This window comes from Pseudophryne corroboree, chromosome 3, assembly GCF_028390025.1.
Source record: "Pseudophryne corroboree isolate aPseCor3 chromosome 3, aPseCor3.hap2, whole genome shotgun sequence".
Classification (NCBI taxonomy): domain Eukaryota; kingdom Metazoa; phylum Chordata; class Amphibia; order Anura; family Myobatrachidae; genus Pseudophryne; species Pseudophryne corroboree.
Genome location: NC_086446.1, coordinates 2,350,797 through 2,591,889, shown reverse-complemented (window position 1 = coordinate 2,591,889; position 241,093 = coordinate 2,350,797). Strand labels below are relative to the sequence as shown.

At 48.9% G+C, this 241,093-nt stretch overlaps 1 protein-coding gene across 1 annotated transcript; it reads left to right on the top strand.

The window, feature by feature from the left end:
• The first annotated feature begins 288 nt into the window (after window positions 1-288).
• Window positions 289-169,329, top strand: LOC135056524 (uncharacterized). Its single transcript, XM_063961826.1, has 13 exons — window positions 289-364; window positions 11,969-12,109; window positions 12,678-12,869; window positions 13,507-13,585; window positions 13,704-13,801; window positions 19,542-20,313; window positions 60,518-61,847; window positions 110,878-111,689; window positions 140,389-140,552; window positions 141,129-141,207; window positions 141,325-141,422; window positions 141,562-142,231; window positions 167,727-169,329. Exons 2-13 carry the CDS (start codon window positions 12,032-12,034, stop codon window positions 169,142-169,144), a joined length of 5,790 nt encoding a protein of 1,929 aa, XP_063817896.1. The 5' UTR covers window positions 289-364; window positions 11,969-12,031; the 3' UTR covers window positions 169,145-169,329.
• Window positions 169,330-241,093: the final 71,764 nt, after the last annotated feature.

Here is a 241,093-nt window from a genome sequence, read left to right as displayed (position 1 = left end):
TGGTAACAGGAAGTCTGGTCACTAAGGGGTTACCATGCAGAGCAGTCACCGCGGGGGAGGGGGGTCCTGCACTCATATACCGCCCCCTATATCACTAATCATCCCCCACACACACAGCTGGGAACCCCAGGCCGGAGCCCTCTGCAGCAGTACACCTCCGGAGCCCGGGACACGCCACTTCTGTGCGTTCCACCCTACTTCCGCGTTCCCGCTCACTTCCGGTCCGCGCGGTCCACCACTCATTCATCCTGTGCGTTCCACTCCACTTCCGCGTAACACCTTCCACCCGTCCTAATCCCCGCCCTCTGTGCTTCATAACAACATCCGGGTCTCTAGGTGGGAAGGAGCAGAGAGGAGACATCCGGTAATGGTGCTATATATTATTATTGTACAGGAGGAGCAGCCTGTGGTGTCTTGTTATTATTATTATAATACAGGAGGAGCAGCCTGTGGTGTCCTATTAATCTTATACAGGGGGCGCAGCCTGTGGTGTCCTATTGTTATTGCTATACAGGAGGAGCAGCCTGTGGTGTCCTATTGTTATTACTATACAGGAGGAGCAGCATGTGTTGTCCTGTTGTTGTTGTTATTATTATTATTATTATTATACTGGGTGACATTAGTACCATGGGGTATAGATCGGGTCCAATGGAGCCTGGCACTTTAAGAAATTGATAGTATGTGTTGGCTCCTCCATCTGTGCCCCTCTTGCAGACTCAGACTAGAAAAATGTGCCCAAGGAGCCGGGGGGTTTCTCGGAGTTAATGGTTCGCATCCCCGCTGACAGGACACTGAGCTCCTAAGGTGATGTTTCTCATGCCCCAGGGTGTGAGCCGACGCCGGCTGCATGCCGCCACCCCTAACAGATGCCGAAGGTGCGGTGAGTACAGACACCGGGGTCCTTGTTAGCGGGTCCCCGGTGAACAAGGCGGCATGAAGGGGCAGCGGTCACCTTGCTACGGGCTGTGGTGCCCGCTGCGGACCCCACACTGGTGATATATACTAAAAAGGGTTTTCTCTAACGTTCTAGTGGATGCTGGGAACTCCGTAAGGACCATGGGGAATAGCGGGCTCCGAAGGAGGCTGGGCACTCTAGAAAGAACTTAGACTACCTGGTGTGCACTGGCTCCTCCCACTATGACCCTCCTCCAAGCCTCAGTTAGATTTCGTGCCCGGCCGAGGTTGGATGCACACTAGGGGCTCTCCTGAGCTCTTAGAAAGTTATAGTCTTAGAATTTGTTTTTTTCAGTGAGACCTGCTGGCAACAGGCTCACTGCAGCGAGGGACTAAGGGGAGAAGAAGCGAACTCGCCTGCTTGCAGCCGGATTGGGCTTCTTAGGCTACTGGACACCATTAGCTCCAGAGGGATCGACCGCAGGCCCAGCCTTGATGTTCGGTCCCGGAGCCGCGCCGCCGTCCCCCTTACAGAGCCAGAAGCAGGAAGATGGTCCGGAAAATCGGCGGCATGAAGACATCCTGTCTTCACCAAGGTAGCGCACAGCACTGCAGCTGTGCGCCATTGCTCCTCATACACACTTCACACTCCGGTCACTGAGGGTGCAGGGCGCTGGGGGGGGGCGCCCTGAGGCAGCAATAAAAACACCTTGGCTGGCTAAAATACCTCAATATATAGCCCCTGGGGCTATATATGAGGTAAATACCCCTGCCAGAATCCCAAAAAAAGCGGGAGAATAGGCCGCGAAAAAGGGGCGGAGCCTATCTCCTCAGCACACTGGCGCCATTTTTCCCTCACAGCTCGGCTGGAAGGAAGCTCCCTGGCTCTTCCCTGCATTTCTACAGTACAGTAAGAGGGAAAAGAGAGGGGGGGCACTAAATTGGCACTGTATACAGTATAAGCAGCTATTAGGGACATAACTCAGTTAGTCCCTGTATATATATAGCGCTCTGGTGTGTGCTGGCATACTCTTACTCTGTCCCCCCAAAGGGCTTTTGTGGGTCCTGTCCTCTATTTGAGCATTCCCTGTGTGTGTGGAGTGTGTCGGTACGGCTGTGTCGACATGTTTGAGGAGGATAATGATGTGGAGGGGGAGCAGATGCCTTTAGCAGAGATGTCACCCCCTGCGGGGCAGACACCTGAGTGGATGGTATTATGGCAAGAAATGAGTGCACGTATAGACTCCTTACATAAAAAATTTGACGACATGCCGACTGTGGGACAGCCGAGTCTTCAGCTCGTGCCTGTCCAAGGGTCTCAAAAGTCATCAGGGGCTCTAAAACGCCCGTTATCTCAGGTGGCACAAGTAGATGTCGACACGGATACTGACGCCAGTGTCGACGACGATGAGTCAAATTTAATGCCCGTTAAGGCCATTCGCTGCATGATTGAGGCAATGAAAGAGGTGTTAAATATTTCTGATTTACATCCAGGTACCACAAAAAAGGGTATTATGTTTGGGGAGAAAAAACTACCTGTAGTTTTTCCCCCGTCAGATGAATTAAATGAAGTGTGTGAAGAAGTGTGGGCTTCCCCTGATAAGAAATTGGTGATTCCTAAGAAATTACTAATGGCGTTCCCTTTCCCGCCAGAGGATAGGTTACGTTGGGAAACACCCCCGAGGGTGGATAAAGCGCTCACACGTTTGTCAAAAAAGGTGGCACTACCGTCCCATGATACGGCCGCCCTTAAGGAACCTGCTGATAGAAGGCAGGAGGCGATCCTGAAGTCTGTATATACACACTCAGGCATTATACTCAGACCAGCAATTGCGTCAGCTTGGATGTGCAGTGCTGCCGCTGCGTGGTCAGATAACCTGTCAGAAAATATTGACACACTAGACAGAGACACGATCCTGTTAACAATTGACCATATAAAAGACTCAGTCTTATACATGAGAGATGCACAGAGGGAAATCTGCCGGCTGGCATCTAAAGTAAGTGCACTATCTATCTCTGCTAGGAGATGCTTATGGACTCGCCAGTGGACTGGAGATGCAGATTCCAAAAGGCACATGGAAGTTTTGCCTTATAAAGGGGAGGAATTATTTGGGGATGGTCTCTCCGACCTAGTTTCCACAGCAACGTCTGGGAAGTCAGCATTTTTACCCCATGTCCCCTCACAGCCTAAGAAGGCGCCATTTTATCAGGTTCAGTCCTTTCGATCCCAGAAAAACAAGCGGGGAAAAGGAGGGTCCTTTCTGTCAAGAGGCAGAGGCAGGGGAAAAAGGCTGCAGCAAACAGCAGGTTCCCAGGAACAAAAGTCCTCCCCCGCTTCCTCTTCCAAGTCCGCCGCATGACGGTGGGGCTTCACAAGCGGAGCCAGGTACGGTGGGGGCCCGCCTCAGGAATTTCAGCGATCAGTGGGTTCGCTCACAGGTGGATCCCTGGATCCTTCAAATAGTATCTCAGGGATACAGGCTGGAATTCGAGGCGATTCCACCCCGCCGTTTCCTAAAATCCGCCTTGCCGATTGCTCCCTCAGACAGGGAGGCAGTGCTAGCGGCAATTCACAAGCTGTATTCCCAGCAGGTGATAATCAAGGTACCCCTACTTCAACAAGGCCGGGGTTACTATTCCACACTATTTGTGGTACCGAAACCGGACGGTTCGGTGAGACCCATTCTAAATTTGAAGTCCTTGAACACATACATAAAAAAATTCAAGTTCAAGATGGAATCGCTCAGGGCGGTTATTGCAAGCCTGGACGAGGGGGATTACATGGTATCCCTGGACATCAAGGATGCTTACCTGCATGTCCCCATTTACAATTCTCACCAGGAGTACCTCAGATTTGTGGTACAGGATTGCCATTACCAATTCCAGACGCTGCCGTTTGGACTCTCCACGGCACCGAGGGTATTTACCAAGGTTATGGCGGAAATGATGATACTCCTTCGAAAAAAGGGAGTTTTAATTATCCCATACTTGGACGATCTCCTAATAAAGGCACGATCCAAGGAACAGTTGTTAGTGGGAGTAGCACTATCTCAGGAAGTGCTGAGCCAGCACGGTTGGATTCTGAATATCCCAAAGTCACAGCTGGTCCCCACGACACGTCTAATGTTCCTGGGAATGATTCTGGACACGGCCCAGAAAAAAGTGTTTCTCCCGGAGGAGAAAGCCAGGGAGTTGTCTTCTCTAGTCAGAGACCTCCTAAAACCAAAACAGGTATCGGTGCATCACTGCACGCGGGTCCTGGGAAAGATGGTAGCTTCTTACGAAGCAATTCCATTCGGCAGGTTCCATGCCAGAATCTTTCAGTGGAACCTGTTGGACAAGTGGTCCGGATCGCATCTTCAGATGCATCGTTTAATAACCCTGTCTCCACGAACCAGGGTGTCTCTTCTGTGGTGGCTGAACAGTGCTCATCTTCTGGAGGGCCGCAGATTCGGCATACAGGACTGGGTCCTGGTGACCACGGATGCCAGCCTACGAGGCTGGGGGGCAGTCACAAAGGGAAGAAATTTCCAGGGACTATGGTCAAGTCAGGAGACTGCCCTTCACATAAATATTCTGGAACTAAGGGCCATTTACAATGCCCTAAGTCAAGCAAAATCCCTGCTCCTACACCAGCCGGTGCTGATCCAGTCAGACAACATCACGGCAGTCGCCCATGTGAATCGACAGGGCGGCACAAGAAGCAGGACGGCGATGGCAGAAGCCACAAAAATTCTCCGATGGGCGGAGAATCATGTACTAGCACTGTCAGCAGTGTTCATCCCGGGAGTGGACAACTGGGAAGCAGACTTTCTCAGCAGGCACGACCTCCACCCGGGAGAGTGGGGACTTCATCCAGAAGTCTTCCAAATGATTGTAAATCAATGGGGTCGTCCACAGGTGGACATGATGGCGTCCCGCATAAACAAAAAACTAGAGAAGTATTGCGCCAGGTCAAGAGACCCTCAGGCGATAGCGGTGGACGCCCTAGTGACACCGTGGGTGTACCGGTCAGTGTATGTGTTCCCTCCTCTACCTCTCATACCAAAGGTACTGAGAATAATAAGAAAGCGAGGAGTAAACACAATTCTCGTGGTTCCGGATTGGCCAAGAAGAGCGTGGTACCCGGAACTTCAAGAGATGATCTCAGAGGACCCTTGGTCCCTGCCGCTCAGACAGGACCTGCTACAGCAGGGCCCCTGTCTGTTCCAAGACTTACCGCGGCTGCGTTTGACGGCATGGCGGTTGAACGCCGGATCCTGAAGGAAAAGGGCATTCCGGAGGAAGTCATTCCTACGCTTATTAAAGCCAGGAAAGATGTTACGGCAAAACATTATCACCGCATATGGCGGAAATATGTTGCATGGTGCGAGGCCAAAAAGACCCCAACAGAGGAATTTCAACTGGGTCGATTTCTGCATTTCCTGCAAGCAGGAGTGAATATGGGCCTAAAACTAGGCTCCATTAAAGTACAGATCTCGGCTCTGTCGATTTTCTTTCAAAAGGAACTAGCTTCAGTACCTGAAGTTCAGACATTTGTGAAGGGAGTGCTGCATATTCAGCCCCCATTTGTGCCTCCTGTGGCACCGTGGGATCTCAACGTGATGTTGAATTTCTTGAAATCACATTGGTTTGAGCCACTAAAAACCGTGGATCTGAAATATCTCACGTGGAAGGTGGTCATGATATTGGCCCTGGCATCAGCCAGGCGAGTGTCAGAATTGGCGGCTTTATCATGTAAAAGCCCTTATCTGATTTTTCATATGGATAGGGCAGAATTGAGGACTCGTCCCCAGTTTCTCCCTAAGGTGGTGTCAGCGTTTCACCTGAACCAACCTATTGTGGTGCCTGCGGCTACTAAGGATTTGGAGGACTCCAAGTTGCTAGACGTTGTCAGGGCCCTGAAAATATATGTTTCCAGGACGGCTGGAGTCAGAAAATCTGACTCGCTGTTTATCCTATATGCACCCAACAAGCTGGGTGCTCCTGCTTCTAAGCAGACTATTGCTCGTTGGATTTGTAGTACAATTCAGCTTGCACATACTGTGGCAGGCCTGCCACAGCCTAAATCTGTCAATGCCCATTCCACAAGGAAGGTGGGCTCATCTTGGGCGGCTGCCCGAGGGGTCTCGGCTTTACAACTTTGCTGAGCAGCTACTTGGTCAGGGGCAAACACGTTTGCAAAATTCTATAAATTTGATACCCTGGCTGAGGAGGACCTGGAGTTCTCTCATTCGGTGCTGCAGAGTCATCCGCACTCTCCCGCCCGTTTGGGAGCTTTGGTATAATCCCCATGGTCCTTACGGAGTTCCCAGCATCCACTAGGACGTTAGAGAAAATAAGAATTTACTCACCGGTAATTCTGTTTCTCGTAGTCCGTAGTGGATGCTGGGCGCCCATCCCAAGTGCGGTTTATCTGCAATACTTGTACATAGTTATTGTTAACTAAATCGGGTTATTGTTGAGCCATCTGTTGAGAGGCTCTATCGTTTCATACTGTTAACTGTGTTTCATATCACGAGTTGTTCGGTGTGATTGGTGTGGCTGGTTTGAGTCTTACCCGGGATTCAAAATCCTTCCTTATTGTGTACGCTCATCCGGGCACAGTACCTAACTGAGGCTTGGAGGAGGGTCATAGTGGGAGGAGCCAGTGCACACCAGGTAGTCTAAGATCTTTCTAGAGTGCCCAGCCTCCTTCGGAGCCCGCTATTCCCCATGGTCCTTACGGAGTTCCCAGCATCCACTACGGACTACGAGAAACAGAATTACCAGTGAGTAAATTCTTATTTATACACTCTTTTTTTTTTTAGACAATGTGGAGTATAAGCCAGTATTAAACGAGAGGGACCGCTTGCCATTGAGGGGGTGGGGCTTCCCGGAGAGAGGGACCAGAAGCTGAAAGGCGCCATTTCCTACTGCTGAGTACAGGCTGCATGCGGAGACTCCTCCTCCACAGGACCCACTGAATCACCAATTGTACTGGTACCAGGGGGTTTATAGAGAAGGGGGGAGCATATAGACAGCGGTTATACTGCGGTGAGGTAAATTACACGTATACCCAGCGGGGCGCTGCTCTGACCTGAGGTATTGTGTGCTGGTCCCAATCTTTTCTGTGTCACTCCATTCAGGGCTGTCTGGGATAAGTGTGCTGTCTCACTAACGTGTTGTCACTGCACTGTGCTTTCTCATTTAGCTCTGCGGATTCTGTTGAAGCATGTCTGAGAATAAGTCTGTGTGTGCTTCATGTAAGGCAAGGTTTACACCTTCCTCACAGGGGTCTCTAATGTGTACCCAATGCTCTCTACCTTCACAGGGTAGTAATTTGCAGGAACTTGAGCGGTTGGAATCATTAAAGTCAATGATTACTAATATAAATTCAGAGTTAGCCACTGCAAAGCAAGAAAGGCAGACCCTGAAACAGTCCATGGACACTTTTATGATTACTGCTGCTGACCACAGACTGGCTCCTCAGCCCCCCCTGGTGGTCTCTCATAAACGCACTCTGCCACAGATATTACAGTCTGACTCTGATGACTTACCAGAGTTGGATGGGGGTGAATCAGAGATGGACGAGGATGATTCCCTGTACCCAGGAGTTGAGGCCCTGATTTATGCTATTAGAGAGATCCTCACTATTCCAGATAAGGAAGCAGAACCAGCAGAGGAATTGTTTTTTTAATGTGAAACCAAAGTCCTCTGCAACATTCCCTGTTTCAAAGGAATTAAATTCCCTTTCAAAAGAGACGTGGGTAAATCCTGGCAAAAAAGTGTATTACTCCTAAACGGGTACTAATTTCCTTTCCCTTCCCTACCGAGGATAGGAAAATTTGGGAAAACCCACCAACAGTGGATACTTCTGTGTCCAGGCTGTCACGTAAAATTCTACCACCTGTACATGGGGCTCTCTCTCTCAAAGACCCAACTGTCAAATCAATTCAATTTATACTGCAGCGGGTGTAGCCCAGCGCCCTACCATAGCTAGCGGCTGGATTTCAAGAGCCATGGTAAAATGGTGTGACAATTTTATAAAGGGGTTGTATGTACTACCTCAAGATGAGATCATTACACTATTGCAACATATACAAGATGCTGCGAACTTCATGAGTGAGGCTGTTAAAGAGTTAAGTCTCATTAATGGCCATACCACGGCTATGGTGGTATCAGCACCAGAGCCCTGTGGCTGCAACAATGGTCAGCAGATGCCAACTCCAAAAAAGGGGTAGAGAACCTTCCTTTTACAGGGGATGCCTTGTATGGAGAGAAACTGAACAAGTGGATTTCTCAGGCAACGGCAGGTAAGTCTACTTATCTTCTGTCTGCGGCACCTCCCGCTAGACGTCCCTACCCTGGGCCCGCTCTGCAGTCCTTTCGTGTGGCCAGATACAGAGGTAGAGCCAGAGGTGCCTCCAATGCTGCTAGAGGAACTTGCGGTAAGTCCCGTAAAACAGTGGCTGCTGGAACTTCGGACCAGGCTTCCAGATCCTCTTCCATGAAGCCCTCCGCGTGACAGTTGGCCCCAGCAGCAGAGCGACTTTCAGGTAGGTGCTCACCTTTAGAGAAGTGGGATGTACCAGCGCACTGGGTGTAAATGATTCGGCGAGCTGCTGCAAAGGATAGGGGTGACCTTCCTACAAACACAAGTATACATATATCTTTGTAGCGCTCAATAAACCTTGGGGTGTACTCACCTTTAACACTTCGCCCACATATGGGCAAAGTACTGCCGGGATCCTTGGGTGAGGGATCTCATATCCCAAAGATACCGGCTGGAATTCCAGGAACTGCCTCCTCTCAGATACTTCAAGTCAGGCTTACCAGCTTCACCTGTAGCAAGAGTTACCTTGCAAGAAGCCATTCAAAAACTGGTTTCATCAGGAGTTATTGTCCCAGTATCTCCTCCGCTACACACAAAGGGGTTTTACTCAAGTCTCTTTGTAGTTCTGAAGCCAGACAGCTCGCTACGGCCAATCTTGAACCTCAAATCCCTGAACCCTTATCTTTGAGTGTTCAAATTCAAGATGGAATCACTAAGAGCAGTGATATCAGGTCTGGAGGATGGGGAGTTTCTAGTATCCCTGGATATCAAGGATGCATACCTACATACCCCAATATGGCCCCCTCATCAAGCTTACCTTCGGTTCACTGTACTGGACCACCATGTCCAGTTTCAGGCCTTACCCTTTGGTCTCTCTACAGCTCCAAGGGTATTCACGAAAGTCTTGGCAGAGATGATGCTACAATTGCGCATGATGGAAGTCAACATAGTTCCATACCTGGACGACCTCCTGATAAAGGCGGTGTCCAGGGAAAAGCTGCTAGACAGCATCGACTTGACTACTCGTCTGCTTACGGACCACGGATGGATCCTAAATTTCCAGAGGTCTCACCTGGAACTGTCTCAGAGAATTCAGTTCCTGGGAATGATCCTGGATACGGTATCTCAGAAAGTATACCTTCCGTTAGGCAAGGCCTTGACTGTTCAGACTATGGTCCGCTCGGTGATAAAACCACGCAAGATATCGTTTCATCTTTGCATTCGCTTGTTGGGCAAGATGGTAGCCTCCTACGAGGCAATACAGTATAGCAAATTCCATGCACGACCGTTCCAACTAGATCTGTTGGACAAGTGGTCAGGATCCCACCTGCACATGCACCAGAGTATAACCCTGTCACCAAAAGCAAGGATCTCCCTGTTATGGTGGCTACAAGTCTCTAATGTTGTGGAGGGTTGGAGTTTTGATACCCAGCCTTGGACTCTGCTAACAACGGATGCCGCCTCCAGGGTTGGGGGACTGTGACCCAAGGGGCCCAGTTCCAGGGGAAGTGGTCGAATCAGGAATCTGCACTTCCAATCAACATCCTGGAACTCAGGGCAATTTACAATGCACTTCCGCAGGCCTCATATCTCCTTTGAGATCAGGCCATCCAGGAAAGTCGGACAATGCCACGGCAGTGGCGTACATCAACTAGCAAGGAGGAACAAGAAGCAGGGCCGCAATGCAAGAGGTGTCAAATATACTCCTCTGGGCGGAAGCCAACGCAAGGGCAATCTCAGCCATATTCATTCCAGGAGTGGACAACTGGGAAGCGGACTTCCTCAGCAGACACGACCTCCATCCAGGGGAATGGGGCATTCACCCTCCGGTGTTTCAACAACTGGTTCACCGGTCGGGTTGTCCACATATAGACCTGATGGCTTCTCGTCTCAACAGGAAGCTCAGTCGTTACTGTTCCAGAACGAGGGACCCGCAAGCGACACCGGTGGACGCCCTGACAACACAGTGGTCGTACCAGTTCGTGTATCTGTTTCCTCCACTTCCTCTCATTCCAAGAGTTCAAAAAAAGACTCAAAAGGGAAAGTTCAGGCAATTCCAATTGCCCCAGATTGGCCTCGACGGGCCTGATATGCGGACCTCCTGACCATGTCTCTGGAGGAACCCTGGCCTCTGCCATTACTCATGGACCTTCTTCAACAAGGACCGTTTGTCTATCCAGACTTACTGCGGCTATGCTTGATGGCTTGGAAGTTGAGAGGGAGATTTTAACTAGAAAGGGTCTCCCATCCAAGGTTATATCCACTATGGTCCAGGCCCGTAAGGTGGTTAGATCCAAACATTACCACTGTATCTGGAAGAAATATGTTTCTTGGTGCAAGGGTAGAAAATATCCTTCTACAGAGTTTCGACTTGGCCGTTTTCTACTTTTCCTGCACGCAGGCGTGGGCCTACGATTAGGTTCCATCAAAGTTCAGATTTCATCTCTCTATCTTCTTCCAGAAACCACTATCAGTACTACCAGAAGTACAGACCTTCATAAAGGGTGTTATGCACATTCAACCACCCTTTGTCCCTCCCATGACTCTGTGATATTTCAATGTGGTCTTGACCTTTCTCCAGTTAGATTGGTTTGAACCCTTGCATAGGGTAGACTTGAAATACCTGACGTGGAAGACAGTCATGTTGCTGGCTTTAGCCTCTGCAAGACGTGTATCAGACTTGGGGGCCTTCTCCTCTAAGAGCCCGTACTTGATATTTCACAAGGATCCGGCGGAGCTCAGGACTCGCCCACAGTTTTTGCTGAAAGTAATGTCGGCTTTTCACATTAATCAACCATTTGTGGTTCCAGTGTTGTCCGACTCTTCAGTTGGATGTGGTGAGTGCTTTGAGGATTTACGTCAAGAGGACTGCTCATCGAAAATCTGACTCACTTTTTGTCCTTTTTGATTCCACCAAAATTGGTCATCCTGCTTCTAAGCAATCCATTGCTCGTTGGCTCGGGTTGACCATTCAACAAGCCTATACTTCGGTAGCACTGCCGCTGCCGAGTTCCATTCAGGCCCACTCCACAAAGTTGGTGGGTACTTCCTGGGCGGCTACCCAGGGTGTCTCGGCCTTACAGTTGTGCCATACAGCTACATGGTCTGATTCTAACACGTTGGTAAAGTTCTACAGGTTCGACGCCTTGGCCAAAGATGACCTTCAGTTTGGTCAGGCGGTTTTACAGGGGTCTCAGCACTCTTCCACCCGTTCTCTGAGCTTTGGGACTTCCATATGGTACTGTCACCCCAGTATCCACTAGGACGTTAGAGAAAATAGGAATTTAATACCTGCCCGTAATTCCATTTCTCGTAGTCCGTAGTTGATACTGAACGCCCGCCTCGATGCTTCGTTCCTGCTTATCTGGTTGTAAGTGTTCTTGATTGGGTCTGCTGTTACTGGCCCTGTTCCATGTTTGGCTAGAGTTGCTATCCTTATTATAGTTAGTGTTGCTTTCCTATGTTCTGGTTTGCTCTGCTATCTTAGTTGTTGTTGTATGTTGGTTCGTTACATCCCCGCTTTGTGTTTATATCCTTCTCTCAAAGTATGTGCGTCTCCTCAGGCGCAGTTTTCCTAAACTGAGTCTGCAGGAGGGGTATGGAGAGGAGCCAGCACACACTATTCATTTCTTAAAATGCCAGGCTCCATTGGACCCGATCTATACCCCATGGTACTAATGTCATCCCATTATCCACTATGGACTACGAGAAAAGGAATTATTATAATATCTATTATTTTTTTTATCCTAATCACTCCAGCTGTGAGATACCAGAGTCTTTATTACATGTCACACGTTCTGTATTCTCACTGATTCACTGAAGATGGACACTGACAAAAGTCTCAAGACTGAGAGGATAATAAATATCACCCTGGAGATCATCTACATGCTAACTGGAGAGGTGAGGGTATTTGGGAGCGTCACTGTGACGTCACTAATATCTATAGTAGTAATACAGGGACATGACTGGGGAGGTGAGGGGATCTGGGAGTGTCACTGTGACATCACTTATATCTCTAGTAATAATACAGGGACATGACTGGGGAGGTGAGGGGATCTGGGAGTGTCACTGTGACATCACTTATATCTCTAGTAATAATACAGGGACATGACTGGGGAGGTGAGGGGGACTGGGAGCATCACAATGACATCAATTATATCTATAGTAATACAGGGACATGACTGGGGAGGTGAGGGAGTCTGGAAGTATCACAGTGACGTCACTCATATCTATAGTAATAATACAGGGACATGATTGAGGATTTGAGGGGGTGTCGGAGTTTCACAGTGACATTACTTATATCTATATCCTATACTTTCATTGATATAGTGAGAGGGTAAAGGTAGGGTAAGCATTGTGTCTCTAGTTTACACAATTCTTAGGTAAAATACACACTTTTAAAAAAACACAGCTCCATTTTGGTTAGGTTCATTTTGACTTTTTAATGAACCTTTTCCCCAATAAACAGGATTATACAGTAGTGAAGAAGACATCTAGTGAGTTTGAGACACCCAGCAGCCATCCCCGTGTGTCAGGAGGACTGAGCAGGACCCAGAGCCCCATCACGTTGCCTCCACCTCACTCACTGATACACGAGAGGCACAATGCTCAGAAGATTCTGGAACTCACCAACAAGATCATTCAGCTGCTGACTGGAGAGGTGACTGCTGGGAATGGGATGTTATACAGTAACACCTGGGGTTGTGTCTGGGTGATGACTGGAGAGGTGACTGCTGGGAATGGGGCATTATACAGTAACACCAGGGGATGTGTCTGGGTGATGACTGGAGAGGTGACTGCTGGGAATGGGACATTATACAGTAACACCAGGGGATGTGTCTGGGTGATTGCTGGGAATGGGACATTATACAGTAACACCAGGGGATGTGTCCGGGTGATGACTGGAGATGTGACTGCTGGGAATGGGACATTATACAGTAACACCAGGGGACGTGTCTGGGTGGTGACTGGAAAGGTGACTACCGGGAATGGGGCATTATACAGTAACACCAGGGGACGTGTCTGGGTGATGACTGGAGAGGTGACTGCTGGGAATGGGACATTATACAGTAACACCGGGGGACGTGTCTGGGTGATGACTGGAGAGGTGACTGCTGGGAATGGGACATTATACAGTAACACCAGGGGACGTGTCCGGGTGATAACTGGAGAGGTGACTGCTGGGAATGGGACATTATACAGTAACACCAGGGGATGTGTCTGGGTGATGACTGTATCACTGTGTGTGTCAGGTTCCTATAAGGTGTCAGGATGTCAATGTCTATGTCTCCATGCAGGAGGGGGAGTATATAGAGGAACACAGGGGTCTGTATAAGGACGTGATGATGGAGAATCACCGGCCCCTCACATCACTGGGTAAGAGGAGACTGTCATGCATTGTACAGGGGAGAGCAGGTATGGGGGCCCCTATATACACACATTATCTGATAATCACATATATACACTGTACTCAGTCACTGTGTGTCTCCTACAGATGGGCCTAGTAACAGAGATACCCCAGAGAGATGTCCCCGTCCTCTGTATTCCCAGGATTGTACAGAGGAGAATCACAGGATCCCACAGGAGGATCAGGTAGGTGGGAATTGCGATCTCAACAGTATATCAAAGAGACTGTCACTATATGATCTGTAGAGCAGCTGTGTGTTTTAAACACGGATATGCAATCACACGTTATTTTCTCTTACGTCCTAGAGGATGCTGGGGACTCCGTAAGGACCATGGGGTATAGACGGGCTACGCAGGAGATAGGGCACCTAATAAAAACTTTGACTATGGGTGTGCATTGGCTCCTCCCTCTATGCCCCTCCTCCAGACCTCAGTTAGATCTTGTGCCCAAAGGAGAATGGGTGCACTGCAGAGAGCTCTCCAGAGTTTTCTGTGGAAAAAGAATTTTGTTAGGTTTTTTTATTTTCAGGGAGTCCTGCTGGCAACAGGCTCCCTACATCGTGGGACCGAGGAGAGAGAAGCAGAGCTGGCTTGTCGAGTTGGGCTCTGCTTCTAAGGCTATTGGACACCATTAGCTCCAGAGGGAGTCGGAACACAGGTCTCACCTGGGGTTCGTCCCGGAGCCGCGCCGCCGTCCTCCTCACAGATGCCGAAGATAGAAGCCGGATAAAGAAGGCAGAAGACATCTTAGGCGGCAGAAGACATCAGATCTTCATGAGGTAAGGCGCGCAGCGGTAAGCTGCACGCCAGTGCTCCCAGTCACACACACACACAGAGCAGCACTGAAGGGTGCAGGGCGCAGGGGGGGGGCGCCCTGGGCAGCAATAAACCTCACATTTGGGCACAAATATAGTTGGATTAGACTGCGGAGGCAGTAAATCCACGATCCCCCGCCATTTTATTGAAAAATCACTGGGACCGAAGCCCGCCGTCGGGTGGGCCGGGCTTGATCCTCAGCACTAACCAGCGCCATTTTCTACACAGAGGCTGCATGAGGAAAACGCTGGCTCCCTGGTCTCTCCCCTGCTGAACTTCACAGGCTGGAAAAAAGAGGAGGGGGGCACATTAGCGACGCAGTGAGTGAGAATTGGAATAATATATATAAAAAGCGCTATCTGAACATACTCCTTCTCTGTCTCTCCTTAGGACCTGGTTGGGGTTTTGTCCCCTTATAGGTTAATCCCTGTGTATGTAGACAAGTCTGAGGCGGAAGGCTTCTCCAAGGAGGAGGTGGAGCAAATGAGCGGTGTGTCCCCGTCGGCTGTGCCGACTCCAGATTGGATGGACATGTGGCATATGTTGAATGCAAGTGTGGCATCTTTACATAAAAGGCTTAATAAGGCTGATTTAGGGGGAACATCAGGAGGTCAATCCTCAGGGCCCGTCGGGGTCCCAAAAGCGTCCCTTAACACAAGACACTACTACCGACACGGATTCTGATTCCAGTGTCGACTATGACCAAGTAAAATTGCACCCTAGGGTGACTAAAACCATTCAGTGTATGATTGTGGCAATAAGGGATGTGTTGCATATTGTGGATGAACCCTCGGTCCCCGACACAAGGGTACACATGTTTAAGGAAAAGAAACAGATTATGAACTTTCCCACATCTCATGAATTAAATGAATTCATTGGAAAAGCTTGGGAGACTCCGGATAAGAGACCGCAGATCCCCAAAAGAATTTATATGGCATACCCTTTCCGTAAACCGGACAGGGAGATTTGGGAATCATCCCACACTGTGGACAAGGCCCTAACGCGCTTGTCCAAGAAGGTGGCGCTACCGTCTCCTGACACAGCGGCCCTTAAGGACCCTGCAGATCGCAGGCAAGAAACTACATTAAAGTGTATTTATTCTCATACAGGTGCTGTGCTAAGACCGACAATTGCGTCGGCATGGGTGTGTAGCGCAATTGCAGCTTGGACAGATGAGCTGACAGATCAATTTGATAATAGGGATAAGGATACTATATTCCTAACTCTAGCTCATATTAAAGACGCAGTCTTATTTATGAGGGATGCTCAAAGGGACATTGGATTGCTAGCTTCTAGGGCCAATGCCATGTCTGTCTCAGCGAGAAGATCCTTATGGACTCCCCAATGGACGGGTGATGCGGATTCCAAGAAACATATGGAAGTACTACCCTATAAGGGTGATGTATTGTTTGGGGATGGGCTGACGGACCTGGTTTCCACAGCTACAGCAGGTAAATCACATTTTTTGCCATATATTCCCCAACAGCAAAAGAAAGTAACACCCTATCAGATGCAGTCCTTTCGGTCGCACAAGTCCAAAAGAGGTCGGGGATCCTCTTTCCTCGCCAGAGGAAAGGGCAGAGGCAAGAGAGCACCTGCTTCGGCAGGTGCCCAGGAACAAAAGTCCTCCCCGGCTGCTTCAAAAACCACAGCATGACGCTGGGACTCCCCTGAGGGAGTCCGCACCGGTGGGGGCACGTCTTTGACTTTTCAGTCAGGCTGGGTCAGTTTGGACCTGAATCCCTGGGTGTTGGAAATAGTTTCCCAGGGTTACATACTGGAATTCGAGGAGGTGCCCCCGCGCCGATTTTTCAAATCGGCGCTACCAGCTTCCACATCGGAAAGGGATGTAGTGTTAGCTGCAATTCAAACGCTGTGTATACAGCAAGTGATAATCAAGGTTCCCCTGCACCAGCAGGGAAGAGGTTACTATTCAACCCTATTTGTGGTCCCGAAACCGGACGGTTCGGTCAGACCTATTTTGAATCTGAAATCCCTAAACCTGTACATAAAAAGATTCAAATTCAAAATGGAATCTCTCAGAGCGATAATAGCCAACATGGAGTAGGGGGAGTTTATGGTGTCTCTGGACATAAAGGATGCGTACCTTCATGTCCCCATATATGCCCCCCATCAGGATTACCTGAGATTCGCTGTACAGGATTGTCATTACCAATTTCAGACGTTGCCGTTTGGACTCTCCACGGCCCCGAGGATTTTCACCAAGATAATGGCGGAAATGATGGTGGTCCTGCGCAAGCATGGAGTCACAATTATCCCATACTTGGACGATCTCCTGATAAAGGCGAGATCAAGGGAGAAATTGCTGAGCAGTGTGGCGCTCTCTCTGAGAGTGCTCCAGCAACACGGTTGGATTCTAAATCTACCGAAGTCACAGTTGATTCCGACAACTCGATTACCTTTCCTAGGTATGATACTGGATACGGAACAAATGAAGGTCTTTCTCCCAGTAGAGAAAGCCCAAGACATCCAGAACATGGACAGAGACCTGCTAAAACCGAAAAGGGTGTCAGTTCACCAATGCACTCGAGTTCTGGGGAAAATGGCGGTGGCCTACGAGGCCATTCCCTTTGGAAGGTTCCATGCAAGGACTTTTCAATGGGACCTTCTGGACAAGTGGTCTGGGTCTCATCTGCACTTACATCGGAAATAACTCTGTCCCCAGGGACCAGAGTGTCCCTCCTATGGTGGTTGCAAAGTGCTCACCTCCTGGAGGGTCGCAGGTTCGGAATTCAGGATTGGATCCTGGTTACCACGGACGCGAGCCTCCGAGGATGGGGAGCGGTCACACAGGAAAAAAAATTTCAGGGTCTTTGGTCAGACCAGGAGTCCAGTCTACACATCAATGTGTTGGAACTCAGGGCCATTTACAATGGCCTTCGACAAGCGGAGAGTTTTCTTCGAAACCTACCGGTTCTGATTCAATCAGACAATGTCACAGCAGTGGCGCATGTGAACCGCAAAGGCGGGACAAGAAGCAGAGTCGCGATGGCGGAAGCCACCAGGATTCTTCGCTGGGCGGAAAATCACATAAGCGCTCTGTCGGCTGTCTTCATTCCGGGAGTGGACAACTGGGAAGCAGACTTCCTCAGCAGACACGATCTCCATCCAGGAGAGTGGGGTCTTTATCAAGAAGTCTTTGCAGACGTAACACGTCTTTGGGGAACTCCTCAAATAGACATGATGGCGTCACGCCTCAACTAAAAACTTCGGAGGTATTGCGCCAGGTGTCGGGACCCTCAGGCAGTAGCATTAGACGCTCTGGTAACACCGTGGGTGTTCTAATCGGTCTACGTGTTTCTTCCTCTCATCACAAAAGTGTTGAGGATCATAAGACGAAGAAGAGTACAGACGATACTCGTTGTCCCAGACTGGCCTCGAAGGGCATGGTACTCGAATCTACAAGAGATGCTCACAGGAGATCCCTGGCCTCTTCCTCTGAGGGAAGATCTGTTGCAGCAGGAGCCTTGTGTATTTCAAGACTTACCACGGTTACGTTTGACGGCATGGCGGTTGAACGCCGAATCCTAGCGGAAAAGGGGATTCCGGAAGAGGTCATCCCTACCTTAATAAAGGCTAGGAAGGAGGTGACTGTAAAACATTATCACCGTATCTGACGATAGTATGTGTCTTGGTGTGAGACCAAGAATGCACCTACGGAAGATTTTTATCTGGGTCGTCTTCTCCACTTCCTACAGACAGGAGTGGATATGGGCCTGAAATTAGGCTCCGTTAAGGTACAGATTTCGGCCCTCTCAATTTTCTTTCAGAAGGAATTGGCTTCTCTTCCAGAAGTCCAGACGTTTGTAAAGGGAGTGCTGCACATCCAGCCCCCTTTTGTGCCTCCAGTGGCACCATGGGACCTGAACGTGGTGTTGCAGTTCCTAAAATTACACTGGTTTGAACCGCTTAACAAGGTTGAGTTGAAATTTCTTACCTGGAAGGTGGTCATGTTGTTGGCCTTGGCATCAGCAATGCGAGTGTCAGAATTGGCGGCTTTGTCACACAAGAGCCCCTACTTTGATTTTTCATGTGGATCGAGCTGAATTGAGGACACGTCCGCAATTTTTGCCTAAAGTGGTTTCTTCGTTCCATATGAATCAACCTATTGTGGTGCCTGTGGCTACAAGTGACCTGGAGGATTCCAGATCCCTGGACGTAGTCAGGGCCGTAAAGATTTATGTAGCCAGGACGGCTAGAATTAGGAAAACAGAGGCTCTGTTTGTCCTGTATGCAGCCAATAAGATTGGCGCACCTGCTTCGAAGCAGACTATTGCTCGCTGGATCTGTAATACGATTCAGCAGGCTCACTCTACGGCTGGATTGCCGGTACCAAATTCGGTTAAGGCCCATTCCACTAGGAAGGTGGGCTCTTCTTGGGCGGCTGCCCGAGGCGTCTCAGCATTACAACTTTGCCGAGAGGCGACTTGGTCGGGGTCAAACACTTTTGCTAAATTCTACAAGTTTGATACCCTGGCTGATGAGGACCTAGCGTTTGCTCAGTCGGTGCTGCAGAGTCATACGCACTCTCCCGCCCGATTGGATGCTTTGGTATAAACACCATGGTCCTTACGGAGTCCCCAGCATCCTCTAGGACGTAAGAGAAAATAAGATTTTAAACCTACCGGTAAATCTATTTCTCCTAGTCCGTAGAGGATGCTGGGCGCCCGTCCCAGTGCGGAAACTCTGCAAGACTTGTACATAGTTGTTGCTTACATAAGGGTTATGTTACAGTTGACATCGGTCTTGGACCGTTACTGTCGTTTTTGTTCATACTGTTAACTGGTTATGTATGTTCCAGGTTACATGGTATGATTGGTGTGGGCTGGTATGAATCTTGCCCTTGGATTGCTAAATCCTGCCTTGTATTGGCCATCTCCTCTGGGCACAGTTCTCTAACTGAGGTCTGGAGGAGGGGCATAGAGGGAGGAGCCAGTGCACACCCATAGTCAAAGTTCTTTTTAGGTGCCCTATCTCCTGCGGAGCCCATCTATACCCCATGGTCCTTACGGAGTCCCCAGCATCCTCTACGGACTAGGAGAAATAGATTTACCGGTAGGTTTAAAATCTTATTTTATGGTTTATTTAGAGTGAAGATCTGGCTGAAGATATAGACGGAGAAGAAGAGACGTATGTGACTGATATGAAGGCAGAAGATACAGAGGGAGAAGAAGAGACGTATGTGACTGATATAAAGGCAGAAGATATAGAGGGAGAAGAAGAGACGTATGTGACTGATATAAAGGCAGAAGATATAGAGGGAGAAGAAGAGACGTATGTGACTGATATAAAGACAGAAGATGTAGAGGGAGAAGAAGAGACGTATGTGACTGATATAAAGGCAGAAGATATAGAGGGAGAAGAAGAGACGTATGTGACTGATATAAAGGGAGAAGATATAGAGGGAGAAGAAGAGACATATGTGACTGATATAACGGCAGAAGATACAGAGAGAGAAGAAGAGACGTATGTGACTGATATAACGGCAGAAGATACAGAGGGAGAAGAAGAGACGTATGTGACTGATATAAAGGCAGAAGATATAGAGGGAGAAGAAGAGATGTATGTGGGTGATATAAAGGCAGAAGATATAGAGGGAGAAGAAGAGACGTATGTGACTGATATAAAGGCAGAAGATATAGAGGGAGAAGAAGAGACGTATGTGACTGATATAAAGGCAGAAGATATAGAGGGAGAAGAAGAGACGTATGTGACTGATATAAAGGCAGAAGATACAGAGGGAGAAGAAGAGACGTATGTGACTGATATAAAGGCAGAAGATATAGAGGGAGAAGAAGAGATGTATGTGAGGGGTGATCAGCAGTGTAAGGAGGAGGAGATCCCTACATATACCAGCACAGGTGAGTAATAAACACTTATTACAGAACAGAGTCCCATATTCTCCTTGCTCAGTGACTATAACAGTCTCTTATCCTACACCCTCTGTCGGTACAAACCAATGAGGGAAATGTTTCTGCCCAGTGGGGGAGTCAGAAGACATTTGAGTCAGACATTGGCTCAGGAGCATTATCCTCTATTAGTCTCTCTGACTACTCCTCACATGATATTAGTGCATGGTACAAGCCAAGAGATCTGACCAGTCTAATTCTGATTCCCTTACATTAGTACAATGGAGCTTATCAAGGCCCCTTCTTCAGAGATTCTTCAGTCCTGTGTTCCTCTGATCTATCTGGTGTTAATATTTCATGGTTGGATTATCAACTTCAAAAAGTACAGCCTTGTCCTGTAACAGAGGATGACCCTCTTGAACCCACATCTCCCTAAATAGAGTCTTTCTGTCTCAGGAAAAGATGGAGGTAATTCGGGCTTTTATTTACTTGGTCCTGTGGAAGAGGCAGCTTTGATCCATCAGTGCATGCGTCTGTTGGGAAAACTTGTGTCCTCTGAGAGCGGTTGAATTCGGAAGGTTCTACTTTAGGGATCTTTAGATATATCTGATATCCAAATGGGAAGGGTCACATCTCCAGCTGTCCTAGGTCATTGTCTCTCACCTCAGGCTCATTTCTCCCTCATTTGGTGGCTGAATTCCAGACATCTCTGCCATGGTCTCTTCTTTACAGTGTGTGACTGTATTCTGGTGACTATGGATGGCAGTCTCTGGGCCTGGAGAACTGGGGTTCTTCTGTTCTAAGGGGTTTAAGGCCTAATATAGACTTTATCGCTGTTGTGCGATAGGCGGATGGTTATCGATCGTCTGCGTATGGGTCGTAGTGTACATGCGCGAGTACAAACTGCAAAAGAGGCCATCGTCTTTTTTGATCGCTAGGCGTATGCAAGGTGATTGACAGGATGCGGACATTTGTGGGTGGTAACTGTCCGTTTTCTGGGTGTGTCAGAAAAAACACAGGCGTTCCCAGTCGTTTTCAGGGCGGGTGTGTGTCGTCAGCTCCGGCCCCGATCAGCCTGATTCTATTGCACTGTAGGAGTAGGATTTGCAGCTGACCGGCGTTTGTAAAGCTTTTCGCATGGCATATGCTGACTTACACGGGGCGGGTATTCACTCTCTCTGGGCGGCGACTATCTGATCTGAACATTGGCAGGCCCTTAGTTTCTTGGGAGAGGACCCTTCCAATAAATGTGCCGGAACTCCAGGCTAATTTCTCAGTACTTTCTTGCTAACTTTAAACTCCAAATCTCAGTGTCGGGATACTGGTATGTTGAGGACTCTGGGTCTGATTTCTGATTTGTAAAAAAGCAAGCAACTGGGCAAATCCATGTTCCACTGCAGGTGGGCCAGATGTAACATGTGCAGAGAGATTTAGGTTTGGCTGGGGTGTGTTCAAACTAACATCTATCTTGCAGTGTAAAAGTAAAGCTGTGGGCTACCTGCAAAAGCATCCAGTATTTACCCTGCACAGAAACAAATATAAATGTCTTTGCTTCCCTTGCATGGCAACTTGGTTTGTTCCAGACATAGTTACTAGTTTTTTTGCTTTACTTACAAATCTATACAGGAACTGTTGGGCTAGTGGCTAGTGTATGAAGGTTGGTGGTCTAATGAAGTTCCTCATTATTCAAAAGTACGCTCTGTCAGGAGTCTGATTGTCAACATTTATTTTATGTTCTAAGTGATTCATCACATATCTGTTCCGCAGGTCAGGTTTTCTTGCTGCACGTGTTGAGCTGATACAGGGACGTCGCCATGATGGATCTTGTTAGTGGACTGCATGTCCTCCAGTCAGAGTGCTGCATGCCTCAGCTGTCTCTGGCAGCCAATCTGACCTGCAGCTCCTATGTAAACCTTTCCTGTCCATTTACTCACTACCAGAGCAATAAGTCACATTGCTGAAAACATGGCTCCTGTCTAGGAGCAAGTCTGCAATTCTAGTGATATATCAGTGTCTCAGTATTGCTGGACTTTCCTGTGTACAAGTATCAGGGCTGCTACGCTTTCCAAGCTACAGATTATCCCTGAGAATCTTGTACATCTACTCAGCTAAGTCTCCGTGTTCCTAGCTCCTGCTATTACCTGTGTCTCAGCGTAGAGCTGCCCCACCTGCACGTCACTGATTACAGATACATTAGTGTGATCCTGTTCTCACATCCTGCAGGTTATCCACCTGCTACATGTGCAAGTTCCTGCTAATTATCCAAAGCTCATTTACCTGGACATTCTCTTTCCTGTTCTGTGTTGCAGCTGCATCCTGCATTCCTCAGCAATGTGCACATGTTATAGTGTGTTCATCTCCTCAGTCTCCTACTACAGTATAAGCTCTATACACAGACACAGTCTTCAGGTATTCTGAGACTCTTCTGAGCTTTACCAGTCCCAGACTCACTAATAAAGTCTCGTGCTGTGATCCGCTCTGCAGCACTACTGCTCCCAGCAACTCCGGTTCAGCCTGTCTTATAAAGTTTCCTGCTCTGACCTGTTTTGCAGCAGCACTGCTTCCAGCATTGCCAGTCCCATCTGTGAGGATACCGGGTGACCTGGGTATCCTGGGGTTCAGGGATCACACAGTGAAGCCGGTTACAATGAAAACTAGGTGATATTTATTCAGGGAGACCCAGAAATCCAGTGACCAGCAAGCAGGATTATAATAATAATGTCCACTCAGAGTTCAACAAAGTCCTTACCAGCTGCTCTATATCTCCTCCAGTCCTGGACAGCAATGACAGCTGTAGCAGGGCACACAGAGTGGCTGAGGACACTGAGAGGGGACGACACCCCAACCTCCAGTGATTCTAGCTGTGTCCCATCACCTCAACACACACAGTCTCTTTCTCCTAGCAACTTCCTCACTCCCACAATTCTCCCTTGCTGGTTCTTTCTCTCTCATCCTTTCTGATTGGTGGATCATGCTATCAGTCTTTCCAAAGGGGAAGGAGGAGGGCTTTTCTAAAAGGTACACTCCCTTGCTGTCTTCTTCTGGGATACTTCCTGTGTGTGACTTCTGCAGACTGAGGGCTTCAATTTAAGAACTCAGGCCATAGGATTAACTCTTTCCTTTTTAACATGAAGGCAAGCCCTAGACATCACTTTCCCTGGTCTCCTCACATACCTTCCCCTTCTTAAATCGAGGAGACAGGCATGATCCCAATGTCGTAGTCCTGACTGTCGTCTCGGCACGAAGGTCTGCGAAGTTTGGCATTTGTTTCCTCACGTCTTGATAACTCTTCAGCGTTGTGATGGTCTCGTCCCTTTTTGTGAGAAATGGAAAAGTTGAAATCCTGTAATGCCAAACTCCATCTCAACAACCTCCCATTTTCCTCCGAGGTTCTGTTTAGCCAATTTAACGGGTTATGGTCAGTAATAACAGTGAATTCTTTACCATAGAGATAAGGTTGTAGTTTCTTTAAGGCCCAGACTATGGCTAGACACTCCTTCTCAATAGTGGCATAGGCTATCTCTTGGTCAGCTAGCTTACGAGATAGATACACAATTGGGTGTTCCCTACCATCTTCTCCCACCTGGCACAACACTGCCCCAAGTCCACACCCCGAAGCATCTGTCTGCACAATAAACTTTTTATTGTTGTCAGGGGCAGCCAACACTGGGGCTCGAGTCAGTGTGTCTTTTAAGATGTTGAAGGCTTGCTCAACAGTCCATTCGATCTTCCGAGCATATCTCTTTTTGGTCAAGTCCGTTAGAGCCTTGGCCATGGTGCTGTAATGGGGTATGAATTTTCTGTAATAGCCAGCAACTCCAAGGAAGGCCCGCACTTGCTTCTGGTTGACAGGTCGGGGCCAGTTGACAATAGCCTCCACCTTTGCCGGTTCTGGTCTAATGGGTTCACTACGATATGCCGGCGGTCGGGCTCCCGGCGACCAGCATACCGGCGCCGGGAGCCCGACCGCCGGCTTACCGACAGTGTGGCGAGCGCAAATGAGCCCCTCGCGGGCTCGCTGCGCTCGCCACGCTACGGGCACGGTGGCGCGCTACGCGCGCCACACTATTTTATTCTCCCTCCAGGGGGGTCGTGGACCCCCACGAGGGAGAATAAGTGTCGGTATGCCGGCTGTCGGGATCCTGGCGCCGGTATACTGTGCGCCGGGATCCCATCAGTCGGCATACTGAAGACCACCAGGTCTAATAGAATCTCCTCCAACCAGATGTCCTAGGTACTGAACTTCAGCCATCCCCTTCTGACATTTATCTGGGCGAATGGTGAGCCCGGCCTGTCTGATCCTTTTGAGCACTTCTGCCACAAGAGGTAAATGGTCTGCCCAGGTATGGCTGAAGATGGCGATATCGTCGAGGTAGGCTTGTGCAAAGTCTTGACACCCCTCCAGTAGGTCATTTACCATTCGCTGGAATGTGGCAGAGGCGTTCTTCATCCCGAAAAGCATGGTTGTACACTCAAAGAGCCCTATGGGCGTGATGAAGGCAGAATGCTCCTGGGCTTCTTTGGTAAGTGGGATTTGCCAGTAACCCTTGCTTAAGTCCAGTGTTGAGACGAACTTGGCCCCTCCAGTCCGGTCCAGTAGCTCGTCGGTACTGGGCATAGGGTAAGCATCAGTTGTAGTTACTTCATTCATTTTGCGGTAGTCCACACAAAACCGTGTAGTCCCATCTTTCTTCGGAACCATCACAACCCCAGCGGCCAATGGACTTTTAGATGGCACAATGACCCCCAAAGCTAGCATCTCCTTGATCTCAGTCTTTATTTTTCTTTGAGGAAGCCCCTGTGGGAGGAGCGAAACGCGTCAGAAGCTGAACTGTTGGACCCCAGCTGGAGTTAGACCCGTAGTACATACCGGCCGCAGCATTCATCTGCTGGTTGTTTATTTTTGAGTGGAGAGGAGCCGCTCACCGGTGCCCGCAAACGGCACGTAGAGGTGGAGACCTGTACAGCATTCAGATCGAGCAGGACAGGTTGTAGCAGGCGCCAGTGCAGGTGCCGTTTTCCCCGCAGCTAGAAGCCAGTGTGGTGGACGTCGGGATGTACTCCTGCTGATACTACTTGCTCACACCTCACGTAAGATTCCGGTTGAAAACGGCTCTCATTTCATTTTACTGACCTATGTTGGATTATTACATTCAAAGGAACTTTGATACAAAGTGACTGTCTATTGGAAACATCTATTATACGGGTTCTACCAGCAGCTACACTTGATCTATTTTTTTTTACTTTGTAAATCAAGTCATTTAGCTATAAAGCTAGTTTTTACACCTCTGTGCACAGAATATGCTTAAGTCCACCTCCTTTTATTGGAAAGTATATATACTTGTCATCTTAGATGTTTAAACTACTAAGACCGGTCTTGTTTTATGATTTGTGATTATTCATATATTATTAAATATTTTTAATTCAATAGGAGTCTGTTATTTTTGTCAGCCATATCATATAAATGTATAATATAGCGCAAAAGTTTATAACAATCTCAGTCTTTACCTGTCTCATAACATCTGGGGTCATTCGGTAAGTGACTTGTCGGATGGGTTTACTGTTCCCAGTGTCCACATGGTGAGTGGTCAGGTGAGTTCGACCAGGTTGACCAGAAAACTGGGCTTGTTCAGCCTCTAAGATCCTCTGCATCTCTTGCTGCTGGGCCGTATTCAATTGTTGTCCCACCTGGACTGATTCCACTCCCTTATCCAGGGCGATCAACATAATAGACCGGTCCGGTGTGCCTTACCACTGTATACGGTCCATCCCAGGTGGCTTGCAGTTTGTTTCTCCGCACTGGGATAAGCACCATGACCTTTTGCCCTGGATTCAGCTTACGATCTTGAGCGTGGGCGTCGTACCATTCCCTTTGTTTCTCTTGTGATTCCCGAAGATGCTCTTGGGTTAACTGTAGCAATCTTCTCATCCGATTCCGCATTTTCTCTACATATTGTAAAATGGGCTGCTGGTGTTCTTGAAAAGTTCCCACCCAACTATCTTTGACCAGGTCTAGGGGCCCCCGCACTTTCCGGACGTACAGAAGCTCAAATGGGGAATATCCGGTAGATGCCTGTGGTACTTCCCGATAAGCAAATAGAAGCTGTTGCAGGGCTCTCTCCCAGTCCCTCCCCTCGGACTGTACATAAGCTTGTAGGAGTCTTTGCAGCGTTCCATTGAATCGTTCGCATAGTCCATTGGTCTGAGGATGATAAGGGGTGGTCCGAAGAGGCCGAACCCCCCACTATTCCCACAGGGTTTGCATTAGTTCACCTTGGAATTGAAGCCCTTGATCTGTGACAACTTCCTGTGGATATCCGACACGAGTGAATATGTCTGTCAGTGCTTGCGCAACATGTTCCGTGTCAATGGATGACAGGGCCACAGCTTCAGGGTAACGTGTAGCAACGTCCACCAGCATTAAGATGTACTTCTTGCCCGGCCCGTATGACTGGGAATAGCTAATGGCCCAACTAGTTCTATGGCAACACGGGCAAAGGGCTTCCCTATAATAGGTAATGGGTGCAGAAAAGATTTCAGTTGGGGCTTCCCCAGTCTCTGACGGGTATCACAGGTGTCCCGATACCGCTTAACGTCTCTAGAAACTGATAAAGCTAAATATTTATCGTATATACAACCCTTTATGAGGTCTAAGAACACTGTACGCTGTTTACTTAAGAAGTACCGTAAGGGTACGCAAGTTGCGTAACGATCGCTCAGCCGTAGGCGAGACGCTCAAGCGTCACGTTCGCTCACGGCCCAGAGATCACAGACAAGCACGCTGTTGGCTATGACTAACGTAATGATTCGCTATGGCGTAGCGGACGCTCGAGACCACGAGGAGATCACCAGCGGCGCAGACGCTCACAACGCAAAACCTTTATATCTATACCCTTAACAATGAAATACACAGTAAACCTTAATGTAGAGACAAAGTGTAAGTGCAACCTTGTGTAACCTGATTAACTACAAAGCTGTTTGAGCGTCACCGACGCTCAGAGAATTCTTAACACTATGAGAAAATACACAGATACTTGTTTAGGGTCCAAAGCCTATTAAATGTATTATAACTAATATACTTGTAAAAAAAGGAATCACAGTACAAATAATACACTACAATATAACAGAGACTTCCTAACCAAATAACTACACTATAAATACAATACAATACAATCTAATCAAGGGAAAATACGAGAGAAAGAGTAGAGAGAGAGAGAGAGAGAGAGATAGAGATGAGAGAAATGGCTCACAGTAAGACAATGATTACGGAGAAAAACTTACGCACAAGGGGAAACGATCGCATGTGCCTGGACATCCAGCACCCGATTTTCAGCAATGAGAACCGTTGAAGAGTGAGAGCTGGATGTGGTCGGCCTGCCTATTTATGCCCCACACACAATGCAATCTAATGGTCCCTACAATCTGATCGTCCATTGGACACAGGAATTCGGCTTCGCATCATAACAAAAGGTCATAGGTTAATTCATACAGGTGGGCTGTGACGATTTCCAACTGCTCAGGTGGGAGGGAAACTGGGTTTCCCGCCGCATGGGTAATAAAGTGCAAATAAAGTAAATGTTCATAAACTTCTTATGTCCATAACTATTCGCACGAGCGATTGATCTGCTTCAAACCAACACCGGAATATTTCTAATTAAATATTCTTCCGATGGATACTAAACACCACTGTATTACTCCTGTCTGACCCTTCGTATCAAACAAAGAGGGATTCCTCTGTTCATAAACATTCTATATTAACCAAACTTTCAGAATCTATCAAAGGGACCATGATCTACAAAATACATTATTACTGAAAATATGTAACGATTGAGTCGCACGCTACAACCACATAAACTCTACCGTAAATACGCATACCATGCGCCTGCGGGTGCCCGCGACTGTGAGTATGCGCACGTACGGGAGAGCGTACGCATGCGCAGCACGGACCTGTGTGAGGTGCAAATATGGTAGTGTGCATAGAGATATTTTTCTGACTTTGACAGTCCACCCTTTGGCAGTCAATAATAACTGCCACTTCCTGAAAACATTTCAAAAGGAGAAAAATATATGTCAGGGGTTAATTCATTTCCATGGTTGGGTGAGGGAGGAGAGAGGAGTAGGTGTGAAGAGGGTATGACCTAGTGTGATAGCAGAAGCATGTGTGTATGAGTCCATGTTTGGGGGGGTCATGTATCATCGTGCCGTACGTGTTGTAAATCAAGCTTCGAGGTATTGCGAAGTATACATTTGAATTCCTTCTTATCCTGTGGTACAGGTCTGTGGATGGGCTGTCAAACTTTACCGAGCTCTTTTCGGATTTTGAACAAAATGGGGAGCACATTTTAGTTGATGATACATGAATGGGGGGATATGTGATTGCTGATATCTGTGCCTGTATTCCCTATACTATGTGTGTTATTACCTGAGGGTTGTAGAGATGAAGATGAAGAACACTTATGGAAAATGCAATGATATTCTATGTCAGGTAAATGTACATCTGTCGTCGAAGTTTTGTTCGGTATCAGTTGAAAGTCGTCTTCTTTGCGCTGTTTTGCTCATTAAGCGTGAGCAATAAGCTTTGTCAATGCCATTAGATTTACAAAAAATGTTGGGCTAGCGTAATTTTAAGAATTCTAGGGAAACTGGGGATCCATGGCAAAGTTCATCAAGTGTCCATATCTCAAGTGGTCAAAACTTCGTCTTTGGTCTATCCGTTGTCTGTATAGCGTCTCATCAACTTCCTCGTCCAAGGGGGGTCTTGTTATCTTGGAGAAAAACCAGAAAAACAGGTGAAAGAAACGGACCGTAGAAATCGCATTTTCATCACATCATTGTTTCTATCATTGGGTCGTAAATCAAATCCAGGTTAATTACAGTTTCCTCACTCCTCAAACTCATCACTCTTGTACTTTGTTTGCACCTCATTAAAGCCTGCCCGCATCTAAATATCAATCCAATAGATATAACAACACCTAAAATACATAGGAGAAACTTTCCAACATCCATTATGACTCCTTGAGCCCAGTCTCCCAAACCGGAGAACCAATTTCGCGGGTTCAACCATGACACCCAACCAGTCAGCTCATTACCTACAGCAGCAAGAGTGAGATTGTGTTTTCGGCGAAATTCCCACTTTAATTGGAGAATATCGTCCATCTTTTGGTCTATGACCTCTACCGGATCCTCGGTGCTATTCGTGATATACGTGCAACACTTCACGCCGTACTGTGTTGCCAATGTAACACAATATCCGCCTGTCACTGCTGTGAGGTAATTAAGAATCATTCTATGCTGTACCAGTTCTGTTTTATAAGCTTGAAGTTCTCTTCCAGTGTATCTAAACGTGTCATCATACATTTCAGTGATATTATCTAACAAATTGGCGAGTGCGGAAATGTATCTATAATTCATCACTCCTCGAGCGGTGCGAGTGAAATCTAACGCCACCAGAACCTGAATCCCGGTGGATTCATGGATCAGATCAGAGGCCGGATGCTCTAACCTTTCTGACAGTTGTCTTTTAACTCGGTGCTCGTAATGAGTGTGAGTATAAGGAGCTTGGGCACCACGGTGTATGTCTTTCATTTTGTCATGTGTTACAGTCATCACTTCAGGCAATACTTTTCCAATATAACACAATCCTTCAGAGTTTGGGGCAAGCCACTTGTACGCCTTTCTCCCGCATATGAAATATGCATCATCGGGGAGAACATATGGGACGGAGAAAGACATTACCATATTACACACCTTCCAGGTGAAATCTCCTAGCCCTAATTCTTCCATCTGCTTAATGCACGTATCAGGTTGTACGATATGTGCACAGTATCCTGGTGATACTTCTCCAACTCTAGTAATCCTATTTCCTAAGGTGTATCTATACCGGAAAGATTTTCCTCTACTGGCTATGTGGCGTACAAGCTCTGTATCTGTAGGCATTCTATCTGCTCTATGTGAAAAGGTCATGGTGTGGTTACTCCATGACACTTCCCAATTTCCCGGCTTTCTGGGATTGGAGATGTTGAAACATAATAGGGACCTATCCACGTGGTATTGGTGGAGCTTCAAACTAGGAGGGCTGGAGATATTAAACCTCCGGTCCACCGGTCTCCCACCATTTAACTCAAATACCTCCCCTATCGTTAAAGGAAATGGTACTAGCCCTGATTTGCTATGACCCTGAGGTACTTGGGAGCATACCCAACAATCTGTGTTGTTTAATACGTTACCCACTAAGGAGTGATAGTCACTCAATGGATGCCGGTCCATATGGATATTAAAACTGGATTGGCATTTCTTTATGCACCCATCCTCAATGACATTGTTACAGAGCCTACAGATACAGTTTTCTTCAGCTAACAATCCGTCACAATTTCTTCTATGATCAATGCTATCGGATCGTTTTCTGATACTCGCCTTTGCTTGTTGGTTAGGTTGATCTTGGAAAACTACGCCTCCATCTTTATCATCAGAACCCATTCCAGAACCTCTATCGACCTCCATGGTACTCTCGCCGGAACAGACTGCTCTGGTTAACATCATGGTCAACAGGAAAATCCGGATCACAGTCTCTTGGGGCAAGTCCATCTTTGAGGAGGAGATGAAGAAGAATGAGAAGGAGGAAAAATACATTTGAGGGAGAGGGGATGGGAAGTGGAGAAAAATAAGAATTTACTTACCGATAATTCTATTTCTCGGAGTCCGTAGTGGATGCTGGGGTTCCTGAAAGGACCATGGGGAATAGCGGCTCCGCAGGAGACAGGGCACAAAAGTAAAGCTTTCCGATCAGGTGGTGTGCACTGGCTCCTCCCCCTATGACCCTCCTCCAAGCCAGTTAGGTACTGTGCCCGGACGAGCGTACACAATAAGGGAGGAATTTTGAATCCCGGGTAAGACTCATACCAGCCACACCAATCACACCGTACAACTTGTGATCTAAACCCAGTTAACAGTATGATAACAGCGGAGCCTCTGAAAAGATGGCTCACAACAATAATAACACGATTTTTGTAACTATGTACAAGTATTGCAGATAATCCGCACTTGGGATGGGCGCCCAGCATCCACTACGGACTCCGAGAAATAGAATTATCGGTAAGTAAATTCTTATTTTCTCTATCGTCCTAGTGGATGCTGGGGTTCCTGAAAGGACCATGGGGATTATACCAAAGCTCCCAAACGGGCGGGAGAGTGCGGATGACTCTGCAGCACCGAATGAGAGAACTCCAGGTCCTCCTTAGCCAGGGTATCAAATTTGTAGAATTTAGCAAACGTGTTTGCCCCTGACCAAGTAGCTGCTCGGCAAAGTTGTAAAGCCGAGACCCCTCGGGCAGCCGCCCAAGATGAGCCCACCTTCCTTGTGGAATGGGCATTTACATATTTTGGCTGTGGCAGGCCTGCCACAGAATGTGCAAGCTGAATTGTATTACACATCCAACTAGCAATAGTCTGCTTAGAAGCAAGAGCACCCAGTTTTTTGGGTGCATACAGGATAACAGCAAGTCAGTTTTCCTGACTCCAGCCGTCCTGGAACATATTTTCAGGGCCCTGACAACATCTAGCAACTTGGAGTCCTCCAAGTCCCTAGTAGGTGCAAGGCACCACAATAAGCTGGTTCAGGTAAAACACTGACACCACCTTAGGGAGAGAACTGGGGACGAGTCCGCAGCTCTGCCCTGTCCGAATGGACAAACAGATATGGGCTTTTTTGAGAAAAAACCACCAATTTGACACTCGCCTGGTCCAGGCCAGGGCCAAGAGCATGGTCACTTTTCCTGTGAGATGCTTCAAATCCACAGATTTGACTGGTTTTAAACCAATGTGATTTGAGGAATCCCAGAACTACGTTGAGATCCCACAGTGCCACTGGAGGCACAAAAGGGGGTTGTATATGCAATACTCCCTTGACAACTTCTGGACTTCAGGAACTGAAGCCAATTTTTTCTGGAAGAAAATCGACAGGGCCGAAATTTGAACCTTAATGGACCCCAATTTGAGGCCCATAGACACTCCTGTTTGCAGGAAATGCAGGAAACGACCGAGTTGAAATTTCTTTGTGGGGCCTTCCTGGCCTCACACCACGCAACATATTTTCGCCACATGTGGTGATAATGTTGTGCGGTCACCTCCTTTCTGGCTTTGACCAGGGTAGGAATGACCTCTTCCGGAATGCCTTTTTCCCTTAGGATCCGGCTTTCCACCGCCATGCCGACAAACGCAGCTGCGGTAAGTCTTGGAACAGACATGGTACTTGCTGAAGCAAGTCCCTTCTTAGCGGCAGAGGCCATAAGACCTCTGTAAGCATCTCTTGAAGTTCCGGGTACCAAGTCCTTCTTGGCCAATCCGGAGCCATGAGTATAGTTCTTACTCCTCTACGTCTTATAATTCTCAGCACCTTAGGTATGAGAAGCAGAGGAGGGAACACATACACCGACTGGTACACCCACGGTGTTACCAGAACGTCCACAGCTATTGCCTGAGGGTCTCTTGACCTGGCGCAATACCTGTCCCGTTTTTTGTTCAGACGGGACGCCATCATGTCCACCTTTGGTATTTCCCAACGGTTTACCTCTGCAGGGTGCAGAGGTACCGAAAAGAAAGCGGAGCAGAGGTCAATAACAGTGAAAAATTTGGCAGTGGGAGGGATTTGCATTAGGATGACAGCTGGATTTGGCACTACGGGGAACTGACTCTCAACTATTTTGTTAATCCCCCTTAGATCCTGCACTAGCCTGTAACCCCTCCCCCCACTCTTCTTAACAGGGAAGATGGGACTATTGGCAGTGCTGGACGTTCTTACTAGAATGCCCTGTTGTAGCAAGCGCTCTATTACTGGGTAAACTCCTAACTCCACCTCTGGCTTCAGAGGATATTGTGGGATTTTTGGAGCTATCCTACCATCTTTTACTTGTACCACTACTGGAGCTACGTTTGCCATTAATCCAGTGTCCTGTCCGTCTTTTGTCCAAAGTGACTCTGGTATCTGAGATGTCATCTCTTCTATTTGGGATGGATTCCTATTTGTCATAATGGTATGTGACATTAATTTTGATGGGGAGTCTAACATGTCTCGCACTTCCTGAGCGTGTTTCTCAGGTATGTCCAAGAATACACCTTCAGGAGTACAATAAATGACGCACCCCATTTTACACAGTAAGTCTCTTCCCAGGAGATTGGTTGGTGCCGATGCAGCCAGCAAAAAGGAATGCTTGGTATGCAAAGGCCCTATTGTAATCTCGGCTGGTTTGCTAACAGGGTAGTGCTGGACTACTCCTGTTACTCCCATGGCTGGAATTGTCCTACCAGTGGTTCTCATGCCCACTGTCGAATTTATCACTGACTTGGCCGCCCCTGTGTCTACAAGAAAGTTTAAAGTTTTACCAGCTACATTGATTGCGACCTCGGGTTCACTTTCAAGGTTGGCAATTAATTTTACTGGCTGCAGATTACAGGTATGGCCACACCCCTATTGGGTATGGTGACCTCCCTGAATCCCGCTGGCAGCAACTACTTGTGAGGGAGATAGTTGGGAACTACCAGAGGCATGCCAGTCTCTGTTTGGGGGATATCTTTTTGTTTCCCCTGTATGTGGCTCATAACTCCGTTTCTGCGGACCTTGCTCCCAATGTCGTGTGTCGTGTCGTTGTCTAGGGGTTTGGTATGAGTTTCGTGGATTCTTTAATCTACAATCTCGTGCCATGTGTCCCTGTTTGTGACAAGAATAACAAGTAACCATACTTGACTTACCCACAGGATTTGGTGATACAAACAAAGGCTGCCTTGTGGTCAGAGCCTGTATACTTACTGACATAAATTTGTCACCTTGTTGTTCCCTGTGTCTGGTGATGTTTCTGTCGTGATCAATAGCAGCCTCTCTCAAAGTAGCCACAGACAGACCTCGCCAACAAGGTTGCGTGGTCTGTACCCTAGTCTTCAATGACTCTTTTAAACCATCCATCAGTACCGATACTGCTACTTCCCGATGGTTTGTGTCTGTTTTAATGTCCTCTATACCTGTGTATTTTGCCATTTCTAATAATGCTCTGTGAAAATACTCTGCAGCTGTCTCTGACTCCTTCTGTTTAATGGAGAATATCTGATTCCATTTAGCTACTGCTGGGAAATACTCTTTTAGCTGCAAGTTTATTCTTTTCACATTATCTTGGTTGTACACATCTGTAAGAGGTACATCATGATCTAGTCCGCAATCAGCTAAAAATTGAGTTGCGTCGACATTTGAGGGTAAACACGCTCTCAGCAATATCTGCCAGTCTTTATTGTTGGGCTCTACAGTGTTACCTAAGTCTCTGATGTATTTTTGACTGGCAACTAAGTCTTTTCTAGGGTCAGGAAATTCAGACACTATGGTCCTTAATTCCATTCGGCAAGTTCCTGCCAATTATCCAAAGCTCATTTACCTGGACATTCTCTTTCCTGTTCTGTGTTGCAGCTGCATCCTGCATTCCTCAGCAATGTGCACATGTTATAGTGTGTTCATCTCCTCAGTCTCCTACTACAGTATAAGCTCTATACACAGACACAGTCTTCAGGTATTCTGAGACTCTTCTGAGCTTTACCAGTCCCAGACTCACTAATAAAGTCTCGTGCTGTGATCCGCTCTGCAGCACTACTGCTCCCAGCAACTCCGGTTCAGCCTGTCTTATAAAGTTTCCTGCTCTGACCTGTTTTGCAGCAGCACTGCTTCCAGCATTGCCAGTCCCATCTGTGAGGATACCGGGTGACCTGGGTATCCTGGGGTTCAGGGATCACACAGTGAAGCCGGTTACAATGAAAACTAGGTGATATTTATTCAGGGAGACCCAGAAATCCAGTGACCAGCAAGCAGGATTATAATAATAATGTCCACTCAGAGTTCAACAAAGTCCTTACCAGCTGCTCTATATCTCCTCCAGTCCTGGACAGCAATGACAGCTGTAGCAGGGCACACAGAGTGGCTGAGGACACTGAGAGGGGACGACACCCCAACCTCCAGTGATTCTAGCTGTGTCCCATCACCTCAACACACACAGTCTCTTTCTCCTAGCAACTTCCTCACTCCCACAATTCTCCCTTGCTGGTTCTTTCTCTCTCATCCTTTCTGATTGGTGGATCATGCTATCAGTCTTTCCAAAGGGGAAGGAGGAGGGCTTTTCTAAAAGGTACACTCCCTTGCTGTCTTCTTCTGGGATACTTCCTGTGTGTGACTTCTGCAGACTGAGGGCTTCAATTTAAGAACTCAGGCCATAGGATTAACTCTTTCCTTTTTAACATGAAGGCAAGCCCTAGACATCACTTTCCCTGGTCTCCTCACATACCTTCCCCTTCTTAAATCGAGGAGACAGGCATGATCCCAATGTCGTAGTCCTGACTGTCGTCTCGGCACGAAGGTCTGCGAAGTTTGGCATTTGTTTCCTCACGTCTTGATAACTCTTCAGCGTTGTGATGGTCTCGTCCCTTTTTGTGAGAAATGGAAAAGTTGAAATCCTGTAATGCCAAACTCCATCTCAACAACCTCCCATTTTCCTCCGAGGTTCTGTTTAGCCAATTTAACGGGTTATGGTCAGTAATAACAGTGAATTCTTTACCATAGAGATAAGGTTGTAGTTTCTTTAAGGCCCAGACTATGGCTAGACACTCCTTCTCAATAGTGGCATAGGCTATCTCTTGGTCAGCTAGCTTACGAGATAGATACACAATTGGGTGTTCCCTACCATCTTCTCCCACCTGGCACAACACTGCCCCAAGTCCACACCCCGAAGCATCTGTCTGCACAATAAACTTTTTATTGTAGTCAGGGGCAGCCAACACTGGGGCTCGAGTCAGTGTGTCTTTTAAGATGTTGAAGGCTTGCTCAACAGTCCATTCGATCTTCCGAGCATATCTCTTTTTGGTCAAGTCCGTTAGAGCCTTGGCCATGGTGCTGTAATGGGGTATGAATTTTCTGTAATAGCCAGCAACTCCAAGGAAGGCCCGCACTTGCTTCTGGTTGACAGGTCGGGGCCAGTTGACAATAGCCTCCACCTTTGCCGGTTCTGGTCTAATGGGTTCACTACGATATGCCGGCGGTCGGGCTCCCGGCGACCAGCATACCGGCGCCGGGAGCCCGACCGCCGGCTTACCGACAGTGTGGCGAGCGCAAATGAGCCCCTCGCGGGCTCGCTGCGCTCGCCACGCTACGGGCACGGTGGCGCGCTACGCGCGCCACACTATTTTATTCTCCCTCCAGGGGGGTCGTGGACCCCCACGAGGGAGAATAAGTGTCGGTATGCCGGCTGTCGGGATCCTGGCGCCGGTATACTGTGCGCCGGGATCCCATCAGTCGGCATACTGAAGACCACCAGGTCTAATAGAATCTCCTCCAACCAGATGTCCTAGGTACTGAACTTCAGCCATCCCCTTCTGACATTTATCTGGGCGAATGGTGAGCCCGGCCTGTCTGATCCTTTTGAGCACTTCTGCCACAAGAGGTAAATGGTCTGCCCAGGTATGGCTGAAGATGGCGATATCGTCGAGGTAGGCTTGTGCAAAGTCTTGACACCCCTCCAGTAGGTCATTTACCATTCGCTGGAATGTGGCAGAGGCGTTCTTCATCCCGAAAAGCATGGTTGTACACTCAAAGAGCCCTATGGGCGTGATGAAGGCAGAATGCTCCTGGGCTTCTTTGGTAAGTGGGATTTGCCAGTAACCCTTGCTTAAGTCCAGTGTTGAGACGAACTTGGCCCCTCCAGTCCGGTCCAGTAGCTCGTCGGTACTGGGCATAGGGTAAGCATCAGTTGTAGTTACTTCATTCATTTTGCGGTAGTCCACACAAAACCGTGTAGTCCCATCTTTCTTCGGAACCATCACAACCCCAGCGGCCAATGGACTTTTAGATGGCACAATGACCCCCAAAGCTAGCATCTCCTTGATCTCAGTCTTTATTTTTCTTTGAGGAAGCCCCTGTGGGAGGAGCGAAACGCGTCAGAAGCTGAACTGTTGGACCCCAGCTGGAGTTAGACCCGTAGTACATACCGGCCGCAGCATTCATCTGCTGGTTGTTTATTTTTGAGTGGAGAGGAGCCGCTCACCGGTGCCCGCAAACGGCACGTAGAGGTGGAGACCTGTACAGCATTCAGATCGAGCAGGACAGGTTGTAGCAGGCGCCAGTGCAGGTGCCGTTTTCCCCGCAGCTAGAAGCCAGTGTGGTGGACGTCGGGATGTACTCCTGCTGATACTACTTGCTCACACCTCACGTAAGATTCCGGTTGAAAACGGCTCTCATTTCATTTTACTGACCTATGTTGGATTATTACATTCAAAGGAACTTTGATACAAAGTGACTGTCTATTGGAAACATCTATTATACGGGTTCTACCAGCAGCTACACTTGATCTATTTTTTTTTACTTTGTAAATCAAGTCATTTAGCTATAAAGCTAGTTTTTACACCTCTGTGCACAGAATATGCTTAAGTCCACCTCCTTTTATTGGAAAGTATATATACTTGTCATCTTAGATGTTTAAACTACTAAGACCGGTCTTGTTTTATGATTTGTGATTATTCATATATTATTAAATATTTTTAATTCAATAGGAGTCTGTTATTTTTGTCAGCCATATCATATAAATGTATAATATAGCGCAAAAGTTTATAACAATCTCAGTCTTTACCTGTCTCATAACATCTGGGGTCATTCGGTAAGTGACTTGTCGGATGGGTTTACTGTTCCCAGTGTCCACATGGTGAGTGGTCAGGTGAGTTCGACCAGGTTGACCAGAAAACTGGGCTTGTTCAGCCTCTAAGATCCTCTGCATCTCTTGCTGCTGGGCCGTATTCAATTGTTGTCCCACCTGGACTGATTCCACTCCCTTATCCAGGGCGATCAACATAATAGACCGGTCCGGTGTGCCTTACCACTGTATACGGTCCATCCCAGGTGGCTTGCAGTTTGTTTCTCCGCACTGGGATAAGCACCATGACCTTTTGCCCTGGATTCAGCTTACGATCTTGAGCGTGGGCGTCGTACCATTCCCTTTGTTTCTCTTGTGATTCCCGAAGATGCTCTTGGGTTAACTGTAGCAATCTTCTCATCCGATTCCGCATTTTCTCTACATATTGTAAAATGGGCTGCTGGTGTTCTTGAAAAGTTCCCACCCAACTATCTTTGACCAGGTCTAGGGGCCCCCGCACTTTCCGGACGTACAGAAGCTCAAATGGGGAATATCCGGTAGATGCCTGTGGTACTTCCCGATAAGCAAATAGAAGCTGTTGCAGGGCTCTCTCCCAGTCCCTCCCCTCGGACTGTACATAAGCTTGTAGGAGTCTTTGCAGCGTTCCATTGAATCGTTCGCATAGTCCATTGGTCTGAGGATGATAAGGGGTGGTCCGAAGAGGCCGAACCCCCCACTATTCCCACAGGGTTTGCATTAGTTCACCTTGGAATTGAAGCCCTTGATCTGTGACAACTTCCTGTGGATATCCGACACGACTGAATATGTCTGTCAGTGCTTGCGCAACATGTTCCGTGTCAATGGATGACAGGGCCACAGCTTCAGGGTAACGTGTAGCAACGTCCACCAGCATTAAGATGTACTTCTTGCCCGGCCCGTATGACTGGGAATAGCTAATGGCCCAACTAGTTCTATGGCAACACGGGCAAAGGGCTTCCCTATAATAGGTAATGGGTGCAGAAAAGATTTCAGTTGGGGCTTCCCCAGTCTCTGACGGGTATCACAGGTGTCCCGATACCGCTTAACGTCTCTAGAAACTGATAAAGCTAAATATTTATCGTATATACAACCCTTTATGAGGTCTAAGAACACTGTACGCTGTTTACTTAAGAAGTACCGTAAGGGTACGCAAGTTGCGTAACGATCGCTCAGCCGTAGGCGAGACGCTCAAGCGTCACGTTCGCTCACGGCCCAGAGATCACAGACAAGCACGCTGTTGGCTATGACTAACGTAATGATTCGCTATGGCGTAGCGGACGCTCGAGACCACGAGGAGATCACCAGCGGCGCAGACGCTCACAACGCAAAACCTTTATATCTATACCCTTAACAATGAAATACACAGTAAACCTTAATGTAGAGACAAAGTGTAAGTGCAACCTTGTGTAACCTGATTAACTACAAAGCTGTTTGAGCGACACCGACGCTCAGAGAATTCTTAACACTATGAGAAAATACACAGATACTTGTTTAGGGTCCAAAGCCTATTAAATGTATTATAACTAATATACTTGTAAAAAAAGGAATCACAGTACAAATAATACACTACAATATAACAGAGACTTCCTAACCAAATAACTACACTATAAATACAATACAATACAATCTAATCAAGGGAAAATACGAGAGAAAGAGTAGAGAGAGAGAGAGATAGAGATGAGAGAAATGGCTCACAGTAAGACAATGATTACGGAGAAAAACTTACGCACAAGGGGAAACGATCGCATGCGCCTGGACATCCAGCACCCGATTTTCAGCAATGAGAACCGTTGAAGAGTGAGAGCTGGATGTGGTCGGCCTGCCTATTTATGCCCCACACACAATGCAATCTAATGGTCCCTACAATCTGATCGTCCATTGGACACAGGAATTCGGCTTCGCATCATAACAAAAGGTCATAGGTTAATTCATACAGGTGGGCTGTGACGATTTCCAACTGCTCAGGTGGGAGGGAAACTGGGTTTCCCGCCGCATGGGTAATAAAGTGCAAATAAAGTAAATGTTCATAAACTTCTTATGTCCATAACTATTCGCACGAGCGATTGATCTGCTTCAAACCAACACCGGAATATTTCTAATTAAATATTCTTCCGATGGATACTAAACACCACTGTATTACTCCTGTCTGACCCTTCGTATCAAACAAAGAGGGATTCCTCTGTTCATAAACATTCTATATTAACCAAACTTTCAGAATCTATCAAAGGGACCATGATCTACAAAATACATTATTACTGAAAATATGTAACGATTGAGTCGCACGCTACAACCACATAAACTCTACCGTAAATACGCATACCATGCGCCTGCGGGTGCCCGCGACTGTGAGTATGCGCACGTACGGGAGAGCGTACGCATGCGCAGCACGGACCTGTGTGAGGTGCAAATATGGTAGTGTGCATAGAGATATTTTTCTGACTTTGACAGTCCACCCTTTGGCAGTCAATAATAACTGCCACTTCCTGAAAACATTTCAAAAGGAGAAAAATATATGTCAGGGGTTAATTCATTTCCATGGTTGGGTGAGGGAGGAGAGAGGAGTAGGTGTGAAGAGGGTATGACCTAGTGTGATAGCAGAAGCATGTGTGTATGAGTCCATGTTTGGGGGGGTCATGTATCATCGTGCCGTACGTGTTGTAAATCAAGCTTCGAGGTATTGCGAAGTATACATTTGAATTCCTTCTTATCCTGTGGTACAGGTCTGTGGATGGGCTGTCAAACTTTACCGAGCTCTTTTCGGATTTTGAACAAAATGGGGAGCACATTTTAGTTGATGATACATGAATGGGGGGATATGTGATTGCTGATATCTGTGCCTGTATTCCCTATACTATGTGTGTTATTACCTGAGGGTTGTAGAGATGAAGATGAAGAACACTTATGGAAAATGCAATGATATTCTATGTCAGGTAAATGTACATCTGTCGTCGAAGTTTTGTTCGGTATCAGTTGAAAGTCGTCTTCTTTGCGCTGTTTTGCTCATTAAGCGTGAGCAATAAGCTTTGTCAATGCCATTAGATTTACAAAAAATGTTGGGCTAGCGTAATTTTAAGAATTCTAGGGAAACTGGGGATCCATGGCAAAGTTCATCAAGTGTCCATATCTCAAGTGGTCAAAACTTCGTCTTTGGTCTATCCGTTGTCTGTATAGCGTCTCATCAACTTCCTCGTCCAAGGGGGGTCTTGTTATCTTGGAGAAAAACCAGAAAAACAGGTGAAAGAAACGGACCGTAGAAATCGCATTTTCATCACATCATTGTTTCTATCATTGGGTCGTAAATCAAATCCAGGTTAATTACAGTTTCCTCACTCCTCAAACTCATCACTCTTGTACTTTGTTTGCACCTCATTAAAGCCTGCCCGCATCTAAATATCAATCCAATAGATATAACAACACCTAAAATACATAGGAGAAACTTTCCAACATCCATTATGACTCCTTGAGCCCAGTCTCCCAAACCGGAGAACCAATTTCGCGGGTTCAACCATGACACCCAACCAGTCAGCTCATTACCTACAGCAGCAAGAGTGAGATTGTGTTTTCGGCGAAATTCCCACTTTAATTGGAGAATATCGTCCATCTTTTGGTCTATGACCTCTACCGGATCCTCGGTGCTATTCGTGATATACGTGCAACACTTCACGCCGTACTGTGTTGCCAATGTAACACAATATCCGCCTGTCACTGCTGTGAGGTAATTAAGAATCATTCTATGCTGTACCAGTTCTGTTTTATAAGCTTGAAGTTCTCTTCCAGTGTATCTAAACGTGTCATCATACATTTCAGTGATATTATCTAACAAATTGGCGAGTGCGGAAATGTATCTATAATTCATCACTCCTCGAGCGGTGCGAGTGAAATCTAACGCCACCAGAACCTGAATCCCGGTGGATTCATGGATCAGATCAGAGGCCGGATGCTCTAACCTTTCTGACAGTTGTCTTTTAACTCGGTGCTCGTAATGAGTGTGAGTATAAGGAGCTTGGGCACCACGGTGTATGTCTTTCATTTTGTCATGTGTTACAGTCATCACTTCAGGCAATACTTTTCCAATATAACACAATCCTTCAGAGTTTGGGGCAAGCCACTTGTACGCCTTTCTCCCGCATATGAAATATGCATCATCGGGGAGAACATATGGGACGGAGAAAGACATTACCATATTACACACCTTCCAGGTGAAATCTCCTAGCCCTAATTCTTCCATCTGCTTAATGCACGTATCAGGTTGTACGATATGTGCACAGTATCCTGGTGATACTTCTCCAACTCTAGTAATCCTATTTCCTAAGGTGTATCTATACCGGAAAGATTTTCCTCTACTGGCTATGTGGCGTACAAGCTCTGTATCTGTAGGCATTCTATCTGCTCTATGTGAAAAGGTCATGGTGTGGTTACTCCATGACACTTCCCAATTTCCCGGCTTTCTGGGATTGGAGATGTTGAAACATAATAGGGACCTATCCACGTGGTATTGGTGGAGCTTCAAACTAGGAGGGCTGGAGATATTAAACCTCCGGTCCACCGGTCTCCCACCATTTAACTCAAATACCTCCCCTATCGTTAAAGGAAATGGTACTAGCCCTGATTTGCTATGACCCTGAGGTACTTGGGAGCATACCCAACAATCTGTGTTGTTTAATACGTTACCCACTAAGGAGTGATAGTCACTCAATGGATGCCGGTCCATATGGATATTAAAACTGGATTGGCATTTCTTTATGCACCCATCCTCAATGACATTGTTACAGAGCCTACAGATACAGTTTTCTTCAGCTAACAATCCGTCACAATTTCTTCTATGATCAATGCTATCGGATCGTTTTCTGATACTCGCCTTTGCTTGTTGGTTAGGTTGATCTTGGAAAACTACGCCTCCATCTTTATCATCAGAACCCATTCCAGAACCTCTATCGACCTCCATGGTACTCTCGCCGGAACAGACTGCTCTGGTTAACATCATGGTCAACAGGAAAATCCGGATCACAGTCTCTTGGGGCAAGTCCATCTTTGAGGAGGAGATGAAGAAGAATGAGAAGGAGGAAAAATACATTTGAGGGAGAGGGGATGGGAAGTGGAGAAAAATAAGAATTTACTTACCGATAATTCTATTTCTCGGAGTCCGTAGTGGATGCTGGGGTTCCTGAAAGGACCATGGGGAATAGCGGCTCCGCAGGAGACAGGGCACAAAAGTAAAGCTTTCCGATCAGGTGGTGTGCACTGGCTCCTCCCCCTATGACCCTCCTCCAAGCCAGTTAGGTACTGTGCCCGGACGAGCGTACACAATAAGGGAGGAATTTTGAATCCCGGGTAAGACTCATACCAGCCACACCAATCACACCGTACAACTTGTGATCTAAACCCAGTTAACAGTATGATAACAGCGGAGCCTCTGAAAAGATGGCTCACAACAATAATAACCCGATTTTTGTAACTATGTACAAGTATTGCAGATAATCCGCACTTGGGATGGGCGCCCAGCATCCACTACGGACTCCGAGAAATAGAATTATCGGTAAGTAAATTCTTATTTTCTCTATCGTCCTAGTGGATGCTGGGGTTCCTGAAAGGACCATGGGGATTATACCAAAGCTCCCAAACGGGCGGGAGAGTGCGGATGACTCTGCAGCACCGAATGAGAGAACTCCAGGTCCTCCTTAGCCAGGGTATCAAATTTGTAGAATTTAGCAAACGTGTTTGCCCCTGACCAAGTAGCTGCTCGGCAAAGTTGTAAAGCCGAGACCCCTCGGGCAGCCGCCCAAGATGAGCCCACCTTCCTTGTGGAATGGGCATTTACATATTTTGGCTGTGGCAGGCCTGCCACAGAATGTGCAAGCTGAATTGTATTACACATCCAACTAGCAATAGTCTGCTTAGAAGCAAGAGCACCCAGTTTTTTGGGTGCATACAGGATAACAGCAAGTCAGTTTTCCTGACTCCAGCCGTCCTGGAACATATTTTCAGGGCCCTGACAACATCTAGCAACTTGGAGTCCTCCAAGTCCCTAGTAGGTGCAAGGCACCACAATAAGCTGGTTCAGGTAAAACACTGACACCACCTTAGGGAGAGAACTGGGGACGAGTCCGCAGCTCTGCCCTGTCCGAATGGACAAACAGATATGGGCTTTTTTGAGAAAAAACCACCAATTTGACACTCGCCTGGTCCAGGCCAGGGCCAAGAGCATGGTCACTTTTCCTGTGAGATGCTTCAAATCCACAGATTTGACTGGTTTTAAACCAATGTGATTTGAGGAATCCCAGAACTACGTTGAGATCCCACAGTGCCACTGGAGGCACAAAAGGGGGTTGTATATGCAATACTCCCTTGACAACTTCTGGACTTCAGGAACTGAAGCCAATTTTTTCTGGAAGAAAATCGACAGGGCCGAAATTTGAACCTTAATGGACCCCAATTTGAGGCCCATAGACACTCCTGTTTGCAGGAAATGCAGGAAACGACCGAGTTGAAATTTCTTTGTGGGGCCTTCCTGGCCTCACACCACGCAACATATTTTCGCCACATGTGGTGATAATGTTGTGCGGTCACCTCCTTTCTGGCTTTGACCAGGGTAGGAATGACCTCTTCCGGAATGCCTTTTTCCCTTAGGATCCGGCTTTCCACCGCCATGCCGACAAACGCAGCTGCGGTAAGTCTTGGAACAGACATGGTACTTGCTGAAGCAAGTCCCTTCTTAGCGGCAGAGGCCATAAGACCTCTGTAAGCATCTCTTGAAGTTCCGGGTACCAAGTCCTTCTTGGCCAATCCGGAGCCATGAGTATAGTTCTTACTCCTCTACGTCTTATAATTCTCAGCACCTTAGGTATGAGAAGCAGAGGAGGGAACACATACACCGACTGGTACACCCACGGTGTTACCAGAACGTCCACAGCTATTGCCTGAGGGTCTCTTGACCTGGCGCAATACCTGTCCCGTTTTTTGTTCAGACGGGACGCCATCATGTCCACCTTTGGTATTTCCCAACGGTTTACAATCATGTGGAAAAAACTTCCCGATGAAGTTTCCACTCTCCCGGGTGGAGGTCGTGCCTGCTGAGGAAGTCTGCTTCCCAGTTTCCATTCCCGGGATGAAACACTGCTGACAGTGCTATCACATGATTTTCCGCCCAGCGAAAAGTCCTTGCAGTTTTTGCCATTGCCCTCCTGCTTCTTGTGTCGCCCTGTCTGTTTACGTGGGCGACTGCCGTGATGTTTTTCCCACTGGATAAATACCGGCTGACCCTGAAGCAGAGGTCTTGCTAAGCTTAGAGCATTATAAATTTACCCTTAGCTCCAGTATATTTATGTGGAGAAAAGTCTCCAGACTTGATCACACTCCCTGGAAATTTTTTTCCCTGTGTGACTGCTCCCCAGCCTCTCGGGCTGGGCTCCGTGGTCACCAGCATCCAATCCTGAATGCCGAATCTGCGGCCCTCTAGAAGATGAGCACTCTATAACCACCACAGGAGAGACACCCTTGTCCTTGGATATAGGGTTATCCGCTGATGCATCTGAAGATGCGATCTGGGCCATTTGTCCAGCAGATCCCACTGAAAAGTTCTTGCGTGAAATCTGCCGAATGGAATTGCTTCGTAGGAAGCCACCATTTTTACCAGGACCCTTGTGCAATGATGCACTGTTTTTAGGAGGTTCCTGACTAACTCGGATAACTCCCTGGCTTTCTCTTCCGGGAGAAACACCTTTTTCTGGACTGTGTCCAGAATCATCCCTAGGCACAGCAGACGTGTCGTCGGATCAGCTGCGATTTTGGAATATTTAGAATCCACCCGTGCTGTTGTAGCAGTATCCGAGATAGTGCTACTCCGACCTCCAACTGTTCCCTGGACTATGCCCTTATCAGGAAATCGTCCAAGTAAGGGATACTTAAGACGCCTTTTCTTCGAAGAAGAATCATCATTTCGGCCATTACCTTGGTAAAGACCCGGGGTGCCGTGGACAATCCAAACGGCAGCGTCTGAAACTGACAGTGACAGTTCTGCACCACGAACCTGAGGTACCCTTAGTGAGAAGGGCAAATTTGGGACATAGAGGTAAGCATCCCTGATGTCCCGGGACACTATATAGTCCTCTTCTTCCTGGTTCGTTATCACTGCTCTGAGTGACTCCATCTTGATTTGAACCTTTGTAAGTGTTCAAAAATTTTTTTAGAATAAGTCTCACCTAGCCTTCTGGCTTCAGTACCACAATATAGTGTGGAAAAATACCCCTTTTCTTGTAGTAGGAGGGGTAATTTAGTTATCACCTGCTGGGAATACAGCTTGTGAATTTTTTTCCATACTGCCTCCTTGTCGGAGGGAGACCTTGGTAAAGCAGACTTCAGGAGCCTGCGAAGGGGAAACGTCTCGACCTTCCAATCTGTACCCCTGGGATACTACTTGTAGGATCCCGGGGTCCTGTACGGTCTCAGCGCCATGCTGAGAACTTGTCAGAAGCGGTGGAACGCTTCTGTTCCTGGGAATGGGCTGCCTGCTGCAGTCTTCTTCCCTTTCCTCTATCCCTGGGCAGATATGATCTTATAGGGACGAGAGGACTGAGGCTGAAAAGACGGTGTCTTTTTCTGCAGAGATGTGACTTAGGGTAAAAAACGGTGGATTTTCCAGCAGTTGCCGTGGCCACCAGGTCCGATGGACCGACCCCAAATAACTCCTCTTCCTTTATACGGCAATACACCTTTGTGCCGTTTGGAATCTGCATCACCTGACCACTGTCGTGTCCATAACATCTTTTGGCAGTTATGGACATCGCATTTACTCATGATGCCAGAGTGCAAATATCCCTCTGTGCATCTCGCATATATAGAAATGCATCCTTTAAATGCTCTATAGTCAATAAAATACTGTCCCTGTCAAGGGTATCAATATTTTTAGTCAGGGAATCCGACCAAGCCACCCCAGCTCTGCACATCCAGGCTGAGGCGATCGCTGGTCGCAGTATAACACCAGTATGTGTGTATATACTTTTTATGATATTTTTCCAGCCTCCTGTCAGCTGGTCCTTGAGGACGGCCCTATCTATAGACGGTACCGCCACTTGTTTTGATAAGCGTGTGAGCGCCTTATCCACCTTAAGGGGTGTTTCCCAACGCGCCCTAACTTCTGGCGGGAAAGGGTATACCGCCCATAATTTTCTATCGGGGGGAACCCACGCATCATCACACACTTTATTTAATTTATCTGATTCAGGAAAAACTATGGTAGTTTTTTCACATCCCACATAATACCCTCTTTTGTGGTACTTGTAGTATCAGAAATATGTAACACCTCCTTCATTGCCTTTAACGTGTGGCCCTAATAAGGAATACGTTTGTTTATTCACCGTCGACACTGGATTCAGTGTCCCTGTCTGTGTCTGTGTCGACCGACTAAAGTAAACGGGCGTTTTAAAACCCCTGACGGTGTTTTTGAGACGTCTGGACCGGTACTAATTGTTTGTCGGCCGTCTCATGTCGTCAACCGACCTTGCAGCGTGTTGACATTATCACGTAATTTCCTAAATAAGCCATCCATTCCGGTGTCGACTCCCTAGAGAGTGACATCACCATTACAGGCAATTGCTCCGCCTCCTCACCAACATCGTCCTCCTACATGTCGACACACACGTACCGACACACAGCACACACACAGGGAATGCTCTGATAGAGGACAGGACCCACTAGCCCTTTGGAGAGACAGAGGGAGAGTTTGCCAGCACACACCAAAAACGCTATAATTATATAGGGACAACCTTATATAAGTGTTTTCCCTTATAGCATCTTAATATATAAGCATATCGCCAAATTAGTGCCCCCCCTCTCTGTTTTAACCCTGTTTCTGTAGTGCAGTGCAGGGGAGAGCCTGGGAGCCTTCCCTCCAGCCTTTCTGTGAGGGAAAATGGCGCTGTGTGCTGAGGAGATAGGCCCCGCCCCTTTTTCGGCGGCCTCGTCTCCCGCTCTTAACGGATTCTGGCAGGGGTTAAATATCTCCATATAGCCTCCGGAGGCTATATGTGAGGTATTTTTAGCCAAAATAGGTATTCATTTGCCTCCCAGGGCGCCCCCCTCCCAGCGCCCTGCACCCTCAGTGACTGCCGTGTGAAGTGTGCTGAGAGGAAAATGGCGCACAGCTGCAGTGCTGTGCGCTACCTTTAGAAGACTGAGGAGTCTTCTGCCGCCGATTCTGGACCTCTTCTTACTTCAGCATCTGCAAGGGGGCCGGCGGCAAGGCTCCGGTGACCATCCAGGCTGTACCTGTGATCGTCCCTCTGGAGCTGATGTCCAGTAGCCAAGAAGCCAATCCATCCTGCACGCAGTTGAGTTCACTTCTTCTCCCCTCTGTCCCTCGTTGCAGTGATCCTGTTGCCAGCAGGACTCACTGTAAAGTAAAAAACCTAAGCTAAACTTTCTCTAAGCAGCTCTTTAGGAGAGCCACCTAGAATTGCACCCTTCTCGGCCGGGCACAAAAATCTAACTGGCTTGGAGGAGGGTCATAGGGGGAGGAGCCAGTGCACACCACCTGATCGGAAAGCTTTACTTTTGTGCCCTGTCTCCTGCGGAGCCGCTATTCCCCATGGTCCTTTCAGGAACCCCAGCATCCACTAGGACGATAGAGAAAACAATAAAAGGGAGTGGGGAGTCGACAACAGCTCTCGGTCTTCAAGGCTCAGGTGCCGCCTCAGTCCTCCTGGAACAGACACTCCAGTGATACAACCTCTACCGTCTGTTCCTTATCACGGGACTTCTCTGGATCAGCAACCTTCTTGCAGTGGGATGAATGGACCCAAGTCTCTCTCTCAGCAACCTTCAATGCTGTAGTGCTAGTCAATAAGACCTGGTATGGTCCTTCCCATCTGTCAATAAGGCAACCTGAGCGTAGAAAATTTCGTATCATTACATAATCCCCAGGTTCAATGTCATGACAATTACTATCAGGTAGATCAGGAATCACCAACTTCAGATTATCATTTTGATTCCTTAACTGTTTACTCATGTTAATCAAGTACTTTACAGTCACTTCATTGTTACATTTCAAATCATCCTGAGGGTTAATCATGACATGCGGCTGTCGACCAAACAAGATTTCAAAAGGGGATAGATTAAGAGGGGACCTGGGAGTGGTTCTGATACTGTACAATACAATGGGTAAAGCTTCTGGCCATGTCAATCCTGTCTCTGCCATCACTTTACTCAATTTATTTTTAATAGTGCTGTTCACTCTTTCGACCTTCGCACTCGCCTGTGGACGGTACGGAGTGTGCAGCTTGCTATCAATTCCCATCAACTTACACATTCCTTGAAAGACATCACCTGTAAAATGGGTACCCCTATCACTTTCGATTATTCTAGGGATACCATATCTACATACAAATTCCTGCACAATTTTCTTAGCTGTAAACATAGCGGTATTTGTAGCTGCAGGAAATGCTTCGACCCAATTCGAGAAAACATCTATACAAACAAGTACATATTTCAAATTCCGACAAGGGGGTAATTGAATGAAGTCAATTTGTATTACCTGGAAAGGGCCGCCGGCAGGTGGGATATGGGATGGTTCTGTAGGTATTGCCTTTCCAATATTCTTTCTCAGACAGGTAAGGCATGACATTGCTCTTTTACTCGCATGAGAGGAGAATCCTGGGGCGCACCAATAGGCTCTTACCAATTTGCACATCCCTTCCTTGCCTAGATGAGTCAGCCCGTGAGCTGCTTCAGCCAGACATGGAAGATATGCTCTGGGGGCCACTGGTTTACCATGTCCATCCGTCCAGAGTCCTGAGGACTCTTGGCTACATCCCTTTGCCTTCCAGACTGCCCTTTCCTGTGTGGAACACAAATTTTGCATTTCACACAACTTCTGTGTGTTAATGGTATTAAATACCATCAATTGTGTGGTGTCTGTCTGTATGGGGGTAGCAGCTGCTAACTTAGCAGCTTCGTCTGCTCGGCTGTTACCAAGTGATACCGGGTCTTGACTATATGTATGTGCTTTACATTTGATAACAGCCACTCTGTCGGGTTCCTGTATCGCTGTTAGAAGCCTTTTTATGTGAGCTGCATGCGCTACCGGTGTACCAGCTGCCGTCATGAAATTTCTGAGGCGCCATAGGGCTCCGAAATCATGGACTACTCCGAATGCGTATCTAGAATCGGTGTAGATATTGGCTGACTTACCCTTAGCCAATTCACATGCTCTGGTTAGGGCGACCAGTTCAGCAACCTGGGCTGAGTGAGGTGGGCCTAGCGGTTCCGCTTCTATGGTGTCTTGGTCATCTACGACTGCGTATCCAGTACACAAGTCTCCCGAGTCTGACTGTCTGTGACAACTACCGTCCGTGTAGAACGTGAGTTCTGCATCTTCCAGTGGGTTGTCACTGATGTCAGGCCTTGCGGTAAAATTTTGGGTCAAATATTCCATACAATCATGTGTATCTTCCTTTGTATTGAATCCTCCTTCCCCAGCACTCTCACCTTCCACCCTTTGTGCCTGACCAGGCACACCTGGGAGATATGTTGCAGGATTTAATGCACTGCATCTCCTTATGGTGATGTTTACGGGGGCCATTAGTGCCAATTCCCATCTTGTAAACCTCGTTGATGAGACGTGTCTGGTTTGGGCAGAATTCAATAAGGCTGATACTGCATGTGGCGTATGGATTGTGAGGTTGTGGCCTAGCACGACGTCTTCGCTTTTTGTCACTAGCAATGCTATCGCAGCAACGCTTCGCAAGCATGTGGGGAGGGATCGCGCTACCGTGTCTAGCTGAGCGCTGTAGTATGCAACTGGCCTGCTGGCATCACCGTGTTTTTGGGTTAGTACACCTGCTGCGCAACCAGCACTTTCTGTTCCGTATAGTTCAAAGGGTTTCCCATAGTCTGGCATACCTAGCGCTGGCGCCTGCGTTAGGCACTGTTTGAGTCTCTCAAATGCTGTTTCGGATTCGTCTGTATGCAAAATCCTATCAGGTTTGTTTGAGGAGACCATTTCCTGCAAAGGTAGCGCCAATATGGAAAACCCTGGGATCCAATTACGGCAATACCCACACATTCCTAAAAACGTTCTGATCTGTTGCTGGGTTTGTGGTAGAGTCATGTCTCTAATTGCTTGGATTCTATGAGCGGTCAGGTGTCTCAGTCCTTGTGTTAGACAGTGTCCCAAATATTTTACCTTAGTTTGGCATAATTGCAACTTGTCTTTGGACACCTTGTGTCCGGTGTCTGAAAGATGAAACAGGAGCTGTTTCGTATCCTTCAGAGATGCTTCCAGTGAATCTGAACACAGTAATAAATCGTCCACATACTGTATCAATACTGATCCACTGTCTGGTTGGAAAGACTGTAAACAATCATGCAAAGCCTGAGAAAATATACTTGGACTATCTATGAAACCTTGGGGCAATCGAGTCCACGTGTATTGGACTCCTCTGTATGTGAATGCAAACAAATATTGGCTGTCAGGGTGCAGAGGTACCGAAAAGAAAGCGGAGCAGAGGTCAATAACAGTGAAAAATTTGGCAGTGGGAGGGATTTGCATTAGGATGACAGCTGGATTTGGCACTACGGGGAACTGACTCTCAACTATTTTGTTAATCCCCCTTAGATCCTGCACTAGCCTGTAACCCCTCCCCCCACTCTTCTTAACAGGGAAGATGGGACTATTGGCAGTGCTGGACGTTCTTACTAGAATGCCCTGTTGTAGCAAGCGCTCTATTACTGGGTAAACTCCTAACTCCACCTCTGGCTTCAGAGGATATTGTGGGATTTTTGGAGCTATCCTACCATCTTTTACTTGTACCACTACTGGAGCTACGTTTGCCATTAATCCAGTGTCCTGTCCGTCTTTTGTCCAAAGTGACTCTGGTATCTGAGATGTCATCTCTTCTATTTGGGATGGATTCCTATTTGTCATAATGGTATGTGACATTAATTTTGATGGGGAGTCTAACATGTCTCGCACTTCCTGAGCGTGTTTCTCAGGTATGTCCAAGAATACACCTTCAGGAGTACAATAAATGACGCACCCCATTTTACACAGTAAGTCTCTTCCCAGGAGATTGGTTGGTGCCGATGCAGCCAGCAAAAAGGAATGCTTGGTATGCAAAGGCCCTATTGTAATCTCGGCTGGTTTGCTAACAGGGTAGTGCTGGACTACTCCTGTTACTCCCATGGCTGGAATTGTCCTACCAGTGGTTCTCATGCCCACTGTCGAATTTATCACTGACTTGGCCGCCCCTGTGTCTACAAGAAAGTTTAAAGTTTTACCAGCTACATTGATTGCGACCTCGGGTTCACTTTCAAGGTTGGCAATTAATTTTACTGGCTGCAGATTACAGGTATGGCCACACCCCTATTGGGTATGGTGACCTCCCTGAATCCCGCTGGCAGCAACTACTTGTGAGGGAGATAGTTGGGAACTACCAGAGGCATGCCAGTCTCTGTTTGGGGGATATCTTTTTGTTTCCCCTGTATGTGGCTCATAACTCCGTTTCTGCGGACCTTGCTCCCAATGTCGTGTGTCGTGTCGTTGTCTAGGGGTTTGGTATGAGTTTCGTGGATTCTTTAATCTACAATCTCGTGCCATGTGTCCCTGTTTGTGACAAGAATAACAAGTAACCATACTTGACTTACCCACAGGATTTGGTGATACAAACAAAGGCTGCCTTGTGGTCAGAGCCTGTATACTTACTGACATAAATTTGTCACCTTGTTGTTCCCTGTGTCTGGTGATGTTTCTGTCGTGATCAATAGCAGCCTCTCTCAAAGTAGCCACAGACAGACCTCGCCAACAAGGTTGCGTGGTCTGTACCCTAGTCTTCAATGACTCTTTTAAACCATCCATCAGTACCGATACTGCTACTTCCCGATGGTTTGTGTCTGTTTTAATGTCCTCTATACCTGTGTATTTTGCCATTTCTAATAATGCTCTGTGAAAATACTCTGCAGCTGTCTCTGACTCCTTCTGTTTAATGGAGAATATCTGATTCCATTTAGCTACTGCTGGGAAATACTCTTTCAGCTGCAAGTTTATTCTTTTCACATTATCTTGGTTGTACACATCTGTAAGAGGTACATCATGATCTAGTCCGCAATCAGCTAAAAATTGAGTTGCGTCGACATTTGAGGGTAAACACGCTCTCAGCAATATCTGCCAGTCTTTATTGTTGGGCTCTACAGTGTTACCTAAGTCTCTGATGTATTTTTGACTGGCAACTAAGTCTTTTCTAGGGTCAGGAAATTCAGACACTATGGTCCTTAATTCCATTCGGGAAAATGGAGTGTACATGGCGATGTTCCTAATGGGAGTGGCTCCTGATGCGTCTGTTTTCCCATTTGGCACTACTATTACTCTAACAGGTGTAATTCTAACAACCTCATTCTGTGTAGATTCTACAGGCTGTGGTGAAATAGTTTCAGCATAATGCATGGTGCCGTACTTACCAGTTGATACGACCTCACCTATCCCTCCGCTAGGGACCTTTACTAATCTCGTGGGTGGAGCTGTGCCTACTGTGGTCTCTGCTATGGTGGCTGCTAGAGAGAGCGCTGAAATCGTTGCCGATTCGTCCTCTTGATCACACTCCTGAGGAAAGTTCAAAACAGGGTACAACTTGCACGGGTTAATACTTGCATGGGTTAATGGGTTAACATTATCATTAACATTTACACAGTTACTAAGTGATTTTGTGTTACACCTTAGTGCAGGCCTGGCCAACCTGTGGCTCTCCAGATGTTGTGAAACTACACATCCCAGCATGCCCTGCCACAGTTTTAGCATTCTTTAATAGCAAAACTGTGGCAAAGCATGATGGGACTTGTAGTTTTACAACAGCTGGAGAGCCACAGGTTGGCCAGGCCTGCCTTAGTGCGTCTTTCTCCGTAATCAACTTCTCTCCTGATATATATGGTGGCGGCGGGGCCGTGGCAATTAGTTTTCTGTTAGAGCCAGATCCCGCCGCCTGAGCCAAACCTCTCTGTATCTCACCTTCCTGTTGCCACAACTGTAAATAATCATAATGCTGAATTCGTCTCTTTGTTGATTTTATGAGACATATCCTCCTCCTTAAATTTTGTAACACTTCTGAGCTGAAGCTCCCTATTCTTGGGAATTTCTCCCCGTCATGCACAGTCATTCTCTCCCATTCATCACATAAAGTTTCTGTGTGACTTCCATATTTCTCACACATGATATACCTGGCCGACCCAATTGGCCGGACCACTGAATCAACCCGAACCGAGGTTGATCGCCCCCTACCTGAACAAGTGGCCCCCATAGTTCGAAAGTGTTGCTTTATTTAGCCAACCCTTTACGAAAAACCAAATGCCAACAATAGGCTGACGGTGGCGGTTTACCGAGTACCCCACTCACTCGCCCACGCCGACCTATACGACCTGATCACACCGATATGGTGCTGGCGTACTCGACCTAGGGCCCCTGCGACCTGAACCTCTATTTACTGGAACCTGTGAGGGTTATCCGAAGAACACTTACTCTTTCCAGTAACTATTGGTTGCTGGATAGTTCCTGAGTGAGCAGCGAACTTCCCTTAAAATAAAAAAATTACACAAATCACGTTAGAGTGTACAGATAGCGTTTGTGACCCCTTTACTCTAATGGTATTAGGTCAGATTACTAACTACTGCACACACTTACGTGCGGTCCAGTCGTTCAGTACACAAACAACTAAGCTTATGTACGGAAAGACCAATGGAATCGAAACTTACGACTGCGAATTCCTTCAGCCAGAGCTTATATGGCCTATATGGGTGTTGCACCAACCCTTTTCGGTGTTGTGCCTGTGAACTGTATAGCGGACTTCCTTATCGGCTGTACCTGGACCTCCTGGTCTGTTATGACCTCCTGGTCTTGTTACAGTATGACCTCCTGGTCTTGTTACAGTATGACCTCCTGGTCCTCTATACTCTAATGCTCAAAATTGTATTTAACCAGAGATGCCTCCCTAGCCACCGTGCACGTCACTTACACGCATGTACCTCACGAGTACTCGACTTTTCTTGTGGTTCAACCTTTAAAAATTGTAAAAACACTCACTCATCACATGTACACTTTTGTTTCTATTTCTATTTCTGCGCAGAAAATTTTCTTTAGCCCAGCTGTGTTACCAATTAGGAGCAGGATCTGTTAATTTAAATTTTTGGATTTCCAAAAATAGACTTGCGTTATTTACCGCCTGTTGTGCTATTTACCGCTTTGCGTTACTTATCACGTTGCGTTAAAAATCAACTTATCGTGACTTGAGCTACGTGGGCGTAACCGGACGCTACGTTGCGTAATGAACGCTGCGTGCGTCGGCCTTTGGATTGTGTACGCTAGTCTTTGTTAGAGACACGTGTACGCAAAACAAAGATCCACTGTAACACAATATACTTTTATCAATGTAAACGATCCCTGATCATCTACCGCGTACCCCACTGGCTTTGCCTTATCTCCCAGGCAAACCTGTGTGTTTGTCTACACTTTTAACTATTACCTCTATTCTTAAACTATGAAATAACAGCAAGTCTCTTTTAGCACTTTTCTATCAACTATAAAACTGGCAGACAGGATGGCGATATACGACAAATGAAATACACAGATGGAAAAGAAATGCAGATATATATATGTATGCGTGCGTATATACGCAAGACAGAAGAAAAATAAACAGTTTTTAAAAAAACACAAGCGTTTTGTTCTTACCTCCGGTTCCCGGATTCCTTCAGCACTCGTTATCTAAGCGAAGCAGACGCTTATCCCGTCAGCACTACGAGACAACCTCCCGCCCTTTGCTGAGGGATAATGTCTGCTGATCTACCTAGTGCAGATATGTGAAGGACAGGACGAGCCGCCAATTGATAAAGCTAAATATTTATCGTATATACAACCCTTTATGAGGTCTAAGAACACTGTACGCTGTTTACTTAAGAAGTACCGTAAGGGTACGCAAGTTGCGTAACGATCGCTCAGCCGTAGGCGAGACGCTCAAGCGTCACGTTCGCTCACGGCCCAGAGATCACAGACAAGCACGCTGTTGGCTATGACTAACGTAATGATTCGCTATGGCGTAGCGGACGCTCGAGACCACGAGGAGATCACCAGCGGCGCAGACGCTCACAACGCAAAACCTTTATATCTATACCCTTAACAATGAAATACACAGTAAACCTTAATGTAGAGACAAAGTGTAAGTGCAACCTTGTGTAACCTGATTAACTACAAAGCTGTTTGAGCGTCACCGACGCTCAGAGAATTCTTAACACTATGAGAAAATACACAGATACTTGTTTAGGGTCCAAAGCCTATTAAATGTATTATAACTAATATACTTGTAAAAAAAGGAATCACAGTACAAATAATACACTACAATATAACAGAGACTTCCTAACCAAATAACTACACTATAAATACAATACAATACAATCTAATCAAGGGAAAATACGAGAGAAAGAGTAGAGAGAGAGAGAGAGAGAGATAGAGATGAGAGAAATGGCTCACAGTAAGACAATGATTACGGAGAAAAACTTACGCACAAGGGGAAACGATCGCATGCGCCTGGACATCCAGCACCCGATTTTCAGCAATGAGAACCGTTGAAGAGTGAGAGCTGGATGTGGTCGGCCTGCCTATTTATGCCCCACACACAATGCAATCTAATGGTCCCTACAATCTGATCGTCCATTGGACACAGGAATTCGGCTTCGCATCATAACAAAAGGTCATAGGTTAATTCATACAGGTGGGCTGTGACGATTTCCAACTGCTCAGGTGGGAGGGAAACTGGGTTTCCCGCCGCATGGGTAATAAAGTGCAAATAAAGTAAATGTTCATAAACTTCTTATGTCCATAACTATTCGCACGAGCGATTGATCTGCTTCAAACCAACACCGGAATATTTCTAATTAAATATTCTTCCGATGGATACTAAACACCACTGTATTACTCCTGTCTGACCCTTCGTATCAAACAAAGAGGGATTCCTCTGTTCATAAACATTCTATATTAACCAAACTTTCAGAATCTATCAAAGGGACCATGATCTACAAAATACATTATTACTGAAAATATGTAACGATTGAGTCGCACGCTACAACCACATAAACTCTACCGTAAATACGCATACCATGCGCCTGCGGGTGCCCGCGACTGTGAGTATGCGCACGTACGGGAGAGCGTACGCATGCGCAGCACGGACCTGTGTGAGGTGCAAATATGGTAGTGTGCATAGAGATATTTTTCTGACTTTGACAAAACACGTGGCCTGAAGAAATTCTGCAACAGTCAGGCCAATGTTTTACGGGTGCCAAAATGGCCAGCTGCAGGGATGTCATGGGCAAGAGCTAGTAATTGTGCTCTGTATTGTGTAGGTACCACCAACTGTTTAGTAGGCATGACTGCTTCCTGTCCAGGCCGAGGAACGACCTCTCGGTACAGCAGTTCCTCTTCCCACTCTATCTTGCTTCCATCAGCTGTTTCCAACCCCAGTTCGGCTGCGCTCCTCAATTTACTCAGGGAGTGGTCAGTCCGTTGGGCCTGTCGGAACTCACTCCGGTCCACCTCCCCCAAGTCTACCTCTAAAGTACTGGACAATGGACTGGAGTCACTCACCGTTGTATGGGTAAGCTGGTTCTGGTCCATATCTGTTGCCTGGGTCACCTCTCTTCGTGTTTGGCTTCTGGTTACAACCTGAACGAAGCGTGTCACTAGTCCTTGTACCAGATCATTTCCAAGGACTACCTTGGCTGGTAGCCCCTTGAGAACTCCGACCTCCACGATTCCTTGATCAGCTCCCCAGTCCAGATGTATCTTGGCAAAAAGGATATCAGCCTGTTGTCCCCCGGCAGTGACAATTTGCACATACTGTCCTGGAATCACCTGGGAGGCGGGAATCAGGTCTGGCTCAATCAGTGTGAGTGAGGCCCCAGAATCTCGTAGTCCCTGTACCTGCTGGTTCTCCACTATCACAGTCTGTAGGTGCCCTCGCATATTCCAGGAAGTCACCTTCTCCTCCCCCAGAACCAAGTCCACAACATACACCCCATCCATCATCCCGTCCACATCTGACTGGACGACCTCCTCACCATAATCCTCCGTGGGGTAGCATACCACAGAGACTGGAGCCGGTCTAGCCCCAGGGAATGGCCCTCTTGTGTGTGGACGGACTAAGCAAGTGCCCTGGTTGATTGCAGCGATAACACTTCCAAGGTTCTGGGTAAGCCACTCTGAATCTGGGTGGCTGATAAGTGATGTTTTTGATAGGGCCTCCTTTTTTACTGTCTTTGACTTGCGGTTCTTTGTCAGAGAGCTTCTCCACTCGTGGGGTTCTTGTACCACCTGCTGCACTGAAGACTCTACATTGCGGACGATTGGCTATATATTCATCAGCCCATTCCGCAGCTTGCTCAGGTGTACTGGGCTTCCTGTCTGCGACCCACTCCTGTACCTCTGGTGCCATCTTAATCATTAGCTGTTCTACCACAATTAAGTTGACAGTCTGCTCCACAGTGGAGGCCTGTCTTCCTTCAAGCCATTTACCACAGGCTTGCCGCAGCTGACTAGCAAACTCTGGGTAGGATCAGTCCCACCTTTATTTAGTGTCCTGAATTTGAGACGATAACTGCAGAATCTTATCTGGAACTTAGCTAGCAATGCCTTCTTTATACAGGCATAGACTCCACATTCCTGGGGGGTTAGGGCCCAGTAGGCTTCCAGAGCCCTGCCAGTGAGACTTGGCCCCAAGTACTTTGGCCAGTGAGCTGGCTCTATTCCATGAACCCCCATAAGATTTTCAAAGATCTGGAGGTGAGTGTCAATGTCTGTTTCATTTTCCCGAAATGTGGGAACATCCTTAAATCCCAAGCGTCACTTCTCTTGTTCAAAACTTCGGGGTGACTCTGGAATTCCACTGCCAGCAGGAATTTGTACTCCTAGTATAGCTTGGATTACTCCAGCTCTCTCCTGTGGGGTCACACCTTCGCCTAGCGCCCCCATCCAGCTCTGCAGTATGGCAGGAGTAGCAGTGGTCGACTCTGGTAACTTGCTGGATGAACTGCTACCACTGCCTGTTGGTCCCTCTTCATCATCACTCAGGTGGTCGGGATCCTCTGGGTGCACCCGATCCCACTCCAACAACCGCAGTAGCAGAGTTTCCCAGGTCTCAGTCCCATCATAAGCAATTCCCTTCATCCTGCAAAATCCTTGCAGGTGAGGTTTCCGAGCTGTACGGTAAAACTTCTCCTGCTCTCTCATTGCATTTTCCCCTTGAATGCGGGCCACAACTGCTGGCTGACTCTACGTGCTGATACTTTGTGTATTAGCTCCCTGGAAACTCTCTCCTTGGAAACACTACAGGAATGGTGTGATATCCCACTGCTGCCACCAAATGTGAGGATACCGGGTGACCTGGGTATCCTGGGGTTCAGGGATCACACAGTGGAGCCGGTTAAAATGAAAACTAGGTGATATTTATTCAGGGAGACCCAGAAATCCAGTGACCACAAGCAGGGTTATACTAATAATGTCCACTCAAGAGTTCAGCAAAGTCCTTACCAGCTGCTCTATATCTCCTCCAGTCCTGGGCAGCAATGACAGCTGTAGCAGGGCACACAGAGTGGCTGAGGACACTGAGAGGGGACGACACCCCAACCTCCAGTGAGCCTAGCTGTGTCCCATCACCTCCACACACACAGTCTCTTTCTCCAAGCAACTTCCTCACTCCCACAATTCTCCCTTGCTGGTTCTTTCTCTCTCCTCTTTTCTGATTGGTGGATCATGTTGTCAGTCTTTCCAGAGGGGAAGGAGGAGGGCTTTTCTAAAAGGTACACTCCCTTGCTGTCTTCTTCTGGGATACTTCCTGTGTGTGACTTCTGCAGACTGAGGGCTTCAATTTAAGAACTCAGAACTTGGGCCATAGGATTAACTCTTTCCTTTTTAAGATGAAGGCAAGCCCTAGACATCACTTTCCCTGGTCTCCTCACACTATCCCAGTCACAGTCACCTCTGGTCCCATCCCAGTCAGGGGCATCTCCAGTCCCAGCCCAGTCAGATGCATCACCAGTCCCAGCCCGATTTGGGGCAATATGTTTAGGTCATGAGAGAATGAGATTCCAATACAAAACCAAAGGGCCTAGTTCAGAGAGTACACAATACCGATGTTTACGGAGTTCATCAATTGTTGGCCAACTCTGCATGCTTTGCAGTCTCAGTGCACCAAGGTACCTTTGCGATGTCACTCGCAGTGAAGATTTATTTGCAAACTGATTGACAGAGACCACATAAGGCAGATACAAGGAGTGGCAGCACACACACTTTTCGGGGTGTGTCTCTGGCGATATCTGTGATCTCATATGCAGAAAACATGGCATCAGCGTCTCAGTTCCTGCGGCCATTCTGTATGACCCTAGGGCTACTCACATGGTCCTAGCATTGGCACACATAGCTGTTAGAGTTTTGCTTGTGCTTTTCCTGTTCCTAGGTATGTTCATCTCTCTGCCGATGTTTATTTGGTTTTGATCTGAATTTATTCCCACAGGTGGATGTGGCAGCCGGAATGTCTCAGAGGATCATCTGATTCTATTGCCAGATGGTGAAATAGAAGAAAAACATGTCACCCAAGAATCTCCAGAAGAAATCCCTCTTACCCCAATTACACAGGCAGCACGTCACCGTGCAGATATGTCACCTGTTCCCTCTGATCCTGGGGAATGTCCCCCTGATAACTCTTATATTGGTGCATCTGTTACAGCTCTTACAGTAGATACAGAGTTACCCTCTACTGTAGATGCCAAATGTTTTACACAGGACACACAGGTTATTACCCATCAGCCAGGTGAGAATCCATTTCCATGTTCTGAGTGTGGGAAATGTTTTACATGGAAATCACATCTTGTTACACATCAGAGAAGTCACACAGGTGAGAAGCCATTTCCATGTTCTGAGTGTGGGAAATGTTTTACACGGAAATCATCTCTTGTTATACATCAGAGAAAACACATAGGAGAGAAACGATTTCCATGTTCTGAGTGTGACAAATGTTTTACATACAAATCACATCTTGTTAGACATCAGAGAAAACACATAGGAGAGAAACCATTTTCAGACTCTGAGTGTGAGAAATGTTTTATAGACAAATTAGCTCCTGTTACACATCAGAGAAGTCATACAGGTGAGAAGCTATTTCCATGCTCTCAGTGTGGGAAATGTTTTACTGTACATTCAATTCTTGTTAGACATCAGAGAAGACACACAGGCGAGAAACCATTTCCATGTCCTGAGTGTGGGAAATGTTTTACAGATAAATCATCTGTTGTTAGACATCAGAGAAGACACACAGGTAAGAAACTATTTCCATGCTCTGAGTGTGAGAAATGCTTTACACAGAAATCAGATCTTGTTTTACATGAGAGAAGTCACACAGGTGTGAAGCCTTATGCGTGTTCTGAGTGTGGAAAATGTTTTACACACAAATCATATCTTGTAATACATCATAGAAGTCACACAGGTGAGAAGCCATTTTCATGTTCTGAGTGTGGGAAATATTTTACGCAGAAATCATCTCTTGTTACACATAAGAGAAGTCATACAGGTGAAAAGCCATATCCATGTTCTAAGTGTGGGAAATGTTTTACACAGAAATCATATCTTGTAATACACCATAGAAGTCACACAGATGAGAAGCCATTTTCATGTCCTGAGTGTGGGAAATATTTTACACATAAATCATCTCTTGTTACACACCAGAGAAGTCACACAGGTGAGAGGCCATTTTCATGTTCTGAATGTGAGAAATGTTTTACATGGAAATCATCTCTTGTTACACATCAGAGAAGTCATACAGGTGAGAAGCCATTTCTAAGTGCTGAGTAAGTGGAGTTACTCAGGTGGTACATTGTGTGTATGAGAATATTTCATCCAAAAAAAAAACATTAGTAAGCATAGTATGTCTCCTGTCACAGGCTACTGTATCTATTGTTCTAATTTATTTTAATAATACAATAAAATATCACAAATAATAAAATCTTTAAAATTAAACATAGTTGGTGGATTGCAGTAAATACTTCTTATTTCATACTATTCCTCATGAATCAATCTGGCTCCGCTGTTGTAGTAATTACTGTATGGCGGTGTGATTACTGTATGGCGGTGTGATTACTGTGTGACGGTGTAGTGATTACTGTATGGTGGTGTGGGGATTACTGTATGGAGGTGTAGTGATTACTGTATGGCCGTGTGGTGATTAATGTATGGCGGTGTAGTGATTACTGTATGGCGGTGTGATTACTGTATGGCGGTGTGATTACTGTATGGCGGTGTGATTACTGTATGGCAGTGCGGTGATTACTGTATGGCGGTGTGGGGATTACTGTATGGCGGTGTGGGGATTACTGTATGGCAGTGTGATTACTGTATGGCGGTGTGGGGATTACTGTATGGCGGTGAGGTGATTACTGTATGGCAGTGTGGGGATTACTGTATGGCGGTGTAGTGATTATTGTATGGCGGTGAGGTGATTATTGTATGGCGGTGAGGTGATTACTGTATGGCGGTATAGTGATTACTGTGTGGCGTTGTGATTACTGTATGGCGGTGTGGTGATTACTGTATGGCGGTGTGGTGATTACTGTATGGCGGTGTGATTACTGTATGGCGGTGTAGTGATTACTGTATGGCGGTGTTGTGATTACTGTATGGCGGTGTGATTACTGTATGGCGGTGTAGTGATTACTGTATGGCGGTGTAGTGATTACTGTATGGTGGTGTGATTACTGTATGGCGGTGTAGTGATTACTGTATGGCGGTGTAGTGATTACTGTATGATGGTGTGATTACTGTATAGTGGTGTAGTGATTACTGTATGGCCGTGTAGTGATTACTGTATGATGGTGTGGTGATTACTGTATGGCCGTGTAATGATTACTGTATGGCCGTGTGGTGATTACTGTATGGCGGTGATTATAGCTGTTACCAGCAAGGTACATGGTGCAGATGTGCAATACTCTACTGTACAGGGATAAAAAGATGTTTAAACACCATAACAACTGTTACTATTGAGGTGTTTGGGCGCACGTGCATATCACGCGTGTCGCGCCCGAACAGACAGGGTCTAGCCGTGTACACTGTCTAAACCCATCTAAACTGCTCTGGGAGTTTGGTTGCCACAGTGCCGAGTTTGCACATATTCTTTATCGCTCCTCGGGAGGCTGTGGAGGAAAAATGTGTCCTCCGTGGCTGCTGGGAGCCCTAATGGCAGAACAACTGAATTGCTATTATCAGGCAGCCGTGATAAAAACAATTGAATTCCCTCCCTAAGTAGTTAGTTTGACCCATATCCTTTATTCATATGGATAGTCAAAATCACATTTTATTTGTACTTTAAAATAAGTCAGATCCAATGTTTTTCATATAGGTAGTATGCTATTACCTATGTCTTCACTTACAAATATTATTATTTATTTCTCCTTCATCCACTAGGGGACACTGGAGTATGTACGTTGGGGTATAGACGGGGTGATGAGTGGAGCCTGGCACTTTACATTTCTGTATTGCAGTAGCTGGCTCCTCCCCCTTCTCTGCCCCAGAAGACATCAGTGTTAGATTAGTGCCTGAGGGAGCCGGGTGCACAGAGAGACGTCTCCAGACCTTTTTATTTTCAGTTTTGTTTCTTTTAGTTTTTTCTGCATAATATTCACAGGCAAGCTGTATGCTGCTGCAGTATGTACTGTGGGAATGGCGTCGGAGGGGACCCTTCACAGTCCATGAGGCTCGTAGCCACAGGATCAGCGTCCCCTGGAGACCGGCCACAGCTGCTTGCAGCTTGTGTTTGGGTCCCGCAGCCTCCCGCACACCGACCGGCTCGTAGGCAGCAGTAAGTATTACCCACCACCTGCGATTAGCAAGGGTTGTGGTCTATCTAGGTGCGGGACCCCCCCAGCCTGCTCTCCCCCACTCAGCGCTGCTGCAAGACAGGACAATAGACTGTCCTTAATTATGTCCAGGAACAGAGCCCCTGTAGCTTGGTGAGCTAATGGCATACAACCCAGGAGGCTGAAAGCAGGCAGCGCGGTGTTTAGGTCTCAGGTTCACTCCAGGTAAAACTTTAGAAATAGAAGGAGCAGGTATAGGGATGGGGAGGGGCTTAGCGGTTGCGCGGCACTCACAACATCCCGCTCAGGTAGCTGTGCCGGGGGGCCCCTATTGTCATCGGGAGCCCCTCTTTAGCAATGGTTACCCTGCAGCCCAGGAGGTGGACAATTCCCTCCTCTGCTGGTGTGCACTCTTTGGAGCTCACCCGCAGCAGCACACCGCGGTTTCCAGCTGCAGTGAAATACTGGGTTCACGCCCGGCGATATATTTAAACATTAGCGCTGGCTTAATACACTGCAGTGCCTTTTAGTATAACGAGGCACAGACGTCTGTAGCTGGTGCATGCTCCCCACGCAGCGGCAGAGGAGAACCTGCAGTATGGGCCATGGGTACTTATCCCTTACAAGTTTATGGTATTTAACTGGTTTGCCCACGCTCTAAGTAAGACGGCAATTTTATTTGTTTTAAAGTGCATTGAACGCTGAAAGGCGGGGCTTAGTGATGGCTGCCATCACTTGGGATCGACGTGAGGAGCCTGCTCTCCAGGACAGCTTAGCTCCCACTGTTCCCAGCCTTAACGCCCAAAAGAGAACCACACTCTTTTCTTTGCACTTCCTTTTCAGCTAGATGGACAGGGAAGATAGACTCCCTCGTAAAGAGGGGAAGCTCTGTAAACCTACAGTAGCCGGAGCGCTAAAGGCATGGAATATCTGCCACAGCCGAGAGGTCTGAGCCACAGGTGGGTGCTGCAAAGACGGAGCAGCAGGAACACTGAGCTGTGCTATTACCGGGGAGGTGGACACCCAAAGAGAAACCCAGCACTGTGGAAGGTCCAGTCGATATCAGGACAAGCAAGTATAAATACTGTTTCTGATGGTAATATTATAGGGGAACTGTAGTACTATAGGAGGTTTGTAGGTCTCTAATTGGATCGTGGTAGAGAGTGTGGGATAGGCTGTCGTTATAAAATAGGGTCATACATCGTTAAAGGCTAACAGCAGGTTATAGGGAGTTAGATAATCCAGTCATTATGAGTGGATACAGGATTGATAATCTAACCCAGAACGTATCTAGTCAGATTTATCTATACCTGGAGCAGTCGCTCCGGGGTGACTACCTCTGCACGAGATGTGAGCAGGTGGTCTCTTTGAAAGCCCAGGTAACTGATCTAAAGCAGACCATTGCAACATTGAGGGAGATTACCAATCTCAAGCAAAGTCTGCAGCTCACTGTGGAGGCATGGGGGGATCAAGGAGGGTCGTACAAGGGTGAGGATGAACAGGTAGCTAGTTGGGTCACAGTTCGAAGGGGTAGGGGTCAGTGGAAGAGGATTCGCCCACCTGGATGAAGATACTGTGGATGGCAGTGTAGATTTGTCGGAGCTGGCAGAGACTGATTCCTCTAGCAACCAGAGGAACGATCCCTCCAGTACAGAGGAGAAAGATGATAACAAGTCACCTAGTCAGATGGTGGTGGTAGGGGATTCAATCATTAGAAAGACAGATAGTGCAATCTGCTACCAAGTCCGCGATCGTCAGTACAGTATGCTGTCTTCCAGGTGCTCAGGAACGACACATCGCAGATCGGGTAGACAGACTGGGGTAAATTTACTAAGGTGGGAGTTCTATTTAAGATGGAATGTTGCCTATACAAACAAATTAGATTTGACTTCTCATTTATCTAGCCAATTCTAGAATATAATTCCTGGAATCTGGCTGCTATAGGCAACATCCCATCTTAAATAGAAATCCCATCTTAATAAATTTACCCCATTGTTGGGAGGGGGCTGGGAAAACCCGGCGGTCTTGGTGCACGTTGGCACCAATGACAAAGTCTGTGGTAGATGGGATGTCCTTAAAAACAATTATAGGGATCTAGGTCGCAAATTTAAGGAAAGGACATCTAAGGTGATATTCTCAGAAATATTTCCTGTGCCACGTGCTAGCCCAGGGAGGCAGAGAGAGATCAGGGAGGTAAGTGTGTGGCTGAGAGATAGGTGTAGGAAGGAGGGATGTGTGTTTCTGGAACATTGGGCAGACTTCTTGGTCAGGCTCCATCTTTTTTGTCACAATGGATTGCACCTGAGCGAGGAAGGAGCAGTGGTGCTGGGGGGGGGGGGGGGGGGGGCAGGATGGTTAGAGGGTTGGAGATTTTAAAGTAGGCACAGGGGAGTTGGGACTAGAAAGAATTAACAGGATGATCTGTGAGAGCAGAAATGAGGGATGTATTAAGTGTATTGGGGGTGGAGAGGGGGGAGGGGAAAATCAAACAGCATTGGTAAACCAAGGAATAATCACTTCAGAAAGGTAAAAGAATCATCAAAAAAAGGAGATTTATGGTAAGACTTACTATGGTTAAATCTCTTTCTACGAGGTACACTGGATTCCACAGGGAATAACATCGGGGTGTAGAGTTGGATCTTGATCTGAGGCACCAACAGGCAAAAGCTTTGACTGTTCCCAAGATGCACTGCACCGCCTCCTCTATATCCGCTTTCAGGCACTGGAGCTCAGTTTTGTTAACCAGTCCAATGCAGTAGCAAGTAAAAGATGGTAAATGTTAGCCACAGACACCACATTCTCACGACAGAAGGTATCAGCGGCTAATGCCATACAAACCCAAAGAAGTTAAGTGCGTCAGGGTGGATGCCCTGTGGAATCCAGTGTACCTCGCAGAAAGAGATTTAACCATGGTAATTCTTACCATAAATCTACTTTTCTGCAGCGGGGTACATTGGGATTCCACAGGGAATAACATTGGGGATGTCCTAAAGCAGTTCCTCATGGGAGGGGATGCACTGTAACGGGCACAAGAACCCGGTGTCCAAAGGAGGCATCCTGGGAGGCGGAGGTATCAAAGGCATAGTACCTGATGAACGTGTTCACTGAGGACCACGTAGCCGCCTAGCACAATTGTTATAGCGACGCTCCACGGCGGGCCGCCCAAGAAGGTCCAACAGACCGAGTAGAAGGGGCCTTGATTGCAGTAAGAGCTGGAAGTCCAGCCTGCACATAAACTTGTGCAATTACCATTCTAATCCATCTGGCCAAGGTCTGCTTATTCGCAGGCCAGCCACGTTTGTGAAAACCAAAAAGAACAAAGAGAATCAGATCTCCTAAAGGAGGTGGTTCTCTTCACACAGATACGGAGAGCATGTACCACATCCAAAGACCGCTCTTTGGAGGTCAAACCAGGAGAGATAAAGGCCGGAAACCACAATCTCTTGGTTAAGGTGGAAAGATGACACCACCTTTGGTAGATAACCAGGGCGAGTTCTAAGAACCGCACGGTCACGGTGAAAATCAGTAAGGTGAACGACAGGACAAAGCACCTAAGTCCGACACCCTCCTAGCAGAGGCAATAGCCAGCAAAAACAAGACCTTAAGCGTAAGTCATTTAAGGTCCACAGACTCAAGAGGCTCAAATGGAGACTCTTGTAGGGCATTCAGAACAACAGACAAATCCCAAGGAGCCACAAGAGAAACATAGGGAGGTTGAATCCGTAAAACACCCTGAGTGAAAGTGTGAACGTCAGGAAGAGACACAACCTTTCTCTGAAACCACACCAAGGCAGATATATGAACCTTGAGGGAGGACAGACGAAGGCCTAAGACCAGGCCCTGTTGCAGTAAAGCTAAAAGTTTGGCAGTACTGAACTTGTATACATCGTAATTCTTAGTCGCACACCAGGTGAAGTAAGAATTCCAGACCCTATAATAAATCCGAGCCAAAGCTGGTTTACGGGCTTTCAACATAGTTTGAATGACCACCTCAGAAAATCCTTTGGCCCTCAGGAGTGAAGCTTCAAGAGGCACGCCGTTAAAGCCAGTCGGGCCAGATCCTGGTAGACACAAGGGCCCTGAACGAGGTCTAGGCGTTGCGGAAGCAGAAGAGGACGCTCTATCAAGAGACCCTGCAGGTCTGAAAACCAATGCCATCTGGGCCACGCTGGAGCGATTAGAAGTATTATTCCTCCTTGCTTGAACTTCCTTATCACCCTGGGCAGAGGTAACACGGACGGCAGCTGAAAGTTCCATGGAATTGCCAGTGTGTCCACGAACGCTGCTTGAGGATCCCTTGTCCTTGCTCCGAAGACCGGAACCTTGTGATTGTGTCGAGACGCCATCAGGTCTACATCTTGTCCACTTGTCCACTAGGAGTTGAAATACTTCTGGATGAAGTCTCCACTCTCCGGCGCGTACGTTCTGATGACTGAGGAAGTCCGCTTTCCAGTTGAGGACCCCCGGAATGAACACTGCCGATATGGTTGGCAGATGGCGTTCCGCCCATTGAAGAATCTTTTACACTTCCATCATTGCCATGTGGCTTAGAGTGCCGCCTTGATGATTTATGTACGCCACCGTGGTGGGGTTGTCCGACAGTACTTGAACCGGCCTGTTCTGTACTAGAGCAGGGCCAGTTTCAGAGCATTGAACACTGCCCACAACTCCAGAATATTTATCGGGGGAGGGATTCCTCCCTGGTCCACTGACCCTGAAGAGAGTGTTGCTCCAACACCGCGCCCCAACCTCGCAGACTGGCATCCGTCATTAGGAGGACACAGTTGGAGATCCAGAAGGGATGACCCTGCTCAATTGTTGGTCCTGTAGCCACCAGCTCAGTGAAAGACGAACCTCCGGAGTCAAGGAGATCATGTGAGATCTGATCCAGTGAGGCAGGCTGTCCCACCTGGCAAGGATTAACTTCTGCAGAGGGCGAGAGTGAAATGAGCGTACTCCACCATGTCGAAAGCTGACACCATGAGGCCTAGTACTTGCATCGCCGAGTGTATCGACACTCGTTGGCGAGAAAGGAAGCATCTTATCCTATCCTGAAGCTTCAGGACCTTCTCTGGAGACAAGAACAAACCTTGGTTGTGTGTGTCCAGTAATGCCCCCAGGTGCACCATGCTCTGAGCAGGAACCAGTGAGGATTTTTTCCAATTGATGAGCCACCCGTGTGCTTGTAGGAATTGGCCAGGATCAGCAAGTCATCCAGATACGGCAAGATCATGATACCTTGCTGACGGAAAATGTCCGTCATGACTACCATGACCTTGGTGAAGATCCGAGGAGCTGTAGTCAGTCCAAAGGGCAAGGCTTGGAATTGATAATGTAGGTTGCCAATAGCAATCCGCAGATACTGCTGATGTGATACGGCAATAGGTATGTGTAGGTAAGCATCCTGTATGTCCAGGGATACCATATAATCCTTGGGCTCCAAAGCCAGAACAATAGAGCGAAGAGTTTCCATACAGAATTTGGATACCTTCACAAATTTGTTCAAAGATTTGAGGTTGAGAATGGGCCGGGAGGATCCATTTGGCTTTGGGACTAGGAATAGAGTTGAATAGTAAGCCCTGCACCTCTGAGACAGAGGGACCGGCACAATCACCGCACCACGAAACGTAGAGTTTTTGTCTTTAACGGATCCGAAGGGATAACCGTCGAGAAAAACCTGTGAGGGGGACGTGTCTTGAAAGAGATGGCGTATCCGCGAGTGACGACTTCCCTCACCCAGGCGTCCAAAGTGGTCTGTAATCATACCTGGGTGAACCGCAGAAGTCGGCCTCCCACCCTGGGGTCCACCAGGGGGAGGCCCGCCCCATCATGCAGCAGGCTTGTCTGGTTTGGAAGCAGGCTGACGGGCAGCCCAAGAACATTTAGGCTTGGGCTTAGAGGTTTTGGAAGTGCGAACCTGTTTCGGGTACAGCCGACCCTTTGCTTTACATGGAGGTTGAAAGGAAGTACTTTTAGCCTTCAGAGCCGAAGGATTAGTACTTGGTAGACATGCAGTCTTAGCCGACGCTAAGTCAGCAACAATCTTGTTCAAATCTTCCCCAAATAGGATGTCTCCCTTATAAGGGATCACCTCAAAGGTCCTTTTAGAGTCCAGGTCTTCCGACCAGGACCGCAACCAGAGAATCCGGCGAGCCAGAATTAACGTAGTAGACGCTTTGGCCGCCAGAACACCGGCATCAGAGGCCGCCTCCTGAATGTATTGAGAGGCTATGGTAATATATGAAAGACACTGTCTGGTATCATCAGAAAAATCCAGAGGTAGCTCTGCCTCAACAGCTTGAACCCAGGCTTCAATACCTTTTGCAGCCCAAGAAGCAGCATAGTGGGTCTATGTAAAGCACCCGCAAGAGTGTAGATAGACTTCAAGCAACCCTCCACGCGCTTATCCGTCGGTTCCTTCAGAGAGGTGACGGTAGTGACAGTCAGAGTAGAAGACACCACAAGACGAGCTACATGTGAGTCCACCGGTGGTGGTGTTTCCCAATTCTTACTTAACTCTGCAGAGAGGGGATAACGAGCCAGCATCTTTTTAGAAAGGGAGAATTTCTTCCCTGGAGACTCCCAGGATTCCTGACGCATGTCAACCAAATGGTCAGAATGGGGCAAAACTAATTTAATAACCTTCTGAAGCTTGAACTTATCAGGTTTTTTAGACGTATCTGGAGGATCAGTTTCATCCTCAATCTGAAGAATCAGTTTGATAGCCTCCAATAGGTCTGGAACATCAACCTACGTTGTAGATTCCTCATCAGAAGCATCTGTATCAGTGTCTGATGGGCCAGTATATATCCCATCTTCATCGGATGAAGTTTCCGAAACATGAGTGGATTGTGAGGAAGAAAATGCCCGCTTAGATGACACCTTGGTCATAGGAGGGCGAGGGTTGGGCTTTTGTTTAACCAAAGACTGATTTAATTGCTGTAACTGAGTTGACAGAGTATCCGCCCATGGCGGATTAACTACAGGGACAATATGTGGCAGGTCCCACAGGGGACGTAGGTCTCGTTACTAGCCTAGTCAGTAAATTAGAAAAAGCAGCCCAAGGTGGGTCTTGGTGTGCCACCGGTGCTGCAGACTGAGTGGTACAGAACCCCCGGTACCTGGACCCTCAGCTGGAATATTTTCCTCCGATAAATCTGCGGCGTCGGCACTGTATGATGCAGTATCAGCCACGGATCTCCCGCCCTGTGTAACAGATATTATATGGAAACGTAGCCTTAGGGCGTAACAGTACATTATAGCCAGACACAGTACCTGACAAAAAAACCCTGTGGAGTATGATTGCAAATGCAGAACACAAACAGAGGTGGTCATTCCGAGTTGTTCGCTCGTTATTTTTTTTCCGCAACTGAGCGATTAGTCGCTAATGCGCATGCGCAATGTCCGCAGTGCGACTGCGCCAAGTAAATTTGCTATGCAGTTAGGTATTTTACTCACGGCATTACAAGGTTTTTTCTTCGTTCTGGTGATCTTAATGTGATTGATTAATGTGTTTCTGGGAGGAAACTGGCCGTTTTATGGGAGTGTGTGAAAAAACGCTACCGTTTCTGGGAAAAACGCGGGAGTGTCTGAAGAAACGGGGGAGTGTCTGGGCGAACGCTGGGTGTGTTTGTGACGTCAAACCAGGAACGAAACTGACTGAACTGATCGCAATGGCAGAGTAAGTGTGGAGCTACTCAGAAACTGCTAAGAAATTTCTATTCGCAATTTTGAGAATCTTTCGTTCGCAATTTTGATAAGCTAAGATTCACTCCCAGTAGGCGGCGGCTTAGCGTGTGCAATGCTGCTAAAAGCAGCTTGCGAGCGAACAACTCGGAATCACCCCCCGAGGGTTTAAGTGAGAAAAATACAAAAACAGTATATCCTGTGAAACACTATATATATAGAGAGAGAGAGAGAGAGAGAGAGAGAGAGAGAGAGAGAGAGATTTATGGTAAGAACTTACCTTTGTTAAATCTCTTTCTGCGAGGTACCCTGGATTCCACAGGGAATAACGTCGGGGTGTAGAGTAGGATCTTGTTCCGAGGCACCAACAGGCTAAAAGCTTTGACTGTTCCCAGGATGCGTAGCGCTGCTTCCTCTATATCCCCACCTCCAGGCACTGGAGCTCAGTTTTGTTAACCAGTCCAATGCAGTAGCAGGTAAAAGAGACAACAACAGTTAGTAGCCACTGTCACGATGCTGCCGGCCAATTCCACAAATATGCCAATTTGAGAATTGCCACTTGCGGCGTGTCACTTTTGACACACGGGATTACTTAAATACTTCAGCTGCCACCAGCAAGAGGAAATTAGCATATAAACGCAAGGTAGCCTTCTACCTGTCACACACACACTGCAATACTTAGAAAAATAGTTTGATGTGAGCCACACATGCCCTGAGTTCATAAGAATCACAGAATCAGAACTAAAATTATTTAATTTCAAGAATACTTCAGAGCTTTAGTTACAAAAAGGTTACAAAGATTATTAAGAATATTTTAAAAACACACACAGAATACAGCAATCTCAATAAATGAAAAGAAATAAAAACACACAGAAACTAGTGATGAGCGGATTCGGTTTTACTCGGTTTTACTCGGTTCTCAAAACGGCATCTTATTGGCTCACGGATGTCACGGGATAGCCAATAAGATGCCATTTTGAGAACCGAGTAAAACCGAGTAAAACCGAGTAAAACCGAACCTCGCTCATCACTAGTCAGAAACCCTATTACTCAAACGAATTTAGGCATTTCTGCTGTGGGGGATTTCACAGGTCATCTCCAACAGTGTTGAGTCCCCAAGAGATCACACTTTCTGTCCCCATGAGGGAGACAGATATAGGGGGTCATTCTGAGTTGTTCGCTCGCAAGCGGATTTTAGCAGATTTGCTCATGCTAAGCCGCCGCCTACTGGGAGTGAATCTTAGCATCTTAAAATTGCGAACGATGTATTCGCAATATTGCGATTACACACCTCGTAGCAGTTTCCGAGTAGCTTCAGACTTACTCGGCATCTGCGATCATTTCAGTGCTTGTCGTTCCTGGTTTGACGTCACAAACACACCCAGCGTTCGCCCAGACACTCCCCCGTTTCTCCGGCCACTCCTGCGTTTTTTCCGGAAACTGTAGCGTTTTTTCCCACACGCCCATAAAACGGCCTGTTTCCGCCCAGTAACACCCATTTCCTGTCAATCACATTACGATCGCCAGAACGATGAAAAAGCCGTGAGTAAAAATCCTAACTGCATAGCAAATTTACTTGGCGCAGTCGCAGTGCGGACATTGCGCATGCGCATTAAGCGGAAAATCGCTGCGATGCGAAGATTTTTACCGAGCGAACAACTCGGAATGACCCCCATAGTCTCCAGCTTTAGCAGGCCCCCTCCCTTGGAATTTTTAACTACTTCCCTGCTGGATACTACACATACACCAGTTTTACATACTTGGTGCTTGGCAACAGGCAAGGGGTGTAGCCCAAAAGGCATACTGTAGGAATCTCTTTCAGAGAGAGTGAGGTCTGGGCCCTGGGGGGGTCACATCTTCCTAAGCCTGGAGTTGTGGATTTGAAGTTTTTTAGAGGTTTATGACATTAGCCAGGAAATAGGACTCCTGCCTTCCCTGGTCTGTTTACAGAGCCCCCCCCCCCCCCCCCCCCCCTCTTGTTGACATAACAAACGAATTGGGCTTATCAGACCTCAATGTCCAGAGCTTGGCAATATCTGCTTTTGATGTAGAAATGCAATCCCCTTTTACAATGGTCATGTCAGGATCCCAGACCACAGATAATTTATATTTTGGACAATGTACAATTTTCCCTCTTATCAGTATTTATAACCTCTGGCCTGGGCATTGCACATGCCATACTTTATGGTCTTCAGATCTGCCCCAGCCTGGATGTATGGAGGTTAAATGCAGGACATTGCCTGTCAGCCATTTTGTTACATCTAGGCTGAAATAATACAAAATGATATATATACAGTCACTTGAAAACATTATTGGTGATTATTTCTGCAGGTAATCACCACACCTTAGATCACATATAATTTGTGATTCTCCTTTCTGTATTTAACATGACATCTCCCCCGGCAAATGGCACACAAGGGGCGGTGACCCACGTCACCGACTCATTGTTGCGCTACTGACCACTTGTTCACCTTGCCGTGATAAACCATCTGCATTAGTGTGTTGGGAACCTTTTCTGTGCTGGATGTTAAAGGTATACTGCTGCAAGGTGAGACTCCATCTCAGGAGTTTCCTATTGTCTTCAGACAATCTATTAAGTTTACTCTGACCGACATCAGACACATTTTTACACGTTTGTTCACATGATTCCCTGGTACCTTTAACTCTTTATGGTTGAATACATTACCAACGGGAGTACTCTCATGATTAATGCTCACGGTGGGACAGGTGACTATGTTCTTCTCCCACATAATCTCACCTTGTGCCCTTTCCTGATATGGTGGCCTGCCCCTCACCCACATGGGCCCTGAGGTAGGGGCGTCTGGCTCTCCAGGTTGCTCTTGACAGGTTTCCCTGCACATCATTTGGAGTATACCTAGGACATTGGGATCGTCACCTAAATATCCCTTTCTAAGAGAAATTCTCCCTGATTTATCTCCCCAGCCTGTCTGACTGATCTGCGTCCTTACAGATGCTAAATCAGGGTCAGCTGGTTGCCCTTCCTGGCTATAGTAGGCAACTATGTGTTTTGTGATGGGAACACACTCTTTCATACACGGTGCTCCCTGTGTTGCTATCTCTGCTGTTAGTGTATCTGTTACAGCTGTGTCACAGCTACGGCCTTTGTCACTCTGCCCCATCTCCACAAGAGTGGGGTCGCCCACCTCCATACACAACCTCTGTGAATAAACACTAGGTGAGTATTTTGGGCTTATGACTGTGATCACTGCCACTGCAGCGATCCAGTCTGAATTACCCAAGAGAGCTCGGTCTAGGAAACACTATTTCTCTTACGTCCTAGAGGATAGTGGGATCCACATTAATACCATGGGGTATAGATGGGTCCACTAGGAGCCTTGGGCACTTTACAAAATTAATAGTGTGGGCTGGCTCCTCCCTCTACGCCCCTTCTACCAGACTCAGTTTAGAAAATGTGCCCGGAGGAGCCGGTCACGCTTAGGGAAGCTCCTGCAGAGTTTTCTGCATTTATTTTCTGTTTGTGGTTTTCAGGCATTGCTGGTTGGCTCCAGACTGCCTGCTACGTGGGACTTCGGGGAAGGGGGGACGTCCAAACCTCCTTTAGGGTTAATGGTCCAGTTCCCCGCTGACAGGACACTGAGCTGAGGGAACCATTCACAAGCCCTACCACGGCGACTGTACAGACCCACAGCACGCCGCCACCCCTAACAGAGCCAGAAGTAAGAAGAGTGGTGAGTAGATGGCAGGTGTCCTGGTTAGCGGGTCGCCGTCAGTAATGGCGGCATGAGGGTAGGAGCACAGCGCTGACAGGCTGCGGCTCCAGGCTTCATGTTCCACTGTGAGGGGCTTGCTGAAGCCACAACTATACCCACACTGACACTAAGTTTACAAGGGTTCTAACCCACTGTAAACCACACATACAGTATAACCTCAGCCAGTATTAAAAAAACGGAAGACCGCGTGCCACTTTGAGTGGATCCAGCGGCTCACCAGCGCCATTTTCCCTCTGCAGCTCTCATTGAACAGCCTGACAGAGACACACAGCTCCTCCGCATGTACTCCAGAATAACTCAGCGGTACCAGGGGCAGGAGCAGTATAGGAATACTAGTACCCTATTAAATAGGATTTTGGTTACCTACCGGTAAATCCTTTTCTCGTAGTCCGTAGAGGATGCTGGAGTCCACATTAGTACCATGGGGTATAGACGGGTCCACCAGGAGCCATTGGCACTTTAAGAGATTGAGAGTGTGGGCTGGCTCCTCCCTCTATGCCCCTCCTACCAGACTCAGTCTAGAAACTGTGCCCGAGGAGACAAACATCTGCGAGAGAAGGATTATACACCGATAGTGGTGAGATTCATACCAGCTCACACATACAAGGCACGTCAAGTCAAATAGCTTGAAAAACTCAGCAACTGCTGAAACATTACTTACCAAGTAACAATGCAGTACTCAACTAAACAAAAGTTGTACTGAACCAGATAACGGTTGCAGGAAAATGAAGCGCTGGGCGGGCGCCCAGCAATCTCTACAGGCTATGAGAAAAGGATTTACCGGTAGGTGACCAAAATCCTATTTTCTCTTACATCCTAGAGGATGCTGGGGTCCACATTAGTACCATGAGGATGTACCAAAGCTCCCAGAATGGGAGGGAGAGCGCGGAGGCTCCTGCAGAACTGATTGACTGAACTTGAGGTCATCAGAGGCCAAAGTATTGAACTTGTAGAACTTAGCAAATGTGTTTGACCCAGATCAATAGCCGCTCGGCAAAGTTGTAACGCTGAGACACCCCGGGCAGTCGCCCAGGAAGACCCCACCTTACGAGTAGAGTGGTGTCACGATCCGGGTATCTGGACGCCATTTCTTACCCATCAGATGCCTCCTAAGGCTGGCTCAGCGCTCCAGGACCGGATTCCATCTGTTATCCTGATGTGTACATTCCTGTATCCTCTCCTGTCACAGTAAACGCCATATTACACCTGGCATGGCGTCTCCCGCGGCCTCCGCCGCCGTCCCTGAACTTCTGCATGCAGAGTGTCTGAGTGGCGATTACGTCAGCCGCGGCCTCCGCTGTGTCCGCGTGGTTGGATGTGCATCTGTCAGCCTGGCGCCTCCTGTCTCCGGTGGCCGGCGCCGCCATTACTGTTTTCATTACCACATGGATTACAAACCAAACTTCCCTCCAAGTGTCTGCATGGGCGCAGCCATCTTGGATTCTGTCAGCTGATCATTTCCACCAATCTGTTCTCAGTATTGATAATCTGCATAATTGCCTAGCCAACCCCTTCCTTGCTGCAGGTATAAATACACTGTGCCTGAGCAAGGAAGGCGTCAGTGCTTTGGTTGTCAAACCTAGTTCCTGTTTGTCTCTCTCCTGTGATTGTCTTCCAGGTTCCAGCTCCTGTCTCAAGACTTCCACCATAGAGACCCGCACCAGCATTCCACCTGCGGTGTAGCCTGACTCTCCAATCCATTGTGGATTCATCTGTTTCCAGCTACAACATTACCTGCTTCCAGCTCAGCTTCCAGCAGAGTACAGCTTCCCTTAAAGGGCCGGTGTCCTTTCTACACTTTACCACTCTCCACCGGTATTATTATTTCTCCGCTCTCAAGTTCTACATTTCAGTTCATATTTCATCGCTCCCAAGTTCATTTATTATTTAACTGGTTCCAGCCAGTATCCACTCCGTGCTAACAACAGTCTGGTTCCAGCCAGTATCCACAGCAGCTGTTTTATCTTCAGCAACCCAGCTTTTCCTGGAACACCAGCTGGCACAATCCTGGGTTATCTCCATTGCTACAGTCGGGCCTGGTAAGGACTTTCCATCTAGAAGATCATAAGAACTATCTCACACTACCAGTGCCCTGTGGCTCCTGCCATCCTGTAGTACCCAGGAACTGTATTTATTCTTTGCTGACTTTTACGTTTTCTTTTACTGCTGCTGTGTTGCGGAGTTGTCATAATAAACATCATTGACTTTTATCCAAGTTGTCGTGGTCACGCCTTCGGGCAGTTATTATTCATGTTACTTACATGTCCAGGGGTCTGATACAACCTCCCAGGTTCCGGTACATCTCAGCCCCTACAACTGAGGCTGCCTCCCGTCAGCTCAGGCCCTCAGTTGTGACAGTAAGCACTGACCTAATGAATCCAGCCGGAGACCAGGATCAAGCGGCCAGGCCGATGCAAGAACTGGCAGCCCGACTAGAACATCAGGAGGCTGCACAGGGCCACATCATCCGCTGTCTCCAGGATCTCTCTACTCGGCTGGATGGGATTCAGACAACTCTCCGTGGATCAGGCGCGTCTGGTGCATCAACCACAGTGACTCCAGCTATAACCCCACCCACCTTACCCATTTCTGCTCCACGTCTTCATCTTTTAACGCCAGCAAAATTTGACGGATCTCCAAGATTCTGCAGGGGATTTCTCAACCAGTGTGAGATTCAGTTTGAGCTACAACCTGGCAATTTTCCCAGTGACCGTACAAAAATTGCCTACATTATTTCTCTTCTCAGTGGCTCAGCCGTTGATTGGGCATCACCGTTATGGGAGAGGTCCGACACCCTGCTATCTTCCTACACTGCCTTCGTGTCAACATTCAGGCGCATCTTCGACGAGCCAGGCCGGGTAACCTCAGCTTCATCCGAGATTCTCCGTTTACGCCAGGGGTCACGTACTGTAGGACAATATCTGATACAGTTCCAGATCCTGGCATCCGAACTGGCATGGAACGACGAGGCCCTGTATGCTGCATTCTGGCATGGCTTATCTGAGCGTATTAAAGATGAGTTAGCTACCAGAGACTTACCTTCTAAGTTAGATGAGCTAATCTCACTCTGCACGAAAGTTGATTTACGTTTCAGAGAGAGAGCAACTGAGCGTGGAAGATCATCTGCTCCAAAATCTTCTGCTCCTCCTCCTCGTCAACTGTCACCATCTAAAGATGAGCCCATGCAACTTGGCCGTTCCCGTTTAACTCCTGCTGAGCGCCGAAGACGTCTCTCCGAGTTTCTCTGTCTCTATTGTGCAGCTCCGTCTCACACCATTAATACCTGTCCCAAACGTCCGGGAAACTCCAAATCCTAGCTCGCCAAGGAGAGGGCCGGCTAGGAGCAATGATCTCCTCTCCATCTCCTCAAGATTGTAATCTCCCAGTCTCGCTTCAAGTTGCTCAACGTTATCGGAACGTCATTGCCCTCCTTGATTCCGGAGCAGCTGGGAACTTTATTACCGAAGCCTATGTTAAACGGTGGTCCCTACCCACCGAGAGACTTCCTTCGTCCATTTCTTTAACTGCCGTGGATGGCAGCAAAATTTTTGATGCAGTTATTTCTTTAAGGACTCTACCAGTTCGTCTGAGAGTGGGAGTTCTTCATTCCGAACTTATTTCTTTTTTAGTGATTCCAAGAGCCACACATCCTGTGGTCCTGGGCCTTCCATGGCTCCGTCTTCACAATCCTACAATTGATTGGACGACTACGCAAATCCTGGCATGGGGTTCCTCCTGTGCTGAGACATGTTTGTTTAAAGTATTGCCTGTCTGTTCTTCCTCCCCCAGGTCGTCTGATGTTCCACCTCCTCCATATCAAGATTTCACGGATGTGTTCAGTAAAGCTTCTGCTGATATCCTTCCTCCTCATAGAGAATGGGACTGTCCGATTGATCTCGTTCCAGGGAAGGTTCCACCTCGAGGCCGAACTTATCCGTTGTCTCTGCCTGAGACGCATTCTATGGAGGAATATATTAAAGAGAACCTAGCAAAGGGGTTCATTCGACCTTCTTCTTCTCCAGCCGGCGCAGGCTTCTTTTTTGTAAAAAAGAAAGATGGTGGTCTGCGGCCGTGCATCGACTACAGAGGTTTGAACGACATTACCATCAAAAACCGTTATCCTTTACCCCTGATTACTGAGCTCTTTGACAGAGTTAGCGGAGCTACCATCTTTACAAAGCTGGACTTGCGAGGTGCATACAATCTCATCCGGATCCGTGAGGGTGACGAGTGGAAGACCGCCTTTAACACCCGTGACGGACATTATGAGTACCTCGTCATGCCCTTCGGATTGAGCAATGCTCCAGCTGTCTTCCAGCATTTTGTCAATGAGATCTTCAGAGACATTCTATACCGTCATGTCGTGGTCTATCTAGACGATATCCTCATTTTTGCCAACGATTTAGAGGAACATCGTTTTTGGGTTAAAGAGGTTCTGTCCCGTCTCCGTGTCAATCATCTCTATTGCAAATTAGAAAAATGCGTCTTTGAAGTCAAGTCCATTCCGTTTCTAGGGTACATTGTGTCCGGTTCCGGACTAGAGATGGATCCTGAGAAACTACAAGCAATCCAAAATTGGCCGGTACCCTTAACCCTCAAAGGGGTCCAGAGGTTCTTAGGGTTCGCCAACTATTACCGAAAGTTTATACGAGACTTTTCCACCATTGTGGCGCCTATTACTGCTTTCACTAAGAAGGGTGCTAACCCGTCCAAGTGGTCTGAAGAAGCCATGCAAGCATTTCATCTTTTAAAACAAAGGTTCATCTCTGCGCCTGTTCTGAAACAGCCTGACATCGACTCTCCTTTCATCTTAGAGGTGGATGCCTCCTCCGTTGGAGTAGGAGCGGTGTTATCTCAGAGGGCTAAAGATGGCCATTTACACCCTTGCAGTTTCTTCTCCCGGAAGTTCTCCCCAGCTGAGCGCAACTATGCCATTGGCGACCAGGAGTTGCTAGCCATCAAGCTCGCTCTAGAAGAGTGGAGGTATCTGTTGGAGGGAGCTTCTCATTCAATCACCATACTTACAGACCACAAGAACCTTTTATATCTGAAGGGCGCACAATGTCTCAACCCTCGTCAGGCCAGATGGGCACTTTTCTTTTCCAGGTTCGACTTTAAACTCCAGTTCTGTCCGGGCTCTCAGAATCGCAAGGCCGATGCCCTTTCCCGCTCATGGGAGCAAGAAAATGAGTCAGAGTCTTCAGACAAGCATCCTATTATAAATCCGTTGGCATTCTCCACGGTAGGGATGGACTCTACGCCCCCATCAGGGAAAATTTTTGTGAAGCCGATGCTAAGGAAGAAGCTCATGCATTGGGCCCATGCTTCCCGTTTTGCCGGACATACAGGTATCCAAAAAACCCTGGAGTTTATCTCTAGGTCCTATTGGTGGCCAACTCTGAAAAAGGACGTCTTGGAGTTTATTGCATCTTGCCCAAAGTGTGCCCAACATAAAGTATCCCGCCAGTCGCCTGCGGGGCAACTGGTTCCACTATCCGTTCCCCGTCGACCATGGACCCACTTGTCGATGGATTTCATTACAGACTTACCCATGTGCAACAAGTTCAATACCATCTGGGTGGTAGTTGACCGGTTCACCAAGATGGCACACTTCATTCCTCTCACCGGTCTTCCGTCAGCTTCCAAGTTGGCTCAAGTATTCATACAAGAGATCTTCCGACTCCACGGTCTTCCTGAAGAAATTATCTCAGATCGAGGAGTTCAATTCACAGCCAAATTCTGGCGAAGTTTATGTCAAGTCCTCCAAGTCAAGCTAAAGTTTTCCACGGCTTACCATCCTCAGACCAATGGTCAAACCGAGAGGGTGAATCAGGACTTGGAGGCCTTCCTCCGCATCTATGTGTCCTCCTCTCAAGATGACTGGGTTCAATTACTTCCCTGGGCCGAGTTCTGTCATAACAACCAGTATCATTCTTCATCTGCTTCAACACCATTCTTCACTAACTTTGGATTCCACCCTAAAGTCCCTGAGTTCCAACCGCTTCCAGCAACTTCTGTCCCCGCAGTGGATATCACCTTGCATCAGTTTGCCAATATCTGGAAGAGCGTACGATCAGCTCTGCTCAAGGCATCGTTCAGGTACAAGAAGTTTGCGGATAAGAAGCGTCGAGCAGTTCCTGCTCTCAAGGTGGGTGATCGGGTATGGTTATCCACGAAGAATTTGAGGTTAAGAGTTCCCAGTATGAAGTTTGCACCTCGCTATATCGGTCCTTTCAAGATTGAACAAGTCATCAATCCTGTTGCTTACAGACTCCAGTTGCCTCCCTTCTTAAAAATACCCAGGACATTCCATGTTTCCCTGTTGAAACCGCTGATCTTGAATCGGTTTCATTCCTCACTTCCTCCAACTCCGAAAGTCCAAACTCAACGAGGCGTTGAGTATGAAGTGGCCAAGATCCTGGACTCACGTCACCGTTACGGTCAACTACAATATCTTATTGACTGGAAAGGTTATGGTCCTGAGGAACGTTCATGGACCAATGCTTCTGATGTCCATGCTCCTGCCTTGGTCCGGAGATTCCATTCCAAGTTTCCTCAAAAGCCAAAGAAGTGTCCTGGGGCCACTCCTAAAGGGGGGGTGCTGTCACGATCCGGGTATCTGGACGCCATTTCTTACCCATCAGATGCCTCCTAAGGCTGGCTCAGCGCTCCAGGACCGGATTCCATCTGTTATCCTGATGTGTACATTCCTGTATCCTCTCCTGTCACAGTAAACGCCATATTACACCTGGCATGGCGTCTCCCGCGGCCTCCGCCGCCGTCCCTGAACTTCTGCATGCAGAGTGTCTGAGTGGCGATTACGTCAGCCGCGGCCTCCGCTGTGTCCGCGTGGTTGGATGTGCATCTGTCAGCCTGGCGCCTCCTGTCTCCGGTGGCCGGCGCCGCCATTACTGTTTTCATTACCACATGGATTACAAACCAAACTTCCCTCCAAGTGTCTGCATGGGCGCAGCCATCTTGGATTCTGTCAGCTGATCATTTCCACCAATCTGTTCTCAGTATTGATAATCTGCATAATTGCCTAGCCAATCCCTTCCTTGCTGCAGGTATAAATACACTGTGCCTGAGCAAGGAAGGCGTCAGTGCTTTGGTTGTCAAACCTAGTTCCTGTTTGTGTCTCTCCTGTGATTGTCTTCCAGGTTCCAGCTCCTGTCTCAAGACTTCCACCATAGAGACCCGCACCAGCATTCCACCTGCGGTGTAGCCTGACTCTCCAATCCATTGTGGATTCATCTGTTTCCAGCTACAACATTACCTGCTTCCAGCTCAGCTTCCAGCAGAGTACAGCTTCCCTTAAAGGGCCGGTGTCCTTTCTACACTTTACCACTCTCCACCGGTATTATTATTTCTCCGCTCTCAAGTTCTACATTTCAGTTCATATTTCATCGCTCCCAAGTTCATTTATTATTTAACTGGTTCCAGCCAGTATCCACTCCGTGCTAACAACAGTCTGGTTCCAGCCAGTATCCACAGCAGCTGTTTTATCTTCAGCAACCCAGCTTTTCCTGGAACACCAGCTGGCACAATCCTGGGTTATCTCCATTGCTACAGTCGGGCCTGGTAAGGACTTTCCATCTAGAAGATCATAAGAACTATCTCACACTACCAGTGCCCTGTGGCTCCTGCCATCCTGTAGTACCCAGGAACTGTATTTATTCTTTGCTGACTTTTACGTTTTCTTTTACTGCTGCTGTGTTGCGGAGTTGTCATAATAAACATCATTGACTTTTATCCAAGTTGTCGTGGTCACGCCTTCGGGCAGTTATTATTCATGTTACTTACATGTCCAGGGGTCTGATACAACCTCCCAGGTTCCGGTACATCTCAGCCCCTACAACTGAGGCTGCCTCCCGTCAGCTCAGGCCCTCAGTTGTGACAAGTGGGCCTTAACAGATTTTGAACACGGCAATCCAGTCATAGAATAAGCATGCTGGATAGTGAACCTAATCCAGCGAGATATAGTCTGCTTTGAAGCAGGACACCCAATTTTCTTGGGATCATAAAGGACAAACAGATTCCGATTTCCTGTGACGAGCAGTACTCTTCACATAGATTTTCAAAGCCCTCACAACATCCAAGGACTTTGACGAAACTGAGGAGTCAGTACCCACTCGCACCACAATAGGTTCGTTTCTATGAAATGCCGACACAACCCTCGGAAGAAACTGCTGACGTGTCCGGAGCTCAGCTCTATCTTCGTGGAATATCAAGTAAGGGCTTTTACAGGACAAAGCCCCCAATTCTGACACATGTCTAGCAGAAGCTAAGGCCAATGTGACAGCCTTCTATGTAAGAAATTTGACCTCAAACTCCGGTAGAGGCTCAAACCAGTCCAACTTAAGGAACTGCAACACCACGTTAAGGTCCCAAGGCACCGTAGGCGGTACAAATGGAGGTTGAATGTACAGAACTCCCTTCAAAAAAAGTCTGAACCTCAGGGAGGGCAGCCAATTGTTTCTGGAAGAAAATGGACAGTGCCAAAATTTGGACCTTCACAGATCCCAACCTCAGGCCCATATCCACAGCTGCTTGCAGGAAGAGAAAACATCCCAGTTGAAACTCCACCGCAGGAAACTTCTTGGACTCACACCAAGAGACATATTTCTTCCAAATACGATGGTAATGTTTAGATGTTACCCCTTTCCTAGCCTGTATCAGGGTAGGAATGACCTTCGGAATGCCCTTCCAAGCTAGTATCAGGCGTTCAACCTCCATGCCATCAAACGTAGCCATGGTAAGTCTTGATAGGCGAATGGCCCCTGCTGCAGCAGGTCCTCCCGAAGAGGAAGAGGCCTCGGCTCTTCCTGCAAGAGATTCAGACGGTCCGCGTACCAAGCCCGCCTTGGCCAGTCTGGAGCAATGAGAAATGCTTGAACTCTTGTTCTCCTTACGAGCTTTAGAACTCTTGGAATGAGTGGGAGTGGTGGAAACATGTACACTGACTGGAACACCCAAGGAGACACCAGGGTGTCCACTGCCACTGCTTTTGGGTCCCTTGACCTGGAACAATAGTGTCAAAGCTTCTTGTTGAGACTAGAGGCCATCATGTCTATTTGGGGTAACCCCCAAAGGTCTGTTATTTCCTTGAACACCACCGGATGGAGAATCCACTCCCCTGGATGGAGATCATGTCTGCTGAGGAAGTCTGCTTCCCAGTTGCCCACCCCCGGAATGCAGAGAGTGCCAACGCGTGTTTTTCTGCCCAGAGGATGATTCTTGTCACCTCTGACATCGCAGCTCTGCTCTTCGTTCCGCCCTGTCGGTTTATGTAAGCCACCGTCGTTACATTGTCCGACTGTACTTGAATGGCCCGATTTCTTAGAAGATGGGCCGCCTGAAGAAGACCGTTGTAGACAGCTCTTAGTTCCAGGATGTTGATCGGCAGGCCGGCTTCCAGACTTGACCAACTTCCTTGGAAGGTTTTCCCTTGAGTGACTGAGCCCCAGCCCCGGAGGCTCGCATCCGTGGTTAGAAGGACCCAGTCCTGAATCCCGAACCTGCGGCCCTCCAGAAGGTGAGGCAATTGGAGCCACCAGAGGAGTGAAAGCCTGGCTTTTGGTGACAGACGAATTTTCTGGTGCATGTGTAGATGAGATCCTGACCACTTGTCCAGGAGATCCAGTTGGAAGGCCCGAGCATGGAACCTGCCATACTGGAGAGCCTAGTAAGAGGCCACCATCTTTCCCAAAAGGCGAATGCATTGATGAACCGACACCCGGGCTGGCTTCAGGACATCCCGGACCATTGTTTGTATCACCAATGCTTTTTCCTGTGGAAGAAACACCCTCTGCACTTCCGTGTCGAGGATCATCCCCAGAAAAGACAACCTCCGGGTTGGTTCCAAATGAGATTTTGGAAGGTTCAGAATTCAACCGTGGACTCTGAGTAGGTGGGTTTTGAGTACAATGGACTGCAACAGCTCCTCCTTGGACGATGGCTTTATCAGTAGATTGTCCAGATACGGAATGATGTTTACCCCCTGTTTTCGGAGTAGAACCATCATCTCCGCCATCACCTTGGTGAACACCCTTGGTGCTAGAGAGAGGCCGAATGGCAGGGCCTGGAACTGGAAATGACAGTCCAGTAATGCAAAATGGAGATAAGCCTAATGCGGTAGCCAAATTGGAATGTGAAGGTACGCATCCTTGATATCCATAGATACTAGAAATTCCCCCTCTTCCAGACCTGATATCACTGCCCTGAGAGACTCCATTTTGAACTTGAACTCCTTCAGAAAAGGGTTCAGTGATTTAAGGTTCAGAATGGGCCTGACCGAACCATATGGTTTCGTTACCACGAAAAGGTTCGAATAGTAACCCGTGGCTTGCAAATGAGGAGGTACTGGCACAATGACCTGTGCCTCCACCAACTTCTGGACCGCTGCTTGTAGGACAGTCCTGTCTGCCAGCAGAACTGGCAAGCCTGATTTGAAAAATCAGTGAGGAGGGAGATTTTGAAATTCCAACCTGTTTCCCTGGAACACAATATCTATCACCCAGGGATCCAGGCCGGACGATACCCAGACGTGACTGAACTGTTTGAGCCTCGCTACCACTGGCCCCACCTCCAGACCGCGCGGTCCACCGCCATGCGGAGGACTTCGGCGTACTGGAAGCTGGCTTAGTTTCCTAGGAACCTGCCGCAGCAGGTTTCTTGGATTTAGCTTGACCTCCCCTAAAGAAGGTATTGGACGGTTTGGCCTTTCTAGGCTTGTTAGACCGAAAGGACTGTGATGCTGATGAAGAGAAGGATTTCTTCGGAGCAAGTGCAGCTGAGGGAAGGAACGGAAACTTACCCGATGTAGCCGTGGATATCCACGCATCCAAAGCTTCCCCAAAGAGAGCCTGATCTGTATAGGGTAGGGACTCCACACTTTTCCTGGATTCCGCCTCGGCCGACCACTGGCGCAGCCACAGTCCCCGACGAGCTGAAACAGACATGGAAGAGATTCCCGCAGCCATGGAACCCAGGTCTTTCATGGATTCTACCATAAAGCCTGCTGAATCATGAATGTTACGCAAAAACAATTCAACATCACCCTTATCCATTGTATCCAAATCCTCAAGTAAGGTGCCTGACCATTTTACTATAGCTTTTGCAATCCATGCACTAGCAATAGTGGGACGTAATATGGCACCCAAAGCGGTGTACATTGATTTAAGTGTATTATCAATTTTTCGATCAGCCAGCTCCTTTAAGGCTGTAGATCCTGGCACAGGTAAAACCACCTTTTTTGAGAGTCTGGACACAAATGCGTCAACAGTTGGCGGGCTTTCCCATTTTTTCCTATCCGCAGGGAAAGGAAACGCCACCTGGACCCTTTTAGGGATCTGGAATCTTTTCTCAGGGTTTTCCCATGCTTTCTCAAATATAGCACTTAATTCCTTTGACGCAGGGAAGGTTAGCGAGGTTTTCTTATTTTCAGTGAAAAAAGCCTCCTCAACCTGCTCAGGTGTGGTATCATTAATATGTAACACATCCCTGATAGCCCCTATGATCAATTGCACCCCCTTTGCAAGAGATGCGGACCCCCGCAACACATCCCCATCACCGTCTGTAGTGTCAGAAACGGTATCGATGTCATCTTGCATGACATGAACAAGCGCACGTTTGTGGGGTTATATAGCGGAGCGTCCTGAGGTAACAGAATCGGGCCATACTGCCATAGAGTTCTGTAATACCTGGGTTGCGGATTCATTACTTGCAACCCTATCTGAAATCTGAGAAATCCAAGATTTGATAGAGGAAAACCACTCAGGTTCCCTTGCTGGAATCTGTGCTAAACCAGTGCTATCCTGATTACATGGAATGGGATCATCCTGGGAGGACATATCCTCAGCAGCATATGACACAGTGTCCTTGGACATAGCTAAAGGAGACCACAAACTAGAAGAGAAGCTCCGCCCCCAAAATGGCGCTGTCTTCCCGCTCTTCATCTGATTATATGGACCAGAGGATTGATGCTGGCTGAGATCCTGGGACCCCGACAGGCTTTGTGACCAGTGTAGGGTGTAAGCGCTGGCCCAGGGTGCCCCTCAACGAGCCGCACTATGTACCGCTGAGCCTTCCCGGAGCGCAGTTAATACTGCGCTCCTACCCTGCTGCCACCATCTTCACACCGGCCCCCGGCTTGCTAGGGGGGTCGGTGTCTTACTCGCCACAATCTTCAGCTCTGTAAGGGGGTGGTGGCATGCTGCTGGGGTGAGCGATCCCCTGTGGCAGAGAGCGATCTATCCCCTCAGGAGCTCAGTGTCCTGTCAGTGGCTCAGACCCCGTAGGGCGTACACTACTCCCCCTTAGTCCCTTGCTGCAGGGAGGCTGTTGCCAGCAGCCTCCCTGTAAAATAATAAACTCTAAAAGAACATTTACCAGGAAAACTCAGGAGAGCTCCCCTAGCTGTGACCGGCTCCTCCGGGCACATTTTCTAAACTGAGTCTCGTAGGAGGGGCATAGAGGGAGGAGCCAGCCCAAACTCTCAAACTCTTAAAGTGCCAATGGCTCCTGGTGGACCCGTCTATACCCCATGGTACTAAAGTGGACCCCAGCATCCTCTAGGACTTAAGAGAAAGGGTATTTAGTCTGCGACCCAGCTAAGAAGGGTGCTGTGTGGCTGGCTACATCATACACTGTGTCCCCCTAGAAGGGCTCTGTTTGGGTTAATTGGGCTTAACTTTTCGTGTGTGTGTGTGTGTGTGTGTGTGTGTGTGTGTGTGTGTGTGTGTGTGTGTGTGTGTGTGTGTGTGTGTGTGTGTGTGTGTGTGTGTGTGTGTGTGTGTGTATACTTTCACATTACAATGGCAGGCAAGGAGTGTGTTTCATGCACTGTAGAGTGTTTTTCTTCTCCAGGGGGATCACTACAATGTACTCAGGGTATTCTCTGACTAGTGGATCCGAACCAGCATGTTTGGTTTCTTTAAAAGGGATGATCTCAGATGTTTCTAATAAATTGTCCCATACTGAGAAAAAATAAGATTTTAAACCTATGGTAAATGTTTTTCTCCTAGTCCGTAGAGGATGCTGGGGACTCCATAAGGACCATGGGGTATAGACGGGCTCCGCAGGAGACATGGGCACTATAAAGAACTTTAGGTATGGGTGTGCACTGGCTCCTCCTTCTATGCCCCTCTTCCAGACCTCAGTTAGAGAAACTGTGCCCAGAGGAGACGGACAGTACGAGGAAAGGATTTTTGTTAATCTAAGGGCAAGATTCATACCAGCCCACACCATATAACCTGGAATATACGCAACCAGTTAACAGTATGAACAAAACAGCATCAGCCAAAGACTGATCTTAACTGTAACATAACCCTTATGTGAGCAACAACTATATACAAGCCTTGCAGAAATATGTCTACACTGGGACGGGCACCCAGCATTCTCTACGGACTAGGAGAAAATGATTTACCGGTAGGTTTAAAATCTTATTTTCTCTTACGTCCTAAAGGATGCTGGGGACTCCGTAAGGACTATGGGGATTATACCAAAGCTACAAACCGGGCGGGAGAGTGCGGATGACTCTGCAGCACCGATTGAGCAAACATGAGGTCCTCATCAGCCAGGGTATCAAACTTGTAGAATTTTGCAAAGGTGTTTGAACCCGACCAAGTAGCTGCTCGGCAAAGCTGTAACGCCGAGATGCCTCGGGCAGCCGCCCAAGAAGAGCTCACCTTCCTAGTGGAATGGGCTTTTACCGAATTTGGTAACGGCAATCCAGCCATAGAATGAGCCTGCTGAATCGTGTTACAGATCCAGCAGGCAATAGTCTGCTTAGAAGCAGGAGCGCCAACCTTGTTGGCCGCATACAGGACAAACAGTGCCTCTGTTTTCCTAATCCGAGCCATCCTGGCTACGTAAATTTTTAAGGCCCTGACTACATCCAGGGACTTGGAATCCTCCAAGTCTCCCGTAGCCACCGGCACCACAATAGGTTGGTTCATATGAAACGATGAAACCACCCTAGACAAAAATTGAGGACGCGTCCTCAACTCTGCTGTATCCACATGGAAAATCAGATAGGGGCTTTTGTGAGACAAAGCCGCCAATTCGGACACCCGCCTTGCAGATGCCAAGGCCAACAACATGACCACCTTCCAAGTGAGAAATTTTATTTCAACAGTTTGAATGTCACGATCCGGGTATCTGGACGCCATTTCTTACCCATCAGATGCCTCCTAAGGCTGGCTCAGCGCTCCAGGACCGGATCCCATCTGTTATCCTGATGTGTACATTCCTGTATCCTCTCCTGTCACTCTGGGACGCTGTCACAGTAAACGCCATATTACACCTGGCATGGCGTCTCCCGCGGCCTCCGCCGCCGTCCCTGCTCTCCTGCATGCAGAGTGTCTGAGTGGCGATTACGTCAGCCGCGGCCTCCGCTGTGTCCGCGTGGTTGGATGTGCATCTGTCAGCCTGGCGCCTCCTGTCTCCGGTGGCCGGCGCCGCCATTACTGTTTTCATTACCACATGGATTACAAACCAAACTTCCCTCCAAGTGTCTGCATGGGCGCAGCCATCTTGGATTCTGTCAGCTGATCATTTCCACCAATCTGTTCTCAGTATTGATAATCTGCATAATTGCCTAGCCAATCCCTTCCTTGCTGCAGGTATAAATACACTGTGCCTGAGCAAGGAAGGCGTCAGTGCTTTGGTTGTCAAACCTAGTTCCTGTTTGTCTCTCTCCTGTGATTGTCTTCCAGGTTCCAGCTCCTGTCTCAAGACTTCCACCATAGAGACCCGCACCAGCATTCCACCTGCGGTGTAGCCTGACTCTCCAATCCATTGTGGATTCATCTGTTTCCAGCTACAACATTACCTGCTTCCAGCTCAGCTTCCAGCAGAGTACAGCTTCCCTTAAAGGGCCGGTGTCCTTTCTACACTTTACCACTCTCCACCGGTATTATTATTTCTCCGCTCTCAAGTTCTACATTTCAGTTCATATTTCATCGCTCCCAAGTTCATTTATTATTTAACTGGTTCCAGCCAGTATCCACTCCGTGCTAACAACAGTCTGGTTCCAGCCAGTATCCACAGCAGCTGTTTTATCTTCAGCAACCCAGCTTTTCCTGGAACACCAGCTGGCACAATCCTGGGTTATCTCCATTGCTACAGTCGGGCCTGGTAAGGACTTTCCATCTAGAAGATCATAAGAACTATCTCACACTACCAGTGCCCTGTGGCTCCTGCCATCCTGTAGTACCCAGGAACTGTATTTATTCTTTGCTGACTTTTACGTTTTCTTTTACTGCTGCTGTGTTGCGGAGTTGTCATAATAAACATCATTGACTTTTATCCAAGTTGTCGTGGTCACGCCTTCGGGCAGTTATTATTCATGTTACTTACATGTCCAGGGGTCTGATACAACCTCCCAGGTTCCGGTACATCTCAGCCCCTACAACTGAGGCTGCCTCCCGTCAGCTCAGGCCCTCAGTTGTGACAGTAAGCACTGACCTAATGAATCCAGCCGGAGACCAGGATCAAGCGGCCAGGCCGATGCAAGAACTGGCAGTCCGACTAGAACATCAGGAGGCTGCACAGGGCCACATCATCCGCTGTCTCCAGGATCTCTCTACTCGGCTGGATGGGATTCAGACAACTCTCCGTGGATCAGGCGCGTCTGGTGCGTCAACCACAGTGACTCCAGCTATAACCCCACCCACCTTACCCATTTCTGCTCCACGTCTTCATCTTCCAACGCCAGCAAAATTTGACGGATCTCCAAGATTCTGCAGGGGATTTCTCAACCAGTGTGAGATTCAGTTTGAGCTACAACCTGGCAATTTTCCCAGTGACCGTACAAAAATTGCCTACATTATTTCTCTTCTCAGTGGCTCAGCCCTTGATTGGGCATCACCGTTATGGGAGAGGTCCGACACCCTGCTATCTTCCTACACTGCCTTCGTGTCAACATTCAGGCGCATCTTCGACGAGCCAGGCCGGGTAACCTCAGCTTCATCCGAGATTCTCCGTTTACGCCAGGGGTCACGTACTGTAGGACAATATCTGATACAGTTCCAGATCCTGGCATCCGAACTGGCATGGAACGACGAGGCCCTGTATGCTGCATTCTGGCATGGCTTATCTGAGCGTATTAAAGATGAGTTAGCTACCAGAGACTTACCTTCTAAGTTAGATGAGCTAATCTCACTCTGCACGAAAGTTGATTTACGTTTCAGAGAGAGAGCAACTGAGCGTGGAAGATCATCTGCTCCAAAATCTTCTGCTCCTCCTCCTCGTCAACTGTCACCATCTAAAGATAAGCCCATGCAACTTGGCCGTTCCCGTTTAACTCCTGCTGAGCGCCGAAGACGTCTCTCCGAGTTTCTCTGTCTCTATTGTGCAGCTCCGTCTCACACCATTAATGCCTGTCCCAAACGTCCGGGAAACTCCAAATCCTAGCTCGCCAAGGAGAGGGCCGGCTAGGAGTAATGATCTCCTCTCCATCTCCTCAAGATTGTAATCTCCCAGTCTCGCTTCAAGTTGCTCAACGTTATCGGAACGTCATTGCCCTCCTTGATTCCGGAGCAGCTGGGAACTTTATTACCGAAGCCTATGTTAAACGGTGGTCCCTACCCACCGAGAGACTTCCTTCGTCCATTTCTTTAACTGCCGTGGATGGCAGCAAAATTTTTGATGCAGTTATTTCTTTAAGGACTCTACCAGTTCGTCTGAGAGTGGGAGTTCTTCATTCCGAACTTATTTCTTTTTTAGTGATTCCAAGAGCCACACATCCTGTGGTCCTGGGCCTTCCATGGCTCCGTCTTCACAATCCTACAATTGATTGGACGACTACGCAAATCCTGGCATGGGGTTCCTCCTGTGCTGAGACATGTTTGTTTAAAGTATTGCCTGTCTGTTCTTCCTCCCCCAGGTCGTCTGATGTTCCACCTCCTCCATATCAAGATTTCACGGATGTGTTCAGTAAAGCTTCTGCTGATATCCTTCCTCCTCATAGAGAATGGGACTGTCCGATTGATCTCGTTCCAGGGAAGGTTCCACCTCGAGGCCGAACTTATCCGTTGTCTCTGCCTGAGACGCATTCTATGGAAGAATATATTAAAGAGAACCTAGCAAAGGGGTTCATTCGACCTTCTTCTTCTCCAGCCGGCGCAGGCTTCTTTTTTGTAAAAAAGAAAGATGGTGGTCTGCGGCCGTGCATCGACTACAGAGGTTTGAACGACATTACCATCAAAAACCGTTATCCTTTACCCCTGATTACTGAGCTCTTTGACAGAGTTAGCGGAGCTACCATCTTTACAAAGCTGGACTTGCGAGGTGCATACAATCTCATCCGGATCCGTGAGGGTGACGAGTGGAAGACCGCCTTTAACACCCGTGACGGACATTATGAGTACCTCGTCATGCCCTTCGGATTGAGCAATGCTCCAGCTGTCTTCCAGCATTTTGTCAATGAGATCTTCAGAGACATTCTATACCGTCATGTCGTGGTCTATCTAGACGATATTCTCATTTTTGCCAACGATTTAGAGGAACATCGTTTTTGGGTTAAAGAGGTTCTGTCCCGTCTCCGTGTCAATCGTCTCTATTGCAAATTAGAAAAATGCGTCTTTGAAGTCAAGTCCATTCCGTTTCTAGGGTACATTGTGTCCGGTTCCGGACTAGAGATGGATCCTGAGAAACTACAAGCAATCCAAAATTGGCCGGTACCCTTAACCCTCAAAGGGGTCCAGAGGTTCTTAGGGTTCGCCAACTATTACCGAAAGTTTATACGAGACTTTTCCACCATTGTGGCGCCTATTACTGCTTTCACTAAGAAGGGTGCTAACCCGTCCAAGTGGTCTGAAGAAGCCATGCAAGCATTTCATCTTTTAAAACAAAGGTTCATCTCTGCGCCTGTCCTGAAACAGCCTGACATCGACTCTCCTTTCATCTTAGAGGTGGATGCCTCCTCCGTTGGAGTAGGAGCGGTGTTATCTCAGAGGGCTAAAGATGGCCATTTACACCCTTGCAGTTTCTTCTCCCGGAAGTTCTCCCCAGCTGAGCGCAACTATGCCATTGGCGACCAGGAGTTGCTAGCCATCAAGCTCGCTCTAGAAGAGTGGAGGTATCTGTTGGAGGGAGCTTCTCATTCAATCACCATACTTACAGACCACAAGAACCTTTTATACCTGAAGGGCGCACAATGTCTCAACCCTCGTCAGGCCAGATGGGCACTTTTCTTTTCCAGGTTCGACTTTAAACTCCAGTTCTGTCCGGGCTCTCAGAATCGCAAGGCCGATGCCCTTTCCCGCTCATGGGAGCAAGAAAATGAGTCAGAGTCTTCAGACAAGCATCCTATTATAAATCCGTTGGCATTCTCCACGGTAGGGATGGACTCTACGCCCCCATCAGGGAAAAGTTTTGTGAAGCCGATGCTAAGGAAGAAGCTCATGCATTGGGCCCATGCTTCCCATTTTGCCGGACATACAGGTATCCAAAAAACCCTGGAGTTTATCTCTAGGTCCTACTGGTGGCCAACTCTGAAAAAGGACGTCTTGGAGTTTATTGCATCTTGCCCAAAGTGTGCCCAACATAAAGTATCCCGCCAGTCGCCTGCGGGGCAACTAGTTCCACTATCCGTTCCCCGTCGACCATGGACCCACTTGTCGATGGATTTCATTACAGACTTACCCATGTGCAACAAGTTCAATACCATCTGGGTGGTAGTTGACCGGTTCACCAAGATGGCACACTTCATTCCTCTCACCGGTCTTCCGTCAGCTTCCAAGTTGGCTCAAGTATTCATACAAGAGATCTTCCGACTCCACGGTCTTCCTGAAGAAATTATCTCAGATCGAGGAGTTCAATTCACAGCCAAATTCTGGCGAAGTTTATGTCAAGTCCTCCAAGTCAAGCTAAAGTTTTCCACGGCTTACCATCCTCAGACGAATGGTCAAACCGAGAGGGTGAATCAGGACTTGGAGGCCTTCCTCCGCATCTATGTGTCCTCCTCTCAAGATGACTGGGTTCAATTACTTCCCTGGGCCGAGTTCTGTCATAACAACCAGTATCATTCTTCATCTGCTTCAACACCATTCTTCACTAACTTTGGATTCCACCCTAAAGTCCCTGAGTTCCAACCGCTTCCAGCAACTTCTGTTCCCGCAGTGGATATCACCTTGCATCAGTTTGCCAATATCTGGAAGAGCGTACGATCAGCTCTGCTCAAGGCATCGTTCAGGTACAAGAAGTTTGCGGATAAGAAGCGTCGAGCAGTTCCTGCTCTCAAGGTGGGTGATCGGGTATGGTTATCCACGAAGAATTTGAGGTTAAGAGTTCCCAGTATGAAGTTTGCACCTCGCTATATCGGTCCTTTCAAGATTGAACAAGTCATCAATCCTGTTGCTTACAGACTCCAGTTGCCTCCCTTCTTAAAAATACCCAGGACATTCCATGTTTCCCTGTTGAAACCGCTGATCTTGAATCGGTTTCATTCATCACTTCCTCCAACTCCGAAAGTCCAAACTCAACGAGGCGTTGAGTATGAAGTGGCCAAGATCCTGGACTCACGTCACCGTTACGGTCAACTACAATATCTTATTGACTGGAAGGGTTATGGTCCTGAGGAACGTTCATGGACCAATGCTTCTGATGTCCATGCTCCTGCCTTGGTCCGGAGATTCCATTCCAAGTTTCCTCAAAAGCCAAAGAAGTGTCCTGGGGCCACTCCTAAAGGGGGGGGGGGGGTGCTGTCACGATCCGGGTATCTGGATGCCATTTCTTACCCATCAGATGCCTCCTAAGGCTGGCTCAGCGCTCCAGGACCGGATCCCATCTGTTATCCTGATGTGTACATTCCTGTATCCTCTCCTGTCACTCTGGGACGCTGTCACAGTAAACGCCATATTACACCTGGCATGGCGTCTCCCGCGGCCTCCGCCGCCGTCCCTGCTCTCCTGCATGCAGAGTGTCTGAGTGGCGATTACGTCAGCCGCGGCCTCCGCTGTGTCCGCGTGGTTGGATGTGCATCTGTCAGCCTGGCGCCTCCTGTCTCCAGTGGCCGGCGCCGCCATTACTGTTTTCATTACCACATGGATTACAAACCAAACTTCCCTCCAAGTGTCTGCATGGGCGCAGCCATCTTGGATTCTGTCAGCTGATCATTTCCACCAATCTGTTCTCAGTATTGATAATCTGCATAATTGCCTAGCCAATCCCTTCCTTGCTGCAGGTATAAATACACTGTGCCTGAGCAAGGAAGGCGTCAGTGCTTTGGTTGTCAAACCTAGTTCCTGTTTGTCTCTCTCCTGTGATTGTCTTCCAGGTTCCAGCTCCTGTCTCAAGACTTCCACCATAGAGACCCGCACCAGCATTCCACCTGCGGTGTAGCCTGACTCTCCAATCCATTGTGGATTCATCTGTTTCCAGCTACAACATTACCTGCTTCCAGCTCAGCTTCCAGCAGAGTACAGCTTCCCTTAAAGGGCCGGTGTCCTTTCTACACTTTACCACTCTCCACCGGTATTATTATTTCTCCGCTCTCAAGTTCTACATTTCAGTTCATATTTCATCGCTCCCAAGTTCATTTATTATTTAACTGGTTCCAGCCAGTATCCACTCCGTGCTAACAACAGTCTGGTTCCAGCCAGTATCCACAGCAGCTGTTTTATCTTCAGCAACCCAGCTTTTCCTGGAACACCAGCTGGCACAATCCTGGGTTATCTCCATTGCTACAGTCGGGCCTGGTAAGGACTTTCCATCTAGAAGATCATAAGAACTATCTCACACTACCAGTGCCCTGTGGCTCCTGCCATCCTGTAGTACCCAGGAACTGTATTTATTCTTTGCTGACTTTTACGTTTTCTTTTACTGCTGCTGTGTTGCGGAGTTGTCATAATAAACATCATTGACTTTTATCCAAGTTGTCGTGGTCACGCCTTCGGGCAGTTACTATTCATGTTACTTACATGTCCAGGGGTCTGATACAACCTCCCAGGTTCCGGTACATCTCAGCCCCTACAACTGAGGCTGCCTCCCGTCAGCTCAGGCCCTCAGTTGTGACATTGAAGAGGTTCAAACCAGTGAGATTTTAGGAACTGTAACACCATGTTAAGGTCCCATGGTGCCACTGGGGGCACAAAAGGAGGCTGGATGTGCAGCACTCCCTTTACAAAAGTCTGGACTTCTGGGAGAGAAGTCAATTCCTTCTGAAAGAATATAGATAGGGCCGAAATCTGTACCTTAATGGAGCCTAACTTCAGGCCCATATCCACTCCTGTCTGTAGAAAGTGGAGAAAACGGCCCAAGCGGAAATCTTCCGTAGGAGCATTGTTTGCTTCACACCAGGATACATACTTCCTCCAGATACGGTGATAATGTTTCGCCGTCACCTCCTTCCTAGCCTTTATCAGAGTAGGGATGACTTCCTCCGGAATACCTTTTCCAGCTAGGAATCGGTGTTAAACCGCCATGCCGTCAAACGTAACCGCGGTAAGTCTTGGAATACACAGGGCTCCTGCTGCAACAGGTCCTCCCTGAGAGGAAGAGGCCATGGATCTTCTGTGAGCATCTCCTGAAGATCTGAATACCAGGCCCTTCGAGGCCAATCAGGAACAATGAGTATTGTCCGAACTCTTTTTTGTCTTATGATTCTCAATATTTTTGAGATGAGAGGAAGAGGAGGGAACACATAGACCGACTGAAACACCCACGGTGTCACCACAGCGTCTACCGCTACTGCCTGAGGATCCCTCGACCTGGCACAAAGAATCTTCTTGTTGAGGCGTGACGCCATCATGTCTATCTGAGGAAGTCCCCAAAGACTTGTTATCTCTGCAAAAACTTCTTGATGAAGTCCCCACTCTCCTAGATGGAGATCGTGCCTGCTGAGGAAATCTGCTTCCCAGTTGTCCACTGCCAGAATGAAGACTGCTGACAGAGCACTTACGTGATTTTCTGCCCAGTGAAGAATCCTGGTGGCTTCCGCCATTGCCACTCTGCTCCTTGTCCCGCCTTGGCTCGGTCAGACCCATTCTAAATCTAAAATCCCTAAACCTGTACTTGCAAAAGGAACTAGCCGTAGCAGGCATTCTTTTCCCTCTACCCTTACCTCTGTCGAGGGAGGAAGAGCCCCGACCTCTTCTGGATTTATGCGACCAAAAGGACTGCATCTGATATTTTGGTGTTTTCTTTTGCTGTGGGGGAACAAAAGGCAAAAAAGTAGATTTACCCGCGGTAGCTGTGGAAACCAGGTCCGCGAGACCTTCCCCAAATAACACCTCACCCTTGTAAGGCAAAACTTCCATATGCCTCTTTGAGTCAGCATTACCCGTCCATTGGTGGGTCCACAGGGCTCACCTAGCAGAAATTGCCGTGGCATTGGCTCTTGAACCTAGTAGCCCAATGTCTCTCTTAGCGTCTCTCATATATAAGACTGCGTCTTTAATGTGACCTAAGGTCAATAAAATGGTATCCCTATCTAGGGTATCAATGTCAGCTGACAAGGTATCTGTCCACGCTGCTACCGCACTACAAACCCATGCCGATGCTATTGCCGGCCTGAGTAAAGCACCCGTATGTGTATAAATAGATTTTAAGGTAGTTTCCTGTCTGCGATCAGCAGGATCCTTGAGGGCCGCCGTGTCTTGAGACGGTAGCACCACCTTCTTGGACAAGCGCATTAAAGCCTTGTCCACCCTGGGCGAGGATTCCCACCGTAACCTGTCCTGTGCAGGGAAAGGATATGCCATAAGAATTCTCTTGGGAATCTGCAGTTTTTGGTCTGAAGTTTCCCAAGCTTTTTCAAATAACGCGTTCAGCTCATGAGATGGAGGAAACGTTACCTCAGGTTTCTTCTCCTTAAACATGCATACCCTCGTGTCAGGGACAGAGGGGTCATCTGTGATATGCAAAACATCTTTTATTGCAATAATCATATAATGAATACTTTTGGCCACCCTTGGGTGTAACCTCGCATCATCGTAGTCGACACTGGAGTCAGAATCCGTGTCAGTATCAGTGTCTGCAACTTGGGACAGGGGACGTTTCTGAGACCCTGAAGGGCCTTGTGACACAGTCAAAGCCATGGATTGACTCCCTGTTTTATCCCTGGACTCTGCTTTGTCCAATCTCTTATGTAATAAAGCCTCATTTGCATTTAAAACATTCCACATATCTAACCAATCAGGTGTCGGCGTTGCCGAGGGAGACACCACAATCATCTGCTCCATCTCCTCCTTAGATGAGCCTTCCGCTTCAGACATGCCGACACACACGTACCGACACTCCCACACACTCAGGGATATATCTATATGGAGACAGTCCCCCAATAAGGCTGTCAGGAATCGACTTACCACAGCTGCATCTGTCCGTCGGTGCGGTCTCCCTCCGGGGTCCCTACGTCTCGCTGCCACTGGTCACCTTGTCGCCGGATGTCATCTTGGGCCTATGGACACTCCTGTTGTCAGCGGGTGTGCATGCACGCCGCGTTCCCGCCGGGCCGCGGCATGGGCGCCGCCATGACAGTTTCCATCAGACTACCGCATCAGCCAATCCGGAGCTTGGCCGCACCTCCTCATTCACTTCCAACCAATACCTGCAGACCGGGGGGTATATCGGGAGCAGCAGGGTGAGTCAGTCCTTGTCCTGGACTTCGTATCACTCCCGTGGCCTGTGTGTCTGGCTCCGTTCTCCAGTTCCTCTGTGTACCTGCTCTGCCTTCCAGTTTGTACCTGTACTACCGTGGAACCACAAGCACCAGCAACCCTGGTACCTCTGCTCAAGCTTCACACCTTTACCAGCTACAGTGTGCTCCAGCCCTTTGCAGTAGAGACTTCCCTCCAGGTGCATCTCGTTACCTACACCTGTTCATCAGCCTGCAAGCTGCCAGTGTTATTTTCAACTGCACTGAGAACTTTAACGTTTGTCTCCTGCAATTGCTACCAGGCTTGCTATTCCTACCATCATCTCTGCTGGCTCCACAACCCAAGAACTATCGGTTCCCATACCGACACATCGATCCCCTGATCGATTGTACCTATTATACAAACTTTGCCATAGACTCTCAGCTTCCACGCTGCACATTCACATCTGCATTGTTACTGTTATTATTTTAGTATTCCTGCTGCCATATTGTTTCCACTTATTGTTTAATAAACAACTTTGCACACATGCGCAGGAATCCAATCCGGCCTCCTCACTTCCTCCATACTACCACCACTGACCCACTAGCGCCCCCTCCGGGAACACAGACTAAACAGAACCTGACAAAGGCCCTTTGGAGAGATAGAGAGAGAGTATGCCAGCACACACCCAGCGCCACCTGACACTGGAATAAAATCCCAGTCAGGGCCGGAGCTTCCACTAGGCAGCTTTAGGCAGCTGCCTAGGGGCACCAGGACATGAGGGGGCAGCCTGCTACAGCTGCATGAAAAAGGTAGTGTGGTCCTACCTCTCACAGCCACCGTAATCCCCCTGGCACTCGTATCTCCGGGTGTAGTATGGTATGCTGGTGGCCGGGCTCCTGGCGGCCAGCATACCAGTGCTGGAATCCCGACCGCCGGCATACCGACAGCTGGGTGAGCACAAATGAGCGCCTTGTGGGCTACGTGCACAACGCTATCTATTCTCCCTCAGGGGGGGGGGTTTGTGGACCCCCAAGAGGGAGAAAAGGTGTTGGTATGCCGGGTGTCAGGATTCTGGCGCCGGGATCCCGACAGCCGGCAAACTGAAGACCACCCGTAAATACAGTAGCCGCGACTGCCAAGCTCCTGTATTGCAGCCTCCAGCTCCACCTCCACCCGGCACAGGCAGTAACTTTGACAGCTCCCGGAGTCCTGGATGGGGGTGACATGCGGCGCTGCTCTTCATTCCAGGCTCTTTCACAGACTACTCAGTCCAACTCTGCATCACAGCCTGCAGGTAAGATGGCTGCATTTGATAAGGAAAGAGGGAAAAGCAGCAGCCTGGGGATGGGGGGGATTGGGGATGGAGATGAGCAGCAGGCACACAGATGGTGGAGGGGATAGAACAGAAAACATTTAAAAGAGTGGGGGGCGGGGGAGTGAGAGCAGCAGGAAACCACACAGACTGGGGAGATGGGGAGAAGAGAGCAGCCATGAAACAGACTGGAGATGGGGGAGAATAGCAGCATGCCTTTCACCTGAAGGGCGGGTAGGCGGAAGGGCAGTGGGCAGAAGTTTTGCCTAGGGTGCCGAGAAACCTTGCACCGGTACTGATCCCAGTCAGTACAGCGCTTTTATATAAATATATAAATACACTCACTGCGCCAATGAAATGTGCCCCCCCCCCTCTTTTTTGCCCTCTGTAACCTTGTTCAGCAGGGGAGAGTCCGGGGAGCCAGCTTCTCTGCAGTGTGCTGTGGAGAAAATGGCGCTGGTTAGTGCTGGAGGACCAAGCCCCGCCCCATCATCGGCGGGCTTCGGTCCCGCTCAAATTATTTATACTGGCGGGGGTTTATTAATATACTGCCTCCGCAGTATCTACTTTATATGCCAGTGTCCCTAAAGGTTTTTATTGCTGCCCAGGGCGCCCCCCCTGCGCCCTGCACCCTTACAGTGCCCGCTGTGTGTGTCTGTGTGGGAGCAATGGTGCGCAGCGTTACCTCAGGGATGATCTGAAGTCTTCTGCCGCCTGTGAAGTCTTCTTTTCTTCCTATACTCACCCGGCTTCTATCTTCCGGCTCTGCGAGGAGGACGGCGGCGGGGCTCCGGGACGAACGGCGAGAGTGAGACCTGCGTTCCGACCCTCTGGAGCTAATGGTGTCCAGTAGCCTAAGAAGCAGAGCCTATCAGTCAAGTAGGTCTGCTTCTCTCTCCTCAGTCCCACGATGCAGGGAGACTGTTGCCATCAGCGCTCCCTGAAAATAAAAAACCTAACAAAAGTATTTTCAGAGAAACTCAGTAGAGCTCCCCTGTAGTGCATCCAGTCTCCTCTGGGCACAGGATCTGACTGAGGTCTGGAGGAGGGGCATAGAGGGAGGAGCCAGTGCACACCCATTCTAAAGTCTTTAGAGTGCCCATGTCTCCTGCGGAGCCCGTCTATACCCCATGGTCCTTACAGAGTCCCCAGCATCCTCTAGGACGTAAGAGAAAGACGCAACAGTTAAGACAGTCTATGGATGACCTGATGAATATAGATTCAAGTCCCATGCCAGCATCTCATACCCCTACCATTTGTCCAGTCCACAAAAGCGTACACTGTCCCACACTGACACTGACACTGATGATGTGTCAGACCTAGAGGAGGGTGAGGTGGACTTGGGTGGGGGGGATGCAGCCCTGTCACAAGGAATACAAGCCCTGAAAGAAGCTATTAGGGAGGTCCTGCACATCAAGGATGACACAGTGACAGGAGAGGATGAGGAATCTTATTTTTATGTGAAAAAGACCTCTGTTACTTTCCCTGCATCTCAGGAATTAAATTCCCTATTTGAAGAAACTTGGGTTAATCCTAACAAGACGTTTCAGATCCCTAAAAGGTTAATTACATCCTTCCCTTTTCCTCAGGATGATAGGAAAAAATGGGAAAACCCACCGATTGTTGATGCATCGGTATCTAGATTGTCACGCAAGATAGTCTTGCCTGTCCCGGGGGCAGCCTCCTTAAAAGACGCTGCTGACCGCAAGATTGAGACCACTCTCAAATCTATGTACACAGCTGCGGGAGTAGCCCAGAGACCTACTATAGCTTGTTCTTGGATCACAAGAGCCATTGCAAAATGGTCAGGTAACCTACTGCAGGGTTCCTTGCCCAAGGGGGAGATTCTTTTACTCTTACACTATATAGATGACTCTGCAAGTTTTATGGTAGAGGCCATACAAGAGATAGGCTTGCTAAATGTATGCCCCACGGCCATGGCAGTGTCAGCACGCAGGGGCTTATGGCTACATCAGTGGACTGAGGATACGGATTCCAGAAACGGTGTGGAAAGCCTATCATTCACAGGTGAGGCCCTGTTTGGATATGAACTGGATACGTGGATATCCAAGACTATGGCGGGTAAGTGTCACGGCTGAGGTTATTTGTGAACCCGGACTAGTACTGGACACTGTTTGGTCTTGAGCGCAGTGAGCAGAATCGGGCTGGCTTAGTGAATGATCCACTCATCCAGATGTGGCAATCAGGAAGTGTACTCTGAGGAAAGGTGACCAGCTATGGGTACTGGAACACTGGTGGTGGAAGCCACCAGTGCAATGGGTAGCTGGGTTGTAGTCTAATGGAGAGTCACGTGAGACCTGGGGAGTTGACGGAATGCTGGGAGGATCAGCAATGCAGGAAAGTCACAGATCACTGGCTGGAACCAGTGTGATGGCTGTCGACGAGGCTGAGGACAAAAGCAGTACTTGAAGATGAAGCTGAGGATGTCAGCGATACTTGAACACGAAGCCGAGAATGTCGGCAATGCTTGTAGCAGAAGCTGATGACGTCAGCAATACTTGTAACTGAAGCTGAGGACGTCAGCAATACTTGTAACCGAAGCTGAGGATGTCGGCAATACTTGAAACCAAAGCTGAGGACGTCGGCAATACTTGTAGCAGAAGCTGAGGACGTCAGCAAAACTTGTAACCGAAGCTGAGGACTTCAGCAAAACTTGTAACCGAAGCTGAGGACGTCAGCAATACTTGTAACCAAAGCGGATGTTTATTACACAGAATTCCGGATGCTGGGCAGCTGAGGTAATGCTATGGGGATTCCGTATGCTGGGCAGTGCAGTGTCGGCACTGCTGGTTTCCCAGTAGCTTTGATGCGGTGGTTCTGCACAATGGATACTGCAATGTTGTAGACAGCAGTGGCCGGTTTTCCGAATACTATGGTGCGCTACCTTGCGCAGCGGAGAACTGGAAGCTGGCAAGAACCAGCAAAGCCTCTAAGCACACTAGGGATATAGGACTGTCCCACTGGTTCACTGGAGGACTTCCAGTGAGTCTGGAGATGCCAGGATGTAGTGGCAGCAATGGCCCTTTAAATCATCCAGGGAGTCAGGAAGTGCGTGAGATGACAATTGCAAATGCCACTAAGGATATAAGATAGTCCCTCTGGATCACTGGAGGACTTCCAGTGAATCTGGAGATGCCAGGATGTAATGGCAGCGATGGCCCTTTAAATCATCCAGGGAGTCGGGCAGTGCGGGGGATGGTAACTTGCACAGAGTCTATTACCAGCAGGAGATTCTGGAGCTCACTCCAGGCTGAGAAACACCAAAGCACTGACAGCTTGCTCGTGCTTGAGACCTGGAACTTATACCCAGTGCTAACAGCTGAGTGGATGAGCGGCTCACATGATGCGGAAGTGAATCCGGATTGGACCCTAGAAGGTCAGCTGACCAGGAAATGTCATGGCGACATCCATAGCTGGTTTTGGAGGGAATTCCGGCGTGGTGTGTGCACAGACAGGCAATAATGGCCACGGGTCCTGAGCACAGGAAGGTATATCTGGTAACCACTGGACTTGTGGATGCTGGCACGGAAGTATAGGACAGCATGAGAATCCTCAATGATTGCTATGCAGGCACATCATGCAGAGACTTGCTGAGTTCTGAATTCACACAGAAGATTAATCAATACAGATGGACTCGTTAGCAGAGAGTGAGCTCAGCATACAGAGAACTCATGATACTGGTGAGCTGTTTATCATATTATTATTACCAGTTATTTATATAGCACACACATATTCTGCAGCGCTTTACAGAGAATATTTGGCCATTCACATCAGTCCATGCCCCAGTGGAGCTTACAATCTATATTTCCTATCACATGTACATGCACACACATTCATACTAGGGTTAATTTTGTTGGGATCCAATTAACCTACCAGCATATTTTCGGATTGTGGGAGGAAACCGGAGTACCCGGAGGATACTCCGCACAGATAGAGCCATGGTGGGAATTGAACCCATGACTTCAGTGCTGTGAGGCAGTAATGCTAACCAGTACACCATCCGTACCTTAGCCAGCATAAACATGCAGATTACAGGACAGATGGCAGAGGTAAGTCACCAAATGATAGTATTTTAGTCAGGGGTGTGACAGTAAGTCTACATACGTTCCTTCTGCAGCTCCTCCACCTAGGAAGGCCTACTCGGCTCCTACTCTGCAGTCCTTTCAGACAGCACAATTTAAAAATAAGACCAAAGGGTCTTCTACAACCTTCAAAGGTTACAGAAGTAATCTCAAGAAACCAGCGACTGCAGGTTCACAGGAACAGCACTCAGGTTCTGCATCCTCTAAGCCGTCAGCATGATGGTGGACCACACTGCCTGGAAGACAGGCAGGTGGGAGCCCATTTAAAAGATTTCAGTCACATTGAGGCGACATCATGCCAGGATCCCTAGGTCATAGAGTTTATCACCCAGGGTTACAGACTAGAGTTTCAGGAACGCCCACCTCACAGATCCTTCAATCCAGCTTACCAGCTTCTCCAGGGGCAGGTATAATTTTACAGGATGCAATCCAAAAACTGGTACTGACTCAGGTCATTGTTCCGGTTCCATCTCAGCTGCAGAGCAAAGGTTATTATTCCAACCTGTTTGTGGTACCGAAGACGGACGGTTTGGTGAGACCCATTTTAAACCTCAAGTCATTGAACCCGTATTTACGCGTGTTTAAATTCAAGATGGAGTCTCTGAGAGCGGTGATCTCAGGTCTGGAGGAAGGGGAATTCTTGGTGTCTCTGGATATCAAGGATGCGTACCTTCATATTCCAATCTGGCCGCCTCATCAGGCTTATCTGAGGTTTGCATTACAGGACTGTCACTACTAGTTCCAGGCATTGCCATTTGGCCTCTCCACAGCTCCGAGGGTGTTCACCAAGGTAATGGCAGAGATTATGTTTTTCCTCCGCAAACAGGGAGTGAACAGAATTCCATACCTGGACAACCTGCTGATCAAAGCACCATCCAGGAAGAGGTTGTTGGTCAACACTGCCCTCTCAACTCGACTACTCCGGCATCACGGGTGGATTCTGAACCTACCAAAATCTCACCTGGAACCAACACGAAGGCATCCGTTCCTGGGAATGATACTGGATACGGAGGCACAGAAGGTATTCCTTCCATTGGACAAGGCTATGGTAATCCAGTCGATGGTGCTAGATGTCTTGAAACCAACCCGGATATTGGTGCATCTCTGCATTCACCTTCTGGGGAAGATGGTAGCCACCTATGAGGCACTACAGTACGGAAGGTTTCATGCAAGGCCCTTCCAGCTGGATCTGTTGGACAAATGGTCCGGATCGCATCTCTACATGCACCAGAGGATACGTCTGTCGCCATGAGCCAGGATTTCTCTTCTATGGTGGCTTCAGACTTCTCACCTGACCAAGGGCCGAAGGTTCGGGATTCAAAATTGGATTCTGCTAACCACGGACGCAAGCCTCAGAGGTTGGGAAGCAGTCACCCAGGGAGAACAGTTCTAAGGAAAATGGTCAAGTCAGGAAGCTATTCTTCCGACCGACGTTCTGGAACTAAGGGCCATATACAACGCCCTTCTACAGGCATCACATCTTCTTCAAGATCAAGCCATTCAGGTTCAGTCGGACAATGTAACAGCAGTAACGTACATAAACCGACAAGGCAGAACGAAGAGCAGAGCAGCAATGTCAGAGGTGACAAGAATTCTCCTCTGGGCAGAAAGACACGCGGTGGCATTGTCAGCATTCTTCATTCTGGGAGTAGACAACTGGGAAGCAGACTTCCTCAGAAGACACGACCTCCTCCCAAGAGAGTGGGGCCTCCACCCGGAGGTGTTCGGGTGCTTGACACGTCTGTTTGGCATTCCACAAATCCACATGATGGCCTCTTGTCTAAACAAGAAACTCCAGCGGTATTGTTCCAGGTCGAGGGACCCACAGGCAGTGGCAATGGACACTCTGGCGTCCCCATGGATCTAGCAGATGGTGTATGTGTTTCCACCATTGCCATTGATCCCAAAGGTTTTCAAAAGAATAAAAAGGAAAAAGGTTCAAGCAATTCTCATTGCTCCGGATTGGCCAAGATGGGCTTGGTACGCGGATCTACTGGACATGCTCCTGGAGGATCCGTGTCCTCTACCTCTTCGAGAGGATCTCCTGCAACAGGGGCCATTCATCTGTCAAGACTTACCATGGCTACGTTTGACGGCATGGAAGTTAAGCATCAAATTCTTGCCCAGAAAGGAATCCCAGATATGGTTATTCCGACTTTGATCCAAGCCAGAAAGGGGGTAACGTTTAAGCATTACCACCATATTTGGAAGAAAAATGTCTCTTGGTGTGAGAACAGGAAATTTCCTACAGTGGAATTTCAACTGGGACGTTTTCTGCTTTTTCTGCAGTCAGATGTGGAAGTGGGCCTATGCCTGGGCTCCATAAAGGTCCAGATCTTGGCCGTGTTCATTTTCTTCCAAAAACAATTGGCTTCCCTCCGTGAGGTTCAGATGTACCCGAGCGTCTCGTACTGGCCGGGATTCTCCCGGTGTGAGTGCCCCACTGTGAGGTTAGTGGCGTACCTCGACCCACGGGATCCCTGGGCTGACTTTTATAATATGAGTCCTGCTGGAGCTCAGTGCGGTGGCCATCTTAGGGGAGGCAAGCAGGACCCACTTAGCTACAGGAAAGCCGCTCTTTGGAGGCTGCATAACCCCTGCTCTCCCTGGAGCCACAGTGCAGCCACCAGCTTATATCATCACACGCTGTCTGTCAGCCACCCTGGGAAAGAGGAGCTTCTGGAGCTGTGTTGTAAACGCCAGTTCCCGGCGCCGCACACTGCCTGCCGGCAGACCTGACAGGGGGACAAGCTCCGGTGCCACACTACAATTGACGGCTCCTTGGGACACTCACCCACAGACGACCAGATACGATTGTGGGGCCACCTACTTTTATCCCTCTCCCAGGCGCTACCTGGTCCTTGCTCTCCCGACTCTGAAGTCACGCTGCTGTCATTTGCTACAGGTGCCGTTCATTAACTGTCAGCTGCTCTGGGAAGATAGCGATAGGGTCACTGGCCCTCATCTCCCCCTCTGCACTGCCTAGAATGCTGGCCTGGTAATGCAATTTGTCCTACCTGGACCGTGATAGTTTTCTTTATACCTTTCCCTTTTCTACTTAACATACATCCAACAAACAACGTATGTCTTTTATTTATTTTTTTACATTTGTGATACCCCGCCTACCCTCTTCAATCTCCCATAATGGCGCAAAGAAACAAGAAAAACACGCAGGCCCCCATTAATTTTTTGGGACAAAAATCTAAGGGCCCCCCAACTCCTGCATTGCTCACGGACTCTCCTTCCTCCCCCTGCTCATCGGAGACGGGTATTGACCCACAGATCCAAGCAGTTATGACCAGTTTACTTGAATGGGGTACAATCCGCCTTTAAGCAAGAACTCTCCACAGCTATTGCCGAGTTCAAGTCTGATCTCATGGCCCTTGGTAATCGTACAGACGCTCTTGAATCGAAGACGGATGACCTTTGCCGCTCTCAACAACGTCTTGATACGGAACTCTCCAGATTCCATGACGAGCTGGAGGACCTCAAAGAACGTCAAGAAGATCAAGAGAATCGCTCCCGTCGTAACAATTTGCGCATCCGCAATGTGGCGGACTCAATCCTTAGCTCTGCTCTACCGTCATTTCTGAAAGACTTTTTTCAACACGTCTTGCCTGACCTTTCAGATGCCGATTGTCTTTGTGATAGAGCGCCCACAGAGCGCTCCGAGCGAAACCTGCTCCGACACAACCGCCCAAGGATGTCATAGTTCGCCTACATTATTTTTGCTCAAAGGAACGTCTTCTGATGTCAATACGAGACTCTCCAGTGATCGATTTCGGAGGCATGCAGTTGCAAGTTTTTCAGGATTTGGCCCCCTCCACCATTCAAAAGAGACAGGACCTCCAGCCTGTTACTCGGATACTACGCCAGCAACAAGTACGATATAGGGGGTTTATCCGAGTTGTTCGCTCGTTGCCAATTTTCGCTATACTGCGATTAGTCGCTTACTGCACATGCGCAAGGCACGCAGGGCGCATGCGCTTAGTTATTTTACTAAAAACTTAGCTATTTTGCTGTAGCGTCTGCGGCGCTTTTCAGTCGCACTGGTGTTCGGTAAATGATTGACAGGAAAGGGGCGTTTCTGGGTGGTAACTCAGCGTTTTCCCAGCGTTGGCTAAAAAATGCAGGCGAGTCAGGGAAAAACGCGGGAGTGTCTGGAGAAACAGGGGAGTGGCTGGACGAACGCAGGGCGTGTTTGTGACGTCAAACCAGGAACGAAACGGACTGAGCTGATCGCAGTCTAGGAGTAAGTCTCGAGCTACTCAGAAACTGCTAAGAATTTTCTGTTCGCAATTCTGCTATGCTAAGATTTACTCCCAGAGGGCGGCGGCCTAGCGTGTGCAATGCTGCTAAAATCAGCCAGCGAGCGAACTTGGAATGACCCCCATAGATGGGGATTTCCCTTCATGTTACAAGTTACTGCGAACAATTCTACTCACTCTGTCAAAACCTTAATTCAAGGTCAAGATTTGTTGGCTAAACTTGGTCTCCTCCCTGTACCGTCACCTGATGGTGGGACTGCCTCTCCCTTTGGGCCACGACGCTCCCAGATCCCACCGCCTGAATGGACGAGAGTAACTCATCATCGCAATTACACCGACGACCCTCCTTGATTTTGGTGGACTTTTTTTTGGCTACAATTGGACAGTCCTCATTACTTTTAGGGATATGAGACTCTTGCTATCATCTTACAGCTTTAATGTGCATGTCAAAGGCTCGAATATTGCTCACCAAGCTTTAATGATTGTTATATGTTACGCCTAGCTTTGTACTACTGCGCTGGGCTTATCTCGTTTGCCTTGTCTCTCCTTGTTCCCCCTCCCTCTCCCCCCGTTTTTTGTTAGTTATGACACAGCACGTTTTTTGTTTATTGTTTTTCACATTCTGGGTTACATTATTGTATCTTCGGCTCCAGCCGACTCAACTATTGCGGCCCAGAGGGGGCGCTTCTCCTGCATTAGCTTGCTATTCCCACTACCCCCGTGCTCCCTTTATTTGTTACTTCGAAGTATGATGTTTCATTTTTGTGTAGCGGCCCCTGATTGGGACCCTATAATTCAGGATTTTCTCCCGTATGGGTTCTCTATCACTTTCTCTTCTCCTATATCTCTGATTCTTGCTGTTCCTCTTCTTCTTTCCTTTTCCTTTTTCCACGGGACGGGTTTCCACTGCTCCTCCTTTGTTCTTTGGTATCTCATGGCGCTTAAACTGTTTTCTATAAATGTTAATGGGCTTAATTCTCCCAAAAAACGTACAGTGATGTTGTCCGCCTGTCGGAGAGAGAAGGCCGATATAGTTTTCCTCCAACAGACCCATTTCACCGGTACACACTCTCAACTTCACGGTAAGCAATTTACCCAGACCTTTTTTGCCTCTGCTGACTGTAAAAAAAGGGGGGTAGCTATACTGATCCACCGTAATGTCCCATTTGTGCACACCACAACCATAGCTGATCCTGACGGCTGATACCTGATAGTGATTGGAACGCTCCGCACTGATATTCTAATGCTCGTGTCTGTATACTCCCCTAATCAAGACCAATCCCGGTTTTTTCGCACACTCTTTGTGCGTCTTAATAGAGTAGCGCAAGGCCATATTATCTTAGGTGAGGACTTTAACACTGTGCTTGATCCCTTCTTAGATAAATCTACTCCTCCTAAAACTAAGAAGGAAGCATTCCCGTCTGATGCTGCCCTCACATTGACATCCTCCCTCACGCAACTTGATTTACGAGACACCTGGCGTCTTAAACACTCCGACGCTAGAGATTATACCCACTTCTCTGCGCCTCATCAGCATTACTCTCGAATAGATATGATACATGTATCTCACTAAGTCTCGACGTTGATATCTAAATCAGGCATCACTCCCTGTTCATGGACGGACCATGCGGGGGTTTATATCCTGGTAGATTTCTATAGAACCCCTAATAAGACCCGTAAATGGCGTCTTGATGATACTCTTCTTTCGCACCCCTCCACTCTCTCAGACACTAAATTGAACCTGAAATTTTTCTTTGAGGAAAACGCCTTCCCAGAAATCTCTCCTAGCCTAGTTTGGGAGGCACACAAAGCCACTATTTGCGGCCACTTTATGTCTAAGGCCTCGGCCGTACGTAAGAAAGCAGCACAGGAAGTTTCCTCATTGGAATCTCGAATTTCTGCGTTTTTAGCCCAGCATAAAATTGCCCCGTGCGACGCCCTACTCTCCCAGATAAATAACCTCAGGGGTCAGTTAAACACTCTTTTATCGCGAAGAGCGGCAGCTATACTACAGAAGCTCCGTCAAAAATGTTACGATAAAGCGGATAAAATAGATAGTCTCTTAGCTAATAAGTTAAGAAGTAGGCGAGCTGTGGGAATGATAAACTACATTCTTCTACATTAGACGCACTCACTTATGATCCTAAATTGATGGTAGAGGAATTTCGGAACTATTATAGCTCCTTATATAATCATATATTCCCCCCCCCACCCTTCCCTCCGATGGTCCTGAGGGAGCACGTTCATACTTGTCGGGTACCCCCTTGCCATGTCTAACAGAGCAGCAGATTTCTCTTCTTAATGTGGATATCTCGCTCTTCAATAGTGTTCTGGAGGGAGCATCATTTGCGCCAGCAACTGTGCAAGCCGACATTATTGTGATTCCAAAGCCGGAGAGGGATCCAACGCAATGCTCCAACTATCGCCCGATTTCATTGCTGAATGTAGATCTTAAGATATACAGTCAAGTCCAAGCCAACTGCTTGGCTCCCCTACTTATACAACTGATACACCCGGACCAAGTGGGCTTCATCTCCGGCCGCCAGGCCTCCGATAATACCAGGAGAGCCATAGATTTGATTTACTCTATCCATAAACAGAAGCTACCCTCGTTGTTGCTAGCACTGGATGCCGAGAAGCCTTTTGACAGAAAATCCTGGCCCTTCGCTTTTTCAGTGTTCCGGAGGATGGGCTTTTCTGGCAAATTCCTAGAAGGTGTTTCGGTGCTTTACAGATCCCCTACTGCCACCTTTTCTGTTAATCGCCTCAACTCTTCCGCGTTCAGTATCACTAACGGCACCAGACAGGGATGCCCGCTCTCCCCGTTGCTGTTTGCCCTGGTTATGGAACCGCTGGCAGCAAGAATCCAAGGTAATATAGATATAGCTGGAGTGTGGGTAGGCCCTTCTGAACATAAAATTGCGTTATACGCTGACGATGTCCTAATATCTTTGGGATCCCCATCTCAGTCGTTACAATCGCTCCTTTCTGAGATAGACCTCTACTCTAAATATTCAGATTATAAACTTAATACGGGTAAGACTGAAGTATTGAATTTTTATATCCCCGGCCCGATTAAGCTCTCTTTGGAAAACTCCTTTCCATTTCAATGGCACAAGCAAAAGATCAAATACCTAGGTATTTTTCTAACGCATAGCCATCATCAACTTTACCAAGCTAATTTCCCTAGGCTTTTAGACCGCATTAAGTCAGACTTGTCTTCTTGGTCTAATCTCTTTATCTCCTGGATAGGTAGGGTAAACTCAGTGAAGATGAACGTGCTCCCTCGGATACTTTACCTATTCCAGACCCTCCCGATATTTATCCCTCCATCTGTTTTTAAATTTTTATAATTTGACACGTCACAATTTATATGGGCGAACAAGCGTCCCCGTGTCCGCTTGAAACTCCTACAGCGCCCCACTTATAGTGGCGGCCTAGGCATCCCAGACTTCAGAAGATATTATTTAGCCACACAGCTTTCACACTGCGTACAATCTCATTGTTTGTTCATACGTGAATATTTAATGATAATAATAAATTCAATTCAATGGTGCAACCCCGAATCTAGAAGGGTCTGGGCAGGGCCGGTGCTAGGGTGTTCGGCGCCCTCCTGCAAAATATAAATTTGCGCCCTCCCATACTTTACATGCAGGGCCGGAGGGTTACCATGGCCTCTTGGGCCCCTGAGCTGCAGGAGATCCGTGTAAGCCTATGGATGTGAACTCTCTGCCCATACACACCCTGTGCAGCGCTAGTTACGGCCCTACACACAGACAGTGCCGTAACTAGACATTTTAGCGCTGTGTGCAAGAGGGCATTGGCGGCCTCCCTGTATGTAGAACAGGGGCACTGCGCGCGCAAAAAAATTAGGGGCGTGGCTTCATGGGGAAGGGGTGTGGCCACAAAATAATACCAATTCATATGACATATTATAGTAGTCTCCATTATTCAAACTACGCCGCACAGCAGCGCCACTACGCCAGGTAGAGCCCCTTTTACACATTACGGCGAACAGATTTCCCTTTTTACACATTACGGCAGACAGCATCCCCCTTTTTACACATTAAGGCAGACAGCATCCCCCTTTTTACACATTAAGGCAGACAGCATCCCCCTTTTTACACATTACGGCAGACAGCATCCCCCTTTTTACACATTAAGGCAGACAGCGTCCCTCTTTTTACACATTACGGCAAACAGCGTCCCCCTTTTTACACATTACGGCAGACAGCGTCCCCTTCTCACACACTACGGCAGACAGCGTCCCCTTTTTACACATTACGGTAGACAGCGTCCCCCTTTTTACACATTACGGCTCTGCATACAGATACACACATACATAAATACAGTATATACATAAATACACACACACACACACACACACACTTTCTCACTCTTTTTACATCCACTTATCACAGTTGTGCTGGCCAGATCTTCAATAGCATGATCCTGTGTAGCTCCGCCCCCTTGGTCCGTGTAGCCCCGCCCCTTTTCGGCAGAACGATCACTGACACTCCTCTCCCTGTCACAGGGGAGAGAGAAGGCTTCATGCTGCCGGTGCTGCTGCGGCTGTCTGTCAGTGTGACAGGGCAGGCGCAGCAGCAGCAGCAGGGGGGGGACAGGACGGCGCTTCAGCTGGGATGCAGAGCAGTGAAGGCGCCTCTCCTGCCCGGCGCCTACCTGCACTGCATCCCTTTGCTGAGCGGGTAGCGCCGGGCCTGGGTATCTATAGAAGCCGCCGAAATGGGTCTCTACTCTCTCTTCTCTGGCTTCCGAAATCCTGCTGCCCCAGAAATATAGCATCCCACCCCATAGTTTCCCGCTCACTAACGATTTGGGATTTTGCCAATAGGAAATATGGCTTGGCCCCAGCCCCCTCCCCCATCATCCCAATATTACACAACCCTGCATTCCCTCCTGGTACAAATAAATCACTGTTTGCCCCTTGGCAGGATAGAGGTATCTTATATCTGAATGATATCACCAGAGATACTAGTTTTCCTCAATTTTCTCAGATTCAAGAAAATATTGATATTCCCTCTAGGTATTTTTATACATTTTTACAACTCAGACACTTTCATTCCTCACTGGTCCGCGTCCTCTCTAGCAGACCCCTGACCACGTTTGAGACTATATGCTTCAGACGTCACTCAACCAAAGGCCTAATTTCCCTCTTATATACTACTCTCACTGAGGACACTCCCTCTCAGCGTGATCCCCATGAGAGAGCATGGGAAACGGACCTAGGTTCGGCTTTGGATGACGAGGAATGGTCTGAAGCCTGGGGTAACGTGGCGTCTAGTTCCATCTGCGTTAGAATCAAAGAGAATGTTTATAAATTATTATATAGGTGGTATTATGTACCATCTCGTTTGAGCAAAATGTACCCGGATACGTCGGATAGGTGCTGGAGAGGATGTGGCGCAGAGGGCTCTTTTCTACACATATGGTGGTCATGTCCTAAAATAGTGCATATGTGGAGGGAAGTGATTAATTTTATTTCTAGCTTATTGCAGATCTCTGTCCCTTCCGACCCTAAATACATTCTCCTCCCCTTAAACCTGCCATCGCTAACAAAATGTAAAAATAAATTGTTGCGTCATATAGTCTCCGCAACAACATGTCAACTGGTTGCAGATTGGAAAAACCCTATCCCGCCTTTCATGCAATCTATAGTTGCCCGTATCTGGTACGTTTACCGCATGGACTATATGACAAGCATCATAAACTGCTCCTCTAAGTCATTCGATAAAATATGGAGTCCATGGCTGGCCACCCAGCATGCCCCTTCACTTTTTAACTTGTGATGCCCCACACCATATTTGATGGGACCCTCCCGGGAACTCTCTCCTATTCTATTTTGTCCATTCTCTTTTTTTTTTTCTTCTTCTCTGTCTTTCTTTCTTCTCGACCTTCTTCTACTCTTACTCTTTAATGTTAGTTGGTTAGCTGTGCTGCTGACTCCCCTTTTTTCTGTCTTGTACTACCCACTCTCTGGGTCAAAAAATGGGTCAGTTTTTTTTCGTTATCTTTATAATTACCAACTATTGTACTGCATTTGCAATGTAATTTGCTGTAACCATTATTTGTTGGTATCTGTTTGCTTTTGTGATCCCATTAATAAAATTCTTTAAAAATAAAATAATAATAAAATAGGACAAGTATAGGAAACCCGTGGTTAGGTGCCATCAAAGGGAGTATGGAGTATAAGATAGTGTAAGTAAGAGCAGGCAAGGCACATGATGGAGAAGACCCTGCTCCTGCGAGCTTACCATCTAAAAGGTGAAGGGCTAACAGACCAGAGTAACACAGAAGGGGTAGATTGTGAGCGTGGACAAGAGGGTTAGGAGGACAGTTGGCTTGGGTTGGTGAAGAAGTGGGTCTTGAGAGCCCGTTTGAAGTTTTGTAGAGAGTGGGATGGGGAGAGGTAGAGAATTCCAGAGATAGTGACCAGCACGTGCAAAACCTTGTAGGTCGGAGTGGGAGGAGGTAATCAGTTGGCAGGAGAGACGGCGTGCATTAGCAGAGCGAAGAGGACGGATGGGAATGTAAAGAGAGATAAGGTCAGAGATGTAAGAAAGAGAAGAGTGGGTGAGGGCTTTGTAGGTGAGTGTGAGAAGCTTGAATTGAATTCTGAATGGGAAGGGTAGCCAGTGAAGGTCCTGCAAGAGAGGGGATGTGGATGTAGTACATTTGGTGAGGAAGATGAGATGGGAAGCAGCACTGAGTATAGATTGAAGTGGAGAGAGGAATTTTTGAGGGAGGCCAGATAGGAGGAGATTGCAGTAGTCTAATCTGGAGATGACCAGTGAATGGATGAGGGTCTTAGTAGCATCCTGGGTGAGAAAGGGTCTGATCCTGGAGATGTTTTTGAGATGGAAATGGCAGGTTTGTGAGAGGTACTGAATGTGTGGTTTGAAGGAGAAGGATGAGTCAAGGATTACTCCAAGACATCGCACTTGGGGGCTAGAGGAGATAGTTGTGCTATCAATGGATAATTAAATTGTGGGAGGTGAGGTTATGCAGGAGGGAGTGAAGATGATCAGCTCAGTCTTAGACATGTTAAGTTTAAGAAAGCGCTGGGATATCCAGGAGGAGATAGCAGAGAGACAGTTGGAGATACAAGTGAGGAGAGAGGGAGAGGTCAGGGGAAGAAAGGTAGATTTAAGTATTGTCAGCGTAGAGAGGATATTTTAAGTCAAAAGAGCTAATGAGCTCACCTAATGAGGATGTGTAGAGAGAGAAAAGGAGAGGCCCAAGAACAGAACCTTGGGGGACACCTACTGGTTGAGGAAGTGGGGGGGAGGTGGAGTCATGAGAGGAGACAGAGAAGGAACGGTCAGAAAGGTAGGATGACAGCCAGGAGAGAGCAGTATCACGCAAACCAAGGGAGAAAAGGATTTGCAGGACGAGAGGGTGGCCTACAGTGTCAAAAGCATTAGAGAGGTCAAGGAGACTAAGCAGAGAGTAGTGGCCCCTGGATTTAGCAGCAAGGCGGTCACTGCAGACTTTCATGAGGGCAGTTTCAGTGGAGTGTTGAGGACGGAAACCAGACTGGAAAGGATCAAGCAGTGAGTGGGAAGAAAGAAAGACAGTGAAGCGGTTGTAGACAATACGCTCAAGGAGTTTGGAGGCAAAAGGGAGAAGAGAGATGGGTCGATAGTTGGAGAGATTGGTTGGATCAAGGGTAGGTTTTTTAAGAATAGGGGAGACAAGTGCATGCTTGAAGGCAGAAGGTACAGTGCCTGATGAGTGAGAGATTGAGTAGATGGGCAAGATGGGAACAGGCAGAAGAGAGGAAGTGGAGAAGGCGGGAGGGAATAGGGTCAAGTGGGGAGGTGGAGGGGGGTGAGGACCGGATGAGGACCATGACTTCCTCTCCAGATACAGGGAAGAAAGATGTCAGAGTTAGTATGAGGGAAGGAGGGGGTGGGGGTGGGTCGAGAAATGGAGGAGGGGTGTTGCTCAGGTTCTTGTGGGATGTTATGTCCTGGCGAATGGAGTCAATTTTGGATGTGAAGTAGGTGGCAAAGTCAAGAGCCGAAAGTGAAGAGGGGAGTTGAGGCGGGGGTGGGCAGAGGAGCGAGTTGACAGTGGCAAAGAGGCACCTGGGGTTTAAGAATTGGGAGATGAGGTTTTTGAAGTAAGATTGTTTAGAGAGGGTAAGGCAGCAAAGTAGGATGAGAGCATAAATTTGTAGTGGAGGAAGTCTGCCTTATTGCGTGATTTCCTCCACTGTCACTCAGCGATACGTGAGCATTTTTGCAGATATCTGGTGCATTTGGTGTGCCACGGTTGAGGTGTCGATCTGCGAGGGTGAATAGTGGATGGTGGGGTGACAGAGTCAAGAGCAGAAGTAAGGGATGCACTGTATAGGGAAGTAGCTTGTTCTGGGCAGGAAGGAGAGAGAATAGGAGAGAGCAGTGAGTCAAACAGGTAGGATAGGGAAGTGGTGTCAATAGCCTCAATGTTATGCTTAGTGATGGTAGTCTTAGGTGGTAAAGACAGAGAAGCAGATAGAGATAGGTTAAAAGTGAGCAGGTGATGGTCAGAAAGTGGGAACAGGGAGTTGGAGAAATCAGAAAGATCACAGTGGTGAGTGAAAACCAGATCCAGTGAGCTTTCACTCACATGGAAGGGGGAGGAGGTCCACTGGGAGAGACCAAGAGAAGAGGTGAGGTTAAGGAGTTTAGAGGCAGGTAATTTTGTGGGGTTATCGATAGGGATGTTGAAATCACCTAGGATAATGGAGGGAATGTCTATTTTGTCAGTCTCAGGCCCCACAATTTCTTATGGCATCACTGGACTCAGTCAATATGTATAAAAATGGATTAGATAAATTCATAACTGAAAAAGATATCCAGGGATACAGCATTTTTTTTTTTAAATGTGCTATATTTCTGAGATAACTCTTTACACCAACTGGTATATCGGTCACGTTATGATTCATGTTAATAATACATTTTTATTTAAATATGTGTATAAACACGATCAGCCATAACAATAAAACCTCCTCCCTAATATTGTGTAGGTTCCACCTCTGGCACTAAAACAGCTCTGACCCATCGAGGCCTGGACTTCACAAGACCTCTGAAGGTGTCCTGGGGTATCTGGCACTAAGATGCTAGCAGCAGATCCTTTAAGTCCTGTATATTGTGTGTTGGGGCCTCCATGGCTTGGACTTATTTTTCTAGCACATCCCACAGATGCTCGATTGTATTAAGATCTGGAGAATTTGAGGCCAAGTCATCACCTTGATGTCTTTGTCATGTTCCTCAAACATTATCCTGGTAAGAGAGGCCACTGCCATCAGGGAATACCATTGCCATGACGGGGTGTACTTGGTCTGCAACAATGTTTAGGTAGGAGGTACGTGCCACAGTAACACCCACATAAATGCCAGTACCCAGGGTTTTCCAGAACATTACCCTGACCATCACACTGCCTCCGCCGGTTTATCTTCTTCCCATAGTGCATCATGGTGCCATCTTCTCTCCAGGAAAATGATGCACATGTAAAAAAAAACGTGGTTCATCAGACCAGACCACCTTCTCCCATGATCCCGTTCTGATGTCCACGTACTCATTGAAGGTGCATTCGCTGGTGGACAGGAGTCAGCATAGACACTCTGGCCGGTCAGTTGCTACGCAGTCCCGTATATATCCAGCTGCGATGCACTGTATGTGTGGTGACATCTTTCTATCATAGCCAGGATTAGCTCTTACTGCAATTCATGCTACAGTAGCTCTTCTGTGGGCTAGGACCAGATGGGCTAGTCTTCTCACCCCACTCACATCAATGAGACCAGGACCCTGTTGCCAGTTCATAGGTTGGACACTTTATGTAGGTTCTTACCACTGCATACCGGGAACACTGTACATGACCTGGCGGTGTGGGAACACACTGGTCCAGTCATCTAACCGTCACAATTTGTCCATTGTCAAAGTCCCTCACATCCTTACACTTGGCCAGTTTCCTGCTTCCAATACATCACTTCAATACCTGACTGTTCACTGGCTGCCTAATATATATCCCACCCATTGTCAGGTGCCATTGTAACACAGTATATACATCTATACTGTATATCCCTCATCTTATATCACAAGAAGTATCCGGCAGACTGAGGTTACCAACATAGAACAAGACACCTGAAGTAGCCTAATGATGACAATGTCACCATTCTCCTCACCTCGTGCACAGCAAATGATTGATGAGGGAAAGCAAAACTCAGCGCAGAGGAAGCTTCATACGTGTTCCAGGTCATGATCTTTGGGAGGAAGAGAGTTTCATTTATTTGGTAAAACATTCCATTACGATGTGCAGTCACATGGGGGGGGGGTGTGTGCGCTGAGCGGAGTCACATGAGAGGCACAATATGGCTGACGTCTCTCCGCTATACTACACAGTGGGGCTGAGGGGTGTTTGGGGCTGCAGGAGAGACCCTGTGAGATTACTAGCCCTGGCACCACTATCACTGGGTCTGTGTGGAGCCAGAGGCGGCTATTAGGGAATCCCCATGGCCACTCCCAGCTCAGTGACATCACTGCGGCGGCGGCACTCTCAGTAGCGCTCAGTGACAGTGTAGTAACCGGTCTCTGATAGGGAGAGCTACTGCTATATTACCATAATATGTGTATGTGGCCACTAATAGCACATACACCCCACAGGCTAATACCGTGTGCACCTACACGTCACAGCGCCATGGCATGATGTAACAGCAGCTGCATGAGTGTCAGGGGTCCTCAGTCACTGACACCCACCTAGTGCTGTACAAGGGCTGCATCATGGGGACATCCCACTATGGGGATACTCACTACCATGGTAACAGGAAGTCTGGTCACTAAGGGGTTACCATGCAGAGCAGTCACCGCGGGGGAGGGGGGTCCTGCACTCATATACCGCCCCCTATATCACTAATCATCCCCCACACACACAGCTGGGAACCCCAGGCCGGAGCCCTCTGCAGCGGTACACCGCCGGAGACCGGGATACGCCACTTCCGCTCTGTGCGTTCCACCCTACTTCCGCGTTTCCGCTCACTTCCGGTCCGTGCGTTCCTTCGCTAGTTCATCCTGTGCGTTCCAAAAAACTTCCAGTCGGTGCGATCTAACGCACTTCCTTGCATTACATCACTTCCGGCACTGCACTCCACTTGGTCCTGCCCTGTTTTTGCCGGACTTGAAGAGAGTAGACTTCAGGTAATAATCCTACGCCTTTATAGTGTTATTGTTCTTATACAGTTGGAGCAGCCTGTGGTGTCCTGGTTTTATTTTTATTATTATACAGGAGGAGCAGCCTGTGGTGTCCTGTTATTAATATTATTATAATACAGGAGGAGCAGCCTGTGGTGTCCAGTTATTATTATTATATGGAGGAGCAGGCTGTGGTGTCCTGTTGTTATTATTATTATTATTATTATTATACAGGAGGAGCAGCCTGTGGTGTCCTGTTGTTGTTGGTATTATTATTATACAGGAGGAGCAGCCTGTTGTGTCCTGTTGTTATTATTATTATTATTATTATACAGGAGAACAGCCTGTGGTGTCTTGTTGTTGTTGTTGTTGTAATAATAATAATAATAATAATAATACTACAGGAAGAGTGTCCTGTGGTGCCCTATTATTATTATTATTATTATTATTATACTGGAGGAGCAGCCTGTGGTGTCCTGTTGTTGTTGTTGTTGTTATTATTATACAGGAGGAGCAGCCTGTGGTGTCCTGTTAGTATTATACAGGAGGAGCAGCCTATGGTGTCCTGTTGTTGTTGTTGTTGTTGTTGTTGTTATTATTACTACTATTATTATTATTATTATTATTATTATTATTATTGTACAAGAGGAGCAGCCTGTGGTATCCTGTTGTTGTTGTTGTTATTAATATTATTCAGGAGGAGCAGACTGTGGTGTCCTGTTATTATCATTATACAGGGAGACCAGCTTGTGATGTCTTGTTATTTTCTCTGACGTCCTAAGTGGATGCTGGGACTCCGTAAGGACCATGGGGAATAGCGGCTCCGCAGGAGACTGGGCACGACTATAAAGAAAGCTTTAGACTACTGGTGTGCACTGGCTCCTCCCACTATGACCCTCCTCCAGACTTCAGTTAGAATCTTGTGCCCGGCTGAGCTGGATGCACACTAGGGGCTCTCCTGAGCTCCTAGAAAGAAAGTATATTTAGGTTTTTTATTTTACAGTGAGATCTGCTGGCAACAGACTCACTGCAGCGAGGGACTAAGGGGAGAAGAAGCAAACCTACCTAACTGGTGTTAGTTTGGGCTTCTTAGGCTACTGGACACCATTAGCTCCAGAGGGATCGACCGCAGGACCCGACCTTGGTGTTCGTTCCCGGAGCCGCGCCGCCGGCCCCCTTACAGAGCCAGAAGCAAGAAGTGTTCCGGAAAATCGGCGGCAGAAGACTCCAGTCTTCAACAAGGTAGCGCACAGCACTGCAGCTGTGCGCCATTGCTCCTCGTGCACACCTCACACTCCGGTCACTGATGGGTGCAGGGCGCTGGGGGGGGGGCCCCCTGAGGGCAATATAAGACACCTTGGCTGGCAAATCTACACCATATATAGTCAGGAAGGCTATATAGGTGTAAAAATACCCCTGCCAGAATTCCAGAAAAAGCGGGAGAAGTCAGCTGGAAAAGGGGCGGGGCCATCTCCCTCAGCACACTGGCGCCATTTTTCCCTCACAGCTCCGCTGGAAGGACGCTCCCTGGCTCTCCCCTGCAGTTGTCAAGCTACACAAGGGTAAAAATGAGAGGGGGGGCACTAAATTTAGGCGCAGTATATATAAAATAAGCAGCTATAAGGGAAAACACTCATTTATAGTGGGATCCCTGTGTTATATAGCGCTCTGGTGTGGGCTGGCATACTCTCTCTCTGTCTCCCCAAAGGGCTTTGTGGGGTCCTGTCCTCTGTCAGAGCATTCCCTGTGTGTATGCGGTGTGTCGGTACGGCTGTGTCGACATGTTTGATGAGGAGGCTTATGTGGAGGCGGAGCAGATGCCTATAAATGTGATGTCACCCCCTGCGGGGTCGACACCTGAGTGGATGGTGCTGTGGAAGGAATTACGCGACAGTGTCGACTCCTTGCATAAAAGGTTTGACGACATACCAAATGTGGGACAGCCGGCTTCTCAGCCTGTGCCTGCCCAGGCGTCTCAAAAGCCATCAGGGGCTCTAAAACGCCCGCTACCTCAGATGGCAGACACAGATGTCGACACGGATACTGACTCCAGTGTCGACGACGATGAGACTAATGTAACTTCCAGTAGGGCCACACGTTACATGATTGAGGCAATGAAAAATGTGTTGCACATTTCTGATGTTACCCCCGGTACCACAAATAAGGGTATTATGTTTGGAGAGAAAAAACTACCAGTAGCTTTTCCTCCATCTGAGGAGTTAAATGAAGTGTGTGAAGAAGCGTTGGCTTCCCGTGATAAGAAACTGGTAATTTCTAAGAGGTTACTAATGGCGTACCCCTTCCCGCCAGAGGATAGGGCACGTTGGGAAACATCCCCTAGGGTGGATAAAGCGCTCACACGCTTGTCAAAGAAGGTGGCACTACCGTCTCCGGATACGGCCGCCCTGAAGGAATCTGCTGATAGAAAGCAGGAGGCTATCCTGAAGTCTATATATACACACACAGGTGTTATACTGAGACCAGCTATTGCTTCAGCATGGATGTGCAGTGCTGCAGCTGCATGGTCAGATTCCCTGTCGGAAAATATTGATATCCTAGACAGGGACACTATATTGCTAAACGTAGAGCATATTAAAGACGCACTTTTATACATGAGGGATATTTGCCGGCTGGCATCTAAAGTTAGTGCAATGTCCATTTCTGCCAGGAGAGGGTTATGGACTCGGCAGTGGACAGGAGATGCAGATTCCAAAAGGCACATGGAAGTTCTGCCTTATAAGGGTGAGGAGTTGTTTGGGGATGGTCTCTCAACAGCTGGGAAGTCTACATTTTTACCCCATGTTCCCTCACAGCCAAAGAAAGCACCGTATTATCAGGTACAGTACTTTCGGCCCAATAGGGGCAAGCGGGTTAAGGGCGCGTCCTTTCTGCCCAGAGGCAGAGGTAGGGGGAAAAAGCTGCAGCATACAGCCAGTTCCCAGGAGCAAAAGTCCTCCCCCCGCTTCCTCTAAGTCCACAGCATGACGCTGGGGCTCCACAGGCGGAGCCAGGTACGGTGGGGGTCCGTCTCAAATATTTCAGCAGGCTCGCTCACGGGTGGATCCCTGGATCTTTCAAGTAGTATCTCAGGGGTACAAGCTGGAATTCGAGACGTCTCCCCCCCGCCGTTTCCTCAAATCTGCCTTACCAACCACTCCCTCAGGCAGGGAGGCAGTGTTACAGGCAATTCACAAGCTGTATTCACAACAGGTGATAGTAAAGGTGCCCCTACTTCAACAAGGACGGGGTTACTATTCCACAATGTTTGTGGTACCGAAACCGGACGGTTCGTGAGACCCATTTTAAATTTGAAATCCTTGAACACATATATAAAAAAATTCAAGTTCAAGATGGAATCGCTCAGGGCGGTTATTGCAAGCCTGGACGAGGGGGATTACATGGTATCACTGGACATCAAGGATGCTTACCTGCATGTCCCCATTTACCATCCTCACCAGGAGTACCTCAGATTTGTGGTACAGGATTGTCATTACCAATTCCAGACGTTGCCGTTCGGTCTATCCACGGCTCCGAGGGTCTTTACCAAGGTAATGGCAGAAATGATGATACTCCTTCGAAAGAAGGGAGTTTTAATTATCCCGTACTTGGACGATCTCCTGATAAAGGCGAGGTCCAGAGAGCAGTTGTTGGTCGGGGTAGCACTATCTCGGGAGGTGCTACAACAGCACGGCTGGATTCTAAATATTCCAAAGTCACAGCTGGTCCCTACGACACGTCTACTGTTCCTGGGGATGGTTCTGGACACAGAACAGAAAAAAGTGTTTCTCCCGGAGGAGAAGGCCAAGGAGCTGTCATCTCTAGTCAGAGGCCTCCTAAAACCAAAACAGGTGTCGGTGCATCACTGCACGCGGATCCTGGGAAAGATGGTAGCTTCCTACGAAGCAATTCCATTCGGCAGGTTCCATGCAAGAACCTTTCAGTGGGACCTGTTGGACAAGTGGTCCGGATCGCATCTTCAGATGCATCGGCTGATAACCCTGTCTCCAAGGACAAGGGTGTCTCTGCTGTGGTGGCTGCAGAGTGCTCATCTTCAAGAGGGCCGCAGATTCGGCATACAGGACAGGGTCCTGGTGACCACGGATGCCAGCCTTCGAGGCTGGGGGGCAGTCACACAGGGAAGAAACTTCCAAGGACTATGGTCAAGTCAGGAGACTTCCCTGCACATAAATATTCTGGAACTAAGGGCCATTTACAATGCCCTAAGTCAGGCAAAACCCCTGCTTCAAAACCAGCCGGTACTGATCCAGTCAGACAACATCACGGCGGTCGCCCATGTAAACCGACAGGGCGACACGAGAAGCAGGACGGCGATGGCAGAAGCCACAAGGATTCTCCGATGGGCGGAAAATCACGTGTTAGCACTGTCAGCAGTGTTCATTCCGGGAGTGGACAACTTGGAAGCAGACTTCCTCAGCAGGCACGACCTCCACCCGGGAGAGTGGGGACTTCATCCAGAAGTCTTCCAAATGATTGTAAACCGTTGGGAAAGGCCACAGGTGGACATGATGGCGTCCCACCTAAACAAAAAGCTAGAAAAGTATTGCGCCAGGTCAAGAGACCCGCAGGCGATAGCTGTGGATGCTCTAGTGACACCGTGGGTGTACCGGTCGGTTTATGTGTTCCCTCCTCTTCCTCTCATACCAAAGGTACTGAGGATAATAAGGAGAAGAGGAGTAAGAACTATACTCATTGTTCCGGATTGGCCAAGAAGAACTTGGTACCCGGAACTTCAAGAAATGATCTCAGAGAACCCATGGCCTCTGCCGCTCAGACAGGACCTGCTGCAGCAGGGGCCCTGTCTGTTCCAAGACTTACCGCGGCTGCGTTTGACGGCATGGCGGTTGAACACCGGATCCTGAAGGAAAAGGGCATTCCGGAGGAAGTCATTCCTACGCTGATTAAAGCTAGGAAAGAAGTAACGGCTAACCATTATCACCGCATATGGCGTAAATATGTTGCGTGGTGCGAGGCCAGGAAGGCCCCAACGGAAGAATTTCAGCTGGGCCGTTTCCTGCACTTTCTACAGTCAGGGGTGACTATGGGCCTAAAATTGGGTTCCATTAAGGTCCAGATTTCGGCTCTATCGATTTTCTTCCAGAGAGAACCGGCTTCACTACCTGAAGTTCAAACTTTTGTTAAGGGAGTGCTGCATATTCAGCCCCCTTTTGTGCCTCCAGTGGCACCTTGGGATCTCAACGTGGTTTGAGCCACTTAGAACCGTGGACTTGAAGTATCTCACGTGGAAAGTGGTCATGTTGGCCTTGGCTTCGGCCAGGCGTGTGTCAGAATTGGCGGCTTTGTCATGTAAAAGCCCTTATCTGATTTTCCATATGGATAGGGCAGAATTGAGGACTCGTCCCCAATTTCTCCCTAAGGTGGTATCAGCCTTTCATCTGAACCAACCTATCGTGGTGCCTGCGGCTACTAAAGACTTGGAGGCTTCCAAGTTGTTGGACGTAGTCAGGGCCCTGAAAATTTATGTTTCCAGGACAGCTGGAGTCAGAAAGACTGACTCGCTATTTATCCTGTATGCACCCAACAAGTTGGGTGCACCTGCTTCAAAGCAGACTATTGCTCGCTGGATCTGTAGTACGATTCAGCTTGCACATTCTGCGGCTGGACTGCCGCATCCTAAATCGGTGAAAGCCCATTCCACGAGGAAGGTGGGCTCTTCTTGGGCGGCTGGCCGAGGGGTCTCGGCTCTACAACTTTGCCGAGCAGCTACTTGGTCGGTGTCAAACACATTTGCTAAATTCTACAAGTTTGACACCCTGGCTGAGGAGGACCTAGAGTTTGCCCATTCGGTGCTGCAGAGTCACCCGCACTCTCCCGCCCGTTTGGGAGCTTTGGTATAATCCCCATGGTCCTTACGGAGTCCCAGCATCCACTTAGGACGTCAGAGAAAATAAGAATTTACTCACCGGTAATTCTATTTCTCGTAGTCCGTAGTGAATGCTGGGCGCCCATCCCAAGTGCGGATTGTCTGCAATACTTGTATATAGTTATTGTTTAACTAAAGGGTTATTGTTGAGCCATCTGTTGAGAGGCTCAGTTGTTATCATACTGTTAACTGGGTATTGTATCACGAGTTATACGGTGTGATTGGTGTGGCTGGTATGAGTCTTACCCGGGATTCAAAATCCTTCCTTATTGTGTCAGCTCTTCCGGGCACAGTATCCTAACTGAGGCTTGGAGGAGGGTCATGGGGGGAGGAGCCAGTGCACACCAGGTAGTCCTAAAGCTTTCTTTATAGTTGTGCCCAGTCTCCTGCGGAGCCGCTATTCCCCATGGTCCTTACGGAGTCCCAGCATCCACTACGGACTACGAGAAATAGAATTACCGGTGAGTAAATTCTTATTATTATTATTATTATTTTTATTATTATTATACAGGAGGAGCAGCCTGTGGTGTCCTGTTGTTATTATTATTATTATACAGGAGCAGCAGCCTGTGGTGTCCTGTTCTTATTATTATACAGGAGGAGCAGCCTGTGGTGTCCTGTTGTTGTTGTTGTTGTTGTTATTATTATAATACAGGAGGAGTGGCCTGTGGTGCCATATTATTATTATTTTCTCTATCGTCCTAAGTGGATGCTGGGGTTCCTGAAAGGACCATGGGGAATAGCGGCTCCGCAGGAGACAGGGCACAAAAAAGTAAAGCTTTACTAGGTCAGGTGGTGTGCACTGGCTCCTCCCCCTATGACCCTCCTCCAGACTCCAGTTAGATTTTGTGCCCGAACGAGAAGGGTGCAATCTAGGTGGCTCTCCTAAAGAGCTGCTTAGAGAAAGTTTAGTTTAGGTTTTTTTCTTTACAGTGAGTCCTGCTGGCAACAGGATCACTGCAACGTGGGACTTAGGGGGAAAGTAGTAAACTCACCTGCATGCAGAGTGGATTTGCTGCTTGGCTACTGGACACCATTAGCTCCAGAGGGATCGAACACAGGCCCAGCCGTGGAGTCCGGTCCCGGAGCCGCGCCGCCGACCCCCTTGCAGATGCTGAAGCGTGAAGAGGTCCGGAAACCGGCGGCTGAAGACTCCTCAGTCTTCATAAGGTAGCGCACAGCACTGCAGCTGTGCGCCATTTTCCTCTCAGCACACTTCACTGGGCAGTCACTGAGGGTGCAGAGCGCTGGGGGGGGGGCGCTCTGAGAGGCAAATATAAACCTTATACAAGGCTAAAAATACCTCACATATAGCCCATAGGGGCTATATGGAGATATTTAACCCCTGCCTGACTGGAAAAATAGCGGGAGAAGAACCCGCCGAAAAAGGGGCGGGGCCTATCTCCTCAGCACACGGCGCCATTTTCTGTCACAGCTCCGCTGGTCAGAACGGCTCCCAGGTCTCTCCCCTGCACTGCACTACAGAAACAGGGTAAAACAGAGAGGGGGGGCACATTAATGGCTATATATATATATATTAAAGCAGCTATAAGGGAGCACTTAATATAAGGATATCCCTTGTATATATAGCGCTTTGTGGTGTGTGCTGGCAGACTCTCCCTCTGTCTCCCCAAAAGGGCTAGTGGGTCCTGTCTTCATTAGAGCATTCCCTGTGAGTTTGCGGTGTGTGTCGGTACGTGGTGTCGACATGTATGAGGACGATATTGGTGTGGAGGCGGAGCAATTGCCAAATATGCAGATGTCACCCCCCAGGGGGTCGACACCAGAATGGATGCCTTTATTTGTGGAATTACGTGATGGTTTATCTTCCCTTAAACAGTCAGTTGAGGACATGAGGCGGCCGGACAATCAATTAATGCCTGTCCAGGCGCCTCAAACACCGTCAGGGGCTGTAAAACGCCCTTTGCCTCAGTCGGTCGACACAGACCCAGACACGGGCACTGATTCCAGTGACGACGGTAGAAATTCAAACGTATTTTCCAGTAGGGCCACACGTTATATGATTTTGGCAATGAAGGAGACGTTACATTTAGCTGATACTACAGATACCGTAAAACAGGGTATTATGTATGGTGTGAAAAAACTACAAACAGTTTTTCCTGAATCAGAAGAATTAAATGACGTGTGTGATGAAGCGTGGGTTGCTCCTGATAAAAAGTTGATAATTTCAAAAAAGTTATTGGCATTATACCCTTTCCCGCCAGAGGTTAGGGCGCGCTGGGAAACACCCCCTAAGGTGGACAAGGCGCTCACACGCTTATCCAAACAAGTGGCGTTACCCTCTCCTGAGACGGCCGCACTTAAGGATCCATCAGATAGAAAGATGGAAGTTATTCAAAAGAATATATACACACATGCAGGTGTTATACTACGACCAGCTATAGCAACTGCCTGGATGTGCAGTGCTGGAGTAGTTTGGTCAGAATCCCTGATTGAAAATATTGATACCCTAGATAGGGACAATGTGTTACTGTCGTTAGAACAAATAAAGGATGCATTTATCTATATGCGTGATGCACAGAGGGATATTTGCACACTGGCATCTCGGGTGAGTGCTATGTCCATTTCAGCCAGAAGAGCCTTATGGACACGACAGTGGACAGGCGATGCGGATTCAAAACGTCACATGGAGGTTTTGCCGTATAAAGGGGAGGAGTTATTTGGAGTTGGTCTATCAGACTTGGTGGCCACGGCTACTGCCGGGAAATCCACTTTTTTACCTCAAGTCACTCCCCAACAGAGAAAGGCACCGACCTTTCAACCGCAGCCTTTTCGCTCCTACAAAAATAAGAGAGCAAAGGGCTTGTCGTACCTGCCACGAGGCAGAGGAAGAGGGAAGAGACACCAACAGGCAGCTCCTTCCCAGGAACAGAAGCCCTCCCCGGCTCCTGCAAAAACCTCAGCATGACGCTGGGGCCTCTCAAGCGGACTCGGGGACAGTGGGGGGCCGTCTCAAAAATTACAGCGCGCAGTGGGCTCACTCGCAGGTAGACCCCTGGATCCTGCAGATAATATCTCAGGGGTACAGGTTGGAATTAGAGACGGATCCTCCTCATCGTTTCCTGAAGTCTGCCTTACCAACCGTCTCTTCCGAAAGGGAGAGGGTGTTGGAAGCCATTCACAAGCTGTACGCTCAGCAGGTGATAGTCAAAGTACCCCTATTACAACAAGGAAAGGGGTATTATTCCACTCTATTTGTGGTACCGAAGCCGGATGGCTCGGTAAGGCCTATTCTAAATCTGAAGTCCTTGAACCTCTACATAAAAAAGTTCAAGTTCAAGATGGAGTCACTCAGAGCAGTGATAGCGAACCTGGAAGAAGGGGACTTTATGGTATCCTTGGACATCAAGGATGCGTATCTACACGTTCCGATTTACCCCGCACACCAGGGGTACCTCAGGTTCATTGTTCAAAACTGTCACTATCAGTTTCAGACGCTGCCGTTCGGATTGTCCACGGCGCCTCGGGTCTTTACCAAGGTAATGGCCGAGATGATGATTCTTCTTCGAAGAAAAGGCGTATTAGTTATCCCATACTTGGACGATCTCCTAATAAGGGCAAGGTCCAGAGAACAGCTGGAGACAGCTTTAGCACTATCTCAAGAGGTGCTAAGACAACACGGGTGGATTCTGAATATTCCAAAATCCCATTTAATCCCGACAACTCGTCTGCTGTTCCTAGGAATGATTCTGGACACGGTTCAGAAAAAGGTTTTCCTTCCAGAGGGAAAAGCCAAGGAGTTATCCGATCTGGTCAGGAACCTCCTAAAACCAGGAAAAGTGTCAGTACATCAATGCACAAGAGTCCTGGGAAAAATGGTGGCTTCTTACGAAGCAATTCCATTCGGCAGATTCCATGCTAGAATATTCCAAAGGGATCTGTTGGACAAATGGTCAGGGTCGCATCTGCAGATGCACCTGCGAATAACCCTGTCACCAAAGACAAGGGTGTCACTTCTGTGGTGGTTGCAGAAGGCTCACCTATTAGAAGGCCGCAGATTCGTCATTCAGGATTGGATCCTGGTGACCACGGACGCCAGCCTGAGAGGCTGGGGAGCAGTCACACAAGGAAGAAACTTCCAGGGAGTATGGACGAGTCTGGAAAAGTCTCTTCACATAAACATTCTGGAACTAAGAGCAATCTACAATGCTCTAAGCCAGGCGGAACTTCTCCTGCAAGGAAAGCCGGTGTTGATTCAGTCGGACAACATCACGGCGGTCGCCCATGTAAACAGGCAGGGCGGCACAAGAAGCAGGAGTGCAATGGCAGAAGCTGCCAAGATTCTTCGCTGGGCGGAGAATCACGTGATAGCACTGTCAGCAGTGTTCATCCCGGGCGTGGACAACTGGGAAGCAGACTTCCTCAGCAGACACGATCTTCATCCGGGAGAGTGGGGTCTACATCCAGAAGTCTTCAACATGTTAATAGACCGTTGGGAAAGACCAATTGTAGACATGATGGCGTCTCGCCTCCACAAGAAACTGGACAAATATTGCGCCAGGTCAAGAGATCCACAGGCAATAGCTGTGGACGCACTGGTAACTCCTTGGGTGTACCAGTCAGTGTATGTGTTTCCTCCTCTGCCGCTCATACCAAAGGTATTGAAGATCATACGGCAAAGAAGAGTAAGAACAATACTAGTGGTTCCGGATTGGCCGAGAAGGACTTGGTATCCGGAACTTCAAGAGATGCTCACGGACGAACCGTGGCCTCTACCTCTGAGAAGGGACCTGCTACAGCAGGGTCCCTGTCTTTTTCAAGACTTACCGCGGCTGCGTTTGACGGCATGGCGGTTGAACGCCAGATCCTAAAAGGGAAAGGCATTCCAGAAGAAGTCATTCCTACCTTGATTAAGGCACGGAAGGAAGTCACCGTGAAACATTATCACCGCATTTGGCGAAAATATGTAGCGTGGTGCGAGGATCGGAGGGTTCCGACGGAGGAATTCCAACTGGGTCGTTTCCTACATTTCCTGCAATCAGGATTATCTATGGGTCTCAAATTGGGATCCATTAAGGTTCAAATTTCGGCCCTGTCAATATTCTTCCAAAAAGAATTGGCCTCTGTCCCTGAGGTCCAGACTTTTGTCAAGGGAGTACTGCATATACAGCCTCCTGTGGGGCCTCCGGTGGCACCGTGGGATCTAAATGTAGTTTTAGATTTCCTCAAATCCCATTGGTTTGAACCATTGAAAAAGGTGGATTTGAAATATCTCACATTGAAAGTGACTATGTTACTAGCCCTGGCCTCTGCCAGGAGAGTATCTGAATTGGCGGCTTTATCTTATAAAAGTCCTTATCTAATCTTCCATTCGGATAGGGCAGAACTGCGGACTCGTCCGCATTTTCTCCCTAAAGTGGTATCAGCATTTCATCTGAACCAACCTATTGTGGTGCCTGCGGCCACTAGCGACTTGGAGGACTCCAAGTTGTTGGACGTTGTCAGAGCCTTAAAAATATACATTGCAAGGACGGCTGGAGTCAGAAAATCTGACTCGCTGTTTATATTGTATGCACCCAACAAGTTGGGCGCACCTGCTTCTAAGCAGTCGATTGCTCGTTGGATTTGTAACACAATTCAACTTGCACATTCTGTGGCAGGCCTGCCACAGCCTAAAACTGTAAAAGCCCACTCCACAAGGAAGGTGGGCTCATCTTGGGCGGCTGCCCGAGGGGTCTCGGCATTACAACTCTGCCGAGCAGCTACGTGGTCGGGGGAGAACACGTTTGTAAAATTTTACAAATTTGATACCCTGGCAAAGGAGGACCTGGAGTTCTCTCATTCGGTGCTGCAGAGTCATCCGCACTCTCCCGCCCGTTTGGGAGCTTTGGTATAATCCCCATGGTCCTTTCAGGAACCCCAGCATCCACTTAGGACGATAGAGAAAATAAGAATTTACTTACCGATAATTCTATTTCTCGGAGTCCGTAGTGGATGCTGGGCGCCCATCCCAAGTGCGGATTATCTGCAATACTTGTACATAGTTATTGTTAACTAATTCGGGTTATTGTTAAGGAGCCATCTTTAAGAGGCCCTTTCTGTTGTCATACTGTTAACTGGGTTTAGATCACAAGTTGTACGGTGTGATTGGTGTGGCTGGTATGAGTCTTACCCGGGATTCAAAATGCCTCCCTTATTGTGTATGCTCGTCCGGGCACAGTACCTAACTGGAGTCTGGAGGAGGGTCATAGGGGGAGGAGCCAGTGCACACCACCTGACCTAGTAAAGCTTTACTTTTTTGTGCCCTGTCTCCTGCGGAGCCGCTATTCCCCATGGTCCTTTCAGGAACCCCAGCATCCACTACGGACTCCGAGAAATAGAATTATCGGTAAGTAAATTCTTATTATTATTATTATTATTATTATTATTATACTGGAGGAGCTGCCTGTGGTGTCCTGTTGTTGTTGTTGTTGTTGTTGTTGTTATTATTATTATACAGGAGAACCAGCCTGTGGTGTCGTGTTAGTATTATACAGGAGGAGCAGCCTATGGTGTCCTGTTGTTGTTATTATTATTATTATTATTATTATTGTACAAGAGGAGCAGCCGGTGGTATCCTGTTGTTGTTGTTGTTGTTGTTATTATTCAGGAGGAGCAGACTGTGGTGTCCTGTTATTATCATTATACAGGGAGACCAGCTTGTGATGTGTTGTTGTTGTTGTTGTTATTATTATTATAATACAGGAGGAGCAGCCTTTGGTGTCCTGTTATTATATTTATTATTATTATTATTATTATTATTATTATTATTATTATACAGGAGAAGCAGCCTGTGGTGTCCTGTTATTATTATTATTGTACAGGAGGAGCAGCCTGTGGTGTCCTGTTATTATTATTATTATTATTATACAGGAGGAGCAGCCTGTGGTGTCCTGTAGTTATTATTATTATTATTATTATTATTGTACAAGAGGAGCAGCCTGTGGTGTCCTGTAGTTATTATTATTATTATTATACAGGAGGAGCTGTCTGTGGTGCCGTTGTTATTATTTTCTCATACGTCCTAGAGGATGCTGGGGTCACTTCAAGAACCATAGGGTATAGACGGGTTCCGCAGGAGACATAAGCACTTTAAGACTTTCAATGGTGTGTGAACTGGCTCCTCCCTCTATGCCCCTCCTCCAGACTCCAGTTTAGACTCTGTGCCCAGGCAGACTGGATGCACACTGAGGAGCTCTACTGAGTTTCTCTGAAAAAGACTTATGTTAGGTTTTTTATTTTCAGGGAGACTGCTGGCAACAGACTCCCTGCTTCGTGGGACTTAGGGGAGAGAAGTCAGACCTTCTTCTAGTGAGTTTAAAGGCTCTGCTTCTTAGGCTACTGGACACCATTAGCTCCTGAGGGTCTGATCGATAGGTACGCCTAGATGCTAATTCCCAGAGCCCACCGTCACCGCCCTTGCAGAGTAGAAGAAGCAAAGAAGACTTCAGTGACGGCTTCTGAGGTACCGCACAGCGATCGCACGCTGCGCGCCATGCTCCCACACACAGAGGCACTCCAGGGTGCAGGTCGCGCGGGGCGCCCTGGGCAGCATATATACCTCAATATAAGACTAGCAACAGGGGACATAGGTGCCGGGGCACTGTCCTAACCCCCGCCATTATAAAGATTTTTAACAAAAATAGCGGGACTGAAGCGCGCCATTACGGGGGCGGGGCTTAGCCCTCACCGCTCACACAGCCAGCTCCATTTTCTCTTGCAGAGACGCTGGTCCTTCCTCACACTGCTGAAAGTATCAGGGTGCAAAACGGGGGGTGGGGGCACAGTAAAATTGGTGCAATATATGTTTACTATAAAAACGCTGCAGGTTTGGTGCGTTCTATAGCAGCATTTTTCAACCGCTGTGCCGCGGCACACTAGTGTGCCGCGAGCGGTTGCCAGGTGTGCCGCTGCCCACCAGAGATACCTGCTGCCATCACCCGCCGGAAATGCCCGCCGCCTGTCAGAGGAACCTGCCCGGCAGCCGCTGCCATCACTTGCTGTCTCGGGCAGCGCTGTCCTCTTCCGCAGGCAGACCTATGGTGACGTGCGTGACTCATAGGTCACGCACGTCACGTAGCCCTGCCGCCCGCTCGCTGCTGCCGGAGTCTCAGTCCCTTCTCAGCGTTATTCGCTGCTCGCGCAACAGACGAGGGAGAGATTTTTTTTGTGTACAGCAGCAGGTTAAATGAAAATAATGTGTGCAATTACTGGGGAGGAGAGAGGGAGAGGTAGGCTGTGTGTGTTATTACTGGGGGTGGGGGCTGTGTGTGTTATTACTGCGGTGGGGGGGGGGTGCAGGCTGTGTGTGGTATTACTGGGGGTGGGGGCTGTGTGTATTATTACTGGGGGGGTGCAGGCTGTGTGTGTTATTACTGGGGGTGGGGGCTGTGTGTGATATTACTGGGGGGGTGCAGGCTGTGTGTGTTATTACTGGGGGTGGGGGCTGTGTGTGTTATTACTGCGGTGGGGGTGGGGGGTGCAGGCTGTGTGTGGTATTACTGGGGGTGGGGGCTGTGTGTATTATTACTGGGGGGGTGCTGGCTGTGTGTGTTATTACTGGGGGTGGGGGCTGTGTGTGATATTACTGGGGGGGTGCAGGCTGTGTGTGGTATTACTGGGGGTGGGGGCTGTGTGTGTTATTACTGGGGGGGTGCAGGCTGTGTGTGTTATTACTGGGGGTGGGGGCTGTGTGTGTTATTACTGGGGGGGTGCAGGCTGTGTGTGTTATTACTGGGGGTGGGGGCTGTGTGTGATATTACTGGGGGGGTGCAGGCTGTGTGTGTTATTACTGGGGGTGGGGGCTGTGTGTGGTATTACTGGGGGTGGGGGCTGTGTGTATTATTACTGGGGGGGTGCAGGCTGTGTGTGTTATTACTGGGGGTGGGGGCTGTGTGTGATATTACTGGGGGGGTGCAGGCTGTGTGTATTATTACTGGGGGCTGTGTGTGGTATTACTGGGGGTGGGGGCTGTGTGTATTATTACTGGGGGGGTGCAGGCTGTGTGTGTTATTACTGGGGGTGGGGGCTGTGTGTGATATTACTGGGGGGGTGCAGGCTGTGTGTATTATTACTGGGGGTGGGGGCTGTGTGTGGTATTACTGGGGGTGGGGGCTGTGTGTATTATTACTGGGGGGGTGCAGGCTGTGTGTGTTATTACTGGGGGTGGGGGCTGTGTGTGATATTACTGGGGGGGTGCAGGCTGTGTGTATTATTACTGGGGGTGGGGGCTGTGTGTGGTATTACTGGGGGTGGGGGCTGTGTGTATTATTACTGGGGGGGTGCAGGCTGTGTGTGTTATTACTGGGGGTGGGGGCTGTGTGTGATATTACTGGGGGGGTGCAGGCTGTGTGTGGTATTACTGGGGGTGGGGGCTGTGTGTTATTACTGGGGGGGTGCAGGCTGTGTGTGGTATTACTTGGGGGGGGGCTGTGTGTGTTATTACTGGGGGGGTGCAGGCTGTGTGTGGTATTACTTGGGGGGGGGGGGGGGTTGGAGGCAGGCTACAGTATGTGTGGAATTACTAGTGGGGGCAGGCTGTGTGTGAAATTGCTGGGGAGGAGGCTATATGTGGAGTAATATGGGGGGACAGTTTGCAGGACTACTGGGGAGGGGGGGGGGTGAGGCCAATGAGTGGAATTACTATGGGGAGCAGTGTGTGGCATTACTGTGGGGGGGTCAAGGTGTTTTATTACTGCAGGGACTGATGTGCTTTTTTACTTCTGGTGGCCAAAGTTCTTAATTAATGTAGGGACCAATTTTTTTTTATTACAGTGAGGGTGAAAGCATTAGTTTTATTACAGTGTGGGCCAATATATGCTGAGATTTGTTATTATATTTGATTTTTTTTTTTTAAACTGATGGTGTGCCTTGGAAATTTTAAAATCTGTTCAGTGTGCCACGGGTTTAAAAAGGTTGAAATCACTGTTCTATAGTGTTCAGAACTGTTGTTTTAAGCGCTGGGTTATGAGCTGGCAAACTCTATCTGTGTCTCTCTGACATGTTTGGTACACGTGTGTCGGCATGTCTGAGGCGGACTGCTTCCCACAAACGGCCGTGGGAGTGACCCTGCCGGCACCGCCGACTCCTGATGGTACTTGATACATGTGTGTCAACATGTAGGTGGATGAATGTTTTTCCCAAGAGAAAACTATATTAGAGACACAGACGTGGGTGCGTGGTCCTGTCGGCACCACCGATATATGACTGGGTAAAAAATTGCATGTTAATGTGATGCATATCAGAAAGGGATATATATATATATATATATATATATATATACTGGGTCCGGCACTCAATAAAAAATCCAATTACCCCGGTGTCCTGATCCGATGCAGTGTTTGCCGCTAGTATAAGATTCTGGATGGAACGGCACTCAGAGGCTTTTTTAAATGCAGCAAGCGTGTATTAAAATTCAATAATACATCAATTCAGTGTATCAACGTTTCGGTGCCGACACGCACCGTTGTCAGGATATGATGCATAGTACAAAACAAAAAGAAAAACACATACAACATGTAGTTCTTAACTCACCCTCCTAAATACCTGTGTAATCACCATTCACCTGAGCTCCGGGCGGGTGTTCGGCGTCCTGGCGTGGTACGTACAGATATAACCGGATTTGTTGATCATCCGATTGCAGGGAGCACTCCATATCGTAAGGGGTGTTATAAGTGTATCCACTGTACCACATGTAGCCATATGGACACAGGAAAGGCTTTTCGACACCCACATAGTGGGAAATATATCCCTATCAAGCATGCGGTGACATGCACTACGGCCCACGTTATATATTTCATCCGATGTCCATGTGGTTCGTACTATGTGGGTAAAACCATACGCCCCTTTAAGGAGAGAGCCGCCCAGCATAGATCGGCAATACGAGCGGCAATCCAAAGCGGCAACAGTGACCAACCCGTGGCTAAGCACTTTGCGGAACGAGGACACACTTTATCCAGCGTTAGATATATGATCATCGATCATTTACCAATGAGCAGACGGGGAGGTGACAGGAACAAACAATTATTAATTCTTGAAGCACGGTGGATCATGAGACTGGACACAGTGGCCCCCAGGGGCCTAAACGAGACGATCTGTTGGAACAGCCTCATATAAAAAATACTTACTCCATAGTTATAGATAGGGCTTATTTGATATTATGTAAAATATGCGCATGACCGGGGGAAGAATTCTAATGTAACTTACTTGCTATAATTAATGAGGTAGTTATAGTGTATACATATTGAGGATTTATCAGTGAATGATGGTTTATATATAGGTTGTACATTGAGTCTCCTAGGTGTTCTTGTGGTTTTTTAATTTGTTATATTTATTGCAGAGCTTGCGGCAGCATAACCAGCAGGACAGTGAGGGCCGGGGGACGCGGCTGCGTCCGTGGTAACCAGACACGCTTGCTGGGGTTGCCCTGACGACGGGAGGACGAAATGTACAGGCGCCCCGCTGATCACAGCGTTGACTTGACAACGGAATGACGTCACCACTAAGCGACCCCGCACGCCAGGACGCCGAACACCCGCCCGGAGCTCAGGTGAATGGTGATTACACAGGTACTTAGGAGGGTGAGTTAAGAACTACATGTTGTATGTGTTTTTCTTTTTGTTTTGTACTATGCATCATATCCTGACGACGGTGCGTGTCGGCACCGAAACGTTGATACACTGAATTGATGTATTATTGAATTTTAATACACGCTTGCTGCATTTAAAAAAGCCTCTGAGTGCCGTTCCATCCAGAATCTTGTGTATATATATATATATATATATATATATATGAGTAAGGTTGCATAAATCGGTGTCGCTTTGGGAAAGAAACTGTTCCTGTGTCTAGCATTTCTCACGAGCCGCAGGCTGTACCGTCTCCCAGATGGCAGGCGCCGGCACAGGTCATGAGCGGGGTGGGAGTGGTCATCGATGATCCTTTCCGCCCGTTTCCTAACCGTTTCCATAATAAGTCCAATCAGCGTGGTGTCGTCCGCGAATTTAAGGAGTTTCACGGAGGAGTCTGTAGAAGTGCAGTCGTTGGTGTAGAGAGAGAAGAGGAAGGGAGAAAACACACCCCTGGGGAGCACCCATGCTAGTCGCCCTGATGCCGGAAAATAATTGCCCTCTCCTGACTCGCTGCTCTCTATCCGTCAGGAAGTTTACCACCTAGGAGTGGCACTTGAAACAAGCTGGCACCATACGAGTACCGAGCGACTTGTTGAAAATGAAGACCGGGGGCCAGCTGAGCGGCACATGTTTTTAGGGCGGATGGGGATACGCCATGTGGCCCTGGTGCTTTCTTTGGCTTCAGCTTCCTAAATAGCTTAGTTACCTCCGCTACTTCCACCTGGAGGGTAGACCTGGCGCCCTGGGGGGGGGGGGAGAACATTTCCGCCGTAACAGCCAGCGCATCGACAGAATGAGGTGAAGTATCGCTTGCATCCCAGGACCTCTGGAACCTGCAGTAGAAACAATTTAGGTCCTCTGCCAGTTGCTGACTGGAGCCAACGCAGGAGGTGGGGCACTTGTAGTTGCTGGCAGCCTTCCGTCCCTTCCATACCGACGGTGGGTCGTTCGCAGAGAAGTTGGATAACAAGTTTGTCGGCGTAACGTTTTTTTGCTGCCTTGATCTCCCTAGATAGGGTATTCCTGGCCTGTCTGTATCTGATTTTGTCTCCGCTTCTGTGTGCCTCCTCCTTGGCAAGGCGTAGCTGCTTCAAGTTCGCGGTGAACCAGGGCTTGTTGTTTGCATAGATGCGGACAGTTTTTGACGGCACACATCAGTCCTCACAGAAGTTGATGTACGATGTAACTGTATCTGCAGGATCGTTAAGGTCCTCCGCGGTAGTCTCGAAGACGTTCCAGTCACCACCGGCTTAGCGGTCCTCACTCGCTGCTTATAGGTGGGGAGTAGGTGGACTAGGCAGTGGTCAGAGAGCCCGAGAGCCGCCCGGGAGACAGAGTGATAGGCGTCCTTAGTGTTCGTGTTGCCGCCTCGCGTGGGGCATTTGACATGCTGGCGATACTTGGGCAGCTCTTTAGTCAAGTTAGCCTTGTTTGCACTCCGTATCAGTTATGCATAATGAGATGTTGCAGCGCTGTCCTAACGCAAGCCTGCGGAGGGATATAAACTCCAACCAAGATGAAAGAAGCAAACTCTTCAGGGGAGTCGAAGGGTTTGCAGTTAATATACAAGGTTTCCAAGTAGGGGCTACAGGATTGCTGCAGGACCACGGTGTCGACACACCAGCCATTGTTGACATAGAAGCAGATGGGATCCGGTGTGAAGGTCGACACTGTCTAGGTCGACCACTATAGGTCGACAGTCACTAGGTCGACATGGATGGAAGGTCGACAGGGTTTCTAGGTCGACATGTGCTAGGTCGACAGGTCTAAAGGTCGACATGAGTTTTTCACATTTTTTTTTTCCTTTTTTACATTTTTTTCATACTTAACGATCCACGTGGACTACGATTGGAACGGTAATCTGTGCCGAGCGAAGCGAAGGCACCATGCCCGAAGCATGGCAAGTGAAGCGGTGCAATAATTAGGGATCCCGGTCACTCTACGAAGAAAACAACACCAAAAAAAAAATTAAACCTCATGTCAACCTTTAGACCTGTCGTTATTGTTGCCCTGTTGTTGTTGTTGTTGTTGTTATTATTGTTATTATACAGGAGGAGCAGCCTGTGGTGTAATGTTATTGTTATAATTATTATTATTATTATTATATAGGGGGAGCAGCCTGTGGTGTCCTGTTGTTGTTGTTGTTGTTATTATACAGGGGGAGAAGCCTCTGGTGTCCTGGTTGTTGTTGTTGTTGTTATTATTATTATTATTATTATACAGGGCGAGCAGCCTGTGGTGTCCTGTTATGATGATGATGATTTCTATTATTATTATTATTATTATACAGGAGGAGTGGCCTGTGGTGAACGGTTGTTATTATTATACAGGAGGAGCGGCCTGTGGTGCCCTGTTAATCTTACTATACAGGGGAAGCTGCCTGTGGTGTCCTGTTGTTGTTATTATTATTTTACAGGAGGAGCACACGGTGGTGTCTTGTTGTTGTTATTATTCTACAGGAGGAGCAGCTCGAGGTGCCCTGTTAATTTTACTAATACAGGAGGAGCAGCCTGTGGTGTCCTGTTAATAATATTATACAGGGGGAGCAGCCTGTGGAGTCCTATCATTATTATTATTATTATTATTATACAGGGTGAGCGGCCTGTGGTGTCCTGTTATAATTCTACAGGAGGAGCGGCCTGTGGTGCCCTGGTAATTTTACTATACAGGGGGAGCGGCCTGTGGTGTCCTGTTATTGTTGTTATTATAATTATTATTATACAAGGGGAGAAGCCTGTGGTGTCCTGTTATGATGATTTCTATTATTATTATTATTATTATACAGGAGGAGTGGCCTGTGGTGTATGGTTGTTATTATTATTATACAGGAGGAGCGGCCTGTGGTGCCCAGTTAATCTTACTATACAGAGGAAGCTGCCTGTGGTGTCCTGTTGTTGTTGTTATTATTTTACAGGAGGAGCACACGGTGGTGTCTTGTTGTTGTTATTATTCTACAGGAGGAGCAGCTCGAGGTGCCCGGTTAATTTTACTATACAGGAGGAGCAGCCTGTGGTGTCCTGTTAATAATATTATACAGGGGGAGCAGCCTGTGGTGTCCTATTATTATTATTATTATTATACAGGGTGAGCGGCCTGTGGTGTCCTGTTATAATTCTACAGGAGGAGCGGCCTGTGGTGCCCTGGTAATTTTACTATACAGAGCAGGACCCAGAGACCCATCACGGTGTCTCCACCTCACTCACTGATACATGAGAGACACAATGACCAGAAGATCCTGGAATTCACCAACAAGATCATTCAGCTGCTGACTGGAGAGGTGACTTCTGGGAATGGGGCATTATACAGTAACACCAGGGGACGTGTCTGGGTGATGACTGGAGAGGCGACTGCTGGGAATGGGGCATTATACAGTAACACCAGGTGACGTGTCTGGGAGATGACTGGAGAGGTGACTGCTGGAAATGGGACATTATACAGTAACACCAGGGGATGTGTCTGGGTGATGACTGGAGAGGTGACTGCTGGGAATGGGACATTATACAGTAACACCAGGGGATGTGTCTGGGTGATGACTGGAGAGGTGACTGCTGGGAATGGGGCAATATACAGTAACACCGCGGGATGTGTCTGGGTGATGACTGGAGAGGTGACTGCTGGGAATGGGACATTTTACAGTAACACCAGGGGACGTGTCTGGGTGATGACTGGAGAGTTGACTGCTGGGAATGGGGCATTATACAGTAACAGCAGGGGATGTGTCTGGTGATGACTGGAGAGGTGAATGGGGCATTATACAGTAACACCAGGGGATGTGTCTGGGTGATGACTGTATCATTGTGTGTGTCAGGTTCCTATAAGGTGTCAGGATGTCACTGTCTATGTCTCCATGCAGGAGGAGGAGTATATAGAGGAACACAGGGGTCTGTACAAGGACGTGATGATGGAGAATCCCCGGCCCCTCACATCACTGGGTAAGAGGAGACAGTCATGTGTTGTACAGGGGAGAGCAGGTATGGGGGCCCCCTATATACACATCGCCTGATAATCACATATATACACTGTACTCAGTCACTGTGTGTCTCCTACAGATGGGCCCAGTAACAGAGATACCCCAGAGAGATGTCCCCGTCCTCTGTATTCCCAGGATTGTACAGCGGAGAATCACAGGATCCCACAGGAGGATCAGGTAGGTGGGATTTAGGGTCTCCCCCATATACCAAAGTGACTGTCACTATATGATCTGTAGGCAGCTGTGTGTGTCTTATACACTGATGATATACTGTTTATTCCCAATGAAATCACACGTTATTTTATGGTTTATTTAGAGTGAAGATCTGGCTGAAGATACAGAGGGAGAAGAAGAGACGTATGTGACTGATATAAAGGCAGAAGATATAGAGGGAGAAGAAGAGACATATGTGACTGATATAAAGGCAGAAGGTATAGAGGGAGAAGAAGAGACGTATGTGACTGATATAAAGGCAGAAGATATAGAGGGAGAAGAAGAGACGTATGTGACTGATATGAAGGCAGAAGTTATAGAGGAAGAAGAAGAGACTTATGTGACTGATATGAAGACAGAAGATATAGAGGGAGAAGAAGAAACGTATGTGACTGATATGAAGGCAGAAGATATAGAGGGAGAAGAGACGTATGTGACTGATAGAAAGGCAGAAGATATCGGGAGAGAAGAAGAGACGTATGTGACTGATATAAAGACAGAAGATATAGAGGGAGAAGAAGAGACGTATGTGGCTGATATAAAGGCAGAAGATACAGAGGGAGAAGAAGAGACGTATGTGACTGTTATAAAGGTAGAAGATACAGAGGTAGAAGAGACGTATGTGACTGTTATAAAGGCAGAAGATATAGAGGTAGAAGAAGAGACGTATGTGACTGTTATAAAGGCAGAAGATATAGAGGTAGAAGAAGAGACGTATGTGAGGGGTGATCAGCAGTGTAAGGAGAAGACAATCCCTACAGATATCCGCACAGGTGAGGTTGGTGTTCTAATGAAGTTCATCCTTATTCAAAAGTACTCTGTCAGGAATCTGATTATCAACATTTCTGAAGTGGGGTACACTGGGTTCCACAGGGATAACATCGGGGTGTAGAGTAGGATCTTGATCCGAGGCACCAACAGGCTAAAGCTTAGACTGTTCCCATGATGCTCAGCGCCGCCTCCTCTATAACCCCGCCTCCGTGCATAGGCGCTCAGTTTGTAAGTTGGTGCCTGCAGCTAACAGACAGGGCTGCTTCAACATCCCTGAAAAGAGCTTTTTAAAGTGAAGATTGAAGACTTCAAGGGTTGCAGTAGAGACACTGTCCGTGCTAGATATCATTCTGACATCTCCTGCTGCAGCTCCCTCACCTCCCCCAGCGGCGCTGTATACTCCCATGTCCCTGGTTGCCGGGTACTTACAGTAGAGGCTCCGGTTCTCTACTGCAGGCACACACACCAGCCGCAGCTCTCCGGGATTGTGTGGCCGCATTCAGGGAGAAGGTAAGAGGGTCCCCCAGGTGGAACCCACTGGAAATCGCGATCCGGCGCGGCCGTTATAAGGCGGGCTGCACGCGCTCGCATGGACACTGTGTTTGTGCAGGGACCCCACTAGACCACCAGGTCAGGGGCACAGGTCGGTTTCACTAAAAAACGTTTGCTATATGGCCCACAGTACCCGGTGCTAAAGTCCAGCAAGGGGGATAAGGCTCTGACCTGTAGCTCCTCCCCCAGCGCGCCATTTAAAGTAAATGTTCCCGCCCTGGAGCTGCATATCTTTCTCCCTCACTCCCTGTCAGTGTTTGGGCGCCATCTTCACATGCTGAGCTGATCCTGGGACTGTTTGGGCAAATCCTCCTCTGTAAAGCCGCCTGCATGTCAGCGCTGTGCATTTTACAGGACACTTAAGTATTCTACATGTCTGCTGACATTGTTAGTTAAGAAACGGTGCATTACTTCAGGGTTATGTAGTACAAGTACCCTGTGATATACATCCAGTATTTACTGTGCATTGATATATCTATAAGCCTATATAGCTTTACTTAGTATTGCTAGTCCAGTGCAGTTTTATTGCATGTCATAATTTCTGCATTGTACATGTGACTGTGTGTGCCTGTAGCTGCTACGTGATTTCTACGCCGTGTATCTCACTCAGATTGCTATCCCTATATTCTGTACCCTGAGGGGTGCTAAGTGCGTCAGGGTTATTATTTGGTATAGGTTCTTCACAGACACATTAGAGGAAAACATAGCAGCAGAGGGTTCAGGTTCTGGGGGTTCCCTACCCCCCAGTGGGGCCGTAGCAACAAGGGTCCATAGTGACCCACCTTGGGCTACTTTCTCTACTCTACTAAGTACACTGGTAACTAGACTTACGCTCCCTATGGGACCTCACGTGCTGATACAGCCACATATTGTCCCTGCGGTTAATCCGCCATGGGCAGATCTTCTGTCCACTCAGTTACAGCAATTGAATCACTCATTAAACAAACAGAAACCTAACCCTCGCCCGCCTAAGACTAAGGAGTCCTATAAGCGGACAGTTTCTTCCTCACAATCCACCCATGTTCCAGGCACTTTGTCTGATGAAGATGGCGTATATACTGACCCCTCAGACACTGAGCCAGATGCTTCTGATGGGGAATCTGTTTCACAGGTGGATGTTCTTGAACTATTGGAGGCTATCAGGCTGATCCTTCAAATTGATGATGATCCAGAACTTGTTGTTACCTCTAAGAAACCAGATAGATTTAAACGTCAGAAGGTTATTAAACAAGTTTTGCCTCATTCTGACCACTTAGTTGACATACGTCAGGAATCCTGGGAAAATCCAGGAAAGAAATTCACACCTCACAAGAAGATGCTGGCTCGCTATCCCCTCGCTACTGAGATAAGTAAAAATTGGGAAACACCACCGCCGGTGGATTCGCAAGTGGCGCGGCTGGTGGTATCCTCTGCTCTGCCTGTAACTACAGTCACCTCTCTGAAAGAACCGACGGATAAGCGTGTGGAGGGTTGCTTAAAAGCTACTTACACCCTCGCAGGAGCTGTGCATCGACCCACTATTGCAGCTACTTGGGCTGCAGAAGCTATTGAAGCGTGGGCTCAGGAGGTGGAAGCAGAGCTGTCGTCCAATTTTTCTGATAATGTTAGACAATGTCTCTCGTATATTGTCACAGCATCTCATTACATTAAGGAGGCGGCTTCTGATGCCGGTATTCTGGCGGCCAAGGCTTCTACTACGTCCATTTTGGCTCGCCGGATTCTCTGGTTATGGTCCTGGACTGTGGATCTGGACTCTAAGAAAATCCTGGAAGTGATCCCTTTTAAGGGAGACATTCTTTTTGGTGAGGATCTCAACAAGATTGTGGCTGACTTGGCTTCTGCTAAGACGGCGTGTCTTCCTAGTACTGCTCCTTCGGTCCCGAAGGTTAACAGTACTTCCTTTCGATCCTTTCATCCTCCAGGTAAAGCAAAGTGTTAGGCGTACCCGAAACTGGCTCGACTTCCAAAAACACTAAGCCCAAACCTAAACGTGCCTGGGCTGCCCATCAGCCTGCTTCCAAATCAGACAAGCCTACTGCATGATGGGACGGGCCTCCCCCTGGGGGATCCCAGGGTGGGAGGCCGACTTCTAAGGTTTACCCAGGAATGGTTGAAGACCACTTTCGATGCCTGGGTACGGGAAGTCGTCACTCACGGATACCCCATATCCTTCAAGAATCGTCCCCCTCATCGATTTTGCCTGACGGACATCCCTTCGGATCAGGTGAAGGCAAAAACTTTTCATTTGGTGGTACAATCCCTCCTGAACACAGGAGTGGTAGTACAGGTGCCTCTGGCTCAGAGAGGCAAGGGGTACTATTCACCCCTGTTCCTAGTCCCGAAACCGAATGGTTCCTCCCGGCCCATTCTCAACCTCAAGTCCTTGAACAAATTTATGAGAGTCTCCAAGTTTCGTATGGAAACTCTTCGCTCTATTGTTCTGGCTTTGGAGCCTGGAACTATATGGTCTCCCTGGACATACAGGATGCTTACCTCTATATTCCGATTGCAGTGTCGCATCAGCAGTACCTGCGGTTTGCTATTGGCAACCTCCATTATCAATTTCAGGCTTTACCTTTTGGTTTGACCACGGCTACGCGAGTCTTCACGAAGGTTATGGCGGTAATAACGGTGTTACTCCGCCGTCAGGGTGTCAGGATCCTACCGTATCTGTACAACCTGCTGATCCTGGTGAATTCCCCAGAAATTCTCCTCCGTCATCTGGATCTGACGGTTCAGTTTCTGAAAGCCCACGGGTGGCTGATCAACTGCTCAGAGCATGGTGCCCATGGGGGTGGTGTTGTACACTCATAACCAGCAGTTGTTCTTGTCTCAGGAGAAGGTCCTGAACCTTCAGGACAGAATTTTATGCTTCCACTTTCGCCCACGAGTCTCTATTCACTTGGCGATGTAAATACTAGGTCTCATGGTGTCGGCTTTCAACATGGTGGAGTACGCTCAATTTCATTCCCGCTCTCTGCAGAGATTGATTCTTGCCAAGTGGGATGGCCTGCCTCACCGGATCAGGTCTCGCATGATCTCGTTGTCTCCGGAGGTTCGTCAGTCACTGACCTGGTGGCTCCAGGACCAACGATTGAGCAGGGGTCGTCCCTTCTGGATCTCCAACTGGGCCCATCTTATGACGGATGCCAGTCTGAGGGTCAACACTCCCTACAGGGTCGGTGGACCAAGGAGGAGTTTCTCCTCCCAATAAACATTCTGGAATTGCGGGCGGTGTTCAATGCTCTAAACCTGGCCCAGCATCTGATACAGGACAGGCCTGTTCAGGTACAGTCAGACAACACCACCACAGTGGCATACATAAATCATCAAGGCGGCACTCAAAGCCGCATGGCAATGAGGGAAGTGTCAAAGATTCTTCAGTGGGCGGAACGCCATCTGCCAGTCATATCGGCAGTGTTCATTCGGGGGGTCCTAAACTGGGAAGCGGACTACCTCAGTCGTCAGGTGTAGACCTGACGGCATCTTGACACAATCACAAGGTTCCGGTCTTCGGAGCAAGGACAAGGGATCCTCAAGTAGCATTAGTGGACGCACTGGCAGTTCCATGGAACTTTCAGCTGCCATATGTGTTCCCTCCGGTGTCACTTCTGCCCAGGGTGATAAGGACGTCAAGCAAGAATGCGGAATACTACTACTCATTGCTCCAGCGTGGCCCAGACGGCATTGGTTCTCAGACCTGCAGGGTCTCTCGTTAGAGTGTCCCCTTCTACTTCCACAATGCCCAGACCTCCTCATTCAGGGCCCTTGTGTATTCCAGGGTTTGGCCCGGCTGGCTTTGACGGCGTGGCTCTTGAAGCTTCAGTTCTGGGGGCCAAAGGATTTTCTGAGGCGGTCATTCAAACCATGTTGAAGGCCCGGAAACCGGCTTGTGCTCGGATTTATCATAGGGTCTGGAATTCTTACTTTGCTTGGTGCACAGCTAACAATCATGACACTTACAAGTTTAGTACGGCCAAACTTTTGGCCTTCCTGCAACAGAGCCTGGACTTGGGCCTTCGTCTGGCCTCCCTCAAGGTTCATATTTCTGCCTTGTTGGTATGGTTTCAGAGAAAAATTGCGATTCTGCCTGATGTTCATACATTCACTCCGAGTGTATTGTGGATTCAACCTTCCTATGTCCCACCTGTGGCTCCTTAAGATTTGTCTGTTGTTCTGGATGCCTTGCAAGAGTTTCCGTTTGATCCTCTTGAGTCTGCAGATCCTAAGTGGCTTTCTCTTAAGGTTTTATTTCTGCTGGCTATTGCCTCTGCTAGACGGGTTTCAGATTTGGGTGCCTTATCCTGTCGGTCTCCCTTTCTGATTTTACACTGTGACCAGGCGGTTCTTCGGACACGCCCTGGTTATCTACCTAAGATGGTATCTTTCCACCTTAACAAAGAGATTTTGGTTCTGTCCTTTATCTCTCCTGAATTGTCATCCAAAGAGCGGTCTTTGCACGTGGTATGTGTTCTCTGTGTTACCAGCGGCGGGTCGCGACGGCTCCCGGACGTTGCTAGCAGCGGGGCCGGCAGGTCACTTCCACCGCTGGCTCCCGCCCAGTTGCCTAGCAACCTGAGACGCCGGGCGGCCACTCTACACTGCAGTCCCGGCTGTTACTAAGCAGCTGGGATGCTGTGCCCTGCACGCTATGCCAGCTGGTGTATCAGGATATGGGGGCTGGGCTGCTTTGCTATTGGGCTGCAGGGGTTTTTAAGGGATCCAGACCAGGACAGCCCCGCCGGTGATAGCTTCCTGTGGAGCTGCTTCCTGCTCCTGGAGTGTTCCTGTGCTGCCTTCCAGTCATGTGACCCTGTATCCTGAGTCCTGGTGTCTGGAGTCTGATTTTTGGAAACATTGCAGCCTTTCACTTCTGCGACCCAGTATCTGCAGCCTTGGGGTTCCTGTTCCATATGCGTGCACCTTACTGGTGTCATGAGTAGCGGCTCTGCCGCATCTTAAGGCCATAGCCGTATTATTTCTTACTGTCTTGCTTTTGTGTTTTCTGATGAGGATTCCGCCATAGCTGTCCTCGCTGAGATACGACGGTGTTGTGTGTGGCGTTGGGGCAGCGTGTTTTTGTTACGGTTTTTCTTGGCGGCCGCGCCGCACATAAATTTGATTGTAATTTTCAGTAGTTTCCCCTTTTTCTTTTGTGTATCTGTTTTAGTTGGGTTTTGTAAATACCAAATTGCTTTCCTAACAAATATTTAAAATGCCCGCTCTAATATATACTGCAGACGCCAGGCGCATCTTATTACCATATACGATAAAAGTGTGCTGTACGTCTCAAAACACTACATCCCTTAAGAGAAAAGAATACACCCACACATTTGTCTGAGTTCCAAAGCTCATTGATGTATATATTTGTTATTAAAAGGTTATGTATTCAATATATCACAATGTACGGTATATATATATATATATATATATATATATATATATATATTTATTTATTTACATGGTTACAATTTATACAGTAAGCAGTTAATACAAACTAAATCAGATACATAGTTACAGGCCAGCATACAATACCATTCCCTCAATGCATCCTCCGCTCTATATATCTCTCTCTCTCTCAGCAAATAAATACAGGAACTGGTCTGGCAACATCTCCACCATCCTCTGGGACAAAACAGCAACTCCTGTGCTATCTAGTTTGGGGGAGTGCACACATCTAGTCAAAGGGAGGGAACTTTCTCATTCATGATGAGTCACTGATCTATTCGTATGCTAACAAAGTTCAGCCTTGAAGACATCAAAAGGGCTGGCCTGAGTTTTCTGTTCACCAACTGCTTGGAATGTCCATTGTTCTAATAAGAGTGACTTTAGCTTTCATACATTTAATCATAACTACTTGTTGCAATGTCCTACAACTTAATAACAAGTATCAAATGAATCTTCACATTAATCTGGTTACTGTAATACCAAGCATGACATGTCTATCTTGCTCTGCTCCAATAATACACATACATGACGTTACTCCATTATATAATTTTCAATCATTACGATGTCTGGCGCTTGATATTTTATAATTATGTGCTGTATGAAATATGTGTCGAATCTATCTCTGTGGTTTGTCTGTGTAAATGCGTATGTTATCATATATTGCTGTGCTCGCTGCGCGTATTTGCAAGAATAGCGACTTATAATGTGTGGAGTCTGTATGTTCTCTCCATGTAATATATTTGACTTCGACAGTTTCCACTTGTTCTCTCTCTGTCTCGGTTAACGCCTTGTCACTTACTAAGACTAGTGGGCATCAGAGTCGGGCAGACCTAATCCGCCCGTCAAACGCAGCTGCCGTGGGCCCAAGAAGCCATAGTCTTGCATGCATTGACAGACCACTTGGGAGAGACAACGGAGTCAGGGTTTTCTATAGGGGTTGCTGCTGAACTCTACTCAGACTGCAGCATCACGCTCCTGAACTCGGAGCTCATCTATTGCCACCCTCTCTCTAGGGTTCCAAGTAAAGAGAACGTAACACTCCGTATCTATGTGATGAGTACAGCTTCCATTCGGAAGTCTGATTCTTTCTGTCCTTTTTTTGTTTTCACAAACGTGGCTGGTCTGCTAACAAGCAGACCTTGGCCAGATGGATTAGAATAGTGATTTCACATGCTTATGTACAGGCTGGCCTTCCAGCTCCTGCTACCATCAAAGCCCATTCTACTCGGTCTGTCGGACCTTCTTGGGCAGCCCGCCGTGGTGCAACCCTTGAACAATTGTGCAAAGTGGCTACGTGGTCCTCAGTGAACACGTTCATTAGGTTCTATGCCTTTGATACTTCCTCCTCCCAGGATGCTTCCTTTGGACGCCGTGTTCTTATGCGTGCTACAGTGCATCCCCTCCCATGAGGGACTGCTTTAGGACATCCCCAATGTTATCTCTATGGAACCCAGTGTACCCCGCTGCAGAAAAGGAGATTTATGGTAAGAACTTACCGTTGTTAAATCTTTTTCTGCGAGGTACACTGGGTGTATGTGGCTACTAACGGTTGTCGTCTCTTTTGCCTGCTACTGCATTGGACTGGTAAACGAAACTGTGCTCTTGTGCACGGAGGCACGGTTATAGAGGAGGCGGCGCTGAGCATCTTGGGAACAGTCAAATCAAGATCCTACTCTACACCCCGATGTTATCCTTGTGGAACCCAGTGTACCTCGCAGAAAGAGATTTAACAAAGGTAAGTTCTTACCATAAATCTCCTTTTATTTGATGTGCTAAGTGATTCATCACATAACTGTTCCGCAGGTCAGGTTTTCTTGTTGCACGTGTTGAGCTGATACAGGGACGTCGCCATGATAGATCTTGTCAGCTGGCCCCATCTCCTCCAGTCAGAGTGCTGCATGCCTCAGCTGTCTCTGGCAGACAATCTGTGACCTGCAGCTCCTATGTAAACCTTTCCTGTCCATTTACTCACTACCAGAGCAATAAGTCACATTGCTGAAAACCTGGCTCCTGTCTAGGAGCAAGTCTGCAATTCCTAGTGATATATCAGTGTCTCAGTATTGCTGGACTTTCCTGTGTACAACTATCAGGGCTGCTACGCTTTCCAAGCTACAGATTATCCCTGAGAATCTTGTACATCTACTCAGCTAAGTGTCCGTGTTCCTAGCTCCTGCTATTACCTGTGTCTCAGCTTAGAGCTGCCCCACCTGCACGTCACTGATTACAGATACATTAGTGTGATCCTGTTCTCACATCCTGCAGATTATCCACCTGCTACATGTGCAAGTTCCTGCTAATTATCCAAAGCTCATTCACCGGGACATTCTCTTTCCTGTTCTGTGTTGTCCAGTCACAGTCATCTCCAGTCCCAGCCCAATCACAGTCATCTCCAGTCCCAGCCCAGTCACAGTCCTCACCGGTTTCAGTCCAGTCACAGTCATCTCCAGTCCCAGCCCAGTCACAGTCCTCACCGGTTTCAGTCCAGTCACAGTTATCTCCAGTCCCAGCTCGGTCAGAGGCATCACCGGTCTCAACCCAGTCAGAGGCATCGCGGTCTCAGCCCAGTCACAGTCACCTCCAGTCCCAGCGCAGTCAGATGGCATCACTGGTCCGAGTCCAGTCACGGTTATCTCCAGTCCCAGCCCGGTCAGAGGCATCTCCAGTCCCAGCCCAGTCAGAGGCATCTCCAGTCTCAGCCCAGTCACAGTCCTCTCCAGTCCCAGTCACAGTCCTCTCCAGGCCCAGTTATCACAGGTCCCAGCCCACTCACAGTCATCACAGGTCCCAGCCCAGTCACAGTCATCACCGGTCCCAGCCAGGTGAGAGGCATCACCGGTCCCAGCCAGGTGAGAGGCATCACCGGTCCCAGCCAGGTGAGAGGCATCACCGGTCCCAGCCAGTTCAGAGGCATCACCACATAACTGTTCCGCGGGTCAGGTGTTCTTGTTGCACGTGTTGAGCTGATACAGGGACGTCGCTATGATGGATCTTGTCAGCTGAACGCATCTCCTCCAGTCAGATTGCTGCATGCCTCCGCTGGCTCTGGCAGCCAATCTGTGACCTGCAGCTCCTATGTAAACCTTTCCTGTCCATTTACTCACTGCCAGAGCAATAAGTCACATTGCTGAAAACCTGGCTCCTGTCTAGGAGCAAGTCTGCAATTCTAGTGATATTTCAGTTTCTCAGTATTGCTGGACTTTCCTGTGTACAAGTGTCAGGGCTGCTATGCTTTCCAAGCTACAGATTATCCCTGAGAATCTTGTACATCTACTCAGCTAAGTCTCCGTGTTCCTAGCTCCTGCTATTACCTGTGTCTCAGCTTAGAGCTGCCCCACCTGCACGTCACTGATTACAGATACATTAGTGTGATCCTGTTCTCAAATCCTGCAGGTTATCCACCTGCTACATGTGCAAGTTCCTGCTAATTATCCAAAGCTCATCCACCTGGACATTCTCTTTCCTGCTCTGTGTTGTCCAGTCACAGTCATCTCCAGTCCCGGCCCAATCACAGTCATCTCCAGTCCCAGCCCAGTCACAGTCATCTCCAGTCCCAGCCCAGTCACAGTCATCTCCAGTCCCAGCCCAGTCACAGTCATCTCCAGTCCCAACCCAGTCACAGCCATCTCCAGTCCCGGCCCAGTCACAGTCATCTCCAGTCCCGGCCCAATCACAGTCATCTCCAGTCCCGGCCCAGTCACAGTCATCTCCAGTCCCGGCCCAGTCACAGTCATCTCCAGTCCCGGCCCAGTCACAGTCATCTCCAGTCCAGTCACAGTCACCTCCAGTCCCGTCACGGCCACCTCCAGTCCCTTCCCGGTCACAGTCATCTCCAGTCCCTTCCCAGTCACAGTCATCTCCAGTCCCGGCCCAATCACAGTCATCTCCAGTCACAGTCCTCTCCAGTCCCAGTCACAGTCATCTCCAGTCCCAGCCCAGTCACAGTCATCTCCAGTCCCGGCCCAGTCATCTCCAGTCCCGGCCCAGTCACAGTCATCTCCAGTCCCGGCCCAGTCATCTCCAGTCCCGGCCCAGTCACAGTCATCTCCAGTCCCAGCCCAGTCACAGTCATCTCCAGTCCCTTCCCAGTCCTCTCCAGTCCCAGTCATCTCCAGTACCAGCCCAGTCATCTCCAGTACCAGCCCAGTCACAGTCATCTCCAGTCCCAGCACAGTCACAGTCATCTCCAGTCCCTTCCCGGTCACAGTCATCTCCAGTCCCAGCCCAATCACAGTCATCTCCAGTCACAGTCATCTCCAGTCCCAGCCCAATCACAGTCATCCCCAGTCACAGTCATCTCCAGCCCCAGCCCAGTCATCTCCAGTCCCAGCCCAGTCACAGCCATCTCCAGTCCCGGCCCAGTCACAGTCATCTCCAGTCCCGGCCCAATCACAGTCCTCTCCAGTCCCGGCCCAATCACAGTCCTCTCCAGTCCCGGCCCAATCACAGTCCTCTCCAGTCCCAGCCCAGTCACAGTCATCTCCAGTCCCAGCCCAGTCATCTCCAGTCCCTTCCCAGTCCTCTCCAGTCCCAGTCATCTCCAGTCCCAGCCCAGTCATCTCCAGTACCAGCCCAGTCACAGTCATCTCCAGTCCCAGCACAGTCACAGTCATCTCCAGTCCCAGCCCAATCACAGTCATCTCCAGTCACAGTCATCTCCAGTCCCAGCCCAATCACAGTCATCTCCAGCCCCAGCCCAGTCACAGTCATCTCCAGTCCCTTCCCAGTCACAGTCATCTCCAGTCCCGGCCCAGTCACAGTCCTCTCCAGTCCCGGCCCAGTCACAGTCCTCTCCAGTCCCAGCCCAGTCACAGTCCTCTCCAGTCCCGGCCCAATCACAGTCCTCTCCAGTCCCAGCCCAGTCACAGTCCTCTCCAGTCCCAGTCACAGTCCTCTCCAGTCCCAGTCCAGTCCTCTCCAGTCCCAGCCCAGTCCTCTCCAGTCCCAGCCCAGTCACAGTCCTCTCCAGTCCCAGCCCAGTCACAGTCCTCTCCAGTCCCAGCCCAGTCCCAGTCCTCTCAAGTCCCTTCCCGGTCACAGTCATCTCCAGTCACAGTCATCTCCAGTCCCAGCCCAATCACAGTCATCCCCAGTCACAGTCATCTCCAGTCCCAGCCCAGTCACAGTCAACTCCAGTCCCTTCCCAGTCACAGTCATCTCCAGTCCCGGCCTAGTCACAGTCATCTCCAGTCCCAGCCCAGTCATCTCTAGTCCCGGCCCAATCACAGTCCCCTCCAGTCCCAGCCCAGTCACAGTCCTCCCCATTCCCAGCCCAGTCACAGTCCTCTCCAGTCCCAGCCCAGTCACAGTCCTCTCCAGTCCCAGCCCAGTCACAGTCCTCTCCAATCCCATCCAAGACACAGTCATCTCCAGTCCCAGCCCAGTCACAGTCATCTCCAGTCCCAGCCCAGTAACAGTCATCTCCAGTCCCTGTCACAGTCATCTCCAGTCCCAGCCCAGTCATCTCCAATCCCATCCAAGTCACAGTCTTCTCCAGTCCCAGCCCAGTCACGGTCATCTCCAGTCCCAGCCCAATCACGGTCATCTCCAGTCCTAGCCCAGTCACAGTCATCTCCAGTCCCGGCCTAGTCACAGTCATCTCCAGTCCCAGCCCAGTCACAGTCCTCTCCAGTCACAGTCCTCTCCAGTCCCAGCCCAGTCACAGTCCTCTCCAATCCCATCCAAGACACAGTCCTCTCCAGTCCCAGCCGAGTCACAGTAATCTCCAGTCCCAGCCCAATCACAGTCATCTCCAGTCCCAGCCCAGTCACAGTCATCTCCAGTCCCAGCCCAGTCACAGTCATCTCCAGTCCCAGCCCAGTCACAGTCATCTCCAGTCCCAACCCAGTCACAGCCATCTCCAGTCCCAGCCCAGTCACAGTGATCTCCAGTCCCAGCCCAGTCATCTCCAGTCCCGGCCCAATCACAGTCATCTCCAGTCCCGGCCCAGTCACAGTCATCTCCAGTCCCGGCCCAGTCACAGTCATCTCCAGTCCCGGCCCAGTCACAGTCATCTCCAGTCCAGTCACAGTCACCTCCAGTCCCATCACGGCCACCTCCAGTCCCTTCCCGGTCACAGTCATCTCCAGTCCCTTCCCAGTCACAGTCATCTCCAGTCACAGTCATCTCCAGTCCCGGCCCAATCACAGTCATCTCCAGTCACAGTCCTCTCCAGTCCCAGTCACAGTCATCTCCAGTCCCAGCCCAGTCACAGTCATCTCCAGACCCGGCCCAGTCACTGTCATCTCCAGTCCCAGCCCAGTCACAGTCATCTCCAGTCCCAGCCCAGTCATCTCCAGTCCCTTCCCAGTCCTCTCCAGTCCCAGTCATCTCCAGTCCCAGCCCAGTCATCTCCAGTACCAGCCCAGTCACAGTCATCTCCAGTCCCAGCACAGTCACAGTCATCTCCAGTCCCAGCCCAATCATAGTCATCTCCAGTCACAGTCATCTCCAGTCCCAGCCCAATCACAGTCATCCCCAGTCACAGTCATCTCCAGCCCCAGCCCAGTCACAGTCATCTCCAGTCCCTTCCCAGTCACAGTCATCTCCAGTCCCGGCCCAGTCATCTCCAGTCCCGGCCCAGTCACAGTCATCTCCAGTCCCAGCCCAGTCACAGTCATCTCCAGTCCCTTCCCAGTCCTCTCCAGTCCCAGTCATCTCCAGTACCAGCCCAGTCATCTCCAGTACCAGCCCAGTCACAGTCATCTCCAATCCCAGCACAGTCACAGTCATCTCCAGTCCCTTCCCGGTCACAGTCATCTCCAGTCCCAGCCCAATCACAGTCATCTCCAGTCACAGTCATCTCCAGTCCCAGCCCAATCACAGTCATCCCCAGTCACAGTCATCTCCAGCCCCAGCCCAGTCATCTCCAGTCCCAGCCCAGTCACAGCCATCTCCAGTCCCAACCCAGTCACAGCCATCTCCAGTCCCGGCCCAGTCACAGTCATCTCCAGTCCCGGCCCAATCACAGTCATCTCCAGTCCCGGCCCAGTCACAGTCATCTCCAGTCCCGGCCCAGTCACAGTCATCTCCAGTCCCGGCCCAGTCACAGTCATCTCCAGTCCAGTCACAGTCACCTCCAGTCCCGTCACGGCCACCTCCAGTCCCTTCCCGGTCACAGTCATCTCCAGTCCCTTCCCAGTCACAGTCCTCTCCAGTCCCGGCCCAATCACAGTCATCTCCAGTCACAGTCCTCTCCAGTCCCAGTCACAGTCATCTCCAGTCCCGGCCCAGTCATCTCCAGTCCCGGCCCAGTCACAGTCATCTCCAGTCCCAGCCCAGTCACAGTCATCTCCAGTCCCTTCCCAGTCCTCTCCAGTCCCAGTCATCTCCAGTACCAGCCCAGTCATCTCCAGTACCAGCCCAGTCACAGTCATCTCCAGTCCCAGCACAGTCACAGTCATCTCCAGTCCCTTCCCGGTCACAGTCATCTCCAGTCCCAGCCCAATCACAGTCATCTCCAGTCACAGTCATCTCCAGTCCCAGCCCAATCACAGTCATCCCCAGTCACAGTCATCTCCAGCCCCAGCCCAGTCATCTCCAGTCCCGGCCCAGTCACAGTCATCTCCAGTCCCGGCCCAGTCACAGTCATCTCCAGTCCCGGCCCAATCACAGTCCTCTCCAGTCCCGGCCCAATCACAGTCCTCTCCAGTCCCGGCCCAATCACAGTCCTCTCCAGTCCCAGCCCAGTCACAGTCATCTCCAGTCCCAGCCCAGTCATCTCCAGTCCCTTCCCAGTCCTCTCCAGTCCCAGTCATCTCCAGTCCCAGCCCAGTCATCTCCAGTACCAGCCCAGTCACAGTCATCTCCAGTCCCAGCACAGTCACAGTCATCTCCAGTCCCAGCCCAATCACAGTCATCTCCAGTCACAGTCATCTCCAGTCCCAGCCCAATCACAGTCATCCCCAGTCACAGTCATCTCCAGCCCCAGCCCAGTCACAGTCATCTCCAGTCCCTTCCCAGTCACAGTCATCTCCAGTCCCGGCCCAGTCACAGTCCTCTCCAGTCCCGGCCCAGTCACAGTCCTCTCCAGTCCCAGCCCAGTCACAGTCCTCTCCAGTCCCGGCCCAATCACAGTCCTCTCCAGTCCCAGCCCAGTCACAGTCCTCTCCAGTCCCAGTCACAGTCCTCTCCAGTCCCAGCCCAGTCCTCTCCAGTCCCAGCCCAGTCCTCTCCAGTCCCAGCCCAGTCACAGTCCTCTCCAGTCCCAGCCCAGTCACAGTCCTCTCCAGTCCCAGCCCAGTCCCAGTCCTCTCAAGTCCCTTCCCGGTCACAGTCATCTCCAGTCACAGTCATCTCCAGTCCCAGCCCAATCACAGTCATCCCCAGTCACAGTCATCTCCAGTCCCAGCCCAGTCACAGTCAACTCCAGTCCCTTCCCAGTCACAGTCATCTCCAGTCCCGGCCTAGTCACAGTCATCTCCAGTCCCAGCCCAGTCATCTCTAGTCCCGGCCCAATCACAGTCCCCTCCAGTCCCAGCCCAGTCACAGTCCTCCCCATTCCCAGCCCAGTCACAGTCCTCTCCAGTCCCAGCCCAGTCACAGTCCTCTCCAGTCCCAGCCCAGTCACAGTCCTCTCCAATCCCATCCAAGACACAGTCATCTCCAGTCCCAGCCCAGTCACAGTCATCTCCAGTCCCAGCCCAGTAACAGTCATCTCCAGTCCCTGTCACAGTCATCTCCAGTCCCAGCCCAGTCATCTCCAATCCCATCCAAGTCACAGTCTTCTCCAGTCCCAGCCCAGTCACGGTCATCTCCAGTCCCAGCCCAATCACGGTCATCTCCAGTCCTAGCCCAGTCACAGTCATCTCCAGTCCCGGCCTAGTCACAGTCATCTCCAGTCCCAGCCCAGTCACAGTCCTCTCCAGTCACAGTCCTCTCCAGTCCCAGCCCAGTCACAGTCCTCTCCAATCCCATCCAAGACACAGTCCTCTCCAGTCCCAGCCGAGTCACAGTAATCTCCAGTCCCAGCCCAATCACAGTCATCTCCAGTCCCAGCCCAGTCACAGTCATCTCCAGTCCCAGCCCAGTCACAGTCATCTCCAGTCCCAGCCCAGTCACAGTCATCTCCAGTCCCAACCCAGTCACAGCCATCTCCAGTCCCAGCCCAGTCACAGTGATCTCCAGTCCCAGCCCAGTCATCTCCAGTCCCGGCCCAATCACAGTCATCTCCAGTCCCGGCCCAGTCACAGTCATCTCCAGTCCCGGCCCAGTCACAGTCATCTCCAGTCCCGGCCCAGTCACAGTCATCTCCAGTCCAGTCACAGTCACCTCCAGTCCCATCACGGCCACCTCCAGTCCCTTCCCGGTCACAGTCATCTCCAGTCCCTTCCCAGTCACAGTCATCTCCAGTCACAGTCATCTCCAGTCCCGGCCCAATCACAGTCATCTCCAGTCACAGTCCTCTCCAGTCCCAGTCACAGTCATCTCCAGTCCCAGCCCAGTCACAGTCATCTCCAGACCCGGCCCAGTCACTGTCATCTCCAGTCCCAGCCCAGTCACAGTCATCTCCAGTCCCAGCCCAGTCATCTCCAGTCCCTTCCCAGTCCTCTCCAGTCCCAGTCATCTCCAGTCCCAGCCCAGTCATCTCCAGTACCAGCCCAGTCACAGTCATCTCCAGTCCCAGCACAGTCACAGTCATCTCCAGTCCCAGCCCAATCATAGTCATCTCCAGTCACAGTCATCTCCAGTCCCAGCCCAATCACAGTCATCCCCAGTCACAGTCATCTCCAGCCCCAGCCCAGTCACAGTCATCTCCAGTCCCTTCCCAGTCACAGTCATCTCCAGTCCCGGCCCAATCACAGTCCTCTCCAGTCCCGGCCCAATCACAGTCCTCTCCAGTCCCAGCCCAGTCCTCTCCAGTCCCAGCCCAGTCACAGTCCTCTCCAGTCCCAGCCCAGTCCTCTCCAGTCCCAGCCCAGTACTCTCCAGTCCCAGCCCAGTCACAGTCCTCTCCAGTCCCAGCCCAGTCACAGTCCTCTCCAGTCCCAGCTCAGTCCCAGTCCTCTCAAGTCCCTTCCCGGTCACAGTCATCTCCAGTCACAGTCATCTCCAGTCCCAGCCCAATCACAGTCATCCCCAGTCACAGTCATCTCCAGTCCCAGCCCAGTCACAGTCAACTCCAGTCCCTTCCCAGTCACAGTCATCTCCAGTCCCGGCCTAGTCACAGTCATCTCCAGTCCCAGCCCAGTCATCTCTAGTCCCGGCCCAATCACAGTCCTCCCCATTCCCAGCCCAGTCACAGTCCTCCCCATTCCCAGCCCAGTCACAGTCCTCTCCAGTCCCAGCCCAGTCACAGTCCTCTCCAGTCCCAGCCCAGTCACAGTCCTCTCCAGTCCCAGCCCAGTCACAGTCCTCTCCAGTCCCAGCCCAGTCACAGTCCTCTCCAATCCCATCCAAGACACAGTCCTCTCCAGTCCCAGCCCAGTCACAGTCATCTCCAGTCCCAGCCCAGTCCTCTCAAGTCCCTTCCCGGTCACAGTCATCTCCAGTCCCAGCCCAATCACAGTCATCCCCAGTCACAGTCATCTCCAGTCCCAGCCCAGTCACAGTCAACTCCAGTCCCAGCCCAGTCACAGTCATCTCCAGTCCCAGCCCAGTCACAGTCCTCTCCAGTCCCAGCCCAGTCACAGTCCTCTCCAGTCCCAGCCCAGTCACAGTCCTCTCCAGTCCCAGCCCAGTCACAGTCCTCTCCAGTCCCAGCCCCAGTCCTCTCAAGTCCCTTCCCGGTCACAGTCATCTCCAGTCCCAGCCCAATCACAGTCATCCCCAGTCACAGTCATCTCCAGTCCCAGCCCAGTCACAGTCATCTCCAGTCCCAGCCCAATCACAGTCATCTCCAGTCACAGTCATCTCCAGTCCCAGCCCAGTCACAGTCATCTCCAGTCCCAGCCCAATCACAGTCATCTCCAGTCACAGTCATCTCCAGCCCCAGCCCAGTCACAGTCATCTCCAGTCCCAGCCCAGTCACAGTCATCTCCAGTCCCAGCCCAATCACGGTCATCTCCAGTCCCAGCCCAATCACAGTCATCCCCAGTCACAGTCATCTCCAGCCCCAGCCCAGTCACAGTCATCTCCAGTCCCTTCCCAGTCAGTCATCTCCAGTCCCGGCCCAGTCACAGTCATCTCCAGTCCCGGCCCATTCACAGTCCTCTCCAGTCCCGGCCCAATCACAGTCCTCTCCAGTCCCAGCCCAGTCCTCTCCAGTCCCAGCCCAGTCCTCTCCAGTCCCAGCCCAGTCCTCTCCAGTCCCAGCCCAGTCACAGTCCTCTCCAGTCCCAGCCCAGTCCCAGTCCTCTCAAGTCCCTTCCCGGTCACAGTCATCTCCAGTCACAGTCATCTCCAGTCCCAGCCCAATCACAGTCATCCCCAGTCACAGTCATCTCCAGACCCAGCCCAGTCACAGTCAACTCTAGTCCCTTCCCAGTCACAGTCATCTCCAGTCCCAGCCCAGTCACAGTCAACTCTAGTACCTTCCCAGTCACAGTCATCTCCAGTCCCGGCCTAGTCACAGTCATCTCCAGTCCCAGCCCAGTCATCTCTAGTCCCGGCCCAGTCACAGTCCTCTCCAGTCCCAGCCCAGTCACAGTCCTCCCCATTCCCAGCCCAGTCACAGTCCTCTCCAGTCCCAGCCCAGTCACAGTCCTCTCCAGTCCCAGCCCAGTCACAGTCCTCTCCAGTCCCAGCCCAGTCACAGTCCTCTCCAATCCCATCCAAGACACAGTCCTCTCCAGTCCCAGCCCAGTCACAGTCATCTCCAGTCCCAGCCCAGTCCCAGTCCTCTCAAGTCCCTTCCCGGTCACAGTCATCTCCTGTCACAGTCATCTCCAGTCCCAGCCCAATCACAGTCATCTCCAGTCCCAGCCCAGTCACAGTCAACTCCAGTCCCAGCCCAGTCACAGTCACAGTCATCTCCAGTCCCAGCCCAGTCACAGTCATCTCCAGTCCCAGCCCAGTCACAGTCCTCTCCAGTCCCAGCCCAGTCACAGTCCTCTCCAGTCCCAGCCCAGTCACAGTCCTCTCCAGTCCCAGCCCAGTCACAGTCCTCTCCAGTCCCAGCCCCAGTCCTCTCAAGTCCCTTCCCGGTCACAGTCATCTCCAGTCACAGTCATCTCCAGTCCCAGCCCAATCACAGTCATCCCCAGTCACAGTCACAGTCAACTCCAGTCCCTTCCCAGTCACAGTCATCTCCAGTCCCGGCCTAGTCACAGTCATCTCCAGTCCCAGCCCAGTCATCTCTAGTCCCGGCCCAATCACAGTCCTCTCCAGTCCCAGCCCAGTCACAGTCCTCCCCATTCCCAGCCCAGTCACAGTCCTCTCCAGTCCCAGCCCAGTCACAGTCCTCTCCAGTCCCAGCCCAGTCACAGTCCTCTCCAATCCCATCCAAGACACAGTCATCTCCAGTCCCAGCCCAGTCACAGTCATCTCCAGCCCAGTCACAGTCATCTCCAGTCCCAGCCCAGTAACAGTCATCTCCAGTCCCTGTCACAGTCATCTCCAGTCCCTGTCACAGTCATCTCCAGTCCCTGTCACAGTCATCTCCAGTCCCAGCCCAGTCATCTCCAGTCCCAGCCCAGTCATCTCCAATCCCATCCAAGTCACAGTCTTCTCCAGTCCCAGCCCAGTCACGGTCATCTCCAGTCCCAGCCCAATCACGGTCATCTCCCAGCCCAGTCACAGTCATCTCCAGTCCCAGCCCACTCACAGTCATCTCCAGTCCCAGCCCAGTCACAGTCATCTCCAGTCCCAGCCCAGTCACAGTCATCTCCAGTCCCAGCCCAGTCATCTCCAATCCCATCCAAGTCACAGTCATCTCCAGTCCCGGCCCAATCACAGTCATCTCCAGTCCCGGCCCAATCACAGTCATCTCCAGTCCCGGCCCAGTCACAGTCATCTCCAGTCCCGGCCCAGTCACAGTCATCTCCAGTCCCGGCCCAGTCACAGTCATCTCCAGTCCAGTCACAGTCGCCTCCAGTCCCATCACGGCCACCTCCAGTCCCTTCCCGGTAACAGTCATCTCCAGTCCCTTCCCAGTCACAGTCATCTCCAGTCACAGTCATCTCCAGTCCCGGCCCAATCACAGTCATCTCCAGTCACAGTCCTCTCCAGTCCCAGTCACAGTCATCTCCAGTCCCAGCCCAGTCACAGTCATCTCCAGTCCCGGCCCAGTCACTGTCATCTCCAGTCCCGGCCCAGTCACTGTCATCTCCAGTCCCGGCCCAGTCACTGTCATCTCCAGTCCCGGCCCAGTCACTGTCATCTCCAGTCCCAGCCCAGTCACAGTCATCTCCAGTCCCAGCCCAGTCATCTCCAGTCCCTTCCCAGTCCTCTCCAGTCCCAGTCATCTCCAGTCCCAGCCCAGTCATCTCCAGTACCAGCCCAGTCACAGTCATCTCCAGTCCCAGCATAGTCACAGTCATCTCCAGTCCCAGCCCAATCATAGTCATCTCCAGTCACAGTCATCTCCAGTCCCAGCCCAATCACAGTCATCCCCGGTCACAGTCATCTCCAGCCCCAGCCCAGTCACAGTCATCTCCAGTCCCTTCCCAGTCACAGTCATCTCCAGTCCCGGCCCAGTCACAGTCATCTCCAGTCCCGGCCCAATCACAGTCCTCTCCAGTCCCGGCCCAATCACAGTCCTCTCCAGCCCCAGCCCAGTCCTCTCCAGTCCCAGCCCAGTCACAGTCCTCTCCAGTCCCAGCCCAGTCCTCTCCAGTCCCAGCCCAGTCCTCTCCAGTCCCAGCCCAGTCCTCTCCAGTCCCAGCCCAGTCACAGTCCTCTCCAGTCCCAGCCCAGTCACAGTCCTCTCCAGTCCCAGCCCAGTCCCAGTCCTCTCAAGTCCCTTCCCGGTCACAGTCATCTCCAGTCACAGTCATCTCCAGTCCCAGCCCAATCACAGTCATCCCCAGTCACAGTCATCTCCAGTCCCAGCCCAGTCACAGTCAACTCCAGTCCCTTCCCAGTCACAGTCATCTCCAGTCCCGGCCTAGTCACAGTCATCTCCAGTCCCAGCCCAGTCATCTCTAGTCCCGGCCCAATCACAGTCCTCTCCAGTACCAGCCCAGTCACAGTCCTCCCCATTCCCAGCCCAGTCACAGTCCTCTCCAGTCCCAGCCCAGTCACAGTCCTCTCCAGTCCCAGCCCAGTCACAGTCCTCTCCAGTCCCAGCCCAGTCACAGTCCTCTCCAATCCCATCCAAGACACAGTCCTCTCCAGTCCCAGCCCAGTCACAGTCATCTCCAGTCCCAGCCCAGTCCCAGTCCTCTCAAGTCCCTTCCCGGTCACAGTCATCTCCAGTCACAGTCATCTCCAGTCCCAGCCCAATCACAGTCATCCCCAGTCACAGTCATCTCCAGTCCCAGCCCAGTCACAGTCAACTCCAGTCCCAGCCCAGTCACAGTCCTCTCCAGTCCCAGCCCAGTCACAGTCCTCTCCAGTCCCAGCCCAGTCACAGTCCTCTCCAGTCCCAGCCCAGTCACAGTCCTCTCCAGTCCCAGCCCAGTCACAGTCCTCTCCAGTCCCAGCCCAGTCACAGTCCTCTCCAGTCCCAGCCCCAGTCCTCTCAAGTCCCTTCCCGGTCACAGTCATCTCCAGTCCCAGCCCAATCACAGTCATCCCCAGTCACAGTCATCTCCAGTCCCAGCCCAGTCACAGTCATCTCCAGTCCCAGACCAGTCACAGTCATCTCCAGTCCCAGCCCAATCACAGTCATCTCCAGTCACAGTCATCTCCAGCCCAGTCACAGTCATCTCCAGTCCCGTCACAGTCATCTCCAGTCACAGTCATCTCCAGTCCCAGCCCAATCACAGTCATCCCCAGTCACAGTCATCTCCAGTTCCAGCCCAGTCACAGTCATCCCCAGTCACAGTCATCTCCAGTCCCAGCCCAGTCACAGTCAACTCCAGTCCCAGCCCAGTCACAGTCATCTCCAGTCCCAGCCCAGTCACGGTCATCTCCAGTCCCAGCCCAATCACGGTCATCTCCCAGCCCAGTCACAGTCATCTCCAGTCCCAGCCCACTCACAGTCATCTCCAGTCCCAGCCCAGTCACAGTCATCTCCAGTCCCAGCCCAGTCACAGTCATCTCCAGTCCCAGCCCAGTCATCTCCAATCCCATCCAAGTCACAGTCATCTCCAGTCCCGGCCCAATCACAGTCATCTCCAGTCCCGGCCCAATCACAGTCATCTCCAGTCCCGGCCCAGTCACAGTCATCTCCAGTCCCGGCCCAGTCACAGTCATCTCCAGTCCCAGCCCAATCACGGTCATCTCCAGTCCCAGCCCAATCACAGTCATCCCCAGTCACAGTCATCTCCAGCCCAGTCACAGTCATCTCCAGTCCCTTCCCAGTCAGTCATCTCCAGTCCCGGCCCAGTCACAGTCATCTCCAGTCCCGGCCCAATCACAGTCCTCTCCTGTCCCGGCCCAATCACAGTCCTCTCCAGTCCCAGCCCAGTCACAGTCCTCTCCAGTCCCAGCCCAGTCCTCTCCAGTCCCAGCCCAGTCCTCTCCAGTCCCAGCCCAGTCACAGTCCTCTCCAGTCCCAGCCCAGTCACAGTCCTCTCCAGTCCCAGCCCAGTCCCAGTCCTCTCAAGTCCCTTCCCAGTCACAGTCATCTCCAGTCCCAGCCCAATCACAGTCATCCCCAGTCACAGTCATCTCCAGTCCCAGCCCAGTCACAGTCAACTCCAGTCCCTTCCCAGTCACAGTCATCTCCAGTCCCGGCCTAGTCACAGTCATCTCCAGTCCCAGCCCAGTCATCTCTAGTCCCGGCCCAATCACAGTCCTCTCCAGTCCCAGCCCAGTCACAGTCCTCCCCATTCCCAGCCCAGTCACAGTCCTCTCCAGTCCCAGCCCAGTCACAGTCCTCTCCAGTCCCAGCCCAGTCACAGTCCTCTCCAATCCCATCCAAGACACAGTCCTCTCCAGTCCCAGCCCAGTCACAGTCATCTCCAGTCCCAGCCCAGTCCCAGTCCTCTCAAGTCCCTTCCCGGTCACAGTCATCTCCAGTCACAGTCATCTCCAGTCCCAGCCCAATCACAGTCATCCCCAGTCACAGTCATCTCCAGTCCCAGCCCAGTCACAGTCAACTCCAGTCCCAGCCCAGTCACAGTCACAGTCATCTCCAGTCCCAGCCCAGTCACAGTCCTCTCCAGTCCCAGCCCAGTCACAGTCCTCTCCAGTCCCAGCCCAGTCACAGTCCTCTCCAGTCCCAGCCCCAGTCCTCTCAAGTCCCTTCCCGGTCACAGTCATCTCCAGTCACAGTCATCTCCAGTCCCAGCCCAATCACAGTCATCCCCAGTCACAGTCATCTCCAGTCCCAGCCCAGTCACAGTCAACTCCAGTCCCTTCCCAGTCACAGTCATCTCCAGTCCCGGTCTAGTCACAGTCATCTCCAGTCCTAGCCCAGTCATCTCTAGTCCCGGCCCAATCACAGTCCTCTCCAGTCCCAGCCCAGTCACAGTACTCCCCATTCCCAGCCCAGTCACAGTCCTCTCCAGTCCCAGTCACAGTCCTCTCCAGTCCCAGCCCAGTCACAGTCCTCTCCAATCCCATCCAAGACACAGTCATCTCCAGTCCCAGCCCAGTCACAGTCATCTCCAGTCCCAGCCCAGTCACAGTCATCTCCAGTCCCAGCCCAGTAACAGTCATCTCCAGTCCCTGTCACAGTCATCTCCAGTCCCAGCCCAGTCATCTCCAGTCCCAGCCCAGTCATCTCCAATCCCATCCAAGTCACAGTCTTCTCCAGTCCCAGCCCAGTCACGGTCATCTCCAGTCCCAGCACAATCACGGTCATCTCCCAGCCCAGTCACAGTCATCTCCAGTCCCAGCCCACTCACAGTCATCTCCAGTCCCAGCCCACTCACAGTCATCTCCAGTCCCAGCCCAGTCACAGTCATCTCCAGTCCCAGCCCAGTCATCTCCAATCCCATCCAAGTCACAGTCATCTCCAGTCCCAGCCCAGTCACCTCCAGTCCCAGCCCAGTCACAGTCATCTCCAGTCCCAGCCCAGTCATCTCCAGTCCCTTCCCAGTCACAGTCATCTCCAGTCCCTTCCCAGTCACAGTCATCTCCAGTCCCTTCCCAGTCACAGTCCTCTCCAGTCCCAGCCCAGTCACAGTCCTCTCCAGTCCCAGTCCAGTCACAGTCGTCCCAGCCCAGTCCTCTCCAGTCCCATCCCAATCACAGTCCTCTCCAGTCCCATCCCAGTCACAGTCCTCTCCAGTCCCAGCCCAGTCGCAGTCCTCTCCAGTCCCCGCCCAGTCTCCAGTCCCCGCCCAGTCACAGTCATCTCCAATCCCATCCAAGTCACAGTCATCTCCAGTCCCAGCCCAGTCATCTCCAGTCCCAGCCCAGTCATCTCCAGTCCCTTCCCAGTCACAGTCATCTCCAGTTCCTTCCCAGTCACAGTCATCTCCAGTCCCTTCCCAGTCACAGTCATCTCCAGTCCTTTCCCAGTCACAGTCATCTCCAGTCCCGGCCCAGTCACAGTCATCTCCAGTCCCAGTCCAGTCACAGTCATCTCCAGTCCCAGCCCAGTCATCTCCAGTCCCAGCCCAGTCCCAGTCATCTCCAGCCCAGTCACAGTCATCTCCAGTCCCAGCCCAGTCACAGTCATCTCCAGTCCCAGCCCAGTCACAGTCATCTCCAGTCCCAGCCCAGTCATCTCCAGTCCCAGCCCAGTCCCAGTCATCTCCAGCCCAGTCACAGTCATCTCCAGTCCCAGCCCAGTCACAGTCATCTCCAGTCCCAGCCCAGTCACAGTCATCTCCAGTCCCAGCCCAGTCACAGTCATCTCCAGTCCCAGCCCAGTCACAGTCCAGTCACAGTCATCTCCAATCCTATCCAAGTCACAGTCATCTCCAGTCCCTTCCCAGTCACAGTCATCTCCAGTCCCTTCCCAGTCACAGTCATCTCCAGTCCCTTCCCAGTCACAGTCATCTCCAGTCCCTTCCCAGTCACAGTCATCTCCAGTCCCGTCACAGTCATCTCCAGTCCCAGCCGTCACAGTCATCTCCAGTCCTTTCCCAGTCATCTCCAGCCCAGTCACAGTCATCTCCAGTCCCAGCCCAGTCACAGTCATCTCCAGTCCCAGCTCAGTCACAGTCATCTCCAGTCCCAGCCCAGTCACAGTCATCTCCAGTCCCAGCCCAGTCACAGTCATCTCCAGTCCCGGCCCAGTCACAGTCATCTCCAGTCCCGGCCCAGTCACAGTCATCTCCAGTCCCAGCCCAGTCATCTCCAGTCCCAGCCCAGTCATCTCCAGTCCCAGCCCAGTCATCTCCAGTCCCAGCCCAGTCATCTCCAGTCCCAGCCCAGTCATCTCCAGTCCCAGCCCAGTTATCTCCAGTCCCAGCCCAGTCCCAGTCATCTCCAGCCCAGTCACAGTCATCTCCAGTCCCAGCCCTGTCAGTCATCTCCAGTCCCAGCCCAGTCATCTCCAATCCCATCCAAGTCACAGTCATCTCCAGTCCCTTCCCAGTCACAGTCATCTCCAGTCCCTTCCCAGTCACAGTCATCTCCAGTCCCTTCCCAGTCACAGTCATCCCCAGTCCCTTCCCAGTCACAGTCATCTCCAGTCCCTTCCCAGTCACAGTCATCTCCAGTCCCTTCCCAGTCACAGTCATCTCCAGTCCCAGTTATCTCCAGTTCCAGCCCAGTCATCAAAGGTCTTAGCCAGATCACAGTCATCCCCGGTGCCAGCCCGATCAGAGGTATCCCCGGTGCCAGCCAGGTCAGAGGCATCCCCGGTGCCAGCCAGGTCAGAGGCATCCCCGGTGCCAGCCAGGTCAGAGGCATCACTGGTCTGAGTCCAGTCACAGTCATCTTCAGTCCCAGCCCAGTCGGAGTCATCACAGGTCTTAGCCCGGTCTGAGGCATCACCGGTGCCAGCCCGGTCTGAGGCATCACCGGTGCCAACCAGGTCTGAGGCATCAATGCCCCGCTCACGGTCTGAGGCATCAATGCCCCCCGCACGGTCTGAGGCATCAATGCCCCCCGCACGGCCTGATCTGAGGTATCACTGGTCCCAGCCCGATTTGGGGCAATATGTTTAGGTCATGAGAGAATGAGATTCCAATACAAAACCAAGGGCCTAGTTCAGAGATGTACACAATACCGATGTTTACGGAGTTCATCGATTATCGACCAACTCTGCATGTGTTGCAGTCTCACTGCACCAAGGCACCTTTGCGATGTCACTCGCAGTGAAGATTTATTCGCAAACTGATTGACAGTCCGAGACCACTTAAGGCGGTTGCAGGGAGTGGCAGCACACACACTTTTTGGGGCATGTCTCTGGCAATATCTGGGATCGCATATGCAGAAAACATGGTGCCAGCGTCTCAGTTCCTGCGGCCATTCTGTATGACCCTAGGGCTACTCACATGGTCCTAGCATTGGCACACATAGCTGTTAGAGTTTTGCTTGTGCTTTTCCTGTTCCTAGCTATGTTCATCTCTCTGCCGATGTTTATTTGGTTTTGATCTGAATTTATTCCCACAGGTGGATGTGGCAGCCGGAATGTCTCAGAGGATCATCTGATTCTATTGCCAGATGGTCAAATAGAAGAAAAATATGTCTCCCAAGAATCTCCTAAAGAAATCCCTCTTACCCCAGTTATACGGGCAGCACGTCACCGTGCAGATATGTCACCTGTTCCCTCTGATCCTGGGGAATGTCCCCCTGATAACTCTGATATTGGTGCATCTGTTACATCTATTACAGTAGATACAGAGTTACCCTCTACTGTAGATGCCAAATGTTTTACACAGTATACACAGGTTATTACCCATCAGCCAGGTGAGAGGCCATTTCCATGTCCTGAGTGTGGGAAATGTTTTATAAAGAAATCAGCTCTTGTTACACATCAGAGAAGTCATACAGGTGAGAGGCCATTTCCATGTTCTGAGTGTGGCAAATGTTTTACACGGAAATCACATCTTGTTACCCATCAGAGAAAACACACAGGTGAGAAGCCATTTCCATGTCCTGAGTGTGGGAAATGTTTTACAGATAAATCATCTGTTTTTTCACATCGGAGAAATCACACAGGTGATAAACCGTATCCATGCTCTGAGTGTGGGAAATGTTTTACACATAAATCACATCTTGTTTTACATGAGAGAAGTCACACAGGTGAGAAGCCTTATGCGTGTTCTGAGTGTGGGAAATGTTTTACACACAAATCACATCTTCTTAGACATCAGAGGATTCACACAGGTAAGAAACTATTTCCATGCTCTGAGTGTGAGAAATGCTTTACACATAAATCATCTCTTGCTACACATCAGAGAAGTCACACAGGTGAGAGACTCTTTCCATGTTCTGAGTGTGGGAAATTTTTTATACATAAATCAGATCTTATTAAACATCAGAGATGTCACACAGGTATGAGGCCATTTCCATGTTCTCAGTGTGGGAGATGTTTTAGAAATGAATCAGGTCTTGCTAGACATGAGAAAAGTCACACAGGTGAGAAACCATATCCATGTCCTGAATGTGGAAAATGGTTTACACAGAAACCACATCTTGTTACACATCAGAGAAGTCACACAGGTGAAAAGCCATTTCCATGTCCTGAGTGTGGGAAATGTTTTACACGGAAATCACATCTTGTTACACATCAGAGAAGTCACACAGGTGAAAAGCCATTTCCATGTTCTGAGTGTGAGAAATGTTTTATACATAAATCAGATCTTATTAAACATCAGAGATGTCACACAGGTGAGAGGCAATTTCCATGTCCTGAGTGTGGGAATTGTTTTACACGGAAATCATCTCTTGTTACACATCAGAGAAGTCACACAGGTGAGAAGCCATTTCCATGTTCTGAGTGTGGGAAATGTTTTACACGGAAATCAAATCTTGTTACACATCAGAGAAGTCACGCAGGTGAGAAGCCATTTCCATGCCCTGAGTAAGTGGAGTTACTCAGGTGGTACTTTGTGTGTTTGCAAATGAGAATATTTTATCCCAAAAATAAACATTAGTAAGCATAGTATGTCACAGGATACTGTATCTGTTGTTCTAATTAATTTTAATAATACCATTAAATATCACAACTAAATCATAAAATCTATAAAATAAACATATTTGGTGGATTACAGTCAATACTAATTGTATTCTATTCCTCATGATTAAATCTGGCTCAACTGTTGTAGTGATTACAGTATGATGGTGTGGTGATTACTGTGTGGCATTGTAGTGATTAGTGTATGGTGGTGTGGTGATTACTGTATGGCGGTGTGATTACTGTATGATGGTGTAGTGATTACTGTATGGCAGTGGTGATTACTGTGTGGCGGTGTGGTGATTACTGTATGGAGGTTTAGAAGTAAAAAATATTATAGACACACGCATCACGTGCAAACACCACACAGAGTGGCACGTTGCGTATATTGGCTCACGAGGTCCTGCGTATTTGCTCGTGGTATGAGTAAATACGGTAGCATATGCATTCGCATGGAAACGTCACAAAGACATATCTGATATTTAATCCACATAGTACATAACTTACACATAGCCTACACGCACCACACCAGAAAGTTACATTTGCTTTGGAAGTATAACAACAGGGATTCAACTTTACAGGATATGAGAGGACAGAATTAGGTTAGGAGGTGGTGTTTGGTATCCAGCTGTAAAGTATTTCAAGAGCAATATTCCGATAGCAGTTTGCAGAAGGTAGCATGCTCCTGTGCATAGATATGCGCAGGAACAGAATATTAATATTACACTGTATTTACTGTACTCTTGATATTCGGAGGGAACTCGGTGGATAACATCTGCAAGTGCACCTGGACCAGGCATCGTCCACCTATTCAAACCGACCTATGACCCTTCTTGTACTGTAAATGAACAATCCTTTGACCTATGGGTGAAGAGAATACAGTTTCCATTGTTTCATGATTTGGACTAATGTATAAAAACCAAGCCTCCTGGCCGGTCACACACATTCTCTGAAGGTCATCTATCCAGATTGACTGAGGACCGGAACCGGGTGGCACTGGCGAACAAACGTATGTATCCATTGGTTGTAGCCTCTTCTCTTATGTGATTGTATTACTGTTGTACCCCCTTTTGAGTAAATATGGTGGGTAAATATGCTGGGTTGGACCTCAACATTACATATACAATTGGTGTTGCATTCCTTTCCTGTTAGGGGTTATAAAGTGTATTCCGTCGCACGTGTAGCTACTTTGTGCTTACAGCGTGACGGTGTGCTTACGCAAAGTGTACGCGTTTCATAGGGGTTTTACACACACACGCTTAGCGGTCACAGCGGCCTGAACAGTTGTACATTTAAGGTATTGCTTTTTTTCCTGAAAGTTAATCAGACTTAACAGAGGTGTGGTGATTACTGTATGGCCGTGTGGTGATTACTGTATGGAGGTGTGGTGATTACTGTATGGCCGTGTAGTGATTACTGTATGACGGTGTGGTGATTACTGTATGGTGGTGTGATCACTGTATGGCCGTGTAGTGATTACTGTATGGCCATGTAGTGATTACTGTATGGCGGTGTGATTACTGTATGGCAGTGTGATTACTGTATGGCGGTGTAGTGATTACTGTATGATGGTGTGATTACTGTATGGCCGTGTAGTGATTACTGTATGACGGTGTGGTGATTACTGTATGGCGGTGTAGTGATTACTGTATGGCGGTGTAATGATTACTGTATGGCCGTGTAGTGATTACTGTATGGCAGTGTGATTACTGTATGGCGGTGTAGTGATTCCTGTATGACGGTGTAGTGATTCCTGTATGGCAGTGTGGTGATTACTGTGTGGTGGAGTAGTGATTACTGTATGGCCGTGTGGTGATTACTGTATGGTGGTGTGATTACTGTATGGCGGTGTAGTGATTACTGTATGATGGTGTAGTGATTACTGTATGGCGGTGTAGTGATTATTGTATGGAGGTGTAGTGATTACTGTATGGCGGTGGTGATTACTGTATGATGGTGTGATTACTGTATGGCGGTGTGGTGATTACTGTATGCTGGTGTAGTGATTACTGTATGGCGATGTGATTACTGTATGGCGGTGTGATTACTGTATGGTGGTGTAGTGATTACTGTATGGCGGTGTGATTACTGTATGGTCGTGTGATTACTGTATGGCGGTGTGGTGATTACTGTATGGTCATGTAGTGATTACTGTATGGCGGTGTGATTACTGTATGGCAGTGTGATTACTGTATGGCGGTGTAGTGATTACTGTATGGCCGTGTAGTGATTACTGTATGGCGGTGTAGTGATTACTGTATGGCAGTGTGATTACTGTATGGCGGTGTAGTGATTACTGTATGGCGGTGTAGTGATTACTGTATGGCGGTGTAGTGATTCCTGTATGATGGTGTAGTGATTCCTGTATGGCGGTGTGGTGATTACTGTGTGGTGGTGTAGTGATTACTGTATGGCCGTGTGGTGATTACTGTATGGCGGTGTAGTGATTACTGTATGATGGTGTAGTGATTACTGTATGGAGGTGTAGTGATTACTGTATGGCGGTGGTGATTACTGTATGATGGTGTAGTGATTACTGTATAGCGGTGTGGTGATTACTGTAGGGCTGTGTGATTACTGTATGGCGGTGTAGTGATTACTGTGTGGCGGTGTGATTACTGTATGGCGGTTTGGTGATTACTGTATAGCGGTGTGGTGTGATTACTGTATGGCGGTGTGGTGATTACTGTATAGCAGTGTAGTGATTCATGTATGGCGGTGTAGTGATTACTGTATGGCTGTGAGTACTGTATGGCGGTGTGGTGATTACTGTATGGTGGTGTGTGATTACTGTATGGTGGTGTGGTGATTACTGTATGGCGGTGTGGTGATTACTGTATGATGGTGTGGTGATTACTGTATAGCGGTGTGGTGATTCATGTATGGCGGTGTGGTGATTACTGTATGGCTGTGATTACTGTATGGCGATGTAGTGATTACTGTATAGCGGTGATTATAGCTGTTACCAGCAAGGTACATGGTGCAGATGTGTAATACTCTACTGTACAGGGATAAAAAGATGTTTAGGCGCCATAACAATTGTTACTATTGAGTTGTCTGGGTTCACGTGCATATCACGTGTGTCCCACCCAAACAGACAGAATTGCTGCTATCAGGCAGCCATGATAAAAAAACAATTGAATTCCCCCTAAGGAGTTAGTTTGACCCATATCCCTTGTTCATATGGACAGTCAAAATCACATTTTATTTGGCTGTACTTACATACAACCCAGGAAGCTGAAGCATGCAGCGCGGCGTTTAGGTCCCGGGTTCACTCCCGGCAAAACTTTAAAAATAGAAACAGGTATTGGGTTGGGGGAGGGGCTTAGTGGCGGCATGGCAATCGCCGCAACCCTCACTCAGGTTGCTGCGCTGGGGGTCCTTTACTGTCATCAGGCGCCCCTCTTTAGCAATGGCTACCCTGCAGACCAGGAGGTAGACAATTCCCTCCTCTGCTGGTGTGCACTCTTTGGAGCTCATCCACTAACCGAAGCAGAACACCGCAGTTTCCAGCTACAGCAAAATACTGGGTTCACTCCCGGCGATATATATTTCTCTTAGGTCCTAAAGGATGCTGGGGTCCACATTAGTGCCATGGGGTATAGACGGGGCCACCAGGAGCCAGTGGCACTTTAAGAGTTTAACAGTGTGGGCTGGCTCCTCCCTCTATGCCCCTCCTACCAGACTCAGTTTAGAAAATGTGCCCAGAGGAGCCGGTCGCAGCTAGGGGAGCTCTACAGAGTTTATTAAGTTAAGTTTATTTTAGAGATTATTTTACAGGGAGGCTGCTGGCAACAGCCTCCCTGCTTCATGGGACTAAGGGGGGGGGGGGGGTAGTAGTGTCCGCCCTACGGGGTCTGAGCCACTATCTCCGCTGACATGACACTGAGCTCCTGAGGGGATAGACACAGGGGAACGCTCACCCCAGCAGCATGCCGTCACCCCCTTACAGAGCTGAAGATCAGTGGTGAGTGAGTCACCGACCCCCCTAGCAAGCGCGGGGCCGGTGTGAAGATGGCGGCATCAGGGTAGGAGCGCAGTATTAACTGCGCTCCGGAGGCTCAGCGGTACATATTGCGGTGCTGTGAGGGGCGCCCTGAGCCAGTGCCTACACCCTACACTGGTCACACAGCCTGTTGGGGTCCCTGGATCTCAGCCAGCATGAATCCTTAGGCCAGTATAATCTTAGGAAGAGTGAGAAGACAGCGCCATTTGGGGGGCGGAGCTTCTCAGAGCTGACCCAGCAGCGTTCAGCGCCATTTCCCTGCCTGCACAGCGCTGTCCAGGAAGAGCAAGTACCTCCAAAGCAACTCCAGCTATCTATCACAGTACCAGGGGGCTGTAGAAGGGGGGGGAGGCTGCAAAACGACTGTGTAACCTCTTAATGTGCACAGTCAGCGCTGATAGGGGGTCTCCCTTTATATTAAAAGCGCTGTGTGTGGGTTGGCTCCAATCTCTGTCTCTCTTGCCATTCTTGGGGGTGGAACTCTGTCTTTCCTCACCTGTGTGTGTGTGTGTAGAGTGTCTGTGGTCTCCATTAAGCAATGTCCAGGGACTCTGTGTCATATGTTGCAGAAGATATTTCCTTTCAGGATGATTCCATGTAATCAGGATTGCACTGGTTTAGCACAGATTCCAGCAAGGGAGCCTGAGTGGATATCTTCTATCAAATCTATGATTTCTCAGATTTCAAATAGTGTTGCACAAAATGAATCTGCAACTCAGGCTTTACAGAACTCTATGGCAGTCTGGCCCAGTTCTGGTACATCAGGGCTCCCCGCTGTATATTCACATAAACGTGCTCTTGCACAGATCATGCAGGATGATACCGATTCCTACACTGCAGAGGGTGATGGGGATGTGTTGCGGGGGGCAGCATCTCTTGCAAAAGGGGTGCAGTTGATAGAGGCTATTAGGGATGTGTTGAATATTGCTGATACAACACCTGAGCACATTGAGGAGACTTACTTCACTGAAAATAAGAAAGCCTCGCTAACCTTCCCTGCGTCAAAGGAATGGTGCTATTTTTGAAAAGGCGTGGGAAAACTTGGATAATAAATTCCAGATACCTAAAAGGGTTCTGGTAGCATTTCCTTTCCCTGTAGAGGATAGGAAAAAATAAGAATTTACTTACCGATAATTCTATTTCTCGTAGTCCGTAGTGGATGCTGGGGACTCCGTCAGGACCATGGGGAATAGCGGCTCCGCAGGAGACAGGGCACAAAAGTAAAAGCTTTAGGATCAGGTGGTGTGCACTGGCTCCTCCCCCAATGACCCTCCTCCAAGCCTCAGTTAGGATACTGTGCCCGGACGAGCGTACACAATAAGGAAGGATTTTGAATCCCGGGTAAGACTCATACCAGCCACACCAATCACACTGTACAACCTGTGATCTGAACCCAGTTAACAGCATGATAACAGCGGAGCCTCTGAAAAGATGGCTCACAACAATAATAACCCGATTTTTGTAACAATAACTATGTACAAGTATTGCAGACAATCCGCACTTGGGATGGGCGCCCAGCATCCACTACGGACTACGAGAAATAGAATTATCGGTAAGTAAATTCTTATTTTCTCTGACGTCCTAAGTGGATGCTGGGGACTCCGTCAGGACCATGGGGATTATACCAAAGCTCCCAAACGGGCGGGAGAGTGCGGATGACTCTGCAGCACCGAATGAGAGAACTCCAGGTCCTCCTCAGCCAGGGTATCAAATTTGTAGGATTTTTCAAACGTGTTTGCCCCTGACCAAGTAGCAGCTCGGCAAAGTTGTAAAGCCGAGACCCCTCGGGCAGCCGCCCAAGATGAGCCCACCTTCCTTGTGGAATGGGCATTTACATATTTTGGCTGTGGCAGGCCTGCCACAGAATGTGCAAGCTGAATTGTACTACACATCCAACTAGCAATCGTCTGCTTAGAAGCAAGAGCACCCAGTTTGTTGGGTGCATACAGGATAACAGCAAGTCAGTTTTCCTGACTCCAGCCGTCCTGGAAACCTATATTTTCAGGGCCCTGACAACATCTAGCAACTTGGAGTCCTCCAAGTCCCTAGTAGCCGCAGGTACCACAATAAGCTGGTTCAGGTGAAACGCTGACACCACCTTAGGGAGAAACTGGGGACGAGTCCGCAGCTCTGCCCTGTCCGAATGGACAATCAGATATGGGCTTTTGTGAGACAAAGCCGCCAATTCTGACACTCGCCTGGCCGAGGCCAGGGCCAACAGCATGGTCACTTTCCATGTGAGATATTTCAAATCCACAGATTTGAGCGGTTTAAACCAATGTGATTTGAGGAATCCCAGAACTACGTTGAGATCCCACAGTGCCACTGGAGGCACAAAAGGGGGTTGTATATGCAGTACTCCCTTGACAAACTTCTGGACTTCAGGAACTGAAGCCAATTCTTTCTGGAAGAAAATCGACAGGGCCGAAATTTGAACCTTAATGGACCCCAATTTGAGGCCCATAGACACTCCTGTTTGTAGGAAATGCAGGAATCGACCGAGTTGAAATTCCTCCGTGGGGGCCTTCCTGGCCTCACACCATGCAACATATTTTCGCCAAATGCAGTGATAATGTTGTGCGGTCACCTCCTTCCTGGCTCTGACCAGGGTAGGGATGACCTCTTCCGGAATGCCTTTTTCCCTTAGGATCCGGCCTTCAACCGCCATGCCGTCAAACGCAGCCGCGGTAAGTCTTGGAACAGACATGATCCTTGCTGAAGCAAGTCCCTTCTTAGTATCTCTTGAAGTTCCGGGTACCAAGTCCTTCTTGGCCAATCCGGAGCCACGAGTATAGTTCTTACTCCTCTCCGTCTTATAATTCTCAGTACCTTGGGTATGAGAGGCAGAGGAGGGAACACATACACCGACTGGTACACCCACGGTGTTACCAGAGCGTCCCAGCTATTGCCTGAGGGTCTCTTGACCTGGCGCAATACCTGTCCAGTTTTTTGTTCAGACGGGACGCCATCATGTCCACCTTTGGTCTTTCCCAACGGTTCACAATCATGTGGAAGACTTCCAGATGAAGTCCCCACTCTCCCGGGTGGAGGTCGTTCCTGCTGAGGAAGTCTGCTTCCCAGTTGTCCACTCCCGGAATGAACACCGCTGACAGTGTTATCACATGATTTTTCGCCCAGCGAAGAATCCTTGCTGCCATTGCCCTCCTGCTTCTTGTGCCGCCCTGTCTGTTTACGTGGGCGACTGCCGTGATGTTGTCCGACTGGATCAGCACCGGTTGACTTTGAAGCAGAGGTCTTCCTAGGCTCAGAGCATTGTAAATTGCCCTTAGCTCCAGTATATTTATGTGGAGAGAAGTCTCCAGACTTGACCACACTCCTTGGAAATTTCTTCCCTGTGTGACTGCTCCCCAGCCTCTCAGGCTGGCATCCGTGGTCACCAGAACCCAGTCCTGAATGCCGAATGTGCTGCCCTCTAGTAGATGAGCACTCTGCAGCCACCACAGAAGAGACACCCTTGTCCTTGGAGACAGGATTATCCGCTGATGCATCTGAAGATGCGATCCGGACCATTCGTCCAGCAGATCCCACTGAAAAATTCTTGCGTGAAATCTGCCGAATGGAATCGCTTCGTAAGAAGCCACCATTTTTCCCAGGACTCTTGTGCATTGATGCACTGACACTTGGCCTGGTTTTAGGATGTTTCTGACTAGCTCGGATAACTCCCTGGCTTTCTCCTCCGGGAGAAACACCTTTTTCTGGACTGTGTCCAGAATCATCCCTAGGAACAGCAGACGTGTCGTCGGAAACAGCTGCGATTTTGGAATATTTAGAATCCACCCGTGCTGTCGTAGAACTACTTGAGATAGTGCTACTCCGACCTCCAACTGTTCTCTGGACCTTGCCCTTATCAGGAGATCGTCCAAGTAAGGGATAAATAAGACGCCTTTTCTTTGAAGAAGGATCATCATTTCGGCCATTACCTTGGTAAAGACCCGGGGTGCCGTGGACAATCCAAACGGCAGCGTCTGAAACTGATAGTGACAGTTCTGTACCACGAACCTGAGGTACCCTTGGTGAGAAGGGCAAATTGGGACATGGAGGTAAGCATCCTTGATGTCCAGGGACACCATATAGTCCCCTTCTTCCTGGTTCTCTATCACTGCTCTGAGTGACTCCATCTTGATTTGAACCTTTGTATGTAAGTGTTCAAAGATTTCAGATTTAGAATAGGTCTCACCGAGCCGTCTGGCTTCAGTACCACAATATAGTGTGGAATAATACTCCTTTCCTTGTTGTAGGAGGGGTACTTTGATTATCACCTACTGGGAATACAGCTTGTGAATTGTTTCCAATACTGCCTCCCTGTCGGAGGGAGACGTTGGTAAAGCAGACCTCAGGAACCTGCGAGGGGGAGACGTCTCGAATTTCCAATCTGTACCCCTGGGATACTACTTGTAGGATCCAGGGGTCCACTTGCGAGTGAGCCCACTGCGCGCTGAAACTCTTGAGACGACCCCCCACCGCACCTGAGTCCGCTTGTACGGCCCCAGCGTCATGCTGAGGACTTGGCAGAAGCGGTGGAGGGCTTCTGTTCCTGGGAAGGGGCTGCCTGCTGCAGTCTTCTTCCCTTTCCTCTATCCCTGGGCAGATATGACTGGCCTTTTGCCCGCTTGCCCTTATGGGGACGAAAGGACTGAGGCTGAAAAGACGGTGTCTTTTTCTTTATACGGCAATACTTCCATGTGCCGTTTGGAATCTGCATCACCTGACCACTGTCGTGTCCATAAACATCTTCTGGCAGATATGGACATCGCACTTACTCTTGATGCCAGAGTGCAAATATCCCTCTGTGCATCTCGCATATATAGAAATGCATCCTTTAAATGCTCTATAGTCAATAAAATACTGTCCCTGTCAAGGGTATCAATATTTTCAGTCAGGGAATCCGACCAAGCCACCCCAGCGCTGCACATCCAGGCTGAGGCGATCGCTGGTCGCAGTATAACACCAGTATGTGTGTATATACTTTTTAGGATATTTTCCAGCCTCCTATCAGCTGGCTCCTTGAGGGCGGCCGTATCTGGAGACGGTAACGCCACTTGTTTTGATAAGCGTGTGAGCGCCTTATCCACCCTAAGGGGTGTTTCCCAACGCGCCCTAACTTCTGGCGGGAAAGGGTATAACGCCAATAATTTTCTATCGGGGGAAACCCACGCATCATCACACACTTCATTTAATTTATCTGATTCAGGAAAAAATACAGGTAGTTTTTTCACACCCCACATAATACCCTTTTTTGTGGTACTTGTAGTATCAGAAATATGTAACACCTCCTTCATTGCCCTTAACATGTAACGTGTGGCCCTAATGGAAAATACGTTTGTTTCTTCACCGTCGACACTGGAGTCAGTGTCCGTGTCTGTGTCTGTGTCGACCGACTGAGGTAAATGGGCGTTTTAAAGCCCCTGACGGTGTTTGAGACGCCTGGACAGGTACTAATTGGTTTGCCGGCCGTCTCATGTCGTCAACCGACCTTGCAGCGTGTTGACATTATCACGTAATTCCCTAAATAAGCCATCCATTCCGGTGTCGACTCCCTAGAGAGTGACATCACCATTACAGGCAATTGCTCCGCCTCCTCACCAACATCGTCCTCATACATGTCGACACACACGTACCGACACACAGCACACACACAGGGAATGCTCTGATAGAGGACAGGACCCCACTAGCCCTTTGGGGAGACAGAGGGAGAGTTTGCCAGCACACACCAAAACGCTATAATTATACAGGGACAACCTTATATAAGTGTTTTCCCTTATAGCATCTTAATATATAATAATATCGCCAAATAAGTGCCCCCCCTCTCTGTTTTAACCCTGTTTCTGTAGTGCAGTGCAGGGGAGAGCCTGGGAGCCTTCCTAGCAGCGGAGCTGTGTAGGAAAATGGCGCTGTGTGCTGAGGAGAATAGGCCCCGCCCCCTTTTCGGCGGGCTTCTTCTCCCGTTTTTCTGACAACCTGGCAGGGGTTAAATACATCCATATAGCCCCAGAGGCTATATGTGATGTATTTTTAGCCAGCATAGGTACTTTCATTGCTGCCCAGGGCGCCCCCCCCCAGCGCCCTGCACCCTCAGTGACCGTTGGTGTGAAGTGTGCTGAGAGCAATGGCGCACAGCTGCAGTGCTGTGCGCTACCTCATGAAGACTGAGAAGTCTTCAGCCGCCGATTTCTGGACCTCTTCTCTCTTCAGCATCTGCAAGGGGGTCGGCGGCGCGGCTCCGGTGACCCATCCAGGCTGTACCTGTGATCGTCCCTCTGGAGCTAGTGTCCAGTAGCCTAAGAAGCCAATCCATCCTGCACGCAGGTGAGTTCACTTCTTCTCCCCTAAGTCCCTCGTTGCAGTGAGCCTGTTGCCAGCAGGACTCACTGAAAATAAAAAACCTAACAAAACTTTTACTCTAAGCAGATCTTTAGGAGAGCCACCTAGATTGCACCCTTCTCGGCCGGGCACAAAAACCTAACTGAGGCTTGGAGGAGGGTCATAGGGGGAGGAGCCAGTGCACACCACCTGATCCTAAAGCTTTTACTTTTGTGCCCTGTCTCCTGCGGAGCCGCTATTCCCCATGGTCCTGACGGAGTCCCCAGCATCCACTTAGGACGTCAGAGAAATGGGAAAACCCACCTGTTGTTGACGCGTCAGTATCCAGACTCTCAAAAAAAGGTGGTTTTACCTGCCAACGCGGAATCCAGGAGAAGTGTGGAGACTCTACCTTACACAGCTCAGGTTCTCTTTGGGGAAGCGTTAAATGCGTGGATCTCTACGGCTACGGCTGGTAAGTCACCCTTTCTTCCCTCCGCTACACCTGCTCCGAAGAAACCCTTGTCTTCAGTTACATCAAAGCCCTTTCGGTTTACCAAGCCCAGAAAGGCCAGGTGTCCAACACCTTCTTTCGGGGAGGTCGGCCCAAGTTCAAGAAACCTGCGGCTGCAGGTTCCCAGGAACAGAAACTTGCTTCAGGTACACCAAAGTCCTCCGCATGACGATGGACTGCACGCCCGGAGGGGGCACAGGCTGGAATTTCAAAATCTCCCTCATCGCCGATTTTTCAGATCAGGTTTACCAGCTCTGCTGGCAGACAGGACTGTCCTACAAGAAGCCGTGCAGAAGTTGGTGGAGACACAGGTCATTGTGTCAGTACCGCCTCATATGCAAAACAAGGGTTACTATTCAAACCTTTTCGTGGTACCAAAACTGGATGGTTTGGTCAGGCCCATTCTGAACTTAAAATCACTGAACCCCTTTCTGAGGGAGTTCAAGTTTAAAATGGAGTATCTAAGTGATATCAGGTCTGGAGGAGGGGGAATTCCTAGTATCCCTGGATTTCAAAGATGCGTACCTCCACATTCTGATTTGGCTGCCGCATCAAGCTTATCTTCGATTCGCACTGTTGGTCTGTCACTTTCAGTTTCAGGCCCTCCCATTCGGCCTCTCCACAGCACTGAGGGTGTTCACCAAGGTGATGGCGGAAATTATGATTCTCCTCCGCAGACAGGGCGTGAACCTAATTCCGTATCTGAACGATCTGTTGATAAAGGCATCATCCAAGGAGAAGCTGTTACGGTCCATAGCATTCATGACCCAGCTTCTCAGGGAACATGGATGGATCCTGAATCTTCCAAAATCACATTTAGAACCAACCAGGAGGTTGTCCTTTCTGGGAATGATCCTCAACACGAGGTGCAGAGGGTGTTTCTCCCAGAGGAAAAGGCATTGGTGATTCAAACGATGGTCTGGGATGTCCTGAAGCCAGCCCGGGTGTCAGTTCATCAGTGCATTTGCCTTCTGGGGAAGATGGTGGCCTCTTACGAAGCCCTGCAGTATGGGAGGTTTCATGCTTGGTCCTTCCAACTGGATCTCCTAGACAAGTGGTCGGGATCCCATCTACACATGCACCACAGAATACATTTGTCGCCAAAGGCCAGGATTTCACTCCTCTGGTGGCTGCAATTACCTCACCTTCTGGAGGGACGCAGGTTCGGGATTCTGAACTGGATCCTTCTAACCATGGATGTAAGTCTCCAGGGCTGGGGCGCAATCATGCAGGGGGTAACCTTCCAAGGAAGGTGGCCAAGTCTGGAAGCCGGCCTGCTGATCAACATCCTGGAACTAAGAGCCATCAACAACCGTCTTCTCCAGGCGGCCCATCTTCTGAGAAATCGGTCCATTCAAGTGCAGTCGGACAATGTAACAACAGTGGCTTACATAAACCGACAGGGCGGAACAAAGAGCAGAGCTGCAATGGCACAGCTAACAAGAATCATCCTCTGGGCAGAAAAGCACGCATTGGCGCTGTCGGCAATCTTCATTCTGGGAGTAGACAACTGGGAAGCGGACTTCCTCAGCAGACACGATCTCCATCCAGGGGAGTGGGGTCTCCACCCAGAGGTGTTCAGGGAGGTAACAGATCTTTGGGGCATACCCCAGATCGACATGATGGCCTCTCATCTCAACAAGAAGCTTTGGTGGTATTGTTCCAGGTCGAGGGACGTGCAAGCAGTGGTGATGGACACCCTAGTGACTCCATGGGTGTTCCAGTTGGTGTACGTGTTTCCTCCACTTCCACTCATCCCAAGAGTTCTAAAACTCGTAAGGAGAACAAGGGATCAAGCGATCCTCATTGCTCCAGACTAGCCAAGAAGGGCTTGGTACGCGGATCTTCTGAATCTACTGCAAGAAGAGCCGAGGCCTCTTCCTTTTCGGGAGGACATGCTGCAGCAGGGGCCGTTCACCTATCAAGACTTGCACAACTACGTTTGACGGCATGGAGGTTGAATGCCTGATACTAGCTCGAAAGAGCATTCCGAACAAGGTTATTCCTACCCTGATACAGGCTAGGAAAGGAGTAACATCTAAACATTACCATCGAATTTGGAAAAAATGTGTATCTTGGTGTAAGTCCAAGAAATTTCCTGCTGTGGAGTTTCAACTGGGACAGTCTCTCCTCTTCCTGCAAGCAGGTGTGGATGTGGGCCTGAGATTAGGATCCGTAAAGGTACAGATTTTGGCCCTATCCATTTTATTCCAGAAACAGTTGGTTGCCCTCCCTGAGGTTCAGACCTTTTTGAAGGAAGTTATGCACATCCAACCTCCCTTTGTGCCGCCTACGGCACCTTTGGACCTTAACATGGTGTTGCAGTTCATCCAATCGGACTGGTTCGAGCCTCTACAGGAGGTTGTCACATTGTTGGCCTTAGCTTCTGCTAGACGTGTGTCAGAGTTGGGGGCTTTGTCTTGTAAAAGCCCATTCCACGAAGATAGGGCTGAACTCCGGACACGTAGGCAGTTTCTTCCGAAGGTTGTGTCGGCATTTCATATCAACCAACCTATTGTGGTGCCAGTGGCTACTGACTCCTCAATTTCATCAAAGTCCTCTGAAAGGTCTCTGAAAATCTATATGAGCAGGACTGCTCCTCACAGAAAATCTGACTCTTTTTGTCCTGTATGATACCAAGAAAATAAGATTTTACTCACCGGTAAATCTATTTCTCGTAGTCCGTAGTGGATGCTGGGGACTCCGTAAGGACCATGGGGAATAGACAGGCTCCGCAGGAGACTGGGCACTCTAAAGAAAGATTTAGGACTACCTGGTGTGCACTGGCTCCTCCCCCTATGACCCTCCTCCAAGCCTCAGTTAGGACACTGTGCCCGGAAGAGCTGACACAATAAGGAAGGATTTTGAATCCCGGGTAAGACTCATACCAGCCACACCAATCACACCATATAACTCGTGATAGGAACCCCGGTTAACAGTATGATAACAATGGAACCTCTGAATAGATGGTTCGCAATAACAACCCGATTTGTGTAACAATAACTATTTACAAGTATTGCAGACAATCCGCACTTGGGATGAGCGCCCAGCATCCACTACGGACTACGAGAAATAGATTTACCGGTGAGTAAAACCTTATTTTCTCTGACGTCCTAGTGGATGCTGGGGACTCCGTAAGGACCATGGGGATTATACCAAAGCTCCCAAACGGGCGGGAGAGTGCGGATGACTCTGCAGCACCGAATGAGAGACCTCAAGGTCCTCCTCAGCCAGGGTATCAAATTTGTAGAATTTTGCAAACGTGTTTGCCCCTGACCAAGTAGCAGCTCGGCCAAGTTGTAAAGCCGAGACCCCTCGGGCAGCCGCCCAAGATGAGCCCACCTTCCTTGTGGAATGGGCTTTTACAGATTTAGGCTGCGGTAGTCCCACCGCAGAATGCGCAAGCTGAATAGTGCTACAAATCCAGCGCGCTATAGTCTGCTTAGAAGCAGGAGCACCCAGCTTGTTGGGTGCATCCAGGATAAACTGCGAGTCAGTTTTCCTGACTCCAGCCGTTCTGGAAATATAAATTTTTAGAGCCCTGACTACGTCCAGTAACTTGGAATCCTCCAAGTCCCTAGTAGCCGCAGGCACCACAATAGGTTGGTTCAAGTGAAAACCTGATACCACCTTCGGGAGAAAGTGAGGACGAGTCCTCAACTCTGCCCTATCCATATGGAAAGTCAGGTAAGGGCTTTTTCATGACAAAGCCGCCAATTCTGACACATGCCTGGCCGAAGCCAGAGCCAACACATGACCACTTTCCATGTGAAATATTTCAAATCCACGGTTTTAAGTGGCTCAAACCAATGTGATTCCAGGCACTCCAAAACCACATTGAGATCCCAAGGTGCCACAGGGGGCACAAAAAGGGGCTGAATATGCAGCACTCCCTTACAACGTCTGAACTTCAGGCTGACATCCTTCCTGGCTTTGATCAGGGTAGGAATGACTTCCTCCGGAATGCCTTTTTCACTCAGGATCCGGCGTTCAACCGCCATGCCGTCAACGTAGCCGCGGTAAGTATTGGAACAGACAGGGCCCCTGCTGCAGCAGATCCTGTCTGAGTAGCAGAGGCCATGGGTCCTCTGAGATCATTTCTTGAAGTTCCGGGTACCAAGCCCTTCTTGGCCAATCCGGAACAATGAGTATAGTTCTTACTCCTCTTTTTCTTATTATCCTCAGTACCTTGGGTATGAGAGGGAGAGGAGGGAACACATAAACCGACTGGTACACCCGCAGTGTCACTAGAGCGTCCACAGCGATCTTTTTTTATTGAGGCGGGACGCCATCATGTCCACCTGTGGTCTTTCCCAACGGTTTACCAGCATGTGGAGGACTTCTGGATGAAGTCCCTATTCTACCGGGTGGAGTCTGCTGCGGAAGTCTGCTTCCCAGTTGTCCACTCCCGGAATGAACACTGCTGCCAGTGCTACCACGTGATTTTCCACCCAACGGGGAATTTTTGTGGCTTCTGACATTGCCCTCCTGCTTCTTGTGCCGCCCTGCCTGTTTACATGGGCGAGCGCCGTGATGTTGTCTGATTGGATCAGTACGGCTGGTTTTGAAGCAGGGGCCTTGTTTGGCCTAGGGCCTTGTAAATGGGTCTTAGCTCCAGAAAATTTATGTGAAGTGAAATCTCCTGTTTGGACCACCGTCCTTGGAATTTTACTCCCTGTGTGACTGCACCCCAGCCCCGAAGGCTGGCATCCGTGTCTACCAGGACCCAGTCCTGCATTCCGAATCTGCGGCCCTCTAGTAGATGAGCCCTCTGCAGCCACCACCGCAGCGACACCCTGGTTCTTGCCGACCGGGTTATCCGCTGCTGTATCTGGAGATGGGACCCAGACCATTTGTCTAACAGGTCCCACTGGAAAATCCTTGCGTGGAACTTTCCGAATGGAATTGCTTCGTACGAAGCTACCATTTTTCCCAGGACTCGTGTGCATTGATGTACCGACACCTGTCCCGGTCTTAGGAGGTTTCTGACTAGAGATGACAACTCCTCGGCTTTTTCCACTGGAAGAAACACTTTTTTCTGGTCTGTTTCCAGAATCATTCCCAGGAACAGAAGACGTGTCGTAGGGACCAGCTGTGACTTTGGAATATTGAGAATCCAGCCGTGCTGTTGCAGCACTTCCCGAGAAAGTGCTACCCCCACTACCAACTGCTCCTTGGATCTTGCCCTTATCAGGAGATCGTCCAAGTACGGGATAATTAAAACTCCCTTCTTACGAAGGAGTATCATCATTTCTGTCATTACCCTGGTAAAGACCCTCGGTGCCGTGGATAATCCAAACGACCGCGTCTGGAACTGATAGTGACAGTCCTGTACCATAACCCTGAGGTACTCCTGGTGAGGAGGGTAAATGGGGACATGTAGGTAAGCATCCTTGATGTCCAGAGAGACCCTGTAATATCCCTCGTCCAGGTTCGCAATAATCGCCCTGAGCGATTCCATCTTGAACTTGAATCTTTTGTTATATGTGTTCAAGGCTTTTAAATTTAAGATGGGTCTCACCGAACCGTCCGGTTTCGGTACCACAAACATTGTGGAATAGTAACCCTTTTCCTGTTGAAGGAGGGGTACCTTGATAATCACTTGCTGTGAATACAGCTTTTTGGACAGCCACCAACACTGCCTCCCTGGCAGAGGGAGTTGCCGGTATGGCAGATTTTAGGAAACGGCGGGGGGGAGACGTCTCGAATTCCAGCCTGTACCCCTGAGATACTGTTTGAAGAACCCAGGGATCCACCTGTGAGAGAGCCCACTGTGCGCTGAAATTTCTGAGATGGGCCCCCACCGTACCCGGGTCCGCCTGAGCAGCCCCAGCGTCATGCTGTGGACTTACCGGACGCAGGGGAGGACTTCTGCTCTTGGGAACTAGCTGTGTGCTGCAGCTTTTTCCCTCTACCTTTTCCTCTTGGCAGAAAAGATGAGCCTCTAGCCCTCTACTTTTCTGGGGCCGAAGGGACTGTACCTGATAATACAGTGCTTTCTTTTGCTGTGGGGTAGCTTGTGGCAAAAGTTTTGATTTCCCAGCCGTAGCTGTGGAAACGAGGTCTGACAGACCATCCCCAAACAGTTCCACCCCCTTATAGGGCAAACTTCCATGTGCCGTTTTGAATCGGCATCGCCCGACCATTGCCGAATCCATAACCCCCGCCTGGCGGCAATGGTTTTACCTAGCGCTTATTTGTGATGCCAGTCGGCAAATATCCCTCTGTGCATCACGCATGTATAAGACAGCGTCTTTTATATGCTCTATTTTCAGCAAAATATTGTCCCTATATATGGTATAAATATTATCCAACAGGGAATCTGACCACGCAGCTGCCGCGCTGCACATCCATGCCGAGACAATAGCAGGTCTCAATATCATGCCCGTGTGTGTGTATATAGCTTTAAGGGTAGTTTTCTGCTTTCTATCAGCAGGTCCTTCAGGGTGGCCGTATCCGTGACGGTAGTGCCACCTTTTTTACTAAGCGTGTAAACGCTTTTTCTACCCTAGGGGGTATTTCCCAACGTGACCTATCCTCTGGCGGAAAAGGGTACGCTGCTTAGAAATTATCAATTTCTTATCGGGGGAAGTCCACGTTTCCTCACACACCTCATATCAATTCCTCAGATGCAGGAAAAACTACTGGTAGTTTTCTTTCACCAAACATAATACCCTTTTTTGTGGTACCTGGGGTATTATCAGGAATGTGTAATACATTTTTCATTGCCTCAATCATGTAACGGGTGGCCCTATTGGAAGGTACACTAGTCTCATCGTCGTCGACACTGGAGTCGGTATCCGTGTCAACATCTGTGTCTGCCATCTGAGGTAGCGGGCGTTTTAGAGCCCCTGATGACATTTGAGACGCTGGAACAGGCACAAGCTGTGTAGCTGGCTGTCCTAAGTCGTCAAACCTTTTATGTAAGGAGTTGACACTTTCACGCAATTCCTTCCATAAGTCCAACCACACAGGTGTCGACCCCGCATGGGGTGACATCACATTCACAGGCATTTGCTCCGCCTCCACATCATTTTCCTCCTCATACATGTCGACACAGCAGTACCGACACACAGCAGACACACAGGGAATACTCTTACAGAGGACAGGACCCCACAAAGCCCTTTGGGGAGACAGAGGGAGAGTATGCCAGCACACACCAGAGCGCTATATATCACCGGGATATCACCTATAAAACGTGTTTCCCCCTTATAGCTGCATAATATAGTTATACTGCGCCTAATTTGTGCCCCCCCCTCTCTTTTTTACCCTTTTCTGTAGTGCAGGACTGCAGGGGAGAGCCAGGGAGCGATCCTTCCAGCGGAGCTGTGAGGGAAAATGGTTCCAGTGTGCTGAGGGAGATGGCTCCGCCCCTTTTTTGGCGGGCTTTCTCCCGCTATTGTAAAAGTTCTGGCAGGGGTTAATAAACACCTATATAGCCCCTGGGGCTATATATGGTGTCAGTTCGCCAGCCAAGGTGTTAATATTGCTGCTCAGGGCGCCCCCCCCCCCCAGCGCCCTGCACCCATCAGTGACCGCAGTGTGTGGTGTGCATGAGGAGCAATGGCGCACAGCTGCAGTGCTGTGCGCTACCTTGGAGAAGACAGAAGTCTTCAGCCGCCGATTTTCCGGACCTTCTTGCTTCTGGCTCTGTAACGGGGACGGCGGCGCGGCTCCGGGAACGGACGACGAGGTCGGGTCCTGTGTTCGATCCCTCTGGAGCTAATGGTGTCCAGTAGCCTAAGAAGCCCAAGCTACCACCACTTAGGTAGGTTCGCTTCTTCTCCCCTTAGTCCCTCGGTGCAGTGAGCCTGTTGCCAGCAGGTCTCACTGAAAATAAAAAACCTAACATATACTTTCTTCCTAGGAGCTCAGGAGAGCCCCTAGTGTGCATCCAGCTCGGCCGGGCACAGAAATCTAACTGAGGCTTGGAGGAGGGTCATAGGGGGAGGAGCCAGTGCACACCAGGTAGTCCTAAATCTTTCTTTAGAGTGCCCAGTCTCCTGCGGAGCCCGTCTATTCCCCATGGTCCTTACGGAGTCCCCAGCATCCACTAGGACGTCAGAGAAAATTGGGTGTCCTGCTTCTAAGCAGACGATTTCTCGCTGGATCAGGTTCACTATCCAGCATGCGTATTCTACGGCAGGCTTGCTGTGTCCTACGTCTGTCAAGGCCCACATTACTCGTAAGTTGGAGTCTTCCTGGGCGGCTGCCCGGGGTGTCTCGGCAGTACAACTTTGCTGAGCTGCAACTTGGTCGGGTCGAATATGTTTGCAAAGTTCTACAAGTTCGATACTTTGACTGAACTTCAGATCATCAGAGGCCAATCAGTTCTGCAGGAGCCTCCGCGCTCTCCCTCCCGTTCTGGGAGCTTTGGAACATCCCCATGGTACTAATGTGGACCCCAGCATCCTCTAGGATGTAAGAGAAAATTGGATTTTGGTTACCTACCGGTAAATCCTTTTCTCGTAGTCCGCAGAGGATGCTGGGCCCGCCCGCCCAGCGCTTCGTTTTCCTGCTTTCATTATTTGGTTCAGCACAACTTTGTTTTAATTGAATACTGCATTGTTACTTGGTAACTAATGTTTCAGCTGTTGCTGAAGTTTTTCAAGCTCGTTAGCTTGCTGTTCCTTGTATGTGTGAGCTGGTATGAATCTCGCCACTTTCTGTGTTAAATCCTTCTCTCGAAGATGTCCGTCTCCTCAAGCACAGTTTCTAGGCTGAGTCTGGTATGCGGGGCATAGAGGGAGGAGCCAGCCCACACTCCCAAACTCTTAAAGTGCCAATGGCATCTGGTGGACCCATCTATACCCCATGGTACTAATGTGGACACCAGCATCCTCTGCGGACTACGAGAAAAGGATTTACCGTTAGGTAACCAAAATCCTATTTTAATGAGCGCTGGCTTAATACACTGCAGTGCCTTTTAGTATAACGAGGCACAGATGTCAGTAGCTGGCACATGCCCCCCACACAGTGGCAGAAGAGAACCTGCTGCTACATGGACAGTATGGGCCGTGGGTACTTATCCCTTACAAGTTTATAGTATTTAACTGGTTTGCGCGCGCTCTAAGTAAGGCAGCAATTTTATACGTTTTAAAGTGCATTGAACGCTGAAAGGCGGGGCTTAGCGATGGCTGCCATCACTTGGGATCGACGTTGGCAGGTCGTACAAGGGTGAGGATGAACAGGCAGCTAGTTGGGTCACAGAAGGGGTAGATGGCAGTGGAAGAGGATTCACCCAAGTGTATGAAGATACTGTGGATGGCAGTGTAGATTTGTCGGAGCTGGCAGAGACTGATTCCTCTAGCAACCAGAGGAACGGTCCCTCCAGTACAGAGGAGAAAGATGATAACAAGTCACCTAGTCAGATGGTGGTGGTAGGGGATTCAATCATTAGAAAGACAGGTAGGGCAATCTGCTACCAAGTCCGCGATCGTCGGTACAGTATGTTGTGTTCCAGGTGCTCAGGAATGACACATCGCAGATCGGGTAGACAGATTGTGGTCAATTTACTAAAATGGGATGTTGCCTATAGCAAGCAATTAGATTTGACTTCTCATTTATCTAGCACCTTCTAGAATATAATTCCTGGAATCTGATTGGCTGCTATAGGCAACATCCCATCTTAAATAGAAATCCCATCTTAATAAATTGACCCCATTGTCGGGAGGGGCTGGGGAAAACCCGGCGGTCTTGGTGCACCAATGACAAAGTAAGTGGTAGATGGGATGTCCTCAAAAACAATTATAGGGATCTAGGTCGCAAATTTAAGGAAAGGACATCCAAGGTGATATTCTCAGAAATATTTCCTGTGCCACGTGCTAGCCCAGGGAGGCAGAGAGAGAGATCAGGGAGGCAAGTGTGTGGCTGAGAGATAGGTGTAGGAAGGAGGGATTTGTGTTTCTGGAACATTAGGCAGACTTCTCATCAGGCGTCATCTTTTTTGGCGCAATTAATTGCACCTGAGCGAGGAGGGGGCAGCAGTGCTGGGGGGGGGGAGGGATGGTTAGAGGGTTGGAGATTTTAAACTAGGTGCCGGGGAGGTGGGATTAGAAAGAATTAACAAGATGATCAGTGAGAGCAGAAATGAGGGGTGTATTAAGTATATTGGGGGTGGAGAGGGGGGAGGGGAAAATCAGACAGCATTGGCAAACCAAGGAATAATCACTTAAGGTAAAAGAGTCATCAAAACAACATAAGATAAAGGGAACCACTTAACTAAAGTGTATGCTTGCAAATGCAGGAAGCCTATCAGGTAAAATGGGGGAATTAGAAATTATTGCATTAAAGGACCAGTATGATATTATAGGTATTACGGAGACATGGTGGGATGATTCTCATGACTGGAGAACAAACCTGGAGGGATATACTCTCTTCAGGAGAGACAGGGCTAACAAAGGGAAGGAGGGGTATGTCTTTATGTTAAACCATTCTTAAAACCATTTCAAGGGGAGGTTATGTATGAAGGGACAGGATATAACGTGGAGGCATTATGGGTTGAAACTTCAAGTCGGGGGAAAGGAACAAAAAATAGGATTTTGGTTACCTACCGGTAAATCCTTATCTCGTAGTCCGTAGAGTATGCTGGGGTCCACATTAGTACCATGGGGTATACACGGGTCCACTAGGAGACATTGGCACTTTAAGAGTTTGAGAGTGTGGGCTGGCTCCTCCCTCTATGTCCCTCCTACCAGACTCAGTCTAGAAACTGTGCCCAAGGAGATAGACATCTTCGAGACAAGGATTTAACACAGATAGTGGCGAGATTCACACCAGCTCACACATACAAGGCACGTCAAGACAACTAGCTTGAACTACTCAGCAACTGCTGAAACATTACTTACCAAGTAACAATGCAGTACATAACTAAACAAAGTTGTACTGAACCAGATAACGGTAGCAGGAAAACGAAGCGCTGGGCGGGTGCCCAGCATCCTCTACAGACTACGAGAAAAGGATTTACCGGTAGGTAGCCAAAATCCTATTTTCTCTTACGTCCTAGAGGATGCTGGGGTCCACATTAGTACCATGGGGATGTACCAAAGCTCCCAGAACAGGAGGGAGAGCGCGGAGGCTCCTGCAGAACTGATTGGCCTCTGATGATCTGAAGTTCAGTCAAAGTATCGAACTTGTAGAACTTAGCAAATGTGTTCGACCCAGAACAAGTTGCCGCTCTGCAATGTTGTAATGCCGAGTAGAGTAGGCCTTAACAGATTTTGGACACGGCAATCCTGCCGTAGAATAAGCATGCTGGATAGTGAACCTAATCCAGCGAGATATAGTCTGCTTTGAAGCAGGACATCCAATTTTCTTGGGATCATACAGGACAAACAAAGAGTCCGATATCCTGTGATGAGCAGTCCTCTTCACATAGATTTTCAAAGCCCTCACAACATCCAAGGACTTTGATGAAATTGAGGAGTCAGTAGCCGCTGGCACCACAATAGGTTGGTTGATATGAAATGCCGACACAACCTTTGGAAGAAACTGCTGACGTGTCCGGAGCTCGGCTCTATCTTCGTGGAATATCAAGTAAGGGCTTTTACAGGACAAAGCCCCCAAGTCTTTAGCATGTCTAGCAGAAGCTAACGCCAACAACGTGACCGCCTTCCATGTAAGAAATTTGACCTCAACCTCCTGTAGAGGCTCAAACCAGTCTGACTGGAGAAACTGCAAAACCACGTTAAGGTCCCAAGGTGCCGTAGGCGGTACAAAGGGAGGTTGGATGTGCAGAACTCCCTTCAAAAAGGTCTAAACCTCAGGGAGGGCAGCCAAATGTTTCTGGAAGAAAATGGACAGGGATGAAATCTGGACCTTCACAGATCCCAACCTCCGGCCCATATCCACACCTGCTTTCAGGAAGGGGAGAAATGTCCCAGTTGAGACTCCACCGCAGCAAATGTCTTGGACTCACACCAAGAGACATATTGCTTCCAAATACGATGGTAATGTTTAGATGTTACCCCTTTCCTAGCCTGTATCAGGGTAGGAATGACCTTCTTCAGAATGCCCTTTCGAGCTAGTAAAAGGCGTTCAACCTCCATGCCGTCAAACGTAGCCGCGATAAGTCTTGATAGGCGAACGGCCCCTGCTGCAGCAGGTCCTCCCGAAGAGGAAGAGGCCTCGGCTCTTCCTGCAAGAGATTCAGAAGGTCCGCGTACCAAGCCCGCCTTGGCCAGTCTGGTGCAATGAGGATCGCTTGAACTCGTGTTCTCCTTAGGAGCTTTAGAGCTCTTGGAATGAGTGGGAGTGGTGGAAACACGTACACCGACTGGAACACCCTCGGAGACACCAGGACGTCCACTGACACTGCTTGTGGGATCCTCGACCTGGAACAATAGCGCTGAAGCTTCTTGTTGAGACGAGAGGCCATCATGTCTATTTGGGGTAAGCCCAAAGGGTTTATTATTTTCTTTAACACCCCCGGATGGAGATCGGGTCTGCTGAGGAAGTCTGCTTCCCAGTTGCTCACTACCGGAATGAAGATTGCAGAGAGCGCCAATGCGTACTTTTCTGCACAGAGGAGGATTTTTGTCACCTCTGACATCGCATCTCTGCTTTTCGTTCCGCCCTGTCGGTTTATGTAAGCCACCATCGTTACATTGTCCGACTGCACTTGAATGGGCTGATTTCTTAGAAGATGGGCCGCCTGAAGAAGACCATTGTAGATGGCTCTTAGTTCCAGGATGTCGATCGGCAGGCCAGCAGCCAGACTTGACCACCTTCCTTGGAAGGTTTCCCCTTGAGTGACTGTACCCCAGCCCTGGAGGCTCGCATCTGTGGTTAGAAGGACCCAGTCCTGAATCCCGAACCTGCGGCCCTCCAGAAGGTGAGGCAATTGGAGCCACCAGAGGAGTGAAATCCTGGCCGTTGGTGACAGACGAATTCTCTGGTGCATGTATAGATGAGATCCTGACCACTTGTCCAGGAGATCCAGTTGGAAGGCCCGAGCATGGTACCTCCCATATTGGAGAGCCTCGTTAGAGGCCACCATCTTCCCCAAAAGGCGAATGCATTGATGAACCGACACCCGGGCTGGCTTCAGGACATCCCGGACCATTGTTTGTATCACCAGTGCTTTGTCCTTCCGTGTCGAGGATCATAAAAGACAACCTCCAGGTTGGTTCCAAATGAGATTTTGGAAGATTCAGAATCCAACCGTGGACTCTGAGTAGGCAGGTCATGAGTACAATGGACTGCAACAGCTCTTCCTTGGACGATGCTTTTATCAGTAGATCATCTAAATACAGAATGATGTTCATCCCGTTTTCGGAGTAGAACCATCATCTCCGCCATCACCTTGGTGAACACCTTTGGTGCTGTAGAGAGGCCGGAAGGAAGGGCTTGGAACTGGAAATGACAGTCCAGTAATGCAAAACAGAGATAAGCCTGATGCGGTAGCCAAATCGGCATGTGGAGGTATGCATCCTTGATATCCAGGGATACTAGGAATTCCCCTTCTTCCAGACCTGATATCACCGCTCTGAGAGACTCCATTTTGAACTTGAACTCCTTCAGAAAAGGGTTCAGTGATTTTAGGTTCAGAATGGGCCTGACCGAACCATCCGGTTTCGGTACCACGAAAAGGTTGGAATAGTAACCCATGGCTTGTGAATGAGGAGGCACTGGCACAGTGACCTGTGCCTCCACCAACTTCTGAACCGCTGCTTGTAGGAAAGTCCTGTCCACCAGCAGAGCTGGCAAGCCTGATTTGAAAAATCGGTGAGGAGGGAGATTTTGAAATTCCAACCTGTATCCCTGGGACACAATATCTATCACCCAGGGATCCAGGCCGGACAATACCCAGACATGACTGAACGGTCTGAGCCTCACTCCCACGGGCCCCCCCTCCAGTCCGTGCGGTCCACCGTCATGCGGAGGACTTTGGCGTACTGTAAGCTGGCTTAGTTTCCTGGGAACCTGATGCAGCAGGTTTCTTGGATTTAGCTCGACATCCCCTAAATAAGGTATTGGACGGCTTGGCCTTTTTAGACTTGTTAGGCCGAAAGGACTGCAATGCTTTCTCAAATGTAGCATTCAATTCCTTTGACGTAGGGAAAGTTAGCAAGGCTTTCTTATTTTCAGTGAAAAAAGCCTCCTCAACCTGCTCAGGTGTGGTATCATTAACAATCAACACATCCCGGATAGCCTCTATCATCAATTGCACCCCCTTTGCAAGAGAGGCAGACCCCGGCGACACATCCCCATCACAGTCTGTGGTGTCAGAATCGGTATCCTTGTCGTATATAGGCCCTCATTCCGAGTTGATCGGTCGCAAGGCGAATTTAGCAGAGTTACACACGCTAAGCCTACGCCTACTGGGAGTGTATCTTAGCTTCTTAAAAATGCGACCGATGTAATCGCAATATTGCGATTACAAACTACTTTGCAGTTTCTGAGTAACTTCAACCTTACTCTGCCTGTGCGATCAGTTCAGTGCTTGTCGTTCCTGGTTTGACGTCACAAACACACCCAGCGTTCGCTCAGACACTCCCCCGTTTCTCCAGCCACTCCTGCGTTTTTTCGGAAACGGTAGCGTTTTCATCCACACGCCCATAAAACGCCGTGTTTCCGCCCAGTAACACCCATTTCCTGTCAATCACATTACGATCGCCGGAGCGATGAAAAAGCCGTGAGTAAAAATACTATCTTCATTGTTAAATTACTTGGCGCAGTCGCAGTGCGAATATTGCGCATGCGTACTAAGCGGATTTTCATTGCGATGCGATGAAAAATACAGAGCGAACGACTCGGAATGAGGGCCATAGTGCAGCGTCCCGAGGTACCAGAAACAGGCCATACTGCCATAGAGTTCTGTAATACCTGGGTTGTGGATTCATTACTTGCAACCCTATCTGAAATCTGAGAAATCCAAGATTTGATAGAGGAAAACCACTTAGGTTCCCTTGCTGGAATCTGTGCTAAAACAGTGCTATTCTGATTACATGGAATGGGATCATCCTGGGAGGACAAATCCTCTGCAGCATATGACACAGTGTCCCTGGACATAGCTAAAGGAGACCACAAAACACTCCACACACAGGGGAGTGCAGAGTTTAACCCAAAGAATGGCAAGAGACACAGAGATTGGAGCCAACCCACACACAGCGCTTTTACCAAAAGGAGACCCCTTGTCAGCGCTGAGTGTGCACCTTAATAGGATACACAGTCATTTTGCAGCCTCCCCCCCTTCGACAACTCCCTGGTACCGTGAGAGATAGCTGGAGTTGCTGTGGAGGGACCTTCTTTCTCCTGATCAGCGCTGTGCAGGCAGGAAAATGGCGCTGAACGCTGCTGAGTCCACTCTGAGAAGCTCCGCCCCCAAAATGGCGCTGTCTTCCCGCTCTTCATCTGATTATATGGGCCTGAGGATTGATGCTGGCTGAGATCCTGGGACCCTGACAGGCTTTGTGACCAGTGTAGGGTGTAAGCGCTGGCCCAGGGAGCCCCCTCACCGCACCGAACTAATTACCGCTGAGCCACCCCGGAGCGCAGTTAATACTGCGCTCCTACCCTGCTGCTGCCATCTTCACACCGGCCCCTGGCTTGCTAGGGGGGTCGGTGTCTTACTCGCCACAATCTTCAGCTCTGTAAGGGGGCGGCGGCATGCTGCTGGGGTGCGCGATACCCTGTGGCAGGGAACGATCTATCCCCTCAGGAGCTCAGTGTCCAGTCAGCGGAGACAGTGGCTCAGACCCCGTAGGACGGACACTACTCCCCCCTTAGTCCCACGCTGCAGGGAGGCTGTTGCCAGCAGCCTCCCTGTAAAATAAAAAATTCTAAAATAAAATTTTACTAGAAAAGCTCTGTAGAGCTCCCCTAGCTGTGACCGGCTCCTCCGGGCACATTTTCTAAACTGTGTCTGGTAGGAGGGGCATAGAGGGAGGAGCCAGCCCACACTCTCAAACTTTTAAAGTGCCAGTGGCTCCTGGTGGACCCGTCTATACCCCATGGTACTAATGTGGACCCCAGCATCCCCTAGGACAGGGGAGGGGAACCTCCGGCCCGCGGGCCGTATAATGCCCGCGAAGCCGTTTGCTCCGGCCCACCCGCTTCTCCCAGTGAGACACACCGCTGCTCAGTCCGGCGGCAGCGTGTCTCAGCTGTCAGTGTCAGGACAGGGAGGAGAGCGCGGTGGCGGCGTATAGAACTTGAAACCAGCCGCCGGTTCGTGAGCCAATCAGAGCTCGCGGACCGGCAGCCAATCAGGAGCTGCGGCTTCCGGTCCGCGGGCTCTGATTGGCTCTCGAACCGGCGGCTGGTTTCAAGTCCTACACGCCGCCGCCCAACATAGCCGCGCTCTCCTACGTGTCCAGCCGAAAGGAGCGGTAAGTAGCACAGAAGGGGGGGGGGGGGGCACTGTGGGGGCATCTGTATACCTGGCACTGTGGGGGCATCTGTATACCTGGCACTGTGGGGGTATCTGTATAACTGGCACTGTGGGGGCATCTGTATACCAATTTGCTACATTATTGTTACATTGACCTGTTTTGTTACTTCATAACAGAGAAGAACTAAGCAGAATACATCTTTTTAGTTTTTGCAACATTGTATGGGGGAGACATATCATCCAATTGAGTGGATAGTTTAACTTACATAGGACGTTACTCTGTCCTATTCAACCACTCAGGGAATAGATATACACAACAAAAGCTCATTTTTATCTGTTAATCACTCCTTAATTACACAACGATATGGGTAAAATATAGGAGGAGTGAATTTAGTTTTTGTTTGTTTGTGGATCACTGGACAATATATTTAGTGGTGAAAATTAAATACCACTTGTAGACACAATATTATCATCGATATTTGGATCGATTATCTAACATAAGCAGGAGTCATATTAGGTGCCCCAGCACCAGATTTTATTATTTCATCTCTTACTATCTTTTAACTTTTAATATTTTGCTTTTTAGATAGGTGGGGTGTTTATTTTAGGTATTACAATCAATAAAAGTTACGTTTTAATAAACAAACATTAGTTAGTTTTTGACTGTGTGCACCACAATTCTCTTTTTTTTTTATAAAATACATTTTCCCTACCACTCCCAGAAAACGGTCAGTTGACACACATCAACGCCCTCTTCCTGTCAATCTCCTTGCAATAGGCTGTGCGAATGGATTCTCCGTTAAATACATCGCTCAGCAACAACCCGCTTTGTACCCGTACGACGCGCGTGTGCATTGCGGTGGACACGCATGCGCAGTAGAAACCTGATCGCTGTGCTGCAAAAATTGGCAGCTAGCGATGAACTTGGAATGACCCCCACCGTTCCTATGCAGACTTTCCTCCATGTCAAGTAGCTTAGTTTGGATAGAGGAAACTTGCTGAGACAGGGAAAAGACAGTTTGTTTCAGGGGAGCGCTGGCGTCCTCCAATGTAGAGACACGGGTTTCAACCTCTCCAACACGCTCACAGATACGCTGCCCATCCTGCCGCAACAGGAGAAGATCACATTGTACCTTTTCTATTTTGTCTAAGAGGCACTTTTCACTGCCCGCAATGGCTTCAAGTACTTGCTGAATAGACGGTGGTGACGGTGAGGAGGGTCCAGGACCCGCCACAGAGTGAGGATCAGGGTGAGCAGTCCGACCAGGCATGGGAGTGGAGGCATTGGATTGAGGCGCAGATTGTCTGTCAAATTTCTCCATTTTGGCCGCGGCTGACCCGCCTTTCATCATGCTGCACAATAATATGATCCTGCCAGCAACTAAGAATTCCAGAGAGAGGCTCGGAAAATAAGAATTTACTTACCGATAATTCTATTTCTCATAGTCCGTAGTGGATGCTGGGGACTCCGTAAGGACCATGGGGAATAGCGGCTCCGCAGGAGACTGAGCACATCTAAAGAAAGCTTTAGGACTAACTGGTGTGCACTGGCTCCTCCCCCTATGACCCTCCTCCAAGCCTCAGTTAGGATACTGTGCCCGGACGAGCGTACACAATAAGGAAGGATTTTGAATCCCGGGTAAGACTCATACCAGCCACACCAATCACACCGTATAACTTGTGATCTGAACCCAGTTAACAGTATGATAACAGAGGAGCCTCTGAAAAGATGGCTCCCAACAATAATAACCCGATTTTTGTAACAATAACTATGGCTCTCATTCCGAGTTGTTCGCTCGCAAGGCGATTTTAGCAGTATTGCACACGCTAAGCCGCCGCCTACTGGGAGTGAATCTTAGCTTCTTAAAATTGCGAACGATGTATTCGCAATATTGCGATTACACACCTCGTAGCAGTTTCAGAGTAGCTTCAGACTTACTCGGCATCTGCGATCAGTTCAGTGCTTGTCGTTCCTGGTTTGACGTCACAAACACACCCAGCGTTCGCCCAGACACTCCTCCGTTTCTCCAGCCACTCCCGCGTTTTTTCCGGAAACGGTAGCGTTTTTATCCACACGCCCATAAAACGCCGTGTTTCCGCCCAGTAACACCCATTTCCTGTCAATCACACTACGATCGCCGGAGCGAAGAAAAAGCCGTGAGTAAAAATCCTATCTTCATAGCAAATTTACTTGGCGCAGTCGCAGTGCGGACATTGCGCATGCGCACTAAGCGGAAAAACGCTGCGATGCGAAGAAATTTACCGAGCGAACAACTCGGAATGAGGGCCTATGTACAAGTATTGCAGACAATCCGCACTTGGGATGGGCGCCCAGCATCCACTACGGACTATGAGAAATAGAATTATCGGTAAGTAAATTCTTATTTTCTCTAACGTCCTAAGTGGATGCTGGGGACTCCGTAAGGACCATGGGGATTATACCAAAGCTCCCAAACGGGCGGGAGAGTGCGGATGACTCTGCAGCACCGAATGAGAGAACTCCAGGTCCTCCTCAGCCAGGGTATCAAATTTGTACAATTTAGCAAACGTGTTTGCCCCTGACCAAGTAGCTGCTCGGCAAAGTTGTAAAGCCGAGACCCCTCGGGCAGCCGCCCAAGATGAGCCCACCTTCCTTGTGGAATGGGCTTTTACAGATTTTAGCTGTGGCAGGCCTGCCACAGAATGTGCAAGCTGAATTGTACTACAAATCCAACGAGCAATAGTCTGCTTAGAAGCAGGAGCACCCAGCTTGTTGGGTGCATACAGGATAAACAGCGAGTCAGATTTCCTGACTCCAGCCGTCCTGGAAATATTTTCAGGGCCCTGACAACATCCAGCAACTTGGATTCCTCCAAGTCCCTAGTAGCCGCAGGCACCACAATAGGTTGGTTCAGGTGAAAACGCTGGAACCACCTTAGGGAGAAACTGAGGACGAGTCCTCAATTCCGCCCTGTCCGAATGGAAAATCAGATAAGGGCTTTTACAGGATAAAGCCGCCAATTCTGACACGCGCCTGGCCCAGGCCAGGGCCAACAGCATGACCACTTTCCATGTGAGATATTTTAACTCCACAGATTCAAGTGGTTCAAAACAATGTGACTTTTGGAACCCAAACTACATTGAGATCCCAAATTGCCACTGGAGGCACAAAAGGAGGCTGTATATGCAGTACCCTTTTTACAAACGTCTAAACTTCAGGGACTGAAGCTAGTTCTTTTTTGGAAGAAAATTGACAGGGCCGAAATCTGAACCTTAATGGACCCCAATTTCAGGCCCATAGACACTCCTGTTTGCAGGAAATGTAGGAATCGACCCAGTTGAATTTCCTCCGTCGGGCCTTACTGGCCTCGCACTACGCAACATATTTTCGCCAATTGCGGTGATAATGTTTTTGCGGTTACATCCTTCCTGGCTTTAGATCAGGATATGGATGACTTCATCTGGAATGCCTTTTTTCCTTCAGGATCCGGTGTTCAACCGGCATGCCGTCAAACGCAGCCGCGGTAAGTCTTGGAACAGACAGGGTCCTTGCTGGAGCAGGTCCCTTCTTAGAGGTAGAGGCCACGGATCCTCCGTGAGCATCTCTTGAAGTTCCGGTTACCAAGTCCTTCTTGGCCAATCCGGAGCCACGAATATAGTGCTTTCTCCTCTCCATCTTATCAATCTCAGTACCTTGGGTATGAGAGGCAGAGGAGGGAACACATACACTGACTGGTACACCCACGGTGTTACCAGAGCGTCTACAACTATTGCCTGAGGGTCTCTTGACCTGGCGCAATACCTGTCGAGTTTTTTAATCATGTGGACGACTTCTGGGTGAAGTCCCCACTCTCCCGGGTGGAGGTCGTGCTGAGGAAGTCTGCTTCCCAGTTGTCCACTCCCGGAATGAATACTGTTGACAGTGCTATCACATGATTTTCCGCCCAGCGAAGAATCCCTGCAGCTTCTGCCATTGCCCTCCTGCTTCTTGTGCTACCCTGTCTGTTTACGTGGGTGACTGCCATGATGTTGTCCGACTGGATCAACACCGGCTGACCTTGAAGCAGAGGTCTTGCTAAGCTTAGAGCATTGTAAATGGCCCTTAGCTTCAGGATATTTATGTGAAGTGATGTATCCAGGCTTGACCCTAAGCCCTGGATATTCCTTCCCTGTGTGACTGCTCCCCAGCCTCGCAGGCTGGCATCCGTGGTCACCAGGACCCAGTCCTGAATGCCGAATCTGCGGCCCTCTAGAAGATGAGCACTCTGCAACCACCACAGGATGGATACCCTTGTCCTTGGTGACAGGGTTATCCGCTGATGCATCTGAAAATGCGACCCGGACCATTTGTCCAGTAGGTTCCACTGGAAAGTTCTTGCGTGGAATCTAACGAATGGGATTGCTTCGTAGGAAGCCACCATTTTTACCCAGAACCCTTGTGCATTGATGCACTGAGACTTGGTTCGGTTTTAGGAGGTTCCTGACTAGCTCGGATAACTCCCTGGCTTTCTCTTCCGGGAGAAACACCTTTTTTTCTGGACTGTGTCCAGGAACATCCCTAGGAAACAGAAGACAAGTCGTCGGAACCAGCTGCGATTTTGGAATATTGAGAATCCAATCGTGCTGCCGCAACACTACCTGAGATAGTGCTACACCGACTTCCAACTGTTCCCTGGATCTTACCCTTATCAGGGAATCGTCCAAGTAAGGGATAACTAAAATTCCCTTCCTTCGAAGGGATATCATTTCGGCCATTACCTTGGTAAAGACCCGGGGTGCCGTGGACCATCCCTACGGCAGCGTCTGAACTGATAGTGACAGTTCTGTACCATAACCTGAGGTACCCTTGGTGAGAAGGGTAAATTTTGACATGAAGGTAAGCATCCTTGATGTCCCGAGACATCATGTAGTCCCCTTCTTCCAGGTTCGCAATCACTGCTCTGAGTGACTCAATCTTGAATTTGAACCTCTGTATGTAAGTGTTCAAAGATTTTAGATTTTAGATTTAGAATCGGTCTCACCGAGCCGTCTGGCTTCGGTACCACAATAGTGTGGAATAATACCCCGTTCCCTGTTGCAGGAGGGGTACCTTGATTATCACCTGCTGGGAATACAGCTTGTGAATGGCTTCCAAAACTGCCTCCCTGTCAGAGGGAGACGTCGGTAAAGCCGACTTTTTGGAAACGGCGAGGGGGAGACGTCTCGAATTCCAATATGTACCCTTGAGATATTACCTGAAGGATCCAGGGGTCTACTTGCGAGTGAGCCCACTGCGCACTGAAATTCATTGAGAACGGGCCCCCACCGTGCCTGAGCTTGTAAGGCCCTAGCGTCATACTGAGGGCTTGGCAGAGGCGGGAAAGGGTTTCTGTTCCTGGGAACTGGCTAATCTCTTCAGCCTTTTTCCTCTCCCTCTGTCACGAGCAGAAAAGAGGAACCTTTTGTCCGCTTGCCAACAAAGGACTGCGCCTGATAATACGGCGTCTTATTTTGAGAGGCGACCTGGGGTACAAACGTGGATTTCCCAGTTGTTGCCGTGGCCACCAGGTCTAAAAGACCGACCCCAAATGTCCCTTTTCAAAGGCAATACTTCCAAATGCCGTTTGGAATCCGCATCACCTGACCATTTTACTGGTAGAATTGGACAACGCACTTATACTTGATGCCAGTCGGCAAATATTCCGCTGTGCATCATGCATATATAGAAATGCATCTTTTAAATGCTCTATAGGCAATAATATACTATCCTTATCTAGGATATCAATATTTCCAGTCAGGGAATCCGACCATGCCAACCCAGCACTGCACCTCCAGGCTGAGGCGATTGCTGGTCGCAGTATAACACCAGTATGTGTGTGAATACATTTTTGGATACCCTCCTGCTTTCTATCAGCAGGATCCTTAAGGGCGGCCATCTCATGAGAGGGTAGAGCCCTTGTTCTTACAAGCGTGTGAGCGCCTTATCCCCCCTAGGGGGTGTTTCCCAACGCACCCTAACCTCTGGCGGGAAAGGGTATACACCAATACTTTTTAAGAAATTATCAATTGTTATCGGGGGGAAACCCACGCATCATCACACACCTCATTTTATTTCTCAGATTCAGGAAAACTACAGGTAGTTTTTCCCTCACCGAACATAATACCCCTTTTTGGTGGTACTCGTATTATCAGAAATGTATAAAACATTTTCCATTGTCTCAATCATGTAACGTGTGGCCCTACTGGAAATCACGGTTGTCTCTTCACCGTCGACACAGGAGTCAGTATCCGTGTCGGCGTCTGTATCTGCCATCTGAGGTAACGGGCGCTTTAGAGCCCCTGACGGCCTATGAGACGTCTGGACAGGCACAAGCTGAGTAGCCGGCTGTCTCATGTCAACCACTGTTTTTTTATACAGAGCTGACACTGTCACGTAATTTTCAACAGTACATCCACTCAGGTGTCGACCCCCTAGGTGGTGATATCACTGTTACAGACACTCTGCTCCGTCTCCACATCATTTTTCTCCTCATACATGTCGACACAAACGTACCGACACACAGCACACACACACAGGGAATGCTCTGATAGAGGACAGGACCCCACTAGCCCTTTGGGGAGACAGAGGGAGAGTATGCCAGCACACACCAGAGCGCTATATATATATATATATATATATATACAGGGATAACCTTATATAAGTGTTTTTCCCCTTATAGCTGCTGTATGTTTTAATACTGCGCCTAATTAGTGCCCCCCTCTCTTTTTTTTAACCCTTTCTGTAGTGTAGTGACTGCAGGGAAGAGCCAGGGAGCTTCCCTCCAACTGAGCTGTGAGGGAAAATGGCGCCAGTGTGCTGAGGAGATAGGCTCCGCCCCCTTTTCGGCGGCCTTATCTCCCGTTTTTCTGTATATTCTGGCAGGGGTTAAATGCATCCATATAGCCCAGGAGCTATATGTGATGTATTTTTTGCCATGTAAGGTATTTTTATCATGTTTTATTGCGTCTCAGGGCGCCCCCCCCAGCGCCCTGCACCCTCAGTGACCGGAGTATGAAGTGTGCTGAGAGCAATGGCGCACAGCTGCAGTGCTGTGCGCTACCTTATTGAAGACAGGAACGTCTTCTGCCGCCGATTTTTCCGGACCTCTTCGCTCTTCTGGCTCTGTAAGGGGGCCGGCGGCGCGGCTCCGGGACCCATCCAGGCTGGGCCTGTGATCGTCCCTCTGGAGCTAATGTCCAGTAGCCAAGAAGCCCAATCCACTCTGCACGCAGGTGAGTTCGCTTCTTCTCCCCTTAGTCCCTCGATGCAGTGAGCCTGTTGCCAGCAGGTCTCACTGAAAATAACAAACCTAAACTAAAACTTTCACTAAGAAGCTCAGGAGAGCCCCTAGTGTGCACCCTTCTCGTCGGGCACAGAAATCTAACTGAGGCTTGGAGGAGGGTCATAGGGGGAGGAGCCAGTGCACACCAGTTAGTCCTAAAGCTTTCTTTAGATGTGCCCAGTCTCCTGCGGAGCCGCTATTCCCCATGGTCCTTACGGAGTCCCCAGCATCCACTTAGGACGTTAGAGAAATAGCAATGCAGGTAATCCAAGCAGAAGGTGTACCACTACAGGGCAATTATCAGGGTACAGTCCACTAGCCCAGCAATGGCAGACAGCAACAGAAACTAGCAGGAGAGCAGGGACCGAAGCAGAGCAGACTATTACTCACTGTGCAGCCCAACTCCAGATGTGATCTCCAAACAGCTATGTATTCTCAGGGTAGACACAGCCAGCTTGCAGGTCAGGCAGGCATGCAGGGGAAACACAGGCTACTCATAAAATGGCCACCGGGCATGCAGGCTTGTCCAATTCACACCCAGCAGAAGGGCTCCAGGAGCGCAGGGTTCCTCAGGCCCGAAAGACAGGGCCCCCAGGAGAGCAGGCGGCCACACAGCAGAGACGGGCAGCTTATGGGAGCACAACCAGAAGGTCAGTGAGGTCCCCGGCGCGCTCCAGACACATTCCCCCGCGTGTAGCAGAAGTCCCAGGCTGGTGAGGCACATAGGGGCAGAGATGGAGAGGAGAGCACCGGGTCCCGGCCCAGTGACGTGCGGTGGGGTGAGGCAGAGCCTTTCCTGGCATACTAACGTTTGTGCCAGACTTTTGACTGTACAAAGTATATGAAAAATACAAAGAATATGTTTAAATATCTTCTTTGCATTATTCTAATACTTTTTATAGCCAAAACTCTGGAGTAAAAATAAGAATTTACTCACCGGTAATTCTATTTCTCGTAGTCCGTAGTGGATGCTGGGGACTCCGTAAGGACCATGGGGTATAGACAGGCTCCGCAGGAGACTGGGCACTCTAAAGAAAGATTAGGTACTATCTGGTGTGCACTGGCTCCTCCCTCTATGCCCCTCCTCCAGACCTCAGTTAGGGAAACTGTGCCCGGAAGAGCTGACATGACAAGGAAAGGATTTTGGAATCCAGGGTAAGAATTATACCAGCCACACCAATCACACCGTACAACTTGTGATAACCTTACCCAGTTAACAGTATGATAACAACGGAGCCTCACTCAACGGATGGCTCATAACAATAACCCTTTATTAAGCAATAACTATATACATGTATTGCAGAAAGTCCGCACTTGGGACGGGCGCCCAGTATCCACTACGGACTACGAGAAATAGAATTACCGGTGAGTAAATTCTTATTTTCTCTGACGTCCTAGTGGATGCTGGGGACTCCGTAAGGACCATGGGGTTTATACCAAAGCTCCCAAACGGGCGGGAGAGTGCGGATGACTCTGCAGCACCGAATGGGCAAACACAAGGTCCTCCTCAGCCAGGGTATCAAACTTGTAGAATTTTGCAAACGTGTTTGAACCCGACCAAGTAGCAGCTCCGCAAAGTTGTAAAGCCGAGACCCCTCGGGCAGCTGCCCAAGAAGAGCCCACCTTCCTCGTGGAATGGGCTTTCACTGATTTTGGATGCGGCAATCCAGCCACAGAATGAGCCTGCTGAATCGTGTTACAGATCCAGCGAGCAATAGTCTGCTTCGAAGCCGGAGCACCCAGCTTGTTGGATGCATACAGGACAAACAGCGAGTCAGTCTTCCTGACTCCAGCCGTTCTGGATACATAAATTTTCAAAGCCCGGACTACGTCAGCAACTTGGAGTCTTCCAAGTCACGAGTAGCCGCAGGCAACACAATAGGTTGGTTCAAATGAAAAGATGACACCACCTTTCGGTAGGAATTGCGGACGAGTCCGCAATTCTGCCCTGTCCATATGGAAAACCAGATAGGGGCTTTTTCATGACAAAGCCGCCAATTCTGACACACACCTAGCCAACGCTAAGGCCAACAGCATGACCATTTTCCACGTGAGATACTTGAGCTCCACGGTCTTAAGTGGCTCAAACCAGTGGGATTTCAGGAAACCCAACACCACGGTAAGATCCCAAGGTGCCACTGGTGGCACAAAAGGGGGCTGAATGTGCAGCACTCCCTTAACAAACGTCTGAACCTCAGGCAGTGAAGCCAGTTCTTTTTGAAAGAAAATGGATAGGGCCGAAATCTGGACCTTTACGGACCCCAATTTTAGGCCCATAGTCACACCTGACTGTAGGAAGTGCAGGAATCGACCCAGCTGGAATTCCTCTGTAGGGGCCTTCTTGGCCTCCCACCAAGCAACATATTTTCGCCATATACGGTGATAATGCTTTGCTGTCACGTCCTTCCTAGCCTTTATCAGCGTAGGAATAACTTCATCCGGAATGCCCTTTTCTGCTAGGATCCAGCGTTCAACCACCATGCCGTCAAATGCAGCCATGGTAAGTCTTGGAACAGACAGGGCCCCTGTTGTAACAGGTCCTGTCTGAGAGGTAGAGGCCATGGGTCCTCTGTGAGCATTTCTTGTAGTTCTGGGTACCAAGTCCTTCTTGGTCAATCCGGAACCACGAGTATTTTAATACCCACGGTGTTACCAGTGCGTCCACAGCTATCGCCTGAGGGACCCTTGACCTGGCGCAATACCTTTTTATTGAGGCGGGATGCCATCATGCCCACCTGTGGCAGTTCCCATCGATTTGCAATCTGCGTGAAGACTTCTGGATGAAGTCCCCACTCTCCCGGGTGGAGGTAGTGTCTGCTGAGGAAGTCTGCTTCCCAGTTGTCCACTCCTGGAATGAACACTGCTGACAGTGCTTGCACGTGATTCTCCGCCCAACGAAGAATCCTGGTGGCTTCCGCCATTGCCACCCTGCTTCTTGTGCCGCCCTGGCGGTTTACATGGGCGACTGCAGTGATGTTGTCTGACTGAATCAGCACTGGTTGGTCTCGAAGCAAAGGCTCCGCTTGACTCAGGGCGTTGTATATGGCCCTTAGTTCCAGGATATTGATGTGCAGACAAGTCTCCTGACTTGAACACAGCCCTTGGAAGTTTCTTCCCTGAGTGACTGCCCCCCATCCTCGGAGGCTTGCATCCGTGGTCACCAGGACCCAGTCCTGTATGCCGAACCAGCGGCCCTCAAGGAGGTGAGCACTCTGCAGCCACCACAGAAGAGACGCCCTGGGGGACAGGGTGATCAGCCGATGCATCTGAAGATGCGATCCGGACCACTTGTCCAGCAGATCCCACTGAAAGATCCTCGCATGGAACCTGCCGAAGGGAATGGCTTCGTAAGACGCCACCATCTTTCCCAGGACTTGTGTGCAGTGATGCACCGACCCCTGTTTTGGTTTTAGGAGGTCTCTGACTAGAGTCACGAGCCCCTGAGCCTTCTCCACCGCGAGAAACACCTTCTTATGGTCTGTGTCCAGAACCATGCCCAGGAAGGGCTGACGCGTCGTAGGAATCAGCAGCGACTTTGGAATATTCAGGATCCAGCCGTGCTGTCGCAACACTTCCTGAGAGTGTGCTACGCTGATCAACAACTGCTCCCTGGACCTCGCCTTTATGAGGAGATCGTCCAAGTATGGGATAATTGTAACTCCTTGCTTCCGAAGGAGCACCATCATTTCTGCCATCACCTAGGTAAATATTCTCGGTGCCGTGGACAGGCCAAACGGCAACGTCTGGAATTGGTAATGACAGTCCTGTACCATAAACCTGAGGTACTCCTGATGAGGTGAATAAATGGGGACATGCAAGTAAGCGTCCTTGATGTCCAGAGATACCATAAAATCCCCCTCCTCTGTGGGGGAAGCTGGCAAGGCCGACTTTAGGAAACGGTGAGGGGGCGTCACTTCGAATTCCAGCTTGTATCCCTGAGACACAATTTGTATAGCCCAAGGATCCACCCGTGAGCGAACCCACTGGTGACTGAAATTTCTGAGACGCGCCCCCACCGCTCCTGGCTCCAGCCGTGGAGCCCCAGCGTCATGCGGTGGATTTAGTGGAAGCCGGGGAGGACTTTTGTTCCTGGGAACTAGCTGCCTGGTGCAGCTTCTTTCCTCTACCCCTGCCTCTGGCAAGAAAGGATGCACCTCTGACTTTCTTGCTTTTTTGAGAACGAAAGGACTGCATTTGGTAATACGGTGCTTTATTTGGCTGTGAGGGAACATAAGGCAAGAAATTTGACTTCCCAGCTGTAGCTGTGGAAACAAGGTCCGAAAGACCGTCCCCAAATAATTCCTCACCCTTGTAAGGCAAAACCTCCATGTGTTTCTTAGAGTCAGCATCCCCAGTCCATTGCCGAGTCCATAAGACCCTTCTGGCAGAAATGGACATTGCATTTATTCTAGAGCCCAGCAGGCAAATGTCCCTCTGGGCATCCCGCATATATAGGACAGCGTCTTTCATTTGCCCCAGGGTTAGTAAAACAGTTTCCCTGTCCAGGGTATCTATCTCCTCCGACAGAGTATCTGTCCATGCTGTTACAGCACTACACATCCAGGCCGAAGCAATGGCTGGCCTCAGTAGAGTACCAGAATGTGCATAAACAGACTTCAGGATAGCTTCCTGCTTCCTATCCGCAGGATCCTTTAGGGCGGCCGTATCGTGAGACGGCAGGGCCACCCTTTTAGATAAGCGTGTCAACGCCTTGTCTACCCTAGGGGAGGATTCCCAACGTAACCTGTCCGTTGGCGGGAAAGGATACGCCATCAGTAGCTTTTTTGAAATTACCACTTTCTTATCAGGGGAACCCCACGCTTCTTCACATAATTCATTTAATTCATGTGACGGGGGAAAAGTCACTACTTGCTTTTTCTCCCCATACATATAAATCCTCTTGTCACGGACAGGGTTTTCCTCTGAAATATGCAATACATCCTTCATTGCTATAATCATGTAGCGGATGGCCTTAGTCATTTTAGGCTGCAACTTTGTATCATCGTCATCGACACTGGAGTCAGACTCCGTGTCGGCATCTGTGTCAACTATCTGGGATATTGGACGCTTATGAGACCCTGACGGCCTCTGAGCTGTAGGAACAGACACGGGTTGAGACCCTGACTGTCCCAAGGCTTCAGCTTTATCCAACATTCTATGTAAGGAGCTTACATTATCATTTAAGACCTTCCACATATCCATCCAATCAGGTGTCGACACCACATTCATCTGCACTTGTTCCGCCTCCACGTAACCCTCCTCATCAAATATGTCGACACTGACGTACCGACACACTGCACACACACAGGGAATGCTCTGACTGAGGACAGGGCCCCACCAAGGCTTTTGGGGAGACAGAGAGAGAGTATGCCAGCACACACCCCAGCGCTATATAACCCAGGGATTTACACAGTCATTAGTGTCCACCCAGTAGCTGCTGATTTTAACGTTTTTGCGCCTAAATTTATGCGCCCCCCCTCTCTTTTTACCCTTCTTGTACCTGGATACTGCAGGGGAGAGCCTGGGGAGCTGCTTCCAGCGGAGCTGTGAAGAGAAAATGGCTATAGTAAGTGCTGAGGAAGAAGGCCCCGCCCCCTCAGCGGCGGGCTTCTGTCCCGCTTTCATGTGTAAAAAATGGCGGTGGTTCGGACATATATACAGTCCCTGACTGTATATATATCTAATCTTTGTCAAAAGGTACTAAATTGCTGCCCAGGGTGCCCCCCCCCCCTGCGCCCTACAGTGACCGGAGTGTGTGGTGTGCTGTGGGAGCAATGGCGCACAGCTGCAGTGCTGTGCGCTACCTTAAGTGAAGACAGGAGTCTTCTGCCGCCGATTTCGATGTCTTCTTGCTTCTGCTGGCTGCTGTACTTCTGGCTCTGCGAGGGAACGGACGATCAAGGTCAGGTACCTGTGTTCGATCCCTCTGGAGCTAATGGTGTCCAGTAGCCTAAGAAGCGCAACCTAGCTGCAGTGAGGTTTGCTTCTCTCCCCTCAGTCCCACGTAGCAGAGAGTCTGTTGCCAGCAGAAGCTCTCTGAAAATAAAAAACCTAACTAAAATACTTTCTTTTCTAGCAAGCTCAGGAGAGCCCACTAGGAGCACCCAGCTCTGGCCGGGCACAGATTCTAACTGAGGTCTGGAGGAGGGGCATAGAGGGAGGAGCCAGTGCACACCAGATAGTACCTAATCTTTCTTTAGAGTGCCCAGTCTCCTGCGGAGCCCGTCTATTCCCCATGGTCCTTACGGAGTCCCCAGCATCCACTAGGACGTTAGAGAAAAGTCTATGGCAGGTGAGGCAGTGCCTCACCTGGCTAACGTTTCCGCACATCTCTGATCAAATCTCACCAAATTTCCCGGAGTTTATACTGCTGCACCTGTGTATAATACCCAGATGTACGCTTTGGCTCACAAATTACATGTAAATCTGACTCTGGTTCTAGCCAGTGCCTCCTGAGCTATTTAGCTCACCGAACGTCCCTGGGTCCCGCTGCAGTGATAGGAGCCGGACAGCCGCCGGGAGCGCAACTGGAAGTACGGCTATACTCCACAGACCTGCGGCATGCTCAGGCCGTGGCAAAGCAATAGCAGCAAAAGCACCAGACACGGGGGGACACAGCGGCATCACAACACGCCAACCACTCCACAGGGGTGTCTAAAAGGTATGTGGCCGCAATGTAGGTCTGGACCCAGGGCAGGATGGGCACTAAGGATGACGTGCTAGGGAGCTCCAAGAAATCATGTCCTACTCACTTGCTGCCACGGCCCCACTCCCTAGACCGGTTTGACATCTATAGTGGGGAAAATACTGGAAGGAATATTAAGGGATAGCGTACAAGAGTACTTGGAGACCTCCAAGGTTCTTAATAAGAACCAGCATGGTTTTGTGAGGGACAGGTCATGCCAAACTAACATAAATAGCTTCTATGAGAAGTAAGCTATAATATTGATCAGGGTAACGCAGTGGATGTTGTCTATCTGGATTTTGCTAAAGCCTTCAACACAGTGCCTCAATGAGACTGATCTTCAAACTAAGAGAGCTCGGTATAGGAAACTCTATTTGTACTTGGGTAATTGGCTGGATAACAGGGAACAGCGAGTGGTGGTTAATGAGATGTTCTCCAACTGGGTCACTGTATTTAGTGGAATACCGCAGGGTTCAGCACTTGGGCCACTACTGTTTAACATTTATTAATGACCTAGGAGAAGGTCTGGAAAACACACTGTCCATTTTTTGCAGATGATACTAAACTGTGCAGGGTAATTCAGATGTGGATGTTGAGGGTCTTCAGAATGACTTATGTGAACTGGAAGTTTGGGCTGCTAAATGGAGAATGAGGTTCAATATAGAAAAATGTAAAGTTATGCACTTTAGGACTAAAAATAAACATGCAAACTACAAATTAGATAGGGAAATTGTGGGCGAAACAGTAATAGAAAGATTTTGGGGGTGCTCTTTGGGCCTAATTCGGAGTTGATCACAGCAGAAAATTTGTTAGCAGTTGGGCAAAACCATGGCCCTCATTCCGAGTTGTTCGCTCGCAAGCTGCTTTTAGCAGATTTGCTCACGCTAAGCCGCCGCCTACTGGGAGTGAATCTTAGCTTCTTAAAATTGCGAACGAAACATTCTCAAAATTGCGATTACACACCTCGTAGCAGTTTCTGAGTAGCTTCAGACTTACTCGGCATCTGTGATCAGTTCAGTGCTTGTCGTTCCTGGTTTGACGTCACAAACACACCCAGCGTTCGCCCAGACACTCCCCCGTTTCTCCAGCCACTCCTGCGTTTTTTCTGGAAACGGTAGCGTTTTTTCGCACACACCCATAAAACGGCCTGTTTCCGCCCAGTAACACCCATTTCCTGTCAATCACATTACGATCACCAGAACGATGAAAAAGCCGTGAGTAAAATTCCCAACTGCATAGCAAATTTACTTGGCGCAGTCGCAGTGCGAACATTGCGCATGCGCAGTAAGCGGAAAATCGCTGCAATGCGAAGATTTTTACCGGGCGAACAACTCGGAATGAGGGCCCATGTTCACTGCAGGGGGGGGGGGGGGGGGGGCAGATGTAACATGTGCAGAGACAGTTAGATTTGGGTGGGGTGTGTTCAAACTGAAATCTAAATTGCTGTGTAAAAATAAAGCAGCCAGTATTTACCCTGCACGGAAGCAAAATAACCCACCCAAATCTAAGTCTCTCTGCACATGTTACATCTGCCCCATCTGCAGTGCACATGGGGGGGTCATTCTGACCCATTCGCACACAGTGGTTCTTCACTGCAGTGCGAACAGGTCAGAACTGCGCATGTGTGGCGCACGCGTGTCGTTGCCTGGCGACGCAATGACCAGAAGAGAGAAGTGATCGCTAGCGCAATCGCAAGAAGATTGACAGCGGGGAGGCATTCCGGGGGCGGATACTCACCATTTTCCGGGCGTGGAGATCCGAACGCAGGTGTGTCCAGGCGTTTGGAGGGTGGATGTCTGACGTCAATCCCGGTACCTTTGTCACTGGATCTGTCGCACAGTGCAAGTCTGACCCTGGTCTTGTTTTGCAGGAAACTTTTTTAGCATAGCAGGGCTGCACAAGCGATCGCAGCCCTGCTATGCTAAATTACACTCCCCCATAGGCGGCGTCAAGTTGATCACATGAGCAGCAAAAAGTTGCTACGTGCGATCAACTCGGAATGAGGGCCAAGGTTTTGCCAAACTGCTAACAAACTTGCTGCTGCGATAAACTCTGAATTACCCCCATTGTTAATAAACTTAACAACAGTACCCAATGTCAAAGTGCAGCAACAAAGGCAATTAAGGTGTTAGCATGTATAAAATGGGGAATGGAGACAAGGGACGAGGATGTAATCCTGCCACTGTATAAATCATTGGTGCGGCCACACCTGGAATATTGTGTACAGTTCTGGGCACCGCTCCACAAAAAAGACATCTTGGAACTTGAATGGGTTCAGAGGCAAGCCACAAAACTGGTTAAGGGGTTAGAGGCGCTGGACTATGAGGAAAGGATTACTAGGTTACGTATGTTTACACCAGAAAAGAGGCGGCTAAGAGGAGACATTAATATGTACAAATATATAAATGGACAATACATGGAGCTATCAGGTGATTTGTTTAATGAGAGATCTCTTCACAGGACACGCGGACACTCACTGTGGTTAGAGAGAAAATGTCATACCCAACGAAGGAAAGGGTTCTTCACAGTAAGGGCAGTAAGGATTTGAAACTCTCTGCCAGAGAAGGTAGTAATGGCGGACTCAGTCAATATGTTTAAAAATGGATTAGATACATTCCTAACTGAAAAAGATATCCAGGAATATAGCATTTCTTTAAAAATGTACTTAGTAAAAATATACATTATAGTTGTCAACACTTGAGTCAGTGTGGTTACACCTATGGTTGCATACAGAATAGTGTAGGGTTATTTATACAGATTTATAAAGGTTGAACTTGATGGAGAACTTGTCTTTTTTCAACCTCATTAACCATGTTACTATGAGGTGGTGAGCCCATACCAGTAATACAGTGACACACCATATAATGGGAGTAGTAGATGTTCATAAAGTAGAGGTACAGTGACTGACCTGATAGAGTCAAATATCTACCTTTTAACATTAGCTATACATTAATACCGTGTAGCCGTAATGGCTGCTAAACCACGTGCACATGCTACGCACTCCGTACGCTATTTGCGTATGAAGACCTCGCACGTGGTACGCAAATTAAGTACCCACGCTGTGCTGGGTGTACGGAAATACCCACAGCGAGCATTCACACAAATAGTAACCTTTATAAACTTTAACCACAGAATATGATTATACTGTATACCTTTAGTATTGTAACACTGTAATGATATACCACTGCTTGACCTGGATATTTAAGCAAGGCTGTTTGTAATTGAGATACACTGAACCCTTTGTACTAGCTAGAGAGACACAGACACCCTGCTGAGGTTCTAACACCTTTACTAACGAGGATTTAGATATATCAAAAGGGGTACACAGTTACAGCTTATACTCTACATACTAACATATAATACTAACAGAATATCTAGACAGAAATATACAATAACGTTACAATCTTATACTAAAACAGAGAGAGAGAGAATTTGGCCAATACAATCAAGGAGCGAGAATCATTACAGAGAATTACTTACACACACTGGGAACGATCGCTGCGCATATTCCTGGTACCAAGCTCCCAGTTAATCAAGTTGAAAACAGTTTGTGGAGTGAGAGAGACTGAGCTGCCCAGGATGGCTGATCTTATATACCCTGCATACAGTATACTACAAAGGGACCTATAATCTCATTGTTCATTGGACATAGGAATTCGTCTCCGCATTATAACAAAAGGTCATAGGTTGGTTCATACAGGTGGGCTGTGACTATTTCAAACTGCTCAGGTGGGAGGGAATCTCAGGTTTCCCGCCGCATGGGTAATAAAGTGCAAACATAGTATATGTCCATAAACTTCTTATGGTCATAACTATTCGCACGAGCGATTAATCTGTTTCTAACCAACACCGGAATATGGCTAATTAAATACTCTTCCGATGGATACTAAACACCACTGTGTAACCCCTGTCTGACCCTTCGTATCAAACAAATAGGGATCTCTTTGTCCATGAACATGCTACATTAACTAAACTTTCAGATTCTATCAAAGGGACCATAATCTACAAAATACATTATATGACTAAAATATGTAACGATCGAGTCGCCCGCCAGACGCACACAAACTCTACCGTAAATGCGCATACCGTGCGCCCGCAAGTGCACGTGACAGCGAGTATACGCACGCACGGAAGGGCTCATGCACGCGCAGCGGGGACACGCATGAGGTGCAAATATGGCAGTGTGCATCATGATATTTTTCTGACTTTGACAGTCCACCCTTTGGCAGTCACCAATAACTGCCACTTTCTAAAACATTTCAAAAAGAGAAAAATATATGTCATGTGTAAATACATTTCTATGATTGGGTAAGGGAGGAGAGAAGAAGGTGGGAAAAGGGTATGACCTAGTGAGATAGCAGAAGCATGTGTGTATGAATCCATGTTTGGGGGGTCATGTATCATCGTGCCGTACGTGTTTTAAATCAAGCTTCGAGGTATTGCGAAGTATACATTTGAATTCCTTCTTATCCCGTATTAAGGGTCTGTGGATGGGCTGTCAAACTTTACCGAGCTCTTTTCGGCTTTTAGTTGCAACAAAATGGGGGAGCACATTTTAGTTGATGATACATGAATGGGGGAATATGTGAGTGCTGATATTTGTGCCTGTATTCCCTATCGACTATGTGTGTTATTACCTGAAGGTTGTAGAAATGAAGATAAAGAGCAATTATGGTAAATGCAGTCATATTCTATGTGAGGTTAATGTACATTTGTTGATTGGAGTCTTGTCTTGATGTACATGTTGACTGTAGTCTCCCGATGCTTTTGCTATAAACGATGTGCAAAAAGCTTTTTCAATGTCCATAGACTTACAAAAAGTGTTGGGCTAGCGTAAGTTAAAATTACTAGGGATATGGGGGTCTATGGCATAGTCCATCAGTTGTCTGTGTAAAAGGTTGTCAAATTCTTCTTCCAAGCGAATGTCTTTTTACCTTGGAGGAAAACAAAGGAGAAACGGGTGAAAGAAACGGACCGTGGAATCACATTTTCATCACAACATTGTCTCTACCGTTGGGTCATAAATCAAATCAATTGGGATTACAATGTCCTCACTCCTCAGACTCATCACCCTGGTACTTCGTTAAAGCCCAAACACATCTAAATACCAAACCAATCAATATGACGATACCCAAGATACACAGAAGAAATTTCCCTACATCCATTATAACTCCTTGAGCCCATTCTCCTAAACCGGAGAACCAATTTCGCGGGTTCAACCATGACACCCAACCGGTCAGCTCATTACCCACAGCAGCAAGGGTGAGATTGTGTCTCCTGCGGAACTCCCACTTTAATTGGAGAATATCATCCATCTTTTGGTCTATGACCTCGACCGGGTCCTCGGTGCTATTCGTAATATAAGTGCAGCATTTTACGCTGTACTGCGTTGCCAGTGTGACACAATATCCACCTGTCACTGCCGTGAGATAATTAAGAACCATCCTATGCTGAACCAGTTCTGTTTTATAAGCTTGGAGCTCCCTTCCAGTATACCTAAAAGTGTCGTCATACATTTCAGTGATATTGTCTAATAAATTTGCAAGCGCAGATATATATTTATAGTTCAACACTCCTCTGGCGGTGCGAGTGATGTCTAACGCGAGTAGAACCTGAATCCCGGTGGATTCATGGATCAGGTCAGAGGCCGGATGCTCTGTCTTTTCTGTCAGTTGCCTTTTAACTACGTGCTCGTAATGAGTGTGAGTGTAAGGAGCTTGGGCACCACGGTGAATATCTTTCATTTTGGTATGCGATACAGTCATTACCTCAGGCAATACTTTTCCAATATAACATAATCCCTCTGAGTTTAGGGCAAGCCACTTATACGCCTTTCTCCCGCATATGAAATATGCATCATCGGGGAGAACATATGGGACTGAATATGTTAGAACCATGTTACACATCTTCCATGTGAACCCTCCTAACCCTAATTCTCCCATCTGTCTAGTACACGTATCTGGCTGTATGATATGTGCACAGTATCCTGGTGATACTTCTCCAACTCTCATGGTCCTACTTCCTAGGGTATACCTATATCGGAAATATTTTCCACTACCGGCTATATGGCGTATAAGTTCTGTATCTGTAGGCATTCTATCGGCTCTATATGAAAAGGTCATGGTTTTGTTATTCCATGACACTTCCCAATTTCCCGGCTTTTGGGGATTGGAGATGTTAAAACACACTAAGGACCTATCCACATGGTATTGGTGGAGCTTCAAACTAGGGGGACTAGAGATAATAAGAATTTACTTACCGATAATTCTATTTCTCGGAGTCCGTAGTGGATGCTGGGGTTCCTGAAAGGACCATGGGGAATAGCGGCTCCGCAGGAGACAGGGCACAAAAGTAAAGCTTTTACAGGTCAGGTGGTGTGTACTGGCTCCTCCCCCTATGACCCTCCTCCAGACTCCAGTTAGGTACCGTGCCCGGACGAGCGTACACAATAAGGGAGGATTTTGAATCCCGGGTAAGACTCATACCAGCCACACCAATCACACCGTACAACTTGTGATCTAAACCCAGTTAACAGTATGATAACAGAGGAGCCTCTGAAAGATGGCTTCCTAAACAATAACCCGAATTAGTTAACAATAACTATGTACAAGTATTGCAGATAATCCGCACTTGGGATGGGCGCCCAGCATCCACTACGGACTCCGAGAAATAGAATTATCGGTAAGTAAATTCTTATTTTCTCTATCGTCCTAAGTGGATGCTGGGGTTCCTGAAAGGACCATGGGGATTATACCAAAGCTCCCAAACGGGCGGGAGAGTGCGGATGACTCTGCAGCACCGAATGAGAGAACTCCAGGTCCTCCTTTGCCAGGGTATCAAATTTGTAAAAATTTACAAACGTGTTCTCCCCTGACCACGTAGCTGCTCGGCAGAGTTGTAATGCCGAGACCCCTCGGGCAGCCGCCCAAGATGAGCCCACCTTCCTTGCGGAATGGGCCTTAACAGATTTAGGCTGTGGCAGGCCTGCCACAGAATGTACAAGTTGAATTTTGTTACAAATCCAACGAGTAATCGACTGCTTAGAAGCAGGTGCACCCAACTTGTTGGGTGCATACAGTATAAACAGCGAGTCAGATTTTCTGACTCCAGCCGTCCTTTAAATGTATATTTTTAAGGCTCTGACAACGTCCAACAACTTGGAGTCCTTCAAGTCGTCTGTAGCCGCAGGCACTACAATAGGCTGGTTCAGGTGAAACGCTGATACCACCTTAGGGAGAAAATGCGGACGCGTCCACAGCTCTGCCCTATGTCGAATGGAAAATTAAATAAGGGCTTTTATAAAACAAAGCCGCCAGTTCAGATACTCTCCCGGCCGAAGCCAGGGCCAGTAACATAGTCACTTTCCATGTGAGATATTTCAAATCCACATTCTTTAGTGGTTCAAACCAATTGGATTTGAGGAAATCTAAAACTACATTTAGATCCCACGGTGCCACCTTAGGCACCCCAGGAGGCTGTATAAGCAGTACTCCTTTGATAAAAATCTGGACCTCAGGGACTGAGGCCAATTCTTTTTGGAAGAATATTGATAGGGCCGAAATTTGAACCTTAATAGATCCCAATTTGAGACCCATAGACAATCCTGATTGCAGGAAATGTAGGAAAACGACCCAGTTGAAATTCCTCCATCGGAGCACTCCGCTGCTCGCACCACGCAACATATTTTCGCCAAATACGGCGATAATGCTTCGCGGTGACTTCCTTCCTTGCCTTTATCAAGGTAGGAATGACTTCTTCTGGAATGCCTTTTCCTTTTAGGATCTGGCATTCAAACGCCATGCCGTCAAACGCAGCCGCGGTAAGTCTTGAAAAAGACAAGGACCCTGCTGAAGCAGGTCCCTTCTCAGAAGTAGAGGCCACGGATCGTCCGTGACCATCTCTTGAAGTTCCGGGTACCAAGTCCTTCTTGGCCAATCCGGAGACACTAGTCTTACTCCTCTTTGCCGTATAATCCTCAATACCTTTGGTATGAGAGGCAGAGGAGGAAACACATATACGGACTGGTACACCCAAGGTGTTACCAACGCGTCCACAGCTATTGCCTGCGGATCTCTTGACCTGGCGCAATAACTGTCCAGTGTCTTGTTGAGGTGAGACGCCATCATGTCCACCATTGGTTTTACCCAACGGTTTAATAGCATGTGGAAAACTTCTGGATGAAGTACCCACTCTCCCGGGTGAAGGTCGTGTCTGCTGAGGAAGTCTGCTTCCCAGTTGTCCACGCCCGGGATGAATACTGCTGACAGTGCTATCACGTGATTCTCCGCCCAGCGAAGGATCCTGGCAGCTTCTGCCATTCTGTTTCTTGTGCCGCCCTGTCTGTTTACATGGGCGACTGCCGTGATGTTGTCCGACTGGATCAACACCGGTCTTCCTTGAAGCAGAGGTTCCGCCTGGCTTAGAGCATTGTAGATTGCTCTTAGTTCCAGAATGCTTATGTGAAGAGACTTTTTCAGGCTCGACCACACTCCCTGGAAATTTCTTCCCTGTGTGACTGCTCCCCAGCCTCTCAGGCTGGCATCCGTGGTCACCAGGATCCAATCCTGCATGCCGAATCTGCGGCCCTCCAATAGATGAGCCTCCTGCAACCACCACAGAAGGGATACCCTTGTCCTCGGCGACAGGGTTATCCGCAGGTGCATCTGAAGATGCGACCCTGACCATTTGTCCAACAGATCCCTTTGCATGGAATCTGCCGAAAGGGATTGCTTCGTAAGAAGCTACCATTTTTTCCCAGGACTCTTGTGCATTGATGTACAGACACCTTTCCTGGTTTTAGGAGGTTCCTGACCAGGTCAGATAACTCCTTGGCTTTTTCTTCGGGAAGAAAAACCTTTTTCTGAACTGTGTCCAGAATCATCCCCAGGAACAGCAGACGAGTTGTCGGCATTAATTGGGATTTTGGAATATTCAGAATCCATCCGTGCTGCTTTAGCACCTCTTGAGATAGTGCTAAACCCATCTCTAGCTGTTCTCTGGACCTTGTCCTTATTAGGAGATCGTCCAAGTATGGGATAATTAATACGCCTTTTCTTCGAAGAAGAAATATTATCTAGGCCATTACCTTTGTAAAGACCCGAGGTGCCGTGGACAAACCAAACGGCAGCGTCTGAAACTGATAGTGACAGTTTTGTACAACGAACCTGAGGTACCCCTGGTGTGAGGGGTAATTGGAACGTGGAGATACGCATCCTTGATGTCCAAGGATACCATAAAGTCCCCTTCTTCCAGGTTCGCTATCACTGCTCTGAGTGACTCCATCTTGAACTTGAACTTCTTTATGTACAGGTTCAAGGACTTCAGATTTAGAATAGGCCTTACCGAGCCATCCGGCTTCGGTACCACAAAAAGAGTGGAATAATACCCCTTCCCTTGTTGTAGAAGAGGTACCTTGACTATCACCTGCTGAGAATACAGCTTGTGAATGGCTTCCAAAACCGTCTCCCTTTCTGAGGGGGATGTTGGTAAAGCCGACTTCAGGAAACGGCGAGGTGGCTCTGTCTCTAATTTCAACCTGTACCCCTGAGATATTATCTGCAGGATCCAGGGATTTACCTGCGAGTGAGCCCACTGCGCGCTGTAATTTTTGAGACGACCGCCTACCGCCCCCAAGTCAGCTTGCGAAGCCCCAGCGTCATGCTGAGGCTTTTGTAGAAGCCGGGGAGGGCTTCTGTTCCTGGGAAGGAGCTGCCTGTTGCTGTCTCTTCCCTCGTCCTCTGCCTCGTGGCAGATATGAATAGCCCTTTGCTCTCTTATTTTTAAAGGAACGAAAAGGCTGCGGTTGAAAAGTCGGTGCCTTTTTTTTGTTGGGGAGTGACTTGAGGTAGAAAGGTGGATTTCCCGGCCGTAGCCGTGGCCACCAAATCCGATAGACCGACCCCAAATAACTCCTCTACGCATCGCCTGTCCACTGTCGTGTCCATAAAGCTCTTCTGGCCGAAATGGACATAGCACTTACCCGTGATGCCAGTGTGCAGATATCTCTCTGTGCATCACGCATATAAAGAAATGCATCCTTTATTTGTTCTAACGACAGTAAAATATTGTCCCCGTCCAGGGTATCAATATTTTCGATCAGGGACTCTGACCAAACTACCCCAGCACTGCACATCCAGGCAGTCGCAATAGCTGGTCGTAGTATAACACCTGCATGTGTGTATATACCTTTTTGGATATTTTCCATCCTCCTATCTGATGGATCTTTAAGTGCGGCCGTCTCAGGAGAGGGTAACGCCACTTGTTTTGATAAGCGTGTTAGCGCTTTGTCCACCCTAGGAGGTGTTTCCCAGCGCTCCCTAACCTCTGGCGGGAAAGGGTATAAAGCCAATAACTTCTTTGAAATTAGCAGTTTTTTATCGGGGCACCCCACGCTTCATCACACACGTCATTTAATTCTTCTGATTCGGTAAAAACTACTGGTAGTTTTTTTTTTCACACCCCACATAATACCCTGTTTAGTGGTACCTGTAGTATCAGCTAAATGTAACATCTCCTTTATTGCCAAAATCATATAACGTGTGGCCCTACTGGAAAATACGGTTGATTCGTCACCTTCACCACCGGAATCAGTGCCTGTGTCTGGGTCTGTGTCGACCGACTGAGGCAAGGGGCGTTTTACAGCCCCTGACGGTGTTTGAGGCGCCTGGACAGGCACTAATTGAGTGTCCGGCCGCCTCATGTCGGCAAACGACTGCTTAAGCGAGTTGACGCTATCCCGTAATTCCACAAATAAAGGCATCCATTCTGGTGTCGACCCCCTAGGAGGTGACATCCTCATATTTGGCAATTGCTCCGCCTCCACACCAATAACGTCCTCATACATGTCGACACACACGTACCAACACACAGCAGACACACAGGGAATGCTCTATACGAAGACAGGACCCACTAGCCCTTTGGGGAGACAGAGGGAGAGTCTGCCAGCACACACCAAAAAGCGCTATATATGACAGGGATAGCCTTATGATTAAGTGCTCCCTTATAGCTGCTTTTATATTGATATATTGCCATTTATTTTGCCCCCCCTCTCTGTTATACCCTGTTTCTGTAGTGCAGTGCAGGGGAGAGACCTGGGAGCCTTCCTGACCAGCGGAGCTGTGACAGAAAATGGCGCCGTGTGCTGAGGAGATAGGCCCCGCCCCTTTTCCGGCGGGCTCGTCTCCCGCTATTTAGTACATTTAGGCAGGGGTAAATATCTCCATATAGCCTCTGGGGCTATATGTGAGGTATTTTTAGCCTTTTTAAAGGTTTTCATTTGCCTCCCAGGGCGCCCCCCTCCCAGCGCCCTGCACCCTCAGTGACTGCCGTGTGAAGTGTGCTGAGAGGAAAATGGCGCACAGCTGCAGTGCTGTGCGCTACCTTAAGAAGACTGCAGGAGTCTTCAGCCGCCGATTCTGGACCTCTTCTTGCTTCAGCATCTGTGAGGGGGCCGGCGGCGTGGCTCCGGTGACCATCCAGGCTGTACCTGTGATCGTCCCTCTGGAGCTTCATGTCCAGTAGCCAAGAAGCCAATCCATCCTGCACGCAGGTGAGTTCACTTCTTCTCCCCTCTGTCCCTCGTTGCAGTGATCCTGTTGCCAGCAGGAATCACTGTAAAAATAAAAAACCTAAGCTAAACTCTAAGCAGCTCTTTATGAGAGCCACCTAGAATTGCACCCTTCTCGGCCGGGCACAAAAATCTAACTGGAGTCTGGAGGAGGGTCATAGGGGGAGGAGCCAGTACACACCACCTGACCTGTAAAAGCTTTACTTTTGTGCCCTGTCTCCTGCGGAGCCGCTATTCCCCATGGTCCTTTCAGGAACCCCAGCATCCACTTAGGACGATAGAGAAATTAAACCTCTTGTCCACCGGCCTCCCACCACTTAACTCAAGTACCTCCCCTATCGTTAAAGGAAATGGTACTAGTCCTGACTTGCTGTGACCTTGAGGTACTTGAGAGCATACCCAACAGTCTGTTTGGTTTAACACCTTACCCACTAATGAGTGATAGTCACCCAATGGATGCCGGTCCATATTAATGTTAAAACTGGACTGACATTTCTTGATGCACCCATCCTCAACTAAGTTATCACAATGCCTACAGATGCAATTTTCTTCAGCTAACAATCCTTCACAATTCCTTCTATGGTCAATGCTACCAGATCGTTTTCTGATACTCGCCTTTGCTCGGTGATTGTGTTGTTATTGGAAATTTACACCTCCGTCTCAGTCATCAGAAACCCATTCCGGATCCTCTCTCGACCTCACTGGTACTCTCACCGAAACAGACTGCTCTGGTCAACATCATGGTCAACATGAAAACACGGATCACAGACTCTTGAGGCGAGTCCATCTTACAGGAGGAGAAAGAAATTTGTAATGGGGGTACAAAAAATACTTTGAGCGGAAAGAAAAATGTTACGATAATTAGTTGTCTAGTCTTGTTGTTCTTCTTGTTCTGCTGTCATCTCAAAGGTGCTGTCTCTCAGTCTTCCAAACGAACACTCCGGTGATACAATATTCCTTCCAAACCAGCGATCTTTCTGTAAGGAGCAAAAATCTTGCATCACCATTTGTCTAACTGATGTGTGACATACCATCTTTAAAACATGAAAACATGAGTGAGGAGAGAAAAAAAAAAAAAAAGAGAGAGAGAGAACAATTCATATATATATATATATATATATATTACATAAACCAACAATAAACAACAACAGGGAAAAAAAACTTTTCAAACATTTTTCAGGAGAGAAAAAAAACATCGTCAGATCTGCCGTTCATCATCAGGCTGTCATATCTACATGTCCAATGGTATCCTTGCGCAGTCCCTCCCACCAGCACCTCCATACTCCACCCTTTGTATCTGGCCAGGATACATTGATGCGGGTAGGTCATGCTGGGGTTTGGTAGACTTCTGCAAAGACCAAGTAGCTATGCAATGTTTGAGTCCTGCCGATGACCGTCAGAGATGGGGAAAAAGAAAACATTTCACAGATACATTACAAATTTTACCCGGTCATTCCTGTGTCCTCAAGGAATGACCTCCCAATTTGTTAACAATAACCTCAGGCTTACCATCAGTCCTAATGATCACCTTTCCTGATTGCATGTTACAGGTGCGGCCCAAACTCCTTCCTATGTGATCCCTGATTACAATTTGGTGTGTCATAACTTTGCTCATATCTTTGTCTAGGGGGTTTATATGAATTTGGTCTACTTCTGGATCTACAATCTCTTGCAAAATGACCTTCTTTATGACAATTGTAACAGACTACCACATTTGAATTTCTCGCAGGGGTTTGGGGCTTATGCTGGAGTGGTCTTGTGGTTAGGGCCTGTATACTTACGGCCATTAACTTATCACTTTGTGACTCCCTGTGTCTGGTGATATTCCGATCATGATCAATAGCGGCCTCTCTTAATGCGGCCACCGAGATATTTCTCCAGTTTGGGTTGGTGGTCTGTACCCTTGCTCTCAATACCTCCTTTAACCCATTCATTAACACAGATACTGCTACTTCTCTATGATTTACATTTGTCTTGATGTCCGTGATCCCAGTGTTTCTAGCCATTACTTGCAGTGCTCGATTGAAATAATTAGAAATACTTTCCCCTTCGTTTTGTCTTATGGGGAAAATTTCGTTCCACTTGACAACGGCAGGGAAATATACTCCCAACTGTCGGTTGATCTGCTTAATACATTCCTGATTGTGTTCCTCCGTTTGAGGTACTTCTGTGTCTAATTGACAATCAGTAATAAATTTCGCAGAGTCAACACTGGAGGGCAAACATGCCCTCAGCACTATCCGCCAATCTTTGTTGGTGGGTTCTGTGGAGTTTCCTAGTTCTTTAATAAACCTTTGACATGCGACTAGATTTTTCCTAGGATCAGGAAATTCAGACATAATTGGTCTCAATTCGGTCCGGGACCAGGGACGAGGCATTGCACTGTCCTTGACGGGAATGATTCCCTGATCGTCAGTCTTCCCATTGGGGACTGTGATCACCCTGACAGGATCAAGTCCAACTACATCATCTTGTGTTGGTCTTACAATATGGGGTACATTTGTTTGTGCGTGATATATAACACCGTACGTACCTGTGGACACGACCTCACCTGACCCTCCGTTAGGGGGTTTGATTACTGCCTTTACCGATTTGGTCGCGTCCACCTGGATGTCTTGTGGGATGGCTGCTGGAAAAGGTGCCGACATCGTGTTGGGCTCACTTTCTTGCTGGTAATCCTGAGGGAAGTTTAACATGGGGTGCAACTTGCATGGGTTAATAGTTGTACATTTAACAGTATTACAATTATCATCGTTACGTTTATTACAATTATTCTTATCATCTATAATACAGTTGCTAAGTGCATTTTTATCATACACCAGTGTGCCATTCTCTGTAACAATCCTCTCCTTTGTTGCCATTTTTCTCTTCCCAAGATGAGAGTCTGATATGTAAGTTAAATTTCTTTGCATTTCACTTTCCTGTTGCCACAATTTTAAATAGTCATAATGTTTGATCCGTCTCTTTGCTGATTTAATGAGACATATCCTTCTCCTTAGGTTTTGTAACACATCTGGGCTAAAGCTGCCTACCCGGGGGAACTTCTCCCCGTCATGCACAGTCATTCTTTCCCATTCATCGCATAAAACCTCCGTGTGTGAACCGTATTTTTCACACATTACATACCTTGCCGACCCGATTGGCCGGTTTACTGAATCAACCCGAACCAAGGTTGATCGCCCCCTACCTGAACAACTGGCCCCCATCTTTGCAGGTGTTGCTTTCACTACCTCTGACCTTCAAATCAGGGTCTTCAGCGAACCCTTACAAAACCAAGATGTCCGGGGTAGGCTGACGGTGGCAGTTTACTGAGTACTCCACTCACTCGCCCACGCCGACCAATACGCCCACACACTGCCTTAGCGCTGGCGTACTCGACCTAGGGCCCCTGCGACCTGAACCTCTATTTACTGGAACATGCGAGTGTGATCCGAAGCACTTAACCCTTTCCAGTAACTGGTTGTTGGATAGTTCCTGAGTGACCAGCGAACCTCCCTTAAAATAAAAAAAAATTACACAAATCACGTTAGAATGTACAAATAGCGTTTATGACCTCTCTGGCGTACGCAAATGGTACTGGGTCAAATTACTAACTAATGCACACAATTAAGTGCGGTACAATCGTTCTGCACATAAGCAACTAATCTTATGTGCGGAGCGACCAGTGGAATCGAAAGTTACGGCTGCAAATTCCTTCAGTCTGAGCTTTAATGGCCTATATGGGTTCCGCACCAACCCTTCCTGGTGTTGTGCTCCTTTTATCTATAGCAGGCTTCTTAGTCTGCTGTACCTAGACCTCCTGGTCTGTCTGGACCTCCTGGTCTGTTCTACAGTAGACCTCCTGGTCTGCTATACTCTAATGCTCTTTGTATGTTTAACAAGGGATGCCTCCCAAGCCACCATGCATGTCACTTACATGTATGTACCTCACGAGAAATCGACTTCCTGTGGTTCAACCCAAAAATTGTAGAAACTTATATATATACACACACTCACCACATGTACACTTTACTTTTATTTCTGCGCAGAAATTCCTTTCATTCAGTAACACAGTCTAGACCAGATGAGTCGCAAATTGGAGAAGGATCTATTAGCTTAAAATTTTGGACACTAAAATTGACTTGCGCTATTCTCGTGTTACTTCCTTTTCACCTATTTAAAATAATACTATTGTGTGATTTGCATTATGTGGCCGTACCCAGACGCTCCGTTGCGTAATATACGCTCCGTGCGTCGGCCCTTGTGTTGCGTACACTAGTCTCACCCTTTTGTTAGAGACACGTGTATGCCAGCTGGATATGTCCACAGAAATACAATTAACACGTTTATATCAATGTAGATGATCTTTAACTGTAACCATCTACCGAGCACCACACAGGTCTTTCCTTATGTCTTTAGGCAAAGCTGTGTGCGTGTTTTACAAATTACCCCTTGATGTATTATTTTTACTCTTTAACTACCAATAGCAACAAATCTTTCTTAGCACGTTATCAATTGTGAAATGGCAACCAGGAGAGTGAGATGTGAAAATACAAAGATGAAAATGCAATTCTAGATTAATCTAATAACATACATTGATGTAAGCACATGCATATAGATATTACATATATGTACCAATCACTATTTCTTATGTGAGACCTTATTCAGTGCTTCTAATTTGCATATGAATTGCTTTTTAACTAACTCTGTAAAGGCGATTTCTTTCACTGCTGGGAGAGAAAAAAAAAACCCCAAAGGTTAATTTGCACTTCAATGGTTATCCTACACCCAGCAGAGTTAAAGCTCTTGAAGAGAGACAGTGACAAAACAAAAAACAAAAACACTATGTTTTATTTGTGTATTTCCTAAATCAAATATTTAATTTATTATTAACATTTATTAAACTGTATCTGAACCACTTATGATTGACTATGATATAGATTAAATAAATGCATAAAAAAAACTCATTAAATGACTATTTCTTTTTGACAATGGATGGCTGATTATTTCCTGAGTCAACTGAAAATCAGCCGCTTAGGGGAAAAAAATAAAAATGTGACCTTCCCAAAATGGCCGCTGCTCCTCCCCCTTTCCACCTCCATGAGGGTTACACAAAATGGTGGACAGACCATGCTGTTCTTTTTTTTTTTTTGTCACAAAGAAAATCATCATGCCAGCCCCTTTTAGTTATCACGCTATGCAGAGCGATTAAAAATAATTTTAAACCTATTTAAACAGACAAACCATCCAATCTGCGTGTGTAGTTGGCACCAAATAGAAATAAAAACCAGATTTACAAAGACAATAGCTTAATGTTCCTACCTCTGGTTCCGGATTCCACCAGCACTCCTACAACGTAGTGAAACAGACGCTTATCTAGCCAGCACTACTGCCTTCCCGCCCTTGCTGACAGATAACGTCTGTTTTCGTTAGTGCGGATATGTGGAGGACGGATGAGCCCGCAATTGATAGAGTCAAGTATCTACCTTTTAACATTAGCTATACATTAATACTGTGTAGCCGTAATGGCTGCTAAACCATGTGCACATGCTACGCACTCCGTATGCTATTTGCATATGAAGACCTCGCACGTGGTACGCAAATTAAGTACCCACGCTGTGCTGGGTGTACGGAAATACCCACAGCGAGCATTCACACAAATAGTAACCTTTATAAACTTTAACCACAGAATATGATTATACTGTATACCTTTAGTATTGTAACACTGTAATGATATACCACTGCTTGACCTGGATATTTAAGCAAGGCTGTTTGTAATTGAGATACACTGAACCCTTTGTACTAGCTAGAGAGACACAGACACCCTGCTGAGGTTCTAACACCTTTACTAACGAGGATTTAGATATATCAAAAGGGGTACACAGTTACAGCTTATACTCTACATACTAACATATAATACTAACAGAATATCTAGACAGAAATATACAATAACGTTACAATCTTATACTAAAACAGAGAGAGAGAGAATTTGGCCAATACAATCAAGGAGCGAGAATCATTACAGAGAATTACTTACACACACTGGGAACGATCGCTGCGCATATTCCTGGTACCAAGCTCCCAGTTAATCAAGTTGAAAACAGTTTGTGGAGTGAGAGAGACTGAGCTGCCCAGGATGGCTGATCTTATATACCCTGCATACAGTATACTACAAAGGGACCTATAATCTCATTGTTCATTGGACATAGGAATTCGTCTCCGCATTATAACAAAAGGTCATAGGTTGGTTCATACAGGTGGGCTGTGACTATTTCAAACTGCTCAGGTGGGAGGGAATCTCAGGTTTCCCGCCGCATGGGTAATAAAGTGCAAACATAGTATATGTCCATAAACTTCTTATGGTCATAACTATTCGCACAAGCGATTAATCTGTTTCTAACCAACACCGGAATATGGCTAATTAAATACTCTTCCGATGGATACTAAACACCACTGTGTAACCCCTGTCTGACCCTTCGTATCAAACAAAGAGGGATCTCTTTGTCCATGAACATGCTACATTAACTAAACTTTCAGATTCTATCAAAGGGACCATAATCTACAAAATACATTATATGACTAAAATATGTTACGATTGAGTCGCCCGCTAGACGAACACAAACTCTACCGTAAATGCGCATACCGTGCGCCCGCAAGTGCACGTGACAGCGAGTATACGCACGCACGGAAGGGCTCATGCACGCGCAGCAGGAACACGCATAAGGTGCAAATATGGCAGTGTGCATCATGATATTTTTCTGACTTTAACAGACCATTATATATAGCTCTAGGCTCTCACCTTGTGGGGCTTGTTACTCTCCGATGGTTCACCCAATTAAGATGTGATGTGCTATATTTCTGAGATACCTCTTTACACCAACTGGTATATCAGTCACGTTATGATTCATGGCCCTCATTCCGAGTTGTTCGCTCGCAAGGCGATTTTAGCAGAGTTGCTCACGCTAAGCCGCCGCCTACTGGGAGTGTATCTTAGCATCTTAAAATTGCGAACGATGTATTCGCAATATTGCGATTACAAACTTCTTAGCAGTTTCTGAGTAGCTTCAGACTTACTCGGCATCTGCGATCAGTTCAGTGCTTGTCGTTCCTGGTTTGACGTCACAAACACACCCAGCGTTCGCCCAGACACTCCCCCGTTTCTTCAGCCACTCCCGCGTTTTTTCCGGAAACGGTAGCGTTTTTTCCCACACGCCCATAAAACGGCCAGTTTCCGCCCAGTAACACCCATTTCCTGTCAATCACATTACGATCGCCGGAGCGAAGAAAAAGCCGTGAGTAAAAATACTATCTTCATTGTAAAATTACTTGGCGCAGTCGCAGTGCGGACATTACGCATGCGCACTAAGCGGAAATTCACTGCGATGCGAAGAAATTTACCGAGCGAATGACTCGGAATGAGGGCCCATGTTAATAATACATTTTTATTTAAATATGTGTATACACGCGATCAGCCGTAACAATAAAACCTCCTCCCTGATATTGTGTAGGCTCCTCTCCTGGCACCAAAACAGCTCTGACCCATCAAGGCATGGACTTCACAAGACCGCTGAAGGTGTCCTGGGGTATCTGGTACTAAGACGTTAGCAGCAGATCCTTTAAGTCCTGTATATAGGGGGATATTCCGAGTTGATCGCTCGCTGATTTTTCCAGTGCAGCAATCAGGTGAAAAAAACGGCATTTATGTGCATGCGTATGCCTCGTAATGCGCACGCACGACGTACGGGTACAAAGCCAGTTGTGGTTGTGCTCAGGTTGTAGCCAAGTTTTTCTTCTCACTGGCGGCCGCTAGAAGATTGACAGGAAAGGGGCGTTACTGGGTGTCAACTGACCGTTTTCAGGGAGTGTTTGCAAAAAACGCAGGCGTGCCCAAAAAAAACGCAGGCGTGATTGGGCGTTCGCTGGGCGGGTGTATGACATCAAATCAGGACACGAATAGGCTGAACTGAGTAGGTTCAGAGCTACTCTAAAACTGCACAAACTGTTTTTGCAGAGCTCGGCCGCACAAGTGTTCGCACTTCTGCTAAGCTAAAATACACTCCCCAGTGGGCGGCGGCATAGCATTTGCACGGCTGATAAAAACTGCTAGTGAGCGATCAACTCGGAATGACCCCATAGTGTGGTGCTGCCTCCATGGCTCGGACTTATTTTTCCAGCACATCCCAGAGATGCTCGATTGTATTAAGATCTGGAGAATTTGAGGCCAAGTCATCACCTTGATCTTTGTCATATTCCTCAAACCAATCCAGAACAATGTTTATAGGGGGTCATTCCGAGTTGTTCGCTCACAAGCCGATTTTAGCAGAGTTGCTCACGCTAAGCCGCCGCCTACTGGGAGTGAATCTTAGCACCTTAAAATTGCGAACGACGTATTCGCAATATTGCGATTACACACCTCTTAGCAGTTTCTGAGTAGCTCCAGACTTACTCGGCATCTGCGATCAGTTCAGTGCTTGTCGTTCTTGGTTTGACGTCACAAACACACCCAGCGTTCCCCCAGACACTCCCCCGTTTCTCCAGCCACTCCCGCGTTTTTCCCAGAAACGGTAGCGTTTTTTCCCACACGCCCATAAAACGTCCAGTTTCCGCCCAGTAACACCCATTTCCTGTCAATGACATTACGATCGCCAGAGCGAAGAAAAAGCTGCGAGTAAAATTCCTAACTGCATAGCAAATTTACTTGGCGCAGTCGCAGTGCGAACATTGCGCATGCGCACTAAGCGGAAAATCGCTGCGATGCGAAGAAAAATACAGAGCGAACGACTCGGAATGACCCCCATAGTGTGACCGGGTGCATTATCCTGCTGACAGAAGCCACTGCGAACAGGGAATACCATTGCCATGACGGGGTGTACTTGGTCTGCTACAATGTATAGGTAGGTGGTACGTACCATAGTAGCACCCACACAAATGCCAGGACCAAGGGTTTTCCAGAACATTACCTGGACCATCACACAGCCTTTGCCGGTTTATCTTCTTCCCATAATGCATCATGGTGCCCTCTTCTCTCTAGGAAAATGATGCACATGATGTAAAAGAAAATGTGGTTCATCAGACCAGACCACCTTCTCCCATGATCCCGTTCTGATGTCCACGTACTCATTGAAGGTGCATTCGCTGGTGGGCAGGAGTCAGCATAGACACTCTGGCCGGTCAGTTGCTACGCAGTCCCGTATATAGCCAGCTGCGATGCACTGTATGTGTGGTGACATCTTTCTATCATAGCCAGGATTAACTCCTACTGCAATTCATGCTACAGTAGCTCTTCTGTGGGCTAGGACCAGATGGGCTAGTCGTCTCACCCCACTCGCATCAATGAGACCAGGACCCTGTTGCCAGTTCATAGGTTGGACACTTTATGTAGGTTCTTACTACTGCATACCGGGAACACCGTACATGACCTGCCGGTGTGGGGATGCTCCGGTCCAGTCATCTAGCCATCACAATTTGTCCATTGTGAAAGCCCCTCACACCCTTACACTTGGCCAGTTTCCTGCTTCCAATACATCGGCTTCAATAACTGACTGTTCACTGGCTGCCTAATATATATCCCAGCCATTGTCAGGTGCCATTGTAACACGGTATATACATCTATACTGTATATCCTTCATCTTATATCACAAGAAGTATTCGGCAGACTGAGGTTACCAACATAGAACAAGACACCAGAAGTAGCCTAATGATGACAATGTCACCATTCTCCTCACCTCATGCACAGCAAATGACTGATGAGGGAAAGCAAAACTCAGCGCAGAGGAAGCTTCATACGTGTTCCAGGTCATGATCTTTGGAAGAGATTTTTTTTTATTTGGTAAAAATAAGAATTTACTTACCGATAATTCTATTTCTCGTAGTCCGTAGTGGATGCTGGGGACTCCGTCAGGACCATGGGGTTTAGCGGCTCCGCAGGAGACAGGGCACAATAATAAAAGCTTTAGGATCAGGTGGTGTGCACTGGCTCCTCCCCCCATGACCCTCCTCCAAGCCTCAGTTAGGATACTGTGCCCGGACGAGCGTGCATAATAAGGAAGGATATTGAATCCCGGGTAAGACTCATACCAGCCACACCAATCACACCGTACAACCTGTGATCTGAACCCAGTTAACAGTATGATAACAACGAAGGAGCCTCTGAAAAGATGGCTCACAACAAGAATAACCCGATTTTTGTAACAATAACTATGTACAAGTATTGCAGACAATCCGCACTTGGGATGGGCGCCCAGCATCCACTACGGACTACGAGAAATAGAATTATCGGTAAGTAAATTCTTATTTTCTCTAACGTCCTAAGTGGATGCTGGGGACTCCGTCAGGACCATGGGGATTATACCAAAGCTCCCAAACGGGCGGGAGAGTGCGGATGACTCTGCAGCACCGAATGAGAGAACTCCAGGTCCTCCTCAGTCAGGGTGTGCCCCTGACCAAGTAGCAGCTCGGCAAAGTTGTAAAGCCGAGACCCCTCGGGCAGCCGCCCAAGATGAGCCCACTTCCTTGTGGAATGGGCTTTTACTGATTTTGGCTGTGGCAAGCCTGCCACAGAATGTGCAAGCTGAATTGTACTACAAATCCAGCGAGCAATCGTCTGCTTAGAAGCAGGAACACCCATCTTGTTGGGTGCATACAGGCTAAACAGCGAGTCAGATTTTCTGACTCCAGTCGTCCTGGAAACATATATTTTCAGGGCCCTGACAACGTCAAGAAACTTGGAGTCCTCCAAGTCCCTAGTAGCCGCAGGTACCACAATAGGTTGGTTCATGTGAAAAACAGAAAACACCTTAAGGAGAAATTGAGGACGAGTCCTCAATTCTGCCCTGTCAGAATGAAAAATTAAGTAAGGGCTTTTATATGATAAAGCCGCCCATTCTGACACACGCCTGGCTGAAGCCAGGGCTAATAGAATCTTCACCTTCCATGTGAAATATTTTAATTCCACAGTGGTGAGTGGATCAAACCAATGTGACTTTAGGAAACTCAAAACAACATTGAGATCCCAAGGTGCCACTGGGGGCACAAAAGGAGGCTGTATATGCAGTACCCCTTTTACAAACGTCTGAACTTCAGGCACTGAAGCCAGTTCTTTCTGGAAGAAATTTGACAGGGTCGAAATTTGAACCTTAATGGACCCTAATTTTAGGCCCATAGACAGTCCTGTTTTCAGGAAATGTAGGAAACGACCCAGTTGGAATTCCTCTGTAGGGACCTTCTTGGTCTCACACCACGCAACATATTTTCGCCAAATGCGGTGAAAATGTTTTGCGGTTACATCCTTCCTGGCTTCGACCAGGGTAGGGATGACTTCATCTGGAATGCCCTTTCAGGATCCGGCGTTCAACTGCCATGCCGTCAAACGCAGCCGCGGTAAGTCTTGGAACAGACAAGGCCCCTGCTGGAGCAGGTCCTTTCTTAAAGGTAGAGGCCACGGTTCTTCCGTGAGCATCTCTTGAAGTTCCGGGTACCAAGTCCTTCTTGACCCATCCGGAACCACGAGTATCGTTCTTACTCATCTCCTTCTTATGATTCTCAGTACTTTTGGTATGAGATGCATAGGAGGGAACACATACCCTGACTGGTACACCCACAGTGTTACCAGAGCGTCCCTTGACCTGGCGCAATATTTGTCTAGTTTTTTGTTCAGGCGGGACGCCATCATGTCCACCTTTGGTTTTTCCCAACGGTTTACAATCATGTGGAAGACTTCCCGCTGAAGTCCCCACTCTCCCGGGTGGAGGTTATGCCTGCTGAGGAAGTTTGCTTCCCAGTTTTCCACTCCCGGAATTAACACTGCTGAGAGTGTTATCACATGATTTTTCGCCCAGCGAAGAATCCTTGCAGTTTCTGCCATTTCCCTCCTGCTTCATGTGCCGCCCTGTCTGTTTACGTGGGCGACTGCCGTGATGTTGTCCCACTGGATCAATACCGGCTGACCTTGAAGCAGAGGTCTTGCTAAGCTTAGAGCCTTGTAAATTGCCCTTAGCTCCAGTATATTTATGTGGAGAGAAGTCTCCAGACTTGATCACACTCCCTGGAAATTTTTTCCTTGTGTGACTGCTCCCCAGCCACTCAGGCTGGCATCCGTGGTCACCAGGACCCAGTCCTGAATGTCGAATCTGCGGCCCTTTCATAGATGAGCACTCTGCAGCCACCGCAGAAGAAAACACCCTTGTCCTTGGAGACAGGGTTATCCGCTGATGCATCTGAAGATGCGATCCGGACCATTTTCCCAGCAGATTCCACTGAAAGGTTCTTGCGTGAAATCTACCGAATGGGATCGCTTTGTAAGAAACCACCATTTTTCACAGGACCTTTGTGCAATGATGCACTGATACTTTTCCTGGTTTTAGGAGGTTCCTGACTAGCTCGGATAACTCCCTGGTCTTCTTCTCCGGGAGAAAACATCCTTTTCTGGACTGTGTCCAGAATCATTCCTAGGAACATTAGACGTGTCGTCGGAAAAAGCTGCGATTTTGGAATATTTAGAATCCACTCGTGCTGTCGTAGAACTACTTGAGATAGTGCAACTCCGACCGCCAACTGTTCTCAGGACCTTGCCCTTATCAGGAAAGCGTCCATATTTCTTTAAGGAAGAATCATCATTTCGGCCATTACCATGGTAAAGACCCGGGGTGCCGTGGACAATCCAAACGGCAGCGTCTGAACTGATAGTGACAGTTCTGTACCACGAACCTGAGATACCCTTGGTGAGAAGGGCAAAATTTGGACATGTAGGTAAGCGTCCCTGATATCCAGTGACACCATATCGTCCTGGTTCGCTATCACTGCTCTGAGTGACTCCATCTTGATTTGAACCCTTGTATGTAATTGTTCAAATCTTTTAGATCTCACCGAGCCGTTTGGCTTCAGTACCACAATATAGTGTGGAATAATACCCCTTCCCTTGTTGTAGGAGGGGTACTTTGATTATCACCTGCTGGGAATACAGCCTGTGAATTTTTTTCCAATACTGCCTCCCTGTCGGAGGGAGACGTTGGTAAAGCAGACTTCAGGAACTTGTGAGGGGAAGACGTCTCGAATTTCCAATGTACACCTGGGATACTACGTGTAGGATCCAGGAGTCCACTTGCGAGTGAGCCCACTGCGTGCTGAAACTCTTGAGATGACCCCCCACCGCACCTGAGTCCGCTTGTATGGCCCCAGCGTCATGCTGCGGACTTGGCAGAAGCTGTGGAGGACTTCTGTTCCTGGGAATGGGCTGCCTGCTGCAGTCTTCTTCCCTTTCCTCTAACCCTGGGCAGATATGACTGGCCTTTTGCCCGCCTGCCTTTATGGGTACGAAAGGACTGAGACTGAAAAGACTGTGTCCTTTTCTGCTGAGATGTGACTTGGGGTAACAAAAGTGGATTTTCCAGCTGTTGCCATGGCCACCAGGTCCGATGGACCGCCCCTTTATACGGCAATACTTTCATGTGCCGTCTGGAATCTGCATCACCTGACCACTGTCGTGTCTATAAACATCGTCTGGCAGATATGGACATCACATCTACTCTTGATGCCAGAATGCAAATATCCCTCTGCGCATCTCGCATATATAGAAATGCATCCTTAAAATGCTCTATAGTCAATAAAATATTGTTCCTGTCAAGGGTATCAATATTTTCAGTCAGGAAATCCGACCAAGCCCCCCCAGCGCTGCACATCCAGGCTGAGGCGATTGCTGGTCGTAGTATAACACCAGTATGTGTGTATATACTTTTTAGGATATTTTTCAGCTTCCTATCAGCTGGCTCTTTGAGGGCGGCCGTATCTGGAGACGGTAACGCCACTTGTTTTTATAAGCGTGTGAGCGCCTTATCCACCCTAAGGTGTGTTTCCCAACTCGCCCTCACTTCTGGCGGGAAAGGGTATACCTCCAATAATTTTCTATCGGAGGAAACCCACGTATCATCACACACTTTAATTTATCTGATTCAGGAAAAACTACAAGTAGATTATTCTCACCCTACATAATACCCTTATTTGTGGTACTTGTAGTATCAGAAATATGTAACACCTCCTTCATTGCCCTTAACATGTAACGTGTGGCCCTAAAGGAAAATACGTTTGTTTCTTCACCGTCGACACTGAAGTCAGTGTCCGTGTCTGTGTCGACCAACTGAGGTAAATGGGCGTTTTTACAAGCCCCTGACGGTGTCTGAGACGCCTGGACAGGTACTAATTTGTTTGCCGGCCGTCTCATGTCGTCAACCGACCTTGCATCGTGTTGACATTATCACGTAATTCCTAAATAAGCCATCCATTCCGGTGTCGACTCCCTAGAGAGTGACATCACCAATACAGGCAATTTGCTCCGCCTCCTCACCAACATCGTCCTCCATGTCGACACACACGTACCGACACACAGCACACACACAGGGAATGCTCTGATAGAGGACAGGACCCCACTAGCCCTTTGGGGAGACAGAGGGAGAGTTTGCCAGCACACACCAAAAACGCTATAATTATACAGGGACAACCCCTTATACAAGTGTTTTCCCTTATAGCATTTTCACATATGTAATCATATCGCCAAATAAGTGCCCCCCCTCTCTGTTTTAACCCTGTTTCTGTAGTGCAGTGCAGGGGAGAGCCTGGGAGCCTTCCTCACAGCAGAGCTGAGCAGGAAAATGGCGCCGTGTGCTGAGGAGAATAGGCCCCGCCCCCTAAAACGGCGGGCTCTTCTCCCGGAGTTTGTGAGATCTGGCAGGGGTTAAATACATCCATATAGCCTCAAGGGCTATATGTGATGTATTTTAGCCATAAAAAAGGTATAATACATTGCTGCCCAGGGCGCCCCCCCCAGCGCCCTGCACCCTCAGTGACCGCTGGTATGAAATGTGCTGACAACAATGGCGCACAGCTGCAGTGCTGTGCGCTAACTTATGAAGACTGAAAGTCTTCTGCCGCCTGTTTCTGGACCTCTGGACCTCTTCAACTTTGGCATCTGCAAGGGGGGTCGGCGGCACGGCTCCGGGACGAACCCCAGGGTGAGACCTGTGTTCCGACTCCCTCTGGAGCTAATGGTGTCCAGTAGCCTAAGAAGCAAATCCATCCTGCACGCAGGTGAGTTTACTTCTCTCCCCTAAGTCCCTCGTAGCAGTGAGCCTGTTGCCAGCAGGACTCACTGAAAATAAAAAACCTAACTTAAACTTTTATTCTAAGCAGCTCAGGAGAGCCACCTAGATTGCACCCTTCTCGGCCGGGCACAAAAATCTAACTGAGGCTTGGAGGAGGGTCATGGGGGGAGGAGCCAGTGCACACCACCTGATCCTAAAGCTTTTATTATTGTGCCCTGTCTCCTGCGGAGCCGCTAAACCCCATGGTCCTGACGGAGTCCCCAGCATCCACTTAGGACGTTAGAGAAACATACCATTACGATGTGCAGTCACATGGGGGGAAGTGTGCGCTGAGCAGCATCACATGAGAGGCACAATATGGCTGACGTCTCTCCGCTATATTACACAGTGGGGCTGAGGGGTGTTTGGGGCTGCAGGAGAGACCCTGTGAGATTACTAGCCCTGGCACCACTATCACTGGGTCTGTGTGGAGCCAGAGGCGGCTAGTAGGGAATCTCCATGGCCACTCCCAGCTCAGTGACATCATTGCGGCGGCGGCACTCTCAGTAGCGCTCAGTGACAGTGTAGTAACCGGTCTCTGATAGGGAGAGCTACTGCTATATTACCATAATATGTGTATGTGGCCACTAATAGCACATACACCCCACAGGCTAATACCGTGTGCACACAGGGGGGCATAGAACAATAACACACAGGAGGGCACAGGACAGTAACACACAGAGCGGCACAGGACAGTTAGACACTGGGGGCACAGGACAGTAAGACATAGGGGGGCACAGGACAGTAACACTCAGGGGGGCACAGGAAAGTAACACACGAGGCACCAGACAGTAACACACGGGGGGACAGGACAGTAACACAGGGGGCATAGGACAGTAAAACACGGGGGAACAGCGGCACATGAGAGTAACACAGGGGGGACAGGACAGTAACACTCAGAGGGGGCACAGGACAGTAACAAACGGGAGCACAGGACAATAACACAAGGGGACACAAGACATAAACACACAGGGGAACAGCGGCACCAAACAGTAACTCACAGAGGGGGGCGCAATGGCACAGGACTGTAGCACACAGGAAGGCACAGTGCCACGGGACAGGAGCACACAGGGGTGCATAGCGGCACAGGACAGTAACAAATGGGGGGACAGTGGCACTGGGCAGGAACACACAGGGGCACAGGACAGTATCACACATGGCGGAACAGGACAGTAACACACGGGGGGCACAGGAAAGAAACACACAGGGGTTGCACAAGACAGTAACACACTGGGGGCACAGGAAAGAAACACACAGGGGGGCACAGGAAAGAAACACACAGGGGGGCACAGGACAGAAACACAGGGGGGCACAGGACAGTAACACACAGGGGGGCACAGGACAGTAACACACAGGGGGGCACAGGACAGTAACACACAGGGGGGCACAGGACAGTAACACACAGGGGGGCACAGGACAGTAACACACAGGGGGGCACAGGACAGTAACACACAGGGGGGCACAGGACAGTAACACACAGGGGGGCACAGGACAGTAACACACAGGGGGGCACAGGACAGTAACACACAGGGGGGCACAGGACAGTAACACACAGGGGGGCACAGGGCAGTAACACACAGGGGGGTACAGGGCAGTAACACACAGGGGGGCACAGGGCAGTAACACTCAGGGGGGCACAGGGCAGTAACTCAGGGGGGCACAGTGCAGTAACACACGGGGGGCACAGAACAGTAACACACAGCGGGTCACAGGACAGTAACACACAGGGGGTCACAGGCCAGAAACACACAGTGGGGCACAGTAACACACAAGGGGCACAGTGGCACAAGACAGTAACACAGGGCGGCACAGCTGCATGGGACAATAATACACAGGGGGCACAGTGGTACAGGACAATAATACACAGGGGACACAGTGGCACTGGGCAGTAGCACACAGGGGGCACAGGACAGTAACACACAGGGCGAAACAGGACAGAAACACACAGGAGGGGGGCACAGAACAGTAACACACAGGGGGGCCACAGGGCAGTAACACACAGGGGGGCACAGGGCAGTAACACTCAGGGGGGCACAGGGCAGTAACACTCAGGGGGGCACAGGGCAGTAACACTCAGGGGGGCACAGGGCAGTAACACTCAGGGGGGCACAGGACAGTAACACACAGGGGGGCACAGGACAGTAACACACAGGGGGGCACAGGACAGTAACACACAGGGGGGCACAGGACAGAAACAGGGGGGCACAGTGGCACAAGACAGTAACACACAGGGGGGCACAGTGGCACAAGACAGTAACACAAGGTGGCGCAGCTGCATGTGACAATAATACACAGGTGGCACAGTGGTACAGGACAGTAACACACAAGGGGGCACAGGACAGTAGCACACAGGGTGAAACAGGACAGAAACACACAGGAGTCCACAGGACAGTTTAACACGGGGGGCGCACAGGACAGTAACACACAGGAGGGGCACAGAACAATACCACACAGGGGGGCATAGGGCGGTATCACTCAGGGGGGCACAGGACAGTAACACACAGGGGGCACAGGACAGTAACACACAGGGGGCACAGGACAGTAACACACAGGGGGCACAAGACAGAAACACACAGGGGGGCACAAAAAAAAACAACACACAGGGGAACAGCGGCACCAGAAAGTAACACACAGAGGTGCACAGCAGCACTGGACAGTAACACAGGGGGCACAGGACAGTATCACTCATGGCGGAACAGGACAGAAACACACGGGGGGGGGGGGGAGGACAGTAACACAGGGGGGCACAGCACAGTAACACGCAAGGGGGCACAGGACAGTAACAGGGGGGCACAGTGAAACAAGACAGTAACACACAGGGTGGCACAGTGGCACAAGACTAACACAGGGCGGCGCAGCTGCATGGGACAATAATACACAGGGGGCACAGTGGTACAGGACAGTAACACACAGGGGGCACAGGTGCAGAGTACAATAATACACAGGGGACACAGTGGCACTGGGCAGTATTACACAGGGGGCACAGGACAGTCACACACAGAGGGGGCACAGGGCAGTAACACTCAGGGGGCACAGGACAGTAACACAGGGGGGACAGGACAGTAACACACTGGGCGAAACAGGACAGAAACACACGGGGGGCACAGGGCAGTAACACTCATGGGGCACAGGACAGTAACACACAGGGGGGGCACAGGGCAAGAACACTCAGGGGGCACAGGACAGTAACACACAGGGGGGCACAGGACAGTAACACACAGGGGGGCACAGGGCAGTAACACACAGGGGGGGCACAGGACAGTAACACACAAGGGTGCACAAGACAAAAACACCAAGGGGAACAGCGGCACCAGACAGTAACACACAGAGGGGGGCACAGTGGCACAGGACAGTAACACATAGGGGGAACAGGACTGTATCACACAGGGAGGCACAGTGCCACAGGACAGGAACACACAGGGGTGCACAGCGGCACAGGAAGGTAACACACATGGGGCACAGCTGCACAGGACAATAATACACGGGGGGACAGTGGCACTGGACAGTAACACAAAAGGGGCACAGGGCAGTAACACACATGTGGGCACAGGAAAATAACACACAGGGGGCGACAGGAGAGTAATACGCACGGGGCAACGGGACAGTAACACACAGGGGAATGGGATAGTAACATGCAGGGGGGGCAGTAAGACACAGAGCACAAGGAGGGCACAAGACAGTAACACAGGGGAGAACAGGGCAGTATCAAACTGGTGGGCACAGGACAGTAACACACAGGGGCTCAGGACAGTAACAAACATGGGCACAGGTCAGTAACACTCGGGTGGGGGGGGCAGGACAGTAACACACAGGGGCGATGGACAGTAACAGACTCAGGGGCACAAGGCAGTAACACATGGGGGGGCACAGGGTAGTAACACACTGGGGGGCACAGGACAGTACCACAGTGGGGCACAGGACAGTAACACACATGGGGGCACAGGACAGTAACACACAGGGGGGCACAGGGGCAATGAGCACATGACACAGACAGAACAGGGGTGTCACTACCTGTCAGGGGACATAACCAGCTGTACACAATGTA

Coding starts and splice junctions, on each gene's coding strand:
- LOC135056524 (XM_063961826.1), top strand. CDS start 12,032: ATGGACACTGACAAAAGTCTCAAGACTGAGAGGATAATAAATATCACC. Junction 12,110..12,677: donor TCTACATGCTAACTGGAGAG/GTGAGGGTATTT, acceptor CCCAATAAACAG/GATTATACAGTAGTGAAGAA. Junction 61,848..110,877: donor AAGCCATTTCTAAGTGCTGA/GTAAGTGGAGTT, acceptor GCTCTTCAATAG/TGTTCTGGAGGGAGCATCAT.